This window comes from Eupeodes corollae, chromosome 2 (assembly GCF_945859685.1).
Source record: "Eupeodes corollae chromosome 2, idEupCoro1.1, whole genome shotgun sequence".
Classification (NCBI taxonomy): domain Eukaryota; kingdom Metazoa; phylum Arthropoda; class Insecta; order Diptera; family Syrphidae; genus Eupeodes; species Eupeodes corollae.
This window is the reverse complement of record NC_079148.1, coordinates 113,248,321-113,536,678: the sequence shown is the minus strand read 5'-3', so window position 1 is coordinate 113,536,678 and position 288,358 is coordinate 113,248,321. Positions and strand designations below refer to the sequence as shown.

At 33.3% G+C, this 288,358-nt stretch overlaps 1 protein-coding gene across 3 annotated transcripts; it reads left to right on the top strand.

Annotated features, from left to right (window-relative positions):
- The first annotated feature begins 79,075 nt into the window (after window positions 1-79,075).
- LOC129944410 (uncharacterized) lies at window positions 79,076-287,795 on the top strand. 3 transcript variants are annotated; one of them, XM_056053814.1, is made up of 19 exons: window positions 79,076-79,476; window positions 124,158-124,778; window positions 124,877-125,083; window positions 207,248-207,368; window positions 207,450-208,220; window positions 217,210-217,296; window positions 224,318-224,438; window positions 237,711-237,912; window positions 238,197-238,961; window positions 280,982-281,107; window positions 281,259-281,812; window positions 281,868-282,023; window positions 282,083-282,422; window positions 282,486-282,608; window positions 285,520-285,789; window positions 285,851-286,064; window positions 286,127-286,243; window positions 286,303-286,566; window positions 286,636-287,795. In XM_056053814.1, exons 1-19 carry the CDS (start codon window positions 79,342-79,344, stop codon window positions 286,836-286,838), a joined length of 5,397 nt encoding a protein of 1,798 aa, XP_055909789.1. In that variant the 5' UTR covers window positions 79,076-79,341; the 3' UTR covers window positions 286,839-287,795. The 3 variants fall into 3 exon arrangements, with proteins under 3 accessions (XP_055909789.1, XP_055909790.1, XP_055909791.1); XM_056053815.1 differs by lacking the exon at window positions 79,076-79,476 and adding an exon at window positions 99,407-99,987; XM_056053816.1 differs by lacking the exon at window positions 79,076-79,476 and adding an exon at window positions 117,453-117,895.
- The last annotated feature ends 563 nt before the right edge of the window (window positions 287,796-288,358 follow it).

The window sequence follows — 288,358 nt, the reverse complement described above, 5'->3', positions numbered from 1 at the left end:
AAATTTTTCGGGTGTTCCTCAAGGTAGTCACCTTGGACCACTTCTTTTTATCATTTTAAGTAACGATTTAAAATTAAATATTACTTTTTCTAAATGTCTTCTATTTGTTGACGATTTGAAAATATTCAGTTCCATAAATGCACTTAACGATGCAAAAAAAGTTCAAATTGATTTAAATAATTTATTTAAGTGGTGTAATATCAAAAGGCTATATTTTAACAATAAGAAATGTTGCGTTGTGACATTTTCTAGAAATCGCAGTCCATTATATTATAGTTATAAACTTGAAAACTACATTTTACAAAGACTTGGTAGCCATAAGGATCTAGGCGTAATCTACGAATCTCAAAATGAATATCTCAAATAACATACACCATTCGATCTCAAAAGCAAACTGTATGCTAGGGTTTGTTTTACGAAATTCAAAATATTTCGAAGACCCCTATACATTAAAAGCATTTTGTTGTAGTCTCGTCCGACCACATTTAGAATATTTTAATGTTATATGGAGCCCCTTTACTGCCTCTAGCATTCGTCGTATAGAAAAAGTTCAAAAAAAGGTTCACAAAGTTTGCTTACGAAAAATATATGGTTATTTAAATGTTCCATCTTATGAGCCGAGGTGTATTTTAATCTATCTAAAACTTCTTGCTCAGAGAAGAAAACAAACCCAATACTTTTTGCTTTTGACGTCTTGAATTTTAATATTGACTGTCCAGTTTTGTTATCTATGTTTTTTATTTATGTGCCTTCTAGAAACTTGCGCCCTCGTGACTGTGATTTTTTAAATGTTCCTTACCACAGAACTAGCTGTGCTAGGTGTAATCCTATCACAGAAGCGTGTATAAATTCAAATGAATATGATTTTGTAATTCATTTTAATATTAATAGAAATGTTTTGAAATATTAATTAGTTAATTTGTTATAATGCCTTAAGTTAATTATGTATTTTATTTTTATGTTATGTATCATAATTATTAGTCTAAATGGAGTGTGTAACTTTTAAGAGGTATAAATAAATAAATAAATCTTTAAATATAAATATAAATATAAATATAAATATAAATATAAATATAAATATAAATATAAATATAAATATAAATATAAATATAAATATAAATATAAATATAAATATAAATATAAATATAAATACACATTTTAAGATTAAGACTTTCTGCTTTAAAAATTGTACTTTTTAAATCTGCTTTCCGAAATTGGGCCTTAAAAAATCAAAAATTGACAAAAATTGAATTGACAGTTTTTTGAACAAAAAATAAAAACCTAAAAAAACAATACTAAAACTTGGTAAAAATTGCTTTCGACTCAAATATCTTTTTAAAATTTAAAAATATTTGTTGCAAACTGTTTTTATCTCACAAAAATATTCTTTTTCACATTCAGTTAATTGTTTAAAAAAATCCAACATAAAAATTATAATCTACAAAAAATAGTACTCAAAATTTGTAAAATATGATGTTCGGTTTTCGATAACTCGTGAATAATAAAAGACATTGACTTCAAATTAATTCTATTCATCGATTTTTTTTTAGTTTATAAAAGAAATAAAAAGTTTTAAGAAATACGACTAAAATTGGTAAAAATTTGTTTTCAACTAAAAATCGCTTTAACAATAATAGATTTTGAAATCAAACTATATCATCATATACAAAACATTGTTGGTAATAATAATTTTTTTTGAATAATTCAACTGTCAGCTTTTTTAGCAAAACCCAAACCTACGATCCTTTTAAGCGAAAATTCGGGATGGGAAGTTATTAGCTTGGGTCGCATCCCAGCCTGTTTTTTTCTTTATATTGTAAGAACACTTTCCTAGAAAACTATTTACCATCGATTTCAAAATAAGGAAATTCAGAATTATTGTAATTGACCATAACTTCAAAAACTGATCTTATCCAGAATTTTACAAAACAATTTTAAAAAGCTGAATTTTGAAAGACATAGCTTTTAGAGGCTTGAAACAATGCAATGAATTGTTTTGTGCTAATTAAAAGATCCAGTCGCAGATGAGCACAAAAACTCCTTCCCCCTCAAACGCAAGGAACAACATTTAAAAAAAAAACGTATAGTGGAGGAATTAAGTGAAAACAAATTAAGATTTTCGACCTAAAAACTTCTCTAACCCTTATCTCCAAAACGTGTAAAAAAGGATTTTTTAAATCAGAATTTTAAAGAGCTTGATTTTGGAAGACCTTAGCCGTTCGGATTCGGCCCAAAATTGTAGGTCCCTTTCATTCCTGACAACAGTAGTCGCACACAGGAATGGTTGAGACCAATTTTCAAAGATGAATTTTAAATACTTTAACAACATTTTGACATAAATAAATTTAGTCAGTGCATTGGCATTTGTCGATAGAGCTGCACGCGTTTTTAAGTGACAAGCAAAAATTAGCTTAAAACGATCAAGTAGTAAAATGGAGGATGATGATTTCATCCTCCCAAAAACTCAAGTTCCATACAAATCTGTAAAACGTTCCAAAATGGAAAAATCCATTAATAATGAAAATTATTATCAACCACTCCAAACATTATGCGATGACCGCATGGATAGTGGAATTAGTGAGCAAGGTGAAATTGTGAAACCTAAAGTATCTGTTCCACCAATCATTGTTTTAAAAACGAAAAGTGAAGACCTCAGAAATTTAATTGATAAACTTCATATTACTGATTACCTCTTAAAAATTATTTCTATGGGGCTAAAAGTTATGTGTTCAAGCATTGAATCTTATAATATTATTGTAAAAACATTAAAAGATGAGTCACGTGAGTTTTATTCCCATGAAAAAAAAGCAAGTAGACCATTTAAGGTGGTACTCTCGGGTTTAGACCTCTACGATCATACACTATTAAAGAATGAACTCGTTTCACTCGGAATTAAATGTCTTGAAGTTAAACCCATCACAATAAATTCATCTAATTCGCATTACGTGCATTACAAATACATTATTATAATTGAACGTGGTTCTATTAAAATGAACGAACTTCGATCGAACTATAAATCTGTTCTTAAAACTCTAGTGAGGTGGGATTATAAAAAACACCAGCCTAACAAAATTACACAATGCTACAATTGCCAGATGTATGGCCACGGTGCTATGCATTGTCATGTCAAAAGCTTTTGTTCTTCATGTTCCGGTCCTCACAAAACCTCTGAGTGCACTGAATCACCATCGGCAACTAAATGTGCTAATTGCAATGGTGCACACAAATCAACCGACCCATCTTGCATAAGTCGAAAGCACTATATCGAAATTCGGCAAAAAATATCCTCCCGAACGCGAAACAATAACAACAATTATTATCTCTCAAAATCGGTTTCAATAAATCAACCGAGAGCCAAGACCAATCATGTCAAATTCACCATGGAAGAATTTCCCCAACTCCCGCAAGTTTCTAACAAAAATCGAACTCACCATCAACAAGCGTCTACGTCAAGTACTGGTCCATGTCCATCTTACAAAAACAACACACGCTCAGAGAGTCCAAAAGCAAACAACTCGAATATATTTGATCAAAACAACAATAACTCTTTATTCTCTTTAGAAGAAATCTCAAGTCTTCTTAATGATGTTATGTCTAAACTAAGCTCATGTCGTACTAAAGCTGAGCAATTTAATGTTATTACCACTCTTGCAGTGAAGTATATTTATTCAATATGATGAACAAAAACCCAAAAATTATTACTTGGAATGCAACAAGCATTCAAAACAAACAAACAGAATTTTTCGATTTTATAATTAAAAACAAAATTGATATTGCTCTTTTGACAGAGACGTGGCTTACAAATAAAAATAAATTTTCTAATGGAAATTATGTATGCTATAGGCTAGATAGGCATCACGCAAAGGGAGGAGAGGTTGCTATTGTAATTAATAAGGCTATCAGACATTCGGTGATCCCAGCTGTTAGTCTCGAGGTAGCTGAATCTATTGGTGTTGAGATAGACTTAAAGAATACATCCAAATTAAGTATTTTCTCTTTTTATTTCCCAGGTGAAAATAGTAATAATGAGAAAAAGACTAAATTTAAAAGGGACCTATTAAAATTGATTAGGTCAAATTCAAATTATTTGATAGGTGGTGACTTTAATTCAAGACACCAACTTTGGGGATGTCTGAGAGCAAACTGTTGGGGCAATATTCTACACGATATTGTCGCCGTGAATAGGTCTGTCTCAGTATTGTATCCTCTTGAACCTACTTACTTTCCTAGTACCTCCTCGGGACAACCTTCGACTCTTGATATGTTTTTAACAAATAATGCAGTACACTTCTCTCAACCTTTAACTATCAATGCATTGAGTTCAAATCATTTGCCGGTTTGTACAGAACTACAATCTTATTGCTCTTTTAATAATCCTAGTGGCCATTTTAATTATTCCTCTGCAAATTGGGAAAGATATCGGTCCTACATTTGTGATAACTTATACGAAGGAAGTCTATCGTTAAACAATGTTCAGTCGTTTGAACAGATAGACACGGTGACGGATACATTCGAAAAAGTAATACTGCGAGCTGCTGATGTATCTATTCCTAGGATTCAATGTGCCAATTTTAACTCAAATTCCCCACCCCTGCCGGACAATATTTTACATTTGATTCGTTTGCGAAATTCTGAGAGAAGAAAGTGGATTCGGTATAGGTTGGACACATTTAAAACTAATCTTAAAATCCTAAATTTCCGAATTAAAGACGAGATCTTAATGTTCCGTAATCAAAACTGGAACAACTTGTTATCTGGTTTTGATAAAGGGTCCAAGCCGTTTTGGAAAGTCACAAAAATAATTAAAAAAAAAGGTTCAAATATTCCCCCCCTTCGAGTTCAAAATAAGGTTTTTGTAACTCCTGAACAGAAAGCAAACATTTTGGCTGAAACATTTAGCCAAAATCATAATATATCAGCTCACTTGAGCGACGTTCAAACCGAAGTTCTCGTAAGGGATAAACTTAGGGAAATGGAGAGTGCTTCTGTTAACCAAACTAGTACACTTATCAACAACAACCGCTTAGTAAAAAACTTAGTAAAAGAATTGAAAATAAAAAAATCACCTGGTCTTGATGGTATTAGTAACCGTTTATTAAAAGAGTTACCTAAAAAAGGTATAACATACATAACATTTATGTTTAACGCTTGTATTAAACTCTATTATTTCCCCGAAAAGTGGAAAATAGCAAAAGTGGTTCCTATTTGCAAGCCTGGCAAACCAAAAGAAAACCCGACTAGTTATAGGCCTATAAGCCTACTAAGCACACTAAGTAAAATGTTTGAAAAAGTTTTAAAGGATCGCCTTTTAATACATGTGGAGGAAGCTAATATATATCCTATAGAGCAATTCGGCTTCCGAGCTGGGCACTCTACTAATCATCAAATATTAAGAATAAAACAGTATGTTAAAAACAGCCTTAACTTAAAACATTCCACTGGTCTAGTACTACTAGATATTGAAAAAGCCTTCGACACAGTATGGCATGAAGGACTTATCTATAAACTTATAATATTTAATTTCCCTGATTACCTCATTAAAATTATAACGAACTTTGTCAAAAATAGAAAATTTTTTGTATCCACTGGAATTGCTAAGTCTACCATGTATGATATTTCCTTTGGAGTTCCACAAGGATCTGTACTTGGGCCCATCCTTTTTAACATTTTTATGTCAGACTTACCACATTTTGGAAACAATACTGAAGTAGCCATGTTTGCAGATGATACTGCACTTTTTGCGTCAAGTCTTCTCCCTCAAGAAGCTCTTTCTAGTTTACAGAATTCACTAGACACTCTTCTTAACTTCTTCACTAAGTGGAAAATAAAAGTTAATGCTGAAAAATGTCAAGCTATGTGGTTCACTAGACGCAGAAAACAAAGTTTCCTTCCTCAAACTATGCTTAAAATAAACTCTACTGATATTCAATGGTCTGAACATTGTAAATATTTAGGAGTCACACTCGATAAAAAACTGACTTTTGAAAAACACATATCAATCACAATCCACAAAGTCAATCTTTTAATTAAAATATTATATCCATTTATAAATAGAAAGTCTAGACTTAGCATACATAATAAAATATTAATTTTTAAAACCGTTTTCCAACCGGTCCTAACGTATGGTGCTCCAGTATGGTTTGACTGTGCTGAGACGCACATAAAAAAGCTTCAATTAAGCCAAAATAAAATCCTGAAACTTATGCTAAATTTGCCATGGTTTTATTCAACTACTCGTCTACACAAAAGAGCAAATGTCAACCCAATTAAATTTGTCCTATACAAACTACAAGAAAACTTTTTTGTAAGGTGTTCTTACTCAGATAATGAACTCATACTTAATCTTTAACTTATACTGCCTGGGTAAAATTTGGGTTTTTGTGCAATTTTAGTTTTTAAGTATTATGTAAGGGTTTTTTTCTTGTAGTGTTTTCCCTTAATAATTTATTATAACCATAGTATAATTAAAATATTGTCGTAAATTTATTGTATTGTAGATGTAAAGAACAAGCTTCTGTATCTCTTAAATAATTTAATTCATTATAAAATAGTCTAAGCCTTAAACTGCAAATAAATATGAACTGAACTAAATAAATTTAGTTATACATACAAAGAAATAGGTTCCTTTTTGGCCTATACATTTGTTGAAAAACTAGTAAAGCCCATTGAAACACTTACCCAATTTTTGTTTTTACTCAATTTCTCCAAAAAGAACCTGAAAAAATATGAAAATAAGGTCAAATTTAATTTAAGTGAAATCACGTCTGAATATTTGATTTTCATATACAAATTTAAAGCTATTTTTAAATTGAATTCTGCACCGGCAAACATCTTTTAGTTAAGATCTATACTTCTCTTCTTACACCAACACCCGAACTTATAATGTTCCAAAAGAGAGTCACACTACTAAAGACATAGTAAAGTTTACAGATAGACTTTCAGTGATGATAAGATCAGTTTTCAATTTCATTTTTCAGTAGCCAAAACAATGGATAGATAAATTCCCCCAAGAACTGGTACGGTGGCTTTCAGAGAGCATCAATTACCTCTTTGATACAGAGTTTTCTGTTGTATATGCAAAACGCTTAACATCTCCTCCGCATGTATAGTAAAATAAAGCGTGGAGGTGGAGGTGGAAACACTATCAACCAACGACGACAACCACGACGGACCGACGAAAACGATCGTTAAGCATAAGCCTTGCGGTTGCAAAGTATTTTCATACCACCAAAGTCAAAACAGTGCGAAAGTATCTTATCCTAAATGCTTGTTTACTTTCTTTGCTCTTGAATTAACCAACAGCGTTGAACGAACCACCACCGCCGATCAACCAAACGAAAACTAGTGAACAAAATAAATATTTGGAATTAACCTGGAATCCGTATTTGGTCAAAAATCGTCTACAACTACTATCACAAAAAAACTTGAGGATATTTTTATTTTTTTTACTGTTGATTTTTTTGTATCTTGATGACTTACCGTGATTTGTAGAAGAAATTGAATCTTTTTCTACCCATAAAAAGTTGTATTACGGGGGCTCACTACTTTTTTTCGGTCGAATTAAGTCCAGAATTACGCGAATGCAACAACAAAAAACCATTGTGGATAAGGCTTCAAAGTTTGTTAACACATTCAGGAGGCGGCTGGCTTGCTGGCTTGGTTAGATTATAGATGAAAGTGAAACAGTTGATTTGACTGTGAATCACCGCTGGCAAGGAGCAATACTCTGCATTACATCAAAAGGAGGCTACATACAATGCTCTGCAGTGAAGTGATAGCGAAAGGAAATCCATTCTGGTTGATAGTGAAAATTTAGAGATAACTATCCAATAAATTGAAGGAGGGCATTGTGCGTTTTTTACTTTGCCAACCTGTACTTGTTATTCGTTTGATTATTGAACTTAGAATACTTTTGCAAGGACTTGTAAGTCCTTATTTAAACAAGAGTTCTATAAAATAAGGGTGTTAGATTCTTAAACTTCAGAAAAAAATGAAAAAAATCACTGGGGCGTAGGAGTGATATTTTTATGCTGCGATTTCATCTAGCTTCAAATTTCAACAAAACTTTATACCAAGTGAAAAAGAAAAACTTTACTTACTAATTATTTTTATAGAAAGTGAATTTATAGACACATACATACATAAGCACTGTAAGTGTTGTCAATCTTTATTAGAAACGTTATTTAATAATATATTTGAACGTTCAAGTCCCTGCAATTATTGTTATGATGTTTATGAACTTAAATGATTTACGTAGCCATTGTTAGCCTTTGAGGCAGTGAGAGTGATGTGATCAATCCATCAAGTGCTGATTTATTACAAATACTAAACGTTCACGACGCCGATGAGCGACGAAGACTTACGGCAAATATATGCACGCAGCCATTTATTTCTTAGACTTTGCTGCACTTCACTCACTTTTGTACAAAAAAGTAATTTCCTTCACACAATTTGCCTTAACCTTCCCGCACCTTAAATAGAAATAAACAATAATAATGTTTTGTTGTTTTGTTTAGTTTTGTTAAGAAAAACGTGCCGGTAAAAGACTTTTGCATAATTCTTCTTCGATTGTGTCTATTGGTTATTATTTATAAGACATCATTTAGTACATGTCTTCATTTAAATTTTTCCCATCACCTTCAACTGGTTCCGTAAATGTGTTTCTGATTGAGGTTTATATTACCGCCGCGATGCCGTGTCGTCGTACCATCACTCTGCAATTCTACATCTCTGCTACAGCCTGCCCCTGTCCATAATTCGTGTGTTGTAGATTGCAGTGCGTCTTTTGACATCACAGAAGAAACCCTGGAAACAAAATACTTTCTGAGGATAAAGCGATTTGAATAATTGCGCGCCAAGAGATGCCACGCGAATTTCAGGTTGCTGTATATTTGAAACATCACACTGTGCTGCTGCTGTTGCAGTTGTGTTGGTGACGACGCCACCATGCTGCCGCTAGCGTATAAAATCCTCAACATAACGATGAAACTGACGGACAGACAGAATGGCGCAGCACAACAAACCAGAGTGCCTTATAGACGTACGAACGCAATCCAACAGCTACAGCTACATCAAGCCACAAAACTTTCTATTGCAATCCAGAAATGGGCATTGAACATTGACATTGAAAATCTTATTTAACTAATTAAATTCGAGATACGACCACGCAAAACGAATCAACACCACTTACAAGTTGTGATTACACCCGCGCTGGCTGCGGCCGATGAAGGAACGTCTCTGATGTCTGTGCCTCTGCATCTCTGTGGGCTTTTGTTGTTTGTAAGTTGCATGCAGATTTTTGTTATTATAGACAAATTCAACAAACGTGACAGGGAGGATTATAAAACGAGATAAATGTTGATTGTATGTGCTTTTAGCACTCGCAAGCTTAATATAATGATATCTAATGACAGACTGATTTAGATGAAATTTAATATCTATGCCTCTAATTGTTAAGCCGTTTGTTATTAATTCAAATTTTATACAAATTAACATTCATAATTATAATTCTTTTTTATTTAAATTTCGAAGTTTTCATCGAACATTATACATAACTTTGAAGTTAAGAAGCTGCGTTAGATCATAACTTCTGGCAATGGGTTTCTTTTTCGTTGCGTATGCAGGTATCTAAGAGTCAAAAATGTCTGCACAAGTTATGAAAAATGAGTGCGTTACGTTACACTTTAATTGAATTAAGCATTACCAAAAATTCATTGGAGCCAGACTTCGGCATCAAGTCTTGATCTATAGGTGCCTCAACGAGCGCCTATTGACCATCCACATCAAGGCTAAATTCAGCAACATAAGCCTAATATGCAAACACGCACCACAGAAGAGAAGGATGATAACACCAAAGACGCCTGTCAAGCTCTTAGACAAAGCATATGAGCAGTGGCCTACATAGCCATGATGTTAAAATTGTTCTGGATGATTTTAATGCCAAGCTAGGAAGGAAACAGATTCAGGCTTATTGACTTTTCTGCGGGACAAAACGTCATGGTAGCCAGAACGCGTTTTCCAAACCTCAACACCCACAAAGGAACTTTGAGTTCTGCATATCAATCTACCGTCAACCAGATTGAGCATTTTGCGATCGCCACTAGACACGCTTCCAGTATCATGGGTGTCTGAACTTTTCGAGGAGCTAACATCGACTCGGACCACTACCTCGTTGTAGCCAAGGAAGCATTTCGGGTTTTCGGACCCAAGGCAAACCAGGTAGATGCTGGAAGAAGATACAACGTCAAACCGCTACAATTGCAAGAGATCACCTAATCCTCCTCTGACCAAGTTACAAGTAACCTCTTTCGACTTTCTCTGCTTCCGACTCACTTTGCCAAGATAAATCAAAGAAGCAGCCTCTGACGTGCTGGTTCTCAAGCAGCCACCAACAAGGAACCTCTGGTTTGATGAGGAATGTCGGCAGGCAAATACAGCCAAACAACAGGCACGCATAGCGAGGCTGCGTGGGAGAACGAGAGTGCTCACGGGCTCTATGAGCAAAAGAGGCGAGAGAATCGCCGACTTCTCAGAAGGAAAAAGAGAGAGCATAAGAAGCTTGCGATCAAAGATATTGAGAGGTTCAAAAGCAGGAATGAAGCTTGAAAGTCTTATGAGTTGGTAAAACGAAATTATCAAGTACATAAACCTGGAACCAAAGGCTGCAAAGACGAAAATGGATAAATCATAGTGAAACCGAAGTCCATGCTGAGGATTTGGAAGGACCACTTCTGCAGACTGTTTCAGGCCATGACGAACGGAATTCCGCTGTCAGGCAGGATGATTCATTCAACATAGATGACGAAGGCCTACAATCCCGCCCTCTTAACTTAGAAGAAGTAAAGATTGAAATATCTAAGCTGAAGTCTAACAAAGCCGCTGGAGCAGATGGCTTGAATGCTGACCTCTTTAGAGCAGATGAAGATAATTTGGTTAGGAGCATGCACCAACTTATCTGTAAGATATATTCAGAAGAAAGCATGCCCGATGAATAGAACCTCAGTATTGTTTGCCCGATCCTGAAAAAAGGAGACCTTCCAAACTGCCCCAACTATAGAGGAATAAGTCTACTTAACATCGCCCATAAAATCTTCTCTGCCGTAATGTGTGAACGCCCATCGTCAACAAACTGATAGGTCCTTATCAGTTTGGTTTTAGACCAGGAAAGTCCAAAGTCGATCAAAAATTGAAATTATGGCAGATCCTGGAAAAACCCAACAACATCAAATCTACACCCACCATCTTTTCTTCGATTTCAAAGCCGCATATAACAACATCTACAGGGACGAGCTGTATAAAGCGAAGTCTGATTTTGGCATCTCTGCCAAACTCTTCAGTTTGCGCAGGATAACCATGGACAATTCACGCTGCTCCATAAAGGTTGGAAAGAACTTAACAGAACCTTTCGACGTCAAAAAGGGCTTTAAACAAGGTGATGCGATGTCATGCGATTTTTTTTAACATTGTGCTTGAAATAATAGTGCAGAGCTCCCACGTTAACACTTTAGGCACTATCTTTCAAAAGTCTGTCCAATAACTGGCATATGCTGATGACATTGACATAATCGGAAGAACTCAGCGTGATGTCAATGGCGACTTTTTGAATATTGAAGCAAAGGCGGCAAAAATAGGTTTAACGAAAGCGATTGAGTGGAAAAGACCTCTCACGAAGGACCAAAGTTTCGCTTTATAAGACCCTTATCACCCCCGTCCTGCTATACGGTGCAGAAGCAGATGAAAGCACCTTGGGTCGTTTCGAGAAACAAGTTCTTCGTGTGATCTACGGTCCCGTGTGCATCGAAGGGGAGTGGAGGAGAAGATAGAACGACGAGCTATACGGGCTGTACAGCGACGTAGACTTAGCTAGAAGGGTAAAAGTCCAACGACTGAGATGGCAGGGTCACGTAGAGCGCATGGAAACCAATGCTCCGACCCGGAAAGCCTGCGAATCCACATCCACGGGACAGCACAGTAGAAGAAGACCGCGGATCAGGTGGCGCGCACAAGTGGAAGGTGACCTCACCCAACTTGGAGCGCGAAACTGGAGACATCTAGCTAGGGACTGAGCTAGATAGAGAAGTTTGTTGGGTGAGGCCCTAGTTCACACAGGACTGTAGCGCCACCTTAAGTTAGTAAGTAAGTAACCGCTGTTTCTCTGGGCTAAGAAAGCAATTGAGTTGTAAAGTCCTTTCTTGAAAGACCAAATTGTCGCTTTATAAAACCCTTATCATTGCCGTCCAGTTATACGGGTTAAAAGCATGGACTATGACAAAGGCAGAAGAAAGCACCAGGGTCGTTTCGAGAGAAAAGTTTTTCGTGTGATCTACAGTCGAAGGGGAGTGGAGGAGAATATGGAACGACGAGCTGTACGGGTTGTTGAGCTACGTAGACTTAGCTAGAAGGATAAAAGTCCAACTACTGAGATGGCTGGGTCACGTAGAGCGCGTGGAAACCAATGTTCCGGAGCGGAAGGTCTTCGAATCCACACCCGCAGCACAACGCAGTAGAGGAAGACCGCGGATCAGGTGGCATGCACAAGTGGAAAGTGACCCCACTTAACTTGGAGCGTGAAACTGGAGATATCTAGTTAGAGACCGTGTTAAATGGACAAGTTTGTTGTGTGAGGCCCTAGTTCAGGAAGGACTGTGGCGCCATCTTAAGTAAGTAAATATTACAAAAAAAACGTTTACTCGTTACTTTTATAACAAACGAAATAGTAATAATGTAACGAAAACGAAATACATAGGAAAACAGAATATCGAGAAGCTTACGTCACACGTAAATAAGAAAAATCCAATAATTACAGTACTCTAGCTGCTAAATTTCCTTTTATGTCACTTAACTGACTTTTTAATAACTAGCGAGTAAATTCACTATTAAGAAAAGTTTGTACGTTGATAGTAGTATGTAGTACCAGTAACAAAATTCGTTAGAAACTCGTTATTGTGACCTTAAACGTAAGACAGTTGAACTCGTTCCTTACCTTCATTAGGGTTGGAATAACGAGTTGCTAACCTTTTATACAAATTTGGAAAGTAGCCATTTTACTTAATTATTGCCTGCTACGATAAAACCAATGATAAAATTCAACAAGCAGTATTGTGTAGCTCACTTGCTGAAACGGGCTAACTCGATCTCGGAGTCCACAAGATACTAACGAATTCATCTAATTCGCTATACCACTTTTGTGGATCTAAATTAAGCAAAAAATGTTTAAAAAATTGCTGCTCTATAATAAATGTGAAACTTTTACACAAGTCTTTGATTTCTTAACATAAATAGCTAGTAAACAAAGTGATATATGAGCTTTTTGATATATGTCATTTATTTGTTAAATCCTTAAAACCATTTAATTTAGTGGAAAAATTAATTATTTGTATTTCTTTCCGACTTATTAATAATAAAAACCTATTACAGTTTCGGTTTAAATTTTGTTGCATGGTAAACTTTTACTTCTAAACAGTTTAAGGAAAGTAAACTTCTTATAATTAATGAAGTATATTACCTAATAGCCTCTTCTAATGGTATAAACGTATGATTGCAACCAGACATTTATGACGTTAACCAAACAACGATGACTTTTGAAAGTTATCCTGATGTCTTGTTGCTATACATTTCTTGTACTCTTATAAGCAAAAAAATGGACTATTCGTTACATAAGCGTTCAGACTTCCAGACTTAAGTGTTTTTTTTTTTGACATCAGCCCGCAAACATTATGCACTTTTAGAAAAGAGTGTAAAAGTACACTTTATTAAATCACTTTATGATTCACAGGTGGTTAAGTGTTATATTCATACTTGTGCGCAAATGAAGGAAGTTGGCATAATTTTATTCCTCTATTTATAAACGGTTTCCTTTTTCCACTATTATGCGAGGTATAACAGCGATTTTCTCAAGGAAATCATATTCGGTGATGATGTGAATTTATGAACGGATGTATCACAATAACGAATAAGAAGATATGAAAACCTATTTAAAAAGAAAACATGTAGGATAAGAGCACCAACGTCATATTTTCATTGTGAAAAATCTCATCGATATGTGAGCACAATCAAAAAGAATCACCAATAATTATATTTTTCATACAATTTTTTAATCACCAATATTTCATAAGTTTTATTTTATTTTTTTCATCTTGATGCACCCCCTTAACACTACCGTTCGTAGATCGATACAAAAATCTAATCATTGGTACTTTCAGGTTTCATCCATATAGCATATTGTATCATGGTGCTAAACAGTGCTGTGTAGTGTTTCTGTTTATATTTAAAAAAATTACGGTAAACCTTAATAAAATCAAGCAAAGTTTTATGAATCATTCGAATTAAAGATTGTATTTATTTAAACATATTTAAGACTGAAAGTTGAAGTTTTGAATCACCAATTTTTCGGCATTAACTAGATTAGAATGAATTCAATACCCAATAATTTTACTACACTTCATTGATTGTTAACTTCCCAAATTAAAGTTATTGTAATTGGTCCGATTTGTTGGACATTTGTTGAAGTTACAAAAAAAAAGATTTTCAGAGAACGTAAAAAAATTGCCTCACCTCAAAAAAAAATCAACAGTTTTGAAAATTGGTGATGACCCAAAACAAAGTCCCCAAGAATCTGAAGTGAGCTCTAGCGGAAGTTAAAAGAAACATGGAGTTGGTTTCAGTTTTTCACGTTTATATCGAAAACTATTCTTTGTATCAAAAAATTTTGTTCTACAAAATTAAAGCTCATTAAATTTTGTAAAAAAAGAAGAAGAAAAAATGAAGAGAAACATACGTTTTCTTTGTTTTTTCGGGTTTATCTGAAAACTATTTGTAGTATCAAAAAATAATCTTCTAAAAAAATCAAAGCTTATTAAATTTCTAAAGAATTATGATATTCAATGGTTTTTACTTGTTTTAGTTTGTAAAATAACTCCCTCGGCATTTAAGGAAAACATGTGTTTTTTTTAAACGAAGCTTGAGGAATCTGGGTAGAAGGAAGGAATGGTTTTTTTTTAGTGGTGTTAGTTAAAAATCATGAATTCATGGTACGAGAGCAAAAAACTGAATGAAAGCAAAGAACTAATTAGAATGTTGAAAGCTGCAGCAGCCAAAATTAAACAGGATACCGAGTTTTAAATATTCGATTACACTACATACATTACTGGTGATGATTTTCCAAACTCGTTGTTGATTGTGTCGCTAAAACCCTAAAAACGTTTCTGGAAACTTTTATAATAAAGAAAACGGAAAATAGAAAAACGAAGTGCATTGCAATAGGTCATAGCATTATATCATCTGTGCCTTCCAGATCAATCATGTCTCCAATACTAAGCAGCCTTGTCTTATTTATATGCAGAAAGCTTGGTTCTAAGAAGTTGGTAAACCTTATATCAGTCTTAGAGTTTTTGGGAGTTTTAGGGAAGATATCAGCTATTTTGCACACGCGACCAAATTGCAGCGGTTCATTTACCCATTTTGTGTTTGATAATGCGGACTTTAATGTCAGAACGTTAGATGGACTAAATACATTTCATTCTTTGGGTGGATTGGAAAACAAACCGACACACGAATGCAAAACCTGAAAAAACTACCTTGTCAACTGGAGGACTTGAAGTACTTCCATTAAAAACATTTCAGAAAATAGATGCAGGATTTTTTTTTTGAGAATGTGAATGCGTGTTCCGAAGGAATGTTACAGCCAAAACCATACGATCCTCTTTGGTTGTTTAGTGCAAACAAAAATCATTCCTCTTCCGTTAATAAACTCTCCACAATCCGACTGCAATACACTTTACACTGCATTGCACTATGCAGGTAGTTTGTGTGATAGATTTGACCAAAAATAACTGGGTGACCAGCCTCTTTACATAAAAAATAAAGAAATCGTTGCCGCAGCTTTACCTGAGTCCCGTCTATCATAACACGTAGTCAGATTGGGTGGATTTCACCTTTCACCTTCACGATTACCATTTTCTTTAAAAACATTTTTAATTGCAATTATATTTTAATGTTTCTCTTAACTGCCGCTAGAGCTTGGTAAGTGTGCTAAGTTTCAAAAATGTTGGATTTTTTTTGAGGTGAAAACCTTTTTTAATTGGACTAGAGAGATTTCTGTGAGTGCGTGTGTACGTACGTTTGGAATTTTTTTTCGTCGTTCATAGCTCAAGAACCAAGAGAGATATCGACTTCAAATAAATTATGTTAATCAAACTATTTTATTAAATGCAAAATATTGTTGGAATTTTTTTTTTAAATAATTCAACTGACAACTTTTTTGACAAAAGACAAAACCTACAAACGTTTTAATAAAGTCTAATCGACGTTCGCGTTAGGAAGTTTTAATAAGTGGGTCGCATCCCTGCCTCTTTTTGTAATTATTCAAACATGTACAGTTTTTTGCAGGTAAAGAATTTTTCAATAAAACATTTAATTATGATATTAAAAAAAACATGTTTTTACAAGACATCAGGGAATGTTTATTGTGTTGTAAAAACAAGGGTTTATCATACTCATTAGCCAGACAAAATTGTATCAGCCATGAATACTGTTGCAGCACTTTATTCACTCTTTCGTTAAGGTCTTCAAATGACTGTGGAGCAATGTCATAGACCTTATCTTTTACTCAGTCCTAAAGAAAAAAGGTGCGAAATAAAAAGATTTTGATCAACTCTTGGAGAAAAAATACGTTTAGAAAACTTTTCTCACTATATTGTGATTTTTTCAATTGCGCGTGTGTATCACGTAAGACGTAAGTAGCACCGTCGAACCGCCGTCTTTTTAAAAATGGAATTCATCTCCACCAATACCTTCCAATTTCGGCCATGACTAATTATTAGTTTTAGCTCAGTTTCGTATTTCACTCACTGTAAGAATTGTTCTAACCTGATTTTCGAATAACTAACACCCGCAATGCCAGCCCAATAACCAACAAATGTTCACGATTTATGTGGTGAATTTCAATAATTTTTTGAAGTATATTTCTTTCAGCTTTATTAATAGCATAGTTTTATTCCTCAAGTGTAATAATTTATTTCATTCCTCAAAGGATAACAGAATCAAATGTGACAGCTGTTAATAAGTAAGCTTTCAAAAATGAAATATTTTATTGGAAAACCCTCTACTTACATACTTTTTTTTCTTCTACATTCCACGCATCCATTTGAAGCATTTCAATTTATTGGAAGTATGTCTTTGGGTTTAAAATGCTAGTTTTAAGGTAAAGCCAATGAATGTAACCTTCACAAAAGACTATATTCTTTTACAACCCTTTTGATAGCTTTATGGCTGAAACACAAACACGCTTCAGCTTCGGCTTTGCCTGTCGTTTATGAGTTGAGCCATAGGAATTCAATGAATGCTATCACAATGAAGCTTTGACCTCACGTTTCATTTGACAATACTAAGAAAATAATGTAATGTTACGTAATGTGACTCCAAACGGAAGCTCTTGTTCAAATTTGCTGAACATTTTTTTGTTTGACAGCTCAACAGAAAGGATTCCCATTGGCCTATAAGGCTGTCTAAGCTACTTCGTCGATATTTTTTTTTTTATTTCAAAACTCATATTTTTATATTTTGACAAAAAATAACAGCTGCTAATGACAGAAGTGCCATTTTAGAAATGTCATATTAGAAGTGTCAATCAAAGCAACCTCGAAGCAGGCCCAACGTAACGCAGACGTGTTTGTGTTTCAGGCATTTAGCTACTAAAATATAAATTGGAAATATTACGTTTCTCATTTATTTTAAACAGCACTGTATAAAAAGTAACCACACAAAGTCACTTATCTACTAATATTACGATTATAATCCGAACCACGCTAAACAACTATCCAGCAATCCATTCGAAACATTAGTCATTTCTAATCGATAGCGAAAAAAGATGATGCGCACCAAAAGGCAAATCCCCTTTCGGAAGATATTAAGAGATATCGACTGCCCCAGGTCACAGTTTGATGATAAATCACAAGAATCCAATTTTTTTTCAAGACATAGTCTTCTATATATTCGTACTGATCGTACCGTCCTCCTTCGACGCTACGCGACGGACGACAGCGGCCAACATTACATTTTAGTATATGGCAAATAGTATACCGGTTCACAGCTACCACCAAATCAGTGTTCAAATTAATTGCACTTAAGTCGCAATTACCTAAGCGAGCTACACTATTATATATTTGCTTCAGCGAATCCTATGCGAGCTTCAGAGCAACCTATTTGCAGGGATGAGAATGCTAAGCAAGAAAAGTGAAACATTTTGCCCAAAAAAACGAAGTAGATTTGTAAAATATGTAGCAGATAATGAAAAAAACACAAAATACACCACCTAGTCTTACTAAGACGTAAAATTGTATGTATTTGAAGGTTAAATGCTTCTTGAAATTCACAAAATTTAGTTTGTCGTTTAAAGCTGTGAGAAAAATAAAAACAAACATCTTGTAAGTATGTCTCAATTTGAAATTCAATTTTCTTTATTGCCGCTGATGCACATAAATGCAGCGAATGACAGGCACAATGAATCAATTCAACACATCTTAAATAAAATTTTGTGCGTTAGACAAAATTTTAAAACGAAGCAGAAATAAGTTGCTACGTAGCAGATACATACAAATAAATTAATGAAGTATATCTGCTACATATGAAGTAAATACTCATCTCTGCCTATTTGTAAGTAGTGTAGAGTTTTGCGCTCATGCCAGTGTATAGTGTCTTCGAAGAGCAACCGGCTTCGGATTCAAACATTTGATTTAACCAGACCGGGAACACATGTTGGTCATGGACCACGGCTAGTGTCTGGTCCGTTCTGTGTGAATTAAAAATTAAATCAATTTATAGGTGAATTTCACTAATTTAATAAAATTTCATTTTTGATGTTTGCAATATTTTGATAACACATTTTGAAGTGTTGAATGGTTTGTATCGAAAAAGTGTTGAGTGATTTCAACAACTAAACGAAGTTGTCAACATTATGAAATGACAACTAAGTTTTGTAAGAGTTTCAACTGTCAAACTCTTGTCCAACATGGAAATCGCACGATATGTAAAACACCTGTCATAGACGCAACGTTATATCTTATCGCATTTGACAGGTATACGTAACGTATGCAAAAAACTACCTGCCTATGTAAATTCACCTTTTCTGATACATCATGTTTATTATTGGTAAATATCTTTGGTCGCATGCTAAATTATTGGCTAATGCAATCAATTTTATTGGCGCAAAGCAGCAGTAGCAAGCAGATTTAGTTCCAGCATATATCCCTACATATACTTATCCGTAGTTAGACCGGCACCGGCACCGGCACCACCAAACACTGATCGTCAGCTAACAGCGGACAACGGACAGCGCATAATCGGATTTAATTTACATGCAATAAGGTCGGTACTAGTATTATAGATTTAATAATCTCTAGTGTGACGCTTCGCATTAAAAGTTAAGGCCTCAGATGTGAATAATGTGGAGACTTTGTGCTTCTGATAATATGCTCCGTTTTATATGAAGTATACGTTTGGTGTGTACTTAGATGACGATATGCGGTCTCGGTGGTATACGATTAGTTAATTGAATGAAAGTGTGAACTCCTGGGATATAAAATGTATGTTGAGACTTGAAATGCGAAAAGTATTCGTTTTATTTTTCGGCAGCTAAGGCTGTGGCGGCAGCGGGACAGCTTTTGAATGAGCTACAGGTAGGTATATGGAAAGAGGGTGGACTCTGGATGGTATTTTTCTTTTGTCGCAGACTAGTTTATGGTTTGGAACTTATGCACTTTGCCATAGAAAGCCAATTAGGGAGTAATTAATAATGAAGTTTGGCGTGGTTGACACTGTATAATGAAAAGTATGCTGTATGAATGTGTTTGTGAGGAGGTTGATTGTAGAGGTTGAAGCGAAATTTTTGAAAGTTAACCTAATTTTTCACTTTTGGACGAATGCAGTTTTTCACACACAGGTTTACTTTCGCAGAATTATATTTCTTGCTAATTTAGTTAGATAAACTTTCGGTTTTTACCAAATGAATTTGGAGCATTATGGACTTTTTGAAGTCACAATGAAATTGATGAGTTTTGCATTCTTCACTTTCAATACGACTTCAAACTCAAGTTCAGTTATTTGACCTTAACAAATATTTCAATTATTTTTTCTTGCTCTGTTCCTCTGATAAAAAGTCACTTCTAAGAATTTTTCTTCTTGTTTCCCTTAAAGTTATACACGTTCCGACGAAATCTATGACATGACCATTGTAGCAATGACGTTTACATTATTTGCATCATGGAAGTAGTTCCTTTCTTCGAGATAATGGTTCAGCCTACTGTAAACTGTTTTGAGCAAGGACCAAACTGCTTCAGCTGCATATTCTGCTCTACACTTCTCATCTACCGCTGCTATAACCTTCTACATAAGAGCTTTAAAAAAAAAAAAAGTAAATTGGGTGGCGCGACAGTCCATTGAGAACCAAGGCCTAGTGACTTACAACTCTCAACCATTCCTGTGTGCGAGTAATGTTGTCAGGAATGGAGGGGACCTACAGTTTATATGCCGACTCCGAACGGCTAATTTTGAGAAAGCACTTTTTCATGACAATAGTTACTCTTGGAGAAGTTGTCAATTCCTCGCAAGAGGCAGTACCCGTGAAAAGATTTTAGATGGCATAGGCAGGGATCAAACCCAAGACCTCTAGCATGACAGTCCAACGCACTAACCATCATGCCACGGGTACCACATAAGAGCTTTACCATGCTATATATCTTCCACATACAAATTAAAATGTAAGTTGCATCCTTCTGCGAGACTCAACCACTGATTGTATCAGTGATTTTGGTCTTCTACAGCTTTTACTACTAGTTTTCTAACAAGACGGTATTCGTTCATTCTAAAAACTTGCAGGAAATAATACGCTTGCATCTTAAGTATCTTTATAAATAGAGGTGATAGTCCGGTTTCCAGACCGGTAGGCAGCCGACATATTCTCTCCATAAAGCATATTTTCCATGCAATATTAATTGCAGTTTTTGTCTTTCGTATTTTCTCTCTAAAATGTTTTTCTTAAAGAGAGAGGTTCACCGAAGTGTGCGCGTAACTACATCAACGCATTGGCTCAAGAAGCAGAAGATGCTGCAATCAGGTGTGACAGCAGGACCGTTTACAGCTCAAACCAACACCTGGTGACGGTACTGTGATAAGTTCGGTGGATGAGCAAGTCAGAAGGTGGAAAGAACACTTATCCTCGGTTTTAAACCGAGTGTTTGCAAACAACGTGCAGCCGATACCTTCTGAAGCACCGGAAGAAACTAATCCCGGAATCCATACTGCACCACCCAGTAAAGATAAGAAAGTTGCCGCAATTAAAGCACTTAAGAACAACAAAGCGGTAGGACTTGATGGAATTCCCGCAGAGCGATTTGCTTCATCCACTCATAAAAGAATCCTGGACCACCGAAAGCTTCCCCCATGAGTGAAAGAAGGGAATTATCGTCAAGCTCTCAAAAAATTTAGATCTTACAAAGTGCGAAAACTGGAGAGGAATTTGCGGTCTACCAGCCGTTGCCAAAATAGGAGCAAAAGTTATACTGGAACGCACCAGAGAACACCTTGAGAAAAACTAATTGCTATTATTAAAACAGCATATGATGGATCCAAGTGTCATGTTCTGCACGATGGTAGGTTGTGAGATGATTTCGAAACCCGAAGCGGAGTTAGACAGGACTGTATTCTGTCACCAATATTGTTTTTGTTGGTGATAAGCAATGTACTGCGCTCAGGTAGCAGAGGGATCCATTGGATTTAACATCCTATTTCAAGCATTTGGATTACTTGGATGATGTTTGTTTACTCTCTCATAGGATCATGGATCTCCATCAAATGACAACAAGTGTGGGAAGAAAAGCAGAAGTTGTGGGGCTGAAAATCAATTACGGCAAAACAAATATGATCAGCCTCGGAACCCGACTATCCTCTCAAATAGATATTTTATCGAACCGGTAGAAAAAGTAGAGAGCTTTCAATACGTTGGAAGCATCGTTTCCATCGAAGGCGGAACCGAACAAGACGTCATCTGCCGCATCGGCAAAGTGAAAGCGGTTTTCGGTATGCTGTCAAAAACTTGGAGGATTAACTCTATCAGCTTAAGAACAAATCTACGACTGTTTCGCATAAGTGTCGAATCTGTGCCATAACAAGAGAGCTGCAAACCTTCATAAATAGATGTCTTCGTAACATCCTAAGAATTTCCTGGCCAAAGAAAACAAGATGGGACTCAATGTACACCCTTGTCTTACCCCCAAGTAGTTGTGAACCAATCAGAAAGCTCAGCTCCGTTATACACTCGTCGAGAATGCGTCCGAACTCCAGAGACAAGCCCAAACCATATATATTTAAGTGTTTTTATATCAACAACTTGCATATTACAAATTTGGAGATGCATTTTTGGACTCAATGAATTCAAAACTGGTGAAAGAAACGGAAGCTTAAGCGAATGAGTGACGTCTGTATTTTTATTGTTATTAATGTTGTGCATATTGCTAAAGCTCTTATTTGGTGGTGTTCTTGTTACTCATTTTTGATGGAAGTTTTTTTTTACTCAGACAGAAATCACAAGCTTAGCTCACCTTTTAATATTTATATGATTTCCAAGTCGTTATTTGAATTTTTTGGAACTGGTAATACTTTAAAAATACTTTTGAAAGAACACATTTTTCACAAAATTTATGGAGCTTAGTTACAGTTGCCAACCAGAGTTGCCAGGCCAATGGTAAATACGAAAAATTCTACACCAAAACTTAAAAGTACTTGAAAGATTACAAGAGATGAGTTTTTGAAACTACTATTAATTTCAATGAACTTTCTCAACAATTCTAAGGAGTTTGAGTAGCAAAACAAACAAATCACAATAAAATGGTAAAAATTATGGAGTCACTACAAAAATTTTAAATAATGGATAGAGTTAGAAAAATAAAGAATTAAAACTATGTTTGTCATGTATGAACAACTGAGAATACAATAGCCTGTAGTGTTTGTCAATTCTTATTTAAAATAAAGTATTTAAAAATCGAAATAGCACTGCATTGTATTTTGCGTTGCGACTAAGGTCTTACTTCGCTAATTCTTTCCTTGAAGTACATCAATATAAATTGAAATCATGTTCAGTATTAAAGTCAATTTCCATCTCAGAATGGTTGTTATAAGGCCGCTCCACCCTCGCCATGTTTTAATTTAATAACATTTTTTTTTATGAGGCCACATACAGACATATCCACTAATCCACCCTTTAAGATGAAATTCGTGAAGTTATCGAGGAAACCAAGTCACATAGGTGAGACCTGGTCATGTACGCTTTAATGAAAAAGTAATGGTCTTGCTCTAACCTTTTTAGAATAGAATAAACGTCTATCGATTGCTCTAAAAAATACTTATTTGAAGAACCCTGCACAAAAAGCTCAGGATTAAAAGTTCAAGATCATTTAACAACCAGGAATTTGCGAATGCCAGATCCAAAACGTACGTTGGAAAAAGGAGGACAGAGCCCCCTCATTCTAATAGATTTAGGAATTTTTAACCAAATTCAAAACCTAATGCTAATTCAGAACGCTATGAGGAAGGCAAACTCCAGATGGAACAACATCACCACATGTCAGGTCACAAAAAAATCTGGTCTACACTAGATTTAAAGCGATCAAGGTGCTTGCTATCTCTTAGCAGATCGGATATAAGCTTGATAAAAGGTGTCATAACCGGGCAATGTCTAATAGGACAGCATGCCAAGTGTATTCTCAAATAACTCTATATGGCCGAAGATGAGAAGGAAACAGTTCTTCACCTTTTCTGTACATGCCCTGCGCTGGCTCAAAAATGCAAGAATTACCTTAACGATTTAAATCATGTTGGCATAATCAGCGAATCAAACTGGTATCAATGAGCCAATTAGGAGGAAGCCTCAAGATTCATGCGGTATCACAATCCACCATTAAACTGGTCTAAGTGTGTCCTATTCCATTCAACCCAACCTAACCTAATCAAATTCAAAATAAATTGTTTCACACCAAGAACTGTCATTCTGACACTAAGAATCAGGTATCCCATAAGTATCAAATTATTTTCATTTTAGCCTGATATCTTTATTTATCAATCGAATCGCGTTAATTAAGACTTACCACCGTAATAAATTGCTTTAAAACCCAAACTAATTAATATTAAACCACAATATGTCGGCGATAATGATCAAGTCTGATACCAAAGCATAACAAAAAAGTTTATTAAAAACGTTACACAGCAACCAAAAACTAAAAAACAAAGTAACATTTAAAAACAAATTTACTCATTGTAAGTCATAACGATCTCGCGTGTCCATTGACATTGTATCCAATCTAGATCTCTTTGTCTTTTTTTTGTTGGCTTGCCTGTCACCCCATTTATGGTTGTGCTGTCTCACTTTCAATGGTGCGCGCCATCTATAATGAGCACGTCAAAATCCAACGAAACCAAAAGGGAAATGATGACAGAACAAATATACCGAATGTTCCCACACTATTCGAAATGGTCCCGTGGACTCAACTCCTGTTTGTTTTGTCCACTCTTAAAAGTATGGATGTAGGTATCATCGCCTCGCCACCGCCGCTGCTACCCGTCGAGCTTCTGATGGTTACTTATACTTCTACCCATAAACCTGTGAGGTTGCTGCAACAAAACGGTACGATGATGGTGAAAAAAGAGTGTGAAAGTTTGTTGACCAATTGTGCATATATTTTCACCAAACCATTTTCGCCATCTCATAAATACACCCCCTCAAACCCCTTTTCCATTTAAGAAACTCAAAACAAAAAACAGACAACAAAACCTTCAATGGCGTCCCCAAATAGGGATCTGGAGAGACCTCCACACCATCATCATGGACTTTAATATGGACTCCAAAACAGAAGTCAAATAAGAAACATTTTGAATCCAAAACGAAATTATAGTGAGAATAGAAGCGGGTTCGAAGTTGGAAGGCAGTGCAGTATATATGAACAGTGCAGTTGAGAAAAGCTCTAGAAGGCGCCAATACCGTACCACCTAACCGTTTGTCGTCGCGTTTGCTCCTAAGTACACCATACTGAAGGCGTGAGACAAATTTCAGATGCCATTGTCCGATAATGGCATCGTGCTGCTCTGGTCACAACCATTTTATTGTAAACGAATTGCTCGTGTGTTTCTCACTGCCGACAGACGCGCCACCACACAAACAATAGCAGCAACAACAACTGTAACATGGTACAACCAGCAGCGATAGGAATAACAAACAAATGAGCACAAGGGTTCACAGTTTCTTTGTTTGTCTTCTATGTTGCTGATGGTATGAGTACTGGAATATGCTTTACCCTTCCAAAAAAGGGCTAGAGCAAACGAAACACAATCGGAATCGGAAGATTGCAAAACTTTAAGCATACAAAAGCAAATGTTAGGTTTATTTCTGCCGAAGGATCAGTTTTGTGTCTTGTCAACGAGACTAAACTTTTTAGACGATTTATCATCTGACAGTTGACAGTTGTTGGGATTTGCTCCACTTTCTCTCTTTTGTCTAAAAGTGTTCTCTTTTTCTCTCTGCGATCTCGATCTGATTTCGATCTCATCATCGATCTTGTATGAGGCATGGCTCCAAGCTTATAGATAACCTTCAGAGGGGGGTTGTTATCTGTGCTTATGTTGTGAGTCATACATATGTACTGAACATATGCTAGCGCTCATGTGACTGTCATGTCCCATTGTCAACTGTGCTGAAAACGAAAACAAAACGCGATGTAGAGTGAGCAAAGCGTTTTGTAGGACACAAACTCCTTTGTGGAGTTTTCTCCTAATTTTGTGTGTCGCTTCGCTGCTGATGTTGATGCCATTTTCCATTCTTCTACTGACCCACTTAGACTTAGGAGGGACAACAACGACGACTGACTACGACGGCGGCGACGAGCGTTGCTGTCTAGTGCTTAGCTTGGTGGTGGCTAAAGCGTCATCGTCCTCGAGTCATAGTTTTGATTTTTATCTAAGATCGTGTTCACATCATCGCTGGGATAAAAGCCGCACAGCTCTGATGATGATGGTGATGTAAGATAAGCCAGGCAGCTTGGGCTGGGATCAATGTTGGCTTGCAGAGTGGCATGGCGGCGGTTGGGTCGGCTAAAAAATCGAATTCCTAGCGATGCTTCCTGCAGTTTGTTTTCTTTTTCATTTTATTTCGACTCACCTCAAATTTTATAAACTGAAGGTACAAGTATATAAAGGATCGGAATGGTTAGGGAGAAGCCTTTAAACAAAAAGTTATAAAAAAACCATAGACAATAACCAGATTTTGATTTATTCTTTTGGTGTTTTACGCCGTGATTGGCGGTGTCGACTGAGACTATTTTCACTTTTTCCTCGCAGAGCTTTTTCCTTTTGTTAAAACAAAATGTATCTTTTGTGAGTAATAGTGCACGCTGTTACCACTGGCAGTATTTTATATTTTTCTTCCAAGACTTCCAAGAGAGATAACGTAACAGAGACTATACGGCATGGTTTGGTGTGGTGTGTGTCTTATAGGAAAGAGATAGTTCCTCATTCCTTGAAATATATAAATTATGAATCACCCAGGTTACCCATTCATAAATTTTCAATATCTACTTTTTTTTCTCAAGGGATTTTCTTTTTTTACTGTGTGTTCCTACATTTTCAAACTTGAAGTAATTGCATGTTGTTGAGAGCACTTATTGAGGGCCGCATTTTTTACTTCCCTTAAAGAATTTTGCATTTAATGGATTTGTTATGGAAAATGATTGATTGGACTAAGATAGGTGAGGAGTTTATAAGGAATATACGTGAGACAAGTTATCAATTACTTAAGACATTAACAAACATAGTTTACCACTTTGTTTACATCGAACTTTTATTTTGAGATATTATTCTTTCAATACTGCGCAATGCTCTTTTTTTCGAAAGATTTTACATACATAAACTTTACTTTGCCTGATAGTCAATTTTTGAAATCAATTCTAATTTAAACCGTTTTAACTTTGATATTTACAAACTATTGACCTATTTCTTCGCCAATTCTAATTCTTATTTTGAAATTACACTTTCTTCTTTGTCAGGAATTTCTCTAAATTTGTTTGAAAAAGTTACAAAGAGATACAAAAGTCCAAGTATTTAGACCAAACTTATGCTCATGAATATGTCATGGAATGCGCCAGTTGTGGTCCAATATTGTTTACTTTTTTTTTAAGAGTTCAATTCACAATGGTTTAACGTTGTGAAGAATTCGAGAACTATTTTTCTTGTTAAACTTAATTTATTGACTACACAGCTTTTGAAGTTTCTTAAATGACAATTTGTTCTATTACAAAAGTAAAAAAAAAACTTTGCAAAATCTTAAGCTACGGCAATGGTAAAGGGTCTTCCAATAGAGACTTCCGAACTGTTGAAACTATATACATCTATCAAATAAGCTGTTATTTTTTAAGTATGTTAACCATTAATGTGAAGTTCAACAGCTCGCAGAAATGATTAACTAGTTTTATTAAAAAAATTGACGTTCTTCGCCAGTTTTAAGTACACCATAATATTCGTACTAGGTTGAATATTTGCATTGTGATAGATACATTTGAGCCTAGACAACATCCGTTTGTCGACAAAAAATAAAATCAGTTGAAAAAATAGCTGATTGCCTTTCTTGAAAGGAAATGAGATGCCACGTAGTCATCAATTTGATGGCTATAGGTTCCATTTCATTGGACAAGTCAATCATGCCTATCACAAGATGACTTCGGAGAAATCCCCAAATGAAAAATTCCGCTACGAATCACAAAAAAAAAGATCAGAAGAAAATCAGCGTCCATTTTCGAAATCATGTGTTTTATGTCGAAAAAAGTAATCAACACACCAGAAACTAAAATCCGTAAAGTTAAAAAAAATATCCCTTAAATTTCCCCAAAATCATTTTTTAACCTTTTTTATTTAAAAAAAAAATAAGTTTTGCACACTCCTTGCGACTAGAATAGGTTCTTATCAACTTGTAACGTTGATGATTGAAAATATTATATGCAACTACCAATTTTAATACTGAATAAAACTAAAATATTTTCGTCTTCAAATGAAAAATTCCCAAAAGAGTATGTTTATTAATGATCTGGCGGCACTGTCCTTTCTGTCAGATTCATTTAGTCAAATTCATAATTGTGTTTTGTTTGTTGAACTAAAATTTGAATTTTGAGTTTCTGAAGTTGTTTTTATAAATGGATACCATTGGAATAGTTATTACTGCAGTTGGTGAAGAGGCAGTGCAGCAACAGGAGATGAAAATACGAAGAAGGCGACCCAGGGACACATGCAATCCCTTTGATTGGGATGCAACTTTGTAAGTATTCAATTACAATTACTTTAATTTTTCCATTTTCTTGATATCTGTTGCAGATTTAGAAAGAACTTCAGGCTCAACAAAGACGCCTTCAAATACGGGTTGGAAGAACTTAGAGCGGAGCTGGAGCCAGGTGTGTCATTGATATCAATGACACCAATGTGTCAATTGAGTACGTTGTTAAGAGACAGTGCTTCATAAAGTTTATTGTCTTGGTGTTTATTTGTTGTTTTTGACCTTTAAAATTGTAAATAAATAAAATTATTAATAAAAAAGAGTATGGGATGCGACCCACACTGATAACTTCCCATTCCGTCTGTTGCGTTTCAATTTTTATTAAATTTGCGTATTTATATAAAAATTATCTACTAAATATCGAAAACAATATTTTCTGTGAAATAAAATAAGTTTGAAGCCAATATTTTAAATTTTTGAAAAGCTATTTGAGCCGAAAGTAAATTTTTACCAAGTTTTAGTATTGTTTTTTTCTGAATGTTAAAAACAATATTTTTTGAAAGATAAAAGTAGTTTAAAAACAATATCTACAATTTTTAAAAAGATGTTTGAGTCGAAAATCAATTTTTACCAACTTGTATTAATTTTTTGTTTAGGTTTTTATTTTTTTGTAAAAAAACTGTCAATTCGATTTTTTTCAGAATGTTGAAAACAATATTTTCTTATAAGTTTTAAGCCTAAATTTCAAGTTTTTGAAAAGATATTTGAATCGATATTGAATTTTTACCAACTTTGAGTAATGTTTTTTTTATATTTTTATTTTTTATAAAAAAAAACTGTCAGTTCGATTGATCTCAAAATTTTATCAGATGTCAAAAACATTATTCTTCGTTGTACAAAATTGAGTTGGAGATGAAATCATATTTTAGTCGTAAATTTTTTTCAATTTTTTCAAAAAATATACTTCGTTGATATTACGTTACAATATATTATATAAAATGTAATTCAAGTCTCAAGCGTTTTTGGTTCGTAAGATATTTAGGGTTAACCAAAATGTTAACCTTTTTTTCAAAACTGCTATGGTAAAAAAAACCACCCACTCAATTTTCTTGATAGCCCTTTCTGCTTTTTTCTGCCTTATTATCTGTATTACAAAATTTATTTGAAATCGATATCTCTTCTGGTTCTTGAGCTATGGACGACGAAAAAAACGTTGCGAACGTATGGACGTACGAATGTACGTACACACGAACGCACAGACATCTTTCTTAAAATCTTTTATTTCGACTCTAGGGACCCTGAAACGTCGAGCAATGTCAACATTTTCAATTTGACAATAATTTCCTATGGGAAGTTAAAAATAACAAAACTAAGTTGAAGGAATTCACATTTTTTCAAATAACTGCTTCAAAAACTGAGTTTGTTAGTCTACGAAAGGAAAAAACCTGTCGTAGAAAACGGCAACATATTTCAAGTTTTTTCGGGGCTGGTAATACCAAGTTCTACGAATTTCAAATTTTGTACCGGATTTTGTACTACGAACGGAACTTGTAATAGTTTTTTCGGGATTGGTAGTCTTTTTTCTATTAAGACGTACATAGCTCGTGATAGGAATAGATAAATAATTTAAATAAATAAATTAAAAATACTAATCTATTGTCGTTAGTGAGGCAATCTTTATAAAGTGCGACCCAATAGGGTAATGATAAATAACATACACTAAATGCCACATGAATAGGGACAGGCAACGGCCTAGTTAAAGCTTCGGTTCCAATTGATCACATAAATCAAGCATCAGTGAGCGTGGTTAGTAGACAGATGAAGAACGTTTCGAAACCTACCGCGTGCTGTTGTCATGTGTTCTTTCTGTCTGTTCTTTCTCTTCTGTCCTTTGTCTTATATTATTATTGTTATCATCCTACATAGTCTAGTCGCTCAAGGTGCTGTGTTCTCTACTCTGTACATTTATGTGCTGAGTAGTGTGTAATGTAATGTAATGAACCTTTTTTGTTTTTTATTTGAAGATATTTTCCAAACCCTTAGGTTTTTTGGAAAACCCCAAATTTTGTGTGAATGAATTATGTGCATATCGACGGTTAAACTTCATAACCTCGTAAGTCGTTTTTGCAAGTTTTTCAGAAATAAAAAAAAACCATTTAAAACCACTTTAAAAAATTAAAGAAATAAAAAAATTGTTGATTTGAGTTACTAAATAAACAATTCATTATATTTAATAACATTTTTGTCAAAATAATGTGTCGTTTTTAATTTATGGACACTTACGAGGTACTGCATTCAAATTTTCAATACTTACGAGGTATTGCTACCTATTCCTTTGTTTAATAAATCATCATTTTTTTAATTTAAAAACGAAACACGACTAGTTTAAACTCCTTCGAATATTTTATTTTATTTCATAGTGATAAATAAATTAAATCAAAAACCAACTAATAAATTAAACTCTAATGGCAAACATAAAAGGAACACATTTCAGAATACTGAAATACAAAAAAGTAAAATAAACGAATCCGTTTAATAATTACATAAAGTACAGTTAGTATGGAACATTAGTAATTTTAAGCAGGTATTAAGCAACAAATAAAAAGTTTAGTTAAAGAGAAGAATCCATTTAATAATAAGCTAAAGCACAGTTAGTAAGAAATATTCAATTAAAGTTAGGTATTAAACAAAAAATAAAAAGGTACAAAAGCAATCAAAAAGGATACATTTCAGAATGTTATAACAGATAAAGCCGAACTGACAATGTTAATTTTATATTAGTTTAAGTAAAATTATTTTAATAACACAAACAAAAAAATAAAAAAAAATAAGTAAATATCAGATAAATTCAAATTACACACATATTTCGAAAGATAATTTAAAACAAATTAAAGAAATAGCAATTTTCAATACTTTAAGTGTCTTGGTATTTCAATGAGTCATAAAAAGGCCAATAGTCTCTCGGTATTATAGCTTTAATTTCCTGCAGATGGTCAAATTTTTTTTTTGTAATTTTTAAAGGTGATGAATGCAGTTGTTCAAAGTTTGTTTCTAAAAAATTAACATTTTTGGGCCTTGCTGGTAAGTCTTTGTACTCATCATCGAAATCCAATTTGTACGAAATCGTACCTCTATGATATCGATAACTTTTGACATTTGTTACACAGGGATCATTCGTTTTTTTTCCTGGTCTAATCGAACTATATTTCATTAATTCTTTAGCTCCAAAGTTTTTGAAAAAATCAAAATTTGGAGCCTCAGTTTTATATAATGGTTTGTTGACTTTTGCCTCCTTTGTCAACCTAACGTAATCATTGGGGATGTAGATTTCTTTATTTTTTATCTTATTTTCAATTGTGCTGTGCACACTATCGCATTCCATTTGAGTATGCCCTTTTGTAAGATACTTCTGAATAATCTCGACATCATATTTTTGAGATATGAACAAAAGTGCATTGCTCATAATGCTGTTACGGTTCTGTGCCGTGCAACCATCAGAATAAATGATAATAGGAATCTTGCTCCCCAACTTCAAAAAATTTGTTTCTAAATAATGCAAAAGAAAAGATGCGAATGTTGATGCCTGGCCATCTGAAACGGTTTCATCAAACCAGTAACATGTAGCAATTTTTTCAGCTAAGTTATAGACTGTAAAGTTATGACAGCACAACTTGGTTCGGTAATATAATGCACTCGCATTTATAAACGGACATACTTTAACAGCCTGCACATCTATTGCTAAAACATGATACAAATTATTTTGTGCATCGGTTTTATCCTTAACTTTTTCGGCTCTGGAACGATCTTTTTCTTTTATATGCTTTAGAAATTCTTCTTCAAGGACCTCTCCACTTTTATGTTTGAAACAAATATCACACCAGTCTTTTTTTGGCCTATAAAGAGCGATATTCATTTCCTTTATCATACTTCTCATTGTTGTATGAGAAATGACTACGTTGCCAGTTTCTTGACATTTTTTGGCATAAGCCCTATGAACTTCCATTACCGTTTGGAAATTTTGCTCTAGGTACAATTTAGTGGTCTCCTTTCTGCAGTAGTGGGAAGGCAACTTGCTTAAATTCTGTAAAAACTCTTTCATGAAATTAAGTTCAGCAGTTTTAGGACATTGAGTTTTGTTTAAAGATTTATTTTTGTCTTTGATTCCCAACTGACTCTTTTTCAACCAATTTAAGATTGACCATTCTTTTATTCCAGTTGTAGCAATATACATTTTCTTGCAGACCCGAATGTTGTCTCCTTTTGAATTTTTTAAAAAATATTTCAAAGTAGTTTGCCTGCGGTTAATTCCATCCACATTATTTATCAAAACCGTTGCGCAGACAAAAGCTTTTCTTTCATCCCAGTTAATATTGTTCCAAATACGATCAAAAATTACCTTTCTTTCCTCATTGGACAACTTGTGGCATTCGTTTCTGGGACCCTTGTGTACAACCTTGCACTTGCATCGTTCTCCCATTACACGAGCTTCTTTTTTTGCAGTTTGAAATGTATTTTTTTGGAATTTTGGTTTTGAGAACCCCAAATAGGACTTTCCCTGCATCCTCAGCTCTTTATTTATTTTTCTTTTATTTGGTTTTGACTTCGTTAAAGGAACCGGGTCATTAATATCTTAAATAAGTAGGTATTATCTTAATTTAAGTATTTCGGATGGCAGTGACTATAAAACAATTCTCACCTTCTGTACCTTCCGTATTTGAAATAATATGTTCATCATCATTTACCTCGAGGATTGAAACTTCGCTTAACATATCAATGGATCCATGGTCTACATAAGAAAATGTTAAACTCTGATTTTGATTCTCATTTTCTTCATTTTCGTTAGGGGAAAGCATTAAATTTTGATTACGATCGTCATCAGAAAAGTGAGTTCTGATGTCAATCTGATTTCCATCACCACTGGACAAATTCTCATATTCCATCGCATCATCTTAAGTTATACAAAAAAAATTCTTTTAGCTGTATCTTATATAAATATAAAAAATTTAATGAATGGGTCCTTACCATTGAGCACATGATTAAACAATTCTTGCTCAATATCATTATCAATCCTTGAACTTGATTTCGAATCATGAGCCTTTTTCAAGGCTAAATTAAGCATTAACAGTGCTCGAGAAGTCATTTTTAATTAATGCAGAACCTCGTAAGTATATATTTTTTTTTAAATAAGCCAAAGCAGAACCTCGTATTTATTCGTTGAATTGAAATTTCTAATAAACAATAAATAACATAAAGATACTATATAATTTTGTGTCTTAAATATACATTTAACAATAAATATTACCAATTTAAACTTTTTTATGAAAAACACCACCTATTTATGCACTTAAACACAGATAAACTTTACCCCGACGTGAAAACAAATCTATTAACTTACGTAGTAGGAGACTAACGAGGTACTGCTTAATTTTGTATATGATTTATAATACGAGCTTTTGAATTGTGTCATTCCTGAAAAATATTTAGAACAACATTGTTGACCTGAAAATACCAAAAGATGGCTCTGAATCTCCTGATTTTTTTGCATCAATAATATTTTTTTCGAATTTTTCGACTTACGAGGTTATGAAGTTTAACCGTCGATATGTATTAGGGTTACAGTGCAAAATTTCTTTTAGATTAAGTTGATAAACACAATATGTTTTATGGCGGTTTTTCCAAAAAGGTCATGAAAAGTACTTGTTTTTTGTGTCACAAGATATAGATTTACCTGTAAGACCCTTTAAAGTAAGGAAAATAACAACAAATGTTACCGTTTTATTGAATTTTAATAATTTTTAGTAATGTGTGCTGTCTCCTGATTACTGAATTACTCCAAGTAATCTGTGTTGCATCAATTTATAGAGTCTTTCACATATGTTTGAAAGACCATCGTTGTCCACCAAATAATTCAGAAAATTGCGAAAAAGCTCTATCCAGAATCGGTTTTAAAGTGCTTGCCATCATTTTAGAGCTTTGAAAATCCAGATCCACTATCCCGTAATAGGTGATTGCTTTCCATTCCATTACACTGTTTCCTTTGCTGTGCCTTTTTTCAAGTTAGAATTCTTCTTTTCTTAAATCAAGGAAATAGCAGATATATCCATCAGGTCCATCCAAACTATTTTTTTTTCATCCGAAAAGACTACGGTATGCCAAGTTTTGGCTCTTGCGTGCAGCATTGCATGGCGTTTTTTCTTAAACTGTTGGTGTCGTTTTTGAACTGCCTTCTGTATCTTCGAGCAACAGTCAATCTACTAGCATTTACTCGAGCTTCTGCCTTGAATTTACTAATAGAAAGCCTTGAATTTGAAGCAGTTCTGACTATCGCCCACTTTTTCTGAAATTATGCGTTTCTCTTGGGTCTTTTTTTGTGGTTTTTTCCATACCTCTTGGGTTCTTTAGTTAGTTGTATGTAACATTTGAACTTTTTCCAATTGTGCAGCTGTAAGCCGGATGGTTTAGCTGAGATACCGGTAAGCTCTATTTCCTATTTCCTAGTTGGTTAAAACCTTACCTTTACCCATACTTCTTTATTCTTTCAAATTAAAACTCATAAAAACTCCCAAATTATCAGATTATTTTTTATTCTGATTTAAAACACAATAATAGGTAATAGGCAAATTTAGATCTTGTCTTTACTCATGTGACACAAAAAAATGTTCTTTGTATGACCTGCCAAAAAACTTGTTTTTATAAACTTAATCCAAAATGTTTGTTCGCAATATAAGCTTTATGCATACCTCATACATTCCACATTTGTGTTTTTTTTTTCAAAAAGCCAAGGGCTTTAAAAAATACTGGCAAATAAAAACGAACAAAATATTGTCCCTTTTCATGTGACACAAAGTGTAAATTGACAAATAACCGATTTAAGGAGATTGGTGTCTTATCATATCTCACGTCTAAGACTACAGTTGAACATATACTCGTATGTAGCTCATGTCCTTCTCCAAATTCGATTTTAATTTTCCAGAATCATACAAAATTTGTCATTGCGGTTGCTTTGACGGACGTTGCAATCAATTTTTACGTGCAACTTATAGAAAATAATTACTCGTATGTAACTCTCGAGATTTTAATGTAACGTGAAATTTTGATTATACAGACAAATATTTTTAAAACTTAAAATAAAAGGGTTTTCAATTGGCGCGGGTAGATTTGGCACTCTTGGCTAAAATCTCCAGAGATCGCCTAATCCTTTTCCGACCGAGTTACAAGTAACCTCTCTCGAAGTTCTCTGCCGCCAACACAAAGGAAATGGCAGCATTTCCAAGATGCAATTAGAGAAGTCGCCTCTGATGTGCTGGGTTTCAAGCAGCCACCAACAAAGAACCCATGGTTTGATGAGGAATGTCGGCAGGCAAATGCAGCCAAACAACAGGGACGCAAAGCGTTGCTGCATAAAAGGAAAAGAGCTGCTCATGAGCTCTATGAGCAGAATAGGCGAGAGGAACACCGACTTCTCAGAATCAAAAAGACAGGGCTGAGAAGCATGCGGTCGAAGATGTTGGGGGGTTTAAAAGCAGGAATGAAGTCTGAAAGTAAAACAAAATTCGCAAAGACGAAAGTGGAAACATCATAGTGGAACCGCAGTCAATGCTGAGGATATGGAAGGACCACTTCTGCAGATTGTATAACGGTGACGATGAACCGAATTCCGCTGTCAGGCAGGATGATGATCCATTCAACATAGACAACGAAAGTTAAGAATCTCGTCCTTCCGACTTAGACGAAGTAAAGATTGCCATATCTAAGCTGAAGTCTAATAAAGCCGCTGGAGCAGATGGTCGGAAGAAAGCATGCCCGATGAATGGAACCTCAGTATTGTTTGCCAGATACTGAAAAAAGGAGACCCTCTAAACTGAACCAACTATAGAGAAATCAGTCTACTTAACATCGCCTATTAAATCTTCTCTGCCGTAATGTGTGAACGTCTAAAGCCCATCGTCAACAACCTGATAAGTCCTTATCAGTGTGGTTTTAGAGCAGTAAAGTCCACAGTCGATCAAATATTCACATTACGGCAGATCCTGGAATAAAAACCCAAGAACACCAAATCGACATCTACCATCTTTTCACCGACTCCAAGACCGCATATGACAGCATCAACAGGGACGAGCTGTATAGAGCCATGTCTAGATTTTCAATCCCTGCGAAATTCGTCCGTTTGTGCAGGATGACCATGGAGAATCCACGCTGCTTTATAAAGTTAGAAACAACTTAACAGAAGATTTTGATGTCAAAAAAGTTAAAGACGCTGTCATGCGATTTTTTATTATCGTACACCGCACTTGAAAAAAGAGCTCACAGTTCAACACTAGAAGCACTATCTTTCAAAAGTCTGCCCAAGTACTAGCATATGCTGATGACATTGACATAATCGGAAGAAGATGTCAATGGGGGCTTTTGTGAGTATTGAGACGGAAAATGAAATGAGGGAAAAAGAAAGTAAATGCTGTTGTCAAGAAAAGAATTACAACACCGACATCTCGGTCAAAACGTCACCATCGACAGACGTCTACCTAGGCTCCGCTGTAAACGCAGAAAACAACACTAGCTCTGAGATCAAACGAAGAATAAGTCTTGCTAACCGCTGTTCCTTTGGGCTAAGAAAGCAATTGAGTAGTAAAACCCTCTCTCATGGGACCAAAGTGTCATTATATAAGACCCTTATCATCCCTCCCTGCTATACGGTGCAGAAGCATAGATGAAAGCACCTTGGGTCGTTCGCGAGAAAAGTTCTTCGTGTGATCTACGGTCCCGTATGCTTAGAAGGGGAGTAGAATAGAAGATGAAACGACGGGCTATACTGCGACTGGCTGCTACTAGTCAGAAGGTAAAAGTTCAACGACTGAGATGGCTGGGTCCTATAGAGCGCATGGAAACCAATGCAAGTAAAGCATACTAAAGTAAAAAGTGACTTCACCCAACTTGAAGCGTGAAACTGGAGACATCCAGCTTGTAACCGATCTAGATGGAGAAGTTTGTTGGGTGAGGCCCTAGTTCATACAGGATTGTAGCGTCACCTTAAGTAAGTAAGTAAGGCGGCCATTTTGTTTTGGTGAAATCTGTCAAATGTTTTGTTTATTATTCAGTTGATGATGCCAAAACATAATGGAAAGTTACACGATTAAACAGCACGTTCAAATGATAAAACTTTATTACCCAACGTGGTAGCCCTTCACGAAGACTCTTCAACCTGTGGTGGCCAATTTTGGGACAAACGGTTCAGTAAACAATCAGTTAACACTCAAGGAACGCAAGATCGGCCATGATCATCGCCGTGGTCCGTGGAAGTGTAAAGCAGAACCCGAGGCAGTCTATTCCTCTCTATGCACAAGAACTCGGCCTTTTGCAAACTTCAACTTGACGAATTTTGTGTCGGGACTTGTCCTACACCCGTACAGGATCCAACTGATCCACGAACTCAGAGTTCATGACCATAGACAACGCGTTTTTTTAGGTAAATGGGCTTCGAATTGTTTGGAAGAGGACCCCAATTTTGGCCGAAAAATCATCTTTAGTGACGAAGACAGGCCGTCGCTACGTGCCGCACTGAAAACGCAAGGATTGACATTTTGCATGAACCTCTCTCGTAGAGGTGATGTGAATTGGCTACCAATTTGACCCCACTAGACTTATTCCTGTGAGGTTTCTTAACATAACACGGCACATCGCCCATATTCAGCCGGATCTATGCGGAAGAGTATTTGAAAATTGGACCACTCGGATCCGTATCACCGTAAAAAGCCGAGGCATGCATTTGAATGATGTCATAATTCGCGCTTAATGGCATACATGGACCTTTCAAATAAATAAATAATTTTTTTTAATACTTCACACACACCTTGTTTTATTCCATTTCAGCTGCTGTATGGACATTTTTTGGACTATGTGTAGTTAACCCAGTCGTTTATTTTATTTTCATACACAATGTTAAACATTAGGCTTTGAAAGCAATACAAAATAAATATACTTTGTTTGACTTAAATTAAAAGAAAAAAAAAGTTTAATGAAATACCCTGTATGGTATCTTAATCTTAATCACTCTATATATAGGGTAGTGAAAAAACTTAAAGTAATTATTTAAGAGGGTATTTTGTCTTTGATCGTACAAATCTAAATACTAAAAGGTCAAAAAGCCTTTAACATTAAAGAAGATAAATAAGTTTCCTTCGAGAAGATGTGTCCACTTCTTTTTCAAAACGATTTTTGAGAAAAAAACCAAGAAACCAAAATTGAAGATAAATTATGAAAAAAATTAACAAAACTTATTCACAGAAGATCAGATACCTACAGCAACGAAAACCATTCATTTGATGATTTAATTATATGGGTGCTATATGGTGTGCCGTCCAAAAATGGTATTGTGAATTATGACTTCAAGTTTCGAGGGTGTATCTCTTTTGGATTGGTTGGTTCACTCAACGAAATGACCATTAGTTTCCTCAGAATTATGGTATTCAATTTTCAAAAATTAACCTTCTTAAATGATTTTTAATTTGTGGGATAATCTGTTCTAATACTTAGAATTTGGAACATAATTTGAAAAGGACTTTTGTTATTGTGTATTTTCAAAATCATATTCCTCTTGGAGTTCGTAAGCTCCAAACTATATTCAAAGATTTTTTTTGAGTGATTTATCTTTGAGGGTTGAATTTTGTATGATGATGAGAACCTTCCATGAAGTAGAAAGGTGTTCTAAGAACATTTGATTCAATCAAAGATTTTTTGAGAATTATCTAGAGTGAGTACGATTTATGGGTTTTTGTTTATTAACGAGAATTGTTTTCGGTGACTTCTGAAAAAAGGAAACAGATGTATGTTAATTAAAAATTTCATCCCACAGCATTTTTAAATAAAACCCTTCGAAATGTCTATTTGATTTTTATTTCATTGAAATTGAAGCAAGATTCTAACTCTAACCTAAAAGTCTCACTAGATGAAGGAAATCAGCAGCTGATTTTTGTACCAAGTTTAATCGTTATTTTTTGCCAAATTTTCGTTACCATAACATTCTGTTACGTCACGTTTAATTAGCACAACAACGGATATTATATATTTTTCTTTTTATATTAAAGTCTTCCATCTTCAAATTGACATTTTCCCACTTGTAACATTCAAGCCATAAATAACAATCTACTTGTTCGATCTCTACTCTCATAAACATGACATGCCGCTTGATCAATAAACTACAAGGCGAAAGCAAATTGCACTACCGCCATACCTATACACCAAACAAGCAAAATAATTTCTTGGTCATCCATTATTGTGGAATGCATTCCAAGAACGGTCAACGGTGTGGCTGGTGGCAGCAGCAGCGGCGGCGGTGGCGGTGGCGGCGTCTGTGACGACGATGATGACGATGGCAGTTAGCGGCAGCGGCATGGTGCGGTGCAATTCGCTCCTTCAATACGTCATTCCAGCACCCAAAGCTTGCTAAGGGAACCGCTCAACAACAACAAACAAAAAAATCTGCACTTTCTCGATGTAAATAATGGCATTCAACCTGCCATACCTTTAAATTCCAATTTTCCGGAAAAAGGACTTGATAATAACAAAAAGACCAAAATCAGAAAAAATCAAATCTAAGGACACACTCTGAAACGACTGTGGCGTGGCGTGGTGGTCGCATGGTAATCACCTTAGTACAGCGCGCGTAGACACCCACCGACCCAGAAAGAGTTTGACAGGCAATTTTAGGAACTCGTTATGACGGCGAAGGAAGCGAGGTCGCCGCCACCACTGCTGCCATCATGTATCCCGAGAGTCTGAGCATGTGCATTGCACCTGTAACAAGTTTGAACATATTTCGGCTTTATCCTGTACCGCCGCAAAACATGCGTCCATTATATTTGAACATATTTCCAAATGTGAAAATTGGGCATGGGTACTTACCGCCGCAGCCACCGCCGCTGCCGTTGGACTTGTATAGCAGGAAGACAGATCACTTTCTTTCTTTGCCAACTGCTTCAGACACCGTACCGCGCCACCGACAACACCGCCATCACCATCACCATTAAGCACTTTGACTCGCACGAGAACTCGATTCTGCGCGTCTGATCGATGGAATTCCAACGCATGATCGTTGGTCGTTCATCATCTTATATATCGGTCATCGAACAGGCAATCATCTAAAGAGATTTCCAGAGAATATAGCACTTTACAAGGTTTGGGGCATGAAGCTTGTCGATGTCTGACTGACATCGCCGGTTTGGTTCGTCGTCGTCGTGCTTATATCGTTCGCTGTATTTGGATACACACGGTTTTCAAAAAGACGACATCAGAGAGGACCAATTCTGCCACAAGCAGAATACTCTCGATTGTCGCGCAATGCTCGAACATACTTAGGTATACTTTAAGTTTCACTTTTTAGCCAAGATCGCTGTCGATCTTTTCATATACTACCTTTCCTCCTTGTCATGACTTATAGAATGTTTTGAGGAATTTCATGTTTCTTGTTTGTGTTTTCAAGTCGGTGAGGATTTAAAAAACTTGTAGTACTTTTACTTGCATAGTTTGGTTGTTTAACGAGAGCCGAGGACAAGTACATAATTGCAATTGTTTAACAGGTGCATTGTTCTTATGTATGTGATATTATTTTATTTTATGTTTTTTCTTTTTTTTGTTAATTAAACTTTCTTGTCAGGACGAACAAAAAAGGAACAGCTTGCACTTTCATCGAAGGTCATTGCACAACACATATCAGAGATTGAAGAATTCTGGTCAAAAACTGGTGTGTATGCAACTTTTTTAATGGGAAGAATTTGTTTGTATTTATTACCAAGTTTCTTAAAGTTGAATTATTAAAAATATAAGGAAATGATATAGTTGATTTTTGGAAAATAATTATAGGAAAATTATTTAAATTTTTTAAAGTGAAGTGCAGTTTGAGTTTCTACATAAAACCAAACATTTAAGAAATAAATCCATATTTTATTATTAGGATATTTTAAACGTTACATTAAAAGTCGGTCCAATTTTTCCGAATTTAAGATTGGAAATTATTCAATTTTCCAAGGTCCCTAAAATTTAAAGTCATCATTTTTTAAAGAAGTCTGAAGTGTGTGTCCGTAAACGTTTTAATGTGGACAAACATCTTCCAAGAAGAATTTGCGTTCAACCTGCTGTTGCCAAAATAGTAGCAAAAATCATACTGGAACGCATCAGAGAACAACCTGAGGCCACACACTATGCCGAACAAGCAGGATTCTGCGCTGGATCCTCCTGTATTGATCATATCAACACCCTACGGTTCATTATTGGGCAGTGCGTTGAATATCGAGCACCACTACAGCTGCTGTTCATCGATTTCGAGAAGGCCTTTGATATCCTCAACAGGGAGTACATCTGGAGATGCATTTCAGAAAAAATAATTTCTATTATAAAGGCTACATGGATCCAAGTGTCACGTTCTGCACTATATGGAAGGTTATCAGAGGATTTGAGACAGGGCTCTATTCTGTGGCCAATACTGTTTTTATGGGTGATAAGCAATGTACTGCCCGCAGCTTTGTCAGTTAGCTTAAGGATCCAATGGATTTTGACATTCCATTTAACGCACTTGGATTACGAGGGCGATGTTTGTATACTCTCTCATAGAATCATGGATCTCCAAATGAAGAAATAGAAGCAGAAGTCATAGGCTTGAAAATTAATTCCGGAGAAACAAAAATGATCAACCTTGGAAGACGACCATCCTCTCAAGCAAATATTTCTTCGCAAAAGTGGAAACTCAAGTAAATTTTTCCTCGCAAAAGTGTAGAGCTTTCAATACCTTAGAAGTATCACTTCCATCGAAGGCATGACCTAACAAGACCTCATCTGCCGCATCGGAAAAGCAAAAGTGGCGTTCGGTATGCTGTCGAAAATTTGGAAAAATAACTCTTTTAGCTTAAGAACAAAGCTACGATTTTTTCTCACAAATATGTGCGGAACTTGAAAGATTACTTCAGCTATTACAAGAAAGCTACAAACCTTCGTGAATAGATAGATGTCTTCACAACCTCCTAAAAATCTTCTGGTCAAACTGAATATCCAATAAGGTCCTTCATAGAAGGACGGTTCAGGAACCTTCAGACTCTATTATAGGTAGGTGTAAGTTGCAATGGATTTCACACAAGCTTCGAAAAGGTAACAACTGCATTGCAGGCCAAGCAATGCAGTGGAATCCGCTCGCACAATAGTAACGTATTCTGTTACTCTAATTTTGTTGCTCAATGTTGGCCCTTATATGTTTGAATCGTGTCTGGATTGATGACATAAATTATACTGTACCCCATACAAAATCGGAGCCACTAAGTAACAAATTTACGTTTCCAAAGCTGTTGATGACGCTATTTCGGAATTTGGTGTTCAAGAGATTGATTATGTTAAAGGCTATGTATGCATTATGGCAAACAATAGTGGATAAACCAGAGGTTGAAAACCAGTGGCAACATTTCCAAGATGTAATCAGAGAAGCCGCCTCTGATGTGCTGGGTTTCAAACAGCCACCAGCAAGGAACCCCTGGTTTGATGAGGAATGTCGGCAGGCAAATGCAGCCAAACAACAGGCACACAAAGCGGAGCTGCATAAAAGGACAAGAGCTGCTCGTGAGCTCTATGAGCAGAATGGGCGAGAGGAACGCAGACTTCTCAGAAGGAAAAAGAGAGGGCATGAGAAGCGTGCGGTCAAAGATGATGAAAAGCAGGAATGATGTTTGAAAGCTTTATGAACAAGTGGAACGAAATTCACCGGTACATAAACCCAGAACTGAAGGCTGCAAAGACGAAGGCGGAAACATCATAGTGGAACCACAGTCAATGCTGAGGCTATGGAAGGGCCACTTCTGCAGACTGTATAACGGCGACGACGAACTGAATTCCGCTTTCCGCTTTCCGACGAAAGCCAACAATCCCGTCCTCGCGACTTAGAAGAAGTAAAGACTGTCATATCTAAGCTAAAGTCTAATAAGGCCGCTTGAGCGAATGGATTGAGCATGCACCAACTTATCTGTAAGCTACGGTCGAAAGAAAGCATGCCCGATTAATTTAACCTCAGTATAGTTTGCCCGATCCTGAAAAAAGGAGACCCTCCAAACTGCACCAACTATAGAGGCATCAGTCTACTTAACATCGCCTATAAAATCTTCTGAACGTCTAACGCCCATCGTCAAAACCTGATAGGTCCTTAGCAGTGTGGTTTCAGACCAGGAAACTCCACAGTTGATAAAATATTGACATTATGGCAGATCCTGGAAAAACCCAACAACACCAAATCTACACCCACCATCTTTTCATCGATTTCAGGGCCGCATATAACAACATCTACAGGGACGAGCTGTATAGAGCGATGTCTGATTTTGGCATCTCTGCCAAACTCGTCCGTTTGCGAAGGATAACCATGGAGAATTCACGCTGCTCCATAAAGGTTGGAAAGAACTTAACAGAACCTTTCGACGTCAAAAAGGGCTTTAAACAAGGTGATGCGATGTCATGCGATTTTTTTAACATCGTGCTTGAAATAATAGTGCAGAGCTCCCACGTTAACACTTTAGGCACTATCTTTCAAAAGTCTCTCCAACTACTAGCATATGCTGATGACATTGACATAAGTAGAAGAACTCAGCGTGATGTCAATGGCGACTTTTTGAATATTGAAGCAATGGCGGCAAAAATAGGTTTAACGAAAGCAATTGAGTGGAAAAGTCCTCTCACAAAGGACCAAAGTGTCGCTATATAAGACCCATATCATCCCCGTCCTGCTATACGGTGCAGAAGCAGATGAAAGGACCTTGGGTCGTTTTGAGAAACAAGTTCTTCGTGTGATCTACGGTCCCGTATGCATCGAAGGGGAGTGGAGGAGAAGATAGAACGACGAGCTATACGGGCTGTACAGCGACGTAGACTTAGCCAGAAGGGTAAAAGTCCAACGACTGAGATGGCTGGGTCACGTAGAGCGCATGGAAACCAATGCTCCGACCCGGAAAGTCTTCGAATCCACACGCACGAGACAGCACAGTAGAAGAAGACCGCGGATCAGGTGGAGCGCACAAGTCTTAAGTGACCTCATTCAACTTGGAGCGTGAAATTGGAGACATCTAGCTATAGGGACCAAGCTAGTTTGAGATGTTTGTTGGGTGAGACCCTAGTTCACACAGGACTGTAGAGCCACGAGTTTTGGGGGGAACCATATCTCATATTCACTAGCATACCAGTCTCACGACTTAACGTATAGCAGGCATAATAGGTGAATCAAAGTGGTTTTGTAATTTGACGCTGGGATTTGAAAACAAATTTTCCAAAAATTCTTAAAAATGAAGACGCACCACCACTGTTAGAAACAGTGGAAAATAAACACCCGGTTGTCATTCTTTTGATGAAGTAAGCCTCCTTAAGTATCAATCCATATCTACACGTAAAGAACGACAGTACGTTCCTATTGCGTAGGAGATTTTATTTACAGATTTTCACTTCAGGTCCAGTCTAGTGAAACAAGAAAGCAACAACTAACAAAATATGTACGAGTACATAGAAACTACGAATTGCACAGCTACGCCGCTGTCCAGACTTAAATGGCAATTACCATTCTGGTCATGATAGCTGTGGGTGGTTCAGCTACGTTGCTTCGTCGTCGTCGGTTGATCGGTTCAGCCCAGAAAAATATAAAAGAAAAAGTAAAAGACAACTTCGACAGTTTTTCGTATATAACATCTGTGTCTCTATTTGACGTTTATTTTCGTTTGTCTCTTATAATGTCACATCATATCGAAATGATACCAAAGAGGACGACAACGCAGAGCTCAAAGCGCAGTGTTGTAAAGCACAAGTACTCGTATAGAAGAAAAATTTAAATTTTCAAACATTTATCGCCCATATTTGTGCGCGCGCCAAGCTGATGATTTGATGAATTGTAAATTTTTTGGAGGCGGTTTCTCCCCATGGGGATAGGAAACTAGGTCAGTTGTCAACAAAACCCATCATACACTCGCTTACCTATGAATGTTGTGTCATTTTTATACACCTATCTGTTGACAGCATCCAACTTTTGAGATCCTTTTTGCTCATTTGTTTGCACTTAATGCCATGATTATGTAGTTCAGTAGGTACTTTGTTTATAAGTATATAGCTTACATGCTTTGTAGAAGGCTTTTGCTGTTACAAATTTGCCTTACGGACATTTTACAATCGTGCAAAAACATCTTCAGCGTGTCATTTATAACTTATTTCTTTGATTTACTTTCAGCATATAGAGTTTGGCGGCTCTGCGTCAATTTAATGGTCATGGGCGAACAACGATGACGATGACGACGACGACAACAGTGGTGATATGGTTGGTAGCTTGACAGCCACAATGGCGATGACGATGACGATGGCGATGGCAGTGGCGGCTTTGGCAGTAGTTTTATGCGTGGGTTTTCTGGTGCACACAGTGAGTGCATCGTATCGCATATAGATGGACACCTTAGATGCTTTTGCTGCTGTCTCGATTCCAGAGACAACATTCATCATCTAAATCGGAGATGAAAGCCTGTTGTAAAAGAAAATAAAGTGAAACGATGCGGCCACCCAATGTGAGCTGGGGGACCTGTGATATGATGTTTGGATTGGAACTTTCGTCTATGTTTACGAATATAAAGAGTCACAACCACTGGGATTGGATATACTCGTAGAGGTGTGTTGGGGGGTTTTTGTGTGATTTACATAAATAATAGTTTGCCACAGCAGTAGGTTTGTAATGTTTTTTTTTTTTTTGATTTGTCTGTTTTGAGAATTATGGAAGTTATGTTTTTGAGATCCGGGAGATTCAAATAACAGATATTAGAAATCTAAACTGATTGTCAAATGCATGTGGATTTTTTTTCCCCAATTATAAATTGTTCAGTTTACAGCAGTTTTATATTTATGTAGTTTAATAGTGACAAATCAAGAGTCATTGACGTGAAACATGAGTGTGAAAGGAATATTCTGAAGGTGTTTACATTTTCATGTTGTGTATTTGTTGATGGTTCCAATTTATAACATTTTTTTTTTTTGAAAGTATGTGGCCCTAAGAGAACTAGATCTATCATCTTTTGGACATATATTTTTGGTAGAAAAAGTTTTCGAGAATGTAAACCACGTCCATCCGCGAGGAAAGATCACATATTGGCATGGTAACACATTTCAAAAGACAAATTAAACATTTTTAAAGCATTGAAACAAAAGAGCTGATGTGCAAACCTTTTTTTTTCTCAAGGAAAAAATTAAACGAAATTCAATAAAGAGCTTTGTGATTTTTTTTCAAATTAACTATTAAATAGCACATGTATACCTATCGATCAATCAAATGAAGATACATTCATAGATATGTAGTTTCTGATGATAGTGATAAATTTTGTCTTTTCGGGCTTTTCATTCAGTTCGATTATAATCCTCTTCTGATTGTTATGCGGTATAACATTGTTGCATTTTACATCTTTGTTTAAAAGGTTTCACCCTGAAATACATTGGTGTTTCAACTAGCGTTTGAGCAGTAGGTAAAGGTAGATACTTTGCAAAGCGAATTTAAAATCGTGACTTCTGGTAGGACAGAGAGTAGTGCTACATAGCAAGTGTGTATCATTCTGTTGAACTTTTGTGCCAGTAGGTTCGTTTATAAAGTTGCCAAATGAGGTTTTAAAAATATCGCTGGCTCGAAGTGGAGATTAAGTACTTACACTGATTGCATCAAAATTAAGAGTAGAACATTTTGGTGTGTGAATTGAGGTGCATCCATTAGAGTTGAAGAAGCAGATTGTTCTAAAATTTTTCACAGAACCGTGGGCTTAAAACTGTATTTGGTAAAGGTTGCCACGAGAAGTTCTTTGAAACCTATTTGGCAACATTTCTCACTCCATCTATACTCCTATGCTATGATATCTGCCAATATAACGCGAAAAGAGGTTTTGTTGTCGTTTTTCATTTTCTGTTATTTCTAGGACAAAAGCGGATACATTTCGCGTGCGCGCAATTTACAAAACCATTTCGATTTCATTGGTTGTTGGTTTTATTTATTTTTGGTAAGTTTTCTGTATATTTGTGATCATTTTGCAACACTAATGTTGTCTGCGCCCAGCAAACATACATATACCTAATGGTCTCGATAGTGCGGTGAGTCAGAGGTTCCACCGCAATGCTCTCTTTGTATGTTATATTGGGACCGTTTTATTTATTGTGATTTAATGCACGATCATGCTTCGGGCAGGCGCCACTAACCTATTTTTTGTTTTGTTTGTTGCGACTCATTCTTGTGTTCTCATAACAAATAGGCAAGCAGAATCAGTGTATGGGGGAATAAAGGCGCCTTGCCCCTTTGATGATGATCTTGGGTATGCTTGCGCATGTGTAGGTACTTAGGTCTACCTAATCGCATCAAGATTTATAATAATATATCAGAGCTTAATGGTTTCGAAGACAAACAAAACCAGCAAAAAAGAAGTGAAACTCGTGTCGTTGCAACAAAGGTCGTCTAATAAACGTCGTCGTTCAATCCAATTAGAGAAGCTATGTACGTTTTATCTGACCTCTGGTCCTCGTCACATATCAGCTGATTGAAATCTTTCACCCAAGCTTAGTATAGAAATAAAATCTAACCTCAACTACATATATAAAAAAAGCTGATAGCAAAACATTTTTAAATTACCCAACATTCCATAGTGTGTAATAAATATTCAATAAATCAACAATAAATCAACTGTGGCTGAGGTATGCAAAAAGAGTCCGATAAGTTTCCCATCGCCATCGTTGTCGTATCATTTGGAAAAAAGTCGGGTGTGCATCTGAACAGATAAAACAACCACCAGTAGCTTATAGTTTTTTATTGTTTTTTTTTTGTTTTATAGATAAAGTCGCGCGCGCACGGTACCAACACCAGTTTTGGTAAATTATTCGGTCGGTTAGGTGCACACAATCAGTTTTCTCAGACCATACAACCATGGATCATCATGATGGTCGCGTACTTCTCACGGATCTCCTCGCACCTACAAAGTCAGTCAGATAGAAGATACGAGTATACCGGGAGTGTGCGACAGAGCGACACCAACGAAGACACACTATGCCATCTTAACCGGCTATACATATATCCAAATCCAAGCCAGGCCAATAGTAAACTAGGTATAGATATGGTAAAGCAAGGCAAGGTAAGGTAGTACACCAAAGACCATCTCAACCAAAAGCAAACAAGTGTCGAGTTGTGAAAGAGTGCAACAAGCAGGCGACAGGTAGTGCTGTGCCTTCAATGATTTATCGTTTCTTGTGATTGTAGCAATTAACAAAAGTGAACGCCGACATTTTGTGTACGATGCGCACCACCACCGTTGTTGGGGTTAACAGTGATGAGATACAAAATGGATGATATATCAAAAGAAGAAGAAGATTATAGAAAACAAAAAAACAAACAGAAATTCTCAAAAAGGAAGATGGATTTTATGTTATACGAGTATTGGTTGACAAAAGGATTTATCCTCATATCTCTAATGATGAGAAAATAGAAGACATTAAGAGTAGCGTGTAATTGATTCGATCTATAAAGAGTTTAAACAGAGTTGTGCGAAGTTGTCATAGTCGACCGATGGCGGTGTTTCGAACTTGATATCGGTTTAACTTTCTTATGCTTTTTTGGATTTATAAGGAGTTCAGTAATTATTAGGAAAGTGTGGAAGTTGAAAAGATTGGAAATACTATGTTTTTATAAGACCGGACAGTTTGAACATTTTAATAAATAACAGTCACAATATCAGTGAGTAGAGAAACAGAGACTCGTCAACCTTTCCTTCCAATTTCGGTCTTCAAAAATGAGATGAATAAGAAAAAATATGGTTAGGCAGACAAATTTCTAAAAACATATTTTGCATCAATATTTTGTCGGTGGATTTTGAAACCATGTATATCTACTTACCTGTTTTTTAAGAAAGAGGTAAACCGAAAATAATAAATACGTTGAATTCGAAACGTTTCCTGCAATGTACTCAAATAAGTTGCCATTGCCAGAGAAAATGAGGGAAAAATTAAAACTAAAACAAATATATTTAAAGCTGGCTATTTTTTAATTCATTAAGTAATGAGTATACCCTCCTTTATTTGGCGTTACCTTAAAAATTCTATTTGCCATGAAATCATACCTTTTTTAAAAATAATTTAAAGGAATGTTTGTCCAAGCTTGTTTTATTGCTGTTTTTAGTGATTTTGTGCCTTGAAATTGTTGCCCAGACTTATAGACTTAACGGACGAGCCATCGTCAAACATTCTCAATAATATATAGGTCTGGTGAGTAGGAAGGCCAACCAAACTTTTACAAACTCAGTCGGTGTGGGTCCAAACATTTCAATGAATTTCGGAAAACCCATTTCAAGAATGCTTTTGTATGAATTTTTCGTCATTCGTGATGATGGAAATTTCAGCTCAATAGTTCCAAATTACCTGCACGACTATGATGACGCAGCAAAAATAATTTTTCTTTTCGTAGATCATGGTAATAATAATTAAATCCGTCCGTGAAAACTCTTTTTTCCATGACAAGTGGCGCCTGCGAAATTCAAGCCGCGGAGGTTTCTTCTTTGGTTTGATGTTTGGGGCACTCCTAATCACTCTGTTCACGCTTGCTGTTGTTCCAGATTATGTTATGTCTTTATTTTAGGAGCTGACTGACAAGAATAAGACGCCAGCAATCAATCTCCTTTCAGCAGGTGACGTATCTTTTGGGCGTCCTTTCCTATTCTTATCATAGTTTTCTTTATTTTTCAAATAATTACTCACAACATTTTGCGATCTTCCATTTTTTTGTTAATAAACGTTAAACGCGCACTTAAACTTTGTTCTGCCTACAGTTTGATTTTAATTTTTTTTGTCCGAATTAAGGCACTTTGTTCCTCCAATTTTTCTTAAAATTGTATTTTGAATAATTTAACTTCACTTTGTAAAAATTTCACGCACTGGTCTTTACAAATTCTGAACCATAAATAACTTAAAAGCAGAGGAACCTATTCTATTGACGGATGGGAAATGCTATATGTTAATTTGTCTCTTTCAGAATACAAAAGAAAAAAGCTCTTTGCAAAGCTCTATTCTGGAGAAAAAGTATTTTCTCTCGTAAAAGCTGTGAACCTATTCCATTGGCCGGCAGCGTAAATATCAGACAGTGATAACCAGTTCTAGGAAAATTATTTTCTAATTTTTTTTTTAATTATTTTCAAATCACTTTGAGTGTAATTTTTGAATTTTTTACTCAGTTTAACCATTTATTCATTATTTAGATTCCGTTTAGATCCTGAAAACTTTGTCTAGAAGAATAGTGAATCTTGTTAAGTTCTCAAAGATTTGCAATAGTTCCAATGTTTTTTATTCTAGTCTCGACTTTAGAGAATAAGCTAGTGGTAAGGTTTGCTTTCACTACTGAAACGATTGGTCATTGAAATTGTATTATTATTGACTTGTTTTGTGAAGCTCATAGGCAACTCTAAAACAAATTTACAAATATTTTTTCTGCAACTTATTTGAATAGAAGAACTGCGTTTGATTTACATAATTATGCATAATACATTAATTTTGACTCACCCGAAATAAGTGAGTAAAATTTCGGTTAAAAACAACCAATTTTTTCTTAGGCAAATATAAACATTGCAACGAAGCTAACATAGGACTATAGGAAGTAATTCGAAACTGGAAATTCATAATCCGTAAAAACGGTTTCAGACTTAAGTCTTCATATTTATTTAGCTAACCAACTATTAAGCAAGCTTTTTTGGCTAAAATTCCAGCTTAATATTGTTTTATGTGAACACATTTAAAATAAAAGATTTTGAGTGAAAGTCTAAGAACTTTTTTCAACTTTATTGAAATTCGATTTTTTTAAATTTCATTAAAACGAGGTTAGTTTCATTAGTCCAAAAACAAAAAACTCTTAACGAATTTTGCTGCTCAATGACTTTAACCCTGCAGTCGTCGCGCACCAAAATGTTACACCAGTCGTCGCGTGGATTACATATATAATCCATTTTAAAATTAGAATAAAACCTAAATGCTTTAATTTTTACAAATTTATTTTGGCTTTAAAATATAATTACATGTTAATATTAATATCTAACTGTTATTTTACTAAGTATTTAACTGTAAGTACTAAAAGAGACGAGAAATCCCCACCAGTAGTTTCTTAGGAATACTGCATTTTGTATGAGTGGATTACAATAGGAATCCGCGCGCCGACTGCAGGCTTAAAAACAAAGAACGAATTATTTACTACCTTAAAACTTATTTACTACCATATCATTGATTTTTTCATTAAAACTAGTAACAAAAAGTGATTTCGATATTTTTAATTTTCAGAAATGTTATTTAAATTCAAAAAACAGTTAATACGTTGACGATTATCATTCAATTCCAAATTTTAAAGAGAAAACCAAACAAAAACAATTTGGAACAAAAAAACTCAGCTGCTTTTCAAACCTAACTTCAGAATGAATTAAGTAAGAAACTTCGAATTTGTAATACTTTTAATTTATAAAGTAGAACACCTGCACCTGACTAAAACTATCAGCCTGACCGACTCTTTCAAAGAAATCGTGACAAAGTAGAAGTGGAAGTGGCAGTGGACAAATCATGCAAAGAAAATATAAAAGCTTCATCAAAATGGAAAGCAAAATTTATAAATAATCGCATGTTTTAAAGAAAAGTATTTTAAATAGTTAAAGCTATATTACACCGAAATATTTGAAACGTTAAGCCAATGTAGTAATATTTGTAAAAGATTTTACTATGAAACTTTGTATACCATTCGTTTTGAATAATACAATTTGTGGCGTGACAGTCTATTGAGACCTACGGCCTTGTGAATTACAACTCTTAACTATCCCTGCGTGCGAGCACTGTTGCCAAGGAGAGAGGGGACCTACAGTTTTAAGCCTAATCTGAACGACTAATTAGAGAAAACACTTTACATGACAAGAATTACTCTTGGAGAATTTGTCAATTCCTCGCAAGAGCTAGTACCCGTAAAAAAACTTAGGATGGCACAGGCAAGTATTGAAACATCTGGTATGACAATCCAAAGCACTAAACATCACGCCACGGATACTACGCGTTTTTTTTAATGGGATGCAAAAAAGGGGTTTTCTAAAAGGTAGGGTCAGTCACAGCTTCGTTTAAGCTAGCCTTCCTTGCCATTTTATTATAAATACCAAACAAGCTTTAAGAAACTTTTAATATTAAAGATATTTTTACGTACAAAGAATCAAAAACAAATAGAAATAACTTAAAAATTCGGCTTTATTTCAGGAATGACTTCCGTGTTTTATTAAATTGTATGTATTCATACAAAATAAAAATTAAAGCTTATACAAAAATTCACAAAAAAAGATATTTTCAAAAAATTAAAACACTGACTAAATTTGTCCCAAAAAAGTTTTTAAGTTATTTCCATTTGTTTTATTTGTACGCAGATTTTTTGATTCACTGTAAATATCAAAAATCCGGATAGTAACCAAATCTTTAAAACGCGACTGGACTTGTGAATATTTAAATAGTTTCACTTCAAGTAAGGAAAAAACTGTTCTAAATGGCAAATCTACGAATCCAGACTTATTTCACCAAAATCAGAAGTGATTTTGAATTTCAAGGCAATTTTAACTTACTTTGAGCTATGTCTTTGAAAGGGTTTCTCAAGTGGCGCGAGTAATTTTTGGCACCCCGTGACAGCCATTTCGTTGTGGTGACAACGGTCAAATCTTTTTTGTTTTATTCAGTTGTTTATGCAAAATCATCATGTCAAGTTACACGACTTTTTGGTGACTTTGGGTTTCCAAATTTGAGACCGGTTCAGTAAACAATCAGACAATACTACTTGTAAGTTCAAGGAACGCATGATCGGCCGAGAACATTGCCGCGGTCCATTAAAGTGTACAGCAGAACCCGATGCAGTCTTTCCCTCGCCATGCACAAGAACTCGGCCTTTCTCAGAATTCAACTTGGCGAATTTTGCGTCGGGACTTGGACCTACATTTGTACAAGATCCAACCAAGAGCTCAAAGTTCATGACCATAGACAACGCCGTTTGTTCGCTGACTGGGCTTCGAATCGTTTATAAAAGGGATCCAATTTCGACGGAAACATCACCTTTAGTGACGAGGCGCATTTTTGGAGGAACGGTAGTAACACTTGTTAACAACAAGCAAAATTTCAAAATATGGGACAAAACCAACCCACACGATATGTTAACCAGGTGATAATGCATCCTCAAAAAGTTACCGTTTTGTGTGTGTTTTGGGCCGATATGGCGTTATTGGTCACTATTTTTTTTTGAAAAGGACGTTAGTGAGGCGGTCACTGTCAACAACGAGCGCTACATAACGATGATAACTTATTTCTTAGGGCCCAAATTGAACGATATGGACCTAGACAATATGTGTTTCCAGCAGGACCACACAGCAGAAGCCACTATTGACATTTTACATGAACGATTTGATTGTAAGTTTATCCCTCGCTAGGATGATGTGAATTGGTAACCAAGTTCATGTGATTTGACCCCGGTAGACTTTTTCCTTTAGGGTTTCTTGAAATCGCAGGTCTATGCAAATAAACCACAATCAACCGATGGCCTTAAGTTGAACATAACACAGTCCATCACTCATACTCAGCCAGATCTATGCGGAAGAGTCCTTGAAAATTGGACCCTTCAGGTCCGGGCCACGGATCAAAAATATTTCTGTTAACACCTCACACGCTGCTTGTTTTATTCCATTTCAACATCTACCCGCCCTTTTTAACTTCCCATAGGAAGTTATTGTAATGGGTCCGATTTGTCAAATTGAAAATTTTGAAATTTCTCGACGTTTCAAGGTCCCTAGAGTCGAAATAAAAAATTTTTAGAAAGATGTCCGAACGTTCGCGACGCTTTTTTCGTCGTCCATAGCTCAAGAACCAGAAGAGATATCGACTTTAAATAAATTTTGTTATACAAATAATAAGGCAGAAAGATGCAGAAAGGGCTCTCAACAAAATTGCGTGGGTGGTTTTTTTACACTAGCAGTTTGAAAAAAAGGTGACAATTTTGGTTAACCTTAAATATCTTACGAACCAAAAACGCTACAATCTTGAATTAAATTGTATATAATATATTGTAACGTGATACCAAACAGGTATATTTTTTGAAAAAAATCAATACAACAGTTTTTTTATAAATCAATAAAACTGAAAAAAAAAAATTGTCACCTCCAAAATTTTACGACTGAAATATGATTTCATCTCTAAAACAATTTTGTGCAACGAAAAATAATGTTTTTGACATCTGATAATATTTTGAGAAAAATTGAATTGACAGTTTTTTTTACAAAAAATAAAAACCTAAACAAAAATTTATAAAAGTTGGTAAAAATTGATTTTCGACTCAAATATCTTTTCAAAACTTTGAGATAATAGGTTCTAACAATTTTTTCTTATAAGAAATATTGTTTTCAACATTGGGACAAGTTTTGAGAAAAATCGAATTGACAGTTTTTCTTACAAAAAATAAAAACCTGAAAAAAATTGTATAAAAGTTGGTAAAAATTGATTTTCGACTCAAATATCTCTTCGAAAATTTTAAAAATTGGCTTCAAACTAATTTTATCTTATAAGAAATATTGTTTTCAACATTTGATAAAATTTTTAAAAAATTCGAATTGACAGTTTTTTTTACAAAAAATAAAACTCTAAAAAAAAACAATACCTACTAAAACTTGGTAAAAATTTACTTTAGCTTTTCAAAAATTAAAAATTTTGGCTTCAAACTTATTTTATTTCATAGAAAATATTGTTTTCAATATTCAGTAATTTTTATATAAAAATCCAACAGTCCTTTTTTTTTTCATAAAAAATAAAATCTACAAAAAATAGTGCGCAAATTTGGTAAAAATATACATAGACAAACTTTTAAGCTAGACAAATCGACAGACGGGATGGGAAGTTATCAGTGTGGGTCGCATCCCAGCCTCTTTTTGAAAAACCTTTTATAAGCTTTTTCCAATTTATTGTTACATATGTACAGAAATAATTAAATATAATTATGATCAATTACATCTTTCCTAATATTACAAAATAATTTCCTGAAATGCAAATTTCCTAAATTTTTGTTTTAAGTAATAAAAATAAATATAGAAATCTATTCCCTAAATTTTAGCTTGAAAATCCTTTTTTTCAAGAATTTAAGTAATTATAATTACAATTAATTAATAAGTTCAAGTTTTCAATAACAATTACAAGTAATTAAAAAATAATAGTTTCAATTGGAATTGCAAGTAATTGCAATGAAAAAAGCAGATCAGTTACTTTTCAATTATAATTGAAATTTAAATGAAAGTTGAAATTAATTTTACCATTAATCATTGATTCCCAACTCTGTCATGTAGCCCAATAAACATACATATGTATGTATATAAAAATTCTTAAATCAAGAAGTGTAGGATTTGTTTAAGAAACATAATGCATTTTTTGAACCAAAAATATTAAAAATCCCTTACCATTTTCTAAAAACTTATTTTTGAAATCCTTCAGCCAACCTGCAAATGGCCTACTTTTTATATCATTAGTTGGTGCTGGGGTGATCTTCCACTACAACTATACATTTTGCCACTGAATTATTTTTATTTATTATTACAGTTTTTTTTAGAGCAATATTTTTGAATTGTTTTTAGTGTTTGTTTAATATTTTTGTCCACTTCACTTTCCTTTAAAAAAATTACACTTTTTTAACAATTATCTAATTTTTGTCAAACACTTCACTTAAATTTGTTGTAATTGATGTTTTTTCTTATCGCATATACAAGACCGATCGCGATCAACGTCCTTTGTCGAACTGCTTTCAGTTCCAATTTTACTACGTGAACTTGAAAATGATAAGAGAACAACTGCACTCTTTTTAATCTTTTTGTAATGTTCTTCAAATCTCATCCGGAGCTTAATCTCAAGGGCAAGCTCAGCAGAGCGCATAAGACTTAACGGAACAGTTTATAAGTATTGAGGTAGGTCGTTGCAAATTCTCATTAATTTTGTTTGTTGTTTTTTGTTTTCGAGAGAAATTGGAGAAAAAAAAAAGGGATAGTGATGATGAGAGAATTTGAAAATTACTCAAATTAGAAGAAGAAGAACCGAACCAAAATAAAAATATTAGTGGGTGGTGGTGAATAAGGGTGGTCAGTAAATTTAAAATGAATTTAAATTAATGGTGACTTACAAGTTTAATAAAAAAAAGAATGGGTCTGAGTTTTATACACATATGTATTAAGTTGTAAGTTCTTGTTAAAGTTTTTATTTTATGTATTGTAAGTATGTATTGTGCATAAAATATAAAAAGGATACAATGTAAATATTGTAAGTGAATCGGTAAGTGAATCCTAATTACGAATAAACAAAGTAGTTAAAATATACATTTTTAGTAAAGAACATGTTTAATTTTGATTATTGAATGTGGTTTTTCGAAAACGATTCAAAACGAACTTAAAAAATTGTTTTGCTTAAAAGGTTTGAAGGTTTTCGTATTTTGTTAAGAAAGTTGTCAGTTGAATTATTCTAAAAAACCTAGAATCTATTTTTGTTTACGAGATTTTTAGTAGAAAACTAATTTTTACCAAATTTAGTAGCATTTCTAAAAAGTTTCTATTTTTTATATAAACAAAAATACAAATTGGAATGAAATTAATTTGAAGTCAATGTCTTCTATTGTTCACGAGACATCGAGAGCCGAACATCAATTGTTTCCAAAATTGTTACGGAAATTGTACGAATACAAAATGATTTTATTACAAAACCAATTTTGTGCAACGAAAAATAACCTTTTCAACATTTGGACAAATTTTGAGAAAAATCGAATTGACAATTTTTTTTGCAAAAAATAAAAACTTAAAAGAAAATTTTACAAAAGTTGGAAAAAATTGATTTTCGACTCAAATATTATTCCAAAAATTTTAGATTATGGCTTCCAACCAACTTTGACTTATAAATTGTTTGAAATTTTCAGACATATTTTGAGAAAAATCAAATCGATAGATTTTTTACAAAAATAAAAACCTAAACAAAAACATTAATAAAAGTTAATAAAAATTGAATTTCGGCACAAACTTCTTTTCAAAATTTTCAGATATTGGCTTTAAACAACTTTTATCTTTTAAAAAATATTGTTATCAATATTCAGTACAATTTTGCGCAAATTGTAATTGACAGTTTTTTCACAAAAAATAAAAACAAAACAAAATTGTTAAAAACTTACTTTCGAATCAAAGAGCTTTTCAAAAATTAAAAATATTTTCTTCAAACTTATTTTTTTTTTCACAGGAAGTATTGTTTTCGATATTTAGTACTTTTTTTTGTATCAAAATCCAACTGTCCGTTTTTTCATAAAAAAATAAAATCTACAAAAAATAGTACATAAATTTAGTAAAAACTGAGGTTCGGTTTATTATATCTCAAATAAATTTCATTCATCCAATTTGTAAAAATTTAAGAAATGCTTCTTAAATTGGTAAAAATTTGTTTTCGACTAAAAATCTATTTAACAAAACTAGATTTTCAAACTTAACTATTTATTTATATGAACAATTTTGTTTGTAATTTTAAATTTTTTGAAAATAGCTTAACTGACAGTTTTTTTAACCCAACACGAAAACCTATAAACTTTTAAGCAAGGCAAATCGACAGACGGGATGGAAAGTTATCCCATCCCAACTTATTTTTTTAGATTTTAATTTTATATGAAAAAAAAACTTTTTATAAAAAAATTAATGAATGTCGAATACAGTATTTTCTGTGAGAATCAACGGGAAGCCAATATTTTTATTTTTTGAAAAAAAAAATTGAGGCGAAAATCAATTCTTAATAATTTTTAGTAATGTTTTTTTTTTAGGTTTTATTTTTTATAAAAACTGTCAAAACGATTAAAAGTGTTGCAGATGTCAAAAGTGTTTTTTTTGTTGCATACTATTATTTTGGAGATAAAATCATTTTTTGTTCGTATAATATTCGAGGTGGCTCAAAAACCGTTAGTTGATTTTTTTGTGAAAAATATACTTGTTTGGTATCGCATTACAATATACGAGTATAATATAAAATTAAATTCAAGGCGTTAGCGTTATTGGTTAATGAGGTAGTGAAGTAAAGAAAATGTTTACCTTATTTTTCAACTGCTATTGTAAAAATGCTCTCGTATGCTAAGAACAATAGAATACGAATTTCTATGGTACTTTGGCCCCCTCAGTCCCCCCATAAAATTCTAATAGTGAATTTGTCAGTGGATCTGAAAACTCGTTAGTCACTACGGTTTAAAAAAAACACCAACTTTATATTGAAAACAAAAGCAATGAAAGGAATTTCTAGAAAGTTAATGTAAAAAATTGGTTAAGTGTCAACCCGGACACTTTACGCAAATCTGTACTTTGACTTTGTCTCTTTTTTTACTATCAGGGCTCCAAAGAAAAGTTTTGGATACATAAATAATGTAAGTAATTGTTAAAAGGTTAGTTAAACTCCTCAAACGTATTTATTATTGCGGATTATTGTTTTTTTAATTTCTAAAAAATATTCGATTGGCGCTAGTATCCTGACATTTTTTTTTCCTTTGCTGGCATACATTTCTCTCCACGCCTCAGATGAAATTGCACTCGGGGTTCTAATCTCTCTAACTCTTCTTTTTTTGTCAAATAAATTTAACTTAGGATAGAAGAAGTGTGAAGAAATGGTTGCACTTGATGGGGATGGTACGTTTAATGTAGATGAAGAAAAACTGCCTTTGTTTGTTGCCAAATCTCTAAGATACTGTGCACTTGTCGATGGAGTCATGGCTATAGCGACTTCTTACTGATAGGAACTCGCTCATGAGCAAAAATACTCCATTACCAAGATCGGAATCTTAGACTGACATTTCGGTTTGCCTACAAGCTAACCACACTCTAAATGTGAGAAAGTGTGCGTGAAATGATACAAAAACCAAACACATTCTCACATTTAGTGTTCCGGCCCATCAAAACGCTTCATTATAATCTGCAGGCACATCTAAATGCTTTATTTAGAATGTTTTATGGCCTCGTTCAAAAACTAAACAATCCTAACCAACAGAATCTGAAGTTCTAACATGGCCTTAAATTAAAAGATTTGTATAGCTTTTTAATTTCAATTCAAATAAATTTAGTTAATGGATATAAAATAAGATTGACCAAATACATACTTAATGATTTATTAGTGCTGGTTTTTATTTACTTAAATTATTTGCGAATGCAATATGAGCTGCAACTGGTTAAGTATAATTGGAAATGATATAGAGCATTTTTTTGGTGACGTTAGAAGTTCAGGTGGAAACAATAGGCGTATGCCTCCGTATTTCTTTGTACAGACAATGCTACGAGAAGCATACTTGTGAAGTTCCATTGGCAACTTTAGCTAGTTTAGATTCCTCAATTAAATTAGTATTTTCACCATTTAAGCAGTTCGATAATTGCAAGACCAAATTTTAGTTTTGTTTGTTGCAGGAATATTTCTGAAAATTTCTTTTTGAGGGACTATGTTAGAGTTAGAATTTCGTTTGTAGTTGGATTTTGAAATACAAATTTGAGGTAACCATGTTTTAAAAATAAGTTGCTTTGTGTATAGCATTTTTAATATATACATAACTCATCAATTTTGTTATTATAAGCAGCACTTTTATTAAACATACCCTTTAAACAATATTAAGTTAACTTGAACTTTGGTAACTAAACATTTTTACGGAATGAATGAAAATTATATTTTGCGTTAAACTGTGGGAATTCACTAAAACAAACTTCTTTACGTCAACAATAAACATTAATGTCGATTATTTGATCTATTGAATGAGTTGTACATGAATTTAGAACGATTTTTTTACGTTTTCATTTTGTGATATATATACAAATTTTCATTTTATTTGTTCTGCATTTATGCAACAGGTTCGCTATAATCGTTTTGATTAGTTTTTTAAAACATTGGTGTTACTTTGATGCAAAGTTTTTTTTTATAGCAAACACATGTATGCATCCATCAATCAAGATTGTTTTGGATAAGGTATTTTTCGATAATAACTCTTTTTTTAAACTTAATATTTATTAATCAAAATGGAATTGAAGAATAGTTGCAAGCTTAAATCATTAAAAACAACCTATAAATATAGTTGGGTTAGTTACATTAATACAGATTGTGATTACTTGCAAACAAAATATTTGGGCCGTTCATTAACGAAAATTAGAAAATTAGAATTCAATACAAAAAAACTGCGCTTGCACCCTTAATTTGATGGTTCTCCGAACGCATCTTTGATATAATTTTTCGAGGTTAATTATGAAATTTAAAGAATTTCATAGTGATTACTCTAAATTAGTGAATTAATTACAATAAAATGATGTTGAACATGCTTTTTTCAAAACAAAAATGTACATTGATTCGCTATCAACAAAATGACTGCAAATTTAAAGCTTAAAACTGACTTTTTCATCGAAAAAAGTAAAAAGAACAACCTGAACAAAAAACATATTAACCTCACCATTTTGTTTTTCCTTTGCAAAGTGCCGCTAGCCCACGGCATCGTTTTTTTTTTGTTTGTTTTCACATCTATTCATGGACTAATTGTCAAAATTACAAATACAACAATGTAAACAAACGGGTTTGGGAGAGTGAAACGTACGAAAGATTCCGATCTTGGTAAATGGAGTATTTTTGCTCATGAGAGTGTTGTGAAACATCCGCTGTGACTGTTTCCTTTTCTTCATCATTCGTAAGATAATAAACCCCAACGCTTAAGTCATTTAAGTTTCCTTCAATCAGATGTGGATTAATAGATATATCAAAATCGCTTGGTGATGGTACTTTGTCAGCTTTCGAAGCTTCTGCAGCAATAATATCCAAAACAGACTTAACTTCAACGCCAATTAATTTAAACAGAGTATCAACTTCTCGTGTAGTACCCGTAGCATGATGGTTAGTGCGTTGGACTGTCATGCAAGGGGTCTTGGGTTCAATCCCTGCCTGTGCCACCTTAATTTAAAAAAAAAATTAATTTTCGCGGGTACTGCCTCTTGCGAGGAATTGACAAATCCTTCAAGAGTAATTCTTGTCATGAAAAAGTGCTTTCTCAAACTAGCCGTTCGGATTCGGCCTTAAATTGTAGGTCCCTTCCATTCCTGACAACAGTACTCGCACACAGGAATGGTTGAGAGTTGTAAGTCACTAGGCCCTGGTTCACAACGGACTGTTGCGCCACCCCATTTGATTTTTTTGATCAACTTCTCGTGAATTGTTTGTCCTATCCTCGCACTGAAATCGTTGTTACGGGCGATTTCAATGTACACTATTCTTCATGGCTTCAACATTTAGGCCAGACAACACCCGATGGAGTGTGTGCAGAAATCTTCGCTGAGTTGAACCACCTAACTCAGCTGGTCAATGAGCCCACCCGAATATTGGACGTTGAAGGTTGAGCAAAAAACACTCTTGACTTGTTTCCTACCTCTGACCCTGATAAGTACAATGTAAGTGTTCTATTTCTCGTGTCAAAACAATTCAGTTAAAGAAAGAGATCCTAAGAGAACCGTTTGGCAATACGAGAAAGCCAACTGGGACGGTCTCAATAATTTCTTCAGGATCTTTAACTGGTCACTATGCTTCTTCGATGACGCCAGCGCTGATATGATAACAAGTTTAATTCTCCTGGAAATGAGAACTTTTATACCAAACAGGGTTACAAGTATCAGACCCAAGGTAAACGCATGGTTTGATGTGCGCTGTAAAGAGGTTATAAGGGTCAAAGAGGTAAGTTTCCGTTGCTATAAAGCCAACCATACTGAGAAAAGCCGGAAAAAGTTCAAACAAGCCAGGAAGCCCTGCAACGCCCAAATTTTTAGATGACCAACAATTACGGCAAAAAATACTGTAATGTTCTATTGTTCTGAAGAAGTGTTCTTCAACGCTGGCAAAACCACTGCGTAAGCTTTTTCATCTCTCCTATACTCCTCAGGTCTCGTTCCGAGAGGATGGAAAACTCCATTTGTCCATCTTACTTACTTAAGGTGGCGCTACAGTCCTGTGTGAACTAGGGCCTCACCCAACAAACTTCTCCATCTAGCTCGGTCCCTAGCTAGATGTCTCCAGTTTCGCGCTCCAAGTTGGGTGAGGTCACCTTCCATTGTGCGCACCACCTGATCCGCGGCCTTCCTCTGCTGCGCTGTCCTGTGGATGCGGATTCGAAGACTTTCCGGGCCCGATACATTGGTTTCCATGCGCTCTACGTGACCCAGCCATCTTAGTCGTTGGACATTTACCCTTCTGGACAAGTCTACGTCGCTGTACAGCCCGTACAGCTCGTCGTTCCATCTTCTCCTCCACTCCCCTTCGATGCATACGGGACCGTAGATCACACGAAGAACATTTTTCTCGAGGCGACCCAAGGTGCTTTCATCCGCTTTTGTCATGGTCCATGCTTCTGCACCGTATAGCAGGACGGGGATGATAAGGGTCTTATATAGCAACACTTTGGTCCCTCGATACAGGATTTTACCACTCAATTGCTTTCTTAGTCCAAAGAAACAGCACTTAGCAAGAGTTATTCTGCGTTTACAGCGGAGCCTAGGTAGACGAAGTCCTTGACTACCTTAAAGTTACATCTGTCGATTGTGACGTTTTGACCAAGACGTCGGTGTTGTATGTCCTTTCTAGACGACAGCATGTACTTTGTTTTGCCCTCATTAACCGTTAAAACCATTTTTGCCTCCTCTGCCTCAATACTCACAAAAGCCCCATTGACATCACGCTGAGTTCTTCCGATTATGTCAATGTCATCAGCATATGCCAGCAATTGGATAGACTTTTGAAAGATAGTGCCTCTAGTGTTGACGTGTGAGCTCTGCACTATTCTTTCAAGCACGATGTTAAAAAAATCACATGACAGCGCATCACCTTGTCTAAAACCTTTTTTGACATTGAAAGGCTCTGTTAAGTTGTTTCCAACCTTTATGGAGCAGCGTGAACTCTCCATGGTCATATTATGGTCCATGGTCATCCTGCACAAACGGAGGAGTTTGGAAGGGATGCCAAAACTAGACACGGCTCTATACAGCTCGTCCCTGTAGATGCTGTCATATGCGGCCCTGAAATCGATGAAGCGATGGTGGGTGCCGATTTGGTGTTCTTTGGTTTTTTCCAGAATCTGCCGTAATGTGAATATTTGATCAACTGTGGACTTTCCTGGTCTATAACCACACTGATAAGGACCTATCAGGTTGTTGACGATGGACTTTAGACGTTCACATATTACGGCAGAGAAGATTTTATAGGCTATGTTAAGAAGACTGATTCCTCTATAGTTGGTGCAGTTGAGAGGGTCTCCTTTTTTCAGGATCGGGCAAACAATACTGAGGTTCCATTCATCGGGCATGCTTTCTTCCGACAAAATCTTACATATAAGTTGGTGCATGCTCCTAACCAACTTATCTCCAGCTGCTTTAAAGAGCTCGGCATTCAAGCCTTCTGCTCCAGCGGCTTTATTAGACTTCAACTTAGATATGGCAATCTTTACTTCGTCGGGAGGACGGGATTGTTGGCTTTCATCGTCTATGTTGAATGGATCATCCTGCCTGACAGCGGAATTCAGTTCGTCGTCGCCGTTATACAGTCTGCAGAGAGGGCTCTTCCAGCACATCAGGGGTGGCTTCTCTGATTGCATCTTGGCAATGTTGCCACTGGTTTTCGATACATTATGTTGGCGGCAGAGAACTTCGAGAGAGGTTACTTGTAACTCGGTCGGAAAAGGATTTGGCGATTGTAGCCGTTCGGTGTTGTACTTTCTCCCAGAACCTCCTTGTTTTGCCTTAGGTCTAGAAATCCCAAGTGCTACCTTGTCTACAACGAGGTAGTGGTCCGAGTCGATGTTAGCTCCTCGAAAAGTTCGGACATCCATGATGCTGGAAGCGTGTCTGGCGTCTATCGCAATATGGTCAATTTGGTTGACGGTAGATTAATCTGGAGAAGTCCAAGTTCCTTTGTGGATGTTGAGGTGTGGAAAACTCGTTATGGCTACCATGACGTTTCGCCTGCTAGCAAAATCTATGACCCTGAATCCGTTATCGGAAGTGTTGTCGTGCAGGCCGTTCTTCTGTTAATATCATAGCTAGGACACTGCTCATATGTTTTGTCTAGGAGCTCGAAGAACATATCTTTGTTGTTATATGTGCACATATCAGGCTAATGTTGCCGAATTTAGCCTTTAATGCGTATGGTCATGAGGCGCTCATTGATGCACCTATAGCTCAAGACTTTTTGCCTAAGTCTGGCTCCAATGACAAAGCCGCATCCAAATAAGCGCTGTTGGTTTTCGTGGTAGCAGTCACCATAGTAAATATCGCAGTTTTTCATCCTCTTTTTTCCCGGCCCATGCCATCGTATTTCCTGGATGCCGGTGATGTATCCTTTATAGCGGTCTAGGGCCTCCGCTAATTCTTCGGCCGCACGAGGGACCTAACATTCCAGATGCATATCCGAAGTTCGTTGTCCTTGATTCGTTTGCGTAGGTTGTCAACGGTAAATCCGTCCGTATCCGAGGCTTGTTGGTGCTTCGCAACTATGAAAGCTTTTACGTGGCCAGGAAGTCACCCTGACGGCACAACCCCCAACCTGGAGGGCCAGATCTTAAGTATAACTCCAAGGATGGGGAGCCGGATAAAACCACTCCTTATAGGCCTAAGCTCCGAATAAGTCGAAGAAGCCCTATAAGGTGTTCACTAAGTAGTTCAACCTTACTGGAACTGTAGACGCCACCGTTGATTCCATCTTGGGAATTCCTCCACTGCCGTCTGGATAAGGAGAGGTGCCTTAGTGGAAACACCTCTCCCCCCTCTCTCGTTTGCTGCCCCCAACAACTTTCCACTGGGGTTGGAACCCAATCTCCAGTTGAGGTACTAGGCACCCGATGTTCACCACGGGGAGGTGAGAGTAGGAGTTGATAGACAGAGGTGGGTTTTGAGAAAAACCTGTGGACGCTTGTGTCCTCTTGAATGCACATGTCTACCATTTGAACATCGAATTGATAGCCTAGTCCTCTATATATTATCAATACGTTTCAATATGTTGATGCTATACTCATACTCGGCCATAGCACACTAAGATTACAAGAACACTTCGCGAGATCATACACGTTATGAATTTAATCGTTAATTTGCATTTGCCATAACCTACATAAGGCAGGAAGCCTTTAAGAACATTATGTCTTAAAACTAAAATTCACCTTTGGGGAATTCCGCATCTATAAGGATGCGTCTTAAACACCTCATTCATTGCCCCAATAAAATACCTTACTCGTATGAAAAAGATATACGACCTTGTTAAATGTGCTAATTCCTTAAGCAAGAAATATATTCACCACTTCTTCGACTCAATTAAATTTGTTTCACTTAATCAGTGAGAGCGGCCCTTTATTGATCCGCAAAAAAAAAACTGTCATCAAAAAGTTGCCGGTTAAATGCTAAAATGAAATAAGCTGCCTGTTCTTTTGGTCCTCCGAGCCGAATGTTTTTCGTTTCTCCTCCTCCCTTATTATTATTTTATTTTATTTTTCATCGAACCTTAAAGTTGAAATACAAAAATTTGCATCGTTATAAAATCTCTACACGCTATCAATATCATCGCCAGTGGCTTCAATCTCATGCAGCGAGATGCGATGAATTACATTAACCCAAAATCATCGCTAGCAATGCATCAACTTGCGGAGGGTAAAAATTCACTGCACTTTTCGCTGCTGAGGCTTTGGCTTGGCATTGTACGAGGAAGTAGATTGGATGTTGGTTTTGGCTTTGGTTTTGGCGTTGCGGTTGGCCCACCCTGCCCTCCTCATCATCCATCGAGTTGTAGTGTAACGTTGTTCGGGTTGATGTTACTTCTTGCGGTTTCGGCACATAAGTCTGATGGACGGGGGGAAATACCCCTCGCATATCGTAATTCTTCGACTTCATCGAATCATCGATGATTCTTTTGCATATTTGTTGTGTGCCAACAGGTAAAAAGATACGAAACACGTCAATGACGACTAAGACGACGACAACACGACGACGAGAGAGTGAAATGTATCTCAAACAAATGCGCCGCAGCACCCAATTTAGTTGGTATTTTCTCCGCCGGTCCGGGACTCCGAATCCGACACTGAATCTGACTCCAAGGATTTGGTTTTAACTTCAACTTCGACGACAAGCTTTATTATAAAATGGTCTCGGATCTATTTTACACCGCACTTCCTCCAGACAGATATGGCATGGCGCACAGCTCATCGATCATAAAGTTTGACAGAAAAATTATGAACACTCGGCGGAACTAGCGATTGCAGCAATGCAGGGTGTCCGTTCGAGCGCCCGTCATCGTTGTAGTCTCCGTTTTTCGTCCTCATCGTCGTGTCGTGCCGCACCACCGACCGCTTGCGCGTTATAAGCGCGCTCGAGCATTATGTTTGGATCAACGCGATATGGAAATTACATTGCCGCGCGCTGCGCCGAAGCGAAGCGAAGAGCTGGGATTCGTTACCGATGGCGCATTTTATTGAGTGTGAACATTTGATTTCAATTTAATGTAGAGACGGCGTCAAAGGAATTGGCATCACTGTTGAAGCTGATGCTGAAACTAAGGCGGCCGGCATCATCCACCGCACCGCCATACTTTCAGCCTTCCCGTCTCAAATCGCCATGATCCCAAACTTATGTACTATCTGCCGATATAGAGGTCTGGTTTAAGTTACTGCGCCGAAGAAACTGATGGAGAGTTTGGATAGTTTGAGCGAGTTGTAAGCGAGTAGATGTGTAGGCAATTTGTAGCATGCCCCTATAGACGCGATGTTTTGTGTCTGCGAATATGCGCAGTCGTATAATTTGCACTTGTGTCAACTGTTTGTTGGCTTCAGCTTCAGCTTCAGTTTTAGCTTCAGAGAGTAACATAGCTTCACAATAAGGAATAGCCTGAATTGGCAATTTGTAGCTCCAATTAGGAAGTGTGGAAAACATTTGTTTTTATAAAACCACTGTGCAGTCTACACTGTACACTGTACAGTGACTATAATATAGATACGTGGATAGTCAAAGTGGGAAATTTTTAGCGAGTGGGCTTTTTGTAAGAGTGGATACACAAATATGCTGCTGACACTCGATGAGATATAAATTTCCATAAATTTTAACTCGAATTTGAATGAAATATTTTTGAATAATGTGCGCAAACGCATGTAACTCTATATTTCCTTTTTTTTCTAATGCATTTTGAATAAATTGGAGCGGACATGAATAAAAATGCTTGCTAAGGCTTATAGGCAGTAGCTATGCATAGTACTTTTATGTAGTATCGGGAAGAATAAATTAATTTTAACAAGATTGAAAAAGTTCGAAAGTTTCAAAATAAAAGGACCTTTGCTACACTTAATGTATACGAATATGTTCAACAATAAGGAAAACTAGATAAATTGACATTTGAGGAACAAGAATGGAAAAAACATAATTGAAAATTAATTGGAACAAACTTTTATTTATGTTTTGAATACAAAAGTTTTAGTTGTTGCTCTGATAAAAAGAAGTAAAACTAAAGCAATTTTTCAACAAAAACACTTAATTGTTTCACACAAATTGGTTTGGGAGTTCTCTCCTCAAGGGAGTCGGACGACGGGATGCAGCGATAGTTTTTAAGGGCAGTTGTTATTTGATTTGAAACTTCAATGGTTACAAGGGTTTAGCAAAACCGTTTATCAGAAAAGTAATTGTTGCTACCTATGCAATTGTAGCCTAAGCTTTTGACATAATTCGATTTAATTTGCCTCTAAAACTTGCAGATATAAATTAATATAAATAATTTAAAAGAATAATATCTTCAAGGTTTTCATAGTGTGAAGGCCAGGTACTTAACCCTCTACTGCACAAGAAGCCATATATGGCTTTTGAATTTTCAACGCCTACTACTGAGATTTCACAAGTGCCACTGGAAAAGAACCGTTTTGATCGCTTAGAACAGTTCTTTGTTAATGTGTTTTTGTGTATTTGTTTTTTTTTTTCTTTGCGAAATCGCGTAAAACCGCAGTCAATTTCAACAGTGCGCGCAGTGACAGTGTAGTTAAAAAACAAAGAAATAAAAAATCATTTATAATTGACCTGACAATAATTTGGAGCCTGTTATATTTTTTTAGTGAGATTTAATATTGGTAAGTAAGATTTCAGTGTTAAATGTTTATTTATGTCTGTCAAATTCAAATGGATTTGCGAGTGAGGATGAAATCCTGGAATCGGATTGTGAGCAGGATGTATAAAGGTATAAAGCACATGGAGGTCCCTGAAACAGATGAAAGTGAGTACGACTCTGCAGATGAAAAACCACTGTCCACTTTGAGCTCAAAACAGAAAAAACAAAAACAAAAGGTTACAGGGACTAACAAGGCTCGTGCATCCTACGAGGAAAGCGATTATCCCTTTTTAGGGACCAAAGATTTTCCAGAGGAAATGTCGTCCTTAGAGACCCCGGCTGACTTTTTTTCTTTTCTTTTCACTGGAGAATTGTTAGACATGATGGTCGAGGAATGCAATAGAAAAGCCTTACAAGACAACATAAATAAGCCAGTCAATATAACACGAAGTGAAATGGAACAATTTGTCGGTATTTCTCTATTCACGTCTCTCGTCAAATTACCTTCTACAAGACGATATTGGAACTCCCAACTAGGACAGCCGTTTGTTTATGAGACCATGCCATGTAGGCGGTGGGAGGAAATAAAAAGATATCTCCATTTCGCGGACAATGACAAATTTGTGGGGTTTGGTCAACCTGGGCACGACAAGCTGTTTAAAGTCAGGCCACTCTTGAATAACATAAGGGAAAGACTTCTCCTCATACCTAAAGAAGAACACCTTGCAGTGGACGAACAAACAATTCCCACTAAGAGTCGACATCAGCTTAAGCAGTATAACCCCAAAAAACCACATAAGTGGGGTTACAAAAACCTCGTTTTAAGCGGATTATCGGGGTTCAGCTACGACTTCGACATTTTCACAGGGGAGCAGAGCAACGTGGTTCCAGACGGTTTCCCAGATTTGGGTGTTAGTGGAAATGTTGTGTCCAGGTTGGTACCAACGGTGCCAAAGACATTTGAACCACAAAATATATTTTGATAACTGGTTCAATAGCCCGAAACTTCAAGTTTGTCTTACAAAAGCGGGTCTTCTTCCACTGGGGACGGTGAGGCTAAATAGAGTTCCCAACATTGACGTGCCCAAAGAAAAAGAAAGAAAGAAAAGAGGCCGAGGAAATATTGTTGAAAAGATGGCAACCATTGAAGGCGTTGACGTTTCTTTCGTGTCGTGGTTCGACAACAAAGTCGTAAACATGCTTTCCACATTTGTGGGGTCCAATCCCACAACCAAAAAAAGAAGATGGTCAAGGAAAGATACAAAATACATCGAGGTTGACTGCCCACAGATAGTAACCGAGTACAACAAATACATGGGTGGTGTTGACCTCTTAGATTCAATGCTCGGTCTTTGCCGAATCGACATACGGTCTAAAAAGTGGTATATTAAAATCTTTTTTCACTTTTGGGACTTATGTGTTGTCAATTCATGGATTTTGTGGAGGCAGAAAAGCGACACGTATATGACTCTCTTCGACTTTAAGCTGGCTGTAGCTGAACAAGAGCCTAAAAAGGGGACGCCCTGCTTCGATTTCAAACACGCCAAAACGCCAAAAAACTCAAATGGACTCTAATCCTTCGACTCCTGTTTCATCACCTCACCTCAATTGTTTCAATCCCTCAAAAAAAATAGGAAGGCGTTGTGCCTTCTCCATTAGAGATGATCGACAGTTATGGACTGTTATATGTAGAGACAGAGCCCCAACATTTAATAGCTGCCTGACTTTCTAAGAAAATACGGATAGCAGATGTTGATATCACGTTTTCTTTTTGGGAAGATAAGACTTCTTTTTTCGCTAAAAGTTCCACCTGGAACACGCTACAATGATTGGGAAGGCGAAATGAGAGACTTGATTTCAGTCGTTCAGAGTACACACCTCCAACAACTCCTTCTTTTGTTGTTGATCCCAGAAAGATCTGGAAGGACTACAAATTTGGAAGTTTCTCTCGAATTGCAGTTGGGGGATGGTGTAGTCTGTGTGCTTTGGAGTTCATTCAAAACACCTAATTACCGATGTGTATAGCTAATGCGTGATTCTGGCTTGTAATCTTCATTTATCACCAATAGCTTTTTTTTCAAGAAAAGAGAGCTACAGTAGCTTTTTTGGCTCTTTCCTGTACGTTGCGTTTCCAATTTAGTTTTTTTTTTATCTAAGACAAGACCCAAGAATTTGAATTGGATTCCTTTAATACAGAGAGGCTTAACAAATGGAATTTTGCATTTCCTCGAAAATAGCACTAATTCGGTTTTGTGTCCACACCGATCAGCCCAAAGTTATTTTAAGGTGTTAAGATGCTTTCCTGTAATCGCATCTGCATAGGCAATCACTCCGAAACCCTCCGCATCCAGACTAGTTAGGATTTATTTTACCACTAGAACACCACCTTGCGGTGTCCCTCTACTAACGAATGTTCTGGCAGAAGAGGTGCCTATTTTTGAGTTAATTACTTCCCCAAGTGAACTCTCTACGTTTAGAGATATAAGTACAGATGTGATTGCAGATGTGTCCACGTTCTTAAAAACGTCTTCGATATCAAGAATCTCAACAATATTGAAAATTGCCTCAAGGATTGGTGCAATTATATCAGAAGTCTTTTGTAATTCGGCTGATATTATCCCATCTGGACCTGCAGATTTAAATGGTTCGAAGCTGTTAAGAGCCCATTGTAGCCTGTCTCTTGTGATCAGACCGTGTGGATATGTTAAATTGAAACTTGAACGAATATGATTGTTGCAAGTTGCGGTTAGAGAATTACCAGAAAAGTGAGTATCTTCAATTTTTCTAGGCATTGCTGGATTAATTAAAAGAATTTTCCTCAGCCTGGAGGCTTTAGAAGGTTCTTCTATCGTGTCACAGAAGGATCGTCAGGAAAATCGCTTAGATTTCCTTAGTGCCTTCCAATAAATTCTTAAGGATTCTTTGTAAGAATCCCAGTGAAAAGCTAGTCCTGTGGCTTTGGCTCTTTTAAAGAGTTTCGTCCGTAGTCGTTATCAAACACAAAGGCCAGAAATAGGAAGCCATATGGAATTGGATAATTGTGCGAGTTGAATTTCTGGTTCAATTGAAGCTTTTTAAGCTAATAAAATTGCAGATTTGTGCAGATTGCCTTAATTGTTGTCCACTTGCATTTCATTCTCATAGACTTATATCGGCCACTGTTTGGGCTACAAAGAATTTGCTTTAGGTATAAGTTAAAATATTTCGCAATCTTGTTGCATAGCTTAAAGTGACTAAAGTTTTTTGTTTTATGGAGGTATTACACTGACTCGTTGCAAAATTTTGAGCGGATAACAGTTGGAAGTGTCAAAATGACATAACATGTGTTTTGAGGATACACTATTTTTTAGCAAGCAGTTCCTAAATTTGATGGTTACTGCGTCAACGGAAGGTTTAATGGTTTGAAAAATAAACATTACGGTTTTATGTAGGTCTCCAACATCAACATTTTCAAAATCTTCATCTCTCTTTTAATACCATTCTTGATTATGTTTGACCCAAACCCCATATAATTTCGCCTAATCATCCCCCTATCAAAATTCAATAATTTTATCTAAAACACATGTTTTATTTATAACATTCCGAAGATTAAAAAACATTTTTAAAAACACCTAAATTTCATATTTATTTATGAATTAAGACGACAATAAATTATTATTAGTTAGATTGTATTATTATTATAAAACATCTATCTATAAAAAGATCATTGGCCTCATATTAATATTCTGCCACACATTTCAAAAATCAATTAGCATGTTAAATATAACCAATATCTTTGACTTGACAGCATATCTATAAATAATTATTTCTCTCCAAAGTCGTTATACGTTCTAGCTACAACTATAAAATAATAATATCTTTGTATGACTGTTAGTCTATAGGTCTCATTTAATATGCCAGCATTTCTAACTGTTCTATAAGTCTAAATAAATTGACATAAACCATTCTTTGTTTAATTCCATTCAACCTTCGACTAAAAATTAAGTATGTTAAATAATACAACAAAAAAAAACCAATAAGCTTTTCGCTGTTCATCGAACTCTTTCTGTTTATTTATTTTTTGTTTTTGATTTAAATAAAGGAATTGAAAAGTAAGTTAAATTTATAGTGCAACATGTTTGCTTAAAAATGAAGTAAGAAAAGGATATGTCAACTTGTAGTTGAATTTCTTGAGTATGCCTATGAATGTTTAAAGAGTGCAAAAAGACATTAATTTTCACTTTTATTGACATTAAAGACGCACTTAATAGCTTTCGCACTTTTTCATTTTCTAATCTGTTAATTGGCCATAAGCCAAACACTTTAAAAAAATTGACATACGAGTTGGTGTCTACGATTTGTAGTTCCTCTTTAAGTGACGTGCAGACATTTACTTGGAATTCATTCAATTAAAAGTCAACCTAGAGTGCTCATCGTACCTCTTATAAGACAATAGTTCTTTTGTTATTTATTGTTAACGTTTTTAATCAAAATTCAGACATTTCGGATCACGTATTTTTAAGGTAGAGATAAACTTAAAATTCTTGGGAGCATTCAATTTTCACATACATTGGAAGCAAGTTGCGATGGCCCATCCCAGCAACTCAAAGCTGTCACCGATATGACCTAAATTATTTTTACCTCACACACAATTTGACAGCTGTCACGTCCTAGAGCTACTTTAGAGAGTATTTTTTTAAATTTTTCTTTTCCTACTTTTTGCACTAAAAGGTTTGTCTGTAGGTAACTTTACGCGCGTTCTTCATTTCATCTTATGTCATTTATATCATGATCGATCATCATCGGCTGCATGTAGCAGCATTCCACGCATTCATTCGCTGCACTTCATGCACAGCACATTTCAAACCCACCGGTCTCATTATGTAACTTAAATCCTGATGTTTTGAGTTGTGTTGTGATCCGTTGATCGACATCAGAGCTCTTAAGTGGATAATCTGGAATCCGCATTTTTTCTGTGTTGATATTCCGTCAGTTTGTTGTAGGTAATGTAGTGTACATTGTATCTAGTTTCACCACGATCAGGTTCTACTATCGATGCAGAACGCGACCTCCAGAGCTGCGCAAAGTCCCCTTCCTCCCGCACTCGATTCACGATTTGATCAAAATGCAAATTTTTCTTGTTTATCTACCACTAAACCATCGATTCACGGTTCAATACAACATTTCGAGGTGAGTTACTAAACTATATCTAACTACAAGTTTGCACCTATGCATAAGCTTGCATTTTAATCGAAATATTCATAATGCAATTCAACTTTGGATATGAATTAGAGTTTAAGTGTGTAAAATAAAAGAAACAAAATACAATAAAATAGTTTGAGTTTGAATTGAAGTGATTTTTCTTGGATTATACCAACAATGTGGTGACCAGCATTTTAAATCAATAAATAAAATAGCATAGAAAGACGTGTGAGACTTGAAAATAAATGTCATGAAATTCATTGAAGCACGAAATAAGGGAAAACTATAAGCTATATGAGTACATGAGCTGCTAAAGCTTTATTATGCTATGTGCTATGCATGGTGTAAAACGTAACGTGAGACAAACGCGTGAAAATTTAAAATTAACAAAACAATTCTATTTGATATGGGATTATGATGATGAAGGTAGCTCGGGCAGACCCAGTTCCTATAATGATTAATATTTCACACAGAACTTAGCACATTTTGATTAATTTACTTGTAAAAAGTGCTTCGTTGATTTACTTTAGCTCTAAATTGAATTGCATCTCAACCTAATACAGATTAAGAAACCAGTTAATGTTTTTTTAAAGGCACTGCTGTAGAATTTGAAAAATGTTTGTTAAGAGAATCTTTAATAAAAAAATGTTTTTACGCTTTTGGCCAAGAAGACTTGCATAGTAATTTTTTTTCATTATATCCTAAAATTCTTGAACCATGCTTCAATTAATTAATTCAGACCTTTGATTTCATAATACATAAAACCTATCTTATGTCACATACAATTTAAGTACAATATCGTGTGTGCTGGTATAGCTTGTGATTTTCATCATTCTCAACTATACCAAAATAAGTTACTTAAACGATTTCCAGATGTTGTTCCATTCCATGAAAATAAGGTTTCAAAGCTGAACTAACAGGTCCTGTAATTTTTAATAATATTGATTTAATGTATATTTTCGATTTTACATATCAACTACTAGAAAAAGTAAATAGGGTTTTTTTTCCAAATGACTCACTTCATTTGTAAAATACGTACGACGTCATCCTCAGTTTCAAAGCTCGTAAACAATGGCTCTACCTATGTAAGCTGGATTGATAGAGCTTTGATGCACAGTTTGCTGTTAATTCGACGCAACCGGAGAGTGTCATGAGTCCACCTGTTCTTGAGAAAATAAACGATTCTATAGAATGAATCATCTTTCGCACTTGAGCAGTCGCAAGAGTACTGGAACACCTTACATACAGAAATTCGCTGGCCCAGATAAAATCCTCTCTATTGTTATCAAGAGGTGTTTTTCAACTCTTGCAAAAAAAACTGCGTAAGCTTTTCTATATTTTCTGAACAGGTCTCTTTCCGAGCGAATGGAAAACAGCATTTGTCCAGCCTTTCCCTTAAAAAGGTGAATCTTCCTGTAGAATTTAATGATTCAAAAATTCAATGCTGTCTTTTTATGAGTGACACTTGCATCCAGGAAACTAATCAACTTTCAGTACTCAGCATTTGTATCTCAGATCACCTCAAATGGAATGATCACAAATTCGATATTGCCAAAAATACTTCAAGAAGCTTAGGATTTCTCCCACGCACGGTGCAAGAAATTTGTCACCCCTTCTGATCTGGCTGTAATTTCCAAAGCCTTCATTTGTCCAAAACATGAATATACATAATTCACATACCTGGTCAGGGCCCCTAAAACAAGTTTAAATCCTTTGGATAAATAGTTTTTCCCTTCAATTTTGATGTCCTGAACTTTAACGCTAATGTGCACCGGTGTTTCCTCACAAATACTTCCCTATTTTCCTAACGCTTCCATCGCTGTTGTACCCGTGACATGATGACTTTAGTGCGTTGGAATGTCATGCGAGAGGTCTTGGGTTCGATACCTGCCTGTGCCACCTAAAGTTTTATTCACGGGTACTGCCTCTTGGGAGGAATTGACAAATTTTCTGTTTTATTTATTTATTTTATTATTTCCCTAACGCTTGCACTGTAATATAAACTCAAAGGGTACTAATAACCCCTTGAGTGCTTGTAAATTCAAAAAAACCTTCTAAATTGAAAAAAACAAGATTCATTTGCAAAATTGTAACATAATTGTGGATAATTTACTTTCAAAAACACATTTCAAATTTCAAGTCAATTCGTTTAAAATTTGCCAATTAATGAGTTCGGTAAACTTAGAAAAAGGCATTATTGAAATAAACGCGTTTAAATCGTCGAAAATCATAAATCATTTTGCAATGCCTTTAATTAAAACTAAGTTCTGAAATATATTTTCCAAAAATTTAAGGTCAAAATAAAGTCATCAATTTTTCGAAAATTTAAGTGTGGATAAACCGTTCAGGAAATAAATTTCGGCATTAATTCATAAACTTATCTTTTTTCAATACGAATTTCTCATGATTTAATAAATATTTTAAAAATTCTAGTGCAATAATGTCAGTGTCTTATTTACTTAAAAAAAAATGTCATTAGTTGTTAGGCCTTACCTTTCCTACATAACCTCTGTTTGAAGCGTATATGCTGAAATAGTGTTTAAATAGGAAAACAACAATATGTATGAATTTTTAATTCGGATGACGAATTTGTCTTCTAAGTAATTATGTTTCACATAAAGTTTCTAAAATATATACAAAAATAAAAGAGAATAATAAAGTAAAAAAAATATTGTGTGATATTTGCATCGGAAAAACGCTTTAAATAAGCTGAGCAGTGTAATGCTATCGACTCCAATTGAATTGTTTTCTAGGTACAACTTTTAAATTCTTTTGAAAAAAGAAACCCACAGGTTTTTCTTTGGTTCAAAAAAAAAAGACGCTGGAATGAGACCTACACTGATAACTTCCCATCCCGTCTGTCGATTTGTCTTGCTCAACAGTTTGTAGGTTTGTAGGTTTTCGTGGTGGGTTAAAAAAAGTTGAATTACTCTTAAAAATTTAAAAACTACTAACAATATTTTGCATTATGATAAAATAGTTCAATTTCAAAATCTATTTTTTGTAACGCGATTTTTGGTCGAAAACCAGTATTTACCAATTTATGTACCATTTCTTAAAAGTTTTTATTTCTTACATAAAAAAAATACAAATTGGATAAATAAAATTAATTTGAAGTCAATATGTTCTATTATTTTCTAGATATCAAGAACCAAACATATATTTTTACCAATTTTGCGTACTATTTTTTGTAGATTTTATTTTTTAATGAAGAAAACCACTGTTGAATTTATATAAAAAATAAGTTTGAAGCCAATATTTTAAATTTTTGGAAAGATATTTGAGTCAAAAATCAATTTTAGCGACTTTAAGTAATGCTTTTATTAGGTTATTATTTTTTTTTTAAATTATTAATTCGATTTTTCTTAAAATTTTGCCAGATGTGAAAAACGGGGGAGAGTACTATAACTTTGTCGACAAAGTTTGATGACGGATTTGTTAAGAACAGTTAAGAACAAGCATTTTTTACTATGGGTGGCGGGAGGGGGTGTCTATCTCCCCCCGTTTAGGCGGTAGTGGCAATTTAAAAAATAAGTACATTAAATGGAAAAAAAATAATTAAAAAATAACGGTAATACTTACAATTAAGTTTTATACCTTTTTTTAAAGCCAACATTTTTGTCTATTAGCTTGTTTTTAAATCAAGTCAAAACTATGCACTGTTTTTGAAAAAAATAGTTTTAAATTCAAAATATTTGCAAGAAAAGTAAAAAAAGGGTTGAAGGGTAATTTTTCAATACTTCAAGATAAATTACCACTTTTTTTATTTCAGAATTTATTGCAATAAATACTCATTTTTTTAAACTGCCCCTACCGCCTAAACGGGGGGAGATAGACCCCTCCCCTAATTAGACTTTTTTCCAAAAATATATTTGTTTGGCATCGCATTACATTTTATAATATAAAATTTAATTCAAGTCTCTAGCGTTACTGGTTCGTGAGATATTTTGGGTAAACCAAAATTGTCACCTTTCTTAAATTGCTATGGTGAAAAACACACCCACGCAATTTTCCTGAGAGTCCTTTCTGCATCTCTCTGCATTATTATCTGTATAGCAAAATGTATTTAAAGATGATATCTCTACTGGTTCTGGAGCTATGGAAAAGGAAAAAAACGTTGCAAACGTACGGTCGTACAGACGACGCACGTACGAATGTACGTACACACGCACGCACAGCCATCTTATGAAAAAACTTTTATTTCGACTCTTAACACCTTAAAACCTCGAGAAATGTCAACATTTTAAATTCGACAAATCGGACCGATTACAATAACTTCCTATTAGATAAATAAATTCTTTTTTTAACAACTCATAAAATATTCCAAAAAATCAGATTTATGACAAAAAGTATAAAACTTCAAAAAGTAGTACAAAATATTGGTAAACATTTTAACCCCAAGTTTTTTGCTTAATTCAGATCAAATTTTAAATAACATTATTGTTTTAAAGGTTTCAAAAAGTCGCTACGCTAATTTAATTTCAAATTTGGTTTTGTTCCTACCCTTAGAATTCACGCTATGTACCTATTTAACTTTCAGTCTGAAATGTTCTTTTTGTCATGCCCTAAGTCTATTCTTATTAAAAACTAACTAATCCGATCTCACACAAAATCCACATATTCTCCGTTAAATTTATGGATACAAAAACAAAAACGCCAACAAAGACATAATTAGTAAAAGAACAAACAAGTTATTGTTATTGTTTGTGTCTTGTGTGTCACCTCAGCAGTGTCAGCGTCAGGCGTCGTCGTCGTCGTCGGCTTCAGCGTCACCCATGTGTACATGATAGTGAGTTCTACCTGTTCTTCCCAGTTCTTGACTTCTACTCCAACTAAGTTGATCATTGTTATTTTATAATCCCGTGCCCGTTCCGCCCGTACTCACCCACTTGTTGCGTTTCACATCCAATGTCTTCTTTTTATTTTATTTTACTTTTTCACCTTGCGACTTGCGAATGCGTCTTAGCAGCAGCTCAACCACGGTCGCCGTCGTCGCTCGTCGCTGTTATTTTGTTTTCTGTCCGCGCTATGTGGGTTCGTTCACAATCTAGGGCTTCACATTATATTGTGCATTCATTACCTTAGCCTACTCCACTAGTCGAGCTTTGATTAATAAAAAAAACGAAAAAAGAAGTGATTCCCTCCTGTCTTGAGTCTTGACTTACATGTGCTGTCGCTGTGCACATAGCCTGCCAATTTTTATAAGATTTTGGATTGTGACTTTATTTTCTTAAAAGTTTTGTTGGTTTCGTTGTTGTTGGTTTCTGGCTCTGGAGATTATCGCGTAACATACACTTGACAAAACCTATTCACGGTTTAGTATAGAAAAACCCCTCAAAGAAAATAGTGCGGTGATTTCTTTTTGGGCTTTAAAGTTTATCGTGAATGTAAACAACTTGTACAAAGGCGCGACGCGAAAAGAGTCTTAAATATTAAATTAAAAAAGAAAAGATTTATAAATATTTGTATTAACTAATTTTTATTTGTGAAAACAGTTAAGTGAAAGAATTATTAAAATTCAATGTGTAATGTAGTTTTAGTTAAAGTGTCGTTGACAGTCCTTGGAGTAGAGTCATTTGAGTAGAAAAAAGGATAATATTTCTCTCAAGTAGTTGTGTTTGTTTATTTGTGTGATTTTGTGTTTGACATGGAAAAAATCCAATCCAAGGGATTCAATAATTTTTTCAACTTGTATTTCTTTGTATCAAATGTTAGGTTTTCGTGGTGAGTTAAGAGTGCTGTGGCACCGTTTTATTGTGCTTATATCGTCTGTGTTAGAACAAATTGAAATGAGAATCCGCCATTCAGGGTCATTCCGCTGGATAAGGAATGTTATAGAAAGGGTAAGTTGTTGATAAATAAATAATAATTAAAGAGCTTAAAATTGAAATTGGTATCATTATCAACCTTTTGGATACTTTTGTTGTTCTAAAGTCTGAGTTTCCTTTTCATTTAAATTGGTACTGAGTTTTGTAGATAATTGGCTTAGCAGAAATAGGTACAAGGAGAAAACATATATCCAATTACTTAATCAAAGAACTCATTGGTGTAGGATAAGTACTGTCAAAACAATCTTAACAAGGCCGTAGCTAAAACAATAAATCTGGGGTAGTCAAAAGAAAACAGAAGAGATAAACTTTTTGCCATTGAACAGTTGCAAATTATTGAAAACATAAATGGCAAACATTTATAGAAGTATGAAATTGCTGCCATACTTGACAATATCAGTCAACCTTGTCTAAACATTACTGACAAATTAACTGAAAACTGTAACTTTGTAAAGGCAACGTGTACTGGAATTATGTAATTATCGTGCGTAACGAAGAACGCACTAAATATTTCCTCAAGTAACATTATATTGTACAGTCGAATCTCTCAAAGCCGTATATTTATGGTAGGTAGGTTCATATATTATAAACGGTGATTTTTTAAGAGCTTGAGAATTTTTTTTTTTTTTAAAAACGCATAAAATTTGCAAAATCTCATCGATTCTTTATTTGAAACATTAGATTGGTCCGTGACATTTACTTTTTGAAGATAATTTCATTTAAATGTTGACCGCGGCTGCGTCTTAGGTGGTCCATTCGGAAAGTCCGATTTTGGGTAACTTTTTCGAGCATTTCGGCCGGAATAGCCCGAATTTCTTCGGAAATGTTGTCTTCCAAAGCTGGAATAGTTGCTGGCTTATTTGTGTAGACTTTAGACTTGACGTAGCCCCATAAAAAATAGTCTAAAGGCGTCAAATCGCATGATCTTGGTGGCCAACTTACCGGTCCATTCCTTGAGATGAATTGTTCTCCGAAGTTTTCCCTCAAAATGGCCATAGCATCGCGAGCTGTGTGGCATGTAGCGCCATCTTGTTGAAACCACATGTCAACCAAGTTCAGTTCTTCCATTTTTGGCAACAAAAAGTTTGTTAGCATTGAACGATAGCGATCGCCATTCACCGTAACGTTGCGTCCAACAGCATCTTTAAAAAAAAATACGGTCCAATAATTCCACCAGCGTACAAACCACACCAAACAGTGCATTTTTCGGGATGCATGGGCAGTTCTTGAACGGCTTCTGGTTGCTCTTCACTCCAAATGCGGCAATTTTACTTATTTACGTAGCCATTCAACCAGAAATGAGCCTCATCGCTGAACAAAATTTGTCGATAAAAAAGCGGATCTTCTGCCAACTTTTCTAGGGCCCATTCACTGAAAATTCGACGTTTTGGCAGATCGTTCGGCTTCAGTTCTTGCACGAGCTGTATTTTATACGGTTTTACACCAAGATCTTTGCGTAAAATCTTCCATGTGGTCGAATAACACAAACCCAATTGCTGCGAACGGCGACGAATCCACATTTCACGGTCTTCAGCAACACTCTCAGAAACAGACGCAATATTCTCTTCTGTACGCACTGTACGCATTCGTGCGGTTGGTTTAATGTCCAATAAAGTAAACTGAGTGCGAAACTTGGTCACAATCGCATTAATTGTTTGCTCACTTGGTCGATTATGCAGACCATAAATCGGACGTAAAGCGCGAAACACATTTCGAACCGAACACTGATTTTGGTAATAAAATTCAATGATTTGCAAGCGTTGCTCGTTAGTAAGTCTATTCATGATGAAATGTCAAAGCATACTTTGACACCATGTCTGAAATCCAGCGTGATCTGTCAAATACTAATGCATGAAAATCCTAACCTCAAAAAAATCACCCTTTAGAAATTAGGGTCAGTTGAATTAATTTTTTTCGAAAAAAAGCTTTTGTTAAAACAATTTATTTTATAAAAAGAAAAGCTTATACCAATTTTTTTTAACAAAAGAGTCTAGTAATTGATTCATTTTTAAAGTATTTCATGCAGTTTTTAGAGAGATAAAAAGAAATTTTGAAACAAAATTATTGCATAATAATTGAAAAGTAGAGGAATCCTGACTTAACGCAAAGGAATTCAATATTTTTGTATTTCAAAATATGGTCCCGAAAAAATATTTGAATGAAAGAAAAATGGAGAGCTTTATTTATACGTCATGAATTTTAAAAGGTTTTTCAATAAGGGCGGGTAGATATTGCAATGGAATAAAACAAGCTGTGGCTGAAGTATTTACAAAATTATTATTTTTATTTGAAAGGCGCGTATATGTCACAAAGTGTGGAATATGACATCATTTAAATGCACGGATCCGAGTGGTCCAATTTTCAATGTCTCTTCCGCATAGATCCGGCATAAATTGAGCGATGGCCTGTGTTATTTTTACCTTTAGGGCATCGGTCGATTGTGGTTCATTTGAAAAGAACTGCGACTTCAAGAAACCTGACAGCAAAAAGTCTAGCGGGGTCAAATTGCATGACCAATTCAGAGACAACCTTACCCTCAACTCGTTCTTGCAAAATGTCAATCGTCCTCCTGGAACCACATATGGTTCAATTTGGGCCACACAAAATTAGTTATCAACGTTATGTAGCGCTTGCTGTTGACGGTGATCGCCTTAATAACATCGTTTTCAAAAAAGTAACTTTTAGAGGATTCATTATCACCTAATGAACCTAGCGTGGTTTGGTGTCGTCCCATATACTGCAATTTTGATTGTTAACACAGTCATTCATCCAAAAATGCGCCATATATGGTCATGAACTTTGAGCTCCTGGGCCAATTGGATCTTGTACGAGTGTAGGCCCAAGTCCCGACGCAAAATTTTCCAACTTCAAGTCTGCGAAAGGACAAGTTCTTGTGCCCGGCAAGGAATAGACTGCATCGGATTCTGCTATACACTTTCTGAACCGGTCGTCTAAAATTTGACCAACAAACGTTGAAAAGTCGACTGTGAGGGGCCAACCCGTCAAAAGTAGATGAATCATGAATTTCAGAATATCAGTTTATGAGAGGGTTTGAAATGTTCAAAAAAATGTGTCAAATTGAAAATAATATTCTACGAAATGGCTCTACTCCGAAAGAATGAAGAATGGAGAGCTTTATTTATAAAAAGTTATGATACTCATTTTTGTATAGTTGGTAGATATAAAGTAAATGGTAGAAAACAATTGAGTGTAGCATAAGCAGTTAAAAAAAGATAATTCGACTTATTTTAAGATAAGGAAGATTTGGAAAAATATTTGACATTAGAAAAATATGTTTTAAATTGGTACGGGAAGAGAAATGCAACCATTTCTTTTTTTTTTTTGACAGGAAGAAATCTTCTTGGCAGTATTCGACACCAAGTAGTGTGGGACTCTTAACCACTAAAACCACCTCTTCATCAGGACCAATCTTGAAGGGTCGACTCCCGATTTTTCTTTCTTAACTTTGTACAATCAATTTGGGGGAAGTTTAAACGTTTAATGCTTTCCCATGTTTTAAACAGACCATAAGGTTATGAGGCTTGGTTCTTCTTAATCTCCGAACATGGTTTCTTATATTCAAGACGGACTCCATTTCTGAATTTGTATGACTTTGCAGTCTCTGGGTGGTGCGATAGAGCGTATTTTTAACAACTTCTGTAACCATTCCTATTTGTAAGCCACGATGTAGATCGATATTTCTTATGTACCAAGATGCATTAACTATTCCACGAAAGACTTTGTTTTGGAATTTTTGGCTGATTTCGGTATTTGTTTTCTTTATAAAGACAGATGATTGGGTTCCCTTATGCCAAACAGGCTTTAGTACTTGATTATACAGCATTATTTTGTGTTGGATTGTTAATCAGAGTTGTTACCAAGTAACCAGTACATTTTTCTACATTTCAAGTTTAGTTCTTCTCTTTCCTTTTGATGTGCTCTTTCCACTTAAGCTTTGCATCCAAAGTCATTCCAAGGTATTTGCGTATTGGCGTAAGGTACAGCTTGATTATTAATGATTATTGGAATATTGTTTATCTTTTTATTTGTAAAGTTTATCTGTGAAGATTTTGTTTCATTGAGTTTGATACGCCATTTTTCGGTCCAAGCTCTCACTGTGTCGACGCCATTTTGTAGTTTTACTGCTGCCTTAGAGACACATTTGTCGGGTACCAGATTGGCGGTATCATCTGCAAAAGTAGCCATTATGGTGTGATTACCAACTGGAATATCCTTTGTGTATAGTAAATACAGGGTAGGACCTAGGACACTTAATTGTGGTACACCGGCTTCTATTTTCTTCAATTCCGAGTATTCTTGATCTACGATTTTAATATTTCAAAGTACTGCCTGGGAAGATCCCTTTGTAGTTTGTACTCAAGTCCCTCATGCCAAACCTTGTCAAAATCTTGAGCAACATCTAAGAAATTAGCTGAACATACTTGTTTTTCTTCTAATGCTTTTTCTATTACATCCGATATTCTTTGAACTTTGTCTATCGTGGAATGTTTTGTTTCTAAAGCCAAACTGATGGTTTGAGAAGAACCTTCTTTCTTCTATGATTTTGCTAAGTCTCTTCAGAAGCAGTTTTTCAAAAACTTTTGCCATAATTGGTATAAGCGATATTGGTCTGTAAGCCGTCTCTTCTGTAGGTGGTTTACCTTGCTTTGGTATGACAATTACTTCAGCAATTTTCCAATAGTGCGGGACATACTGGTGCTTAAAGCATGCATTTATTATAAATTGGAGTTTTATGAAGGCTTTAAATGGAATTTCTTTCATAACCTGAGTAGTAATAAGATCGTAACCTGGTGATTTTTTATTTGATAGTTGATGTAAACACATACTTTTTATTTCTTTAAGTCTTACAATTGGTATTTCACTTTCATCTATCTTATCAACGAACTATAAGTTATTTTCAGACACGTTTGATGAGTATGGCTTAAAAACATTCGCAAGATGTTCAGCGAAAAGGGTAGCTTTTTCTTTCGGGTTACCGATCCATTTCTCATCTTGAGATTTCAAGGGCGAGTTTTGTAACTGCGGTCTTTTCAGGCGCTTGGCTGCTTTCCATAGCGAAAAATCGGTAGAAGCATCAGTCGTTAAATTCCTTAAGAATGTACTGAGTGAATCATTTTTGAATTTGCATATACGTTTTTTAAGATTGTTGCTAATACGGTTAAACGATGTTCTGGATCTGGAAATCTAGTATTTTGCTATTTTCTTCGAGCTCTTCTTTTCTCTAGTATCAACTGTCTTATCTCTAAGGGATATTTTATTTAATTTTGTCTTCTATTAGAAAATGTTGGAGTACTTTCTTCAGCGGCCTGTTCCACATCAGCAATAAATTGTTCCACTTCATGGTTAATTTGTTCGAATGTATCCATGGGAGATCTTAAATTTATAAAACTTAAAAGCCTTTCTCTAAAATCATTCTAGTTTGTTTTCTTATTTACAAGCTTTGGATTACTTTTTTCTAGTACTTCCGAATCACTTGTTATAGAATCACTGGAAACCACCATTTTGAAACTTTTTTTTGTATAAAAAATGATCGAAGAGCAACTTGCTGGCAATATTATTACTTACAAATTATAAATTTAATTTTAAACTTCCCATAGGAAGTTATTGTAATCGGTCCGATTTGTCGAATTGAAAATTTTAATATTTGTCAACGTTTCAATCTCCCTAGAGTCATAATAAAAAAAATAGGGAGATGCCTGTACGTCCGTGTGTACGTACGTTCGTACGCCCATAGCTCAAAAACGAGTAGAGATATCGACTTCAAATAAATTTGGTTATACAGAAACAAAGATTTCGAAAGGACTCTCCCAAATAATGTTTTTTTTATAAATCAAAAAAACTGAACAAAAATAAATGTCACGTCGAAAATGTTACGAACAAAAAGTGATTTTATCTCCAAAATAATTGTATGAAACGAAGATCAACGCCTTTAACATTCGGTTAAATTTTGAAAACAAAATCGAATTAAAAGTTTTTTTTTTAATTAAAAACCTTAAGAAGATTATTAAAACTTGCTAAACATTTAATTTTGATCAAAGAATCTTTTCAAAACAAAAAAGAGTGGATTCCAACTTATTTTATCTCAAAGAAAATATTGTTTTAAACATTAAATAAACTTTTTATAAAAATCCAACTGAAACTTTTTTCATACAAAATTAAGATCTACAAAAAGTAGTACAAATGTATGCAAATGTGGTAAAAATTGATGGTAATCGTTTCGTGAATAAATGAAGGAATAAACTTCAAAATAACTTCATTCCTTGCTAAATTTACTTAGAAAAATCTTATCTGTATTTGTTTACGTAAGTAATTGAGACTTTCAAGAAATGCAACTTAAATTGGTAGAAATTACTTTTCGACTAAAAATCTCATTAAATCAAAGTGTTTCTTTTTTTGCAATATGTTGTTGGTGATTTTTAGTAAATTTCTTAAAAAAATTCGACTAAATTTTTTTTAACAAAACACGAAAACCTACAAAAACAACCAAAAACTGATAAGAAATGGTTTTCGAATCAAATATTAAGAGAAGAAAAAAAATATTGACTACAAATTATTTATCTCATACAAAATATTGATATGAATACCATTTTACAGATTTAATTTGTCTGTGATTCGCAAATACTCTTTTTATGGATAACATTACTTCGCATCTTTTCCAAATACAATTGCTCGGTAGCATAATTCCTTCACCCTAACAGTCTTGCACTAACCTTATTTTCCAATATGTATCGTCTAGTTAAACTGCCAAACGAAAAACCACCTTTGAAAGTGTCACGTTTGGGATGGATTGAGAATTTTTCAAAATTAAATAATATTTGTATGAAAATCGGTTTATTTTGACGTATTTAAAAAACTCTATTATCTGAAAACTGACTTTAAAAGCTTTAAGACCTGATGCAATTTACTATGTAATTCTTAACATCACATACTATTTCCAAGAGTTCAATATTCACGAATATCCAAAGTCCTTAAATTTTTCAACTTCACCACTATTATTATGAATTTTAACAATATCAATGCATCATTAAAAGGTGTGTTTTTTGTTATAGCTTAGTTTTCAATTGTCAAAACTCATATTTTGATTGCCTTTGAAATGACTAGGCCCTAAGAGAGGGCCTAGAAAACTTGTCCATCTTTAAGTGAAGAAAAACGAAATCAGCTCAATATGCAATAAAATCAAAAAAATTGGCAAGATTACGATAACTCAGGATTACGGATTTTTTTAGACCATTAAAAAACGAGTATTTTTTACTTTAGAAGGGTAGGTCTATCTATCTCTCCCCGTTTATAAATAAAAAAGAGGCTAGGATGCGACCCACACTTCCCATCCCGTCTGTCGCGTTTCAATTTTTACCAAATTTGCGTACTATTTTTGTAGATTTTATTTTTTATGAAAAAACGAACTTTTGGATTTTTATATAAAAATTACTGAATATCGGAAACAATATTTTCTGTGAAATAAAAAAAGTTTGAAGACAATATTTTTAATTTTTGAAAAGCTATTTGAGTCGTAAGTAAATTTTTACCAAGATTTAGTATTGTTTTTTTTTAGAGTTTTATATTTTGTAAAAAAACTGTCAATTCGAATTTTTTAAAAATTTTACCAAATGTTGAAAACAATATTTCTTATAAGATAAAATTAGTTTGAAGCCAATATTTAAAATTTTTGAAAAGATATTTGAGCCGAAAATCAATTTTTACCAATTTTTATACATTTTTTTGTAGGTTTTTATGTTTTGTAAAAAAAACTATCAATTCGACTTTTCTCAAAATGTTGAAAACAATATTTTTTTAAGAAAAATATTAATTACAAGCTATTATCTGAAAGTTTTTAAAAGATATTTGAGTCGAAAATCATTTTTTACCAACTTTTGTTAATTTTTGTTCAGTTTTTATTTTTTTATAAAAAAAACTGTCAGTTCGATTTTTTCAACATTTTTCGAAATGTTAAAAACAATATTTCTTATAAGATAAAATAAGATTGAAGCCCAAATTTCAAGTTTTTGAAAAGATATTTGAATCGATATTCAACTTTTACGATTTTTAAATAATGTTTTTTTTTAGATTTTTATTTTTTATAAAAAAAAAACTGTCAATTAGATTTTTCTCAAAATTTTATCAGATATCAAAAACATTATTCTTCGTTGCACAAAATTATTTTAGAGATGAAATCATATTTCAGTCGTAAAATTTTAGACGTGACAAATTTTTTTTTTCAGTTTTATTGATTTATAAAAAAAACCGTTAATTGGATTTTTTTCAAAAAATATATTTCTTCGATATCACGTTACAATATATTATATAAAATTTAATTCAAGTCTCTAGCGTTTTTGGTTCGTAAGATATTAAGGGTTAACCAAAATTTTCACCTTTTTTTCAAACTGCTATGGTAAAAAAACCACCCACGCAATTTTGTTGAGAGCCCTTTCTGCATCTTTCTGCCTTATTATCTGTATAATAAAATGTATTTAAAGTTGATATCTCTTCTGGTTCTTGAGCTATGGAGGACGAAAAAAACGTCGCGAACGTACGGACGTACGGACGTACAAACGTACGTACACACGCACGCACAGACATCTTTCTAAAAATCTTTTATTTCGACTCTAGTGACCCTGAAACGTCGAGAAATGCCAAAATTTCAATTTGACAAATCGGACCCATTACAATAACTTTCTATGGGAAGTTAATGAGAGCAATAAAATTAATAAGAGCAACATATTATAAAAAAAAATATTTATAAACTTCCGGTTTTGAAATATTGAAATTAAACATTTTTTCTAAAACTTTTTTTAACTCAAATTTTCAGTTTAAAATTACATTTTTCAAAAACTATGCATAGTTTTGATTCGATTTAAAAACTGGATAATGAACAGAATGTTGGCTTATTGTAAGTATTACAGTTATTTTGTAATTATTTTTTCTCATTTTAGGTAATCATTTTTTTAAATTGCCCCTACCGCTTAAACGGGGAAAGATATACCTATTGTAAAAAATACTTGTTTTAGCTGTTCTATACAAATCCGTCATTAAACTTGCCCTTCAAAAATGAATATCTTGCTAAAAGTATCATTCAAAAGACTGAGTCGTATTTATCCACAATGACTTATATACTATACTAAGTACATTTTGTGCTTAAGTTTTAACTTTTAAACCTTCAAACTTTTATTGATTCTCTATTGTTAACCTAGTATGAGAATATTGCTCTAAGTAATGCATGCAAAATTTGTTTCTTCAATTTAATTAAGGCCAAGTCAAAAATAAACAAACAAAATTATTTTAAGCACAAGGTCGAGCAGTAAATAACATGCAAGTAGAAATCCTTGATGGAAAGGGAAACCTATCAATTTCCTTTGAAAAAAAATGAAAACTCTCACAAACATATGGTCTGAAACGGAATCAGCAACTCAAGAAAATTCAATATCTTGATGTAATTCCTGTCTACAATCTTCCCTGTTCTCCAAACGTATATCTTTGAAGGCTTCCTCCTTCGTGTCGATGTCTAATTGTAACACCTCAAAATAATTTTCTATAAAACTACCGCCAATGAAAATGTGCACTGAACTATTTAATGCGAAATACAAAATAAAGCTAAAAAATGAAAAGCCTCACCATTTGAAGTGAAGAACTATGACGATGTAACTTTTTTGATGTTTTTTTTTTCTTTCTAATGCAATGCGAACTTTTCCTATACCTGATTGCGTGACAAAGAGCAATTTTCAATTTTCTATGTATTTATGTACTTTAGAGGTTTTAACAAAAATACTCTGCATCGTCCTTTTTCCGGTGCAAACATAGTTCCGAGGAATTAAGGTGTGGACTGTTTATGCAAAAGCTAAAAAAAACACAAACTTAAAACAATCAATGGAGGAAATCGGCTCTTTTTCGAAGGTGTGTCTTTTTATAGATTACAAAAGCCATGAGGGTAATGTTTAGTCTTCATATACTCGTATGGATGGATATGACCAAAGTTTAACTAATATTTAACATTTTTGAAGTGAGTGTTTAATTACTTTTTAATTTATATAGACTCAAAATGTTGCCTGTCTCTGTTTCACATATCAAGACTTATGGTAAAAATGTTAATTAAAAATAGGCCATTTTGTGGTTGAAAAGTTAAACACACAAATTAATTAAATTTGTACAGGTACACCCTTATTTTAAATTTTTAATAGAATAACGATTTTAATAATTTAGTATTGTTATCGCATACTAATATTAAAAGCTCGTTTTTCATATATTCTCAAGAACTCGTTTAATGCATTTATTAATAAGAAGTCATTAAAACAACTCAAATAATTAAAGGAAATTCTGCTGGCAGAAAATTGTTTCATAATTTATATTGCATGCAATTTAGTCATAGCTTTTACACTTCTAAGACTTTACTGTTTTAAAGCAATATAGCAAGCGTCAAACTGAGATCAGAGGCTCATCATAAGTGCATGCGTTAGTTGTTAGTAAAAAATAATGCCGTATTCTAAAACCGATATATCGGCCGATATCGGATCGGAACAATTCGGGCGACCGTATCGGGTATTCGACTGCATACACTGCTTCCGACCGCGTACGATACCGATTTGGAGTCTGAATTTGTGAAGCTTGGATGTAAAAATCATAATTTTTGCAATGGAAGATTTAGAAGAAATGTATATTTTAGAAAATTGATAGCGTCATTTAATGCGTCAACTTAGAAGACGTTGTCGCTGTGTATGGATTAATGAAATATGTATGCAAAGAAAACAACTTGGTGAAACTACCATCTTTAAATTACAACCCATACAATTTTTCGAGTATCTTAGAAAATCTTTTAGTACATTTCAATATATTTTAAACTAAGTGGAAGGTTTAATAACAAAGCAAAACACAAACTATCGGGAATGTATACCAATCATGGAAAGACTCGCAATAACATTGCAGTAAGATGAAGTTACTTACTAACTACTTACTTAAGGTGGCGCTATAGTCCGGGGCGGACCTGGGCCTCAACCAACATGCGTCTCCGGGCAGCTCGGTCCCTAGCTAGCTGTCTCCAGTCTAGCACGCCAAGTTGGTTGAGGTCCTCTCCCACCTGGGTGCACCACTGAGTCGCGGTATTCCTCTACAGCACCGTCTCTAGGGATTGGATTCGAAGACCTTATGGGCTGGAGCGTTGATGTCCATTCGCTCTACATGACCTAGCCATCTAAGCCGTTGGACTTTAATTCTGCTAACTAGATCAGTGTCACTGTACAGCCCGTACAGTTCGTCGTTATATCTTCTCCTCCATTCTCCATCTATGCTTACGGGACCAAAAATCACCCGATGAATTTTTCTCTCGAAGACGCTTTCGTCTTTCTTTGACAGGATGATGAGTGTCTTATAGATGGTGATTTTAGATGCTCGAGAGAGGACTGTACTTCTCAATTGCCTTCTAAGTCCAAAGAAGCAGCGATTTGCAAGAGTTATTCTTCGTTGGATTTCAACGCTGGTGTCGTTGTCTGTGTTAATAGCGGTGCCTAGGTAGACAAAGTCCTTAACTACCTCAAAGTTATAGCTGTCCATGGTGACAAAGCCAACCGACGAAATGCTTCATCAAAATGTTGAATTGTATTGGTCAAAGTGGGGATTTTCTACTGTATTGGTAGCTTGGATTCAGGTAGCATGTACTTCAACTACAAGAAATTTCTTCCATTGTCTTGCAAGCCGTTGCGAGTCCACATTATAAATTTTTATTTATCGAGTTAGGTGCTTATGGAGAGCGAGCGATTGGGGTACATTTGCTTCTTCAACTTTGTTTCGTCACTTCGAAAATGGGCATTTTAATGTTTCAAAATATTTAAAAAATACAAACACTATCACAATCACAATACAAATTTTGATCAAAGAACTAATTTCGCTTCTAGAGTACATAACAGAAGTACAACTGAAGCTTATAATATTTATGAAGTTCTTTTGTAATGAAAATAACATTCACTAAGACGAAAAAAACTTACTGATGAAACTTAACAAAAAATTTCGATCTGGGTCTTCTGAGGATTTATCATCGGATTTACTTTCATATAACTGAAGTTTTCTTTTTTCAATCTGCAGATATTACTGATCGACGATGTAATGGTTTTTTTCTTTAAGAAGTAAAACGTTGATTTTGAGATATAGGCACCGATTTTTTATAGGTTTTTTTATTTTGTTGTGACTTGTGTACTTAAGGTTTGAATTCTGCTGAGGTTCCCGGCTGCGACAACAGCAGGGACGCATGCTGTGATACCGCTGGCTGAGGTTTTAAAACACCTGTAACCGTTTGCGGATCCGTATCGTCTTCTTGGCTGGGACTCTCTATTTCAGACAAATTTCCACTTAATTGCTTTGGAGCAATTTGTTTTGCTAAAAATAAAAGTTAGGCGTAGTAAGCCTAATAATACTTTTTGTTTTCTACCGCAGCACCAGATCTTCTAGCTTTATTGCACTTGGTGTAATCTTTTCGGAATTGGTCCCTTAAATTACTCCATTCTGTCTTTATATCTGAAACAGTCAGTTCCATCTCTTATGAATCTTCGGTCCATAGTTTTTTAGCAATGTCTCTGTTGTTATAAGTTTTTGAAAATTTATCCCAGAGAGGTAACTGTGAATACAGAAAATTAATTGTTCGGTATCAATATTTTATTTTTTTTTCCGTGAACTTTATGGTATGAGTTGACCCGACAACTAACGGAAAATCCAAACATGTTTGGATTATGTCGGTTGATCGGATACTATCGGGCGTCATCGGAATGGTTGAGAGATGTAAGTCACTAGGCCGTAGTTCTCAACTGACCTAATTTATTTATTTATTCATGTCATCATCAAAAATAAGAACTTCACTTGAGCGCAGACATGACGATACGACATTAATAGATAGGATGAACAAAAAGGGCCAAGATGGCTTCCCTGGAGAACACCAGCTTCTAAATTTCTAAATTTTACTTCAAAGGATCTAAACTAAGAGCTAAGAACAATGGAGAAAAACCAAGAGCTTTAAGTTCAAATAAAATAATTCCGTGGCTAAGTTGGTTAAAAGTTTTAGAAAGGTTAGTGTATACAAAGTCAACTTCATAACGTTGTTGTAATGTTTTTGAATACATGTTTAAGAATGTGAGGAGATTTGTAACAGTTGAGCTTTTTTCGGGCCTTGCTCAAACTTCTTCATCTATAGCTCATTACCTAACTAGATGTCTCCAGTTGGGCACTCCAATTTGTTTGAGGTCACTTTTCACTTGTGCACTCCACCTGATCTGTGTTCTTCCTCTTTTGCACTGCCTTGAGGGCATGGATTCCAATACTTTCAAGGCCAGAGCATTGGCTTCCATGCACTCTACGTGACTCAGTCATCTCAGTCGTTGGACTTTTATCCATGTGGTTAATTTTACGTCGCTGGTCAGACCATAGAGCTCGTCGTTCCATCTTCTCCTCCACTCACTCTCTACGCATACGTGACAGCAGAAGATAACGTGAAAAACTTTTCTCTCAAAACGACCCAAGGTGTTTCCATACGCTTTTGTCATAGTCCATACTCCTGTACCGTACAGCGAGGGCTTCACTACTCCATTGCTTTCTTAGACCAAATTAACAGCAGCTAGTAAGAGTTACATTTCGTTTGACCTCAGAGCTGGTGTTGTTTTCTGCGTTTATAGCGAACCTAGGTAGATGAAGTCCTTGACTACCTCAAAGTAACGTCTGCCGATGGTGAAGTTTTGACCGTGACGTCGGTGTTGTAAGCCCTTTCTTAAATACAGCATGTACTTTGTTTTGCCTTATTTAGCTCTAAAACCATTTTTTCTTCCTTTGTCACAATACTCACAAAAGCCCTATTGACATCACGCTAAGTTCTTCAGATTATATCACTTTCATCAGTATATCCCAGTATAAGACAGACTTAAAAAAAAAAAAAGTGCCTTTACCGTTGACGTGTGAGCTCTGCACTATTCTTTCAAGGACCTATCAGGTTTTAGGTGATGGGCTTTAGACGTTCAAACATATTACGGCACAAAAGATTTTGTAAGCGATATTAAGTAGACAGATTTCTATATAGTTCGTGCAGTTAAGAGGCTTTCCTTTTTAAGGTGTAGGCTCTAAAAGTACTAATTAAGGAACAATATTGATACAAAATCAGTTTTCGTGTTTTCAATGTAGGAAAATAATGAAAGGCTAAAAATAGAGACTGTAAATTTTCGTGTGTGTTATTTTCGAGCAATTGACAAGCACTTTTAAACTAAACTTTTTATGTGCATCTTAAATTGTGTGTTTGAACTCCTTATTAAATTAATGGTATCCGTATCGCATGCTTGACAAAAACAAGCATTGACCACTGAAAAATCCTTGACAGGTAAAACCGAAAGTCATTTAGTCTTAGTGTTAGAAGTCACTACAAAAGGTATAGCCCAATTTCAGTGTTTTCTTTTTTTTTTGTTGTAAATATTGAAATATTTAATAAAATGGAATAAAATTGAGTACAATTGCATTATTACCAAAAGGAAGAATTTTAGGTCAAGTTGCCCGCACTTACCCGTTGGTAAGAGTTAGGAATAATCCATAGAATATATTTTTGTAGAGCGTTTAATTTTTAGAAAAAAAACGCTTAGACATTTTAAAATGACGTGTGTGAGTACTGTACTTAATATTAAGGCCCGACATTTTTATAAAACGAAAAATATGTTCAATACTAATTACTTAAACGTCAAATTGAACTATTCTGGGATCAGCGCATCTGGAAATGTCTTGTACATTAAATATAAAGTCGAATTTTATGATTGCAATTGGTGAGCATGAAGTCAACTTTTCATTGAAATCACATGTTTTAGGTTTTAACTGTGGCCAAAAGAATGTCGTCAACATATACATAATATTTGCCTATGAATGTTTTTGTAAACATTGATACAGCTGCGCGGTGAAGGATTAAACTGAATTCGACTTTTTGAGCAGTGACGAAACTATTTATACAGGAATGAGTTTGTTATATAAGACTTACAAGATGAAAGATGAAGCATGTATCTGTATGTAGCTTGAAGAATAAGGTAACAACCTCCTGTTGAAGTTTAAATATTTATTAAAAAGTAAACGGAGGAATAAATAATAACTCACTTTTTCCGAACTTCTAAGAAAGTGGTTAAAATTGTAGTTATGCTCAGTTTTAATTTTAATCTTTGCATATATCAAAATGCCTTAGTTTTTTATTGAACTGATTAGAATTGCACACTGTTGTTAAAAGTAAAGTTCAGCTGTGATGTGCAATACCTCTGTATAGAAATTGAAATAGTGAAACTTCAAAGCAGTCAGTGCTTTTATAACTCTCCAAATATACTAAGAGGTTATTTTCACGTGATTGGAATTAATAACAATTAATAGCTTCAAAACAATATCTACTTACAGCTGAATACATTCCGAACCCACATTCTAACTAACTTTAACTATAAAAGTTTGTATGACAACGACAAATCCCCCCTTTCCCAAACATATATCTATACTTCCATAACTATTAGAAATGATAGCATTCAGTTTAATAAACTTTTATAATTATACTTAAATGGGGTCGCATGAAGGAAAAGGATTAAATCCCCTTTTCAAAGGCAGCCTCACCGCTCTGGCTGCTACTTTACTGTTGCATGTCATTGTTTTTTTTTCGGTCTTTAATTTATTGCCTTTATTTTAACACCGCCACCGGAATTGTGCAGAATGAATGAATATTATGACCAAACCCAACTATATCATGAACCGCCCCCAAAAATTCACATGACGCGATGACGACGACGACACGGTCTCTATATATGGTATTATTTTTCGCGCGCATTTCACTTTCTTTTGATGTAAACTGAACTGAACAGTCGCCAAAGCCGCGCCGATGCCGCCATCCGCCATCATATTGTCCATGTCCACCGTCGTCGTCGTAGTGTTGTTGTCCATTTTAAGATAGCTGCATGTTTTGGCGTCTAAACTCCTGGCAAACATTTCAAGGGTGCTGCCAACAACCACTATTTGATTACAATTTTTTAACATCCGTTTTCATAAATAAAATTAATTCGTTTACCTACCTTGCTTTTCCTATAATACGCCACCGTATATTGCTGCGGCGGCGGCCGGCGCGGCGTGCAATACCAGAAATATCTACGTATGCTTTAGCCTTACGGAAAATTGTTCATTACAGTTAATTGCACACAACACATATTACAGGGTGATCTATAATGAAATTAATAACGAATCGTTAGTTTTACAATAATTTTAAAAAGAGTCCTCTGTGTTTCATATTTTGGAAATGGTTTTAACGTTCTTACGGTAATTTTTGTTTTTATAACTTTATTTTAACATTTAAAGCTTGGGTAAAGCTGGGTTTTCAAGTCATTAATGTAAACCGAACTGCTATTATTGAATTTTTATTGTGTATTCAATCTTAGTACCTTCAGCATATGTTTTTAATAGAACTGGGTTGCCATGTATTACACTTAATTTGTTGTAGAAAACTATTATTTCTTTGGATAGCCCACGGTTGATGTAGGCGGCAAGTCCATATGGGCTTATATTAAACATATCAACATGTTATAAATCTAGGCCAAAAAGTAGCGTTTTTAATAAGTTATGCAAACAAACAAGAAAGTAACGAACTTAAAATTAGTTTGAAGCAAAGTAAACCACCTTTTTTCAAAAAGAATGTGTAGGTTTTTAGCTTGGACTTTTTAAATCTTGTTTTCCTTACACGTAAAAAAAGAGCATTTTTATTAGTTTTTCAATAAAGCACGATTGCCATACATACTTTAAATAAGATTGACTTAAAAAACCAACATCTTTGGATAGAAGATACCTGACTGCTAGTCCATTTGCGTTTTAATCCTAAACCTGATAATATTTGAAAAATTTTGTTAACTTCCCCTAGGTCCGATTTGTCGAATTAAAAATTTTGAACTTCCTCGACGTTTCAATGTCCCGTCTCTAGAGTCGAAATAAAAGAATTTTTGAGATATGTCTGTGCGTACGTGTGTACGTCAGTACGTTCCTGAAATTTTTCGTCGTCCATAGCTCAAGAAACAGTAGAGATATCGACTTTATACAAGTTTTGTTATACAGAAAACAATGCAGAAAGATGCGAAAAGGCCTCTCAAGAAATTGTATGGGTGGTTTCTTTACCATAGCAGTTTTAAAACAAGGTGAAAATTGTGGTTAACAATACATACCTCTCGAGCCAATAACGCTAGAAACTTGCATTAAATTTTAAATTATATATTGTAACTTGATACCAAAATAGTTTATTTTTGGACATTTTTTTTTATAAATCAAAAAAACTGAAAAAATATTTGTCGCTTCAAATTGTTTACCAACGAAAAATGATTTTATCTTCAAAATAAGGAGTGGGGTCAAAGTCCCGAAAACCCAAAATCCCAAAAACCCACAATACCGAAAAAAAACAAAACTTGCGAACATTTTTCATTTTATATCATTTTTCGGGATCTCAATTTCGAAATGCTTTGCAAAAGGATAACATCATCAAACTTTTTTTTATATAAGATCGGGAATTGCAAAGGTTTGAAAGTTACCAATAACAACAAACTTAGAAAGAAAAGTCCGTTACAAGAATGTTTAAGTTATAAATTTTTTTTTCTTAATTGTGCGATTATACTTTTGAAATGCAGAAAAGAAAACTGGTTTTCATTTCTAAACATTAGAAGAGAAAGGAAATTAACATATTTTTTCTCTCAATTTTCTTATGCTAGTATAGTGATGCTCTTAAAGAAAATGTAAAATTCAGTTTTAGAAATTTAGGAAAATTTCTAGATTTTGGCCATTCGGGATTTTTGGTTTTCGGGATTTTGGGTTTTCGGCATTGTGGGTTTTCGGAATTTTGGGCTTTTGGGATTGCGGGTTTTCGGGTTTTCGGGATTTTGATTTTCGGGATTCGTCTCCCCCAAAATAATTTAAAATATTGAGAAAAATCGAATCGACAGCATTTTAACGAAAACCCTAATCAGAATTAACAAAAGTTGATAAAAATTGATTTTCGACTCAAATATCTTTTCAAAATTTTGAGATTATGGCGTCCAATTAATTTAAACTTAAAAGAAATTTTGTTGTCAACATTCTGAAAAATTTTAGGAAAATGGAATTGACGGTTTGTTTACAAAAAAAAACCTAAAAAGAAATTAACAAAAGTTGGTAAAAATTTTCCTTCGACTCAAATAGCTTTTCAAAAACTAAGAATATTGTCTTCAAACTTTTTATTTCACAGAAAATATTGTTTTCAATATTCAGTAATTTTTTTTTATAAAAAATGTAACAGTCCGTTTTTTAATAAGAAAATAAAATCGACAAGAAATAGAACGCAATATCTTACAAATTAATTTCATTCATCCAATTTGTAAAAATTTATGAAAGGCTAATTAAATTGGTAAATATTTTTTTTTCAAATAAAAATCTATTTAACAAAACTAGATTTTCAAATTAAACTATTTCTTTTTCATTAAAATTTTAAGTAAAATGTAATTGATATTTTTTTTTATACTAAAACTTGGTAAAGGTTTACTTTCGACTCTAATATCTTGTCAAAAATTGAAAATTTTGGCTTCAATCTTTTTTATCTCACAGAAAATATTGTTTTCGACATTCAGTAATAAAAAATTGTTTTAAAAAAAATGAATGTTCGGTTCTCGATATCTCTCAAATTAATTTCTTTCATCCATTTTGTATTTGTTTATAAATACGAAATAAAAACTTTTAAGAAATGCTACACAAATTGGCAGACAATGATTTTTCACTAAAAATCTCGTTAACAAAAATAAATTTTGAAATCAAAAATCGTTATATTTTAAGTATAGTATAAGAATAATTCAACTGACAACTTTTTTAAACAAACCCGAAAACTTTCAAACTTTTAAGTAAGATAAATTGACAGACGGGATGGGAAGTTATAAGTTTTGTGTCACATCCCAGCCTATTTTTTTATTAGGTATTTTAAATTAATTTTTAGTTAATCAGGTTTGACACATAACGGCTTCTAGGTTGCAGCACAAAACAGTCAGTTAAAATATGTAGATAATACTGATAAACCCAGTCTTGAGGAAAAATAAATACATGGAAATTCAATTACAATTACTTGTAATTGAAATCTCCGCACATAGGTATTTCCAATTACTTTAAAATGAAAAGGAATACTTTTGATTACTAATTACAAGCAATTATACGCTTCAATTATCGGCAATTTAATAACATGAAATAATCAGTAATGATTGCTGATTATTTTTAAACTCTGCTCGTTCATAGATTGAGGCATGCAACTGATGTTTTTAGGGTTAAGTATATTATTGGCTAAATGCCCATGTGTCATGTGTTCATCAGGGTTGCCATGTGCTTACACCTAGTTAGTGGCAAGGAATCTTCAATACAACTAATTTGAGTTCTGCCTTGTACAAGTAATACAATTCAAAATAGTTAAGGTTTTATTGAAAAAAGTCCCATCAAAACACTCGTTTTAATATTAACCCTGAAAACATTTAAAAAGAAATGTCAATCTTCAAGCCCTTATTTTGGAAGGACATTAAAATATACATACACCCTGTATACGGACATTTAAAACCTTAACACAACACAAGACAAACAACCACAAACTGCGACAAATAAACAAACAAACATTCGAACGTCAAAGAGCTTTAGGAAGTGTTGCAAGGTAGGGCCTGTACTTCTCTATATACGTAGTATATGGAGTTATCCCCACCTTTTTTTTAAAAGAAAACAAAACAAAAAAAGCCAACAAAATATCTACACAACACACAAGACACAAAACTGTTTATAGCTCATCGATCAAGGGGCGACTTTTTGTGTGACACGCTGCTACTGAGAAGGGGTGTGAGCTGACTCTCTAGCTCCATAAGGTGGTTTTACAGTTTTCACTAACTACCTTAGGGTTTAGTTCATCGTTAACTTGTGAATGGTTTTGAACTCAATTTAAATTTACGCGTAACTTTGCTAATACCTATATCTTTTTAGTGAATTAAGAAAAATCGAGAAAATAAAAACTCATCGTGATTAAAAGTCGGTGAGACGTAAAGTGACAGTCATAGGGAAAAAATAAAACATATACAATAGCTTAGTGCTATAAGCTAGATTAAGGCTTTGCGTTCTAAATAAATGATAGATAATTGGTTTGGTTTCTAGTGTTGTTAAGAATGAGTGGTTTTGAGGTGGAAAAGTGTAAACGTACTGTTCAGTTCAGTGTCAGAGTCTGTTGCAAGTTGCATTCGGTTGATGCACCAACCACCACCGGCAACGGAACCGCCATCGGTACCACCGGCCTCTTAAATTGAGTTCTCTAGTGTCTTGTTGCAATTTAATGTGCGTCTCATCTTCGTTATCTTATATGTACTCGGGTATATTTTGGATGCGGTAATCGAAACCACGCGGCATCCAAATCAAAACCATTTATATATTTTGCAAAAAGTCATCATCATGGCTTATGTAATATGGAAGATATTTTTGAAGCAGTACACACGGATACGCAAAGATTTACCACGAATAATTGTAAGTTTTAGTTAATTACCCCGGCATTTATTTTGATTTTGGTTGTGTATTGGTGGTGTGGCATTGTGCAACCTCTCTATCACAATTATCAGGTTTGAAGTTTCTTATTTTTGTTTTGTTTAATTACAAAATTTTGTGATTAATGAAGTATATTTTGCAAAAATTAATTAAATAAAGAAAATATTTATTTATTTCTTGAGGATAGTTAGTTAGGTAGGTTGGTAAGGTGAGGTGGATTGTTATAAGTTTAAAAGTTATGGATGACAGCTGATAAGGCTAATTGAATGTCAGAGTGAAGTTGGTAGGTGTACTGTAATGGCGGTGGGTAGAAATGTATACAAATTTATCATGAGCTTGTTTCTTGCCTTTGTGATTTGTTTACCTGAATGTCAGGTATCTACCTTTTTTGTCCGAGTATATCTTGGTAATGGAAGCAACAATGTTGTTATCAAAATTGACATTTAAGAAATTCGGTACTAATTGACGACTTCTGTTTTAAAATGTGTGTGGGGTATGTTCACAGTGAGAAGTAAGCTACTTTAAAAAAGAAATTAAATTTAGAATAAAATGTAGGATACAATTTTGACTGAAACTGCATTAGAAAGTACAGTTTTCCAAAATATATTGTTCTTTCGTTGTTAATAATTTTAAGCTTCGACGCAAGCTTTCATTTTCAGTGAGTGAATGCAATGCCTGCATTTCTTAAGCGACATCTGTTTGACGTTATATTAAGGTATTGGCAGTTCTATCAGTAAATGGGTCTATTTCGTGAAATCGATGAGTTTTGTTACTTACTCACTCTTTTTCTGTATAAATTTACGAATGGAGGTTGTTGAGATAAATATTTCTTAAATTTGAATTAATTTCTTGCAGAAAAAAAAGAGAAAAACAAATTATTGAGTTGTACACTTAAGTGTACGAAAATTTATTAAAAATTGAATCTAAAGCATTTTGGACACTTCATGAGGCTTTTTACTTGCGATATATAGGAACTATTTGACAAGTTTTGCATTCGTAAACGAAGTTGAAAAAAAATGGGTCCTACGATTCTGTCTATCTGACTGTCAGTCCTCACCTCTACAGCACACAATTGGGTCGAATGAGTTCAAACTTGGTCAAAAATCGATTTTTTTTTTCAATGTAATGTTTTTTTTTATTTAAAAAAATATTAAAATTCCAAAAATATTTAAATAAAGACACAGTAGTACATTTTATTTATAACAGAATTTGTAACGACATGCGATAAAAACAAAAATATAATAATTTTGAGGAAAATGGTAAGAAATGTTGGACTGTTTTTATATTTATTCATGGTTTCCATGACTAATTATTTATTGTATTTAAATCTTAACAATTGTTTTTGCTTTTGACAACCCTTAGGTCTTTTTTTTAGGCTGATTAGTAGTAAGGTAGGGCGAGTAGGTTGGGTTAAGACAAAAAAAAAATAGTATAGAAGGGGATTAATCTCTCCCAATTTAGGTCCGAGGGTAAATTTTCGTACACATTGACTTAAAACACATAGCAATACAGAGCCGCACTATTGCATTTTCAAAATACGGACACCTATTTTTTTTTAAATTATTTTTTTTTTAATAAAGTAGACTTACAGGCCTATTCTGCTATACGATTCGTTCGAATCTTTCGATTCACGTGAATGATTCGTTACATTTACTTCAAAATATTTCTTGAAATCGTGCATCCTTTAAATGCAAAAATTTAACAATATTAATTATTGGATTTCTAAAGGCAATCTAATTGTTTAAATTTTACTTCGCTATCAATTTAAAGGGTGTCCCAAATTTAACGCAAGATTTGAATTTGCCGACATTTGTGCAGTGAAGTGTTGGCAACCCTGAAAAAAAGCAATTTGACAGCTAACAGTATAGGGTTATTAAAAATGGAGCGTTACACTATAGAACAACGTGTCTTCATTATTAAAGAATATTTCAAAAATAGTGAAAGCTTGGCGGCTGCAGTTCGAAAATTTCATACAAAATATGGTCGGAATAGTGTTTTAACTTCGTCAACTGTGAAGATATTAATTGAAAAAATTCATAGAGACTGGATCCGTTGGAGACGCCAAACACACTGGTTGTCCAAAAACAAACCTTTCAAATGTGAATGTCGAAGCAGTGCGTGAGAGTGTTGCTGACAATCCAGGAACCTCAATTCGACGTCGTGGACAAGAATTGCAAATTTCAAGAACCTCTCTACAGCGTATACTCACCAAAGATCTGTGTCTTCATGCTTACAAAATTCAATTAACACAACAATTGAAGCCTAATGACCATGGACAGAGAAGAGAGTTCGTTGAATGGATTATTGAACATCAACAAATGGACCCTGATTTTTCGAGCAAAATCATCCTAAGCGATGAAGCACATTTTCATCTTGATGGCTTTGTCAATCGCCAAAATTGCCGCGTTTGGGGTTCGGAGAACCCACATGTGATTGTCGAAAAACAAATGCATCCACAACGCGTGACTGTATGGTGTGGATTTTGAGCTGGAAGCATAATTGGGCCATATTTTTTTGAAAATGATGCTGGTCAAGCAGTGACTGTTAGATAACATAGTTCTTTCTGCCAAAACTGGATGATATTGATGTGTCCAATATGTGGTTTCAACAAGACGGTGCCACATGTCATACAGCCCGTGAAACAATTCAATTACTGCATGAGACATTTCCAGGTCGTGTACTCTCTCGTTTCGGTGATCAAAATTGGCCTCCTAGATCGTGTGATTTAACACCATTAGACTTCTTTTTATGGGGTTATTTGAAACCACAAGTCTATGTCAACAAGCCCACAACCACCCGTGCATTAAAGGAGGAGATTCAACGCTGCATCAATGAAATTCAGACACATTTATGCATAATGGTCATGGAAAATTTCAACAAAAGAGTGCGCATGTGCATGCAAAGCCATTGGCCGTGGAGGCCATTTGTCCGATGTGTTATTCCATACATAACGCTATCCTATGTACTTTACGAGTCAATAAAAATATAACTATCAAAAGACTAAAAACGGCGTTTTCTATTTAATTCAAATCTTGCGTTAATTTTGGGACACCCTTTAGGTATTCGTGATTTGTTAAGAAAGTTGTGAGTTTGATTGTTCTAAGAAATTTAAAAACTACCAACAATATTTTGCATCTAATAAAATAGTTTGATTTCAAAATCTAGTTTTGTTAACGAGATACTTTTGAGTCGAAAACCAATTTTTACCAATTTTAGTCGAATTTCTTTAAAATTTACAAATTGGATAAATGAAATGAATTCAAAGTCAATATCTTTTATTATTCACGAGATACCGAATATTTATTTTAACAAATTTTGGTAACTATTTTTTGAAGATTTTTATGAAAACAATAAACTAACAGTTGGATTTTTATAAAAATTTTACTGGATATTGAAAATATTTTCTATAAGTAAAATAAATTTTAAGCTTAAATAAAAAAAAGAAGATACATGAGTCTAAAGTGAATTTTTACTAAGTTTTAGTATTGTAAAAACTGTCGATTTGGCTTTTTTTCAAAATATTACTGAATGTTTAAACAATATTTTGTATAACATACAGTTAATTTAAATTTTAAATTAATTTATATTTGAGTTGAAAATCAATTTTTATACATTTAATTTTTGTAAAAAAACTGTCCTTTCGATTTTGCTCAAAATTTTACCGAATGTTGAAAACAATATTTTTTATAAAAAAATTAATTTCATGCCAATCTTTCAAATTTTTGAAAAGATGTTTCGGTCAAAATCAATTTTTACTAACTTTTAATAATGTTTTTTTAGGTTTTTATTTTTTTTATAAAAAACTGTCAATTAGGTATTTTTCAAAATGTTACAAGATATCAAAAACGTTATTCTTCGTTGCATAAAATTATTTTATAGGTAAAATCATTTTTTCATCTTTTCAGCGAAGAAAAACAAAGTTTAAAGAATATGTCAGAAAAAAATATGTTTTTTTTTGAGAAAATTTTAATTTTTTAGTTTTTACCCAAAAAACTTTGTATGAATACGACATTTATTTCTGGTCTAAAAAATATAAAAAAACGTGAATCTGCTTAAAACCTTCATTGAAGTTTAAACTCAATCTACACGTAGAGTCGAAGACAGACAAATATATAGGGAAACGGATTCCCTTTTTTCGAATCCTCATAATGTCATTGATTAAAATATAGGGTTTGAGTTTTTCAAACGAGTTCAATTCTCTGCACATTTGTTCTGGAACAAAGCGGAAGGTAAAACGATTTCGAATTATCGTCTAACAAATTCTTGAAATATTTAAACTAGTTCAAAATCCAAGCCGGAAATCAAAGAATTGTTTATTTACTTAATCGTACTGTGGTCTTAGATATCCTCTAACTTATGGATCTTAGTTGTCTGTGGCACAAGGGAGTTTCAATGCTCAGAAAAATAGTAATTATAGTTGCCACTTGTTCTTTTTGGCAAATTTGATTCTTTTAAAAATATCAACAATTTTCTTTTAGATTCAATTCAGTGCAAATTTATCTCCCAATGGACAGTAATATTCAGTTTGTCCACTTTGATACGAGTAGAGGCGTTTAAAAATGTGTATGCACCAGAACTGACTCATGTGACCTGATTTGAATTATGCATCATTAAACCACTGAAATAGATTTATAAAACATTACTTACTTAAGTCCACACAAAAATATCATTTCTTAATTATTACTCTTAAACTTAAAAGTCCTTGATAATCCCTCTAAGCCTTCACTTACTGCATTTTATTCCACTTTAAGATAATGTGATCATGTCATTTCATATACAAAAACAAAAAATTCAATTACCAAAGGCGTTTGAACTAACCTTGATATGATTAGATATGTTAACGCCATTTACAGATTTTAAGACTTCTTAGAGGTGTAGGTATAAACATGCAGTTAAATTTAAAAAAAAAATATAATAACTATGTACCATGTCTATTGTCGTGCGATAAACATTAATAAAAAGAATTAAATATGTATCTAACATAGATTGCTCATTTTTTCATATAACATGTTTCACTAATGTAATTTATTAATCTTTACTAAAATCGTTTCTACACTGAAAGAAATATTAACACATAATAACTTATTTTAAGATTTTTTAAATAAATTGTATAACTGTTTTTAGTTCTTTAACTTACTGTTGGACCTTATATCGTGCTTTTTTATCGGTTATTAAAACAAGTACAATATTTTAAATATTTCGTGGTCATGTGACGTAACATATGTCTACTTTTACTTTCGAATTCCTGTAATCCAGTTTCGACTTTGAAGTTTCTGTAATGTTAGTTTTGCTTTAAAAAAAACACTCTCATAAATTTAATATTTACAAAATAAGTTGTAAAATTGTTGGCTAAGTTGTAAAATTGTTGGCTAAAAGAACTGTTAAAATTTCAAGAAAAAAGGTATTAAAAGTTTAAGCTACGTTAATAATATTTAACATATAATTTTGTTCAGTGTACATCAATCTTCATACACACCCCTTTTAACCAAGTTAAGATGCATAAATTATAATAAAATATTATGTACACTACATATGTACGTTTTCGTAGATGTACGTATGTTCGTATCAATTAAGTTTATTTTTTCTTGCTGAGGGTAATGTCTTTTAATAAAAATAATATAAGAAAAAATAGTAAAAAAACAGAAAAACGATTTATCTCAATCCGCTGTCAAACATTTAAATCATTTGCTGACTTAATACTGGGAGCGACTTGTGCTTGGCTAAAGAACTCCACGGTAAAGCTTTGTAATAAAGTCTCTAGCTGAGCCGCAGGTAGTTTACGTGTCAATTGGCACTTACTCATGTCAAAAATAATACACGGCTTTCAGGAGCAGAAAAAAAGAGGATATAATATGTTTGATGATCTGGCACTGGCGCTCATGATGGCCAAAAGTGCTTACTCGTATATAATAAATTGCGTGTCTTATATTCGAGTCCGTGTTCCGTGAGGTCTTAAAATTATTTTATTATGTTCTTTCTTTATACGAGTATTAAAAAAACACTGATGAAATCAAATTTTTTGAGCTGCTTACTCGAATAAGCAATTTACGTTACAAGGTTGCCCTCATTAATGTCCTCGCTGCAGTGCAGAATAACACAGCCGCTCATACTTCACTTTCACTTTATCCCCAGTGAAAAAGAAGGATATTTGTTTGTGCTCTCCGCCTGGAAATGAGTGGGAGCTGTTGCGCATTAAACCTACCAAATGCCCATATGACTGACCTCAGATGGAACATGTAATCGATGTTTAATGGTCATTAATTTGTATAAACGTTTTCCGCTCTTTAAAGACCATTTAAAGTGTGGGAAGCTTGTTTTTCTGTTTTATTATTTTTTCTTTTTTTTAAGAACTCAAAAAGAATTGTCCGTTCTTTAAAATGACAAAAGGTGTAGGAATTAATTGATAATTCTGCAGAATTAATTTTTATTCCCAAGGTTATGCAAGTTTATTGATTTAGAACCGCATAATGTCAGCAAGTAATATTTTATTCAAATTAAATTGTTTGAAGAAAACCGCCTGCAAGTGAAAAGGTAATATGATGCTGTTGATGTTAACAATGACTCATTTAAGCCGTTGAAAGAATCAAAGTGACTAATCTTTATTAAAGACATCAAAAAGGTAGAACTTTGATGAGATACTTACATGTTTTATTTGAGCGTTAAAGTACTTTATACCGGGATTTTCAATAAAAGCGCTACAATAGTTTTTTTTTTAAATACAACGAAAACGGTTTTGGATATCAATGAAATTCTTTATTTCTGTGAAAGTACGTTTGATGCCATGTATGGAATTTGATTTCTTTTGCATTACCACCACAGGCACACTTGCAGAAGTCCAGACACTGAACCCAATTCTCGACAGTTTTCAAGCATAAATCGGCCGATACTGCTGCAATTTTAAGTTTGATATTTTTAAGAAGTTCATCAATAGTAGCTGGTTTGTTGGCATAGACCATAAATTTGACGTAGTCCACTGGAAATAGTTTAACAGCGTCAAATCGCTCGACCGAGGTGGCCAAGCGAGTGCACCATTTCGTGAGATAACACGTTCTCCAAGCTTGGTTTCATCCAATCGGTGCCAGCAATATTCGGTTATCATTAAACGGTAGCTATCCCCATTCACAGTAACATCTCGGTCTTGATCATCACGGAAGAAGTATGGCCCAATGACGTCGCCGGGACATAAACCACACAAAACGACGATTTTTTTAGGATGCAATGATGACTCATGGAGTACGTGTAGATTGCTGCTTGACCAATACCACGTATTTTGTTTAATGACGAAGCAATTCCGCCAGAAATGAGCCTGACGAAGCTATTTCGCCAGAAGTGAGCCCCATCGCTTAAGATGATTTTTCTGTGAAAATCCTAATCATTTTCAAGTTGTTGCTCAGCCCAATTGACAAACAAACGTAACTTCTGGTGGTCAAGCGGCTTCAGTTCACTCGTAAGTTTAATCTTCTAAGGATTTAGGCCAAGATCTTTCGCCAAATTCGAACCAACAACGTCACAGAGATGCCCAACGATTGAGAACGACGTGTAAGGGACATATTTGAGCTTTTTGCAACTAGGCGGCAGCAATAGTGTTGACACTATTGCGGCACTTTTTTGTTTCACTGGCACGGAAACATTTTTTACTGTGCCTGTGGATTAAAATTTTTTCACTAGATGCTTAATTGCTAATATGCTAGGACGATTATGACGAGCATAAATTGGAAGTAGTAACGTTGAGGCCACTGACTCCGAATTTCGGCAGTAAATTTTAATAATTTCGACTCTGTGTAACGAGTAGCTCGTATATTTTTAAATCGTGAAATGAAAAACCTTACTGAAGAAAAATGTCAAAAGATCGGCTAGAAATATGGCGTCATTTTCTGTCCCTATCGCTCTTCTTTTGTAGCTTCCCTGTTGAAAAACCCTGTACTTCTAAAAAACGCTCTTCTAGAACATTGCCATAAACGTTCGGTCTGGCATAGATCCATTTTTGGCTTTATTAATTTTTTATATTGTTTGTTTCAATAATTCAATTTTATGAGTTTGAAAAGCCCTTCAATGTTATATCTGTTTTTTTCAAAATGTTCAATGATCATACTGAATTAGAATGATGGCATGGGTTATGCTGCCTTTGAGACTTTTGAATTCAGAAAACCCTACAAGAAAAAGTCTAACGAATTCAAATCGTAGAATTTCTGTAGCCAGTTCTCATTTTTTTGTTGTATATTGTGCGCGCACTCAAGGCGATATGAATAACCTTATAATGATTATACACATTGCAAACAATTCAGAAGGGAGGATAGCATTGGATGCACATTAGTTTTGAATGGTTGCACATTGTAATGAGTTAGAAATATTGAGTCTTGTAAAGCATTCTACATTCGTGTAGTGCGACTAATAAAAGAATCTCTGTACTTAACTGCATGCCCGAAATGTGGCTCAAGGATAAACTGATGGGCATTCCTAAAAGAACGGGTATTAGGGTTTAATTGTTTGTGAAGAGGAATGAAACTGGCTACTTCATTAGAACATTGTTTATGAAAATAGCAATAAAATAATGCCAGACATGAAACCTTACGGCGGGTGGTGTTCAAGAGATGCAAAAGACAGTAGACAGCATTGAGTTCTCGAAGTATTAAATTCTACGGTTTTTTATTCCCTATTTGGACAATGCTGTCAAGATCAAAATTTAATGAGCTTATCATATGTTGCCGTTGGTAGTCCACATCCGAAGCAGAAGGATGCAAATCTTAAACGAATATAAGAAGCTGAGGGTACTGTCATCAGCGAAACAATTAAGTGGGTGAAATGATCATGCCCTTAAATCGTTATTACAAAATTTTCTCTGTAGCAAGTAGCCAAAAGAAGTTATGCTTATCAGTGACCCATAATAGTGCTTGCTGTTGAAGGTACTGGCCCTGCCAATGTCATTTTTAAGAAAGAAATTTTAGATTTCATGTACATTGATATAGTCCTAAATTCCACAATTTTGTTTTTTGACTTATCGATTTATCGAGGAAGATTTTTTGATTAAAAAATGAGGCAGACTTCAAAACTGTTCCAGATCCAAGTTTTTGCGAACAGACTTCGTTTTCTATGATCTACCATTACTTTGGTTAAATTTTGTATAGGTAAAGTTTCACGGGCCACGTATCAAATTTTGGTATACCAAAGGCTATGTTCGGACGAAGGCGATGTCGATTTTCGTTAGTAAATTGGTAGACCTACTTTTTTCAACTCACTGTAAAAATTATTATGGTGACCTAAAATTTAAAAATACAAATAATTCTATGATTTTGACGTGATTTTTTCAAGTTGAACATATCTATGATGATTTTTGTAAAGTAACAACCTATTTGACAGATGAAACTTCAACTCTTAGACCGCTTTTAACCGCCAAATTTTAAAACTCCTAATTATGTCTGAAATTTCCATATGACGAACTATCTACCAAAATGTGTCCAATTTTTCTCACAAAATACTGTAGCTGATTAAAACATAAAAAATGCAAGAAATAAAAACTTTCCGACGACTTTTCAACTTTTGATCGATTCTAGTTGGAGTTAAAAATGACATTGTTCACATAATAACCTAATCAGAAAATTTTTACGCCATAAATTATAAACCAGGAAGTTGGTCTACTGTAGGTCCTATTGTATCTTTTGGGCGTGATATTGAATTCGTGTGTATTTAATAATCTGATAGCTATATTTCGCCTAGAATACTATGATGCCGTCTCTTTCCTTTTCAATAAGCCAATACATTCCTTTCTAAAATTATCATCTTCAATTAATTTCAATTTCAAATATATCTTCACTCCAGCTCCCGTTCAAGTAGTCCACTCCTCAGACAGAAATGATAGTTTTCGCAAATGAATGCCAACATGTTTTCAATTACTCAACACGACTGAAGAGAGCGATTCTTATCTTTACAATTAAGCTTGTGATTTGTTTACTCCAAAGTCGCTCAGCTCAATATACATATATTATGTTAAGCATAGCTACTTGTGTCTTGTGTATATAAACAAAGCACATATCCAGCTATAGGCTACCCACAAGATGACGAAAAAGTATATCAAAATAAACAAACAGTCTCCATTCCGCCAGCACAGCAGTCTCTAAAGGCTTCAATGGGACCAAACGCGAGACCGAAAGAGATGCGGTTGTTATATATGGTTGCTCCAATTCGCTTTCGCTATCATCAAGGAGCACAGGTTCATCGTGGTGTATAATATTATCTCGATCACAAAATGGCTTGTGTGATCTCACCCGTCTGTTTGCATTATCGCACATTGGTTTTCCTGTCACTCCAAGTGTCTGTTGGGCTTTATGTGCACACTGTCTAGCATAGCGCAGAGCCTCACTTGGACGGACCTCCTATACACTTTTCGTAATATTGAGCTTGTGGAGTCCTTCTTCATCCTCGTTGAATGAAAGAGAAACCACCACACTCAGGCACTCGCGACGCAAGCGACGGAACAGACGGATTGATGAAGGAAACCAAAATAGACGAAGAAAGAAAATACAGCTACGATATTTACGGAAGTCAATAGATAGTCCCGTAACCGATACCGCAAATTAACTGTTTCCTCACCAAATAACACAAACCGCCACCACCGCTGCTATACTGCCAGCTACATATACGTTTATATGGTAGAAGGGTAAACTCTCCTAGGAACACTTTTTGATGCATGACGTTGCCGCTGTCGGTCGTCGTGTCGTCGTCGGCGTTGTCGGTCGTCTAAGTAGACGGCTGATGCTGACAAATCCGACCCCTTGTCGTCTTTTAACCATAAGCTTAAACTTAAACACTTACTATTAACTAACTTTGTTAAGACTTAAGATATACCTTCTCTACACATTGGCTTAGAAAAGATATACAGATACACTGTCGATCGCTTTGATTTCCTCTTTTGTGAGCGTTTGTGCGGTCTCCCTTTATGTGTCGGTCATATATGAATGAGGATCGAAAAAGTATCTTTTTTCCATCAGTTTTAGCGGCAGTAGTTTCAAACACTCTCCACTATTGGTGTCGGTTAAATGTGCTGTTATTTGCTTTGTTTTGTAATTTGTTGTTGTTGTTGCTGTTTTGGAGAAAAAACAGAAAAAGTGCTAAGAAAAGGCAGGCTAGCTATAAAAGTTTTTGCTGCTGCTGCTAGTGGTGGTGTTTATTGCACATTGACAAATGGCGACGCTTCAATCGTTCACAATGATCTCATCTAACGATAAGATAGACGCAAGCTAAAGACTTTTTGGCTCTCACCACGTCCATCAGGAGTTAGGAGGCTCTTTTTAAGGACATGAGTGGATTTGAAGGATATAATTGGCCTTGAAGAAAACGCATTTGAGTTCATTTTAAGTTTATTCTACTATAGAAAAGAATAAAGCACAAAAGACAATCTAACGGTCTCTTTAAAGATGGCGGCCTTTTCAATTACTTATATAAATTTTATTCTAAACGGGACAAAAATGTTGAAAAATTGCTGCAAAGTCTTAAATGACAAAGAAGACAAACTAGTTAACTGTCACTTTGACATTTGGTTGAATTGTTCTAATCATATTATTGTCAACTCAAATGTCATTGAGTACGTTGAAACTCAGTTTTGTAACACATTTTCAAAAAATCCAATCAAATTTAATAAAAACCAAATTGGGATTTCAAAAAATCTCTAATTTTCTAAGTAAGGGCTGTCAAAACCCTACTTAAAGTAACATAATGTCACAATGTTAGCAAATGTTGAAGAAAAGCTTTAAATAAAAAAGAATCACTAGAACACTTCAATTAGATTCAATAACTTCAGAAGTTTGTGTAATTATGTTTGTTAAAACTTTTTATTTAAACCATAAATTGGACATTTGGCAGTTTTGTACTGAGTTTTAAGGTGTCGCTTAAAGAAGGACGGAAATCAAATCTGAATGTAAATTAATATTATGTTGCTAAATGCCGCTCTTTCGGTGAGTCTACAATTTATTGGCGGTGTTCACATCGAGCTCTTTTGAGGCGACTCCTTTTGACATTTCGCCATTTTGTTTCACTCCCCCTCATTTAAAAAATAAAAATGTCTGCCTTTAATTCCTGTCTCTTATTGACTGTCAAGTAAGACGAATGGACGTCAAAATGTGTCGCATAAAAATATGCCACAATTCTATGGTAACAAATTTTTTAAAATGGGCGTTTTCATTGATTGTTAACATGATTATTTTATTTCTTTTAAGCGTTTATTTTGCGTTTTTTGCTGAAATTATTTGTGTTTCTATCTTGACGTTGAAAAAATGCCTAAACTGTCACTGTCATTAAAATATTATTTCTGCATTTACATATTTTAAAGTTACACCTAGTTGAAGTGCGCCCGTGGGTTTCGGCGTGTCTTAGATGGGCTAAAGGAAGCTCAATGATATCAAATGGCGATTTACCATCAAAACAATGCCCATACTTGGGTAAAATGTATATTTTGCGTCTAATGCGGCAAAGTGTCGTGTTTTTATGCTCTAACCGCGACGAGACGCATCTTGTCGCTTTTCTCAGACATTCAGACGTATAAATGTGTTATGTGTGCAGTGCCCGATGGCGCTATAAGTGATGTCGGTACTCGGTGTATCGGTGGTGGTGGTGGCGCGGAATTTGTTATAAGAAGCGCGGGAGATGTTTTAATTGCTTATTATTTATGTATGCGATCTGTGAGTTAATAAATTTACCAATGTCTTAACGCAAAAGAGGAACACTGAACTCCAGCAGCAGCACCAGCAGCACCAGCAGCACCAGCAGCAGTTGCAGAAGCCGTAACATCAGTAGCATTCAACCATCGTTATATAGCTTCCTATCCTCTGTCATATGGAAGGTATCTACATATCTCGTGCATCCATCCAGAGCCATCACACCGTATCCTCCTATAATATTCATTCGTTTATTTTGAGAGAAGGGGTTTTTAATTTCCTGGAGACAGCCATTGAGAAAATGTGTGTATGCTTTACGGCAAGCACAGCATCTTGAGTGCATATGTTAAGCGATGCTCGTTAAAGAGCTCCCGCACCAAATGACGGATCTTATAACATCCCATCATCAGATAGGCTTATTTTCATTTAGTTTTTGTTCATCATCGGTTTTGTTTTTTGTTTTTTGTTTGACTCACTGTATTGTTTATTATTTGATGGTTTTATACTCGTAAATAATTATGCGAATAAATACGTTCATAAATAAATTTGACATTATACGTTGGATGAAGAAGTTAATCATTGTTTGGTTGTTCACAGGCGGCTAATTACCTGTAATTGATATTTCAGTAGTTTTTAGTTTGTTATTCTTTTTTTGTTATATGGAGAAAGGTACTCTGGTAGATAGTTGGAATGTTTTTTAGCGGAAATGTTTTGTGGGAGTAACGAAGGCCGCCACCGTGATGGGTTTTTCGGAATGCAGTTAGATACTCGAATAATGTGTGAATGGGAATGTGGAAATTATGCAATTGTCACACGTTTTTGTTTACACTCGCACTTGTAGAGTTATCTTCTTTGTTTAAGTTACTAAGTGAGCATTGAGGGTGGCGAAGTGAAACATTTGAAAAAGTTAGACGTTATTTTGATAACCGACAATTTAAAAAATGATGTTTAATTAACAAATTCACACGTTTTGTTAATGGGATTGAAAGTTCAATTTGCACAGTAATTATTATTTGATGGATCGGTATTTTGAAAAACTGATGGAATTTGTGTATTTGTTATCTTCCATATAATATTGACGATAATTCGACATAACTGTTATTGAATTTATCACCAAAAGGGTTTTTTCTTATTCTTCAACACTACATCAGTTTTCCAAGAAAGTATTGGCCGAATAAAAATTCGTTAAAAGAAGTAAAAGTGGTTTTTTTTTATTCCTACGAACAAAAACGTGCGCAAACGCCTAAGTCAATCATTGGAATTTATGAATTTAATAGAAATTTTAATGTTTTTTTTAAAGGCGACGTTTATTTTAATTTTAACCAAATAAAGTTTGGCTTGAAAAGCCCTTGGACGAATTTTTGAGTGAAACAAATATTCCCCGTGGCAGTTTTAAGTGGCGCATCTTAAATTTAGAAATTTCTATAATTCTTGGACAAAAAATTAGCTTGTGTATTGTAGCTTATAACTTTTTTGAAAAGACAAATTTCTATCGAAATAACACACCAATATTGCGTTGCATTTAATAACTGTTACTTAACGACAACAGCACTCGCACACATGAATGGTTGAAAGTTATCAGCCATTAAGCCCTAGTTCTCAAACGGACTGTAGCGCCACTCGACGAGTTATTGGAAAACTTCGAAGGTACTTCCAATAAAAAATAAAAGGATTCTTCTGTTCCTTCTAGCTTAAAGCAAATAAGTCTTCTGTATAATATCGGGAAGATTTTTGAAATAGTTATTTGTAAGGAGTTAATAGCGCGAAACCAATTTGGGTTCAGGAGAAATAACTTAGCAGTGCACGCAGTTACAAAACTCATTTCAGATGTAAACTGGAATCTGAACTCAAAGACGTGTACACCTGCTTGCTTGGTAGATGTCGAAAAAGCCTTCGACACGATTTGGATCAACGAGCTTTTATTTATACGATATGATTTTCCATCCCATCTTGTGAAAGTTATTTCATATATGGTGAAACATAAGAAATTTTTTGTAACCGATAGACAAAACAATACAAGAAAGGTTTTTAGTATCGCCAATGGCTTGAACAGGGCACTGTTTCGGCACTTAACTTGTTTAGCTTATATATGATTCTGACGTATTAAGGGGAATCGATGACTCGATAGCGTTTATTGAAGATAGCACTTTTTTGGATCAAGAATTGTAGATATGCAAACATAACTGTAAAGAAAATTTGATAAGCTGCAACAACACTAAGTGTGAAACCATACAATACCGCAGCCCTATAAGACGCAGAAATTCAGATTTGAGACGAAATTGGAAAAACCTAAAAATAATAAATTCGGAGGATCTCCTTATCGAATCAAAGACTGTTGTAAAGTATCTGGGTGTTCATTTGGACACATTTTTATATAATCATGATCCGATACTTGATAGCAAACAATCTTGTTTGCTATCAAGTATTTATGCGTCCAATTCTGACTTACGCGAATGCAGTATGGTGAAATATTAATCCACCGTATATGTAAAAGCTTCACATGTTCGAAACAAAATGTTTAAGAATTTGCATGCAAATGTACAGAAGCTCACATCCTGACTTTCGTTTTTAACAAAAAAACTATTTAATACTTCCGGTGTGTGCAAAATTAATAATGTCATCCTGAACCTTGTGCTGAATCATCGATCATCATGAACGATCTTGTTTCTTGGTTATTCTATTTTAACCCCGGATACTTCCAAAACATACTTAAGAGTGGATTTAGACCATCTGAGGTTTTCTTGTTTTTAGATGCACATTGCTATTTGTCTGACTCAATGAACGTACCCATAATATACCGTATTGAAATAAGAGCTATAGATTAAAGAATACTATATGAACCTTCTGAATAAGTAAATGGAAATGGCCTAAGATGCTGCGTAAGTATACCTCAAAGAGATGGACAAAATTTCGATCATTATAATCGCGAAATATATTAGTGGCTTGACTGGGTCTTTGCAGACGCATAGTCCTTTTTCCCATAAGGTCCTGATATATGGTTACTAATCAAATCGAGGGATTTGGTTTTTAAGTAAGTTTTAAGAAAAAAAAAACGAAAAAATAAAGATTTCAACATTTAAAAGAAAAACCAATAATGTAATAGTTTTTATATTTATTTTACTAAGATACAAATTGTTAGACTTAAAGGGAACACAATTAAACAAATAAAAATAATAAATACCTGTGATTTCAAAAACACACACAGGAAAAAATAGATCGTAATTGAATGGTTTTGACGAAAGCGACTATCTTTGATCTCATGAATAGTTTCTTTAGAACTTTAAAACGTATCATCTAAATTACTTATGGCTGACGATGATTTTTCGATGAAAATTTGGGTTTTTTTCCAAATCCTTCAGAGCACATATTCAGCTATCACAAGTCTTTGTTATCGTTTGCATTTCGTAATAGTGCAAGTCCAAGTCATAACCGAAAATTTATCAAGTTGTGGCGCTGTAGACGTCGAGTTTTGTGAGGGGCTTGAAATTAACTTCCTTGAATTATTTCTCACGATAGCGATATTTTGGGTAGATCTTGCTTCAAAGTCCAAGAGATGATGGATGATCCTTATCGGATTATTAGACTCTAAAGTTTGCACCTCACAGCTAATAGATTTTAAATGTTGCATTAACAATATTGCTACAATCAGCAGTCAAATGTTGAAAGTTCTTACTGCAAGATCTTTCAGTAGGTAATGTTAATGAAAATAAAGCCTCAGTGTGTAAACTTTAGTGAGTTTTCTTTCTTGGAGATTGCTTGATTTAGAAATGCGGTTAAATTTTCTACTCATGTAATCTAGAATCATTTTGGCAAAAAGACTGACAAACCTCTCGTTGTGAAGTCAAATATGAAATAAACTTCTGTCCATACACTTCTACAGACATTTTTTCAGTATCATGGGAGAAAACAATAGAATTAAAAGTAATAGGTGAAGACTGATGTTCTTTATAAAATTCTAAATCCTCTAATTTTGCCATTATCAATGTTAAAGAAAAAAAAATGTACAGATTCTATTTTAAATGTAAATTTTGCTAACGTCTATCGTCTTAATTGTAAAACTTAATGTCAAAACTTGATGTCTACTTCATTTCTCAATTTTCACCTTGTTCTTAGCAAAAGGGCTTGTTTTGGAGACAGAATTAATAACATAAAACATTTCCAGCAACAGCAGGTGATATCATTTCTTGAACTACTTTTTTTGTTTTACATTTTTATACCACAACATATCTACCTAACCTAATATATTTTATTCCCAACCTTAATTCCTCAGTAAATATTGCAAATAACCAACATGTCACGCCAACCCGAACCCATCTCCATATCAGGCCAGGTCAGTCAATGATGGTCCCTCGGTTGGTCGGTCCTACTTCAACACGCAATATTCCTGTGAATTGGTTGAATTCAGCACGGATTTCTGTCTAAGGACCCTATAACTTATTCACATCTGACCCAATTCGGAAAAAAAGAACCCACACACAACTTAAGCTCGATGAATGAAAGAAAAACTTCAATACGTACCAACAACAATTTTTGCAGACAAAACGTTTTCCGGCACGTGATCAAATATAGGATACTCGAAGAAACATTAACTTCTTAGAGGGTTCTTTGCTTTTAAAAAGCTCTCACATTATAAACATTATAATGTAGGTTCGTCCTGTCGTAATATCAACACCATCAGTCATCCTTAGGCGCATGCCTGAATCTCAGACAACAACACAATGTAGAACTTTGTTCAAATTCCAAGAACTATAAAATAAAGCTTTTTTAGTTCTATGCCTTTGTCAAAGCAAAAACAACTCGATGACTTATAACTAACCTTTCCCCAAGGAGAGCCATAACAACTAGGTGTATCCTTTTTCCTCAAGCTATATACTCGACTCGTATACTTCGTACAACCATACACATCGCGGCCGGATGTTTTGCGTTGCATTGTTTTCGATTCCTTCTGCAAAACTAACAAAAAAGAACATTAATCGAACCAATATCGCCTTCCTAGCAACGATATTGGGTGAAGTTTTGATTTTTCTTGTAATTGCCGTATGCATTTAATATAATTTGTTTGTTTTTTCGATTAAAAAACAAAACAGGAAAATGTGAAATGTGAATGTGGAAAATTTGAAAATCGCAGTGGGTTATTTTTAGTCTTTTTGTTTTTTTGGTTATAAAAAGGTGTCCGTTTTTTGTTTCACCACACCCGCGAGGAATACCTTAAATAATGCGAAATGTATTTTCGCAAGAAAAAGGTAAATTATTAACTTTGTGTTATTCCATATCTAATTGTGAAATAAAAAGTTAATTGGAAGAAACCCGGTCATTGGGCAATGGGCAATACAACGACCTATACTCTTGACCTAGGTTATCTTTAGAGAGTGTTGTGAGTCGGTATTCTGATTTTATTGTGACACTTCTTGTGAATTTATTTTGTGCAGGTACCTACATTTTTTGATGAACTATATTTTTGCCTAGGCCTACATAATACATGAGATATTGGATAAAGCCTTAATCCCTCAGGCTTAAGTGAAAAATCGATTCTCTTCCCTACCGCAATGTTTAGTATTATAAAAACACAATTCACCAAGGCAATAGTTTTTTAGCTTTCTTATTTTATATTTGAAAGATTCCGAGTGCACAAAACATGTATTATTTGAAATTTGATAATTTTTCAAAAGGAAGGGGAAGATGAAGCGTGAATTCTTTCACTAAAAATGATTGATGAGAGTACTCTAAGAAAACAACAATATGAGTTCATATCCTTGAACTTACGTAGTGTCAATAGTTCAGAGCAAAATAACGTAAGAAAATAACTTGTGATTTATAAGTTTTAACTCTTCACATGTGCTTAAAACACGCAAAAAGAAAAGGACTTGCAAACGTTCTTAAACCGAACGGGCTCTAGGCATTTGGTCTGATAGAAACTAACATTAGAACAGACTAAAAGTATTTGTGAAATAAAGTTTCTTATATTTTGAAAGCATTGCTCGATTTTCACAAAGAACATGCAATGAAAAATGTTGTTCGTTTTTAACAAAAGCGATATAACATTATAAAGGAGTTACCATTTTCCTTTCACCAATAGGTCAATCTCTTCAATTTTGAATATATGAAAAATGAAAATATGAAATTGAAAATATTTGCACAAAAATACTATTGACAAAGGACCAAAGTGGACAAAAAAATTATTTTACATATTTACAAAAAGTTTTAAAAATAAAAAAATAGACAAAAATTAATAAATTCTATGGAAAAACAAACTGATGTTCGTTATTTTTTAAGAAATACGAAAATCTTCTAAAAACTTTTTTGTACCAACAACTTTTTTGTAGCCGCCAATTATTAAAGACATCTCATGAACATCACGGAATTTCTATTTTTCATACAAAATAAGTTTATACAAAATTTATTTAAGTGAACAACTTAGTCATTGTCAAATTGATAGAGAAAAGTGCACTCAGAAATTACAAAATGTAGATTTTGTAAAACTTGAGCAAAATTTAACAATTAAACCTTTTGTTAGTCTCGTCAAAATAGAAGCCCCTTCTCGGTCTAGTATACCTGAGTCTAGACTTAGTCTCGGAATAGTAGTTACTCTCGAAAATAGTTTCGTAACACCTCTGTTAGTCTTGGTTGCAGTTAGATAATTGTGTTTCGAGTTTCAAATGTCATTCAGAAACTATTAAGAGATATTAGATGACCCCTTGAATACCATCTGGAAGACAGGAATATCAATAATCAAAAAAAGGTTATTCAAAATCTTAGAAATCAAATGTGCACAGTGAGCCTAGGTATTGGCCTTCAAAAAAGCCTTTGATTCACATCGGGGACTTGTATAAACATAAACTTAAAAAGTTAAATTTTCCGAATTGGTTCTTCAAAATGATCTTCAGTTTTTTAACAAACAGAAACAGCTCAATTTTTGTATTAATTCTGACCATACTAATTTTTTCAATGTATATACAGGTGCAAGGACGTCGAGAGGAATTCCGGGCCCGGGACGGAAAAATTCCGGGCCCTCCGTATTTACCATTTTTTTTCAAAGGTCATGCCTACTGATATGGTACGTTCTAATTTTAGGAACAAAAAGAGGCTGGGATGAGACCCACACTGATAAATTCCCATCCCGTCTGTCGATTGTTTACTTTTATACTTTTATTTCTAGGTTTTTATTTTTTGTCAAAAAAAACTGTCGATTCTTTTTTTTCAAACTTTGTCCTAGTGTTGAAAACAATATTTCTTATAAGTAAAAATTAATAAGAAGCTATTATCTCAAACTTTTGAAAAGATATTTGAGTCGAAAATAAATTTTTATCAACTTTTATTAATTTTTTTTTAGGTTTTTATTTTTTGTAAGAAAACTGTCAATTCGATTTTTCTCAACATTTTTCAGAATGTTGAACACAATATTTCTTATAAGATAAAATAAGTTTAAAGCCTAAATTTCAAGTTTTTGAAAAGATATTTGAATCGATATTCAATTTTTAACAATTTTGAGTAATGTTTTTTTTTTGGTTTTTATTTTTTATAAAAAAAACCGTCAATTTTATCAGATGTCAAAAACATTATTCTTCGTTGCACAAAATTGTTTTGGAGATGAAATTATATTTTAGTCGTAAAATTTTGGAGGTGACAATTTTTTTTGTTCAGTTTTTTTTGATTTATAAAAAAACCGTTCAATGGGATTTTTCCAAAAAATATACTTGTTTAGTATTAAGTTACAGTTTATTATATAAAATTTAGTTCAAGTCTTTAGCGTTTTTGGGTTGTAAGATATTTAGGGTTAACCAAAATGTTCACCTTTTTTTAAACTGCTATGGTAAAAAGACCACAAATGCAATTATTTGAAGCCGATATCTCTTCTGGTTCTTGAGCAATGGAAGACGAAAAATACGTCGCGAACGTACTGACCGGACGTACGGACGTACGTACACACGCACGCACAGACATCTTCCTAAAAATCTTTTATTTCGACTCTAGGGACCTTGAAACATCGAGAAATATTAAAATTTTCAATTTGACAAATCGAACCCATTACAATAACTTCCTATGGAAAGTTAAAAATAGAAGCAAAGAAACTTTATAAAAACAATAACAATATTAATATTAATATTAACAAAAACGTACGGCGATAATAATCAGGGGCCCAGATCGGCAAGCTTGTGATTGATAGATTGGTATAGATAACAAGCAAACAGGACCCAATTGCGAAAGCATGAATGATTTTGAATTTTCGGGCCCCTAAAAATAAGTTTGAATATAGGTATGATGATGAATATAGAGTATATTGGCCCCTAGAAAATTCCGGGAGGTTTATCTCCCTTTACCCCCCTCTCGACCGGGCTGCTCAGGTGTTCCCCAGGGGTCAATCTAAAATAAAATTTTCATCTTTAATTAAAATTTATCTCTAAGACATCCCTCTTTCAGATTCCTATTTCAATGAATCTTTTTCAATACATTATGCTGATAAGAATGTCATATTAGGAAGTGAAAGTCGACCAAATTTAGCTATTAATAAAATTAATGCATGGTTGCCACTTATCGAAAACTATTTTAAAAAAATGGAGATTAAAAAACATTATTAATAAGTGTGGATTGATTTGTTTCAGAAACACCAGCGGAAAAGAATACTATCGCGCTGTTTCTAGATCTCAAAATAAATAACGCAGTAAACTCACTACGTCTTGAAACGAAGTACCCAGCAATAAACTTTCAGAACCGATTCCACTTCAATAAACATGATAGGCCGGTACTAAAAACAGCAAAAATGGCAACTGTATTATAGAAGTACAAAGTTCCTTCTAAGATTCTAATGTACAAGACACTTATCAGGCCGATTCTGACATACAGTTTTTGTACTTGGTTCAACATATTGCCGACGCGATGGTTGCAAATGAATTGAAAGTGTTCGAAAGAAAATTATAAATATTTTGTTCTAGATTCTTCTGCAAGCCTATTAAAAAGTGGTATTCAAATAATTCAATTTATGAGGCTACTTCCAATACACCTTTTATGGAATACCAAATGAGACTTCTCTTTAAAAAAAATTTGACACTTATGCCAATGATAGTGTAGTTGAAAAATATTATTGGGCAGGATTTTATAATCTGTTTTAAAACAACATGCAAACGTTAACCAAATCCCTTTTTATATAAAAGCTTCCCCTTCCAATTACAGTAGGTGATATTATTAAAATTTAAAAAGAGTGTTGCTAACATAAACTATTGCAAATATCAGTAAAATTCACAATAATTTTATATACATTATGTACATATGAAAATGTTATGTAAGGAGAATTTGTGTCTTCAGTATTATTGTATTTTGTTTTAGATTAACTTTAGTTTGAGTTTTATTTATAGTTTTAGTGTTTAAGTTATATTAGTCAAAATTTAAAACTTGTATATACTAAAATTTATAGTTCTAGAGTTTGAAAATAAACAATACAAAACCCATGGTTAAGAGTTTTTCAACGTCAAGAATAAACAAACTGATTGACAAAATTACGTGGGGAGACATTTTATTTGAAAATTGGAAATGTCAAAAGAGTTATATATATAAATATTTTGAGTTCTTGCTGTATGTTAAAATGCTACAACTCAACAGAAAAACTGTTACAGTTTATGATTGACCTTATAAATATTGAAGATCGAAATTCAATTCAAAAGTTTGCCAATATCTATGTGTTTCCAAGTCTATACAGCAAACAGAATAATTTAAAGGATATCAAAAGTGTGACTCTCCACCTAACGCATTTTATTTTGTTCCCCTTAACAAGCCATTCTGCATAGGTTTAAGTGAAATTGTACTAGAATTGTAGTAGAATATACCTTAAAACTGTTTCTAACTACACAGAACTGCCAAAATCTTTATTAATAGCAGCTTTGTCCATCCTAGATGTTAAATTTAGACTTCAGTTCAAATAGACTCGGGTTTAAAATATGATTATGAATATGTCCCATTATGTTTTTGAACACTTAACATTTTTCTTAAGCCAGACATAACTCTAAGTCGTCCAACTAAAATTTTTGCAATTTTTGTTTTTTATTTATTATTATTTAATTGTTTCAATAAAACTTGAACTTGAACTCCTCTCCTCTCCTTTCCTCTGAAAATGTCAGCTTTTTCCATAAAAAAAAATATTTAAGAATTTGTTTTGATCAATTCCAATCGATAAGATTAATTGAAGCATGAGATTATTGTGAGCAGTGAGAGTTTTTTCAGAATTCCAAAATATATAATTTCGTTTCCAAAACAGCAACATAATAACACATTACAAGTTGAAAAATTGGCAAATGATAACACTAAGAGAATTTCAGGAACAAAAAGCTTAGTTTTTGGTTGCTCAGCGTGAAGTAAGCACAGTCAATTTTTTAATTTTGACATTTCAAACAAAAATAATTATGCTGATTTCACCTTAATTTACTCCAAACAGTTTTAATTTATAAAAAAAGACAGACTTTGTTTTAAAATATATAATTTTAGCCATATAACTTCCAAATCACGATCTTAGGTAGTACAAAGTTCAATTCAAAATACCACAAAATAAAAATTATAAGTATTGTTTATACATTAGTGTTGTTTCCTAAAAACTATTGGAATTTTGGTGCAAGGTAAACAATTCACGGGAACTAAGTATTCTGAAGGACTTAATTCCCACTCACTTGCAACCAAATCCGTTTTTAACAAAAAGGTCCTAGTTAGTACAAAGTTCAATTCAAAACACCACAAAATAAAAATTATAAGTATTGTTTCCCAAAAACTATTGGAATTTTGGTGCAAGGTAAATAATTCGCGGGAACTAAGTATTCTGAAGGACTTAATTCCCACTCACTGGCAACCAAATCCGTTTTTAACAAAAAAGTCTTAGTTTCCAAGTTAGGTGGGACTGAACTATGATGAGCACTTTACATAGTTTAAGTGGAATTATTTCTCTGACTCTAGTACAATTAATAACAAAGTTTGATGCTGAATTAAAGCTTCACAAAAACTGGGTTTCGGTCGTAAAATCGACAAATACATATAATAAATATTATTTTTATTTATAGGAAGAATAAGCTGCGAACTGTTTTTGTTTTATATTTACTACCCAAAATAATGTTTACAAACACGAAATTGATTTAGTAAATGGAAAATACTTTAAATTCAATTGAAATTTAAAAAAAAATTATATTTTACAAACATTTTCCATTTTTATTAGTTTTGAGCCAAATGTTCTCAATCATCAAATCCATCAAAATTAAAATTAAATTTAGTGAAATAAAATTCATAAAATTATACAGAAATTAGAAAAGTTTTGAACGTTAAATGTCAAACTAAAGTTAAAAAAAAAGTTTATTTTAGACTTCCCAAAATGTTCTCAATTCTACTCCATTTATCTTAAACTTAGTAATTTTGTCAATTAACTGAATTTTCAATACTGGTGAAATTCATATTTCTCTTGTTTTATTTTTACCATTTTCTTGAAATTTTCGTTTACTTTGTTCGTTTCTCTAATTACTCCACTTTGTCTTGCAGGTTAATCCAAGCAAAGCACCAGATGTTGTTGGTGGCAGTAGTGGTAGAAGTGGTGGTGGCAGTGAAAGAAGTAGTGTAAGTAGCAGTTTTGGTGCAGCAGGAAAAAGGTGTGAAATAGTAAACATCTACGACGAAGACGGGCAACCAAGTTGCTCCAGTTCCCTGCCAACATCGGCTGCCCTTTGTGTGGATATTGCCACATCAGAAAACAATCCACAACAACCAATCGACACAAATCGGGTCGTAGAAGTTCGTCGAAGCAAATCGCGTGTTCGAACTTATCTGAAAAAGTGCAAGGATCGATTGACAGGTCATCACCCGCAGGATGAGCTTTGCACTGAAGATTGTTTCGATAACAACAAGAACAGCACCAGCCCAATTCGAACAACTATTACCCTGATTCCGGATACGTGTTTTCTTGTAGATGAAACAAAAGTTGAATTACCATCACCCCCAATACCATCAAAAGTGACTGAAACCATTCGAGTGGTGGATGACTTAGAGGACTATCATCATCATCATCATCATCAGGACCAAGATACCGCAAATAATAATCATCGAGAGGATAATTGGGGCGATGATGTGTTGTTGAATTTGTCGGCAGTTGTGCTTGAGGAAGTGGTAAGCAATTTAGGATACAAAATCGTGAGAAAAATTATATAAGCAGATTATTTAATGGGGGTTTTTTGGTGTTTTTATTTTGTTGTTTCTTGTTCTAGGATTTGGAGTTTGATGAATTGGTCGACAGCTATCTGGGCGATGTCTATCCACTTTACTATGAGAAAACGCGTTCGACATTGATAAGGCAGGCGCGTGATGTACTCGTGTGTGAATATCGCGGTTGTATGAGGACGTTTGAGAAGAAGTTCTTAAGGAAATTCGCTAAAATTGCGGAGGATTTAAAGGAAAAACATGCCGATGGAAAGGTAAGTGGAGAATTATATGTAATTTAAGGAAATATTTGAAGTTTTCTGCAGTATTTTTTGTATACATATCTTGACATTAATCTGTTTGTGGTTATGCGTGAGAAAAATAAAGTGAGTGTAGATATTTTAATCTTTTCATTCACAAGGCTTCCTAATAATGTTACTTTCCGAACTTTAGTTTTTTTTATAAATACTTGCTAAGGACATTTTTTGTAGAGATATTGAACTTTTTCAAAAAGAATATTTTCACATAGGTACACAGAATTTCTTAAAATTGTAACAAAACATTACATTTACATATATTCCTGAGAATTATGTCTAGCCAGGTTGTTGAAACAGAAAAATGAAAAATATATACATAGATTTAACAAGGTAATTTGTGTAGGAACCAAATTGGATTTCTATTTTGTTTCAATTTTTGAATTGTGTGATAGAGAGAACTTGAGGAATCGAACGATATTTCAAAAAAAAAACCGAAATCTATGAGGGCCAAGAAATATAAACTGTCAAATTAATTTTATACAAGAATCTGCAGTTTTTATTTATCTGTACAAGTTTTTTAACTTCCCAAAGAAATGTATTGTAATCGGTTTGTCGAATTGATAATTTTGACATTTCTTGACGTTTCAATGTCTCTAGAGTCAAAATAAAAGATTTTTGGAGAGATGTCTGTGCATACGTGTTTGTGTACGTACGTTTGCGAAGTTTGTTCTTCGTCCAAAGCTCGAGATCTTGTAGAGATATCGACTGCAAATAAATTTTGTTATACAGATAATAATGCACAAAGATGCAAAAAAGACATTTTGGTTAACCCTAAATATCTCACGAACCAATAACGCTAGATACTTGAATTTAATTTTGTATTATATATTAATAACGCACTACCAATCAAATATATTTTTATTGGTTATTTGCAATATTTCTAAAAATATATTTTTAGAAGAAAAACTCCAACTGTATATCAAAAAAACTGACAAAAAAGTATTTGTCAATTCGAATAATTTACAAACAAAAAATTATTTTATCTCCAAAAATTGCGTGCAACGAAGAATAATGTTTTAAACATCTGTTAAAATTAAAAAAAAAATGAATTGACAGTTTTTTTATAAACATTGAAAACCTTAAAAAAAATCTCATGAAAATTGATTTTCGACTCAAATATCTTTTAAAAAAAATTGATATTATGGCTTCCAAATAATTTTATTTTATAAAAAATATTTTTTTCAACATTCGGAAAAAACCTTAAACAAAATTAACAAAATTTGTTTAAAATTGATTTTCGACTCAAAGTTCAAAAATTAAAAACATTTAAAATATATGTGAGATAAATAAAACTAATTTTATCTCACATAATATATTGTTTTCGACAATCAGTCAATTTTGTATCAAAAACCCAATGGTCTGTTTATTTATAAAAAATTAAAATCTACAAAAAATAGTACGCAAAATTGGTTAACATTGTTTTTCGACTAAAAATCTCGTTGAGAAAATAGATTTCGAAATCAAACTATTTTATCAAATGCAAATTATATTTAAATTTTAAATCTATGCCATCTAAAGTTTTTTTTTCACGCGAAGAGTAACTCTTGTCATGAAAAGGCTTTCTCAAATTAGCCCTTCGGGTTCGGCTTAAAAAAATATAGGTTCCCTCCATCCCTGACAACATTACTAGCACACAGAAATTGTTGGGAGTCGTAAGTCACTAGGCACTAGTTCTCAACGGACTGATGCGCCACCTAATTTATTTCATTTAATTTTTAAATCTTTTAGAATAATTCATCTGACAATTTTTTTTAATAAAACACGAAAACCTTTTAAGCAAGACAAATCGACATTCAGGGTGGGAAGTTATCATTGTGGGTCGGATTCCAGCCTCTTTTTTTTTTGTCTTGGAATGAAATTAGGTTTTCAATTTTTGTCTCCCTTTTTGATTTATAGAGCTTGAGGAATCGAATCATAAAAACATTATTTTTTATATTTCTGAGATTACAGAAATCTATGAGTTTTTAGAAATATAGACTTTCTTAATATTTGTGTACAAGAATCTGCAGTATTTTTTGTGTGTACAAATTTCTTAATTTTAGTATTAGATTTAAAGAAATGTTCGAAATGTTACGCAGGTGTTCAGGTGTCTGTCATGAGCAATGTTATTTTTGTGCATTTTTTGAGTTCCTAATATCCTGTTGGTGTGTTTCAAAATAGTTTATAATGCATTGTTTTGTAGTCTTTCCTTTTAACCCATTTAAAAAATTGATTCTTACAATACAATATTAATGAGATAAATTATTTTTTTTTTAAATATGGCTGTCGAATTAGGTCGAACCAAGAGATCAAAATATTAAACTGATTACATGAAAAGGATTGAAATTTTTTTGAAACTATATATTTAACTTTTTGAGTAAATAAAAAACAAAACAAAAACAACAACAACGACAAAATATTTAAAAAAGAACTCGTTGTCGTATGCTTGCTGGTGTATCATTTTAATAATATTATTCTCATAATTGTTTTTGGCCTTAATATTTTTAAAAGTACAATTAGGTATTGAGCCAAATATGTTTGTTTATGTTAAAAAAATTTAAGGCCCAAGCTCACCCTAGGCCAGAATATAAGCTTTTTGTTTATTTTTCAAGAAATGTTATTAAATAACTAGAAAGTAATGGTTGTGACGACTGCACTTTTTGGGAGGGTTCACGGAGTATTTTTTGTAATCATAACGAGTCAATGGAATTTTTTGTATAAATAATAACTTCTATTCTGTACAGATTTTTCTAATTCTTGATATGACTTTTTTCTGAAGCATTGAATCTTTTAATCAAAATGGATGCTTTTACTTTTAAACATAGATATTGTATCAGCATCAAATCAACCAATTTTAGCAACGAAAATCAGCTGTTTCTATCTCTTCGTTAAATTTAAATTGTGTTAGTTTTAATTTTGGATGTGAAAGAAGTATTCGTTTTCTCAGCGTACCCAGGGGTACAGTTGTAACCTTATATTCATCGCATAGTAAAGAAGGAAAAATTCTTAAGATCAAATTTAAAATTATTTAAAAACAACGCTTTCATGCATATTTCAATTATGCGTTTTTTATAATAAGCGCACACTCAAAGGGATATACTACCCTTATTATGTAGACACAGTGTGAACACTATAGGAAAGGGAGAGAAATGAGATGTCGGTGCACATTGGTTTTGATTTTCTGAATATTGCAATAGCTGGGAAAGACAGAGTGTGGCAAGGCATTCCACATTCGCATAGTACGGCTAAAGAACGAATCTCTGTATTTGACAGTACGACCGAAGTTGGGCTCGATTGCATATTGATGAGCATTCCTAGAAGCGCGATTATTACCGTTAAACTGTTTAAAGGGAGGAATGCAGCTGGATATTTCTCAAGAGCATAAACCATTAAAATAACGGTAGAAGAGGGTGGACAAGAAACATTTCGACGATGTTCAAGTAAATGATCTTATGATAGTAATATCACCAATCAATTTAAATGCTCTCCAAGAGGCTTAAGTAAGTTGCAGGAGCACCAGCCCAGATATGGGAGTTATACTTAAGCTTTGGACGTATATTTTTGGCAACATCGCGTATGTGATCGTTCCACAAAAGGTGGTTGGTGATACACGTAGCGAGAATATCGAGATGTTCAGTTTCCTCGATGCAAGTGCCATTTATGGATAATGGCAAGGGGGGTATAATTCGCTTTAACAATACAAGACAGCATTGCGTTGCACGCGGTTTATTCTTCCCCATTGTACAATGCTGTTTAGGTCGGAATTTAATGAGCTTATCATATTTTGTCGTTGCAGTTCCACATTTAAGGAAGAGGGGTTTGAATCTGAAAACAAAAATGAAAAGCTAAGAGTACTATCGTCAATGTATTGGATTAGAAGTTGCAGGCAGGAGATCATTAATAAAAATGAGAAAGAGTGTTGGAGATAAAACAGTGCCCTGGGGCACACCAGCATTTATTTTGTGGTTGTCAGACTTGAATCCATCCAACACAACTTGTATTGAACGATTCGAAAGGTAATTATTAAACCAATGACAGAGGGATTCATGCAAACCGAAAGCACGCATTTTCGATAATAGAGCCTGATGCCAAACCCTATAAAATGCTTTGGAAATATCAAGTGCAATAATCTTACTCTCTCCAAGACTATGTAAAGATTTGTTCCACTGTTCGGTGAGGTGAACGATGAGATTACCAGTGAAGCTACTGCTACATTGCATGAAAAAGCTTTCGATCTTCGAGATATTTCTTGAGGTGATAATTAATCAGCATTTCCATGACCTCGGAAAGAAGGGACGTAAGTGCAATCGGTCGTTAATTAGACGGTGAGGAAGATTCGCCTTTTTTTGGGAATAGGCTGGACAAATGCGGTTTTTCATTCGCTCGGAACGAGTCCTGAGGAGTAGAACAGATGAAAAAGCTTACGCAGTGGTTTTGTTGTTGATTAAATAGTTGACAAAATGCGTATACGCCACAGTGCACCATTTTAATATTATTATTCTTTGCCTCTTGTTTTGGACTGTGACTATGCTATTGTTCTAGTTCTAGAAATATGCAACAAAAGTCCTAGCTTTAAGTTGCATCCTTCTATTTGACTCTTAAATGATCTTCTTATTGCATTGCAAAAAAAATGTAAAATGTCATCCAATTTTCAATTACATTTATTTTATATATCACTGAAAATGTATTTGTTACGAAAAAAGAAATGGCTAAAATTCATTAACAAACATAAGATCCGCAAATATTCACCGGGTCACATCTCATAACTCTTCCTCAAAATACTTATTCCCTGCATCACAGAAAAGCTTGCTCTGAGCAAATTATAGCTTGTCAAAGATGATCTTACCAAATAAAACCTACCTACGTACTCGCAATAAAATCCATTAACTTATGTATACCTAACCTCTACACAACAAGAATCCGAAAACCATCGATTAAAAAATATTAATCAGTCTGCGAAATCTTTATAATTTTTGCATTTTCATACCGCTGAAGATGCATCAGTTCCAAGCTAGGTGCACAAAGCTGCCTTTCGTGAAACTTACTTGGGAAGCTGTCGTTATTCAGGGTCCATTGCATGTTTTTCATTCGTAATTCACGGTGTTTTGCACTGTGTTGTGTTGTGTTGTGACGTCCTTATGAAACACATAAATCCACATACTTTTGACTGAGACTCCTTAATTATCATTGTTCCAGCACAAATTTGTTTTCTTTTTTGTTTATTTTTTTTTTTCAAGTGAAATTGATTACATAAATGCAAAGTGTTTTCAAGGATCGCAGTCACAGTGGAGCTGCTGAAACTGTTCCATTTGACGTCCGTCGGCGGCAGCGGCGGCAGTGTACCATCAACTCAACTTTAAAACAAAAAAAAGAGACACACCATCGTAATTCAACATTATGTTGCATAATCGAATGTGTAATTCTGCGTTTGATTGCGCGGACCCGAGTTGAAAGAGATGGACTGTCGTCGTCGTCGAATACCCGGTACATACATATATTGGAGGCTTTTGTCGGCGGCAGCGGCTGCGGCGACTTCGATTGATACGAGACGAGACGAGACGTACTCATATGTACCTAACCTATACGCAAACTTCAAGCTAAAATGCACCATAGTTTGGGTATAAAACGCTGTATTGTCCCGCCCTAATATCCATCGAAATGTCAGTCAATGTCTCTTTTTGTTTGTTTTATTTTTAGCTTTTTTGTTAACAAAATACTTGCATCAAACTCCCACATGGGGATATGTTTTGATTTATAAAATTAACTGCATTAGACCGGGATTAGTATTTATGGTCTTCAAGTTGCAACTTATTCAAATAGGCAAATGTATATCGGAGCCTTGTTTTGATCATTTGGTAACAAGATTAAGTCCGGAAAGTAAAACAAAAATAATAATAATAATAAGAAGTTGTTCATAAGATTCAATGGAGGAGAATGGAGCCATAGAGTTATGGTTATAGTTATGTTATAAGAGTTGACATGTCGGTGCAACAATATTGACAGCTGATGGAAATGGAGAATTTGTTCATCAATCCGTAAGTTAATAATTATTTTTGTTATGATTAGAAGTGTTGGACCATATGAGGATTACATACCATGATTTCCGGTGGGTTTAAGAACTATATTCAAGTATAAAAGGTTGTTCAGAGTTATATAAGAGTTTGTTGGGATTGGGATTGAGTTATGAAAGAATTTGAATGATTTGAAAGAGGTTGACTGGAATCAATACAACATGAAAGTGATAGTGCTTCAACAAGAAAGAATGATACAAGTCTTTTACATAACATAGATTTCCGATTGCAAATTGAGATATCTTTTCACTCAGAAAGTATGTGGGTGATTTATTGGTGCTAACAACAAGTAGAAACAACATTCAGTAATTCTTTTTCGAGTAGTTATAAGGGATTAGGAAATCTTACCCTTTTAGCTTTGTATCAATATATTTTAGTCATCGATGTTTAGCTATAACACTGGTCAACAGGTTTTTGATTGGGTTTTAAAAGCCTTAATTCAACTCATACTTCAAACATTTTAAAACTCGAAACAAAAATGTTAAATAAGTATTTTTTTTAAATGGTGGTTCCAAATCTTTAATGTCTATTTTGAATACTCAATTTAAATATTTAACGTATTTCATAAAATGTTCATAAAATCTTTATAGGTTGTAAGAAGATAAATCTTTCCCATAAATCATAAAGAAACGCTGTACAACATATGAACACATGCTTAAGCGGTTTTTAAAAGAAAATGCAAAAGCAAGTCATTTTTTTTGTAACGAATCCCTCGTTTCAACAAGGCTACAACGTAAACTTTTTAAAAAATATTTAAAAATTTAAAAATAATGTTTCAAACGGGTAGTTTTACAATCTGGGCAGATAGTTAAAATCGAAATTTGAATTTAAAACAAAAATATTTCTTGATACCATGAATGGAACTAAACATTTATGAGAATTCTCAGATACTAAGTGAGGTATTAAAATATTTCTGTTTTCCAAAATCACTCTAGCAAATTATCGTTTTGTTAGTTATTTTGTTTGTACACAGGTAAGGTTAATATAAGGTAATCCACCGAAACAATGTCTTCCCTATCGGTTTTTGTTGCTTGTTAGAAGAAATTGTAATTTACAAACATTGTTAAATGTTTTAGAAAGTTTTTGATAATGGAGGGTCCGTCATCTTCCTTTTTTTCAACTTGTGTATCTTTCATGATTGGTAACACTTATCTTATGTCTGATTTGACAGATAATTAGTTTTAAACTTCTGTTGAATTAATATGGTTTTGTACACGCTTGAACAATGCTGGGAATAACGCTTGTAAAAGATGCCGATTTTTCCAAAAAAATCATCTCTTCAAATGAAGCTTGTTTTGATCTTAGCGGGTACGTAAACAACCAAAATTGTCCCATTTGGGGCACAGAAAACCCGCACGCATTGTAATTAAAGTGCAAACGTTACGATTGCACATTAGTCATTGAGTTTTAAATATTAAAATGGGGAAAACATAGATTTTGATAAACTATTAAACATTCTTGATGTGCGGCTGAAGTTGGGAATCTGGATAAGTGTTTACATTCAAAAACTTAGAAAATTGAAGAAAATATTGCTACAGTAATTTAAAAAAGTGAACAACTTGGTTGACTCAAAATATCTCATGATTTTTTAAGCTAATTAAAATATAAAACAGAACTAACAGTTTAAAAAATAAGTTATATTTTCTATGTGGGGTACCCGGGAGTAATGTAGAACTGTCATGCTAGAGGTCTTGGTTTCAATGACTGCTATGCCATCTTAACTTTTTTAAACGGTTTACTGCTTCTAGCGAGGAATTAACAAATCCTGCAACAGTAATAACTGAAAAGTGCTTTATTAAATTGGCAGTTCAGATTTGGCATAAAAACGTAGGTCTCCTTCAATTTTGACGGATTCGCACACAGGAATGGTTGAGAGTTATAAGTCACTGGGCCCTAGTTCTCAACGGACTAATTTATATTTATTGTATTACTTACTTACCAACTTAAGGTTGCGCTATACAGTCCTGTGTGAACTAGGGCCTCACCCAACAAACTGCTCCAGTTTTGCGTTCCAAGTTGGGTGAGGTCACTTTCCACTTGTGCGCGCCACCTGATCCGCGGTCTTCCTTTACTGCGCTGCCCTGTGGGTGTGGATTCGAAGACTTTCCCGGCCGGAGCATGCGTTCTACGTGACCCAGCCATCTTAGTCGTTGGACTTTTACCCTTCTGACTAGGTCTACGTCGCTGTACAGCTCGTTCTTCCATCTTATTTTTTACTCCCCTTCTACCAAGGTCCTTTCATCCACCTTTATAGTAGTATAGCAGGACGGGGATGATGAAAACCTTATATGCGACACTTTAAAAAAATAAATAAGGTGGTACAACAGTCCATGAAGAACCAGGGCCTAGTGACTTACAACTCTCAACCATTTCTGTTTGCGAGTAATGTTGTCAGAGATGGAAGGGACCTACAGTTTATGTGCCGAATCCGAACGGCTAATTTCGGGAAAGCACTTTTCATGACAAGAATTACTCTTGGAGGATTTGTCAATTCCTCGCAATAGGCAATACCCGTGAAAACTTTTTTTTTGTTTTTGAAAGGTTTTGATAGTCTAATGATTTATTTAAATTTTTTGTATAACACTAAAATTGTTGCTTTTTAAATGTTTAGGGTTAAGACATAGTGCAAGCATTACCAGAACACAAATGGGAAGAAGGAAGAGGCTGGTATGCGACCCTCACTGATAACTTCGATTTTTTTATAAGTAAAAATTAACTAGAAGCTATTATCTCAAATTTTTGAAAAGATGTTTGAGTAGAAAATCATTTTTTACCAACTTTTGTTAATTTTTTGTCGGTTTTTAATTTTTTGTAAGAAAACTGTCAAAAAGATTTTTTGCAAAATTTTACTGAATGTTGACAACAATATTTTTTTAAAGATAAAAGAAAATTAAAGCCAATATCTCAAAGTTTTGAAAAGATATTTGAGTCGAAAATCAATTTTCACCAACTTTTATTAATTGTTGTTTAGGTTTTTCTTTTTAAAAACTGACAGTTCGATTTTTCTCAACATTTTTCAGAACGTTTAAACTAATATTTCTTATAAGATAAAATAAGTTTAAACCCTAAATTTCAAGTTTTTGAAAAGATATTTGAATCGATTTTCAATTTTTACAAACTTTGGGTAATGTTTTTTTTAGATTTTTATTTTTAATAAAAAAAAAAACGGTCAATTCGGTTTTCCTTAAAATTTTATCAGATGTCAAAAACATTATTCTTCGTTGCACAAAATTGTTTTGGAGATGAAATCATATTTTAATCGTAAAATTTTGGAGGAGACAAATTTTTTTTTTCAGTTTTTTGATTTATAAAAAAAACCGTCAAATGGATTTTTTTGAAAAATGTACTTTTTTGATATCACGTTCAAATATATTATATAAAATTTAATTCAAGTCTGTAGCGTTTTTGGTTCGTAAAATATTTAGGGTTAACCAAAATGTTCACCTTTTTTTCAAACTGCTATGGTAAAAAAAAAACACCCACCCAATATTCTTGAGACCAATATTCGCGGACCCATTACAATAACTTCCTATGGGAAGTTAAAAATAGAGTTTGATCAATTATTCCAAATTCTTGATGTGCTACTGAAGTGTGCTGAATCTGCATAAGTCAGGAATATCTTAAGAAATCGCAGAGTTATAAACTTTACATTACATTACATACTACAGAGCACATAAATGTACAGAGTAGAGGGCACAGCACCTTGAGCGACTAGACTATGTAAGGTGATAGCAATACAAGACAGAAGAGAAAGAACAACAGATAGTAATAACAAATAACAACAACACGCTGTAGATTTCGAGACGGTGTCCTCCATCTGTCAACTAATCACGCTCACTTATGCTTGGTTTCGGTGATCAATGGCAACCGATGCTTTATCAAGGACTAGGCCGTTGCGAATAGACTTTTAATAAATTATGTTTTAGAGATAAAAAATGCCCAGAAATTATATTAACAAAAAAAAATATTGCTACAGAAATTTCAAAGAAGTGAACACTTTGGATCATCAAAAATTTCTCAAGGACTTGTGAACTAACAGTTTTAAAAAATGTATTATCTATAGAATGGCGTACCAGGCGTGATGTAGAACTGTCATACTAGAGGTCTTAAGGTCAATCACTGCATATGCCATATAAACTTGTTTTCACTGGCTTGATTCTCACACAGCAATGTTGAGAGTTATAAGTCACTAGGCTCTAGTTCTCAACGGACTATCACGCCACCTAATTTATATTTATTGTATTACCTGCAGAATAATTTTATGAATGAAGAGTAATGGTGTTGGAATTTAGTAAAAATTTTAGAAAAATTAAAACCTAACCCAATTTTACAAAAAATTCTTAAAAATTGAATGTTGGCTCATTTTTATTTTATCTTGAACAACATTGTTTTTATTGTGAAGTAACATTTTTATTTTTTTTTTTCAAAAATTTAAAACCTACAAAATGTTTAACTTGTTATATTTTTGGTGAAATTTATTAAAAAAAAAACATGGTAGTGTTTTTACAAAAATAATAAATTCCTTCCAAAATGGTCATGTACTAAATTGTTTTAACGACCGAATATCTTGACAAAATTAATACTGCTTCGTTTTTGATAGCACAAGTACTTATGGAAGTTCCCTAAATTAGGCTTACCTATTGCCTATTACCTAGAGAAGTTACCAGTTAGGGTCGCGTTCCAGCTCTTTTATTTTTTTTATTGTGTAGTTCAATTTGAAACCAATGGTAAAAAAACTTAAGCCTAAATGTCTACATACCTATTTATATGTATTTGTCCGGAGCTAGGCTCACAGGAATATAATTGTTTCAAATCGTATGTTTATAAACATTTCAGTGGTGAGAAATTAATTTTCCCATAGTTTGTTGCAAAACATACGTATTCCCCAACATCAATACCTTCTTCGAGAACCTAATGTCCCAATCAAATCCAACCATTTCAAGTTTTTATTCTATCAAACCTCTCCAACAAACAAAACACAACCAATTAAGAGAGTCAAATAGTCATAACAGTATATAGGGAGTAGCACAATCAACAAAGTTGCTGTTTTAAGAGAAAAAATATTTTGGATTCACGGTGATATTCAATTTATTGTTGCTGATTTTTAATAAATTATTGAATTGATCTTCATCTTGTATGAATAAAATCTTAAAAAAAGTTGAATTTTGAGTGTAAGCTGCCAAAAAATGGATTGAAAACAAGAATGTAAGAGTAATAACGGTTTTGTGCGTAAACATAAAGTTACATTCAAATTCAAATTTGAAGTCAATTCAACATCTCAACTTCAATCAACGAACCAAAACCAACATGTTCGATAGGGGAATTCTTACATTCTCCTCTTTTTCTCAAATTTCTACCAAATTCACCACAAATCCACCATTCGAACACAGTGTGTTCATCTTCCCCTCCATGTTGCTAACAAAAATTGTCATAGTTTCACCACGATTATACTTTTTGGCCACCACGGCCGCACATGGTTTCTGTTTCATTGAGCAGGCAGAGAAATTATTGTGGACTGACTGATGGTAGTTAACCAGAGGCATGACTTTGGCAGTGTTGTTGGTTTGGTGTAAATGGTGGATATGTCGATGACGTTTAATTTTACACCAGGAGAAGTGCACATCAACCAGCCAGCAGGCAAAGGCAAACTTTTTCAGTGGGTGCGTTGCTGTATGTATCTTCGTCGCTGTCGTCGCGTCGTTCTCGTTGTTGTCGTTGTCGTTGTCGACCAAATCAAGCAGAAACTCCAGTTCCAATTGGATGGACCATGGCTGGTGGACTTATTCGAATGTTAGCTACCATCGGTCGTGGACGCGTTTCATTTTTACTCCTTTTTTCTGCTGCTGCGTTTTTGTGTTTATATTTTTATTGAGTTAAATTGAGTCTTTTATACCTAGTGTAGGTACTTCCTTAGTATGTGCATCAGTCTCAATCAGAGGAATAAGTGAAACTTGATCATCTCTATTCTTGCCTTAAATTAAACGGTGCCTTAACTTTTTGTACAATATTTTCTTATAACAATTAAATTTTTTTAAATAAGTTTTTTATTATAAAATATCTTAAAAAAAAAAATATTAAAGTGAGACAAAATATTATTAATTCAGTTTTATTTAAAAAAAAAGATTAAAACTTAGTGAATATTTTTGGAAAAAGTGAAAATTTATTATTTTTACGAAATTGTGAATTTTGTTCATATTCATGTATGACAGTGTTTAATCAAGTATTTACTTAAAAATGAAAGTGCAAGGCTTTTCTTCTAAAATTCTTTAAGTGGAACCTTCTCTTCTCTTTGTTTTTAAGAAGGAAAACAGTTTAAGTATACTAAGTGAAGTTAAGCAACTTTTAACCCCTATAACTGTATAAACCTATAATCCCTTCATAAAGAGGATTTTTAACCCTTGCCCAGACTTTTGGATTAATTTTTGTTCCAGATTACAGGAGAATAATTTAAGGTGAGTTTATTACCTTTATTGATTATACCTACAAAGTTTTGGCAATTGGTCAAAAGGGATATGTACTTGTTATACCATGGCCATCATTTTCAAGGTTCTTGATCTTTTCTCATTGAAAAGTAATGAACTTCTTCAGGGCTAAATATTAAACTTGAGTAGGTAGGTACTCGAACTTGAATCTGGCCAAATTTCTGACCAGAGTTAATTGACAATTTCTTGACCACAAAATCATGAACTTTTTTTTTGCAGGTACATACCTATTGTTGTAATGACAATTTGGTAGCTACTTAAGTTTGCTTTTTTTTATTGATGCTATTGACCATGAAATGATTACTTGGTGATGGAAATATTTTTTGTACATAAGACTTTAAAGTTGAGGTTCGAAATAGGAGCGTTTATTGGTTGTTTGAAGAGTATTGTGGGAGTAAATGTAATTACTTTAATTAATTCAAAGCTTCTGAGGTTTTGATAGATTTTTTTTTGAATATTAGAGGAAGGTCTTTTTAAGAGTATAATGAGATTTATTATACAATAACACAATAAATAATAACACTGCGGCTATATTTAAAAAAAAATGTTTTCAATTTTTTTTGGACTAATTCTCGCTAAATATTAAGTATTGCATTTTTCGTCTAAGACCTAAGTTAATTCAAATCTTTCGATTAACTTTAATTTTTAACAAAGGTTTATCAGAACAGTGTTCTACAAAATAAGTCTCTTGGACAAAAAAGTGATATTAAAATTTGACAAAAATGTCACATTGCATAATGCAAAATTGTTTTGACAAATTATTGAGATTTTCGCTAAATGGCTCAAATTTTGGTTTCTATTTTAGTGATATGTCTTTTTTTTAGTTAAATGTTTTTTCCTAGTTACCTTTTTAAACATTTGCCCATAAATTAAAGTTAAAAAAGAGGCTGGGATGCGTCCCACACTGATAACTTACCATCCGGTCTGTCGATTTGTCTTGCTTAAAGGTTTGTCTATACGTACTCGTATCAATTTTTACCAAATTTGCGTACTATTTTTTGTAGATTTTATTTTGTATGAAAAAACGGACTGTTGGATTTTTATATAAAAATTACTGAATATCGAAAACAATATTTTCTGTGAAATAAAATAAGTTTGAGCCCAATATTTTTAATTTTTGAAAAGCTATTTGAGAGGAAAGTAAATTTTCACCAAGTTTTAGAATTGTTTTTTTTTAGAGTTTTATTTTTTGTTAAAAAACTGTCAATTCGAATTTTTAAAAAAATTTACCAAACGTTGAAAACAATATTTCTTATAAGAAAAAATTAGTTGCAAGCTATTATCTCAAAGTTTTTTTTAAAGATATTTGAGCCGAAAATAATTTTTTACGAACTTTTGTTAATTTTTTTTTTCGTTTTTTTATTTTTTGTAAAAAACCTGTCAATTCGATTTTTCTCAAAATTTTATCAGATGTCAAAAACATTATTCTTCGTTGCACAAAATTGTTTTAGAGATGAAATCATATTTTAGTCATAAAATTTTAGAGTTGACAAATTTTTTTTTTTTCAGTTTTATTGTTTTTTTAAAAAAACCGTTATATTGATTTTTTTTTCAAAAAATATACCTGTTTGGTATCATGTTACAGTATATTATATAAAATTTAATTCACGTCTCTAGCGTTTTTGGTTCGTAAGATATTTGAGGTTAAACAAAATTTTAACCTTTTTTCAAACTGTTATATTAAAAAAAACAAAAAAACGTAATTTTCTTGAGAGCCCTTTCTGCATCTTTCTGCCTTATTATCTGTATAGCAAAATGTTTTTGAAACCGATATCTCTTCTGGTTCTTGAGCTAAGGACGACTAAAAAAACGTCGCGAATGTACGGACGTACGATTGTATCTACGTACACACGCACGCATAGACATCTTTCTAAAAATCTTTTATTTCGACTCTAGGGACCTTGAAACGTCGAGAAATGTCAAAATTTTCAATTTGACAAATCAACCCATTACAATAACTTCCTATGGGAAGTTAAAAATGTGAAAAAATTTTTCGATGATGTTTTTTTTTACAAAAACTAAACTTTTTTCGAAATCGAAGTTTAGAAAATATTATGATAAATATATTTGCCAATTATAGAAACGAAAAATAAATTTGCACAAAATATATTTCCAGGTTTTTGAAAAATGTATTCAATTAAAGTTTATCAATTGTTAGAAATTAGATTTTTTTATTTTTCGACTCAAAGATTTGCTGTTAAAAATTCACTTACGTGTCAATACCGTGAAAGTAAAATTATAAGCATATTAAAAAGTCACTTCAATTGACAATACTTTGAATTACATACAGAATCATAAGTCTTGAAAAATTATTGTGATTTAGCTGTTCTTAATAAAGTTCAAAAGTTAAAACATTAAAATGGATAGGTTTTATATATAAAATCATAAGTTTTAAAAGATTATTGTGAATCAGCTGTTCTTAAAATTTAAATTTTAAAAAGTTAAATATTAAAGTGGATTGGTTTTGATAAAAAATATTGTTAAGTTAAAAAATCTCACATGAACCCAAGAATGTGCTAAAAGCTTTTAAAACTCCTTAATTTGCAAGGCTTTCCCAAATAACAAATTGCAAAATTTAATATTGGTAATTACCCAAAGCTTTATGTGTGTAAAAAAGTTCAAGACTGTCAAAAGTATATCACTAGGATTTTCAACGTACGTTCTTGTGAAATTTATAGTTTAAAAAGAAAACGACTAACAATATGAAACGATTTATTGTAAAATGTTAACAAAGTTTAAAAGATGATTGTTATTAATTTGAAGTATTTTGGTATCTTATTACACAACTAAAAATATTTAAGATTCTAGAATGGCTGCTTCAAGTTTTACTTATTTGATGAATCCATTTAACTTTCGCGTTTCTGACATTTCCAATTAATAAGTTCCCTAATTGAGGTTGTATTTCAATATTTTTCAAAGGATTGCAGTTTTTCTTTTTCCATTTAAGAATTTTCATAATTTTACTTCTCATAACTAAATATCATAATATAAAAACTGAATCAGTTTATCTTGATATTTGATTACTTTGAACCTTTTTACAAACTCCTTAAAATATTTACCCACTTTGATTCTAAATTTAATTTTCATAAGCTAATAAAATTATAAATAATAACAAAGAATTTGATCAATAACCTAGAAGTCTAAGACTTCAACATAAAATACTTGAACCCAATTCAATACCCTTTAGAAGACAATACAAATCAACATTAAAATCCCATAAACAACATAAATTCTTCCTCCATCATCGCCTTATCGTGTCGAATTCGAAACGAAATATCAATTTCCATTCCCAGAACTATTTTCTAATTTTAAAAAGTAATTATTATTGCAATTTCCGTCCTCTCCTACTACAGTCCTATAATTCCACTCTCATCAATGACCCATATTTCACGCGCTAGAATTTATATATTTCCACCTGATGGGGGCATTAAATTTGAAAAATAAAAAAATTATATCCACACAATCACAAAAGCCACAAGAATGGCTCCAACCTTATGGCCCTCCCGTATCGTATCGTCGTAGGTCGTTATCGTATAGTAAAAGTTTGACACCAGGCCAGGCTATAGGTATGGTAGGTATGGTGGCCCAGGAAAGTTATCTACATTCGTTATTTTTATCAGCGAGCATAATTAATGCCTTCGTAACGGATGTCTTTTGTCTATGATGGAATTCAAATCGATATATTTTTGTTTTCAAGTTTTGTTCCATAAGACTTTTTATCATTTAGCTAGGTTCGTTTCGGTTCTACTTCGACGATGGTGGCTTCTATCCGTACATATATCCCTCCCATGCTTCATCAATGACTTGACTGACTGTGGCGAAGAACAATTGAAATAGGTCACTCTACATATAAACAAAACATATAATATAAGGAGGGAAAATGAGGGAACACCCGTTTAGTTTTATTAGTTTTTATTTTATGTTAGGTCGAGTTTTTTTTCTGATAAACAGAACAAAAATAATGGATTTATATCTCATCATTAAACTATAGCTATTATAAAATGAAGATGATGAAATGAAAGTATAAGAAACAATCAAAAATTCTATATTTCTTTTTTTGAGAATTAACACAAAAATGTTTAAGGTCTTTTTATTTTTAATTAATTAGTCGTTTATTTATTTCAGTTGTAACTCTGTTTTTAAATTGTATTTTAAATTTTAGTTGGCTTATTGGAAATTCTATTAATTAATTCTTATACATCAGTGATTAAGAGAATTTTAATTGGATTAATTCAATTTGAAAACCTTTTCCACTGTTTAGTCAGTCAGTCAGTCAGTGAAAGTATAAATGGATTGGATATAGTTAAGGTCTTGATCTTAATTTTATGATCATAAAGTTTATGATATATGTAGAATGTTGAGAGCTTTACCTATGTGTCTCTAAATTTTTCAAAATTTCCATGACTACTTAGTAGATACCCTGAATTTTGTTAAAACAAAGCTATCAATTTTTGTAAAATTTTGTAAAAAATGCATGATCTTATTTTTTGTTATTTATTTAATTTTATAGAATCAAAAATTTAGAATTCCCCATAAGTTTTTTTCTTAAGTAGCAACTTTTATTGGGCTATAATTTTTGAACAACTTTAAGTTTTGTTTTTTAAAAACTGATAGCTTCGATTGTGGTAGACATTTTTTGGTGAATGGTAGATGGGCTATCTGCACATATTTTATCATTATTATTTTGAGAGTCAGCAGTTAAAACTGACATAAAAATGTAACGTCATCAAGTTCAGTTTATGATGTTTGAATTTTAAGACGTTAATATACGTTAAAAATTCAAAATAATAAGAATTTTACAATCTTTAGCTCGAAATTTAAATATCAACTTCGATTCCTAAAAAAATTTAAGGAATTTCTTTGTAAAGGTGTTAAAAATGTGTATTAAGAGTCTTATGGTAAAAGAAAATGATAAATATTTTGTTTTTTTTTTTTTATTGAAATCTTAAAATTTAATGATCAAGTTTTTGCTCTAAATTATTTGCATTTTTTAAGTGATTATTAAAAACGAATATTTTCTTAAAAGAGTATTTTTACTTTTTTGTCAAAAATTATATTATTTAAAAATTCACAAATAACTGCAGTTCAAATTTATGGTTAACTTTGAAATTAAAAACAAAATATGACACTTAATTTAAATTTGTTTCTTGCTTGCAGGCAACGTTTTGAAACTGTCAGCTCCTTTTCAAAATTATGTGTTTTGATTACACTGTTCTAGAGTTCACTTTTTTGAAATCTCTAGTTATTCTGAAAAAAAAAACTGATTAGTTTTAATTCTCGTCATTTTCAACTTCCATTAGGAAGTTATTGCTATCGGTTCATTTTATCGAATTGAAAAAATTTTAACTTTTCTCAACGTTTTCAGGTTCCTAGAATCTAATTTTTATCTTTTTGTCTAAAACTAAGGTTTGAAAAAATTCTTTTTGAAACTCATTTAGGTTTTATAAAAGTTTAGCTATTTTTTCGTTATCTTTGAAATTAAAAAAAATATGATTTCTTTCTTGTTTAAAGTCAACATTTTGATGCTGTCCTCCTTTTTCAAATTTATATACTTAGATAATACTGCGCTAGAGTTTACTTTTGAAACCTTTTTTATTCTTATTCTAAGAAAGGAAAACTTTAAAATTTCAATTTCCAATGTGAAGTAATTGCAATCGGTTCGTTTTGTCAAACTGAAAATTCAAACTTTTCTCTTCGTTTTAAAATTCCTAGAATCTAAAAATTTAAAAAAAGGGAAAAATTTGATTCACCCAAATTATCTCTCGAAGAAATAACGCTATCGATTTTAATTAAATTGTATGTTATATATTTTGACGTGGTACCAATTTTGTATGAACTCTAAAAGAATTGAAGTTATGATAATTTTTTTATATATCAACGTACATACGTACGAGTATATATTTGTCAACAAAAAAATTTTGCAGACAAATAAAATCCAAAAAAATACTGCTAAAAATTCGTTTTCGACAAAATATCTCGGGAACAATTAATATATAATTAAATTAAACTTATATCGTCATATTATGCAAAATATTGTTGTTCATTTTTGGAAAAAAATCTTATTTTGCTTTTTAGTTTCATCAAACAGAAATTGCATTAATCATCTTACTACTTAAAATTAAAATTAAAATTAAATTAATATTTAAGCAAAGAAAAAAATAAATAAATGAAATCAAAGTAATTTTCGGCTCTATTAAATTGGAAGTCAAAGTCTATTACATTAGAGACAGAATAGGCTTCCCTAACACAGCAAGCTATAATTTTATTAACTGCCTAATTAACCCTGTGGTAACTTACGTGGAATAGATCATAATCCCTAAGTTGACGAGAAGGTATATTTACATCAATTAAAGATAGAAGGTATGGGCAGTTGATATGATGCGATAGAATATCGCAAATAAATAAAACAGAGACGATTTTATCTTGAATAACGAGTGACTCTAAACCGATAAGTTTGTATCTCGTAGCATATGAAGGAATTTCAATATTCCATCCAAGTTTCCATAACCTAGTAAAATTCTTTTCTAAAATAGATCTTACGTATGCACAAAAAAGAGATTTAATACTATAAGAGTCTGAAAACTCTGATGATTTTGTTTTAATAAAACCAAGCATTGAGTTGGCGTTGGCCAGATTGAGATTTGTTGTTTGATAAAATTGAGTTTGTGGCCAAAATCTTTCTTTTCATTGATTCTTTCAAAAATACTACTGCCAATTTTATATTCAAAGAAAGTAGGATAGTAAGAACGGTAGAAAGCAATACATTGGCATTTTGAAACGTTTAAAGATAATTGACTTTTCTTGCACCATTCAATAAGCAAGTTAAGGTCATTCTGAAAACTTAAGATTGTCAGCAAATAAAAGTCTTAGGGAATTATGAAATATATCTGGCATATCAATAATAAAAATAAGAAAAAGTAAGGGCCTCAGGTGACTACCTTGAGGAACTCCTGATGACATATGTTCAGGAGTAGAGAGAACATTACCAATGGAAACAAATTGAATACCTCCTATAAGATAAGATTTCAACCATTACACAGTATTTGAATGAAAACCAATTTTCGAAGTTTGTTCAATAGAATAGTGTAGCTGACTCTATCAAAGGCCTTTGCAATTTTATTGAGAACGTAGTTTGTGAAAATAGAAAGGTTAGTAGTTGTCAACCTGCCCGATACAAAGCCATGCTGGGAAAGCGATATTACTTCCCCAAGCAAAAATAAAAACTTATCACACCCAAGTTTTAGAATGGTGGATAGTTTGCAGATTTGACGGTAGTAAGATATTTCCTGTTTTTGTCCTGCCCTATGAATAGGAATTATCGAATCCTTCGCAACCCCTGAGCATAAATAAAAAAGAAATATTAAACATTGCTTGCATACACTTTTGGAAAGAAAACTCCAACAACAAAATTATAGAACTCTTTAATTGAAGACTCAATCAATTAACACAAAGAAACTTCGAAGTTAATAAAAATAAAACTATTTCAAAATATTGTTTTAAACCATCTTAAAAGTTTACAAAATTTTACTCAAACCTAAAAACGTACATATACTTAATTTGAAGGTTTTTCCTCTATAAAATTAAAAACATATTAAAACATTATTAATAAACAATAATTAGTAATGTTAAGTTTTTACATTTAATTACAATTCAAAATTTCTGTATATAATATAATACCAATTATTGCACAAGATAGATTTCATCATGTTTTTCTGAAAAGAACCATATTTTTACCATTAACTTTTCGATTGAACAAATCTTTAAGTTATTCCTTTATTCCAAACAAAGAGCATTAGAAAAGTTCTAGAAATTCAATAATTTCTTGAAATTATTTAAAAAAAAATAAAATTTGTATGCAAACTATATAATTTCAAAAAAAAGTTCAGTAGTTCTAGTTTTGTATTTTATTTTAAGTTATTTGAAGTTAAATAAATTTGCAAAATCTATTTAAATCAATTAAAAATCAATTCCAGTAAAACCCCTAGAAACAATAGGTAACAAATAATTATCTCGTTGATACCATTTTTATTACTTTACGTCATTCTTACTTTAAAAACCGTTTTTTTATTTTTGTTTATTTATATTTAATTCGTTTAATTTTGCCACTCTAAACTGAATACATTAATTATTCATTATTCGTTATTAAAAGAGTAATGGGTACACTCGTGGCCCGGTACCTGACCCACAATCATATAGAATGAACACAAAATAGATAAATGTTTATATATATGTACATATAGCTACCTACATTTATGTACATGCAAATGATACAATAAAAGAAGAAAAAAAATATCTTAAACAATTTAAATCTCAGCTTCAACAGTCAGAGGCCATTCAACTTGTGATTCTTCTCGTGCCATATCATCCTCTCCTCATCCGCATGAATCCGATTCAAGGTAGTTGGTAGTTCCATCATGGTTAGAGCTTGAGGTATATGGTCGGGTCGTCCTCTCTTTATTCTATACGAATACACTAAGAATGAATGATCAGCTTTAGTAGAATTAAATGGCTGGTGCATGCCACTTTCTCATTATTCAAAGTGATAGCTTCTTAAAAATGGGTGGGTGGTCTGGTGGTCTGTGTCTCTGTTCGTTTCTGTTGGACTGTGTGATTTTGTGTAAGTTGCACAGTTGCACAAACTTATACAACAATACATTTTAAAAGATTTTTGTTTTCTTCTCAGTGTTGTCCTCAATTTGTGTTCTTTATCGCCAGGATAGAACTTTTTTTCGTATTCGTTTTTGGAAAAATAGATATATAAGGATTTAGTTGCAAGTAGGTTCGTACATTTTGTAACTACATACAGTTTTAAGATTGAGATGTAGAAATATGATAAGGAAGTAAAAGTATGTATGGTGAAGTTCTTTTTGTTCGAGAAAGCAAAGAAAAGTTCCCAGATTTTCTTTTATTTTTTGGCAATTCAATTTTATTCTGAAAGAAAGAGATTCATTTGAAATTTTTTATCCTTATCTCTATGTCACATATTTTCAATGTCGTACAAGAACTTCTATAAGTAAACGAACTAACAAAAAACAAACTAACTGAGTTGCAGTGATATTGTACTTCAGCGAAATAATCAATAACGTCAATAAGGTAAGATGATAATATGCATTAAAAAGTTGGGTTCAAAGATATTTGTGAATAAAGTCTATTAGTCAACAAAATTTAGACAATAATGATTACCGAAAGCATTCAAATTTGTTCAATACTTTGATTAGGTTTATTTTTGAGCAATCAGATCGATTAAGCAATACAATTATTATAAGAAAAACCACCTTTGATTAACATTCGTATGGTTTTGGATGTTTAAAAAAAACAAAGAAAGAAGAATAATGTAGAGTATTTTTTAATTGGTAATATGTTCATTGTCTTTAAGATAGAAACCCTATAAACTTAAAATTTATTAATTATTCTTAAATTTCAATTTATATAAATTTTGTTTATTGTATTCTGTCAAATTGTGTTGCAACGTTACCCATAATTAGCACAAACTTTAAGACTGCACAAGAGAACATAAAAGCTATGGACAATTATGCCAGCAAAAAGTTTCAAATCTCAAAATGTCGTTATGCCCACGAAAATTAAAATAAGATAAATGTCATATTTTATATTGAAAACGCAATACATAAGTTGCATTAGAGATTTAACCGGTGAGCACAATTCCTCACCACCACGATACTTTACCACCAAGTCGATCATACAGACATCAAGTCCATACACGTTACACAGGAGACTAAGGTCCATGAAAACAATGTCAATTTGTGAATCCTTAATTTCCATTGACATTCTAACCGCGGATAATATGTAACCCAACAACACCAAAGAACTAGTCACAGTTAGTCGTCGTAAATGTAACAAAACCAAATAAACAAGAGTGGGGGTAAAATTCTCTCACCAAAAAAAAAATTACAAAAAAGTAAGCGAACGGGAAAACAATAAATTGTTCACACAATATTACTGTCTTGTTGCTGTTATTTTTAAATTTGTTTTTAAATTTTATAACTGACACCAAAAGCAAGCAATTTACTTTAATTTCTATCAAATTTGACAATTTTCACAAATCAGCCCAAAGAAATTTCTTGGGCTAAAATTCGTAGGTGTTTCAGAAATTCTAAAAAATTAATTGAGATTACAGAAACGGGAATTTGCTATGGAAAGCTGTGCTTCCAATAATATTTTTGAAAGAATTTATTTAAATATGGTTACTGAGCAGCGTTTTTATAATAACATCGTCTGTTTTTTGTTCAAGAGTTCAAAGAAGGACTTACAGTTCCTATAATTCTGAAATCATAATGAAATATGATATTTTATTATAATTTATGTAAAAATTATAGAAGTATTAAGAATTTTCAAGGTTTAAAGACTTTTTGCCAAATGGCTAACTTCTTAAGTGGAAAATTAAAATGTTTGATTGGTAATAACAAATTAACTATGCCATACAAAGTCTACGTACTTTTAAAGAGAATGCATTTTTTATCATTCAAAATGTCATGTCAATTGGTTGAATAAGTCTGACGTACATATACGAGTACATAAGTTTTCGAAATCTATTGTCAACAATTTCTAAAAAAGGAGTAAATGCTAACAATTAGCTGAGACTGGGACAAAGTTTCATAGACTTAGCAAAAAGAATGTATTGTTCAAATTTCTTATTTGACTATTTTTTGAAATTAAAAAAAAACGTTTGCATTCAAACGAACTTGCTCCCGTATCAGTAGACTTTGTCTAGAATAGAACTTATTTTTTAAAATTTAAAAAAATACCAATAAAATTCTTAATTAAATTATCAAACAAATTTTGATTTATTTATATTTTTTTGAATACAATTTTTCAATTTTAGTTTTTATATACATTTCTTAGAACTTATTAATATTTTACATTTAACTTTCGTTAAAAAATTTGTCCTGTTTTTGAAATATCGATTTTGAAAAAAAATTTAAATTCTAAAAGTACTATTTGACAATTTTCATCATCAAAAAAAAGAATAAGAGCTTCTGCAAAGAAAAAATTATTGAAATCAGTTCAATAGTTCTTGAGACAATTTAAAAGAAAAAAACCAGTGGGTACCCTTCTGGAGCAATACAAACATATTTTTTTTAAAGAAAGAAGCCAAGTTAGGAAAAAAAAAAGTTTTTAGAGAAAATTTAGTAAAAATAGTTCTTGAAAAATTTTAATTTTTGATTTTGACCAGTAAATTTCTTTATTATTTTTAGTCTAAAAAAAATTTTAAAAATGCCCCACTCGAATCTGCTTTAAACTTTAATTTCCAAGTTTGAGTTTAATAGACCCAATGGCTTAACCTGTGGAAGCGAGAACAGACAGACAAACAGAATCGGCGGATCCACTCTTTTCGACTTCTCTTCCATTGTAATGTCATTTGTTTGAATGTCAAGTTAGAAACTTTTTACGAATGCAGTACTTGCAATATTGTTCCTTTATGTGGCAAATAAAAAGAAAGATTATTCTATCAATTTTCCTTCATATTTGTAAACTGGTAGTGAATATCCTTTAAGCATTATCATTAGGCTCAAGTTTTCAACTTAGAAGCTAAACATGAGCAAACTAAGGTGAGATCAAGAGTACAGATCATAATTTAATGTCTTGAAATTATTTCAAAATTTTAAATTTTTGTATAATTAAAGACCACACCCGAAACTTAAACATCCACCCAAATTAATTATGATCTATTTGAGTATTTTTAAAATTCTGGGTCTATGATATGTGAGATTAATCTAAGATATCTGAGACTAATTTCATAAGAACTTAAAAAAATCCCCAAGGGTGGGAGCTTTTTTTTCACATTTAATTTACAAAAAATAAACACTTTTTTATAAAGAACATTTTATGAAATGACAAATAGATCTTAGATCTTTGTTGTAATGATAAGCTTATAATCTGCAAGCTGTTACAAATCGAATTGAACATGTTTCCCATTATTTAAACAATACACTAAAACTCAATCTATCCAATTAATTCTTTATGATTACTATTTGGTTCTCAACCATTAATAACATATGTTTCATTTAAAAAAACAATTAATTCAAAAACAAATTCTACACCCCTTCAAAAAAAATAAAACTAAAAAAAGAAAAAACTTTTATTTGGATTATCTTTTTTTTTCACCCAAATTGTGTAACACTTCGTCCGGCTTTGAGTTGTTCCCCCATTTGTAGCGAGCGCACCATTCTCTTCGAATTAATCCTTTATTACCAACAACAACATCTCAAGCACTCCCACTTTCCCCCCATTACATTAGTAAATCAAAAAATAAAAAAAAAACTGACAAACATAGCTTATAACAAAAAATACGACAAATTTTTATTTCAATCCACCACCGAGTTAGTTGTTTAAAAAACAAACATACAACACAACAACAATGAACCAATATGTCATTCAACACAGCTCAGCTCAGCTCGCATAGAGCCAGAGCCCTCAAGCAGGAAGTACTTTACTCAAATCGCACGCCAAACGGGTGGAGGAAGTGACCCTCGAATAGCACAACAAGTCGTCATCGTCGTAGTCGTCATAATAAAAAGCGAAACACCCCCTTCATCATCATCAACGAAGAAACAATCGCTCTCTAACAAAACAATAATAATTCTTCTTCCCCCCAAGCAATATAAGCTACGAACCAACTACAGCAGACTCCGAATCCGAATTCAAATCCGCGACTTGGACCTGGGACAGTCTCTAAATCCACTTCAACAACGCGCGTCTCCGTCACATTATGTCAGAGAGAGTGTAAGCGGGAATTTCGTTCCCTGGATGCACTTCATATACAAATAAATATCAGCAAGTACAAAAAAAAACACCGTGTAGTAAAGTTTATGACTTCATAATAAATTCAACAAAATAAAAGTCCACTTCAGTCCAATCCAGAAGAGCCGAAACTGAAGTCAAAGCCGCTCCGATTGGGAGCAAGAGCAGGAATGAGTGCGAGAGCGGTTCACAACATATTCAACGAATTTAAATCAATTGAATTGTGTGCTGCAATGATTTTGTTTAATATAACGGTTAATGGTACTTAACAAAAAGAAAATATAAATAGTTGAGAGATTTTCTTTCTAATTTGTCGACATAAGTTGGAACTTATGGTTGTAATGCACAGCACATACACTTAAAGAAGTGGCATGGCGTCGCTCGTCGTGTTGAGTCGACGGAAATAAGTTTGTTTAATAATAAATTCGGATTGCTCTGGAGTTTATTTTTGAAATGCATAAGTTGACACAAAAACCTTTAGTACTCGAGGCTAAAATGTAACAAAATAACAATACAGTGATTTTTGCAGGGTGTAATAAATATTAAACAAAAACATTGTACAGTAATGTGAAGTTATTCTTCTGAATATATAGACTCACCTAAATGCTTTAACAACTTCTCCACATATTCCGGATACTCACATAATTACGGATCAAGATTGGATGAAATACTTTATGGATCATAATAATGAAGTTAAAATAATGTATTATCAAAATACTGTATCTTAAGATTCTGTATTTCAAAATTCTGTATATCAAAATTTTGTATTTCAAAATTCTCTACACAAGCATTTTGATATAAATAATTTTGACAACAAAATAATATTTTTAAAGAAAACAGCAAAATAATGTTCTAATATACTTCCCTTGAACAAGAACATATTTATGTGCCTATGATGATTCATAAGTCGTTAAATTAATACAAACTGAAACAAAAAAAGAAGATGGAATACGACCCTAACTTCCCATCAATTCTGTCGATTCGTCTTGCTTAAAAGTTTGCAGGGGTTAGTGTTTTGTAAAGAAAAGTTGTCAGTTGAACAATTTAAAATACCAACAGTATTTTGCATATAATGAAATTGTTTTATTTCAAAATCTTTTTTTGCTACCGAGATTTTTAGTCAAAAACTAATTTCATAAAAGTTATTATTTCTTATATAAACATACAAATTGGATGAATGAAATTAATTTGAAGTCAATATCTTCTATTGGTCACGAGATATCGAGAACCGAACATCAAGTTTTACCAATTTAAATTTGGTTACTATTTTTGTAGATTTTAATTTCTTATGAAAAAATAAACTGTAGGATTTTTAGAAAAAAATAATGAATGTTAAAAATAATATTGTCTGTGAGATAAAATTATTTTAAAGCCAATATTTTTAATTTTCAAAAAGATTTTTGAGTCGAAAGTAAAGTTTTAACAAGTTTTAGTATTGTTTTTTTTCCCCAAAATTTTACCGAATGTTGAAAACAATATTTCTTATGAAGCCATAATTTCAAATGTTTGAGAAGATATTTGAGTCGAAAATCAATTTTTTAGTATGTTTTTTTAAGTTTTATTTTTTGTGAAAAAAATTTCCATTCGATTATCTCAAAATTTTACTAGTTGTCAAAAACGTTTTTTTTCGTTGTATACAATTATTTTGGAGGTTAAATCATTTTTGGTTCGTAAAATATTCGAGGTGCCAAATATTTTTTTTTTTCAGTTTTTTGTTTTATAGAAAAAACCGATTTTTAATTTTATAATTAATAAAAAGAGGCTGCGATGCGACCTACACTGATAACTTCCCATCCCGTCTGTAGATTTGTCTTGCTTAAAAGTTTGTCTTTATGTACTCGTATCAATTTTTACTAAATTTGGGTACTATTTTTTGTAGATTTTATTTTTTATGAAAAAACGGATTGTTGGATTTTTATATAAAAATTACTGAATATCGAAAAAAATATTTTCTGTGAAATAAAATAAGTTTGAAGCCAATATTTTTAATTTTTGAAAAGCTATTTGAGTCGAAAGTAAATTTTTACCAAGTTTTGGTATTGTTTTTTTTTTAGAGTTTTATTTAAAAAATTGTCAATTCCATTTTTTTTAAATTTTACTGAATATTGACAACAATATTTTTTGAAAGATAAATGTAAATTAAAGCCAATTTCTCAAAGTTTTGAAAAAATATTTGAGTCGAAAATCAATGTTTACCAACTTTTATTAATTTGTTTGGGTTTTATTTTTTTGTAAAAAAACTGTCAATTCGATTTTTCTCAACATTATTCCTAATGTTGAAAACAGTATTTCTTCTATTTTTATTTCTATTTCTACGAATGTACGTACACACGCACGCACAGACATCTTTCTAAAAAAAATTTATTTCGACTCTAGGGACCTTGAAACGTCGAGAAATTTCAAAATTTTCAATTTGACAAATCCCATTACAATAACTTCCTATGGGAAGTTAAAAATTATATATTCATTTGAAGTTTCTAGCGTTATTATTTAGTGAGATATTTTGGGTGAACAAAAATGTACACCTTGTCTTTATATTGCTATCGTAAAAAAACCACTCACTCAAATTTGTTTGAGAGTCCTTTCTGCACATTTCTGCATTATTATCTGTTTAATAAAAATGTATTTAAAGTCGATATCTCTACTGTTTTTTAAGATATCGACCACAAAAAACCTTCTCGAACGTACGGGTGTACATTCAAACGTACACACGCACGCTCAAACATCTCTCTAAAAACCTTTTAATTCGATTCTAGGGACCTTAAACGTCGAGAAATGTCAAAATTTTCAATTCTACAAATCGGACCCGTTACAAAAACTTCCTATGGAAAGTTAAAAACTTTGAGCTTCTTCTTATTTTCTTCTTCCCCTGTATCCCTCTTACATTTTTCCATAAATAGTTACTATCATAATAAAAAATTCCATAAATAATTGCACAAAACTTATCTCTTAAAACTTCCCTATTATACAGCATAATGAAATACAGCATTTTGTGATTTTAAATCTACAGTCTTTTCAAATACAGAATATTAACTATAGAGTTTTATGACCATACAGTACATTACAGAGGTTTGACAGTACAGTATTTTAAAATACAGCATTTGACCGCTCCCTATAGGATATTGCCAAAATATTCTTAAGGTCTTAGATATTTGTATATTTAAATGACAACGCTGAGATCACATTACTATTGGAAATATTGGATGTCTGCTATGTTTTATTCGGATATACATATTTTGATTACCAATTTTTCATCAAAAACCAATTGTCAAGGTAGCAAACCATTAGTAGCCAACTAAAATAGGGTGTAGTAAACAATTCACTGTTGTGCAATATTTCTAGAATTCGTAGCTTTTAAATGTCGATTTGAAGTTTTAAATGACAATATTTGTCAGTTAAGCAAATTATGAATCTACAAAGTATAGTGAACTAGATACAATTTAGAAATAAACGGTGATTTTTTAAGAGCTTGAGAACTTAAAAAAAAAAAAATGCATACAATTTGCAAAATCTCATCGATTCTTTATTTGAAACGTTAGATTGGTCCATGACATTTACTTTTTGAAGATAACTTCATTTAAATGTTGACCGCGGCTGCGTCTTAGGTGGTCCATTCGGAAAGTCCAATATTGGGTAACTTTTTCGAGCATTTGTTGTCTTTAAAATTTACACTGACTATTCACAAATTATACCGATCTTCGGTATATAAATTATGTAAGTGGTATACAAATTATAGGTAGTATATGTGACCAAGAACATAACATACCCCGAAAACGTAAAAAAATCGCATTGAAATAAAATTCATACCGTTGTTAATTTTGAAGAAAATATCTAAGGAATTTGTTATTATTTCTGTGAATCTATTTTACTAACCTTAATTATGTAGTACATAGCAAGAAACTCATACAAAAGTATAAATAGGAGTGCCGAATTTAAAAACGAAGCAAAAGTATACTCTACCGAACGATTTTTGGTCCTATCTCGTCTAGAAATTGAGAGCTTCAAAAATATTAATAAATACAAAATTTCGAAATATATTTAGAAAGCTATAATTATTCGAAATCTAAAATGTTTTGGTTGTTTTTTTTTTTTAATTTTTAGAGACGCTATGTTAAAAACTAGTCGAAAATACCAAATATATTATTTAATTAAGTCGCTTTAATATTTTAACAATTAATCATTGTTGTGATTTAATATTTAAAATTCTTTTATTGTTTCTTGAAATATAGCCGTTCTTTCAAATACAGGTTGTCTCAAAGTAACCAACGCAGGCAAAACCTGGTTTAATAAGTCCTATTTTCAAGTCGAAAACTTTTGAATTAATGTTCTCGTTTTTACTTCGTTTTTGATTTTAAATACTGTAATGATTTTTTGAGTAATTTCTAAACGAATTTTTGTCATTCTTAGGTTCTAGCTTATCTAGATACAAAGAACGTATTTTAATTAAGCAATATATAATAATTGTGATAGTAAATTGTGGAAAGATGTTTAATCGCATAGATATGATGGTAAATGATACGACAATTAATTCACCAAAAAAAGTATAAATGAAGTGCTCTTACAAATAACTGATGACTAAAAACCTTACAAATATTTCCAGGTTAATGAATTATTTATAGGTGAATTTTTAAGACCGATATTTAACTGGCTCTATAACTTGTCAAAACTAAAGCCGATTTTTCTTGATTTTTGTCTTTTTTATTTAAGGAAGAACAGATATAATTGCCTTTCCATCATACATGTTTTTTTCCATGCGATTAACAAATAAGCGGTTTAATACAATTAAATATTATTTTTCTAAATTAAAATTAATGGTCTTCGTCTGCCGTGGTCATCATGGGACACCCTGTATACAAATACTGTATTTCCTGAATTTTTAAAAATGCACAATTTTTTAAGACCTAGAAGGAGAAAACACAGTTGTACAAAAGTATCCAATATTATGATTTGGATAAATACACCATTCCGAAAAATATATCCAGTATTTTGTTTAAATAAGTTTCATTTGCTGTAAAAAGTGTAAATACTGAAACAAAACTATATATAGTTAACATTTGAATTTGAATTTGATTTCACACCCCACTAATTTGTACGGTCATTTGAAAACATGGACGATGAAAATTTGACTCTGAGATACATTTCAGAGTTTTCATTAAAATGCATACATGAAATGGATACGCGGCTGATTTTGAAGGCCGAGAATTCAATTTATTCATATTAATTATACGTTTGGACACTTGACTTAAGGGTCTGGAGCCATTCTTTAAAAAGCATTTCAAGCAATATAACGTACTTTTAATGGATATACTCGTATATGAAAATATTTCGCAACGATCCAAATTTCCGAACGTCATCATGAACATGTATTAAATTGTGAAATTTTTTGACATTAGCAGTTTAGTGTATTGAATCTCAACAAGATTAAAATCTTACTCTCAAAAATCTATAAAATTAAGGGGAAAGAATACCGTCATGTTGATTGATTTTAAAATTGGATATTTGTATCCGCCATTAATAGAAAAATAAAAAAGTTGCGAATCAAATTACTTTATTTAACTGAATTGGAAAAAATGTTGAAGTATTGTCAAATACACCAAAATCTTCAAATACTCTTCAGTTTTATCAAATAACACCAAAATTCAAAAAATTATATTAAATTATTCACTATGAAACTTTTATTAGTTTAGACAAATTAATCTCTCAGTCCTATAATTCTGTAAGGACAATACTAGGCCATAAGCCTGAAATGCATAAACTGGTATGTTTTAACTTAATTTTTGAAGTGATCCCATACTTGTTAGATTATCTGGTCCAAAATAATGAGTTTAAAATAAAAATCCGTTATTTTAAGATTTTCAGTAGTACCCGTGGGGTGTATTTTTAGTGTTTAGGGCTATTACGCCAGAGGTCTGGGTTTCAATTCTTGCGTGTGCCAATTAAAAATTCCTCTTACGAGGAGTTGAGAAATCCTCCAAGAGTAATTCCTGTCATGAAAAGTGCTTTCTCATGTTAGCCGTTTGGATTCGGTTTAAAACCGCAGGTCGCCTTCATCTCTGACATCTTTACTCGCACACAGGAATGGGTGAGAGTTGTAAGTCTCTAGGCCCAAGTTCTCAATGGGCTGTTGCGCCACCTTATTTAATTTTTAATTTAATTTTAAGATTCTAATAATAATCTGATCTACAGGAAATAAATCCCTATTGATTTCCGTTAACAATGGGATATGATGTATTTAATTTCTTCACAAAATAAATCATGCTATCATGGTTAATAGCTACCTATTCAATAATTTCTAACAAAACAAAAATACAAACATCAAAGTTCTATACGTTAAACATAAACACTGTTTCCTCTATACGGTTCGATGTCCTCTGGATGTTTCCATGTTTCCACAGCTCCGGTCGATCGTCGCAACCGCTGCCGCCACCGCCGCCACCGCCATTGCCACTGAATCCAAACAAATGCAGGTGGACATTTGCTTCCAAAGCACATACCCAAAAGGAAGTCCCCCTAACCTCCCTTCTTCCATATATGAGTTCCTATGTAGGTACATTTATACCATGAGTATGTTGCATACAAATCCTCCAACAAACGGAACAGATCGGAACGATGACTACGACGTTGAAGACGACACCGACAACGACGACATCAACGACATCTATACAACAACGCATCAGAACAAGCCACCAGAGAGACAGGTAGTACCGGCTTTTGTAGTTGCTTATTCTTTCTGCAACTACTCGTCGTACTTCCATCCAGTGCACTCACCGTGTTTTACGTACAACGTATACGTATAGTATATGCTTCAAAACTATAGTTGCGCGCATGTAATAATTACAGATTCACATCACGTATGAGACGCGTACTAGTCAAGGCTAGCACAGAAGATATTCACCTTGAATTTGTATCTAGATCTTTGAGTTGTTGAATCGAGATGTGTTTTTCTTCTTCTCATCGGAATCCAATGTCTTTGATATTGTGCCATCCCAACACTCGGAACACACACAAAAAACTCTCAAGGCTCACCAGCTCACGGCTTGAGGTAGACTAGGCTGATGCACAGGTGCCTATAGCCTACTGTTAGCTATTAGGTAGGTATTTGTGGTTCGGTTAGGCTCTTAAATTGAAAGGGATTATGATGGTTAGAAATTTATAAAAAAAAAACAACCATCTTCTTCTTCTTATTCGAGAGAAGATGAAAAATCACGGAAGCAGACATAAATTCATTTCTAATGCGCATTTGATTCCTTGGCTGCTGATGCCCCTCCGCTTCCCCATGGCACAACCTTCACATTAATTCCACTCAAACCGCACTACACGGAGCATCGGCTTCGACTTTAACTTCGGCAGTGTGGCGCCTTCGATTCGTCATGTATTATTATAGGAATTTGTCGAGATGGCCAAGTTGATGGTCTATACGATCGGTTTGAATGGTTAGTGATCATGATGATTATGATGATGATAGTAATTGTGATGCTGAAGATGATGATACATTTAAATGCGAGAATAATGTGAAACCAATACGTTAGATGCACAACATTCAATTAATCATAGATATTAGACTCACTAATGGGAATGTGAAGAAGTTGAAGAAGCGGTTGCCATCAACGCACGGCGCGGTGGTGTCCAACCGCAGTGGCGCGCGGCGGCGGCGGCGCCTGCATCTAGATTAGATGCAATATGCTGCTCTGTTATGGTATTAATGAATATTGATCAGTGTTCGTGAAGTTCGTGCAAATTGTTTCGTTGAGAGTTAGAAAGGATGTAAGTATCTTCATACATTCGTAAGAAGTGCTTATAAAGTGTTTTATGTTATAAATAATAAATTAATGAAGAAAGGATACGGATATACAGACTAATCAGAAATAATAACAATTGGTTCCTGGAAACGTGCAACAAATGCAATGAAAAGTTTTGATCAAATTTCTGCAGTTTCACATTTAGATTCCAAGCGTTTCTGATTGTTAGAAAGCACATTCCTGTACATTCAATTTCTATGATAGAATTTTCACAGTGATAACTGATAACTTTTCAACATTTATCGGAATGTTAAAAACTAGGAGAATAACTCAAAAAACTTTTAGTAGTGAAATTGATTTTCCAGCGAATTGATTGTGCTAATATTTGTTTTAAAGATTACTAGAGTTATTATATGGTTTTTCAACAGGGACCCCAAAAAAGTAGAGCAACAGTGACATCAAACGACGCCATATTTCTTGCCGCTCTTTTGATATTTTTCTTCAGTAAGGTTTGCCATTTTAAGGTGGAAAGATAAACGAACCACCAACGAGTCGAAATCATTAACATTTACTACCGAAATTCGGAGCCAGTGGCCTCAACGTTAAGAGCGCTACGACGAATTTGAATCCACAGGCTCAGTACAAAATGTTCCCGTGCCAGTGAGATAAAGAATTTCCCGTAGTGTTGAGAATATTGCTGCCGTTGAGGCTTCAGTTGCAGAGAGCTCAAATGTGTTTCTCGCACGCCGTTATCAAAAGTTGGGCATTGACGTCGTTGTGTCGAATTTTGCGAGAAGATCTTGGGATTCATCCTTACAAGATTCAATTGATGCAAGAACTGAAGCCGCTTGACCACCAGAAACGTCGTATGTTCGTAAATCAGGCTGAGCAACACCTAGAAAATGATTCGGATTTTCATCGAAAAACTATCTTTAGCGATGAGGCTCATTTCTACACGTACTCAATGTTTTACATTGCATCCTGAAAAAATTATGGTTTGGTGTGGTTTATGGGCCGTCGGCGTTACTGGGCCGTATTTCTTCCATGATGATCAAGACCGGCACGTTACTGTGAATGGTGATCGCTACCGTGCAATGTGGGGCTACGTCAAGTCTTTGGTCTACGCCAAGTGAAATGGCAGCTATATCGGCCGACTTATGCTTGAAAACCGTCGAAAATTGTGTTCAGCGTCTGAACTGTTGCAAGTGTGCCCGTGGTGACCATGCAAAAAAATCGAGTTCCATACATAATGGCATCGAACGTACTCATACTTTCAAAAGGATATAGAATTTTATTAATATCCAAAACCGTTTCTGTTTTATTTAAAAAAAATCTTGTAGCGCTCTTATTGAAAAACACAATATTATTTGGTTACGTTTTTTGTTGTTGTGAAAACCCTAAAATTTAAAGGTTAGAATAATTAAATAGCAAAAAATTCCGCCACGGCTGACTCGGACGTAGTTTCTGCAGCACCAAATTAAGGTGATTTTTTTCAACATTTTTGGTTGTATAATAACGCAACAAATACTGTCTTGAAGTTTTCAATCGATTTGGGCTTATTGGCGTTGATAAGCGACTTCACATATCCGCATTAAAAGTAGTAGTAGTTGAAAGCCAATTGGTTCCGTAACATGAAACTATGCTGTTGCCAAAGGTTTCCTTCAATAAATCAAAGTCAGTACTCATTCATCTATATTGGTCACTATTAACCGTCATTTTCTGGCCAGCATCGTTTTTAAAGAAGTATGGGTCAATTATTACACAAACCCATTACTGTGGCTCAATATACACTGAAGGATTATCAACACTCAAAATACGGCAATTTTATTTTTTTTCGTATCTTTTCAACCAAAGTGAACTCCATCGCTGAACAAAATGTGCCTATGAAATTTTAGAACAAAACCATAATTTTCAAGATAAATTGCTCAACTTGGAAGCGTTGTTCCACCGTCAGTTTACAAATGTTGGAATGCCGAACCAAATTTTCAATCAATTACAACTTTTTAAACATGCAATATACTTGTTAACCCTTGAATGTAAAATAAATAAATTAGGTGGAGTGACAGTAGAGAACTAGGTATTAGTGACTTACAACTCTCAACCATTCCTGTGTAAGAGTCATGTTAGGGATGTATGGGACCTACAGTTTTTATAACGAACCTGAACGGCTTATTTTAGAAATCAGTTTTCATGATAAAAATTACACTTAAGGGATTTGTCAATTTCTTGCAAGAGGCAGTACCAGTAAAAAAAACTTTTTAGGTGGCACAGGCAGAGATTAACGTCAAGACCTCTGGCATGATAATAATACGCCATAACCACCACGTCCGTCAATCTGCATTCTATGATAAAACAGCTTTTTTGTAATGTTAACTAGGGCGTAAACATTTTTTTAAATATTACATTTAAACAATTTTTCAAATTACATAGGTATTATTTTTTTATCAAAACTAATGTTAGGAAAATTGTAGATTGTTGTTATTTTGGTCTTAGAGTTTAAACCCGTCTTTTATCCTGCAATGGTCCAAGAGGTATTAACAAAATTTGCACATTTTTTATTATGTGTTGATTTCTAAAATGTTAAAACTACCTGTCAAACGCTGAAGTTGTATATACATCTTATCGTGTATCTCACATTTTTTCTTTAAATTCAACGAAAATTGGTCAGAGTCATTTGAAGAACAGTCATGTGAAGTGTCTTATTCTTTTGTAATAACTTGGTGCCTTAAAGTCCGTAAGCACGGTAATAAAAATACCTCTGATAGATTTCAACATTTTGTTTCGTAAAAATTGAAGTGTATATAGTAACCTTATGGGTACCTATACAATAAACCTCCAGAGACTGCAGACCTACCTTAACGCTTTACTTCGACGAGTCATCATTCTCACGCAACTCATGACGATGACGATGGTTGATTCCAATAGACCACAACATTCGTCTATCATGAAAGGTCTCTCGTTGCGCTGCTAAACCAAACACCTGGGCGAGTCACACTTTGTTCCAACGACTATTTGTATCCAAAAACCAACCACACCCACGTTCTGTGATGCGTAGCTCACAAGCACTCCCCCATATAATAATACCCCACCAAATCAACAACAGAACAAAATACGAAAAAAAAGCGACAAGCTCACGCGCTTGTAAATACCAAGCTGGCACATTTATAAATATCCCGTGTAAACAAAGGTTTTTCTTCTGTCATTTTTCCCCATCACTCGCCCGCTCGAAGAGCTTGCAACAATATCGCAACTCTTATGACTTCATGCGAAAAAAGTGCGCACAAATTTGTTGCCATTTAAGAATACGGCAAACTGAAAATTAAACATTTTGTGTGTTTGATGTGACAGGAAATAGAATATAGCAAATGTCCGCGTACCGTTTGATTCATACGGTTATCCTTGAATGGCTGCGCAATATAGCAGTCGCTCTCTTAAAAGTCAAAAGCCTCCTCGCGTTACTTTGGCCATAAAGCGGACAAAACAAATCAACCGCAAATATGGTCTTTGTTCAGAGCAATGGAACGGCATAAATCTATCTTTTTTTTCTATCTGCTGTTCAGGGAACTGCTGCTGTTGCTGCTATTGCATTTAGGAAAAATAAACAAAGCGTCAGAACGGTCCGTCGCATTGCGTCTGATGTCCATGTCGGTTCTCGCGGTTGGGTTTGCGGGTCGGTCTCGGCGAGCGACGGGCACAGTGTGTCGTCTCTTTGCAAACGAAAAATTGTACCATAATAATTAAAAAAGTTCTAGTTTGGTCTTACCGCTCGTTGGTTGTGTTGCTACTGTGCTGCTGCTGCTGTTAAGATGGATTTGGGTGCGACGTTAAGTGGAGGGATTTATGCAGATCACAAGACGAAATGGTGCCTGATGCTATAGGATCTATTTTAAGGAACGGGATGTTATGAAAAACTCTGGATAGATACTTAATGTTTGATTTAGGGAGAAAAATAAATATTGTACGTCTTTATTCAAGGGAGATTTTAAATCAAATTACACGTACACGTTTCTTTACGATATTGTTGAGATTTGATTGGAATAAAATATTGCGATCGCTGGCATCAAACAACCATAAGTGAATGAACTGAGAAATCCATTACGTCCAAAGTGTCTATATGATTAGAATTTTTCGAGGAGAATAGTTTGATACCAGGATCGTGAAATGAATCTTATCTTAAGATAAGAAGTATGAAAATTCTCTAATATTAACAATTAAGTTTGAATTTTCTCAAGAAATGAGTTATGTAAGCAGAAGGGATTGAACTTTAACACGTAATGAAAAAAATGTTTGATAAGAACTGGAATTGCTTTTATCTGGGTGTAATTTCAGTTTCTGCATTATCAGTTTTTGTTGCAAAAGGCACAAACTATATCCATGGATATGGCCTCTTAATAGCGGAAATTGTGCACATATTTCAGAAGGCCTGAAACCAGTACTTTGCAATATTTTTCAAGAATAAGTGTTGAGTACATACGAATTTGAACAGCAATTTAGATATTTCAGGATTTAAGTTCTTTACGAAAAATTCCAAGAACATGCTTTTAAGTTCTTGTTGAGCACTTTCTCCTTATAGTGAAAATGACTTATCAAGAAAGTTCTTCTTAAGTATAGAAAAAAAAATATGTATTTACAATTTTATTGTGATATAAGAAGAAATGCATGAAGCAAATTTTGAAGTATTGTATTATTGGTTCAAAATTCTTAATTCTTAAAAACCTTTCCTTAAGATTTTGAAGTGATTTTTTTTTGTTTTTGACTATTGGATCGTTCTAAGAGATTTCGAAAAGCTGTTTTCATTCCAATATTTGTACTAAATTATTTGCATAATAGTCTTTAATATTATACATTGTGTTCAGTCATTGAAAACTTCATGAATTCCATCTTTAAAGTCTTCGATTCATTTCGGAGCATTGAAATGGACTTTATAATTGACGTGACCGCAGTTAAAAAAAGCCTGAAGTCTTCGAATCACAAGATCTCGTTGGATAATGGTAGTCACCTCTTCTGGAAATAACAAAGTTAGAAAATTTTTAGCTTCGAAATGAAATGAAAGCTATAGCTTTAAAAATCTACACATTCATTTATAAAAATAAACAAACGTTTTGGTGAAGTTTTTGGGCCAAATTCAAAGACTTCAGACCAAAACTTTTGTCTGATATTTTTTAAATTTCCAAAATTTTTGTTATTTTTACGCATCATCAAAGGTGATTAAAAAACTATGTTTATTACAATTTCATGGAGAGAGGAGAACAGAGAAGAGCACAATCTAGAAATTCAAAATGCAATTTGTCGAAAAAACTTTAGTACAACTCTTAGTGCTCACATCTTGTATCCCCGACACAGTTCTAAAAGTATTAAATACATTTCAAACAAACACTCAAATGTCAAACAAAATGACATCTGTCCAATCAGGTTTTGAGAGTAGACGACACCACGTTCACAATATCTTTCAAAACCATCATCAAAAATCTTTCCGGAATGCGGAACCTCACGTAGGTACATAAAACCCGCTGTATATCGGTACCTACACGCACAAAAAATAAATTCACAAACCTATACCTACCATTTACACATGTAATCCCATGTGAATTTATTGCATTGAAGACCTCATATCATCCTCAAACACAAACCGAATGGCAGTTTAATTTAATATAATCCCTGGATTCGCACCTAAATCAATCCAATTCAACAAGACACCATCACCGTCACATATTGCATTGGTTCGCAAGCCTGTGACGCCGCTGCTGCGCAATCCAAAGAGTCAAGACATCTTAAGGTCTATACGTTACATAGTACGTACCTAATGTATGTTTGAAGGTAGGTAGGTACCTAAACCTGTTACAAACTCCGTAAAATCGAATTTTATGACCGTGGCAACTAAACCTACTATAGTACGAGGGGCTTACCCTCTTTTATAAACGTGCGGCATAATAATAATAGCGTTTTGTCACATAAATTGAACTCAAGACGCAATACCTCTGGGCTTGCTTTGAAAAGCGAGACACACATCACATACCAACAAAACTATACAACACACAACATCAGAGCTCACGGTCCATGAAACAGCTGTCCTGATGCGAGTCCAGTACCGTGTGCTCTGAGCTCCTGCTTCAATAATGTGAAACCAGAAAATGTTGACCATTTGTGGAAGACACCAAAAAAAAAAACAACAAATTCCATCCCGTTATGTAGTCCCTTTTTTTTCTTCCTCCTATAAACCTTTTGTCCGTTTTGGAAGAAAGCAAAATATAAGAAACAACAACCTTAACTGGAACTCCGGGATTAGGATTGGGACTAGAACGATCAACGCAACCCGCAAAAGAACTATAAACCAACCGACCTACCGACGACGACGACTAACGATTACAACTACGGGCGGGCGGCTTGAAGCCTCTCTTGAGTTGTCACCAGAGTGGACATCGTCTTTTTTTTTATTGTCCACAACAGGGAAGTGCATTGTGTTGAAATTCCTAATTCATGACACAATAGATAAATAGCCAAGGAATATGTATAGAGGAAGGATTCCATAAATATTTTTCTAACTAAATAAAATACGAAAAAATACGGCTTGGTTATTTGGTTTCCTTGGCAATGCTTTTGTGTGAGTTTCTATTTTTCAACAGAAATAAAAAACTGACCAAAAACAAAGAAATTACGGTACTTTATTTTGATACAATGAAATTTTATGAGCTTCAGGGACAATTTTTTGTGCTGAAAAAATCCGACCTAAAATTGATTTGGTCGGCTTTGAGTCATCTGACCCTCCAACACCAATTTATTTATATCGCTGTATTTCAGTGGATACTTTTGACCCACTTCAGATTTTTAACAAGAACATTTTAGCTTGAAGCTTACACTTTGTCATTTAATTTATTTGTAAAAGTAAATTATTGTTGAATACAAGTTTACATCAATTACTTGAATTTTCAGAAATAAGATAAGGAAAATGTATGAGGGATGTGTTCCAAAATGTTTGTTTGTTACGCACACTTTTCAAATGAAAAACAAAACTTAATTCTTCGCATACTTTATGAAACTTTTAAATTCAATAAGCACTGTTTTAATAATGGTTGTCGCAACGTGACATTTTTTAGCGATTTTTATAATATAACGTCAAATTCCTTAGAATAAGACATTCACAGTGTCGATGTGACAGCTATCACTTATGACTGTAGCCTTTCACAAATTGGTAAAGTAAAAGTTAGTCAAGACATAATTGGTCATTTATTTATATCAGTTCATTGTTTTGAAGTTAATATTATTCTACGAAAAACATTCGAATGTGTTCTGAATTAACTTAAACACTGCGTTTCTCCACAAAAATGACATTGAGTAACGTAATTAAAAAAAAGATTATCAGAAGAATGACACAGAAAATGTCAATCCTTACGATTTAGTTTATATTCCCGTCATTTTGAATCATATTATAAATATTTTCCGTTACTGAACAATTGTTGCAAGAAAATTTTGTAAATTTAATCATGTAATCACTTTTAAAATCGCCCTTCTAATTCCTCATGGTTTTTGAACACAGTCATGTTAATACATTTGTAGAAAATCGGTCACCACTTTGAATGTGTGTATCGAATCGATCCTAAGTTGACTAAGATGTTTGTTTTTAGCAAACATTAGGCTAAACAGAATGACAGCTAGCTTTCCGGTCTTCATATAATTTGTTTAGTTTGAGATCATTTTGAGTTTTTGAGTTTTTGACTACAACAATTTTCATAAATTGATCTTACGGACCCATAGTCTTTGACACATGTTTACATGCATAATTTTTGTGTTTGATCTTCAGTCCCTTCCTCGTTGCAATTAAAAAAATATGATATCTTTGTACATCTCGGAAGTAATTCTAGAGATGAGACTTTATGTATACCAAAACCGGAAACCTATAATTCCCGATATTCCTAGAATTTGTTGTACTTACCAACTGTCTACAAACCAACTGCGTGCTTACCAACAATGTGTGCCCTTTTTCCCTTCAATCTTCAAGGTTATTATAGTTTAATGTTTGTACCTAAAAGTCTACATTTCCTTGGACTAATTATAGTCAAAATCAACTTACCAACCTTCCATCCAACGCAAAGTCTGCACATGTTTGTTGATTTTTCCTCTCTATTCTATCTTCACTATCAAATAATTATTCATCACAATCTAATGATTGATAGAAAATCATAGATGCATTTGTCAAAACCTTACAATAACACCTTTTTTCCATAATTGTATACAAAAGATCTTGTAATTTCCCACCAAGTTTATACCCACAAGCCTTTAAAACCTAATAATTGTTTCCCCTGAACTTAACCTTGATATCCCAATGATGAGATAACCCATCATCATGGTACGAGACGCTGCTTGCGTTGCGCTGGCGAATGATTGCATTTGGGATCAGTTAGATACCTACTCTGGTATACAAAACTGGCAGTCGTTAACCTCTCTCCTCTGTCATAATAATTATACCCACGACTTGAACATCAAATCAAAGTATATATAAAAACAGAAGTATAAGCATGACCACACATAGGCTCTATTCATACACGTTAAAGTTGGAAAAGATAGGGAATACCTCTTTTGGCTTTCTTGAAGACAACCTCATTGTACAGAGCGGCAACCGACGCACGACGACGACAGCGGTGGCGCAGGAGTTTGGTTTCCATAAGATCAAAAAGCTGAAGTTGCTCTGTATTCACAATTTATAAAGGTTCACTATTCTGTCTTCTTGGGTTATTGGAGTTTTGTCCAAACGAATTAAAGAAAAAGAATCTCTATAGAAATAAAACTTGTTTTTGGTATAGAAATTGTGAAACTTACCTATAAGCTATCTATAACTATCTATCCCCCTATCTTGATAATGTTCTTCTAGATCAAACTGTTCTGAAAAAAGTTATACAGAGACGAAATGAGTGTCGTCTTTGCAGGGTTTCAATTTGTTGTGAAAAAGAATGAAACACGAGTTTGCAATTGCATAAGAGTTTGCAGTGAAATCTAAAGGTGGATTTCTTGAGATTGTAATTTGTCAAGAATATGAAATATCCATTTTTTGGAAGCATTTAAGATATGCGGAACTTTTAAGACAAATTGCATTGAATCAAAAGAAACATTACATTTTTTCAAACTGCTTCAAATATATATAAGAAAGTAGCCAAGAAGCATTTCTTGAATGGCACATTTATTGTCAACTGTCAGATTGATCTCATATTAATCTGACAAAAAAGGTCTTATGACCTAAAAACACCTACACAAGCGAGCCAGTTCAAAAACTTTACAGATTTACAATCGAATTGTCAAAGATTGCACCTGACAATGTCTGCAAATAATTTTTCTGAACTTTGTCAGATTTAAAATTTACTTACTTACTTACTTACTTACTTAATGCACCAAGCAATTAAGCAATTAAATCGTAATGGTCATAAATTAGTGTTTGACATATGTTTATAATGACAATGCCTGACAGGTTCCAATAGTTCTGGCCCTTTACTTCAAATTTCTGTGATTTTTGGTACCGATTACCGCCAAGTTTAAATTACTTTCAAATTATCTTCTGATATTTTAAAACATTTTTAGTGTTCTTGTGGAGATATTTAATAATCGAAATCGATAACAGTCTTTCGTGAAATGTTTGCCACCAGTCATTTTTTTCTTTTATAAATTGCGATAATGAACCAACCAATTATTTTTTCTTAAGAGTCCTTTCTGCACACTTCAATGTCATTATTCGTTTTTGAAAAATCATAATATATCGATATATGTATAAAGTTTCTTTAGAGATATGTCTTACAAAAAAAGGTTTTCCGAATAAATACATATTTTTGAAAAAAATTTAATACGTAGTTGTTCTAAAGGTGTGTTACAATACAATACCAATAGTTATATAATATTTTCTATTCACTTTTGTTTCATTTATTTGGTCATAATATTAGTTCAATTAAGAAAATAGTTTTACTCGAAATGACCAATCTTAGCTGCAATGAAAGCTCTCAATCATTGTTGCCATCAAACTATAGTAGCACTCTCTGTTTCTGTTAACTCTATCCTAAGAGTTTCAAAATTCCTGTAAGAAATATTCAAAGCACGCTTTCGAATTCTGACCACAAAATATAAACTTAGGGATTAAAATATGAACTTCTCAAGAGCCAATCTTAAGCTTCTTTGAAACCTATTTTTTTGACCCTAAGGCAATTTTGTGTTGTCTTGGCTTTGTTTTCATCTATCTCCATTGAAAATTGCAATCACAAACAACTTACCAAACGCTCTCTCTCTCTCTGTCAACTGTTTTCACATTTGTTTCAAAAACTTGCGTTATGTGACACTTTGGTGTGAGACTTTCAATCAAATCATTACAGAAGGGTGGTGATGGTTAATCTTCATTCTTAAAATGATATTTTTAACTTGATATGATGATGTCGCATAAATTGTATCGTTTCCTTCGTTTTAAACTCTATCAACGTTAAAAATCTTTTCATTCGAAAACAAATTGCATCTCATTTCTCGTGTTCCACAGTTAAAGCCTCCCACGATAACTTTTTAGAGTAAAGGTGTTAACATACTATCTGAAGAACGTCAATAGTCCTTTATGTGTAGGTGGACCTAATCAGTATTGAAATTGTTTTGGTGCATATATCCAATTCTATGGAAATTATCTTTTTCTTCCAAATTGGTTTTAGTGGTACTCTTTCTCGAACTGCTACATAAGCGTGCAAATGTGGCAACTCGAGGGCAACTACTTTTTTTTGGGCTAGTCGTCTAATCTTGAAAATAGAGGAAACTGAAAAAGAAACCGATTCCCGAACAATATTGCGGTTCCCAGCTGTTTTTAAAATAACAATTTTTTGATCAAACTAATGTTTTGGTCAACAAGGTCTTGAAGTTTTGTAACAGAATTCATGGCACGTCTACGTATATCTCTTGAAACTACTAAAAATGTCAAAGTTTTCAATTTGAAAAATCGGAACGATCACAATAACTTTCAATGGGAAAATGCAAATCGATTTGACAGAATTTGGGTATATAAATGCTGAAATTTCTTTATGTAAGTTTTGACAGTAAATGTTCAAAAAAATACTCCCAAAATGTTATTTGAGAATTCCACTGAAAAGATTTCTGTCAGATACTGGCCAATTGTTTATGTGACATATCAACTTTTTCGTCAATCCGAGTCTTAAAATAAATCTATAGTATAACATAATTGCGGGTTTAGTATCTAATGGTTTGTAAATACGAAATTTCAAAGATTATGATGTTTCTAGACTTTCATCAACATTGAACTGCTGCAATATTGGCATTCAAATGTCTAAGTTCTTAAAACTTGTTGATAAGGTTCTATAAATTTCATTATTCCTTTTCGCCTGATGAGATTGAATTAACAATCACATATAGAAAAAGATATTAATTTGCGAAGTTCTCAATATTTGCCAAAGATAAAACAAAAAATACTTTGTTCTATTTTCCGGTAAAATACACTGTTCTTTGATTCCAAAACTGACAGCTCTCAACCAATAAGAACAAAAATACAAATATGATAAAATCCAATTTCATAAATTTTTGTTTCTATATTTGTCGGTTTCGACTTGTAACACCCAATCTATTTTTTGTAATATTGTTTAAGTCTGTTTAACTTAATCTTTTGATTTATTAATTATTACCATTTTTGAAAAGTTGCTTAATACAGGGGTTTTCAAGCTTATGTCTTTAAAAAGGCTTCTGATTTCCCAGAGTTGCTAAAAAATTATGCAAACTATATTACAATCATGTCATAAGTAAATTTTCAATAAGTTCATCTAAAGTCAAATTTTTTGAGAGTGAGATTAAATTTTCATTCCGTCATCAAAAACGCGTCTGAAATGTTATTTTAGTATTTAAGATCCTTTGAGACGTGACAGACGTATTAAATAAAATTAAATGTTTGTTTCACAACTTTAAAAAACTTTATCAATAATTGAACTAGAAACTTTATCTTTTGCAACGAATTTCTTACTAAACTTTTCATTTTCTTCATTCCAAGTCGAATTCAAGAATAATTTAATTTTAATTGAAAAGTGACACTTTGACGAAATTCTGTTTCCATTTTGTTTGGCGTTCGTCTATCGTCGTCGTTAGCTCTTTATCCGTGATTCTCTTTTGAATCCATAAATAATTGTTCTTGGATATAGCCGTAGTTCTGCTGTTGTTGTTTTTGGTGTTGTTCCACGTCCAAATGAAACTGAAGTGAATCTGAATGAAGTTCTGGGAAAAAGCATTGTACTCTGTTTTGAAGTCGTCGTCAAAACAGCTGATACCCCTGGTGTTTTCATTTCGTGATTTTTATGATGAAGCGACAACCAAAGACCGACGACGACGACCATGATGACGATGAGGTTGGAATATGGGATCAAAGAACTGGGCTGGGAACACTCTCTCGTCGCCAGTCAACCAGCGTTACACTTGTGATGATGATGATGATCATCATCATCATCCATGCCATGATGAGGATCACCACATGCGATGGTTCTCAAGAAGTTCTGGTATCGAAAAGAAGAAAGAGCGAAAAGGAGATGAGGTTCAAGTCGCAGCAGTTGATGTCAGGAAGATCGTGATGCGATCAATGTGATGATTTCTTCTTACATATTTCTCATGAACATATTTATACGAGTGAATAGGTATTCCGATCTTCGATCGATATAACCGCACCATTTCGAGGATTGTTTTAAGATGCGCTTTCGTAATGGACTCTCGATGCCGTATTTGTCGAATCGATCGATAAAGATGAAAAGGGGAGCAGCCCAGCCATAGTATAGGCATCAGATTGACTCAATTTGAAATGCAAAAATACATAACGCCAAGAGAATAAAATTGAGTGTATCGGAAAGATACAAATACTATGAGAAGGTAAGATGATTGAGGAGGAAGAAGGAATATGTATCTCGTAGTAGATCCCATTGCATTGTGTCGAACAATTCAATTTTTATTTCATTTTATTTTATATTCAACTTGAAATGCAGTTTGTGTTTTCTTGTGGACTATTCAAAAAGTCTTTTGATGGTGACTTATTGGTTTTTGTTTTGTTACAAAATCAACTAAAGGTAAAGGGCGATAAACTTTGGATGATTGTTTAATATTATTTGTTTGTTTGTCGATTTTATTCAACTTCAAGTTGAAGTGGTCTATTTGTGCTGACTGATCGATGGTATTGAATTTAATGGTTTCAAATAGTACACTTAATGATGGGTTATTTAAGGTGAAGTATTTTCTTTTATTCATGCTCAATTGATTTTTACATATTTATAGATAGTTTTATTAAAGCATAGACAAAGTCAGTGCTTGTTTTGAATGGATGTATTGATTTTTTTTTTCAATACTGTATCCATCACTTGAGGTTAAATTGTGTTTGAATGGAAAGGGGAATTAATTGCTTAAATTATTAACATATTTACAAATAAATATATTATTTTGTATTGTTTGCAATTTAGATTTAAAAATAAGGTATCTTTATAATGTATATATACATAATATTTTATTTACATATGTTTCATTGATCCCAACATCTTGGTATTGAATAAGTTCAAGATTTCCTGCTATCTGGGGCATTATATAAGTGTTTTTGAAGAGATTTGCTCAGGGCACTTTTAAAAGTATGATGTATTTATTTTAAGGGAACTAAATGAAAACCGTTAATGAAATATTTATGATCTTAGTGTTTGTGCGTAGTACTTGGGGCATGATGGTTAGTGCGTTAGACTGTCATGCCAGAGGTCCCTGGCTTTGTCATCTGAAGTTATTTTTCACTGTTACTGCCTTTTGCGAGAAATTGACAAATTCTACAAGTCCTTTCTCAAATTTAAGCCGTTCTGATTTGGCTTAAAACTGTAGGTCCCTTCCATTCCAGACAAAATTACTCACACACAGAAATAGTTGAGAGCTGTAAGTCACTAGACCCTCGATCTCGACGGACTGTTGCGCCACCCAATTTATTTTATTTTCAATGTTTGTGTGTATGTTTTGAAATAAATTCTAAGGGGATGAACTTCTAATGAATAGCTTTCAAGATTTTTGCATTTATTTAAGGTATTAACCTTTTATTTAATATCAAATTAATTGATATGCTAAACTCAAACTTATTGTTCATAACATTCTAAATTAATGCATAAGAGTCAATATTCCAAAACTTAATTTAAGTACGCAGATATTCAATTCAATGATATTTTAATGTTACACTATGATAATGTATTGATTATCATCAGGATTTAATTCAATTTTGTACGTGTACATACTTATGTATATCGCATTATCTATGTTAAGAGGTTAAATATAACTATTTCCAAATTATATCATAAATGGTTACCATGAAATAAGAGTGAAAAACGTACCTTTATATCTTTTGCATAATGTCTTAGTTCTACGTGAACCTTTTATCTAAAAAAATAAAATGTTTGAAAAAATCGATTTCCCTTTTTTGATATTTTTAATTTGCTTAAACGAAATAAAAAAAGAGCTTCTAGCATGTATTAAAAAAATTATAATTTTTAGATAAGTTATTAAAGATGAAACTAAATAAATTATGATTTATTGGGGTTTAAGCTTTTTAGTACATTTTCAAAAACAATTTGGAATCAGAGTTGGAAGCATTGGCAGTACTCATCTAAGTAAAAGAATTTACTGATACTAAAGATTTTCAAGTTTCAAGTAGCAGACATTAGATTTTCTTACACTAGGTAACTGACTGGAAGCGGCACTCCAAAGAAAGTAAAATGAAGAATGATTTATACAGAATCATTAGTGTGTCGGTTTCGAAAGCAAAGTTTAATGAAACACACCCTGCGATAAATTTTTGATCCATAATTTAATTTCATTGACAGTAAGTGGTAAAAAACATAAGCCATTGAATGCGGTTCTTGGCAATTTTTACAGTTTATGTTTCGAGGCAATTTTTCACAATTTCACACACTTCTAATAATTTTAGTCATGTTAAAAATAAAATGCGAGACTTGGTTGAAAGAACTTGCTCATGTATTAAAAAAGTCTGTTTAAAAATATTTCCTGTATTTAAGATTTAAAAATATACCTGTAAAAAAGAGGCTGGGATGCGACCCACATTGATAACTTCCCATCCCGTCTGTCGATTTATCTTGCTTAAAAGTTTGTAGATTTTCGTGTTGGGTTAAAAAAATTGTCCGTTAAATTATTCTTAAACATTTTAAAATTACCGATAATATTTTTCATATAAAGAAATAGTTTAAAAATCTAGTTTTGTTAATTAGATTTTTGGTTAAACAAATTTGTTTACCAATTTTAGTAGCATATCTTGAATTTTTAAAAAAATTGGATGCATGAAATTAATTGATATAAGATATTAATTTAAATAAAAACTGATCATCAATTTTTACAAATTTGCGTGCTATTTTTTTGTAGATTTTATTTTCTTACGAAACTGACTACTGAATATCAAAAACAATATTTTCTGTGAAATAAAAAAAGTTTGAAGACAATATTCTTAATTTTTGATTCGAAAGTAAATTTTTACCTTGTTTAAGTATTGTTTTTTTAAGTTTTTATTTTTTGTAAAAAAAACTGTACCATTAGTTTTTTCTCAAAATTTTACTGAATGTTGACAAAACATTTTTTTAAAAGAAAAAAGTATTTTTAAGTTAATATCTCAAAGTTTTTAAAAGATATTTGATTCGAAATAAAATTTTTACTAACTTTGAGTAATGTTTTTCTTAGGTTTTTATTTCTTATAAGAAAAATTGTCAATTTGATTGTTCCCGAAATTTTACCAGATGTTAAAAACGTTAAAAACACACAATTGTTTTGGAGATAAAATCTTTTCTTATAGGTACGTAAAATTTTCAAGGTGACAAATTTTTGTTCTGTTCATTGGATTTTTTCCAAAACTATGTCGATTTGGTATCACGTTACAATATATAATATAAAATATACTTCAAGTCTCAAGCGTCATTGGCTCGTGAGATATTTAGAGTTAACGAAAATGTTCACCTTTTTTTAAACTGCTTTGGTAAAAAACCACTCTCGCAATTTTCTTGAGAGCCCTTTTTGCATCTTTCTGCCGTGTTATCTGTATAACAAAATTTATTTGAAGTCGATATCTCTCCTGGTTCTTGAGCTATGGACAACTAAAAAAACGTCGCGAACGTACGGACTTACGGACATACTGACATACAGACATACAGACGTACTTATGTACGTACACACGCTCGCACAGACATCTTTCAAATAATCTTTAATTTCGACTCTAGGGACTTTGAAACGTCGAAATATTTCAAAATTTTCAATTTGACAAATCGGACCCATTACAATAACTTTCTATGGGAAGTTAAAAAAATAACTTACTCGTATTTTTAATTTTGCAGTTACTTACAGCTTATAATTACACGTTTTATATTTCAATTTCGTACAAAAATGGTGACCCATTTTCAAAATATAGAATTTCGAAAAAAATGTTGACATTTTTTTTTTAAATCAAAAATAAAAAAACTGAGAACTTTGGTTATCAAATAGTATTGGGTCGGAAAAAAATTTTAAATCAGTTGATTAGTTCTTGAGAAAACTTAAGATCAAAATAACGATTCCATTGAGGATACCCTTTTGAAGCAATACACAAATATTTGCTTAATATTGAAACAAGAAAAAAAATAAAAAATCAATCGGCTTGTTTTTGAGAAAATTCGAATTTTCGGTTTTTGACCAAACAATTTGTATGGGAACTACTGTTATTTTTAGTCTTAAAAAAATGGCAAAATGTCTAACATGAATCTCCTCAAAACCTTAAATTCTTAGTTGGAAGTCAACCTACTTAACGGTTTGGGTTTTAGTGGCATAACAGAAAGACAGGCTGACGGAATCAAGGGATCCACTTTTTTTACTTCTCTTCCATCTTAAGGTCATGCTCGAGCTCAATTTTTTTTTTAAATTCAAAACTTGCTATATACCCTAAAATCGCATGATCTTTGCCCAAGAACTTCTCATCCAATAAATATTATCGCCACAGTCTTCCAAAAACGATGTGTTGTAAGTTGCAACAGAAAAATTGAAAACTTATAATTGCTTGTATGGTTTTTTTGGTTTTGATTTGTTTGAATTACTTAGAGTTGTTTAATTCGATCCTCATCCATTATTTCTTTCTAAAAAATAGTTCCGAAAAATGTACTCAAACAATTTCTCCTGCACTTAAGTGATTGCAAAATTAACAAATTTAGATACAAAATAATATATTTTAAAAAATTTATTTGTAAACAAAATCAAATAACTTACAAAAATATCTTTAAATTTTATTTAACAGTTTTTCTTTTGTTTCTTTCTTTGCAGGTAAGCTTAAAAACGTAAAATAAAATAATAATAAAAATCGTAAGTACGCAATACTAGTTCTGAAGTGAAAGGCTATCAAAAAATAGCTAAGAAAAGGGCCTAAATCTTTTGAATTAAAACGACTAAACTTATTATTTGAAACACATTTCGCTGTTTAATTTGTGCAAAAAAATGAAAATAGCATTTGGCAATACATTTTCAAAAGTCGTTAAAGATATTTAAAATAATTTTGCAAAAAGTAATTCTTTATTAATATTCATTTAACAAATATTCTTTCACTTACTTTGAATTTTGCATTCCATTTTATGATATAACTATTTTGACAAACGTAATTCCAAAACAGGTGCGCTTATATTGCCTCATTCAATCAGGACAATTTGTTTTTATTGGTTTAGTCGTCATCGCAGCCGGCTTTAGGTCGTATAAATGTAAACAGTTTTACTGCTCCTAAGTTACAACATGAAATTGAAATAAGAAATATGATTGCTTAGTCAATAATCATCGCATAAAAATTATCAGAGATAACTCCTGCTTTGAATCAACTCACTTAATAGTGAGTCCGCGGCGCGGCGCTTTAATGCAAAAAGGTAAAGCTATGAAAATCTGCTTTTTATATTTTCCTACGTAAATAGCCACAAAAAAATTCAAATAAAGATTTGTTGATACTGAGAAGTTTTAAAAACTCGAATATATGTTTATTAAGGTTGAACTTTAAAGTAACGCAGTCATCATCCAAGATATTTTTCTCACCAATCCCGAAGTCTAACAAAATGTCTACGTTGCTTTATCTAATCTTTTTTATAACTTGACCACACTCAAGTGGTTTTAAGTACCCTTTAAAACACATAAGTGCGAACATAAGGAAACTGGACAACGGAATTTGATGTGTTAAGATTCTTTTTAACTGTTCTAGAACTAAGTCTTCAGGATCTCTTTTTATCGAGGTTATTTTCAACAGAAATTACAACATAAAACAGTTATACATCCTATCACAGAAAGGTGACTTACTTACTTTATAGAACTGGTTACTTGAACTTTCAATTAGTCCAAAGTCTCGAGGACTTTTTCACAAATTCAAATAACTTGTTCTTTAAAACTAGAAACTGAAAATCCTTTGGCAAAGGCATTCAAAATTTGAAATCCAAAAATGCATATCTATACCAAATAAACTTATAGAAAAGAAAACTTAATGTATTGCAAGGACAAATAACTCTTCTTATCTAAATGTGTTTCAAATATTATATACTTCTTGAAAAGTCTTAACTCTCAAACTCAACTATTACGCCCCATGCTTCCTTGTAATCTACTTCTATAAATCAGTCGCCACTTAACGACTAGGTTTAGGCTTAAACTACAAGCATTAGCTAATCTTAACGCCTTATGCTATTATCCCAATAAATATTCAACGCAATAGGTCATTGCAGTGGCAGTGATGGCGTGAACCTCTAAAATCTCTGCCATGACACTCATAACTTTCAATAAAACTGCAATACAAATACAAATAGACTTCAAATGGTTTAACAAAAAAAAGTTCAATAAAAATAAGTTGAAAAAATCAAACCAGATCTCACGAATTGCATTAAGTAAGTTAGGCACCTATACGAAATCTCAATTTGAGCCTCAATGGCAGTGCGCTGTGCTGGATGTCTTGGCTCTGATGCAAAACCAGACCAGGCCAAGTCGCTTCGCCTCGCCGCAACGCTACGCCACGATGCTGGTGCTGTAAGCTGCAACTCAAAACCAAAGCTTGCGCTGCTCCAATTCTGTCAACTCAATATAATTTGATTTGTTATCCCTTAATAAATGGTATCTCTATGTACAGGCACGGCTAAATGTATCTTTAAGAATAATTTATTCAATCGACGAGCGACGACCGACGACGACGCTTTCCAGCCCGAGCCTTTCTGCTGCATATAAAACCAGCCAGGCAGACAGATAGACAGAGAGGCAGGCATTGCACTGCGACTGCAATCCCAGGGTTGATGCATATTTCGTATGCAAAAGGGACAATGTGGTAATAAGGGTCGCTCCAAGTGTCAACTGGTTTGGAAAAGATTTAATTTATTCAAATTTATAATTTCTTGAAATACGCTGACACTTTGGCTGCCGTGTATTTATGAACGAGTATAAGTACCTATATGTACGGTACTTATGTACGTACATATTTATGTATAGCTAATGTCCGTCTGTGTCTTTACTATGACCGTCCGTCTTTTGAGACCATGGTCTTCGACAACGACGACGATCAACAGTGACCTGATGAAGAACAGTGGCCCATGTTGTCAAAAAAATAGGAACAAGAATATAAATTATGTTATGAAAAAGTCTTAGGATTTCTTGGTTTGTTAAAAAACTATGTCTTATATTATTTGAGAATTATTTTACTATTAAAATATATTAAAATTAATATTATCTCATATTGAGTGTTTAAGGATCCCACTGTGCAAAGTCTGTATGGGTTTTGTTTTGATTCAATTAAATGGCACACGTACTTGGACGTTGGATTTGGATAGGTGATTTGAAAAACGGTTCGTTTACCTGTGTAACTCAATAGTCAAAGAGTATACGTTACGTGCTTTCCCTTTCTTTGAGGTCTTTGTGTAAATTTTCATTATCCAAACATATTAATATATAGAAAGAAAAATAAATGACCAAATTTATGGACAGCTTGGTAATAATAAATGATTTAGATATAAGTGATCATCATAATTGAGGGAAAATTATATAAAGAGTTTTTTCGTTATTTTTCTTCGTAAATATTTCTAGGAAAATATTTTAAACATTAAAATTAAAAAAAGATATTGTTAATTGAAATAAATTATGTATAGTTATTTACAAAGATAGAAGGATAAGAAAAAATAATAATAAACTTCATAAATTAAGTTAAACTGATTTCGACATGATGTTATTTATTTGACATTTTTATCAGAAGAAAATGTACACATTTTTAAAAATATTAGACAAATAAACAATGGCTTTATATGAACAAAAAAAAACATGAACACCAGAATGAAATATTTTTCAATATTTTGCTAAAATTAGATAATTTTTAGAATTCAATATGAATCTGAATTTAAGAACACATTCTTAGTTTACAAAAAAAAAAAAAAAAAAAAAAAAAAAACAATTCAATCCTAGTGACTGTACCTCAAAAAACAGGACATTTTTCAAAATTTCATAAACCAAGGACAAAATTAAATTTAACATTTTACTTATCAACAACAAAACTTGTTCGAGCTAATACAAATTCTAGTCTGATTTGTAGATGATAAAAATAAAACTTGAATGGATTTTGACAAATGTGTTTATTATTTTAATAAATTTTTAAAATTCTAAAATATGGCGGATAATGATATTAAAAGAGGTTGAACATTTTTAAATTCTCATAGGAAGTAATTGTAATCAATCCGATTTGTCGAATTGAAAATTTTGACATTTCTCGACGTTTCAAGGTCCCTAGAGTCCAAATAAATTTTGTTTAGAGAAATTTATGTGCATGTGTACGTCCGTACGTCTTTCCAATGTGTTTTTCATCGTCCATACCTCAAGAACCAGATAATGCAAAAAGATGCAGAAAGGGCAATAGCAATTTGAAGAAAAGATAAACATTTTGGTTAACCCTAAATAACTCACGAACCAATAACGCCAAATAAATATATTTATGGGAAAAATTCCAATTAAAAAAACTCTACGAACAATAAATGATTTATCTCCAAAATAATTTTGTGCAACGAAAAATAACGTTTTCAATATCTGGAAAATTGAAATTGATGGACAGTTTTTTTTATACAAAATAAAAACCCAAAACAAAACTAAAAAAATTGGTAAACATTAACTTTCGACTCGAATATCTTTTTAAAAATTAAAATTGTTGGCTTCAAACTAATTGTTTCTCACAGAAAATATTATTTCTGATTCAGTAATTTTTTTTTATAAAAATCCAACAGTCCGTTTTTTCATAAAAAGGATAGTACACAAATTTGGTAAAAATTAATGTTCGGTTCTCGATATCTCGTTAACAATAGAAGGTATTGAATTCAAATTTATTTTCTTCATTTATTTTTGTTTATATAAGAAATGAAAACTTTTAAGAAATCCTTGTAAAATTGGTAAAAAATGTTTTTCGACTAAAAATCTCGTTAAAGGTAGTTTTGTTCTGTGTTAGCTTAAAGCTTTCCAGAAAATTCAAACAAAATGTTTGGTGTGTAGTTTCTTTCAATTTTTGAAAAAAGTTGGGAACCAACTTTTAAGGAATTTAAGTCTGCTATTTTGGAATGCCGCAATATGATATAGACTGAAAACTTTCCATTGGTTGTGGCCTAAAATGTTTAAATGGCTTTTTTTAAACAGGAAATTTTTTAAAAGTAAATACAGGGTGCTGTGAATTTATAACAAGGCCAATTTTCAAGAATTTCCAAATTGGTGTATTCCACTTTCAACGGTATGGTATGCAAAGAAACTCAATACTCAACTTCGCATCCTCGCCAAATCTCATTGTGTGTCCTAACATGCCTATCCTTAAAAATAAGTTGGTCTTATTTCTCAAAATAGTTTAGTCTTATTTCTCTTTGTCAGAGTATAATATGACCAACTGCCGTAAATTGGCCTTATTTCACTTTTGTAAATTGGAATGAAGCTAAGTTTTAAAATTTGGTCTTGTGTTTTTTTGCCCTTATTTCACGGCATCTAAATAGAGTAATAGTTTTGGAAGAACTTTTTATTTTTTCAAAAAAAAATTGAATTTATGCTACAAACCATTAAAAACATTATTTATATGTGACTGAAGAACTTTGAACTCAAATTGTTACTTTGTTCTCAGTCTATAAAATTAAATTTTAGTACTATTTTATTTAAGGTTTTTAATTAGCTGCCAAAAGCATATTTTCAAATGTAAACAAAATATTAATAACAACATTTTGTATAAGATAATTTTTTTGTTCTTAAGATAATTAAGTAGAAAATATTTTTACCAGTTTTAAGTTGTTTTAGTTTTTTCTTTCAATTATTCATTCAATTTTTCTAAATAATGACATAATATTAAAAACAACGTTTTTTTTTATTACGTAATAAGTTATTCATTTCAGATTTCAATATTTTTTGAAATTTGCTAATGTTACCAATAATATTTTCTATAAAATTCAATAGTTTTGGAGTCAAAAGTAGTATTGTAATTCTTGTAAAAATTACGGTTTAAGGGATTTTTCTAAAAAAATTACCAAAATTTAACGATATTTTGTTAAAAAGAAAATTCATTTGAGTATTTTTAATTGTTGCCAGGTAGGTAAAAATGGCGATCTCAAGGCAACCTAGCCTAAGATTCAATTAGCACTGTAGTGTGCCGTTTTGATACCAAAACCTATTGCCAGATATTCGAGTAGAAAATTAATTTTTGCCGATGTTTAATAGTATGTTTTTTTTACCCGATGTCAAAAACGCTATTCTTCGGTGCATATAAAATTATCTTGGAGGCAATATCAGTTTTTGTTCATACACTATTTAAAATGACAAATAAAATATTTTGGACACGACTAAAACTGATAACTCTACATAAGTGGTTTATAATGTTTTTAAAAATTCATTTTTATAAAACAGAAAAGCTGATTTCTGCGGAGAAAATCAAGCATATTAACAGATTAGTTAATATTTCTAGTAGAATATTATTTTGTTAAAAACAACTGTCAAAACTTTAAAATTAATAAATCCTTTCATTAAAATTTTCTATTATTTTATTTATTACCAAATTTTACAAGTGTATTTTGCATAGGGTGATTTTTTAAGAGATGTAGGAAATTTTTTTTTACACATAAAATTCGTGAAATCTTTATTTGAATTGATAGTACGGTCCATATAATTTAATATTTGAAGATTATTTCATGTAAATGTTGACCTTGACTGTGCCTCAAAAAGTCTATCAACTAAGTCCAATTTTGGCATACTCTTTCTAAAATTTTGGCTGGTATCTCACGAATAAATGCTTCAATATTGTCTTTCAATGCGTTAATTGAAGAGGGCTTGTTTTGTCTTCACATAGCCCCACAAAAAAAAATTAAATTTAATTTGCACGGTCTCGAACGTGAAATAAAATGTTCGCCAAACTCGCCTCTCAATTAGACAATTGTTTCGCGTTCTGTGTGGCATGTGGCACCGTCTTGTTGAAACCACATGTCATGCAAGTCCAGCATTTTGGGCAAAAAAAAAGTTGGATATCATCCCTCTATGTTACAATTCGCATCATCTTTGAACAAGTACGGTCCAATGACCGGCCCATAAACCGCACGAAACTGTGACTTCTTCTGGATGCATTGGTAGCTCTTGCAATGCTTCTGGCTGATATTTACTCGCGATGAACTTTCTTAACAGAGCATGCATTTTGATAATAAAATTCGTTCGTAAAGCGATTCATGCTTATAGACCAAACTGAAGATGATTGACATTGAATCAAAACAGGAAACGTGATTCAGCTGTTAAAACCAGTGTTGCCAAAAAGATGATAGCTAAAAAATTACACTTTATATTGGTTTTTAAACTATCAATTGAACTGTTCTTAAAATTTTACCAAGCACCGAAATTGTCATTTTTTGTGGTACAAAATTATTATAGACACAATGTTATGTTATATTTTGTAAAATATTTGAGCTGGCAGAAACTTTGTTTCAGTTTTTTATATTTCTCTATAAAAACTTTTTGTTTACAAACTTCCCATAGGTAGATATTGTAATGGGTCTGATTCGTCGAATTGAAAATTTTGACATTTTTCGAAGTTTCAAGGTTTCTAGAGTTGAAATAAAAGATTTTTAGAAAGATGTCTGTGCGTGCGTGTGTACGTACGTTCGTACGTCCGTATGTCTGTAAGCCCGTACGTTCGCGACGTTTCTTATGCCGTCCATAGCTAAAGATCCAGAAGAGATATCGACTTCAAACAAATTTTGTTGTACAGATAATAACGCAGAAAGATGCAGAAAGGGCTCTTAAGAAAATTGCGTGCTTGTTATTTTTACCATAGCAGTTTAAAAAAAGGTGAACATTTTAAGTATCTCACCAACCAATATCGCTAGAGATTTAAATTCAATTTAATATTATATACTGTAACGTGATTCCAAACAAGTATATTTATGGGAAAAAATTCAAATAACGATTTTTTTATAAATCGAAAAAACTGAAAAAAAAAATATTTATCACCTCGAAAATTTTACGAATAAAAAATGATAATATCTCTAAAACAATTGAGTACAACGATAGAGATCGTTTTTATCATCTGGTAAAATTTTGGGAAAAATCGAATAGATAGTTTTTTAACAAAAAATAAAAACTAAACACAAAAATTTAACGAAATTTGGTAAAAATTTACTTTCGACTTAAATATCTTTTCAAAACTTTGAGATATTGGCTTTAAAATATTTGTTATCTATTTTAAAAAGAATCGAATTCACAGAATTGAATTGACAAAACCTAAAAGTTCGTAAAAATGTATTTTAGACTCAAATATTTTTTCAAATTTTGAGATATATGCCCATGTTCTGCATTTCACTTATTGTGAATACACTTTGCGAAAGTGAATTTGGGTGTTCCACAATTCGTTATCGTGAATTGGATTTTCGAACATGCAAATGGATCTTCTGTATTTCGGTTTATTCCATATTTCAAACGCATTCAAATCACATTTTTTAATTTTTTGAATTGATCTTTGAAAGCTTCCTTCTGCTAGGAATCGGAGGGTTGTAGCAAGTTTTGAATTGAAGAAGTTATTATAAAAGGTTCTATTTTCCTTAGAACATATAAAAAAGCGTCTTTGCTAAATCTAAAATAACTTAATTTATCAAAATAATTCTACATAAGTTTCACACGCGTAAAATGTGTCAGCAAATCCAATATATTTTTTTTTTCTTATTTTTTCTCTTAAATTCGTAAAAAAGTATACCTAACTTGCGAATTTAAGAATGTACATTACATATGTATATACATATATCTCCCTCAAAATCATGTATATATTTCCATTCTTTTCTCGTAGAAAAATGTAAAATTTTCAATTTGACAAATCGGTCCGTTTACACTAATGAGAATTTCAAATCACTTCAAAAGTATTTACTATTGAATGCCAATACCATAGAACATCTTTAATTTAATTTTTTTACTTAAAACTTCAAATTAAGACCCATTTTCAAAAACCTACTCACATAATTTCCAATAAGTTTATAAAAACAAAACCACAAATTTTCATATTTCCTTATAAGAATTCACCTTAAGGCATATCCGTTAAGATAAAGACGATAAGAGTGTTGCCTATGCGTAACCACTTTGTCAAGAATAATGCATTGTATATTAATTAATTTTTTGTTGGGAATGCCACTTATATTATGTTATCTTCATGCTTATTAAACTACTTAATCAAATCGTTAACATCTGTTGTTTAAAAGCTCTCATAAATTTGTATCAAACTTTCTTTTCAAAAATAAAAAATATAAAAACCGGAAATAATGAATTATTTCAATTTTGATTATTTTTTGTGTATACAACACAATAATGTGATGCGGGTCATATTGATAACAATTCATAAAAGTTCAATAAATAAACAATATAGCTAAATGTATATAAACAAAACTATTATTTGGAGGTTGTTGTAATCTGTCGTAGGAGTTAATCGATATTTATAACTTCCCAAATATTTATGTTTTTCCAATAGAAATTTAAATGCTTTTCTTCTTCGTCTACATCTTATTGAAATTGCTCAATAAGCTAAAGAATGAAAACATAAGATTAAGAACTCTTTATTTTTACCGCCACCGCCGCTGCTGCCGCCATCTGCCAATGAAGGTGATGAAGATATTCAAATTCTCACACTCATCGCAATCAAATTAACAAAACAACAACATGAAGACGATATAGTCGAGTGTGTACAAGAGTAAAGGGTGTCTCACTCAACAATCAGTTTCTAATTGACTTGAATTTCTTTCGAGTGTTATAAAAAGTATATATTACATCAAAAACATATACAACACATCGGCCTATAGAAAAAGTCTTGATACAAATATCTAACCGGGTATATGCGTCCTTAACTCAATAACACCGACAACAACAAATTGTCCCAAGTATTTCGAAAAACAAGATGCACGCACCCATTTATCATATATCACTCGACTTAATGTCACCACAGATAAGCAATCTTGTTTTTTGTATCTTGTAAGTTTTTCTTTTTGGGTTTTTAGATCTTTTACAAGAAACTCATAAAAATTGTATCTCTTTTTTTCCTCTTCATCATCTTCCATTCATTCATTCAGTTCAATCGTTTATTCATTCATGAAAGCCAAATGTGGTCAAAACTGGAACTAGATGATTGGAGGTTGCTTTGGTGGTAGAGCTTCGGGTCAGTATATCGAAAGAGTGGTGGTTAGCAGCAGCTTAGAGGCTACCTACGCTCTTACAAAGACGTGGTTTTGTTTATTGGCTAAAGTTATAATTACAATGGTAAAAGGTATAAAATATTTACAAGAAAATAATAGAAGAAAACTATAAACTTATGATTTAGTGAGTGTCCGGTGAAGAATTATATTTCGAAACATTTTTACGATCTTCGGTATTCTGTTGGTTTCTACACTTAAAAATATAAATGTCGGCTTCTAACATCAGCGATGAAAGGAACCTCTGGGGCTTGGAACTCATGCACCAAAGTTCGAAGGTGTTCCGTTTCTATACCTGCGTACCTCTTGAACCTACCTGCTGAAAGAAACCTAGAAAAATAATAAACAGTTTTTCAAGCACAAGCACCAGCACAGCAAATAGCTTTAAAAGAACGTAGATAGATAGTTGTTGTTGTTTAAGTTTGGCTTATAATTGCTTTGACCGATTATGGATACAATGCGTGCTCGCATGTAGGAGGCACTCACGCAAAGTCATTCACGATATTTTTTTTTTTTTTGTTAAATGGAATTTGTTGGGTAATTATGTCATTGCGGGATTTTTGTGCAGAATTTCTGTATACAGTTCTAACTTATGGCATAACGGTGATAAATTAGTATCTATCTTTAAGTTAAGAGAAGTTAGGTATACTATACTCGTAGTTGTTATTATTATAGAAGGTATATAACGGCAAATTTTGCCATAGGCTATAAATCTTGTCAGCAAGAAATTACTGTTAAAAGTGTGTGGGTTGGTTTTGGGGTAAACAAAATAAACGCAAGATACAGTATCTACATATCTGATAAATTATGATTGTAGGCTTTTTGTGATGCTGATATTTTTTTGAATGGAAGTATAAAATTTATTTTTTGAGTCCTTGTTAACACCTTTAATGTATGGCATTTACACGTAATTATTATTGAAACGGAAGGCAGTTTAACTACTTTAAAATAAAATAGTGCGTAATTAAAAATTCATTGATAGATTTCGTAATATCATAGAAAAAAACCGGAATTTTTGTGGGAAGATTATTTTAAGAAATGAGAATTTAATGACTTTTTTCATTTTTCTATACAAATTAATTATACAAAATAAAAAGATTTACATTGTTCCCATAGCCCTCACCACAGAAAGAATCCTTAAGTTACTGAAATAATTTCTGACTTAGGTACTATTTATTCAACATTAAAAATTGTTATGATTCTTGAACTTTTTGTTTTGTCTACCAGGAATATTTTTCATCTTGGTATTGAATAAAAAGCGGTAATTTCTTAAGAATAGAAATTGAGAACAATATCAGTGAACTAAGGACAATCTTCATTTCATATACTTTTACATTATCAATTCGCATATTTGAAGCTGTATGTCTTAGATGACTTCCCAAAGGAAAAAAGTCTTAAAGTTTTTAAACGCAATAACTCAATAGCCGAACAGGATCAGGCATTCTAAAAATAACAAGTTAAATAAACTTTTTTTTGAAAAATTGAGATTGTTTTGTTGCTTTTGTGGTAAATAGCACTGTATTGCTGCAAATCAATGATATCTTCATCAATATCTTCTAATTGAGTCTATAAAAATCATTATTCATATCTTCGTAATCTAATCCATTCATGTTAAGAGTTCTACCAGCCTCATTTACGAATACAACCCATAGTTACACGCTTTATAACAATTATTATTATGTTTTTCGAGCTCCAAATTCTCGGGAAATAGCGTCCAAGGTGTAAATGTTCCGTTTTTATAGGATGATAATGATCCTTTCGATGCATTTTGGGGACCCATTAATGGAAAATTGATGTTATTTGCGATTCACCGCTTTTAGTTCATGCTAATTTTGACTTTTAAAAATTAAACCTCTTTTAGGAAACCTCTATAATACTATATCCATGCAGATACCGATCTTCCCGTACCTTTTCAGCAACACAATTTTTGTTTTTTTCTTCTTTCCGCACAAAAGCAATCACGAGTAGTAATATTTTGAAAGTTGTAGATTGATTTAAAATGCCTCGAAGAACACCGTAATTCTCAAACCTTAAAAAATCTTTCTCTTTAAGCATTGAACAAATCTCGTGTTGGATAAATAATTGCTATTTCTAACTTTAGTCTTAAAAATCTTCTTTATTTGCCTTCAATTCATAAATTACTTTTCTGCGAAATTTTCTCATCTTTTCTCATGGTTATAAAAGCAACATACCTTTCATGAAGACTTCTAACACTTTGTAATGAAGCCCTTATGTTTTATTTGCTTATAAGATGGGTTGGGTATTGGTTTTTGTTTATAGAATATAATAATATGAATGAATTGCAAAATACAATGCCGAAATAAAAACACAATAAGTAAACAGATATATCATTCAAAAAACAAAGAATGAAAAAGAACAAGCATCAGACATGACGGTGTGGGATATAGGGATAGGTTATTGTAACTTTATCCATCCCTAGACGGCTATAAGGATAATATCCTTACTCCATCCTTGTTTGCGCACAAATAAAATAATATTACAGAAAGTAAAAAAAAACCATAAACGTGCATAGGGGATATAAATTTCCACGATCCTTCAATGTACATCCTCTGCTATGCCAGCATAAATCAACCTCTGATGCGCGTTAAGTTGAATAAAATTACACACTCAAAAGACGACGACCTACCGCACAAGGAACAGACACATAGTGCACCCGCTTAGTGGTTGAATGCACTCCGAATGTTGTTAAATTCTGGAACAATAACAACAACAAAAATTAAAGAAAGAGGGATGATTAGTCAAGAAATTAGAGTTAGTGCCCTTAAATGTACAAAATAAGCAAGTCTTGGTAGGTAGGAAAGGTACATTGTATCTTTTTGAGGAATATTAAAAGTCTGAAGATACACATCATGAGCAGTTAGTATACCTACGAGCGACGTACTAAAAAGAAAGGTAGGGATCGTTTATGGGGTAATGTGCCGTCAAGACTAGTGTGTGTCTGTTTTGTTTGTTTGAAGCCTAAATGCATTTTATTGTTGAAATGAGTTTTGAGGCGTTTTTTATGTTTCATTCAGAAAACCATAAAATGTCAGAGTTAATTTTTGGGGAAGTTCATTCATGATTTATGTCAAATGACAATATGGCGTTTCAAATTGATGAAACAGATATAAGAAGTCGCGTGTCTATTAATTGAATTTAATTATTTATGTGAGAACTTATTAGCATCTTAAAATATAAGTTTGTTTTATGTCCCATGTAATTATGTCCCTTCGTTATAAAAATAATAACTTCATCTGTAATAAATGTGAAATACTTTTGAGCTTGGTTTAAAACACGATGAGACAAGGGAATATAACTTTGGTCTTAAAAAAATCAATATATTGTAATTTAACAATTCACTACAGTTTGAGTCCTGCCTTTGAAAATATGTATATTTTAGTTACAAGATATATTTAGGTACCTTCCTATTTATAAATAAATATCAATATGTAATAAAATTGAAAGCATTAATAAATTTAACGATAACTAAAATTTGTATCTAACTTTTTAACCTGCAATTTAACGCAGCGAGCCTTACCGAAGCTTTTGCTTCTAATTTTTACTATAAATAAATTGGTAGAAAACTCGGTCTGGTACGATTAGTTTGAGAAACACGTTTCATGAAATAAATTATTCTCTCAAGGGTCAGGAATTATGAAAAAACTAAGGTGGCACAAACAGGGATTGAACAAACACATCTGGAAAGATATTTCTACCAACTTACCATCACTCACATAAATATATCTTCTAACTGTAACTAATTCGTGTATAATTTTATGTATAACACTTTTTATTCGTCTTTTCGTAAATCTCACTTCCTAATCTTATAATACAAGTTTAATAAAAACTAAGTCTTCTAACTCTAAATATAGAAGCATTATCGAGCTATTTTCTGTAATTTTTTTTATTAAAAATACTAAAACTTACACTTTTTAAATTTCCCCCTAACTTAACAAGTTTTATCGAACTTTATACTGATTTAACTTTTGTCTCTGATTTTTTCTCAGGTTCTTCGGAGTATGCTTCAGAATATGACTTTAAAATTATTAAACATTTTATTTTACACTGTAACTATTAAAGTCTATAAAATTTCTTGTATTTATATCTTATTTAATAAATTTCATCCAACTTCTTAGTTTCGAAAAAATTATGTCAGACTTTTTTTTTTTCGATTTTATTCAAATTTTGTCAAATTTGTTGAAATAACAATATATTTGTTCATTATGCTGTTGAAATCGTTTTATGATACAAGAAAAACTTGGAGATTTTAAATAGTCACGGGAGAAAAAGGTGATTGTACCGAAAAATGTTTATTGGTACAGTTTTGTTTTTATTTTTGCTTCTCAGAAACATGTTGAATCGAATTAGTACTTTGTTGTACCTTGTCTTGCTTTTATTACTTCTGCACATATGTAAGTCATTGTATGAGATAGGTTTTTCCATGTGGATGCAAGTATCGTGCTCCAGGTCCGGGTAAGTTGTTTTTTTTTTAATTCATCAACTATCTCTGGGAGCTTCTTCGCAACCCTAAATTTCATTATAGACGAAATATTCTCAATTGTATTGAGATCTGGAGGCCAACTTAGTACCTCGACATTATTTTCTTCGAAGTACTTTTTAACCTTTGAAATAAAAAAAATAAAAATATTATTTTTAGGCACAAAAGTTTCAGCTATTTTGAAAGCTTAGTATAAGTAAGTCATTGTAAAAATAAAAACAAATTCATACTTACAATTTTGGGTGTGTGACAAGGAGCATTATGCTGTTGAAAAATAAAACTCTAAGTGTCCCCAAAAAGCTCTAGCATCGTGGGTTGCAATACGTTTTCCAGGACTCGATGGTAAACTTTTTCATTGACCTGGGATTTTAGAAAGCTCATTCTACTTTTTTCATCTCGAAAAAGCATCACTACACCAGCACAACTTCAGTTTTAAGGGCCATACGCAAAATGCAATCAGAGCTAAGGCTTTCTTTTGGTTCTCTTCGCGCAATTATCCTCCTAACTCCAACATGGTGCTTGAATTTTGATGTGTCCGAAAAGATAACATTATTCCACATGTTAGCAAAATTTAGGTACTCCTGAGCCCAGAGCAATAGTTTTTCTTTGACTCTTTTTGGAAAATCCGGCTTCAGTACTAGCTTGAATACTCTAAGTCTAGCTTTCACGAGACCTTTTTTTTACTGCGCTTGACAAAAAATTACTCTGCCTGTAGCTCGACACAGATCGTTTTCAAGGTCCACCGAAGTCCTGAACCGATGCCGACGGCTTTGCAAGACCAAAAAACGTTCTTCCACTGGGGCGTCTTTTTTGGCCTCCCTGAGCCTTTTTTTCTGCTAGTAGTCCCAGTCGCACGATATTATTTCAAATTTCATGCCACAGTTTGTTGACCAATATTCAGTCTCTTAGAAATTTCACGTATTGTCAAATTGAGATGTGACAGCCACAAACACTTCTGGATGAAAAAAGCATTCATTTCTATACAGATGGATCCAAGGGAAATAAGGGAGTTGGTAGTTGTGTGTACTCAGAAAAGCTTAATCTAAGCATCTCTTTCCGCCTCCCTAATCATTATTTTCTTTTTCAAGCGGAAATTTTAGTGATCAAAGAGGTTATCTCCTGGCTAAGAGAGTGATATCAATTTATGATATCCGCATCTTCTCTTACAGTCAGGCTGCTATTAAATCTCTTGACGGTGTCTCAACCAAATCTCAAACGGCCCTCGATTGTCATTCGTCTCTTATGGAGATGGCGTAGCAATTTAACATTCACATCTGTTGGGTGCCAGGCCACAGAGACATCACAGGAAATGGTAGAGCTGATGAACTCGTTAAAAATGGAACCGTCATACCTATTTCACCTGAAAGGGAGAAGATAGGTATACCGATAGCTACATGTAAACTTCTGCTAAAAGAAATTGCTTTTGCAATAGCTAACTCTAGGTGGCACAACTTACCAACAAGCTCAGCCACAAAACTCATAATGCCTTCACTGGACCTAAAGCGTTTTAAAGACTTGTTATCTCAAAGCAGACTTCATATTAGGTTCCTAATAGGGGTCCTTATTGGACACTGTCTTATAGGCAGACAAGCAATACGACTTGGTGTAGCCTCAAGTGACTTCTGCAGGAGCTCTATGGACTAGGAAGAAGAGGAAACAATCTCTCACCTTTTCTGCACTTGCCCTGCTCTTTCACTAAGACGCGAACTTCATCTCTGGTAGACTACTCTTTTGATAATCCCAGTGAACTAGCTAAATAGGATATATCTTCTTAGCTTTATAAAAAGCTCAAAATGGTTCGACTAGTAAACAGTAATTCTCTAGATTTATGTTGTAACACAATGGGCCTTTTCTTTTGGTCTAAGTGTGTGGATTCTGAATCCGTAGCTAATTTAACCCAACCTAACCTAGCACTGTAAAAGGCTTACAGAAATTATGGCTTCTTATTTTATCTTAACGAGTGAAACATCTTCTTTCATTTCTTACTCTCAAAGTCTTTTTCAACATTTTGCTTTTCACTTGCTGTACTCACTTGACAAGTCTTATCATAGCTCACTCTTTTTATAAGAGGTTTACTTAACTTATTTCGTTCTCATTCTCGCCATGCGAAATATTTTTCTTTTTGAAATTTCGCACTGAGACTGTGTTGTTTAACGGAGAATTGGCTTCACAGTAACTAAAAAAGTCTTGTTGATTTTGTCATTTTTCACTTCTTACTACGCAGGCCTTTTAAAGATTGTGGCTTTTCAATCCAACTATAGAATTTGTATTTAATATTTTGTTTTTTGCTTTTAATTACTAAACTTTTCGAATCTAAGAGTTGACGCGTAATGTCTTTCTATAGCCAAGTTTCGTCTACAAGATGATTTTTTAATGTAAGCACTTCTTAAGCTATAAATACGTTATCCCGAGAAAGTTAATAATATGTTGCATATGCACATTATTTGTGTCTTTTGTTTTTAAAACTTTTTTTGAATATTTAAATTTTTGTTTTAATACTTTTTAACTGTTTTTTATCAACAAACTTACTATTAAAAGAAAAACAAATGATTAGCAAAAGGCTTTAAAGTGTTATCAAAATAATAAGAGTCAATTCTGCTGCACTCTGCTGGCAAGTGGTAATAAAAGTTACTCGTAAATTTGTTTATCTTTATTAGTTTTTGGCTCAAGTTTAACTTCAAAAACAAACCAACAATCTGAATAATTTAAAATAATGGCAGGAGCTTACAGCCTAATCAATGAAACTGCATCAATAATCAAAGAGAATTAGTTTTCGTTGATACTTGAATAACAAGCTCTTAGTTAAGTCTTGGAAATATATGCAAAAGGTTAGTTGCATATATTTTTAAGTAGACAAGAGTCATCGATTAAAAATCGACATAAATTCAAACAAAGAGAAATAATAATAATGAGACAACCAAATCAGTTAATGTGAAATGGTATAACTATTTTATACATATTTGTATTTAATTTTACAAACAAAACTATAAATAACTTCAGATTGTTATAAAACAAAGATACATATCAACCAAATAAAATGTACTCACGTATGTTTGCAGAAGAAAAACACACGCCTCTGGTCTTGGTTAAGGTTTTTCATCTTGATAATGTTTATGCATAAAATGCAAATGATTCTGCATAATACAATCGAATGCAAATGCAAATGCATCTCCATCATAAATAAAATATATTATGAAGATAAGTCTACTCTAGATGCGATTAACAAACACTAATTTATTTAATAAGTTCCATAAATCTTATTTATTTTGACAACGTATTCATATGCAAAGTTGATTAAAATGCAAATATAATTCAAATGTAATAAAAATTATATGCACATATTTGCATAAAATAATAAAATAAAAAATTAACTAATTCAATGAAACTTTATATTAATAATAATTTTTGATATGTTTCGAAATTTGTATTTATTATTTGTGTTTTTCTTTTATAATTTTATTGGGATCGGTTGTCAATGAATTTATGTTAAGGGTCTCTTGTAAAAATGTAAGAAAGAAACGATTGTTGTATATCTTAACCTTGGTTAAGTTATAAAGAGAATCAAAATTTCAATCATTGTTTTGCAATAATTATATACAATTTACTTACACGCATCTTGTATACCGTCTCTTTTCCTTTTTTTGTAATATTGAATGCACTCGAAATGCAATAAAAATGACGGTCTTGCTTCACTTCTCTTAATGAACTCGTACATTAAGTGCACTTAAATTCATGGCTCAATTTAAGTGTAAGTACATATGTTACATACGATCATACATATTTTTTGATTACATGGTGGTATAATAATAATTGTTAAGATGCTTAACATTTACATTAATTGACATTTAATAGGAGAACTCTGCAATGTTTTGGAATGAAGTTTAAGTGAGTTAAATTAAGTGGAAGACCGAATGTGAAAGAGAACTTGAAGATGCTTTATTTCATTAATACGAACTTGGTGTATGCGGGGTGTCCCAAAATTAACATAAGTCTTGATTTTACAACCATTTGAGGAGTAAAATGTTGTAATTAATATGAACATTATTCACTATTTTAAATTTTTTGAATTTTACTTAAGTTCATGAAGTGGACACTGTTGCGTATACGTAATCTTATATTTTGTTTATTATTTTAATTAACGAGTTTTTATTAAATTCGCTCAAGGCGTTGTGTCGGTAATACCATTCTCCTGCTATGTTGTAGGTTCTAGGAGACACTTTTACAGGGACTCTCATTAAATGTGTAATATTTGAATAATACGATCTATGTGAAGGTTTTTTTTACTCAAGGGGATATGAATACCCTTATAATGATTAAACACAGTGCGAGCAATTGGGAAGGGAGGATAGGATTATAAGGGAGATACCGGTACACATTAGTTTCCAATGTTTGCACATTGTAATGAGTGGGAAATATTGAGTCTGGTAAAGCAATGAACATTCGTGCAGTGCGACTTTAAAAAGAATCTCTGTACCTACTTTAGAGTACGTCCGAAATTGGGCTCAAAGGTAAACTGATGAGTTTTCCTAGAAGAACGGGTATTAGGGTTGATTTGTTTGAAGGTAGAAATGAAACTGGATATTTTGTAAGAGCATAGTCTATGAAAGTAGTGATACAAAATTGACAGGCAAGAAACCTTTGGTCCTGTCAAATATGTACTTCACAACAAGTAGCTTGCAATGCACATTCCTAGGACTAAAAGCTGTTCAGTTTCCTCGATGAGAATAGGATGAGAATATAAAACCGAATGTAAGAAGCAATTTAGTGGATTAAAAGTTTCAGGCGAAAGATCATTTATAAAAATAGTTAAGAGCGCTGGAGACAAAACGGAGCCCTGCGGCACACCAGCATACATTTTGTGGATATCGTGTTTGGACCCGTCCAATACTACTTGAATTAAGTGGTCTGAATGGTAACTTCTGTCGTTAAAGCTTACGAGTAAACTGTGTTGTAAGCAAATTGGCCTTATCAATCGAGCTTACAAAAGGAATTTCATCGGAAACGAGCGTAGTAACTCAAGATCTCCCGTTGTGCACATTTTTTACAAATAACCAGATATTTTTACTACATTTGGGACACTGTAGTATTTCTGGTCATGCAAAAATTCAATGCGTCGAATATGTTCGTTACAAGTCTTTCTGACTTGTTTAATACTTATTCCAGTTTTTCTCAGTGGATTTTGCTTTATAAAGGCGGAAATTTATAAAGCCAATCTTTACAGCTCAAATCAAACCATGATTTTTCTCATTCCACAAAGGATATAATATTTAACCAAAATTTTCGCTGAAATCCACGTAACTATCGAAGAAGCAGAGTGACCAGTTAAAGTTCCTGAAAAAGTCGTTGAGACAGTCCCAGTTGGCTTTCTCATATTGCCATAGGTTCTCGTAGGGTGTTCCTAAATTAGTGCAACCCTTGAATTTATCCCAATTTTACATTAATAATGTATGAAATGTTGTATGAAAAGCGTAAACCACTTAATATATTTATTAATTCATACCAAGACGAAATTATTGAAACACTGTTGCGTATACTTACATTTTTTATTTTAATTTGTTAAATAATTTAAATTTCAATTTGTTGTTAAAATTTCTTAAATTTCTTGAAACAATGTGGTATTCATATCGTTTTTTGGTTCCAAGCTGAATTTTAACCCAAGTAAAACTTTAATAGGGTGTTTCATAAAATACCAACGATCAACACGTTAAAATTGCATTGTAAAATAAATAAGGTTATGATGCCCTTGGATAGGTCCACTCATTTTGATTTGGTAGATTGAATCAATATCATTCTTTTTAATGGATGTATACGTATAGGTTGAACAATATTTCCCTTCCAACTTAAAAAAATATGGAAGTTGCCATTGAAAAACAGCTTAAAATTTAATATTTTACATATATTGTCAGTTGGGCTAAACTGGACATTGGCAACTATGTTTTTTTTTTCAAAAATACAAATGTTCACTTAAAATTCCTTGCCTTGTTTTTTTTTATACTGGCTTCACCAATCTGTTCCTAGTAATTGGATAAATGTGTCAAGCAAATATATTCACTACCTATCTAAATGCATGTGCATGATTAAAGCCAATTTATTATTCAGTTTGGAGATTGACATTGAGACTCTAGAGTTCTGGAACTTCTTGAACAAACAGGGACCTTTGCGGTGCCTCACTAAGAAAAATAAAACCTAATAAAATCTGACGCAAAACATAGAATGTACTAATATACTGACACATTTAACGATAGATGAGTTTGACAGATGTCAAATTCCAGCACTTTTAACTTAAAACCAAGTTATTAATGACCCTATATAATTATTTCTTTAGTAATTTCCTCACATTTAAACGATTTGTGGCAAAATTTAAATTCTTATACTTTTAGCAGATAGCGTTGCCTGTTTTGCAAATGTTACAATTTGAAAAATTAGTATCGCCATCGGGTCACCCTATTCATCATTTAAAGCAAATATTTCTGGAAAAATGGACTAAGCTTGAGCACTGTCGATTGTCGTTAGATACCGTACAAGCATATCATTAAATACAAAAAATAACAATATCGGTCTCAAAACTTTTCCCTTAAATATTTTATAAACAAATATTTCGCAACATATGTTCCTCCATATTTGTAAAATACCAAACAGCCAAAACTTCCTCAAAAACTTTTTCCTATATCTGTTATCACATCCAAATACCAAAAAACTATTCCGATTCGGGTCGCACTCTCTCTTTCCCCAATGTTTTGTTTCTATTTTAGTTACAACTATTATTGGTATTTTATTTTTATTAAATGCATCTTTAATAGAAAACAAAAGTTGAAACAGTCAGCTCGGAATATAATAACTACGTACAACATACCCGTACTACTGATATTTTGTGTGAGATATGTTTGTTGAAACCAAAAGTATTTGCGCAGATATTTTCATTTAAGTATCTATCAGATATAAGTAGGTACGATTCAGCGCCAGACTTCATAATGTGATTGTATGGATTGGAAATGTTTTTTATAGGTTCGTGTGCATTTAGGCAGCTGTAGATGTACGCGCGTAACAATCAGCAAAGTCGTCATCACGGCTATAACCAGCGAATAATACTATTATTGGCATATGTGCCAAAGCTAACGTTTATTATTGTTAAACGTGTGTTTTAACAACCGTCGCGTCGTCCGTTGTTGTCTATGGTTCGTCCTTCCATCGTGGAAAGATATACAACGAAATATCTGATATGAAACCAATCCAAAAACTAAAAATAAAATTGAAGTTTTTCATTTAATTTGAAGCGCAAAAGTTGGCAAAATATACACGCTCTCGACGCCACCACACCAACGACATCGCTAACATCAACATCAGCCAGCCGATATAGAGCCGTCTCGTAGTTGTTGTCTCCGTCTATGTGTCCGTGTCCGTCGGTGATGCCGACTGCTTGTCTTTTCAAATTCGGATTCGTTAATTTAATTGGAAACAACTGAATTTCTGGGTGCAATAAAATGTTTTAAAATATCATGTGACATTAGGAAAATGTTTTACTTCGTTTCTCCGGTAGCAGCCATCAGTGCAGCGGCGGCGACCGTGGCGTTTTTTTCGTTTCACTTGATATAAGTACCTATGTTACCTTAGGTATATACGCCATCATGCCAAAGTGTTCTCAACTTTGGCATTATTTTTGCTTTTCATCTCTGTCGAAAAGAAGTTGTTGTTATTTCTATTTTTTTTATATTTTTAACTTGGCGCCCAACGGCAGCCCACACACTCACAAGTCACACAACTTGAAAATAAAAAAAAAGAAATCAACATGAGTAAAAATGAAACATTTTTTAATTGGATTTTATTGGTACTTAGCCATTGTCAGTTACTCTGGATCTGCATGTTATATCTACGTTTATACACGCAGATTTGATTGAACATCGAAATTGCATGCCCCGACAAAGCAGACAATGGCGACATTTTGATTAGGTGTGCCACATTTTGTGTGTGGCACAAATCAACTAAGTATATCTGGTTCGACTACGACGACGACGACAATGTCGGTGGCGGTGGGTAGGTCAATGGCGGTGATGGAGACCCAATCGAGCAGAACGCCCTCATATTCAATTCATGGCCATGAGATAGTTTCTTTCAATAAAATTCCAGAATCGATCATAAAAGCAACCCAGGCCCAGGCAATCACACTGTTGGCTAGCGTTTGACGATGGTGAGCGATCAAGCGGCAACAGGCAACAACCAACAGCACAACAACTCAACAACCAACGAACAACGAAAATGACGTACGGTGACGTTCAATAGATGCAGTTTTCAATTTAATATAAAATAAAGCTAAAAATAAAATTGCACAAAGTATCCGCAAGTTCTACAAATTTACTTTATTTCTTTTTATTTTGATCATCGCGATCGTTTACTTTTTGGGTCAATGGCAATCTAAATCATATTTATTTTATTTTTCTTCATTTTAACTTTAAAATACATAAATTCCTTGATGACTGTCAAGCTTCGCGATCTTCTTTTTGAAATGTATTCTTGGGTGGCCAACGATCAGTGATCACTCGGTGCAAGTGTCATTTTAAATCGTTCTCCGATACGACCACTTACAGTTGAACAAATCTGACGTTATGTTGAGTATATTCGAATAATGGAACTTGACGCAGAGAAGATGAAAGAAGTCAGAATGATTAATTGTCATCGAAAATTTTAACAATCGAGAATATTTATTTTTAAGATTTTAGTTTTTGAAAATAAAATGGTTCCCGGAATGGATCACCTTTCAATCATGTATACAAAATAACAAAACAAAGGTTTTAAATTTCACATCGACGGATGATAGTGATAGATACATATATTTTATTTGGATCTAATGGATCAATTTCAATTCAAAGAATTTCTGTCAACAAATTATTGTTATCTTATTTTGGTTTATTATTTTATAAGCAAAATACAAACATTTTTGGTTCATCAGATATCCGTGGCGTGATGGTTAATTCGTTGGATTGTCATGCTGAAGGTCTTGGGTTGAATCCCTGCCTGTGTCACATAAAATTCATTTACTGGTACTGCCTCTTGCGGGAAATTGACTATTAATCCAAGAGTACTTTCTGCAAGTAGTTGTCCTGTTCGACGTTAAATTGTAGGTTCCCTGCAATCCAAGAGTGATTTCTTAAAGTAGCCGCCCTGTTAGACGTTAAATTGTAGTTCACCTCCAACCCTGTCAACGTTGCTCTTACTATTTCAGAAAATCATTCGTGTGATATTTACAAAAAGTTTGACATTGGTTATAAAGTTTTAGTCACGTTGAAATTTTTCGTAGCTAGCTATTTTTCAGTTTTCTGAAATTTCCATAAAAGTGTATGGTTTGAAAGAGGAATAAAAGTCAACTTTTTGATTCTTATGATTGTTTTGAAAAATATCCGATGTGGGATATTGGAAATATTTCGTGACCCTTCTATTATTATGCCAATAAATTTTTAAATCTAATTTTTTGTCTTTTGTTCAAAGCTCATATTAATTTTTTCAGATTGAAAAAAAATATTGAAAATATAAATCATAAAATACCAAGAAACTTGCATGCGAACCAAACTGATAGATTGTTATTTGTGCCTGCACTTTTAATAAACTAAATTTTAATTTTTAAATTTTTAAAATAATGTATCTCTTATTTAATATTATCTTCTGAAAAAATATTTAAAACGTAACCACTATTTTGTAGCTTCCCCTAGGAAGTTATTGTAATCGGTCCGATATGTCTAATCGAAAATGTTGAACACATTTTAAGGTTACTAGAGTCAAAATAAAAGATTTTTAGAAAGTTTTCTCTGAGTGAAAAATATTTGTCACCTCGAAAATTTTACGAACAAAAAATTATTCTAAGAATAACTTTTCCAGAATCTGGTTAAATTTGAAAAAAAAATCGAATTGACTATTTTTTGTACAAAAAATTAATAAAAGATGGTAAAACAATATATTTTCAAAACCTTCAGATATTGACTTTGAACTATTTATTCTTTTAAAAAAAAATTGTTGTCAACTTTCAGTAAAATTTTGAGAAAAATCGAATTGACATTTTCTTACAAACAAAAAAAATACTAAATAAAAGCAATACTAAGACATAGCAAAAATTTACTTTTAACTCAAATATCTTTTCAAAGGTAAAACTTTCGGATTTTATCTATTTTAATCTCATATAAAATATTGTTTTCAACATTCTGTTCATTTGGTTTATAACAAATTTAAATCTAAACAAAGTTGGTAAAAATTGATGCTCAATTCTCGATATCTCGTGAACAATAGAAGATATTGAGCTCAAATTTATTTCATTCATCCAATTAGTATTTGTTTATACAAGAAATAAAAACTTTTAAGAAATGGTACTAAAATTGATAAAAACTGGTTTTCCACTAAAAATCTCGTTAACAAAACTAGATTTTGAAATCAAACTATTTCATTATATTCAAAATATTGTTTATAGTTTTAATTTTATTAAGAATAATTCAATTGACAACTTTTTTAACATAACACGAAAACCTACAAACTTTTAAGCAAGACAAATCGACAGACTGGTAGAGAATTTATCAGTGTGGTTCACATCCCTGAATTGAATTTTTCTAAAAATTGACCAAATGCAAACAACAATATTTTGTATGCTCAGGAAATGTCTTTTAAGTGTGTTTACTTTGTGATAATAAGATTTTTCTAAAGATTTCAAAAATAATTATTCGGAGCATAGAATTATTTCGTAGGTAATATCATTTGAGTTTATAAATTATCCGAACTGGAGAAAAAGATAATTTGACCATTTCCTTTAACTCTTATCGTATTTTATAAATGTTTTTTCGGAATACAATTTAATTAATTTTGCGTACAAGTAACAACTTTTTCAAATATCTCAGAAATGAGGTAAATTCTAAGCGACCTTGAAAGAATTCTAAAACCCTTGCTACAGTATGAGCGCCCGCAAATGATATTTTTAAATTGAAGCTCCAATTATGGTTTAAAAATGGTTTCTGTAGAAATATTCGAAACATTGAATCAGTTTCATAATATTTAAGCTAGGATTAGTTTTATTATTAATGTAAGAAATAGCTTTCAATTTCATTTTTCTAAAAATATTACTTGAAGTCAGTTATTTGAAGTCAAAAGCTTAATTGCTTCGTGGGATATTTTGAGTCAACAGAATTTTTACTTTTTTTTAAAATTGCCATAGTCAAATAAACCAGTAGAAAGTTGCTTCTGCATATTTTAATATTAATATCTGTTTAACTAAATTTATTTGAATTAGATACCCCTGCTGGTTCTTCTCTCTTACAACCATCAGATAGGAATCTAAAAACCGTGAAAACTCAGGAATATAAGCATTTTCAATTATCAAGGCGATTCTATGACAAGCTAATAAAATGTTGACAATTCTGAAATACCAAAAACTAATCGAATTTCCAATTACGATTTAATTGCCTTTTACAGAGAAAATTGGAAAAATAGTCTAACTTCAAATACAATACAATGCAAAACAAGTTGATGGGTCAATTCAAAAATATGTATAACTACTATATCTATCAAAATATATTGAATTTGTTTGCATTGCTTGAGTTTGAGGACCTTCACAGGCGGGTGATCAATCACATTTCAAAATTTGGAAAACTTTTTTTTTTAAATTGTTTGCTTATCAATAAAGTCTTGTTCGAAAAATATGCAGTTTTAAGTATCATTTAGTTTTAAAAAAAGGTCTTAACAATATTGAAAAATGTTAAAACATTCGAGTAAGCAATACTTATGTCTCTTATCTATTAATCATTTTCAGTATACTGAAACATTTTAAAAAACCTATTGATGAAAAGTATGTATTTGACAGTAATCAAGTGTCTTTTTCAATGGATAGCTTTTTTAAATCTTTTTGGGAAAACCCACTAATATTGAATTTTACAGAAACTTTACATTTATGATAAATCTGCAGACTTTTATTAAACTCTTTCAAAATTTAAATGGATGTACTATAAGATCTATGCATTCCATACAAACATTGAAAATAAATCAATTTTAACTTTAAGATTTGTTTGTAATTTTGATTGGTTATTGGTTTATCTGAATTGAAGACGAAGTATTATTATAAAAATAAAATAAAAGAGGCTGGGAGGCGACCCACACTGATAACTTCCCATCCTGTCTGTCGATTTGTCTTGCTTAAAAGTTTGTCTTTATGTATTAGTATCAATTTTTACCAAATTTGCGAACTATTTTTTGTAGATTTTATTTTTATGAAAACACGGACTATTAGATTTTTATATAAAAATTACTGAATATTGAAAACAATATTTTCTGTGAAATAAAATAAGTTTGAGCCCAATATTTTTAATTTTTGAATAGATATTTGAGTCGAAAATCAATTTTTACCAAGTTTTGGTATTGTTTTTTTTAGAGTTTTATTTTTTGTAAGAAAACTGCTAATTCGATTTTCTTAAAAATTTGTTATAATGTTGAAAACAATATTTCTTATAAGATAAAATAAGTTTAAAGCCTAAGTTTCAAGTTTTTGAATAGATATTTGAATCGATATTCAATTTTTACGAATTTTGAGTAATGTTTTTTTTAGGTTTTTATTTTTTATAAAAAAAACTGTCGATTTTTCTCAAAGTTTTATCAGATATCAAAAACATTATTCTTCGTTGCACAAAATTGTTTTAGAGATGAAATCATATTTCAGTCGTAAAATTTTGGAAGTGACAAATTTTTTTTCAGTTTTATTGATTTATAAAAAAAACGTTATGTTGATTTTTTTCAAAAAATATACCTGTTTGGTATCACGTTACAATATAATATATAAAATTTAATTCAAGTCTCTAGCGTTTTTGGTTCGTTAGATATTTAGGGTTCACCAAAATTTTCACCTTTTTTTCAAACTGCTATGGTAAAAAAACCACCCACGCAATTTTCTCGAGAGCCCTTTCTGCATCTTTCTGCCTTATTATCTGTATAACGAAATTTATTTGAAGTCGATATCTCTTCTGGTTCTTGAGCTATGGGCAACGAAAAAAACGGACGTACAAACGTATGTACACACGCACGCACAGACATCTTTCTAAAAATCTTTTATTTCGACTCTAGGGACCTTGAAACGTCGAGAAATGTCAAAATTTTCAATTTGACAAATCAGACCCATTACAATAACTTTCTATGGGAAGTTAATAAAATTTAAAACGTCTGTCTAAATCTCAAAGCTTGTGTTAATTGTTTAAACCGATGTTCGCAATAATTGTATGTGATATAAACTGTAGAACTTTTCTATTGATTCAAAGTTTCTTTCAAATCCAAGAAGTTGTACTTTCAAATCGGGGTTTTCGGCGTGACTAGACATAAAAGCCTTAATACGTTTTGAGTAGTTAAATGCGCATAAATATTAAATCGGTTTTTTTCCACTTTTTCCTATATCATAAAATGATAAATTTTCAATTTAATACCCACAATATATTTTCATTATTATCGATCGAAGAGGTAATAAAAACCCTTTAAGACCATTTAAAACTATCAACGAGTTTTATACACACTCTTTCATCTAAAGTAAGCCCACGATTGCACTTAAATTTGTAAGCATAGACTTGTTGAAAGAGCTTATAAAATTGCCCATAAAAACTGTTGCTATATCAATTAATAATAAAAATAATAAAAAGAATTACGATTATAAGAGTATGGGAAAAACTTGATTTGAATGTGACCGCCCGCCAGAGAGAAGAAGATAAAATCCTCTATCTATCCCAACCCACTCGTTGTTAAAAACGAAACGAAACTAGAACTAGATCTTCTGCGATGCTCAATCTGGAAGCTTGGTTGGTATAATTAATTTGTTTATATCAATCTTTCTTCTTTTTCCATAAAACAAATTAAGTGAACAATTTGAAAATTAATTAAATCTCATTTGCACACGAAGACGTTCGACGACGATGACGGCGACGCGACGTCGACGTCGACGACGAAATGGACGCAAGTTGCAGACGAAGCAGGCCATGCAGGCGGCCGCTGCGGCAGCAGTGGTTCACTTCACCAGGGAACTGGCAATGAAATCCAAATCAGTTTTCTCTGTCATGTCGTGAGTTGAGTATGATTCTTCCCTGCGGTGTTGCCTGCCATGGCCGTTTTCATTGCATGTATTCCCATACAATGTACTACAGTACACCTTTAAAAAGCGCGGCGCTTTCGTGCTAACTATGCCGCCAATTTAAGTCTGAATTTTTGAATTTGATTTTGAACTTGGTCATGCACCATCTTCTCATAAATCAAACCACCAATAGCGGTTTTTTTTCTATTGCAATAGCGCGATATCTGTTTAAGCTCATGTAACTGGATGTTTTTGTATTATGGCAGTTACATGGGAATCTATCTAACTTGGCAATCAGACGAAGTACAACTTGATGGTTTAATATGAACACAAAAACGAAAAAAAATATAATTCAGCGTGCAATCTAACTTTTTCCCTTGAGGGTGGAAAATCATTTATTCATTGTTCTCACACAATAAAAAAAGATCCAGTTATGTGGGCTTAGATGAAATTTTGTATATAGGCATCATCAACGCAAAGAGGTTTACATTAATTTACTCGTACAAATGAAGACTTTAAAACATGCAAAGGTACCTCTAGAAAAAGATATTTTATTTACATACTCAACAATTCACTTTTTTAAGTACAAAAACAGAAGTTATTTATTTGTTTTAAAAAGTTTTTAGTTCTTCGTGTTTAAAATTAATTTAGTCTCCTTTTCATCCCTATACGAGTGGTAGAACTAGAATTCAATTTGATAAATCGAGTTTCTCGACAATGTTAGTCCATTTTAACTATTTGCGTCTTTTGGTAGATATATGGCGAAATAATTTTAAATTGTATCCATTATAGTCTCTTATCGTGATGGTTAGTTAATGCGTAGGACTGCCATGCTAGATGTCTCCAGTGCAATTCATGCCTGTGCCATCTTATTCCCTCTTGCGAGGAAATGACTCAAGTTTGCCGTTCGGATTGTGCATAAGACTGTTGATCCCGCAATAACTGAAATGACCTGATCATAGGATTGGTTGAGAGTTGCAAATCATTAGGCCTTAGTTCTCTACGGACTGTTGCGCCTCCTAATTTATTTTTTATATTTTTTTTTTCAAACCCGGAAAGGGTAGGACTTTCGTCATGATCAAATTTAAATAATTATTGGTTTCTGCACGCAAAAATATTGTTAAGATTTGAGAAACTAGAGGTTTTGAAGCAAAACATTTCGTACCCTGCTATTAAGGCAGTTGTCCTTATTGATACTTTGATTTTTTGGCAAGTGACAATTCAAAACTACGTAATCACATTATTTGGAAAGGTACACGCTTCAAAAGCGCAATGAAATCGTTAGAATTCACTGAAAAATTGTTGGACACAGTTCGCAAAACTGAAGCATTTCTGTGTTGTCGCGAAGCATTTTGAAAACCAATAATGAAACTGGTAGCTACATAAGATGTGAAACATCAAAACTGACGTGTTGCTTAAACACAACTAAGACTGTTGATTTAAGTCTAGATTTGTCAATTTCTAGTCGATTGTTGCAGTTAGGCATTTCAAAAACATTGAACACTGCAAGAACGAAGGTCTTAAAGTTTACACAAGAACTCATACCGGTCCATCACTAACGACGTCTTATCGTATTGATTCCTTGAAATGCATGAAAATATTACAGATTTTCATCGAATATTGATCTTTATTAAAAAGGGCTATTTTCAATTCGAAGATAAAAGCCTCACCATTTTTAAGGTTTCACTGATTATTGTGGTTTTTTGTCTGATAGTGATGGTTTGTTTGGATCTTAGTTATTTCAATTAATGAATAACGCTACTTAGCTATTTTTAATGATTAATATGGTTGGTATTGGAAGTTACTAATGCGGAGGAAGCTTTCAAAGAAATGACTCTGCGTTTTTGAGAAAATAAGAACAACGACCGCGATATTACCAACACTATCGGCTTTTGACATTTTGTGATTTAACGCATAAAACTTGTTTGGTTTGAAGCCACATGAAAAATATGTACATATGTATGTTTTTTGCTTAAAGATAATTTAATTTTGTTACTAAAGATATCTAAAATTCTATTGGAATAGATTTGTTAAATTTTAGTAATTTTCGTTTACAAAACGCAAAAATTTTATAAACCTAGAATCAATTTATCGAACTATTTGTTTTAGTTCTCTTAGAAACAAATTACAAATTGACTTTGACTTTTTTTTCAACACTTCAACGATTGATTTATAATTATTTAACTTTTTCTAATAACAATTGAAAGAATATGTTGTGTAGTGTTCAATTGAATCTTCCTGAAAATATTACAAGATGTCAAAAACGTAATTTTTCGGAGAACAAAATTATCTTTAATGGAAGAAAATGTTGAAGATTTCATATTTTGTTTGAAAATAAGAATCAGAATATTTTTTTTTTTTTTCAAATTCATACCAAATCTTTAAAAAAGTATCTTATGTTTTTGGAAGCGAAAAGCATTATTTCTTTTTTAAAAATTACTACCAACCAAAACATTTGAAAGTCCTTTTGCATAAATTGCTAATGCTTATCTGTAAAATAAGTCGATAAAGGGAAGTTTAAAATGTTGAAATGTAAGAAAACTTTTTTAAGTCATAATAAGGAATTAAATAATACTATAAGCTTAAATTTCACAAAAGTTTCGTCACAATAAAACAAAACTAAGAAATAACCTTAAGTAGAACCTCTTAACTTTTAGTTGTTGATTTCAAAATTTCGGATAGTTGCTGTCTTTAAGTTAAAATAACATTGAATACCAAATTTTTTTCGAAAGCAAATAAAATGAATCAAATATTTTTTTTTAATAGATAAAGTTCTTTTTGCCATAGAATAACATATAAATAATTTTTCTTTACCACATCCTTATCATATGAAATCTTACTTTCCAAAGTTCCAATGACCAACTCATCCTTGTTAAGCTTAAAATCAATTTTGGTCTTAAAATTATTTCGCATAACGAGGGTGTTCTTATCAAAACATAATCAAAATGTTGTTGTTTCTCTAATTTTTTACTATGTTATGAAAATATTTTTAGAAGTAGCATGACCTCAAAAACCAAATTAATCACTTCAAAAACTCTCATGTTATCGTTTTATAACAATCATTTGACATGGATCCATATATCACCGACTAACGGATCGTTTTTTTTTATATTCAAAATGTCACTTCCTTACCAGAGCGAGAATGAGTATGTTAACAACTTGAGAAATACAAGATTTTTAAAAGTCCAAAAAAGTCAATAAACCATCTTGACATAGCTACTATCACATAAGAACAAGTAATACCTTGTTTTTCCTAAACAAAATAATCTTATATGAATTATGTAAAGTTTTCAAATCATTGTTAATTACTCAAAACAAAATACGTTTCAAAGCCCATTCAAAAAAATCATCTTTATCTCACAAAAACCATCTACACTAAGCCACAAGTTTCTCTAATTCATAAAAAAAGGGCTTCGACATCTCACTCAGTAGGTGGCTATGATAAAAATAACTTAAAATTATAAAAACAAACCAAAATCTATGCTAACCTTATTCTCGTTAATTAGTACTCGGTCAAGAACTCAAGATAACAATCTTAAAGAGCTACGATGATTCAAACTAATTAATCGACGAAGTATATTTTATGTTTAGTTACAATCTGAAAATCTCTGTCGGATTGGACCACCAGAAAGGGTTTAAGGTGAAAGCAATCCAAGACCATGTTATGGTCGCAGGTTTGTCAATGATGTGAACTTGTTGTTAATTGCTCACAAGCTTAAGTTGTATATAGAAGAAAGTATTAAGAAATACCTGCATTTCCAATTTTATTTAAATACGCAAAATGAATGAACATAATTTGATACCTTTTTTCTTCTCTTTTTGATTCTCAGTCGATTGTCTGGCCCGAAGGATGGCCATTAGCAACTTGTTCCGGAGAGCTGATTCTTCAGCTGGGGGCCATAGATGAAGCCTTGTTACGTCCATGTGACGTTTATATTTGTGTTAAGCCAGGTGAGTTATATTCTTCCCCCTCAATTCACAACAAAACCTTTGAATACATAAATTAAAACTTTTTGGTTTTTATCATCAAAGGTAAAAATTCGAGTGTAGAATTGTGTGCTGTTTGGCGAACACCTGCAGCTATTGGATCGACTGTGCAAAGCCGAATTATCGACTATCGCAACAGTTACATAAGTCCATTATCCTTAGAGATGTTGTCCGACGAATTGCCACAGCTGTTGCAGAATCTGTTGGTAGGTGTGGAACGTGCCATCGGACGAATATCCTTGACCGACTTATCATTTCCGACCGGTTTTCCGGCGCACGATATAAGTGCATTTGATACGAATTTATATGGAATCGATGAAACAACAACAACAAACACAACATCAGCAACACCAAAAACAGGTGCAACCTCAACACCATCTCCATCACCGACACCATCAACAATAACAACGTCGTCTTCTTTGTCGACATCGACGTCGATGAACGATAAGAATTTAACGAGTTCACCAAAGTGCGCTCTCAAGCGGAGTGAATTAATAACAAAGAACAAAATGTTAAACAACAAATATTTATTGAGACGGCTGTCTGGGAAGCAGGATAATAATTGCAATATGCTGCTTACGACGACGACGTCAACAACAACGCCGTCAAGTTGTCGCAGTCTTGGAAGTAATGAAAGTGCCTCGAGTGACGATAACCACAACAACAATAATTCCTTGAATCATCCTGCTCCTTCGACGGCAACAACACCGACCAGCACCTCATCAATGCCACTCTTTTGTTTGGGAAACTCCTTTCCACATATTGACAGTGATGAGGAGGTGAATCCTGACGAGAAACAACAAGCCAAGGAAATAGGTGAGTTTTATTAGGTTTTATATGCAACCCACGTAGGTACATATTTGCTTTTGTTTTTAATATTGTACCTGGGTGTTTATTGAGATGGTTGTGTTCTTTTAGGAATGAAGGTGGGTTTTGTTTGTTCTTGCTTAACTCTACCCAGGTCTGGGTGCAGGGGTATTTTTGGAGGTCCTTACCAAACCATAATCAATAGTTTCTTGTTGTTACAATACGGAACCCTATAACTTGTTGTCTATAACTACTAAGCACGGGCCTGAACTACGTGTCATGTCTATTTTTTTATTTAATTAGTAGTTAATGAAGAATTTTATTTGAATCTCGAAGACAAAATAAATAGATAATATTGGTATGTTGTGGTATCTGAAAAAAAAAGTTGCATGTTGAAGTTTTTTTTCTTACACTCAACAAAGGTTCTAATATGTTAAGGTAGATCTTCAGGGTCCTATATTTCCTAAATCTTAAAGAAGCATGGTTTTTGTGAAATCATAAACTTTCCATAGTTTAACTTTTGACGTACACTTTCATCCAGAAATGAGTCTCACCATTATAGAAGAAGTTAATTCCAATTTCCAAATGGTACAGATCCGTGTTGTTTATGTATATTATCTAATTTGAGCTTTCGACTGTCTCTGATAATTCTTTAAATTCTTCCCTGCGTTTTTTTTTTTGCGTGTCTCTTTTAGGCCATTAAGGCATTTGTATGCCTAACGAAAAAGCTGCAATTTGACTACAACTTTTTTGTCGGCGTTATCTACTTATTGGAAAACGGAGGTCTTTCCTTTTTTGATTGTCCTGTTAAGTAAATCAATATAATGGCTTTTGGCATTCCAGCTCACTATTTGGGATTGATTTCGGTTTTTTCGTCGGATGTTCTTCCTCAGTAAAAAAGAAAGTGTACCGTAAATCACACCCTATTGCAACAATGACTCTCCAGTTCGTGATAAGGCTTTCTTCTGCAACGAAATTTATATCAGGAATCGTACCAATGTTTCCTGCTTTTCTAAATGTAGGGTGTTTCCTGCGTCTACGGTACCTCTTTCTGCCATTTCTAATATTTGCATTCCTATTGGGAGTCTATAGTTGGCATTTTACAATCTTGGCATCTAGCATATAAGTCTCCTCCATCGATTACTTCTCCTTATAATTTTTTCCGGAACTATCCATTGCAACCATGAGAAGTTAACTATGTACTTATTAGATCTAGACTTGCTGGTTTTTTTTTTTTTGCTACAAATGATGCCGCCTGATAAAAGATCTTATATAAGTTTAAGGACCTTTATTCTTTTTCCAAATTTTGCATTAGCTTATCCTATTTCCAACACTGGATTTTTAAGGATTTCGTTTGCAACAACAATATTTAATTTTTAATAGCTTTCTCCACACTTTTATCTATGGTGAGTTCATCGAGGTCTCTTATTTCAGGAATATTTTGTATATCAAAAGATTTTTGGTTCCCGGTTCCAGTTACAATTCCATCAGTAACATGTCTTCGAATTTTCTTATTCTGATGGTTTTGGCTTTGGTTTCAGTTTTTTAAGGGCTATATCTAAAAGTGTATCACTAAAACTTCCATCTTCATTTGGTTCTTCATTATTTGGGATCCCTCACCTTGGAAAATAACTTTTGGACTGCTCAGGTAAAGCAAATGTTCGTATTTCCTGAATATCCAGTTTATTTTGTCTATCGATTTTTATATTAGCTCAATACCGATGACCCAGCTTATATATTTTCTGTTTCCCCATGCAAATTTCATCGTGCTCAGGGCATCTCATATTTTTTGTATCTTTTGTCAGATAGTGACAATCACAACCAATTTGACAGATTTAGTTTAATCAATATTGAACTGCCAAAGCCAATGTTGAAGTGAAAATGCACCCTTCTATTATTTTCCTACCTACATATTTATTCTTCTTGATCTATGGATTTTAACAAAGTACCCAAAAGTGATGATAATTGAAAAACTTTATTTCTAAAGCGTTCACACCATAAGTAGATCCCTGCATAAGTGTACGTCGCGCGTCGCCTTCAATTTTCTGTCACTCCATTCAATTAAATTCAGAAAACAAACAATTCAATGACAACTTCTTATTCGTTTCCGCTTCCAATTTTTGAATATGAAATGAAAGTGAAATTCTAAATCCATTCATTAGAAGGAAGACCAAAAACTAAAAACAAAACCCAAACCCAAACAACAAAAATCGAAAGTTGCATAACCCAGCAAAGAAGCCCACAACATTCTTTTTCATCCTCTACAAACTTTCGGCCTACACAAACAAATCCAGATATAGCTCTCTGTGATGTGGTCTGGGTCTGGGACACCAAGCGCCGCTACACTAGCTGGATGGCTTGGCAGAGTTGACTGGGCGTATCTATCATCATCATCATCATCTTGTTCATTGCTGACATTAATCTCTCGCGCTTCTCACAGCCGATATTATGATAAATTCTTTCCCGTCTAAGGGCGCCTTCAGCAGCATTCATTTATCTCATTCGCCTTGACATTAAACTCTGCACTCTGCTATATGTGCAAAGGCAAAGGCGAAGCTATGTTTTGAGAGTTGACTATATAGGTAAAGCTGCCCATAAAAGCCAAACGCCGCCGCGTCGCGTTAGCATCTGTTGTAGTATGGTTATGTTGTTGTGGCTGGAGTGCAGCGGGAATGTGTGGGAAGAGAATTCACTTGTCGATGGCTTCAATAGGAAATTAATTTCTTTAGATTTGACGCCATTGATTTGGCGTATCGTGGGTCGCTACCGCTTGGCTTTATGCGGCAGGAACACTGATGCCGACAACGATGCCGACTACGACGCGACGACGATGCGACGCGCGTCGTCAGGTCGATTAGAAAGAAAATGTCTTTCCTTTTTTTCGTTTCGGTCAATATAAGTTTAGACTCGTGGCCTTATGTCAGAAATGCAAAAGAAAAAATTGAAAGAGTCCCCGAAGGAAAAACGTTTGTTTTTTTGTCGTTACTTTTAGAAGGAAGCCAAAAGCCGAAACCGAAGCTAATGCTAAAGGTATGGGTATTATGAAGCTTTGAAGCGAAAACAAAAATGTCCAGTGTTTGGTCAAAACGGTCTACAAACTATGTACACAGGTAGTATTGTAGTGTCCATAAACAACAGAGTGCGGCTCTGCTTAATGCCTTTGTTTGGAGCCAAAACCATAACTCATGCGCACTGTTCGCCATCACCAGTGTCGCCGCCGCCGCACCATCGCAGCGTTTTTTTTTTGTATTTTCATTTTCATTTTCGATATGCAAAATGCTGAATGCTCCTTTCACTAATTAATCATTTCGCTTAGGTAATGGCTGCTTTTTGAGGGACATGTTTATTGTTATTTTAATATTACCTAATGTCGTTTGATGGTGGCGCTGTGCTTTCCTGTACTGTACTGTGCTATGGTGACTCTCTGTTTTTATACTGGTGCAGTGCAATCGGCCATAGTTAGTATAGTACCAATACCTTGTATATAATAGCAGCGCAATGTTGGGGTGTTCTATTGTTGTCCGGGACAAATTGGAAGGTTGTTTTGCAAATATATATAAATTTTGGTTTGTTTTCTTATGTAATTTCTCTCAAGTGAAATTAATCAGCTTTCTTATACTAAGCTTATACTGGGGAACATTATGTTCATATAATTTATATTTTTAGATTGTTTGTATTTTTCATGGTATTATTAAGATTAGTATATTGCAACCTGTACCTACTTACTGTTGTAATAATTAATTTAAGTCATTTTAATGACATCTACCAACAACTTGTCTTTGGGTTTCATGAAGCTAAATCAGTTTCCTATTTTGTAATTCCTTAAATTTTATGAACATATTGCTGATTTTAAAATCATTTTATCTTACAACAAAGTTTAACTAAAAAACCTTGTTATTAAACGTTTTTTGAATGAATCATGAACATTTTAAATAGCTTTATCTTAATCATGTTATAATTTCATTGAAAATTCGAAACTCTCTTTAACTGTAGACAATATGTGTTTTTTTTAAAAAATAGAACATTAAGTTGGCAACGCTATTTTAGCATTTCAACTTGAACAGAGTGACGCCTGAGCAACGCTTTCAAATTTTGTACATTAATGTTAAAAATAATGGTTCTGTTGGAAATTATGTTGTTTAGCGGAAAAGCTTATTTTTGTTAAACAAAACTTCATTATTATCCTCAAGTGTATAGGCACCGTTATAGGTTCGTGGAATAATTGGTTTGTACTTCCAGAAAACTTTATCGGTCAGAACTTTGAGTCAATTTTGAACGCTTAGAGCTTTGATTACTGACTTTTTCCCAATCCTTTCTTGGACTTGGATTCTAGCAAACCATGATAGACACTGAAACAAAACTACAACAAGTCACCTCTAGATCCAAGCCTTACATTTGTATGATATAAGAGTAGAACAAAAAGTGTAGAAATCGGAAAAATTTCCTCAGAACTTAAAATAAAATGCTGTCACTATTGTCACGTTTGTATTTAAATGGTGAATATGGAACTTTACAAAATACAAAATACTAATTTTAGTTAGATTAAATGCACGAAGAGCTTTATTATTAATGTGCTAGTAGTTATAACGGTATTAAAAATCGGCTTCATCGATTTCTACAAAAGCTGAAACATGCACCTTTTTTAATTTAAGAATGTCATATTTTTAATTTTTGGGAAACAATAACATACGTTTATTTCCTCTATAAGAGTCTCATAGGTTGGTAAAAACGCCATCATGCAATAAAGGTCTTGAACTGTTTGAAATGTCAACAAAAGTGAAAAATTGTCGGAATAAGGAAATCAATTAATCCTTGCATTGTCTATATGGACAATAGGAGGTTTTGAATACTATAAAACCTTGTAACCGATAATCAGATTGCTTTATGTAATTGAAAAAACTTTTCTACGGTCTCTGACTGTAAAATAAGATAGGTGGTAGACCAAAGACATACAACTTTTCATTCAGCTGTATCTTTTTTACTTATTTTTGTTTACTTTACAAACATTGTCTGTCTCTTTTCTTCCAACAAAAGTTCACAATTCTTTGACATTTAATACGCAAGTAGTTATCTACCCGTCACAATGAAAACTATTTTTAGATTTCTGAAATTGACCCAGATCACAAATTGTTGATAAAATAATATTTTTTTTTAAATTCATTTTTATTTATTCAATCTTAAAACTATCTTAAAAAACTAATAGAACTAGCCTAATTAACCATAGCTTACAACTAACTTACTGGTCCCATAGGGAAACTCTTAGTTAAACAATAATACTTAATTCAAATGTAGATTAGTGAAACTGCCAAGCTATCCTGTATCAGACCAGACCGCATATATCCAAAAAGAGGAGTTCTTTGGTGGAATGAAGCCGCTCAAGCGTGCACTTTTAAAATACTCTTTGTTTGGATAGAACGCCCCGAAAATTAAATTGTTGGTCGAAGACAAAGCTCTTGCAATGTGAGCTCCAACTAGTTTTATCACGAAATTGTCAATTCTGTCGATTCGAGCTCTGTTGTATAGGATCTCGTTAGATTAGTAATGCACATAAGAAGATGTTCGATATAAGCCGGTACAGCGTCGTAAACACTCCCGCTCAAGCCGACTGCTGTAAAACAGACGTTTCCGCAGAACGAAGGCTCCTCTGGCCCTGGTTGATAAAATACGTGTTAATATACATGCGGATTATTTTCGATAATTAAACGCATCTAAAAGTACCCGTGGTATGATGGGTAATGCGTTGGACTATCATGCGAGAGGTCTTGTTCGATGGTTCGATCTCTGCCTGTGCCACCTAAAGCATTCTTCAAGGGTACTGCCTCTTGCGAGGAATTGACAAATACTCCAAGAGTTATTTTTGTCATGGAAAGTGCTTTCTCAAATCAGCCGTTCGGACTCGGCTTAAAACTGTAGGTCCCCTCCATTCCTGACAAAAGTACTTGCACACTGCAATGGTTGAGAATCGTAAGTCACTAAGGCCTAGTTTTCAACGGACTATTGCGCCACCTAATTAGTTTATTTAGTTATAAAGGCATCTAATATTACTGTGTAATATATCTCACTCATTTGTCAGCCTTTTTAAGGGTTTACGTATTCGCTTATGTAGATCAATTTTATGACAGGTCAACATATAGAGAAATAAAACTTACGATAAAATTGCACTGAAGGCTGACTTAAGTCGTTTAAAATTGTATCTAAGCACTTCTGAACATGGGGATATTGAAAGTTTCTGAATGAATAATACTGTGTTTTGTAAATTCTGTGTTTCATTGACATTGGACATATTGGACATATTCATATTTATTAATTCATAATTCACATTAAGATATCAAGATATTTAAAACATAGAATAGAATTTTTTAAACATTTTGAACTTCCAGTGCAATATCGAGATGACCTTTATAAGTATAAAAAGTATTTTAAAATGTTTTGCTTTAGAATGAAAAATTGTGTAAAAAGGTGACAAAAAACTTTTCCTGACTTTGCTGTTCCATAGCAAGTTACAATTCCCTAAGGCCCAACCTTCACAAAATGTATCATACTCACTAATTGCACCAATCAAATTTTTAAAAATTAGAACTATAAATAAAAAAATTCTACTTTTTTAAACTTAATATTCGGAAATCACAATCGTTCAATGAACCAATAATAACCAATCTGAATAATAAATGAATGCATTCAGTTTAGTTTTTTCAACTCTTTGACATATAAGGAAATTTGTTCAGTATTTCAAAATATTTGTACCTTTTAAATGAGGTACTGAATGTAGAATTACCTAAAAACTTAAATTTTTGGAAAACTAACATTTTAAATTTAAATCTTATTCATGAAAAAACAACTTCACATCCAAATAAAATGCACATTCTTCATACAGCCATAAGTCGTTTAGTCTATCGCATATGCCCTGAGAAAAAATAAGTTTTCTTTAATCAAACTAAATCACATAAATAACCTGTCGCCCAATTCAAAGCTCCTTGTATGGAATTTTTCAAAAAACAAGTTGGTGAAGAAAAAAAACTATAGACTCCTGTCGAAAATATTTTCCATCAAACCCATATAGGCACTCGTCTAAGTGCTTCTATAGTTAGGTATTTTCATATGAGATATATACAACTTCCAGCTCTCAAATGCCACCACAAGAATGCCAATCAAGCATGTGGTGCAACCCAAACTCCGCTCTGAATAATCTATTGTGAGGTTATCCTCCTATTTTATATTTAACATATTTTTGAAGCTGAAAAGAATGCAGTCATATTATACCAGCTTCCAATATAGGTTGGTATACTGAAATGTAGCCAAGTTGATCAAGAAACCGCACATACTCGTACAACACCCGCCTAATTGCACAACTCAAATCAACTTGATCGCACAAAACAACCACCTCTTCCCTATTAACACATTTGAAAGAAACTACATTTTTGGTATTTGACACCCCGCTGTCAGCAGAATAGACGAAATGAAAAAATCAGCAAGTTTGAGTTTTATATGCCACCTCCTCCGCTTCCTTTTTAAGAAATATAGGTTCATAAGCTATGCACAAACCTCAGCATAAAAAAAAACAAAGCCAAAGCATCAGAAGACTGTGAAAAGAATCAAAATCAATTTGCCTCCTTAAGAGACTTGAGACTTGAAAGACCAGACCACTTGCCTGCTCTGGCAAAAAACACAACCACCACCGCCCTCTATCGGATATTTGTGCTATATGTTGACTGCTTGACAGAAATACCATTACCGCCTCCACTCGAACACAATACGAATTAATCTCAACCGAGCCAATGTCAATTGGCAGCTGAAATTAATGCACCGATTAACTGCAATTCGCGGCCTGGAACCTGCTGACTTGTGCTGGATGCCTGGGTGCTGCTTTAAGCCACAAGCAATCCCACTAATTTGCCGCAGATTCAGGTCTTGAGTGTTGAATATTTGCAATACTCATAAGACTTGGTTCTGTGCCATGGCGCAGGGCAGCACAGCACAGGTAGTGTTGAGGACCGGGAACGCTAAACCATAGAACCGGCTCCGCTGAGTACGAATTTTGTTCGTATATCGAATGAACGAATTCAGTGTGCAACTTAATATCCATTAATCGCTCGGCGAGATAGCGTTAAATGGAGTATCTCGCGCAGGGAACGCAAGCGCAAACGCACCGCACTGCACCTGAGGTCTAAACGAATACATTTTGTAGCTCAAGAACCGGAGATTCCTCCTACGCTCTGGAAAGAAACACCTGCCATCCAAATTGAGAGCAGCGATCCTGTGTACGAACGAGTGTGTTTCGATTTTTGTGGGTGAATTCTACTCTGATAGAGATTTGTGGGGTTTCTGGTCCTGTGTGGTGATCAAAGACCTGTCATTTTGACACCTACTCGCGGCGAATTGAATTTTTTTTTCAACATGTAAGTTGTTCCCAAATCTTTGCCCAGAATCAGGTGAGCGAGAATGCATTTATCTTCGTCAGAGGAAGAAGGTGTGTCGGACGCAGCTCATTGTGGGATAATTTCACATGAATTCCAAAACCCTACCTTACCGGTAAGCCCGCCAGGTGTGTCCAAGTCCGAGTCTCCGAGTTGACCGCACTGATGCTGTTTCTGTTGCTGGTGCTGGCAATCCCGAAGACAGGTATAGAGCTACAGCGAACAAATCATCTGACATCCGCTGTATTCTGTATATTAAGTTGGCAGCAATGCAACGGTCAGCGCGACGCAAATGTAAACGCGACCAACGAATGGACTTGTTCGTTTCGTTGCTCCGTCGTTGTAGTCCGTCGCATCGTATCGTTGTTTCTGGCCGATTGAAGTTGGCGTGTGGGTCGGTAGAGTTGGTTTAATTAAATTGTTTTGATTTTAATTTGTGACTACGTGCTGGAGATTTACCGCATTTAAGCCGTTTAAACACTGTAATTTGAGATTCATTTTGAATGGTTTTTCTTTTATTTCTTCGTCTTCGTTTACGTTTGTCTTCTTTTTCATAATATCTTCTTTTTTTCTTTAATTTACAGATAATCAATTGCCTGATGAGATTATTGCTCCACGCTCGATTGCTGAATTACCAGAGAAATTATTGTCATCTGGGATACATCTGCCAGGTAAGTGGTGTCTGGAGGCGGGCGGTTTTCTCATACGAGTATATCTAATCTATGCATATTGCATTTTAGAAAACGGGTGTGATTTAGGGTTAATTGAATGATATTTTCAATATTTATATGAACTTTTAGAAGACTCGTGCCTTAAGTGGTAGAGATTAGATAGAATCATATTAGTAGAAGTGGGTGGATACAATATATTAGCGAGTAATTTGTTATGAAGAGTTAATGGGGAGCAAGTTTGTAAATAGTGACTTGAACCAGATTTTTACGAAGATCGAACGGATATCATGTTTCGATGTTTTAAGATTTGTAGGTCTAATGGTTTGGTTGTTATTTGTAAGTGAAGAGCCCAAATGGCATTGATGCACCCGTGAGATTTAACCCAGAGATTTAAGTTTAATCCTAGTCTTAAGGTTTCATAATTTTTAAATTTAACATTGCAGGTCTGTTTATTCGAAAGAATCATTTTTAAAAACTGTGTCAACAATTTTAGATAAGTAAAGTAATTAGGAGTTATAAAAATGTAGGCCCGTTAAAATGGATGTACTAAAATTAATATTCAAAATTCTTTCCATGCAAATAAAGTTCCAAAAAAACTGATGTTGCAAGATTTTGATGCTTGTGAGTTGGCGGAACTAAAAAATAATGTATGCAGCTCTTTCACGCCGACTTGAATTACCCCAAAGATCGTCTATTAATCTTCTTCTTGGTGCTGTATTGGCCTATAAAATCTCCATCTTCAATTTACACCTCAGTATATTTGCATGTTCTCGGTTCTTTCAAAGGATATCAACCTATTTAACAGGTAAACAAAGTCAGAAGAAGAAGCGAAGCATTCTTTCCAGATCAATATCATTTCCTGCAGGCCACGTTTGTATAACCATTTTATAACGATAGACTTCGGTTATATCCATGTCTTAAATGTATAATTTTGTGAATTATTTCAATGCAGTTTCAAATTACTTTTTTTTACTTTTTCTTATTTTAAATCTTTGTGTACCACAAGGTAGACACTTTGGACCTCTTCTTTTTCTTTAAAAATCTGGGCATGTGGAAAGGATAGTTTTATAAGTCCTGAACAGTATTTAAACTGCTGATATACATTTCTGAAAAAACGTTTGAATTTAAGCCAAAAACTAACTGTCTCAAATAAGGTACTCGTTTACAAGAGGTCCTGAATCTATGCTGCGAAGTGTGCTAAATCAAACTTATTGTTTGAAAAAGTGTTAATTTTGTACTAATTACATGAAAAGGATAGCAGATGAATCCGTCCTTTATCGGAATTCAGAAAGTCTTATCAACATACTACACTTCTACATTTACATACATATTTCAGTTTGTAAGAAGAAGTAAACCTTAAATGCCAACAAGGAGTTACCCCCTTTACAATCTTTATGTAAATTATGAATTTACAGATACATGCTACATTGCAATGATAAACCTAAAGCCGTATAATTAAAAAATACTTAAAACCGAAATCAATCACTGATACATAAATCCGTTGAATTGCGTAATTGAGTAAACCTTCCCAGCTTTAAAATGCAAAATGTCTACAGTTCCTCAGACATGTTCCAAAGACTGTACTTCATTATTTTATTATCTTCCAATTTAATTACAACAACCGCACTTTCATTTTATTTTCATATCACTAAATTATACTACACGCTTAGGGCCATTTGTAAATCTTTAACACAGATGCCCTCAGTGAGCACATAATTTTAACCTCGACAAAATTAGTCCTGAGTGCAATGTTCCTACAAATACTTTCGATAAGGACCCCAACAACATATTAAGCCCATTAATGCTGTCAAGCTCTTTAGTGTAAGTAGGTACCAACTTATTACGTCAGTAATTGAAAAAGAAAAAAAAATATTTTGTCTTTCGATGAGAAATTAACAACGTTTAACTTTGGTTTGGTAATGATTCAGTCATGAGGCTTAAAGAAAATAAGAAACTACCTACATCATCGTTTAACCGTAAGGAATGCAAATTATTTGCCCTGTCTGATAAAACGCAGCATTCATGCGTGATATGAAAAACAACCACATTGCACCGCCGCCTGTCACACGCAACCAAGTTAAGAAATAATTTAATTTCAATAACTCATTGCTGTAGCGTAGCAGTAGCTGTGTGAAGGAAAGGCGGCCCTTTGGTAGCCGGCAGAGCAGGTCATTTGATTACATATTATTATGACCCTTTCACTTTCACGCATTTGTCACACGGTGTTAAAATTTTAAAAAATAGTATACGAGGCATATCAAAAAGCAATAAGAACTGACATTTTTATTGTAATTGAAATGTTACGTAAAGGTGAATTTCAGCATCACATCCAAAATTCTCATATATAATTTTAGTCGAAAAAGACTTTCTGGATAAATTGTATTCAAAATTTCTATGACTCTTGTGTCTAAATCACAAGAAAATGTAAGACGGGCCGAGTTACACATTTTGGCACTACACTATTCCCTTAAATTACTTGTGTTGCATTTTTATTCACGTTGGGCTCGTCAGTCGATATTTCGAAAACTTACTTACTTAAGGTGATTCTACAATCCGCTCGGACCTGGTCCTCAAACAACATACGTCTCCAGCCAGCTCGGTTCCTAGCTGGCTCCAGCTTCGAGTTTAAGTTTATTTTTACCCGCGTACGCCACCTGAGTCACGATCTTTCTCTACAGCGCCGTAAATGATAACCGGGATGATTAGTGTCTTAAAGATGTTGATTTTTTATGCTCTAGAGAGCAATTTACTACTATTTATTTATTACTGCCACCTAAGTCCAAAGAGGCAACAATTTGCAAATGTTATTCTTCGTTTGATTTCAGCGCTTTCGTTGTCTGAATTTATTGCAGTGCTTAGGTAGACAAAATCCTTAACTACCTCAAAGTTTTAGCTATCCATTGTGACGTTTTTTTCAAGAAGTCAATGTCTTTTTTTTATGGCAGCATATATACTTAGTCTTGCCCTCATTAACAACTCAACACATTTTCCCCGCTTCCGTCACAATGCTAAAAACCGCTCCAATGACATCACGCTTTGATCTTCCAATTATGTTAATATCATCAGCGTATCCGAGTTATTTGATGGACCTTTGGAAGATTGTGACTCTAGTGTTGACGGTTGAGTTTTGCACAATTCTTTCAAAATTATGTTGAAGAAGTCACATGACATTGCATCGACTTGTCTAAAACTTTTTTTGACATCAAATGCAAATCAGCACAAACGGATAAGTTTGATTGACATTGCTCTTTAGAGCTCTTTCCTATATATTGTATCATACGCGGCTTTAAAATCGATAAAGAGATGGTGGTTATCGATTTGAAGTTCATGGCTTTTCTCCAATCTGTCATAGTGTGAAATTTTGGTCAATGGTGGACTTTTCTGGTCTGAATCCAAACTGTTGTTGACAAACGCCTTTAGGCGTTTATGCAATGTATAGGAGACTTTAGTTAGCTCAATTTAAAAGGTTTACTTTCTTGTGTAGGGCAAACTATGCTGAGATTACACTCGTCGGGCATGCTCTCTTCGGAACATATTTTGCAGATGAGTTGGTGCATGCTCCCTACCAAGTCATCGCCTGCTGCTTTAAATAGTTTGGCAGCGATGCAAACAGTTCCAGCAGCTTTATTCTACTTCAGTTAGGATATAGCTATCTTCACTTCCTCGAGTTCGGATAGGCGGAATTGTTGATCTGCGTTGCCTAGCGAAGTTCGATTCACCATCGACGTTATATAATGTGGAGAAGTGGACTTTACCTGTTCTCAACATAGACTGCGGTTCTTCTACGATATTCCGTTGATCGTCCTTACAAGTTTCCCGATCGCGCGCTTCTCATGCTCCCTTTTCTTCATTTAAGAAGCCTGTGTTCCTCTCTTCTCTTCTAATCGTAGAGCTCTCAAGCACCACCGGTCCTTCTGTGCAGCATGTTGCAAAACCAATTGTTTCGCTGTTGTGACCGTTTGAAATCCTAGTACTCCAAATGCAGCATCTCTTATGGCTGCAAGGCAATTTTGCCACTGATTTTAAATTTTTAATGCTGGCAGCATAGGATTTCTTTAGGGGTTGTTAGAGACTCGATCGGAACAGGACATGACAGTCTCTTGCAATTGTGGCTTGTAGATTTCTAAGAGTCTTACAAAATATTTAAACAGCATTTTGTGCAGGAGATAAAAAAGTTTGAAGTCAATGTCTTTGTTCTCTAGAAATGTAACTTAAAAAGCATTTTTCATTATTTTCAAATTGTGTTTGTAGTTTTTCTTTGTTTTTGATAACAAAATTATTGTTTGTTTCTTTTTCTTAAAACTTAACAAAGAATTTAACAACTTAATTTTCGATTTTTTTAAATAATTTTGTTTTCAATATTTTCATGTATTTTTTACCAATTTTTAGCACTTTTTAATTTTGTATTTCTTATAAACAAAATTTCAATATTTTGCATAGAAGGACATCATTTTGAAGTCAAAAAACTTCTTTTTTTTGGAGGTATACGAGTCAAAACGAAGTTGGTTATAATTTTGCATAGATTGTTTAAAGATTATTAAATACATTAAATTATTACCCAGTTTTAAAGTCAAAAATCAAATTTTAGATTTTTATTTGTCTAAATAAATGTTACCAGAAGTCAAAATCATGCAATGCATACAATTATTTTGGAGGTTATGTCATTTTTTGTTCTCAAAACATTTTCAATTCGATGAATGGCACAGTTTACAATTACTTCTTTTGGGAAGTTAATGGAGCTTTTCGCCAAAAATATTTAATTTCTTTCATTAGGTGGCGCGACAGTCCATTGAGAACTAAGGCCTAGTGACTTACAACTCTCAACCATCCATTTGTTCTAGTACTGTTGTCAGGGATGGAGGGGTTCTGCAGTTTCAAGACGAACCCGAACTGCTAATTTAAGAAAGCACTTTTCATGACAAGAATTAGTTTTGGAAGATTTGTCAATTCCTCGCAAGAGGCAGTACCCGTGAAAACCTTTTTTTTTTTTAAATATGTTTAATTATATTTTGGATATGTTTGAGGATTTCAAGACAGAGTAAATAGTTTTGTCAATGTTGAACAAAACCTCAAGTTCCATTTTTCAGAAATATTTTATTCGTTCTGCCTAAAATGTACCAATTCTGGTGAAATTCACCATTTTTATTAGGTCTCATTTTACAACAACTACTGACTGATATACACCTACACGGCAACACACCTTACTAATTTACTATGGTTATTTTAATTAACCGAAAGGTATTTATAAATAGATCCTGAGAAAAATGGATTTATAGGTCAGTAAGAAGTTTCATCATTAATTACAACAAATTGGTTCTGCCAATTTTTGCACTTTCTCCTCAAATAATTGATTTTTATCCTGTTACAAGCTTACTGCATACAAAGTTTGTAGCTCTGTATAATACATATAGGCTGTAAATGTCTATCACCCTCTAATGGCCTCCTGATTGCAAAGTCTTAATCTGTTAATTGAGTTGAGTAATTTTTTTTTTTCATGCACACGTTATTTGATGATGACTGGCTTGGCACATCATCACGATACATCAAAAGAATATTATAAGAAGCCTCGCTTCGCTATAAAATATTCAAACCAAATGGGTTTTATATAGTCGAAGACATTACAGTGTTTTAATTGAGCTGCTGCATATGTAGTTAATCGGGGAGTATAGAGTGTTATGTGGATGTTCGCAGTGTCATAGAAGACCGAAGAACCTTAGAGAGTATGAAAATGAATATAACATGGCATGGACGTCATGCAAATCAAATGGGTTCCTTGAAGTTATAGCTTAGTGCGGGCTGACCAGGCTAATATCTCAAGCCTTTTTCTGTGCTTGGCTACTCATGCATGATGTTGCAATGCTTCTTGTGTCAGATCAGATGCTGACAGCGACGACGACGACCACAACGACGTCTATGATGTTAGAACAAAATTGATTTTTTTTTGTTTTTGAACATGAAGACATGACTTTTGAGGTAGGTTCGAGATAAAAAAATTGACAATGTCGTTAGACGTGTTGCTCCATCATCAGAGGTGCAGTAATTGGATGTGAGTTTTTTTGTTGTCTTTCAAATTTTATTGAAATGTCAAAATTGATGGTTCCTTTGTTTTTTTTTTTTTTTTAATCAATAAAATGGTTTAAGATAAATCACTTTGGTGTGAGGCAACTTAACGAAATGTTAACATTTCTGACATACATTTTATTTGTTTTTGTTTTATGTTGATTCTTCTGTCGTATTTCTTGATATTTCATCGGATGGATAGGATATTTTAAATATCGTGACTGAAACACCCTGTATTCATCTTCATACACCAATTGCGTTGCAATAAAATGAATTACTTGCCTGGTGTCCCGTTTAGTCATAGAAAAATAACAAACAAAAAATAAAGGAATGAATAAAAATAAAAGATCTTTCAAAACTATTACCTGCCCATTACTCATTGCCCACTACAGCCAGCAACCCCACCGTTCCTGCTCCGTTTATAGGAGTTCCATTCATAGAGGATTGCGAACTCTATAAACGATGATGTGGGAAACCCGCCGCCGTCGGTCGTACGTATATGTTTTTGTACGGCTCAGGTCTCTCTTAGTTAGGTAATCTTTTGTTCCCTGGACAAATATTTTTATCCGAGTAATAGGTAAGGTATAGCATAGAGATAAAGACTTTTAAAGTAGGTTTTGAAGGCATGGAACAATAGCATATATAGTTAGCATGAGATTTCAATATTGTTGTAGTTTTTTTTTGTTTGAAAAAAATGTTTAACAATTTAAAGAATTTACCCGGTCTATGGGAGAGCACTTATAATTCATACACACGTTTGTCTATAGGTATACATTCATAACATGAGCCTTTTGCATACAAAGAAACTTGTACCTCAACTTCACTTATTCGATACTTATCTTCATTTTCTATCTTTTATCTTGAATTTCAGTGTGAATGATCTGTTGTTGTTTTTTTTTGGGGTAGTTGATCTTTTTATATTGTTTTCTGTTTTTCATATTTTTTTTTTAATATCTTTTAGGAACACGCGATCTAAGTGGCCGACCTATTGTTAGCGTGGATGCTGAGTGTTTGATGAACTCTAGTTTAAACTGCTATGAGGTTGCAACCGTTTTGCTTTTCTACAGCACCATCCCAGAAAGGTAAGTTAAAACTTTACACAACAACGCTATGAAAAAAAGTCTAAATTAAGCAACAGATGGATAATGGTTTGACTGTATTTTGCTAAATTGTAAAATTTATTGCGCATTGTGTAAAAATCAACAATGTGACGCGTGAGTCATTCAGTTCACATCGTTCATATGATTCACTATTTCTATAAATGTTTCTTTTTTTGGACTTTCCATTAAAAGGTTTTATTTTGCTTATTTGAAAGAACCAGCATGTTTTGAAACAAATCAATGGTTGTTTATTGTATGGTAAATATGAAAGTATTTTCATTTACAATAGAAGACGAAATAAGTCAACTTACCACCAATGTTACGTTATACCATTTGCTAAAACTTTATTTTAATCGTGACTTCAAAAGTTAAAAGTCCAAAGGTGTTAAAATAAGATCTTTTGTGGAAAATTGTGATCATATCTTCAAGAAATGACACGGTCAGAAATTTTTTTTTGTGAAATTGCAATTATTTCGTTACTTATATGACACCTTGTTGAAAATAAACCTATTCTAAAAGATAAGTGATTTAACCCCACTATGCACCGTTCGCAACAGAATAACAAACACAACTAAAAGAGAAAATTGGCTATACCACTTCAGATAACTTTTCGATGAAAATTTGGATAACAAAACTTAACTTAAACTTTAAAAGCCTCAAGATCTAAATTTTTACGAAAATTCAGATACACTTTTGTCTGTGGAATGTCTTATTTAAAAGATCGTTAAAAAATCACAAATTTGAGTTTTCTTCGACATAAAGGGATACAACAGAAATATCCTACAATGTCCCAATGGTAATTAACATTTCTGGTCATTTGTAAAAGATCTGCGTTACACTACGTCTCCGTCGGTTCCGACGTCCGTTCCCAATTATACACCCTATGAAAGCTCGATTGATAAGGCGAATTGGTTTGCAGCACAGTTTGCTGTTAATTCAACGCTACCAATGAGTGACATGACTCCGCCTGTACTTGATAGCGTACACGATTCAATGGACTTCTTTCGCACTCGGTTAATTACTAGAGTACTTAAAAAATTTGACATTCACAAATCCGCTGGCCCGGATAGTATCCGCGCTATTGTTCTGAAGAGGTGTCCTTCAAGGCTGGTAAAACCACTGCGTAAGCTCTTCCATCTATCCTTTTCTACAGATCTCTTTCCGAGTGGATGGAAAACAGCATTTGTCCAGCCTGTTCCTAAAAAAGCGAATCCTCCTCACCATTTACTATCGTCCAATTGCACTTACGTCCCTTCTTTCCAAGGTCATGGAAACGCTGATCAATTTTCAGCTTAAGAAATATCTTGAAGAAAGGAAGCTTCTCAATGACTTTCGTGGCAATAGGCCCACTTATGATCTCATGGTTTACATCCCCGAACAGTGGAACAAATCTTTATATCGTTTTCAAGAAAGAAAGATTACTGCACTTGATATTTCAAAGGCATTTGATATAGTTTGGCATCAAGCTCTCGTATCTAAAATGCGTGCATTTGGTATCAATGAATCCTTTCTTCGTTGGGTTAAAAATTACCTTTCGGACCGTTCAATTCAAGTAGTATTGGACGGGTTCAAAGCTGATATCCACAAAATAAATGCTGGTGCACCTCAGAGCTCCGTTTTGTCTCCGATGCTCTTCCTTATTTTTATAAATGATCTTTTGCCTGAAACTTCTAACCCACCAAATTATTTCGCTGATTTCATATTCGTTTTTAGATTATCATCTTCAGATGTGGACTACTTCTGATTTTGACAGCATTGTACAGTGTAGTATTTAATGCTTCGAAAACTCAATGCTGTCTACTGGCGCAAAAGCCTAACCCTCCCCCGATGCCACTATCCATAAGTCGGCATCGAGGAGACTGAACAGCTATCAGTCCTTGGTATGTGCACTACAAACCACTTGTAGAGTGATCAAAATGATCACATATTTGACATCGCCAAAATGCTGCTAAGTGTTTAGGTTTTCTAATACGATGCAGAAAGTTTTTACCCCTACTGATCTGGCTATAGTTATAAAGCCTATATTTATATTCGTCGTGCTTCTTTAACCTTCTTATTTCACTTTCATGTCTATCATTATTTTATCGCTGCTTCTATAAGTAATTAAATAGCCAAGTGCTTTCCTCCCCTCAAATAATTCAACCGTAATACTCTTTCGTTTAGAAATGCTCTTGAGTTTATCCATGAGCCAGGTTTCGTATTACTAATTTGTGCCAACAGTTTTAATTTTTGGACTAATTTCAACATTTTCAGCCTAGAACGTGCTTTGCAGCGGAAGACCAAATAGTACTTAAATTTGACGGATTGTGACTTCAATGTTTGTAGTGAATTTTAACAATTTTGATCCGCTTTTAAAGTATTATACGATTATTGCATTGAAAGTGACAGCTGCAAAAGCAGTGACCTATTAAATCTAAAACCTCTTAGTGGAAAACCTTTTGTAAAGCCTCAATTGTCCCTTTTTATGTTTCAAAACCAGTTCAGTATTATTTTTCTGTATATCTGGATATCTTCAAAATCTTGGCCTTACGTCTTAAATAACTCAAAATGTCTTCAATTGATGAAGGGCACAAATTTTAGACTTACAAAATTACGGCTGTTTGAGTTGCCGGTGCAATCAATTTCTACCGAAACCTAAGCACAAACATCGAACTGAAAGTCGTTGGGGGCGCGAGCTGTTTAAGTTACAAATCAATTAAATTTTAAAGTTTCAGTGACTGACTAATATCAATCAAATGACAAAAATTGTGTAGGCATTACCATCATCATGTATAACATAAACACCATTACCATAACAGTCACTTCATTTTTCTGCTTACAATGTCAAACTACATCATGTCAGGTACAAGTTACAATCTTTTTAAACTCATAAATCATAATCTTATATCAATAACCTTAAAGTTTTTAGTTAGTTTTATTTTTTCTTTCTATTTTGACAAATAAGTGCCAAAAGCAGATATGTTATGATAAATATTATGACTTCACTTCTTAAAATACAACATACATTCTAATTGTGTCATACAAAAACTTACATCATTTATCAAGAATGACATGACAATCACATGCACTAGGTTTGTATATACAACACTTCAGTCTAAAGATCATTTCATGAACCTATACGATCTCCCATACCGCCTCTTTACGTTCGTCTCGAAACTAATTTTATTATCGTGTTTTACAAACAATTACGTTGCAAGGCTTCTGTCATATCTATAAAAACTTGTTGTATATACAACTATAAGTTCATTAACCTAGTTTCGATTTTCATATTTAGCGACTTCTTACGAGTACTATGTGCGTGTTGACTGTCGATTGTCGACGCGAGACATAACCTCCTCAATAATATGCGTCAATATATTTAGATGGAATAAAAAGCTACTCGGGGCTTGGTGTGTATTGATGCATCAATGCGATCATCGATTGTATGCGATTGAACCCTCAATCCAATCGACCATCGATTTGACTCGAATGTATGTCAGGCTTCTTTCAATTGAAATATAAACATTCCTCCATCATCGTCGAACTCGTAGTCATCTTCTTCGTCGTCGTCATCGTCTCTTTGGTGTTCGGTCGCATCTTCAGATCAACCCACTCATCTGAATCCAGCATAATGTAGGCAGGTTTATTAAGTATAAGCCTTCTCTGTTGATCGACAGTCTTTTCAGCAGTTTTTCGTTTTTTTGTTGTTGGTGTGTTTTTTTGTTGCCATATCATTTCCAGAGTGCATGTTATGATCCACCATAAAATTTAACATAAAATCGCCTGCAAGGCAATCTTAGAGTGCAATTCTCAAGCATTCTCTGGTGTTGTACTTGACAATCATATTAAATCATCGCTATACAACATCAACTTTCAACACACCAACTCCGTTTGGTTACCCCTTTGGCAGCAGAGTTATATACAATATCTTATGGAGGTTCCTACGTATATATGTATAATAGATGATGTGATAATCCCCAAGAATATACTCTAGTAGCGTATATTGTGTATGGCGCAGGTGTTAAGTGTGCAACAAGACAGCGAACAACAAAGTCATGATAGTTCGTTCTTATGGTTGCAACCGCGCCATCTATTGCCATTAAATTAACGAAAAATGTCCAATAGTTGAAATGGTCGATCGGTATGTTGGATATGGCATTAGCGTGTCGCTTCGAGGGGAAAGATTATTATGATTCGCAGCAATAATATGTTTAATGTGAGACATGAGATCAGAGATGTTATAGCCTGTTTATATAAAGGTTTACTTGTCCCTAGCGTAAGTATAAAGTAACGGAAGGAATAGCTTCTCAAAACAAAAATACTTTTCTAGAGACTTCCAAATAAAAAAAAAAATAGTTTTTGTAAGAAGTAATTAACTACTTTTAGAAGAAACAATATCCTTCCAAAGATGCAAAAGAAGATAAGGCTTCAAAGTAAACGGTTTCCTAGAAATAACAATGACATTAGAAAGAAACAACAGCTTCCTTAAGAATTAATTCTTTTCTAAACAAGTAAAAGCTTCCAAAAAGGGATTTCCCAAATATGTAATCTCGTCTAAAGATATTTCAAATGCATTTGATAGAGTTTGGCATCAAGCTTGCTTGCTTGCTTGCTTTTGGCATTGATGAATCTCTTCTTCGTTGGATTAGAAATTACCTTTCTAACAGTTCAATACAATTTGTATTGGATGGTTTCAAGTCTAATATTCATAAAATCAATGCTGTTGTTAACCAATACTCAGTTTTGTCTCTGACTCTCTTACTAATATTCGTATACGATCTTTTGTCTGTCTTTTTTAATCCATTAAACCGTTTCGCTGACGACAGTACTCCCATCTTTTCATATTCCTTTCTAGATTCACATCCTTGTCCTTGCTCATTAAATTCTGATCTCGACAACGTTGTCCAATTATAAACCGTGTAGAATTTAATGCTTCAAATACTTAATGCTGTCACCTTTCATTAAAGCGTAACCTTCCTCCGATGTCGCTATACATGAATGTCAAACTAATCAACTTTCAATACTCAGAGATCAACTCTTATGGGATGATCACATATTCGATATTGCCAAGAATGCTGCTAGGTGCTTAGAATTTCTCCGAAGGGGCAAGAAATTTCTCACCCCTTCTGATCTGGATGTAATTGATAAAGCCTTCTTTCGTCCAAATCTTGATTGTAACTCGCATATTTCGGCAAGTTTCCATAAAACTAGCTTAAGTAATTGGACAATTTCAAAAAAAAGCTTTGAAAATGATATGCGAAAGAATTATAGCTAAATCAATTACGTCACTTGAACATCGCCGCAAAATGCATACCTTTCGTTTTTCTAGTGATATTTTAATAAACAGTGTTCTGTCCAATTAGCCAGTTGCATTTCCCTCCTCAGACAATTCACCTATAATTTTCGTACTTATAGGAATGCACATCAGTTTAACTTTGAGCTCAATTTCGGACGTACTGTCAAGTATAGAGATTCCTTTTTCAACCGAACATTGAGAATGTGAAATGCTTTACTGATATTCAAATCCGTACCAATGTGCACCGGTATCTCCTCTTTAATACATTCCTATATTCCTAAAGCTCGGACTGCGTTTAAACTCTAAACATGTTAAGGGTATTAATAACCCCTCTACAAATTAGAAAGTTTTCCCAAAAAATTAAAAAAAAAAAGAAAAAACAAATATTTATGATTGCACAAAAAAACTACAAACGAAAAAACATACAACAAAAAGATGTTATATTTTTAATGAAGCGATCATTTTTAAAGACACAAAAGCTATAAAAGGTACACAAAAACGCAGTTTCTTTAGAGCAACCAGATGTCTCCGAATAATACTCAATGACCATTCAAAGAAGTAACAGCTTCCATGAATCTATAACACAACAAATAACTCTCCTAGAAAGTACATACTTACTCAGAAAACATTTACTTTCAAAGAAAGAGAAGACTTCTAAAGAAGCAATAGCAAAAATTGCAACCCCAAGGAAAAGTACCTTTCCAGGGAAGTAATAAAAAGCAATAGCTTTCGAGAGAAGTAACAACTTTCCAAAAAATTAATTCGCCTACCAGATGCACAATCGAAAGAATACCTCCGGGTAGATAAATTCTTAAAAGAAAAAGTTTCTTCATTAAGAAACGATACTTTTAATTGCTTACTAAGGAAAAGATTTATCGTGGAATTTATAATAGACATTTATATCTTTATTTCAAAATTCCTAAACACAAAACTCTATTAACTTTTTAAAATTTAGTTGTGTGAGCTAATAACATTATTCGGTCATTGCAATTGCTGAACATAAGTCCAGGTCAAGCTTCGATCCTCAGTGAATGACGGTAGAGAAGGTTTTCAATTAATATGAACGAAATTAAAGACTAACGATTAAAGGCACCTGAAGCTCGATTGGCACCCATAAAACATATATAATTCCAGTCTTATGGATTTCTTGTTTTATTGAATTCTAGAGATGAGCGTAGTCATTAGCTTACATGTTAATTCTTAAAAAAAGAAGCTATTTCTTAAGTCACACAAATATTTTCCAAGAATATTTCCATTGCTGTTAGTAATAAATCAGTATTGGACTTTTAATCAAAATTGAGCTAAATCGTTTATGAATTCTGTACAACTCATATTCATAAAAATTCTGCAATTTAAAAAAATAGGATATTCTTCAAAAAAATTCTTCTTTTGGATCAAATCCACACCTCAAAGAGTGACTTAATTCTATAAGAAATACAATATGAAATTTTTAAATAATGGTGTAAACTCTTTCACACGGATGGAGATACAATTTTTGAGATGTCAAATAAAACGACGACAAACGATAACAACCCTGCTTATGACTCATTTGCACTATCAAATGTATTCGAGTTTGTTGACCAATTATCCCAAGAATTCAACAAGTCACTCCTTTGGATGAAAGCAGGATGAAAGCATTACACATACTGATCGATCAATTTTCATACTTAAGTTCGAAAAAGGAACGCTTGAGTGCGTTCCATCGACATCCTCATCGTAGCCTTCGGTCGGTAAAGCCGTTCGTCGTCTCCGTTCGTCCATCGACACGTCTTCGTTTTGTTTGTGAATCACTCTGCTGGGAAAACTCATCGGTCTTTTGCTAATCATGGGAATCAACCTATTATGGATAGGGGGCATTATGCAAATGAGGTCATTTGCCATCCTCTTGTGTACACACCGCTCACAACAAACCCATCAAGCCTAGCAAACGCGTGATTTGCTGATGGTGATGAAGGCTATCACACGGTGAACGAAGGTAGGCAAGGAAGAGGTTCAGCTTAATATTACGACAAAAAAAACGGTATTAGTATTCCGGTAATGTTCTGCAAGCAGCAACTGCAACTGAACTGAATTACAAGTGTTAGACATTATAACCAGAACCACTCCTGTGTGTGCCGGGAATCAGGAATGGATATCTTATGGGTATATAACCTGGGAAGCTTCTTCTACAGGCTGCTACAATCATAGATCTTAAACAGCAGTGCTTTGGTTATATTCTTCTATGCATTTGATCTGCACAATACTGATTATAGCTTCTTGGTAAATGAAAAAAGAAGCCACAGAGAGTAAGAGATATAGGATACGATTTGTCTTGCTTTGTATGATGTTGGGCTGTCGTGTCAGAGTTAGAAGTCGTACATGAGATGAATATTGGAAGAGGTATTGTTTTCTTGTTGATCCGCTAGTTCCTGGAAAAATGTTTGGTTTGTTTAAAGTGTTTTGTTTCGGAAGTTGGGAAAATGTATTACTCATGACATATGCTAATAAATGAAGGCAAATAATTGTATTTCTTCGTTTTTTTGTTTAAGGCATTTCTGTGCAAAACTGCACACATGGACGTTTCCGGGTATAACTGGTACAAAGACCCCTTATTGTTCTAATCTAAGGAGCATAGAATTTCACAAGCTGCCAAAATTGCAAATTTGAGAACTTATAAGAACCTCTTCTCAATTGACATGTAGTCAACGTTGCATCCTTCATTTTTCGCATTTGACGGATGCACAAACAATACCATTCTTTTTCATCAATGTCACTTTGGCATTTAAAGTATTGCCAGTTTTAAATTGTTTGTAGTTTCTTTTTTTTACTACCAATTACCATACAACATACAAGAAGCTGAAAAATATACAAATTCCTGCTATCTAACATGCGACATTTCATTATCGAAAGTAAAACAAACTTAATCCGTGTAAAAACTTAGAAAAACATTTAACCAATTACTTGAAACTCTGATTTACCTGCCATTTTTGTCTCATTAGGCAATTTAACATCCACGATCACTAATTTACTTCTCAAGTCGCCAACAACTGTGTCAAACCAGGCCCGAGATTCCTTATCTTTTTCGCGACATGTTATAGCAGTACTAGTTGGTTGACTCTTTTTCTTTCTTTAATCCGCCCTCCCTCTATCACTTTAAGCAGATATATTCAGATAAACAAGGAGCAACAAAAAGAGAGAGAGATAGAGATAGACTTAGTTTATTTTGTATTCCTCAAACGATGGCGTGTTGCATCTACATGGGACAATTTTTGTACGAATTGGAAATTAGGTAATTGCGCGCGCAATCTAAACTTTGCCATTTTTCTCGCGATTGTCGTCGCAATGGTGTGTCAAACGGATTCGGCTTTAAAGCCTCCTGATGACTTGAAACAAAAACAGAGAAGAAAAAAAAAACCGGACAACTATCTGTGGCTGATGGAATTGCGCAGGCGCAGGCGCATATAATCTAGGTAGCATAATTAAAAGTAGCATAGCACAGTTAGCATAGCATTCGACTACGACTGCGACTACGATGACGACGCGACGTGACAGCAAAACGACAACAAAACGAATGGACGCAACGTCTACGGCACCATTTCAATTTCCTTAACTTATCTGATATTAGGATTTTTGTTGTTTACCATTTCGAGGAGCTATAATGACCATAAAGTCAGCTCCATAGCTCTAGCTCCAGCTCCAGCTTTAGAGCTTGATTTTTATAGACTTTGCAACAAATTTTATGTCCCACATTCGCATTCGGTGTGTGTGCTCAAATATTTGAACTCTGGGCAGGGTTTGTCTCAGTCAACATTCCTACGATTCGGTTTTGGAGCTAATGGATTCGCGCATGCGCATCTTTTGTATCGCTTCATTCGCAACGTGCGGTTCACATGGGAACGAAATTTATGTCAATCGATTGAACTGGTGAAACATAAAACGAAAAATGCCCTCAAAAACTGAAAATAGTGATGGTGAATTTTAAAAGTAGAAGTCGACTTCAGTCAGGCCCGGTCGCCTATCCGCATTTTCAAAGACAGACAAAGAGGTTTCACTTAAGAAGTTGCTGATGAGCATCTCGACCTTTGAGGTTACAACTTGACACACTAAAGTAGAAGAGTGATGCACGCGATTTTTTTCCCGTACGCAAGTAGTAAGATGCACATCTGAAGAAGACATTATATACGCTGATGAGGCGTTTTCATTTCGAGGTTAAGATATTATAAAGTATGTAGTATATTCCCATAAAGATATGTTCACTTAAGAGAAAAAGACTTATAAGTAAGTAGTTATGAATTTACCTTTACCTTTTCTTCAATTGGAAGGACGTTGAAGGTCAAAAGTGATACAACGCCAGAAAGAAGAGTGAAATTAAGTGAATTAAAGAAAAATAAACTCAGTGGGTGACTGACGAGGATGAAGGCCATCAGACAAAATTGAGGCCAAATTATTAAACTTGTGCAGATGTAAACTGACAGAAAAGTATATTAAGTTGACTCTGATGTGAACTCTTAAGGAGGAACCTTCATAATTTTGAATGTAATCATGAAACAACAATCTTTGAAAATGTCATTTTTGAAGACATGATCAAGTTTGGAATGTCTCGGGTAGCTTTGACGGTTGAACAAGAAAATAAGTAAAGATGAGAAGAAGATAAAATGTGAGCGAGACTTTATGAAAAAATATGGGAAATGAGTACCCGAGATATTTATAATTCCAAAAATGTACCACAAAGAGTATTTTTATTCATCTTCTTGACAAATTAAGCCTGAGTTAAACAACTTAAAATATATGACATACTGCCACTTATATGTGCAAGGTACAGGGGCGTATACTAAATTTTCTTGATTGAAGTTCTTACTAGAATCTGATGAGAACATAGAAAATGTTACGTCATGGAATTTTATTTTTTCTTTTCGTTAAAACTTGAACAGCATGATTTAATACTCAAAATTGTATGACTGTACCTATTTCTTAAGAAAGGACCGTAATAATAGAATAATAATTTTCAATGTAGATTAGGGTCAATTTCCAACAGTTGAAGATCTCATTTAGTAAACACCTTCAGCTCACGACACAAAATTTGACAAATTATGTTGATGAAAGCAGGAGTTTTTGTGATCAACAAGAAATCGAATTTTTCGGATTCTGCGTACTTTATTGAACAGCGGTAAGATGTTCGTAAGATCGATCGAAGTACGGGTATTGCTTGGCCATTTACTAAACCAATGCACAAAAATTAAACAATCAAGCACTTTTGGCACCTATTCTGATGAAACAATTTCATCATTGGTATGTGAAATAAAGACCGATTAAATAACTGCCAGTTTGACAGTTTAGCCAAAACTCAACAATATGGCCGTAATTAACACTAAAAGCTCAAAAGTTTCTGTTTTAAGACACGCTTTATTAAAACACAGGCCATTGCCTATAAATAAGTTAAAAATTAGTCTCTCATTTCGTATTTTTTATTCTGAAGGTTCATGTTTTTTGAAGCCTTTAGATATTCCGGTAAATTTCTTTCCTCGTCCACAATGAAACGCTCTATGTAAGCTCAATTGATAAAGCCAGTTTGCTTGCAGCACAGTTTGCTGTTAATTCGACGCTACCGGAAAGTGTCATGAGTCCTCCTGTTCTTGAGAGCGTAAATGATTCTATGGGACGAACCTTCTTTCGCACTCGTGCAGTCGCAAGAGTACTGAAAGACCTTGACATTCACAAATCCGCTGGCCCGTATAATAACCCCCCTATTGTTCTGAAGAGTTGTTCCTTAACGCTGGCAAAATCACTGCGTAAGCTTTTCCACAGGTCTCTTTTTCTACAGGTCTCTTTCCGAGTGGATGGAAAACTGCATTTGTCCAGCTTGTCCCTGTTTAAGTCTAAAATTTAAATGCCAGTGTTCCCCAGGGTTCCGCCTTGTCTCCGACTCTCTTCCTTATATTCATAAATCATCTTATGTCTGCCACTACTAATCCATTAAACTGTTTCGCCGACGATAGTACCTTCAGCTTCTCATACTCGCTTCTAGATTCACATCCTTGTCCTTCAGATGTGGAACTTAAAGGGCAGCGTATGATAAGCTCACTACGTTCAGATCTGGACAATGGGAAAGGAAAACCGTGTAGAATTTAATGCTTCGAAAACTCAATGCTGTCTCCTGTCGTTAAAGCGTAACACTGCCCCGAGTCCTCTATTTTTGCATCCAAGAAACTAATCAACTGTCAGTACTTGGTATGTATATCATGTATATAAAAATGCTGCCAGGAGCTTAGAATTTCTGCGACGGTGCAAGAAATTTGTCACCCTTCTGATCTGTCTGTAATTTACCAAGCATTCATCCGTCCAAAACTTGAATAAAATTCGCATATCTGGGAAGGTGCCCCTAAAACAAGTTTAAATCTCTTGGATAAAATACAAAAAAAGGCTCAAAAATGATAGGCGATAGAACTATAATCGAAAGATTTACATCGCTAGATCACCGCCGCTATGTTTCATGCCTTTCGTTGTTTTATCGATATTTTTACAAACAATGTTCTGTCGAATTAGCCAGTTGCATTCCACCTCTTAAACGATTCAGCCGTAATACTCGCACTTCCTTGAGCTCAATTTCAGGCGTACTGTCAAGTGTAGAGATTTTTTCTTAAATCGCACATCGGTAATGTGGAATGCTTTAGCTAACTCTGTTTTTCCCTCCCATTTTTATGTTAAGAACTTTAAGACCAATGTGCACAGGTATCTCCTTTTAAATCCTTCCCTATTCCTACTGCTCGCACTGTGTTTAAATATAATATAAAGGGAATTGTAACCCCTTGAGTGCCCGTAAATCATAAAACAAAAAAGTGACTCATAGATCTCAAACATTCCTGTGTACTTATTACAACAGAAATACCGATCTGCAATTTTGTTAGGAAATACGAATTTTTGAATGCAATGAATGATAAAATTAATTTTAAATTTTAAGTAACAGAAGACCTAAAAGTTAAGGGCTGGTATTCGACATTTGTCAAACTAAGTTTTTAAAGTCTGAAATTTACGAAAATGGATCGCTGAATCCCAAAACTCATACATATTTTCCAAACCTACTACAGAAACTTCAAGTTAGCTGATTAATTAAAACTTCGAAGATACGTTGAATGGGTGCTTGAACGGTGATTTTTCGAACACAATTTTTTTCAGCGACAAAACACATTTCCCACTTGGTGGGTGTGTTAATAAACAGAATTGTCGTACTTGAAGTTTTGAGAATCCTCAAGTAAATGAAGAGAGGCCATTACATTCACAAAAAGTCACCGTTTGGTGCGCTCTTTGGTCCGCGGTTGTGATTGGACCTTACTTTATCGAAAACGACGATGGAACGAGTGTCACCGTCAATTCGGAGCGTTATGGTCATATGATAACCGACTTTTTTATATCTGCTCTTGAAGAATACGAACATTGGTTTCAACAAGACGGTGCCATATGTCACACAACTCGAGCGAATATGGGCTTATTGCAAGACACATTTCCTGGTCGAGTAATTTCTTGCAGTGGCGATATCAACTCTCCACCAAGATCATGCGATTTGACACCGCTTACCCATTTTCGTGAGGCTATGCGCAAGACCGTGTTTATGCAAATAAATCTTTACCTTTTGAGCATTTAAAACCCAACATTCGAAGAGTTATGGCTAAGAACTTTGTGTAAAAAAGGGGTCGAAAATTACCACAAAATGGATAACCTTGTGCAAATACTAAAGAAAATAATCTTCTCTTTTTAGAGACACAAAAGCTTTCAGCTTATCAAGTGAGTCTCATAGCACTTGTATACCTCTCACTTAACACCAATTCGTGCTTTCATTTCCAAACCTCATTTAACTAAGTCTTTAATCATATATTTTGTTCAGCTTATATTTTAATGAAACTAAAAATTTGAAATTCAAATACAAAAAACATAAAATATTTTTTTACCTTTCTCCTTTGACCTGTTCTTTAAAAAAAAATATAAATGTATATGTATTTTTATAGTACAACAACAACAGCATCAGAAACGCCACCAGCATTTACCATTCTAATCAGCATCGAGAAATCCAGCCACCTGAATGCAATCGAATTAATTTGCAACAGTCTGAAGCTCCTAACAAGGCATTTCCAGTTCAGTGAAATTCTTGCCGTATGCATAGATCGAAGCCTGTTATTGAGTAAGCTGACAAATAGGGACCATGACAAGGTGAGTTTTTTTTCTGCTGTCTTCTTTTTTGTTTCCTTAACTGTTTATCGATGATAGTTTGTTCCGTCTTTCCTAATTTGTAGTCATTTGTTATTGTTTTTTTTTATATTTAAGAAAAAGAAGAAATTGAATTATTTTCTATCATAAAATCAAAAAAAAAAAGAAGAAAACTTAAATAAACCGCTTAAGCTTAAGAATTTCCTTCTTTTTTCTTGTATCTTTTTCTTTCATGATCGTCTTCTTGGCGCACGCGGGCACACAACCATTTTAACAAATACCAATAGCACTCAGTGAAACTCATTAGCGTGGATGAAGTCACGAACAGCATTGCAGCTGAACAAGTCCCTAAAAAGTGCGCTGGATTACATCATCATGACCAGAAGAAGTGGCGTGAAATATTCACACTAATCGATACGCTCCAGAATCAGTGCTTGGCGGCTGGCCAACGTCTTGTTACCACCATGGGTGAAATACGGTCATCCGATCAGCAAGGCTTGCCGACACGTCGGCAGCTCTATGCTCAACATCGTGCTCTAAGTCGGGCTCTAATGGACTCTGAGTTGCACAATTTGAGGAAACGTGCTCCCGTGACGTTGGCCCGATTACAGGACTTAGCCAAAAAGCTGAATTATAGCCATAGCATTAGCATCAGTAATAATGAGAATAGCAACAACATCAACAACAATAACAACAACAACAATAGTAGTAATAGTAGCAGTAGTTATAATAGTAGTAGAAATAGTTATACCAAATCTTCGGTGACGTCATCGCCGAGCAAACAACCCAATCCAACAATCACCACTGGAGGTACCTTAACCGCATCCGTATCCACATCAACAGCATCAATAGCAACAAATTCAGCAACAAATAGCAACAACAACAACCACAGCAGTAATAACATCGATGTCGCAATTAGACTGAACAAAGTGACGATGTTATTCAATGAAGTTGACCGAGCTGCCAAACGTCTGGAACAACTAACCGAGCAGCGGAGAGAACGTTTACGTGAGCTGACAAGACAGCGTGCACTTGAAGATGAAATTAATGAGGTGAGTGTTCTTTCTGTTGCAACTTTATGTTTTGCCATAATTTACCACACAGACTTTAATGGACTTAGAAAAGGCAGAGATCCAACGAGCGGGCAGGACTCTATAATACATAACATCACTATAAACATGCATAGACACTCTGACTCTGACTTTGACTCTGACTCTGACTCTGACATTGACTATGCTGTTTGTCTTGTTGGAAAGCAGATGTTTCCATTAAAAAATACACAGATTTACATTCATGCAATTTGCATGTCCCTTTTTAGGAACGACGACGCGACGAACGCGACGAACGCGACGCTACGAACGCACATCAGTGACAAGTTGTTAAAAAAGATGATGGTTTTTGTTTTTGTTAGGTTATCGGCACTGCCTAGTCAGGGCGTGGAAAAGTGCTCCATAGGTAAGCTTTGGTATAGTTCGATGAACCAAACTTAACATTTTAACATAATATTTGTGTGGGAAAAAACTAAGATTTAATGGATGCACTTTGGTCGTGGTCGCATATATTTTTGTGTCCAGGAAATGAAGATGTTAACTTAAAGGTTTATAGTTAAAAAATGTAATACATTACAAACAATACGGCAGAACATCTTCTCAAGCTTCAAAACATGGACAAAGGTGTATCGTTAGGTGGAAACATTTAGGTCTTTTTTCAAAACGAGTTTACATGGAACATTCTGGGCTTACACCACTGATTTGTAGATTTCTTTTACATTATAACAATTTAGTTTTATAGTCAGAATCAAGATCAGCACATATCGGTTCGGAATAAAACCGAATTATGCAGTATTATTCGTGCTCCCGGTTCGAATTCATAGGTTCAAAAAACAGGCTGGAATGCAACCCAAACTGATGACTTTCCATTGTTGCCCGTTTTCCAATTGGAAATTTCTTAAACTTGTAAAAGCTTTTCGGTTAAAGTAAAAATTTTAAACTCAAAATCTTTCTTTCTTTGTAAAGTAGGATTTTACACGAATAACAAAAACAATATTCGCAGTATGAATACTACCGATAAAAGTTAAAGTAGAATCTTACTACGGATGGATTTTTGACATTTATACTAGTCTAGAATTTATCTTATGTGATTTTGTTCTTAAATGTTGGTACGATTGATTTTGCATTTCTATCTCGATGGCTGTGTTCGTTGAGTAGTTGTGCATTTGGAATCATGTGTTTCTATTGGGGAAAAAAATCAATCTGTTACTGTTGATATTATTTAGTTTTGTTAATAAAAATGAACTAATTGGGCTTATTTTGCAAGTGAAAACAATACAAAATATAATTAAGTTTTGCTTTGTTTCCACTAAAGGTTTATCTCAGTTTAGATTAAATAAATCTTTTTGGTGTTTTGTAAAAGAAGATTTAAAAATGATTAAGTTTGACAGCACTTTCTAAAATGCAAATGGTGTTTTGATGTTTCTTATGAAGTAAACTTTAAGCTCGCTCTCTTGAAGTGTTTATTTTATGTCAAAGCTGCAATTGTTAAATGAAATTTTTTCTATAGAATCTCAATTTCCAGATGTTTACTTACCATTTCTTCTTGAAAATTGTCCATTTTATAAGTTTTAATAAGTTTTTTTTGCTGAAGTTAAATTTAACTTTGTTTTTATTATTATTCTGGCAGATCTGCTTTCAGTTGTACCAATTTTTAAATACAAAAATCTGTCTACTGCTGATGGGTTTTCTTGGGAATTTTCTACTATAACTACTATTTATAGAATGCCAAAAAAGCGGGTAATGTTTGTAAAAATATTGTCAATTGGATTTAAAGTTAAAAAAAAATATAAAAATTGTCAATTAGATTTTTCTAAAAAGAGATATTTAACCCAATGTTTACAAGTTAAGTAACATTTTTTGTAGGTTTGTCTTGTTATAAGAAAATTGGATTCTTCAAAACAAAATCACTTAATGTTTGCAACATGATTTTGTTTCGAAAAGAATGACTTTGAAATGAATAAAATAATTTATTATCGTGTTATTTGCGTTACTAAATTATATTTTTCTAAAAATTGTACCAAATGTTAACAACAATGATTTTTATAAAATAAGTTTAGGCCAATATAATTAATTGTTAACAAAATATCAAAAAAGTCGATTGACATGGCTTAAATCTTTGCTGTCAGTCGCATTTTGGAAAAAAATGTTATAATCCACAATTAACAACAAATTTTCATACATACAAATACACTAAAAAGCATTGGTTTCTCGAATATATAAGCTTTGCGTGCCTTAGAAAAATGATTTTTCGTCAAAAATTGTCGTCTTATTTAACCTGCTGTCAGGCCCAAACTGAGAAGCGATATCGAAATGGTTGGTGCCCTATTTATTGAGTTCATCCAACCCTATTTGTTGAATTATTCGCTATCCATATCGTGAAATGGTTGTGTTTTAAAATCGATGTCGAGTAAGTATTCGTGAATTGTATTTCACACTCTCAAGTACAGCTGCCACCTTCTTGTCTTTACCATTCACTTCTAATACCACTAACTTATTTTCCAGGTAACCGCAAACAAATGCAGTTATCGCATTAAACTGTCATGCTAGAGGTCTTGGGTTCGATCCCTGTCTAGCCTTTGCCATCTCAAGTCTTTTTCACAGATACTGCCTCTTGCGAGAAATTGACAAATTCTAGGTAATTCTTGTCATGAAAAGTGTTTTCTGAAATTGGCCGTTCGGATTCGGCTTAAATCTGTAGGTCGACTCCATTCCTGGCAACATTACTCGCACACAAGATTAGTTGAGAGTAGTAAGTCACAAGGTTCTAGTTTTCAAAGGACTATTGCGTCACCTAATTTAAACCGCAAAAACATAATTTATACCAAATTTAAGCAAATCAATTTATAATTTTCCATAATTTTTTGACTTATAAACCATACAATGTATATACAAAGCTTAACTTCTAAATATTTTTATTGATACAATGATGTGTATATCTGGGATCTTATATTTTAGTCTTGTCTAGACAAAATCCTTCTTAGTATAAGAACACCAAAACAATATTTCATCTGACAGAAAAATCTTTATGTCAATTCTCCCAAAAATAAACAACTTGTATATATTTGAAGCCTTTTCACTTGCCATTTAAAGTCACATGTCCTTAAGTTTATTAATTTGTCTCAAGTCTAAAAAACATAAATAGATCTATACATAGGTGCATTCATTTGGTGTTTTAACAAGTCTGTCTTGTGGCACATGCCAAAATGTTTTCAAGAAATTGCATAAGTATACAATTAGTTGGATTTTTATTAAAAACCAATCAACTTTAACTATTGCATATTTTATATCTAACCTAACTCTCGATCTGCACTCGAAACCAATCTAAAAAGCCGTTAAGAAAAATATCCAAAACTGACGCTCGTTTAACACACGCCTTTTGAATGACTTTTCAAAAATCTATACCAATCCATATTCAATTACATTACCAATTTATAATCTTAATATGTCATTATTGTGCTTAAGTCATGACAGTTTTTTTTAAACATCAGAGAAGTTACGTGAGACAAGGAGGAGGGGCTGGCTAGTTGGTGTCTAGAAGAAGGTATTTATAAAGAGAGCCCCAGACATAAAATTTACTTCGAATATAGTGTGTGACATGCTTGAAACACAATTTTGCTTAAAGCATTTCCTTCTCACCGTCTCTATCCATAACGCGAGGTACAAACTAAGTATGGTATAATATACGCCATGAAGTCCATGGAGCTCAAATGTTGAATTTTTGATAGTTTATTTTTGTAGCCTGGCTGTTGTAACCAGTATACTCAAATTGGCTAAGTAGATATGGTTGAATCGAAGCAGTGCGGCGCGGCTGTGCAGTGCAATGATGCGACGTTAGCTGAATGCGTCTAAATTTAATACATATGCATTACATACATACATTATGAATAAGTAAAATTGTCACCATAAATCTATATCAATATTATGGTGCATTTTCTAGTGTTACAATTGAAAAATTGTGGTTAGTGTTGCCAACCTCTTATTTTTAAAATAATTTAGTACAAATTACAGTACACAAACATCTGAATATGAATTTGATGATTTCGTTTTCAGTAAATCTTAAGGTTTTTACAAATAACAAATATTTACTCTTAACTTACGGATCATAAGTAAGATATTGCAAAATTCGGGCAAATTATGGAAATTAAAGCTGCAATGAAGTTCTGAGCTGAAGAGGATGAATTTCGTTAGTGTTTATATAAAGTCTATAACCCTAAACTATACGAGCGGGTAGTCGTCTCAAACTATTAATGAGTTTACCCATAATCGCTTTTTTCTACAGTTCGAAGTTATAAGCTGCCATTTTTTGAACAGCGAGTACCTAAAGCAACGAATATTAAGGGCACTGAGTACTTTAACGAATCTAAGCCTTTTAACAACGAGTTATTTGTACAGCAACCATCTAAATCTTAAGTATAAATTACTGAGAGCAACGAGTTCCTAGAATAACGAGCAGGCCACTTAGTAATTTGACAGCTTTAAGAGAAATAAACAAGTTGAATATCTAATTTACCCATGATAGCCTTATTTTACCTTACAATTGTACTGAGTGACAAAGCTCCAGGAACCTCGTCAATTTAAATACTTTTTGCTTTAGATACTCGCTATTCTAGACACTCGCTGCACATTTATGTTGATAAAATAACGAATACATACTTACATATAAAAAACACGATTTGAAATATTTTAATTTTATAACATGTAAGGTTGGAACAGGCGTCGAGTAACCTTTTTTTAGAGGTGTTTACAGGTTATGCCAAAAAAAGGATTTATTTTGATGTTAAAAAACAGAGTACTTTTTAAGACAAATCAATAATCGTTTATTTCCAATTAGGAATATGTCACTTATAGCGCAAGCTAAAAAATATTTACCATTTTAATAATTTTAATGCGTTCTTGATGTGTTTATCAATTTAAACTAAAAATTAAAATATGACAGCTGCACAAACAGCGAACTATTTAAAAAGGAAAACATGTATAACGATTAGTTATACTACAGAAATACTAAATTGTTCGACTTCTATAAGACATAAATTTAAGAGTTAAACTTCGAGAACTTTATTGAAATGAGTCTGAATACTGAAATGAAATATTACAGCATCACCAAAAAAAATATCTTGGCATCACTTCTTCATCTAATGACTAGAAAATAAGTTAAACGCAAAAAAATACAAGTTGCGCATACGCACTATAGACCAAAACTACACTTTCCCTTCTTCTACCAACATAGATACCTACTGAATGTTGGTGCGTGTCTTTTAGTTGTTGTCATCATGCGTCGACAAGGCGCAGCGCCGCTGCGCCGTCACCGCGGCCATATCCATATTAGATATAAAGCTTGTCGGCCTACTGCGGCAAGACATTACATCCTTCCTTTTTATTTGAAACAGAAGAGGTTCCATCATTGTAACATGTTTGTTAAATGTTGTATATGCCACGCATTTACTTTATACATAGATATACTCGTACGTGCTGCAATCAGGATGACAGGGCCTGATAATTCAATACATCATTATTAAGTGCAGCTTAGACGCATGATACTTGTTGCGAATCTTGTGTCTTATATGCGTGCTCCATACAAACATATCAAACACATAAGGGGCTAAGTTTAGAGTGCGCACAAGAGCTTGATGGGCAAAAGGAGTTGATTGTTTCTTAAACAGAAAAATAAAAAAAATCCTTAAGGTATTTAATTTTCTTTTTTATTGCAGAGAGATAAAATTAAGTATATGTATGTACTACCGGCCGGTGGAAGGAATACAAGAGTGGGGTAGCTATTGGAATTATTATTAAACAAGAGAGAGACATGTTTTCAATGAAATTAAAACTAGTATAATAGTTAGAGAGGTATCATTTATACTCGGGTACTTAAAATTAAACCTGAATCATGAACTTGATTATTATTACCGAGCCTGGAGACAGGCTTGTTGTACCAGGCTTATAGGAGCTATAGTGCGTGCGTTCTTGAAGATTTAATTGAGCCTAACAAGGTCCAATAAAATATAATTTTTGTTTGTTTGACTGTATAGATTGTCATGGTTATGTTAAGAGCAGCTAAAGTACCAATTATAAGAAAAAAGTAAAATCAAAACTATCAGAAAATAGTTTTTTTTTTTGTTGTTTAATGAAAACAGTGATTAACAACTTAAGAATGATCACAAGTTCATTCGTTCTGCTTCTGAGTGCTGCCTTTCAGGACTTCAAAAAACTTGAAGCCAAAATCATGATTGCAAGTACATGATCCTTCATTATAATTTTTTATAATAAGTCTTAAAACAAACAAAGTGTTTAAAAAAAAATCATAAATTACGCAACGAAATATTTTTGAAATCCATTCAACATTCCAAATTTTTCAATTCAACAATTTAGTTACAAATCACCTCTACGTGAGATGAACTTGCCCTTAAATTCACCTTAAGCTCTTTAGCCACTAGCGCCATTTTATTGAAAATACTTTTCGTAATTATTCATTTTATATAGCTAATTCGGGCCAAAAACGTTAAAAGTTATCGATCTTTAGAGCTTGTCATGAACGGTTTTAAACTGTCCAAATCGTAGTTTGTACATACGATATTGCCAATCAAAATTTAGTCTTTTTCGGGATGTATTTCATTTTTAACTTCCCATAGGAAGTTATTGTAATGGGTCCGATTTGTCAAATTGAAAATTTTGACATTTCTCGCCGTTTCAAGGTCCCTACAGTCGAAATAAAAGATTTTTAGAAAGATGTCTGTGAGTGCGTGTGTACGTACGTTTGTACGTCCGTACGTCCGTACGTTTGCGACGTTTTTTTCGTTCTCCATAGCCAGAAGAGATATCGACTTCAAATAAATTTTGTTATACAGATAATAAGGCAGAAAGATGTAGAAAGGGCTTTCAAGAAAATTGAGTGGGTGGTTTTTTTACCATAGCAGTTTGAAAAAAGGTGACAATTTTGGTTAATCCTAAATATCTTACGAACCAAAAACGCTAGAGACTTAAATAATATTTTATATAATATATTTTAACGTGATATCGAAGAAATATATTTTTTGAAAAAAATCCATTTAACGGTTTTTTTTATAAATCAAAAAACCTGAAAAAAAAATTGTCAACTCCAAAATTTTACGATTAAAATATGATTTCATCTATAAAACAATTTTGTGCAAAGAAGAATAATGTTTTTGACATCTCATAAAATTTTGAAAAAATCTAATTGACAGTTTTTGTACAAAAAATGTAAAACCTAAAAAACATTAAGCAAAAGTTGGTAGAAATTGATTTTCGACTCAAATATCTTTTCAAAAATTTTAAATATTGGCTTCAAACTTATTTTATTTCACACGTTTTCGATATTTAGTAATTTTTATATAAAAATCCAACAGTCCGTTTTTTCATAAAAAATTAAATCTGCATTAAATAGTATGATTTCAATTTTTATCAAATTTGCGTACTATTTTTGTATGAAAAAAAGGACTGTTGCGTTTTTGCTAAAAAAAACTACTGAAAATTGCAACAATATTTTCTGTGAAATTTATTATTTTTTTTTTTGTTTAGGTTTTTATTTTTTGTAAAAAAACTGTCCATTCGATTTTTCTCAAAATTCTTCTGAATGATGAAAACAATAATTCTTTAAGTAAAAATTAATTCGAGGCCATAATCTCAAATTTTTGAAAAGATATTTGAGTCGAAATTCAGTTTTTATTAATTTTGAGTAATGATTTGTTTAGGTTTTTTTTTTATAAAAAAAACGTCAATTGGATTTTTCTCAAAATTTTACCAGATGTTAAAAACTTTATTTTTCGTAGCGCAAAATTGTTTTGAAAATAAAATCATTTTGTAATCCTAAAATTTTCGAGGTGACGATTTTTTTCGGTTTTTTTGATTTATAAAAAAGCGATAATTGGATTATTTTAAAAAAAATATACTTGGTTGGTAACAACAAATAAAAAAATATAAAATTCAATTCAAGTCCCTAGTGCCATTGGTTCGCAAGATACCAATTATGATAAATCAAATTTAAGGTTAACCAAAATTTTCATTTTTTTTAAACTGCTATGGTAAAAAATCGCCCTTGCAATTTTCCTGAGAGTCTTTTCTTCATCCTTCTGCCTTTTTTTCTGTATACAAAATTTATTTGAAGTCGATATCTCTTCTGGTTCTTGAACTATGGACAACGAAAAAACTTCCGAACGCACGGACGCACTTACTTCTTTCTAAAAATCTTTTATTTCAACTCTAGGGACCTTTAAACGGCAAAAAATGTCAAAATTTACAATAACTTCCTATGGGAAGTTAATAATTGTGTGCAAAGAAGAATAAAGTTTTTTACACCTGGTAACAACCTAAGAAAACCAAATTCAAATATCTTTTCCAAAATTTAAGATGTTGGCTTCCAAATAATTTAATCTAATAAGAAATATGATTTCTAACATTCAGTCAAATTTTGAGAAAAATTAAATTGACATTTTTTTTTATAAAAAGTAAAAACCTACAAGACATTACTAAAAGTTGGTAAGAAATAATTTTCGACTTAAATATCTTTTCAAAACTTTGAGATTATGGCTAAACTCGAATAACAATTGATTTTCGACTCAAATATGTTTTCAAAAATTAAAAATATCATTTTATCTCACACAAAATATTTTGTTCAACATCCAGTAATTTTTATATAAAAATCCAACAGTCCGTTTTTTTTCATAAAAAAAGCACTACGGTTCTCAAAATCTCGGGAACAATAGAAGATATTTACTTCAAATTTGTTTATAAGAAATAACAACTTTTAAGAAATGCTACTAAAATTGGTAAAAATTGGTTCTCAACTAGAAATCTCGCTAACTAAAATATATTTTGGAATCAAACTATTTCATTATATCCAAAATATTGTTGGTAATTCCTTAATTTTTAAGGATAATTGAACTGACAACTTTTTTTTTACAAAACACGAAAACCTACAAACTTTAAAGCCAGACAAATCCACAGATGGGATGGGAATTTAGCAGTGTGGGTCGCATCCCAGCCTCTTTTTTCGTATGGATTAGCACTGTCCGTCCAGTATTGTAAAATTAATTTTTTGACATTCCCAGTAATGTATTTCATCGTCGAAGATAAGTTTCTATTGGAAAAATGGGTGAGTTTTCAGAGCACATCCAGCGAACACACATATTTTTCTTCCATAGCCGTTCACTTTTAGCATCTCTGAATTTTAAACGGGTGTAGTCCTTGGAAAATTCTAGTAAAATTCTGAACGATTGTTTCGAAAATAGCAAACAGTTCACATAGTCTTCTGCTAGTCAAAAATCAAATCAAATGGGGTGGCGCAACAGTCCGTTTTGAACCAGGGCCTAGTGACTTACAACTCTCAACCATTCCTGTGTGCGAGTACTGTTGTCAGGAATGGAAGGGACCTACAATTTAAGGCCGAATCCGAACGGCTAGTTTGAAAAAAGCACTTTTTCATGACAAGAATTACTCTTGAAGGATTTGTCAATTGCTCGCAAGAGGCAGTACCCGCGAAAATTAATTTTTTAAATTAAGCTGACACAGGCTTGAGCCCAAGACCCCTTGCATGACAGTCCAACGCACTAACCATCATGCCACGGGTACTACAGTCTTCTGCTAGTAGTGTGCGCAAAAATAATCCACAAAACTGCTACTAGTCCTTTCAGTATTTTCATGGTGTTAGGACACATGTTAATAAATTAATTCTTATAGTGATAACTTTAACATTATGGCCTCTAGCCAAAGGTAATCCGTGCAGTTTAAACACCCCTAAACATCTTCAAAACCTACACTTATCTTCAAAATCTTACTGGTATACGAATAAGTTCGGAGCATATCCAAATTTCGTTCATCGAGTAACGTTAGATTTTATTATTTATTTGAATCTTCAACTGGACCAAAAAACAAATTGCTATGCGTTAAAATTTGAAAATTTCACTTGCCCTTAATAATCTAAATAACCAATCATAACTCACACTAATTAAACGTTTCATCAATAATTGTTGAGTATCTTCCACAAATAACCCAAAAATAATCGCAAAAATCCCAAAAATGTCCTCATTAGTTCTTGCTATAAAGAATTTGATTAGAGAAATCACCAATTACCTGCTATAAAATTATCTGCAAATCGTTGTTTTGTGACATAAGAAAAACGCCAAAAACCACATCATCTGATTTCAAAGTATCTAAACCTATAATCTTTCAAAAATTCAAACAATATTCCCTTAAACAAATTATTTGAATGCAAATAAACCAACAAAAAAAACTGATGCTTATAAAGAAGCTCATGATTAATGTTCCCTGCGGAGTTGAAAAGAAAACCGCAATGTCTTGAGAATCTTCAATAACGTGTGATTAGCTCATTTTGAAGTAAAGTTGAGTATATAGACATTCGAACCGCCCAACAAACGACCAAAATCGCATGCGGATTGCGGAGGGCATATACCATCCAATTCTCTATACCAATCACGATTACCGCGGTGATTTGTCATACCCCACAGGTTTCCAAAAAATATGTCTTCCTCACAGAGAGTTTAAGTTTAATACAATGATCATCATAACCACCATAAGGAGGCAGGAAGAAATGTTACTTTGTTTTGTATATTTTTGCTCTTCAACTGCCGCAAAAATTACCTTTCATAATTTAAATGAATAATTTGGGTCACGATCGTTCATTGAGATGCTTTGAAATGCATGATGCGTCGTCGACATGTTGTTTTTTTTTTTTTGAAGTTTTGTAAATTTTGTTACTCGCGGGAAAAAGTGAACGCATTCAGGCTTTTACCAAAAAATCATGTAATTTTTTATTTTGTTTCTTTTTTGCTTATAGCTAAAAGTTTAATTTTCTTTTCGTCAATTTGCCATAACTCTTACAAATTGCCCGCTTGCCGCTTAATTACTTGACAGTTCGGCACCGAACGAGAGTGAGATACAAGGGGTGTACTGTATACCTTTATAGACCGAATGTAAAGATACATTTTGTATAAAACAAGTTCCGTTTGGCATAGCCACGGGACATAAATCGACCTAACTTACCTCCGGACTTCGTCGTCTTCTTTTTCCCTGGCATCGCAGTATCGTCACTGTCTCTGGCCATATCGTTGTCGTCGTCTTTGTGGTGTGAGATCCGAATGTCATCTCTTCAAAACTTGCATAAATGAAATCGTTCCACATTCCAATAATTTTCTGGTCTTGTTTCTTCGACTTCTTCTTTCTCTCTCCCTCTTCTTCTGTCTAATTAATCACCACAGAGTGGAATATGCCTGCATCTTTCAACAAACATTCCAAATCGTTTTGACTCACAATTTGATTAATTGTTTTGACTGAATGTGACAGGTGAAATGGAGGGAGTCAAAATGCTTGCCACTGGGATGCCACAGGGGACTGATCTGTGAACATACGTTTTTATTTTGATGTCTTGTTGGTTCGTAAATAGCGTGTCGATCGTTTAGTAAACGTTTTCTTCGATGAATAGCTTAGCCAAGTAATAATATGTCTTTATGGAATTATATAATCGAATTAGCGACTTATTTAATTTATTAATATTTCTTACCGTTAGGATTTAAAGCTTGCCGCAGTATAATTTGATTTGAAGTATTGAATGCGGTCTAGCAAATTGCAAAAAAAAATTGAATTAGAAATTAAGATAAAAAAACAAACAGCTACACTACAATTAAATTTCTACAGTAGCCATGATGATGATGATAGTATATAGCGGCAGGCCGCTTCGCGTTGTCGGCCGCTCAGGTCGGTTATCGACAGCTCATTCATAGCCCGGAGCAAACAAGTTGTCTAATTAAATTACACTTACACTTAAGCTGATGTTAGCTTTGTCGGGGGCTTAGTCATGGTGATACCTGATATGTTGAGTTTTTGAGCTATTATATGGAATATTTGCAGCTGAGTACAAATACTTAACACTGCAATTTGTGCTGGAAAAAAAAGTTATCTATGATGGAGAAATTTTATTAATAAGTTTTTTTTCTAAAATTATTTATTTTATTTTAATAATCATTTGGGGTGTGTAATTTTTTGAATATTTTGATAATGGGAGTAATTAAATTCAAATAACACCCATTTTTCAATCTATATACTTCGAAGTCATCGCGTGACTAGCATCGTAAAGCATCCGTACTCCGCGTAACACAGTGATGATTAAAATGAGAAGAAAAAAGTCTTGAGGCTATCATAAAGTACGTATTAAAGAGAAATCAAAAAAGTTTGACAAAGGGTGCTCTTTTCTGCATATACATCCGCTTTTCAAACAGCAGGAAACTCTTTTCGACAGGTTTTATCATTTAACAGGCTTTTTCATACAATTTATGATATTTCCAGTTTTATTTTTAAACGGAACGTCTTAAACTCTATAACAATGAATTTCAAATATCAATATAATAATTAAGTCCCAAAATTTTGAATTAACCCATTGACAACTGAAATTACTAGGAACTGACTAATCCGAGCGATGTCAAATGGAGATAATTAAAACTAAGGGTTGTTTCGTTTTTGATTCAAGTGTCAAGGTCAAAAAAATTGTATTCCATAATGTCCGTAAAATTGGAACTTTCCACCTTTAAGGTATTGGAAACCTAAATTCTTGATATCTTAAAATGGAATGTTTCACAAAAAATTACGTTTTTTATCTATTGAGTTTCGTTTTAATTGCTAGATTGTAGAAATGCGCGAACAATTGTTTTGTCACTTCACAGTTCTTACGTTTTTATTTATTTTCACTAATCCTCAATTTTTAGCTATAAATATTGTTTTTTTTTTATTAATTTCAAACCACAAAAATATGTTATGAGTTTCCGAAAATGACGGAAACATTAATTTTTTCACATCAAAATTCCGGTTATATTCGCGGTCACAGCTTATAAATAAGTTCTACCATTAATGGTTAAGAAATTGTGAAATAGCTAACAATACTCAATTAGCGGCGTCTAAAGCTACACTAAACTTGAAATGAACTGAACAGTCCCAAATGCCATCAATTTCACTTCTATAAGTTTACCTAGAACTCTTATAACCTTTCCTCAATAATCTTTTTTTTGATAAAGACTTATCTGTACATCCTTATGAAAAATTACCTACATGACTTCAATATCAGAATAAAAAATAACCAGAATTCTTAATAATGCAAAGCCTTGTGAATTTTAATCAACTTAATAAACATGTCCCGCCCTTAATGCCAAGAAGAACTAATTCTTCAAACCGCTGTTAGTAGGTAATTATTTGCAATGCGGCTCAATAGACTTTGGCCTTTGATGTGTTTAATTATTTGGCAAGAAGTGATAAGTGTTAAAGGGCATGATAATTGGACTTTAAATGATGAAAATGTTGAATTAGCACAAATTGTCCTCTATTTGGCACGTAAACACTTCAGTAAACTTTCTACAACAGTTGTGATTGCTGAACACAGTTTAACTCCCGAAACAGGAGTAACTAATATTTTTGTGATGAATCATCTTTTGGTGGAATTGAAGGAGTCTCTCTCGATACAGCTTTATTTTGGTGAACAATTCGATCAGCCCAGGGAACATTATATTTTCATAACTGATTCTGCTGAAGCTTTTCGGTAAGCTGGAAAGTACCCATCGATAAATGTTTGAGTCAAAAACGTTGAATTGATTTTTTTTTTTATAGAATTCTTCTTCGCCGATTTTCGAAAAACAGGAATAATCGGCATTTTTATTTCCTCATCGTTCTAACCCATTTTACACCGGACTTCCGTCATGTCATGCAAGCAATATTTCAACTCTGCCTCGAAATGAATGTTTACGATGTCAATATAATTCTTCAACATCCACGTAATGGTGTTAGGATGTATATAACAAAAATGTTCATTGCAAATAATTGTCGAATTCCGAAACCACATCTTTACTTTAAATTCAAGAATACGAGTAATTTGGGGGACTTGCTTAAAGTTTTTCCACAAAAGCTTTCAAATTTCAATCGATGTCCATTGAGAATATCTGGAAGGGCTCTAGATCCGTTTGTGATATTTTCTGGAAATGAAAGCGATCCGAAACCAGTGGGAAATTGGGATAACCTCGATGGGATTGAGGGATACTTATTAAAATATTTTGCGATGATTCTGAATTTTACAATTGAGATTTTTCGGTTTCCGAATGAGCGAAGTTTTGCCTTTCTCAATGGAACTTCATTTGGATGTTTTGACGATGTGAGTAATAGTTTGATATAGTCGATGGGGCAAGTCAAAATCATGCATACTTTCCTTACAGCTTTTAAAAAACAAGGTTGATATTGTCGTCGGTGGCTTCAGTGCTTCGGATCCTAGTCACGTTCTGTTCTCCACATCCAAGCTGATCCACAGTTCACCCTTCATCTACATTGTTAATCCAAAGGAGAAATTAAGTCCGCTTGGTCGTTTGGCAAAACCTCTGAGTCTGCAGGCCTGGGGATTACTTGGCCTTCTTCATCTATTTGGTATATTTTTTTTGGTGCACATGCGATATGTAAGGCCTTCAATTCGAAATTTCTTCTTCGGCCAAGAGAACAAATCTCCTTGGTTAAATTATGTTGCCGTCACTCTTGGTTATCCATCAGCGCATATGCCTCGTCGTACATTTGCCCGATACCTGCTGATGATGTGGTTGCTCTTAACATTTGTCATTCGTAACGCCTATCAAGGTGCCCTTTACGATGCAATTCGTCTAGACACCTTCGTCCAAATACCCAAAGGATACGAGGATCTCATCAAATTTAATTACCAATTCTTGGTCACTCCAGACATTAGCATGATCGATATATTTCCAGAAAATCGTACAATCATATCCGACAGTATTGCGAACTTCGAAAGATATCGATTACTCGAACGTTCCGAACAGAATATAGCTACAGTAGCTGTGCAAGATAACTTTCGCAGTTATATGGCCAAAGCCTATTTCGAAGGAAGTTCTTTGAATTTTCTAAATGAAATAATTTTCATGTATCAAGTTGTTATGTATTTTCAAAAGAATTCAATACTTTTGGATGCATTCAATCGTAAGTTATCGGATTTGACAATTTCGGGGTTGGCAAAACATTTGAGTACGTATCATACTGCACATCCGGCTTTGTTTAGTAAGATCTATGAAAGCCCACCGAAGAAACCGTTTTCGAATGAAAGGATTGTCGCGTTATATGAAATATATTTTTGTATGACTTTTGGGGCATTGGTTGTTTTTGGGCTAGAATTGCTTTCGGTTCGGTATGAAAAGCTGAAAAGAATATTGGAAATGTTAAATTAAGAAAAATTGTATAATTTAAAAAAAATGTCTTAGATAAAAAAAAAATGATGTAATATTAAACTTAGTTATTTCGTAAAAAATATTTTTTCTTCATTTTCAACTTTTTTTAAAACGATTTTTACTTTTAACATTTTAGTTCTTTTTTAGCAGTTTCTCAAAGGTGTAGAAAAACGTTCAAATAATTAAGCCCTTTCCGATATTTGGTTTACAAAATATTACTCCTTTTAATGCAAACAGAAATAAAAATTGGGTTTTGCTCTGGGAGGGTTATAAAATATTAGGTAAAACCGTTTTTAGATTTTGGTGAATGTTTTGGAGATACTACATTTTCAAAATTAAACGAAACGTTCTAACAAAAAATACATTTGCATGATTTAATTTAGAAATTACAAAGAATACATCATGTGACAGCTGTCAAAAAGACAAACTCCAACATATTAACGCTTGTTGGCATTTTCCACTTGGACGTATACGTACTTTTTTATTTTATTAAAAGTTTAATACATTATATTTATTTTGTATGCATAAAACATTATGGCTTGTGTATCGTATTAAATAAAACAAAGTTAGAAATTCAAAGCAAGTCAACATCACTTTTTGCAACTGTACAATATAATTTTTAGAATTTGACTTTGTTACTTTTTTTCGATAATAATTTAAATGTTTGGCTAAAAGGAAATCAAAATATTTTCTTTGATAAGTTAAAAAGTTTAAATTTCAAGAAAGAAGATGCCGTGAAAGCATCCTTCTTATTTCAAAAGTGTTAAATAAACAGTCTTACAAGACATTTATCACGTATTTAACATTTAACACCATACTGACACTGACATAAATATTATTGTTGTTATTTTGTTTGTTATTGGGTTTCTTGGAGCATGAATATCATCAACACAAAACATAAAAAAACATGTGTTCATTTCATACCTTGACATAGATACTCCGTAAATTTACATATGTACTTAATATTGTCAACAACGTCAATAAGAATCGGATATTTTACAAAAGGATTGAATTAAGGTCTTTACTTATTCCATTTATAACCCCCTAGGGATATGACTAAGAGGTTTTCGCATCTCGCAGTTTTTCACGTTGTCACGATGCAAGTCAAAGAGTTGTTCTCGAATAAGAATTGTAAAGGTAGTCGCATGTTGTTTAAAAAAGTGAAAATTTGTCATTTTTCCGCTCTCCAAATTCAAAAAACACAAGAAAGAAAACGTAAAAGTAACCTCAATAGTTCCTTTCGAATTGTCACAATTACAATGTTCGATATATACTCGTATCTATGTATTAACATATGTAGGTTAGGTACCTTCTACATGCCTACATCCAAATAAGCCTTCATATAAAAAATAGCTTGAGGCAAACCTGACAAGATATTTGTTCGGGTAAATTAAAGACTTGGCATTAAAATTAAAGGAATTAGCATACATACTCTTGATGATATCCCGCAAGCTCTTAAATCAATACCTTAAGAAAATCTTCTTTTTCCTCGAATGCACCAACATAATGTTTATAAGCAACTATGTAAATTACAGACTTGTTAGGTACTTTAGTGCATTCATCATCATCATCATACCGTGATTTTAAGACTTTCACTGTAGTTAAAAAAATATTACTAACCTTTAATAAATCAGAAATATTAAAGACATATTTTATGAAGAAGTGATGTGCAGTAAAAAAATTTGATGTTTCTATTTCTCACTGTTAGACAAATGTTAATATAAATGAAGTAACCAAGTGTCTAATACTCTCTGAAACTATGTAAATAAGCTTATATCAGTTTATATTTTACTATTACTTTTTGAAAGTCAATAAAAAGAGCAATTTTTTTAAATTTCTTAAAAATAAAATACCATTAAACATGACAAAATCTTTATATTTAAAACTCACATTAAATCTAACTTTAATGCAAAAAATTACTTTAGGGAAAAAATATGTAAGGTTTTGAAAAAAAAGTTTCACTTACCGACACCAGGAATTGAAGTTGTTAATTGTTTTATTGAACTAAGTTCCATACTCAACTACTTTTATAAATAATTAAATTAACTGAAATTGTTATAGCTCTTGTCTTACTTTAATTTCTTTTCAATTACAAGTACTTTTAATAGTCCAACCAATGATATTTAAATTACATAACTCTTGTGGTAAGAAATTGTGATGCGTAATTATTCTAAATTAAATCAATGCATCTGTAAAGTATTATATTATCCGTTCACGTGAATGATTTCTGAAACATTTTGGGATAATCACCAAAGCTCATAACATTAAAATTTAAAATTAGTTAAAAAATTAATACATAAACTGCAAACAAAAGATTAAACATTTTTCAAATGTTCACTGTCCGAGATTGGACCTTAAAGAGTTTTTTAGTTGAAGAAAAAAGGTCCATCGCGTTGAATTTCTGTCGTAAAAATAACGTCAAAATCAGGTTGGGATGCGACCCACACTAATAACGACCCATGCAACCCTTCCCATCTGTTGATTTGTCTTGCTTAAAATGTTAACAAAATGTTAATGAAAATATTTTCGGTGAGATAAATCATTTGAAGTCTGTGTCTGTTCTCTTGAACACTTGAATCGAAAACCCTTTCTTATCATATTTTTGTTGGTTTTGTAGGTTTTAGTGTTTTTTTTTTTAAATTGTTACTTGAATTTTTCCAAAATTTTACTTAAAATTTATAAAAATACTTTTTTTATTTTAAGATCTATTTTTTGTAACGCGATTTTTAGTCGAAATCCAATTATTACCAATTTTGGTAGCATTTCTTTTTTATACTCTAGGGACCTTGAAAGGAAGAGAATCTGTCAAATGAGACCGATTGCAATAACTTAGTACGGGAAGATAATTTCGAATGGACAGAGCTCTCTTAAGCTTACTCGTGTCATTCATGTGATAGTCAACGTCTTAAGCATTATTATTATTATTATTAATAGAGACAAAGAATGTTCCAACCTGAGCAACCATTTAAAAGATCCTTTGTTTCTTCAAGTGTATGGAAACTCTTTGAGAAGTAAGGCCTGCGGATGTCTTGTAAGATTATGCGCACAGCTAGAAAATGATACACTATTTTGGTTTAATTTCGGTTGCACAAACTACATATCGGGCGGAGGTCAACTCTAGGAGGTCTATAAAGTATACAAAGCATTTCAGTCCTTGCTTTAAAGATAACACTCATTTGATTAAGATTTAGTTTTTCGTTAAAATAGTTTTGAATAAAAGGTGTGTAGGGAATCATCTATCTTAGCTATACAGCTGTAGAATAAGTCCCGACAATTGATATGGGCTGTATGAGTTCGAAGTCTACGCTGTGTCTAAAAGCTAGATCATTCCATTCCTTGCAAGCTGATATTTGACCTCTAAGTGCATATTTTAATATCTGTTGCTGAAGATTTGAGTCAGGAATTTTCATAACTTTTATTATATAATCAGCTTTTGGTTTTAGATTCTTTAAAATACTTGTGACATACCGGATTCAGTATGGATTGCATATTTAGGTGTTGAGTTATCCAGTTTCTTCAAACTATTCTAAGTTTTGATAGCCAAACACTTGGTTTGCATAGCACAGGCATGTTTTAATGGTTGCACTCTAAATTAAGCAGTTGCATCCACACACTTGTTGCAGAAGAAATTACTCCACATAAGATGTATTACCGTTTGGCTGCAGAGCTTTTTTCACATGTGTGCGAAAATCAAGGTTACGAGTTATCAACCTAAAACCTAAGTATTTGAACTGATTTACTATTTCTATTGGTTTACGTTCCAAAAACTATTTCCCTTGGGAAGTTGTTCTTTGATGAGTATTTTCAAAAACCATGATTTTCGGCTTTTCAATATTCATACTTTAATCCCATGAATCACAAAAACGCTTAAGCTTGTTTACTTGTAACTGCAAAGCTATGGGATTATCAGCCAATAGTACAATGTCATCCGCGTATAAGAGCATTTTTATTTATATATCACCAACCTTTATACCACCAGGGAAATCTTTGGACACGTCATCAATATATAGTGCAAACATTAATGGACTCAATCCACAACCTAGTGCAACACCAGCATTTGTATTGAAGAAATTTGACATTCTACTCCCATTCCATACAGCAGCAAAAATATCGGTTATAGGCGTAGGGTAGACATTTTAAATTAAAGAACTCCTGTTAACCTTATCAAATGCCGCTTTTAAATCGACAAAAAAAACACAGCTTTTTTTTGTTCTCTAAAAACATTTTAACTATAGTAGTGAGTGCAAATGGGCTTGGGCTTGGAAAATACTAAGTAGTTGCTCTTAAAAATGATTTCGGAATAGATTCTTCCTCAAGAAGCCTGTTAAAGAATTAAAGCTTTACAGTTCTGAATGTTGACACAAAAATTTTGTTTGGTTGGTGACGTCAGAGAGTCACCCTTCAGGTTGACCGTGTCATTCCAGCTTAAGAAATTCAAAATAACTATTAAGTTTCGAGTTAGACTCTATTAAGGACTAATGTCATATTTAAGTGCAAGTATAATAATCTCAAAAATTACAGGTACATGATTTGTACCAAAAACGTTTTTCTAATCTAAGACTGGTCAAGTTTAGAGATTCGGGATTTTCCAATGTTTTTTTCAAAAATAAAAGTCGGGATAAAATCTTCTTGAATTGTGAATTTCCACGAATAAGAATTATGTGAATACAATATTTGAAGCTCCTTTTTGAGTTTTTGACTTACTAATTTTTATAACTCGATCATAAATTTTAAAATAAGAACGCATTTATGAACTCTTACACAATATTTATATTTTCACATTAAGCATTTATTTAAATAGGTAACAGATTAATAACTTAAAAAAACAACCCACATGCAGACAATGCAGCTCACTGACAACATCCAAAAACGATTATTCAACAATAATAACAATCTAAATTAGGCCTCGTCCACACCTTGTTGATGGTGAACCATTATACCGGAGTGGTTTATAACTTCCTTTGAGTATTAATAATAATTCAATCACTTTGAATTGTTTTTTTTACGAATTGACTCTTGGTCAACACTCGAGTTTTTAACACAAATAGAGCGTCCATAGCTCGAGAAGGAGTCTTTTGCGAAAGCTTAATTAAACCTCAATACTTAACTTATTCAAAGTCATCAATATAACAAGTAACTTGTATGAAAACGCGATTCGCTAAAAGCTTTTACCCTCCTCGAGTTAATCATAAAAAAATCCTCCGAAAGTTATCACTTGAATCCTCTAAAGTCTGAGTCTGAGCTCTTCGAGTGGATGATGCTAATGCACTGCTCACGCCAACCACGAACCACGAAAAACGAGAAGAATTCATATCGTGTGAAATAGTCATTTTCACATCATTCCATTTCTCGTCTGCTCTGACGTGATCTGTGAGGATTGAAGTGCATTCGAATTTTATCAACTTATTCGAGTATATGCGTTTGACAGCCGCCTGACATCTTTATCACTCTTCTTCGTACTAATTATTGCAGCTAGAGTAACCGCAATCTTCGGCAATTGGTCGCTGCTTGATGATGGCGGCAACGCGCGTTGGTCAATAAAAAACGATTTTTCATTTAAATGTCAATTTGCAATATCTTATTTGAAATGGTTTCTTAAAGTGCCGCACTATCGAGACGTAGATTGTGAGACACCGCGCCTCTAGCCGCGACGAAGTCTTATACGTGCTACATTATTCTGCGGGTGGAAATTGAATACATATACTGCTCCGTGTTGCCTCGTTGCCTTTCGTCTTTCTAGCCCCTCAGTTATTCCACGAAAAAAACTGCCGGACAACCAGGACCAACCTACCTATGACGATGAACGCCCGACAACAACGTCGACGACGCGGACGACGATGGCGACGCATGGTAAACTCTACATGACGATATGTGTTGTGGTAATTGAGTTGGTAGGTGGCGGGCATGTTACCTATTTTCGACCATTCAGGGTGGTCATTTGGTTGGATAAATCGAACAAGAAGTCAACGCAAATAGGTGGTTGTTGTGTTGTTGGAAGTTCTTGGCGCTATCAGTGAAGGATTGTTTTTGGTAGTTCCTATATAGACTCGATGCTGGGCTGGGGCTATTGGACTACGAGCTACGTTCGTTGGTAGACTAATGACATGTCGTTGGGGATGGCGGCAGTTGTAAAATGTAAGACAACTTAAGTGCGCGGTACCAAAGCCACAGGGAGAATAATTGTCCAATGATTAGAAGTTGTTTGTTGTGCTTTTTTTGTCTTCCAACAATATGTTTATTTGGACAGAAATGGATAAGACTTAACATAGGTCCATAGTCGTACAACATGCATGAGATAAAAATAAATCTAGAATAGGTATATTTTAAAGAAGTCTTCTTTTTGGAGACAAGATTCTACTTATAGATAAAATTGGTATATGAGTATTTTTTAAGATTTGCTTTGGAGAGTTATCGTCCTTTGTCTATTTTTAACTGTTTGTCTGATTGATGCCAGTCTTAAAGAAATATACAGCTCTAACAACTTGGATTATTGGTTAAATTTATTGATTTTGTACTTATTCATATGAGCCAAATTAAAACAAACAGTGCTTAAAAATGTCTAATCCAGTTAAACCCCACTGAACCTTTCAATTTCTTTCAACTTGACAGCATAAATAATGATGTGTCAATTCAGTTTATTACCACGAATCAAACCAAGCGGACATTTAGCTCAACTGAGAACTAAGGCAACATTTTTAAGACCAAATTTTGAAGGAAATCAAATATATAGCGTCCAACCAACTATCAACCTAAATACTATTTGTTAAACTTTATTGGCTGATGACTTTGACGTTGATAAATATGCAGATCAGATGAATGGTTCGGTTATCAGGATCTGCTTAAGCTATTTCGGATACTTTGAAGCTAAAGACACTATAAAACAACTTGTGACGAACTGTGGCAATATTTTATGACTATAATTAATAAGCATATTTTTAAGATAACAAGATCAAAAACAAACGTTTTTGTAATTCAAAACATATATATTTCGTTTTCTTATTTTTAAATTATGTTTTGGAATCCAGATAAACGAGTACGTCTAATAATGGGAATACCATTAAAGAAATTGTTTTATAAAGTTTCATTTTGACAGTTCAAATATTTGCTTTCCCAAACATATGCTAATATTTATATCAATATTTCTATCAATATAAAATTAATTACTCAAAAAAAAAAACAGTCTTAAAGCTCAATCAACACAAACATGATCATAAGCAACAAATGCCATCCCTACTAAACCATCAATTTGTAGATACATATATTTACCGTACATGTCAATTACAAAAACTATCCGGTTGTCAAAACTAAAAGTACTTAAAGCTCAAAAAAATTCACCTGTCATTTTTGACATTTTCATTTCAAAACATTACTTTTACGCGATGCACCGTCAGGCTAATAGTTGTGGCAGCGCACACCACATCTGCATCTTTATCTCCATCTCCGTCCTCGACGGTGGTGGCTGGCGGTCAGCCTTGGCACAAGCCATCGAGGTAAAAATCTTCCCGATTGACCGGAACAAATTCTGCAAAAAACTAGCAAGAAAATCTTGACGCACCTGATATTATACCTGAACCATAAATTAAACTTCAGAAATGTCAACATTAATCGGAAGCCAGCACTGCTTCTTATCTCAATGATTCATCCACCCGACAGAATTTTCCACTTTTTAACTGTCACAAAGAAAGCAGAGAAAATCACATACACACGAAAATGCGCGTAAAGAATCTTTTCTGGTTTCCTTGTTCCTGATTCGATGAGCAACAGCAGAAGTCACACTATGCAGCTAATTCTCAAGAACTGCAATATAGATATTGATATAAAGATTGAATTTTAAATGAATTAAATAAAAGTTAACGTACGCACGCATAGTAGATACATGTACAAGCCAAGCCGAGCCAGGCATCAGGCTAGGCACATCAGACACGCATGCGCGTTGTTTGTTCCGTGATTATTATACCAGAAATATGCTAACCGGTGGTGGTAGAACAACTGCAATTAAACACGAGTCCTACAAGTCATCCGACTTTTAGCTATGGATGAGGCTGGATGGGTGGGTTTATGTGGAGAGTTTATGTATGGAAGGTACATATAAGTATTCTTCATCTGGCATCATCTGGCGCATCCAGTCTCTGATGGCTTTAGGACTTTTCTTCTTTCTTTTTTTTTGTTGGTTATTTAGTATTCATTTTGTAATTGAAGCACAGAAATTGAGTCAAGAAAAGTTGAGAAGGCCAAGAATATCTCTAGTGGCTGTGCATATCTATCTGTGTTTTGTAAAGATGGCATGATGAGGAAAAGAAAAAGTGCATCTAATAAAGAATTTGATACTCACTTATACGATTTTGACAGAATATTATATACATTTTGTGTTATCTTAAGAGAACTACATTCCTCATACATACATTAGATATAGATACTTATTCATACTTTATGTCTAGGATGGAAACAGGAGTCGTCTTGAGATGTGTATTTTAGATTTAGACTTATACTTTCTATTTACAACTTGTCTGATTATTATTATACTTTCTATTTTGAAATTTATCCCCGGATTATGCTTGTTTTATGGCAATAATAACATTTTATTTGAACATATGATTTTAATCACTAGAAATAGGTCTGATTTTAAAGAAAGTTAAATTCTTATTAATATCTTTAGGTCACAATGTAGTGATGCTTGCTCATGGCAAAAAAAAGTAAAATGGGCTAAATAGCACCTTTAAAAAAAGGCCTTCATGGTTTTAATTTTTTAATCGTTTATTCTATGAAAAAACATCCTTTCACAGTACATTTATAAATTGCTAATTTCTTCAAGTACCTTGTTCTCGATATTAACAATAATAATAATTTTAGTTTGAATCTTTTTGTTTTTTTTTTTCTCCTGTCTTAACAAAATTTCTCCATAAACTTTATCTTTTTCGGGTGTGAATATTAATATTTTTTTTGATCCCCTTTTACACCCTTTTGCAGTAAGTTTCCGTGGAGCTGCTTTTGGAAATGGTCGAATTTCTTTAGGAGTTTAAAGACACGCTCTAGATGTTGAAGGCTGAGGTGCTGGTGATGGCTGTGGTAATGCCTCCACTGAATAATCTATGTCTTTTGAAATATGTATCAATAGCTGGATAGGTTAAGGCAAAACTATGTCCGTTTCCTGAGGAATTGAATCGCAATGAACTTGACCTGACGAAAAGTTTTAAACCTGTAGAGTAACAGCTTCATTTTATAAGACTTCTCTGCCTTAATCTTCAGCCGTTACACATACAATGGAAGGTAATCATCGTCCGTAAAAATGTTGCAGTTAAAAGGGAAAAGTCCTGTAACTCGAAGGCTACTTTGTATATTTTGCACTGTAAAAGCTCGTACAAAGGCATTTCCAAAAAACTCTGAAATATCATAAATAGTTAAAGGCTTACCAGCATTTTGAAGCATCCAGTTGTCACAAGCGGTATTGTAGTATGCTTTAAGTGGTTCAAACATGGTTATGTTAAGTGGTTGCGTCTTGTGAGATGTATGTGTCATGATTGTCCAGTATTAACAAACACTGAGATTCCATGAAACACTTGCTAAATTTTTTAAGTGTTTCAAAAAATTTACAAAGTTAATAGCAGTCATTGAACCTGAAGGGAAAGTGGCTCACTCTGTGCCTGTGGGTGCACATACGAGCAGGATCGTACGATGCTGCCAATTTTTACGTGAAAAGATCATAAAGAGGGGAATATAATTTCCCATTGTATTTATAGCACAGCATCCAGTTACTAGTTCATCGCGCTCACCAGAAGTCACTTTATTCTGCTCCAAAGTTATGTGTTGTCATTAAACATTTGCAAATTTTCAAAAAAACTGAGAAATGTCGTGCTTATAAAAGCTGGTCGATCTGCTCAAGCTAATGATTTCAGGAACCCGCAATGACAATTGGGAAATTTTTCTCATAAGCCCATTAAACTTATCGTGACTTGTAGTTTCATTTTGGCGTTTAATGTATTTCTGCGGGTGCTTATTATTTTGCACAGCAAATTCGTAAGCTAATTTTCGAAGAGATTTAGTTTACTTGCGTTTTCCAGATAATGTTTCTCCAACTTCGGAGAAGACTCAAGACTGTGCATAATCAGGCTCATAACTTATTTCACTCTCTTTAGATTTCTGGCGTTTGGGGTAGTATCTTTTTAATGTCATTACTGGTATTCCAAATAGTTTTGTGGTTCATGATATTTTTCACAGCGTCCCTTAGTTTGTTAGGGTATATCGGGCCTCGTTTTTTCCCACCCCCCTTTGGCTTGTGAACTCTTTCCAATCTCTATTATATTAAAAAAAAACAAGATCAAATAAAATGTCTTGTACCCTATGAGACTTGATCCCCGGAACAAGTGTCTCATACTTCATTGGGATCAAATCTCAAATCAAAGAAGTAGGGTAATGAATATAATGCATATTAGTCAAGTCTTCCAGGAGATCATGTGTTTAAAGGTTCCCCTAGCATTTTCCTCAAAAAAAAATATAAAAAGGTACACTGGGGTGTATACCTACTTTTATTATTTATACCTACACAATTTTTAACGTTTTTCTCCATTTTGTGCTTCATTTTTGAAATTGAGGGAGCAAAATTACGTAAAAGTTAGACGTTTTATTAAAGTAAGACTACGGTTTCATATTTATGAATATTAGTATAGTACTAACAAATTGAACATAAATTAACAAAATTGTATTTCAATAGAAGTTGGGAAAAACTTGTACTGCATTTCACGCTCCCACTACTAATCCAACCATTCCCATGCCTATAAATATTTGTAATAGCCTCGGAGAATACAATTTTCTTGGACAAATATCCTTCCAGATAAAACAAATGCATGCTTAAATTGTATACCAAGACTTTCATAAAGTTTAAGTGAAAGTAACATAAAACCTAAGAATACATTTTCGTAACCATACATAAATACATATATCTTCATCAAAAAAGGATTAACAATAAAAAAAAAAAAACAAAGTCTCAAGACTCTTCCCTAAAGGCATATAATACCGTGTACACAATTATACATAAAAACAGCCATGTCCACCATAAATGAGTCAAAACTAAAAGTCAAATCGAAGTCTAACTAAAGCCGACACTAAACTAGACAAATTGGTCATAAAATCATTAACACAAAACCTAAGCAATAACGTTCCATTACCTCACTCTATACAAGTATATGACTGTACTGCCATATAGTCCAGACTCCAGAGTCTCAAATTCATATACAATTCGCACAATTATCTACTTTTCTGTAATTCCCATATACATAAGTATGTATATGTGTGTATAAGGCCTTTAAGACTATGGAACAACATAATTAACAACATTATACCGCGAGACTGTCGCGACCTAGCAGCCAGCCAGCCGACTAGCCGACCATCTTCTTCACTTAAGCGCAACTCCATAACAACTCGTTTTCACCGTTTACGTGTGAAAAGATACTTTTTGAGAGTATAGTATAGATAGTTTTGCCTTTCTTCAAACAATTCCAAAAAAGAAGAAGATGTCCCTCTCGCGCAACAAATAAGACAATTACAACTAACAACTTTACAACCAACAAAACCGCACAATAAACGACTCCTACTTCAAATGACGTTTATATCATAATCATTCGTATTATCCTAGAGGCCAATTCAAAAATTAAAAAACAAAATTTCTTCTCATTAAATAAGCTGTAAGTAAGAAAGAAAAAATTAATTTACAACAACGTGTCATGTTGTAAACCTATGGCGGGTAATTATTTTGTTAAAATCCAACTGACACAGACGACACCTAATGCAGATGGCGCACAGGAATAAGCAGCATTTGATACTTTTTTTTCACGACTTTCTGATGTTTGTTTAACTACGGTCCATGGTGGTATAGTGTGGTGCGATGGTGGTAGCAAGCCAGCGCCAGCTCAAAGCGGGCTTGGCTCACGGGCTCGATGACCATGGGACCTAGTTGAGAGGAGTTGGTCTTCAGGTGACACGCAACAAGACTCTTGATGATAGGTTTATTAATAATATTAAGCCATTAGCTGCAAGTTGGTACAATGACAATATTTTTTTTGTTAGCTATTAAATGTCAACTTGGGATAGGCTTGTTCATAAATTCATTATTAAATAAAGTTGGGGAGTTCACTGATTGATCAGTGATTAAACATTCATTAGTTTTTAAATTGGGATCATTTGTTTTTTTTTGTTCTCCAACAATAAACTTATGTTGCCTTTAAACTATGAACTCTTCTACATATTAACATATTGCAATAAAATCCTTGTCAATGCTAAAAATAAGGTCATAATGCAATCTTCTTACAAAGCTGAATGTTGAGTGCTGTTCAGAGAAAAAAAACAAATCGTTTGTTATCAAACAAAAAAAAGAGGACCTAATGTAGAGCCTTGTGGAACACCTATTCTCAAAATTTTCAACACAGTACTGTTCTTTCCTTTTAATTTCACTTACTTTTTATTATTGAATGCATACTTTTCTATGTTCTTACAATTTATTAACTTTTGAGTATAACAAAAAGACAAGGTTAACTACGCATTCCTCATAAAGCTGTTAAAGCTTACCCTTGTTATATTGAATATCATCAATAGATAGAAGTGAAACAGAAAACTTTCCAAAGATCAATACAAAGTCTTCTATACATGAATTTAATAATATTGGTCCTAAACGGCTACTTTGAGCTCCTGGTGAATTGATTTAAAACTAATCAAATTATTTTAAATAAGGTCGACCTTACAACATTTCAATAATCTCAAATAAATCAAGAAAGTTTAGTACCAAAAGTTCCATGAAAATAGTATTTTATGACCACGAATTGGTCTCATTTATTGAGGGTTTAATTGAATTTGATTAAATATAATGTTGTACTAAAAAATATTTAACTGCTGTAACCTTATTCTGTTTTTTTTTTTTTTTAACACAAAACGTTTCTTAAATTAAATTTACCAAAACAACAATATAGTGTTTAAGTTGAATATGTGACAGTGACAATGAGAAGAAAAACTTTGTTGTTTTTTCTCTTTTTTGAACTTCATTAAAGAAACCATTTTCTTTATTAACAAAACAATTAACATCAAAACTATCGCAATAAGTTGTTAATAGAAACATTTAATAATAATAAAGCCTACTTTTATTTCTAACGGAATTCTTTACAAGAATGTTTGTTGGTTTGTTTATATAAAGAATTAAGAATGCATGTTGGGTTAATCTTGTCATCTATATTCTTATTAAAAATTCTGGAAAACGTTGACTCGTACGTACATATATGTTTGCTTGACCGAATTTCTTGTGTTTTCTTATGAGAATATTTTCTTTGATTTGTCATTTATCAATGATTTTAAGACTTTATATTTTTGTTAAATGATTTTGGTGTATTTTACAAAATGTTTAAGAAATATCAATGTTTATTAAGTTGGACAAAAATTCTCTAATATTTTTTTCGTATTTGGGAGTTATTATAATTAGTCAGATTTATGGAATTTAAAGTTTTGATATTGCTAGACATTAAAAGCTTCGATTGTCAACTGCGTATAATGATATCGATTTCAAATTGTGTCTTTCAGATAACTTAGGGTTTTCCAGTAAGCGGTTTCATTTTGAATTTGCCTTTCCTTGGGAACCTGTCACTTTCAAAACTGTCATTTTTGTATGTTTTAGAAGTAAAAACTAAGTCGTTACTTAAAATTATGAACAAAACATGCTTAAAGTCATTACCAAAATTGTTAAAAATTATTAAGTCACATTTATCAGTTTTTCAGCAAAAGTTTACTGACTGTTTTATTTCTTGAAGCGGTATGATTACAATTGAATACAGAGATCTTTTGATTACCCTAAATATTGAAATATAGACTAAATTAAAACTTGTTAAAAAGGTAAAAACATTGCTTGACCAAAAATATGCATCTCACGAAATAATGATATTGACTTAAATTAAATTTGAGGCATTGAGAGCAGAAATGGCGTAACCCCAAATTGCAATAATTTAGAAAATGACGTTTAAAGAAATTTAAGAAAAACATTTGTTTATTATTGGTAATCTATTTAAAATAATGGCTAATAAACTTCAGCTATGACATATCTGGAGGCATATCATCTATTTTAAATCTAAATCTTTTCTGTAAAAGTGTGATTTACTGGATTATATGGGGCTTACCCAATTTCTGCTTTCTGGATACAGAAATAATTTAAAAAAAAGCAATTTGGCTATACCAATAATTAAAAGTACAAGTTAGTATTTTTTTTATGATGACTTTCAAAGTACAAAATAGTTACAAGCTTTGAGTTAAGACTGCTATGAAACTATCACTCTTCATCCTTATCTACGTATTCAACCAGGCCAACATCTCTGTCTGTAGAATCAGTTGTCAAGCCCAAGTATAAAAGATCTGTTCCCTTTTGGAAACAGTAATTCCAGAACTGTGATTAATGAAGATGTTCTTTTTTTAAATATCGCAGTTTCAAAAAGCACGTCTCGTTATTACTGTACTTGTACAATAAGCAGCTTTCAATTTCTTATGGACCTCTTGATCCAACCCAAATATACGTTTAAGCTTTGTTCTTTGCCATGTCATGGATACCTAGACTATACGAGGGTCGTTTGAAAAGTCCGTGCGAAAATAAAAACTGCTTAATTTTTTTGGATAAACCTTTTTTATTTTTCATCGTAGTCTTCTTTCAGGCTTATACACTTCGTGCAACACTGCTCTAGTTTGTTGAAAGTAGCCATTGGTTTCTGCAACTACCTCCTCGTTTGAATGGATTTTTTTTTCCTGGCAGCCATTTCTTCATATTGGGGAACAAATAATAGTCCGGCGGAGCCAAGTCTGGAGAAAAGGGGAATGTGGAACGATTTGGACTACTAATTCCAATAGTTTTGCGGTCGCAACTGCTGAAGTATGAGCTGGTGCGTTGTCGTGATGGAAAAGAACTTTTTTGTGGGCCATGCGTGGACGTTTCTCTTTAGCTCGGTTTTTAAACGGTCCAATAGCAATGAATAATATTTCTCTGTAATCGTTTAACCCTTTTCCAGATAGTCGATGAAGATTATTCGTTGCGAATCCCATGATAACGTTCAGCGTCTGTTGTGTTCATATGGCCACTCCGAAAATTTTATAATCACTTGTAAACTGTTCTACTAGAAGGTGCGCAGTCACCATAATGTTTATCAAGCTTCTGTTTAGTCTCTTGAGGATTTTTGACTTTCATGAAATAATGTTTAATCAACACACGAAATTCTTTTTCGTTAATTTTTTTGACTTCCTCAATTCAAACGAATGTCAAACACAAACCAATAGACCGACCTGGCTAAAACTTGGTGTGTATTCTTTCAAGACATGCTACCAACTGTAAATAACCTCGATATGCACCAGTAGTGCCATCTGTCTGACTTTCACGGACTTTTCAAACGACCCTTGTATGTCCAAAGTTGCCTCTATATAGTAGCACACATTCGTTGAAATGACTGGAGTTGGCAAGGTTTTCATAAGATCAAATGCAATTACGAAAGTGCCATTACATTATATACCGGACTGGTGTGAAAATCTTTGTACAAATTATACATTTTTGAAATGTTAAGATCAGGGGATAAGAATTTTCTTTCGGACTTGTGACGAGTGTAATGTGATTCATATGAAGGATCTCTATGGTTGATTTAACTTACTGTACAATTTTGGTGCAGAAATGGCGTATGTGATTGGAATTGATTAAATTTAAAAAAAAAAGCATAATGCAGAATTTGAGTAAGCGGGTTACGCCATTTCTATCCTACGACAAATTGCGTGCAGAAACAATGTTTCAATAATTTTGTGTAGATTTATGAACAAATATGAGCTACCCCACTTCTGCATCAAAAGAAAATTTAATTTTAGTCATATTAGTGTAATAAACTCAAAATTTTAAAAAAGGAGGTTCCGTCACTACTGCTCTCAATATCTCAATATTCTAATCATCATAAAATTATAACGTAATACACAATCAATATGAATTTAAACCGAAATTAACTGTGCTAAATTAAAAAAAAAAACGACTAGCTACAACTGAAAAATATTCCTTTTGAACTTTAATATCTTGAAAACAAACAAAGATATTGACTTCAGACTTAATTTCGTATAAACAATATTATTTTTAAAATGTACGTTCTTAAGAAAATGAACTTATCGTTTATTTAACACAAAAATAAAAATATACTCTATAACCATACAAATTGCTACAGCTTTTAAAACTTTGTTTTGAAAATTGTCGTTTATTGAATTTTTTTTCAAAAATAATTTTATTTGAAATTCATGCTAACGATTTAATAAAAATTGAAAGATTTTTATAAAAACATAAGGAAGTGTTTCAACGTAAATAGTATTGTAACGTTGAAATATCTTAAAAAAATGATGTGAAAATATCAGAATATAGCTTCCAAAAGCAACTATAGGAAGTTATACGATGCTTCCCAGTATTTTTTTCTATCGAAAATGACTCCAGAAATATAAATACTAAAGAAAATAAAGTAATGAACAATACTTCTTTTTCCTTTTTGGATTTCTCATAACGCAATTCATCAATTTTCAAAATGTTGATTACTAGAATTTTTCAAAAGTCAAAATTCTGTCGACAATAATAGTTCCTGAATTTCAAATTTTGAAAAATGTGTTTCAAGCGATTACATAATCGAAAATTTTTCATTAAATATCTTTTTACCTACAAGACAAATAATGCATCAAGGATCTTTCAAATTTAAAACTGTATCAATGAATTTCCCAAGGTATTTTACCCATGATATTATCTTTTTAACAGGTGATGATTATATTTCATACAATTATAAATAATATCCATAATAGTCTGCCATAAGTTCTCTAATTCAAAAAATGTATTCAATAAAATATAATTTCCTCTAAAAACCTATTTGATTGTTTGTTTTTCCTGAAACACCCATATTTCCACTTGAATTGCAAAAATGATGTCTAAAATTAACTTCGTGAACCCGCGCACTCAAAATGTGTTCAAAACAAACAAACATCAGCAACACAATCCACTAACAACTAAAAGTATAACAACCCCCCAAGTATTCTGGACAACAGAAAAAATATGATTAAAACATTCAAAAAATGTTTCTCTCTTTTGCCAAAACAAATACAATACTCATTCGACTTCGTATACTCGTATATGCCAATTGCATTTTAGCCCGATGTTTGTGCGCACATTTATGACCCTCCTCAACCATGAAGTGCTTCAGGGATCAATGCAATTTATCATTTTTGGATACGAAACCTAATTTGATCGCTGGGATCGATGCGGACAACAAATCTGTCCGAATCGATTGTGGCGTAATAACAATAACAGCGCAGTTTGTAGATCCCTGAGAAAGAAACAGTAACAAATTAAATTGTGGAAGCAGTCGTATGGTCTCGTATGGTTTGAATCTTCTTTGATCTTTACATTTCAATCTTTTGATATTTTTTAATACTATAGTGCTGAGTTGAAAATTTAACACTTGTTCTAAAATTTTTGAACTATTTCAAAAACATTAGACTTTAGACTTTTAAACAAAAACTGACAATATTATTTTAAGTGTGCAATTCTTTTTAATGCACAAATAAATTACCCTAAGAATGCAGTAAAATATGCATAAATACATCTCACTGCAAATGTATCGCACTCGAGCTCCATCTTTGTACGTATACTGGGATAAATCTTTACGACGCGACGGACCGTCCGATGGAGAAATGAACAACAAATGAAATCAATCGTGAAGTTCGCCCGCACGTTCGTCTTTCAAAAGATTTCCAAGTTCCTATTACAGTCAGTGTTTCATCCTCTAGGCCATTGCCGCCGCCGAGCCGCCGCCATGCCGGCCGTCGCCGAACCGAACTCCCTGCCACCGCTGTTATAATAATAGATAAAATGCTAAAAGGACTTTCTTGTCTTCACACAACAATAAATCGAAATTTTTATAGGATACCATTTGGACATTTGGTATGGGTAGGAGAGGTATCTACAGATTGGTGCCTTTCTGACCATTTTGTGTTTTGAGAGCTGAGATGTGTCTTATATTGGCCATCATCCATATAACGCATAACGCGATATCTTCAAATGATGTTTGAGCGAAGAGTAGAAAATTTAGTTCCGTGCATAAATCATTGGCATCAGTGAGTTGGTTATAGTTCAGAGAGTTTTCGACTTTAACACCCCTTTCGAACTGCGCGGATACTCGCATTCAAAATATGCTCTTTGTAATCTTATGGTAGCTGAAGCACTATGATGTCTGATACATGATGCCATCAGCAAGAGCGGGCTTGAATTTTTAGAGAAAATTATGAGCATCACAGTGAGTTATTATTTGCTGAGTTCATTTGAATTTGATATTTTTTGTATTTATTATGTTTGTGTGATCGTGGTTATGTTTTGCTTGTTTAGTGCGAACATAAAGTTTTGCTTTCTTGGCTTTTGGCATATTTTGTGGCTTAAGCGGGAGTAGACAGAGCGTTATTTTATGGCAAATTTGACAACAACGAAAACACAAATTAATGCTTTGTTTTGTTTCGGTTGTTGTTTTATTGTTATTGGAATGTTTTTACCTATGCGGGTAGTGATTTTAGTTAAACAATATCGTGTTGAGAAAAAAATCAATAAAAATATACATAAATAAAACATGTATCTAAACAAAAAAAAATATTGAAAGTATCGTTAGATACAAGTCCAAGTCTTTATATGCCTTTTTATTGACTAATAATGATGATTTTTCAATTTCCAACACTCAGAATAGATCTTTATGGAGGATTTGAAAAAGGTTGGTAATATCTGAGTCATTTTTGAAGGGTTCATCAGAAGGTCACGAAATGTATTGATTATATGGAAAAAATAATAATAGACAGAGCATATCCCTCTAGAAGTGATGTTTCTTATTTTTATTATTATTTTTAATTACCGTTTTTTACTAGAAGTCTTAAATACGAAAAATATTGTTCCTTTTAAATTGCTGTCCATGAACAGAAAGTAAAAAAAGGAAACGCAACTTATTCGTTTTCCAATCAAAAACCACAATATAAGGTTTCTAATCAATTTGAAGTAAATCGGGATTTTTTTTAACATCTCGCTGAATAAGGAAGGACCAGAGCTACTCGCGAGCTCTACGAGCAGTAGAGGAGAGAGGAACACCAGCTTCTTAGATGGAAAAAAAGTTAGCGCGATCGAAGAGATAGAATGAGGTTCGTCAATTTTACCAAAAGGTAAAAGAAAACCTCCCACGGGTACCAGCCACGAACCGAAGCCTGTAAAGACGATCAGGGGAACATCGTAGTAGAAACGCATTCTATGTTGAGAGTATGGACAGACTACTTCTCCAAATTAAATAACGGCGATGACGAACCGAATGCTGCTGTGAGGGAGATATAACCACTCAACCTCGGCGACGCAGATCAACAATTCCGCCTACCCGACCTCAACGAAGTGAAGATAGCTATATCTTAACTGCCGAACTATTCAAAGCAGCTGGCGATGAGTTGGTAGGGAGCATGCACCAACTCATCTGCAAAATATGGTCGGAAGAAAGCATGCCCGATAAGTGGAATCTCAGCATAGTATGCCCGATACATAAGAAAGGAGATCGTCTAAATTGCGCCAACTACAGAGGCATCAGTCTCCTTAACATTGCGTATAAGATCCTCTCTGCCGTATTATGTGGACGTCTGAAGCCATTCGTCAACAACCTGATTGGTCCTTATCAGTGTGGCTTCAGACCAGGAAAGTCCACTATCGACCAAATATTCACACTACGGCAGATCTTGGAAACAACTCAGGAACTTCAAATCGATACCCACCATCTCTTTATCGATTTTAAAGCCGCGTATGACAGCATCTATATAGAGAAGACTCTGCAGAGCAATGTCTAGTTTTGGCATCCCTGTCAAACTTATCCGTTTGTGCAGAATGACGATGGAGAATGCACGCTGCTCTATGAAGGTCGGAAAGATCTCAGCGATGCGCTGTCATGCGACTTCTTCAATATCGTTCTGGAAAAAATTGACATAATTGGAAGATCAAAGCGTGATGTCAGTATAGCGATTTTAAGCACTGAAGCGAAGAAGTGGTCAATGAGGGCAAGACCAAGTATATACTGTCATCAAAAAAGGACATTGAACAACGAAGACTTGGACAAAACGTCACCATAAACAACTATATCTTATAGGTAGTAAAGGACTTTGTCTACCTAGGCACCGCTAAAAACACAGACAACGACACCAGCGCTGAAATCAAACGAAGAATAACTCTTGCAAATCGCTGCTTCTTTGGACTTAGAAGGCTTTTGAGAAGTTAAGTCAAAAGTATTTATTTAGGAAAAGTCTGAATGTTTTTTTTATACTAATTTTTGTGTTTTGAATGTAAACTAGTATTCAACAAATAATAAGGCACTTATTCTTTAACATCTTAAGCTACTTATTTAAATTTCGATAATCACAGTTAATCAGGAGATTTGTTCAAAATTTCAGTTCTTCTTAATTATTATAAACTTTCTCATCTAGGCCAGAAATATTCTGAATGAAAAATTCTTATTAATCAAAAGTAAAAATAAAATTACAAACTCTCGCTTTCAAGAATGTGTAAACAACTTAACTAAATCAGCAACTTAACACATACATATGTAATTGTAATCTTTTTTCTATCAGTGAATGTCTAAGTCTCAGTTCCGCCACCAATCCGCAACCCGATGATTTTATCGCTTATATTATATTGTGGTCAACAATCGTCATAATTATTTTGTTCGATCTCCGATCCCAACAAGACGGAAATAATCATGCAATTCAATCCAAAAACTAAACAAAAATTGTAAAAATAAAACTAAATAAATAAAATAAAAAACAAAGTGTTCATTTCAGATGGAGATACAAAAAGATTTGTTGTTATCTTAGATCAAAGTTAATCACAGGGACGGAGTGATTTTAAATGAGGGTCTTACAAGCTTTTAAAATATTTTTAGCAATTTATTTAAGAAGTCCAAACAAATGTTTCTAATGTCAATAATTTGTCGTTTCTTATAATAATTTGACTCTGCAATATTGCGTTGATGAAACTTTGTCAAAAATGTTTCATGTTTCTTGAAATAAATATTCTCTTTAAAAATAATGTTATGCCCAAAACCAGCGATAGGGTTTCAACACAGGAAATACAGGTTTTTCGGAAATTGAACAGTTGAGATAGATTTATAATTATTTTCTCGAAACAGAAATTTCTAAGCAAAAATAATGTACAGTATTTCATTTGTTCTTATTTTGTATGAAAATTTAAATTTTATTTGGTTAAGTATTTTAATATAAATAAATAAATAAGGTTAGGCAACAGTCCGTTGAAACCTAGGGCCTAATGACCTACAACTCTCAACCATTCCTGTGTTGTCAGGGATGTAGAGGACCTACAGTTTTAAGCCGAATTCAGACGGCCAATTTAAGAAAGCACTTTTCATGAATTACTTTTGTAGGATTTGTCAATTACCCGCAAGATTCAGTACCCGTGGAAAAAACATAAGATGTCACAGGCAGTGATCGAACCCAAGACCTCTGGTATGACAGTCCAACGCACTAACCATCATGCCATGGGTACCACAGTATTTTTATATAGTAGAACATATATCCCTTGTTAATTTTTTGATTTTTCGAAAAACGCGGCATCTCTCCGAAAATACCCTATTATAATGTACATGTGGGTAATCTTACTTGTTGAACAAGGTTAGTTTCAGAACATTTTGAAGAACAAATTAGCGGATTTTCCTTGATTTTAGCAAATCCTGCACTGTTTGCGAGCTGCGACAATTTGCCACCAGAAGCACCAATAGCCTCTAGCGCTATTACAGTTCCAATTAGAGGTGCGATCGGTTAAGAGAACATCGTGGTTTTCGTAGTCGGTCGTCTCGTCGTTCGGTCGCCGGTCGTTGTTCAATTTGCAGATTGGCCAAACAAATTAAAAATGATCTACAATCTGTGTTTGCATAAATTAAGCAATTAAGTCCAAAATGTCCAACTATAATAATTCAGAGCATCAGGGTGGTAGTGATGGTAGAGGCGCAGCTGGCGGCAGCATCGGAGGTAGTTTAACTGATGATCGTAAAGGTGGCAATGATAGAGATTCAGATACAAGAAAAAGTAGTGACAGTGAGTATGTGCGTTGTGATCCAAATTTTATGTATAAATACGTATTGCAATTTTTTCATGTATCTTTAACAAATTATAACTTCTGATCAAAATCAAAACAATAACGAGAACCGAATTAAAATTGTACACAATTTATTTCGTTTCGCTATCAAACAATGTTATTAAATGGAAATCTCTATTTACCGCTTTTTTTTGAAAGAGCATCATCACGGATTTAATATCTCTCTTTTTAGTCGAGTGGAAGGTGTAATTTCTATAAAGTCTTCATTTGTGGGTTTTTATTTCTTAATTTAATTGCGATTGGATCGAATTGGATTGACGGCGAGGAGCGACCATAGCACGAACGTTATAAAAATTAATTATTCGTTAAGCTAAATTGAATTGAATGTGATATGATGATGATGAGAACCAGTGCAATGACCTTCATGTTTAAATTAGAACACGAAAGTGAAAACGGTTTTTTATTTGTGCGAGTTGCTCCTACTTTACGATGGGCAATATTCAACTAGTAAACATACAGACATATTAAGTTTTATTGAGTTTTCTCAAGAATCTTCATCGCCATCATTATGCTTTATACCTTAAGACATCGCTGAGTGAAGATTACTTTCTTCTTTTTTCTTTTGTAAGATGAAGTTGTGCATCTTATCTTATGGGACTTCATACATATATGGGATGAGGTATGGCATAGATTTGCATCAACTTAAGAGGCTTGGTCTGGAGTTTGTTGGGTTTGTTGAATAAAGTCATCTCATCACAAATTATTGTCTTTTCACACAACATGATTAGAATCACACAACAACGACAGCTTTGTCATCATTTATAACAAATAGAGCTTTAACATCTTTGGGGCAGTTAAAGATATTTGTCTTTTTCTTGTAGTTTTTTCAATAACAAAGAAATCAATGTGGGTGTAATTTATTTAACAGAAGGTATTGTTCTGTTTTTTTTTTTTGAAAATTGATTTTATACTGCGTATAGAAAGTAGAAGTGATTTTTTATTTAGATAATTGAAATTTAACACCGTTTGTAGCAGAGTAGCTAATAAAAAAACAAACACAAGGTTTATAGTTCAGAAGAAAAATGAAAGTTTGTTTAACTTGGTATATTAATTGACCAAGATAAGTTGACATGACAAGCTGATAAGCGAGACTTACAAATTAGCAGGACCTTATCTCGGTACTATAAAAAAACTATTTATTAAGAAACTGAAAAAACTGTCTTCAATTAGCTCTTTCAAAGTTGTTGAAGATTTTAATTCTGTTTATGTAGTATACAGAACAGAAACAGTAAAATTTGTTCCCTAAATCAATTTTTAAATAAGTCTAGCAATTGGTTGAAAGTTGTATGAATGTCAATGGTGTATTATATTATCAATTTACACAAAGAAAAAGTTTTATCATAATATAAGATACAAGAGATTTTTGCAAAAGGTGAAAAATACTAAATAGTAAAACGTCATATTCCTCATAATTTTGTTTAAACTTTTTTTATGTGCCATAAGTTTTTTTATTGGACAAGTTAATATGTTTACCAAGGATACAAGGAAATTATTTTTTTGTAATGTTTTGAATTATACAAAACCGTTAATTTAATTTTTGTTAAAAATTTTATTTATTAAGTATCACGTTACAATATATGTAATACAAAATTTAATCCAAGTCGCAGGCTTTATTGGTTCGTGAGATATTTTGGTTTAATAAAAATTTTCACTTCTTTTTTAAATTGCTATGGTAAAAATACCACCCACTTAATTTTCTTGAGGGTCCTTTCTGCAGCATTATCTGTATAACAAAATGTATTTGAAGTCGATACCTCTACTGGTTCTTGAGATATGGAGCTTCCCAAACGTGCGTACACACGCACGCAAAGACATTTCTCTAAACATATTTTATTTTGACTCTAGGGACTTTGAGATGTCGAGAAATGTCAAAGCTTTTAATTTGACAAATTGGACCGATTACAATAACACATTTCTATGGAAATTAAATACATTTTAAGTTCATAAATTATGTAATTAAAAAAATTATGCATGTACAAAATGGAAAAAGATTTTACTATAAATGGTTGAAATAAAGGGTTTTTTAATTGGCGTGGGTAGATTTTGGGGCCGCGTGGCAGCCATTTTGTTTTGGTGACGTCTGTCCGATCTTTTGTTTATAATTCAGTTGATTATGCAAAATCTTCATGGCAAGTTACATGATTAAACAGAGCGTACAAATGATTAATCTTTATTATCAAAACGAGTGTTCGTTAACGCAAACGTTGCGTACATTGCGCCCATTTTACTGTAGACGTGGTGGCCCTTCACACTCGACTCTTTGCTGACGTTTGGTGGCGAAATTTGAGACAACCGGGTCAGTAAACTATCAGCCAACACCCGTACGTTCAAGGAACGCAAGATCGGCCGAGAACATCGCCGCGTCTAATCCTCACCGTGAACAAGAACTCGGCCTTTCGCAGACTTCAACTTGGCCAATTTTTCGTCGGGACGTGGGCCTACACCTGAACAAGATCCAACTGACCCAGGAGCCCAAAGTTCGTGACCATTCGACAATGCCGGTTTGTTGGTTTGGAAGAGGACCCCAATTTTGGCCGAAAAATCTTTAGCGATCTTTAGTGACGAGGCGCATTTTTTGATGAATGACTGTTGACAAGCACAATTGCTGTATATGGGATGACGCCTACCCACGCCAGGTGCATCAAGTGACAATGCATCTTTAAAAAGTTACCGGCGGCCACCTTCAACAGCGAGCGCTGCATAACGTTGTACGTACGACATGTGGTTCCAGGAGGACGGCACAACGTGCCACACAGCAAACGCCACGATTGACATTTTGCATGAACGATTTGAGTGTAAGGTTATTTCTCGCGGGGTAGATGTGATTTGGCCACCAAGGTCATTCGTTTGACCCCGCTAGACTTTTTCCTGTAGGGTTTCTTATAGTCGCAGGTCTATGTAAATAAACCACAATCGACAGATTCCCTAAAGGTCAACATAACACAGGCTATTACTGAAATTCACCCGGATCCTTGCGGATCTTTCATTGAAAATTTGACCACTTGGATCCGTGCGACCGTAAGAAGCCGAGGCGAGCATTTGAAAGATGTCATATTCCCACCCTTATTGAAAAACCCATTACTTAAAAAAAATTTTAAAAATTGTCCTATTTTTGTTCTTGTCTTATAATAAATTATGTAATTAAAATCCGAAAACCCAAAGATTGCACCACATGTTTGCACTTACTAGTTTCATAAAGGGTCATCAAAAAAAAGACTCATGAACTTTTACAGTCAATAGACCAATTTCAAAATTGGGGACACCAAAACTTGGCGACGTATTATTTAAAAAAATTCAAAATATGATTGGGTCTTTTAAACGAAACTAAATAGCCTTAAATTCTTCATGTGTTTACGTAGAATCCTAACAAAATATTTAACATTAATATTGAAACTATAATGCCTTAAAAGTGTCCAAACTTTATTAAGTCAATGAGCTCAAATTAAAATTTTAAAAATTACCCTACGCACACTTATCGTTATTTGACACATTTTTCCCGTGTAAGAAAAACTCGCAATTGTTTTACATCTTACAGCTTAAATGTCACGTAGCCAGTTTTAAGTATTTGTGATAATAATTTAGTAATCTTCGTTTTTCTATCGTCGTCACATCATTAGGAAAATATTTATTGACTATTTTATGTCCAGTGTTAATGACTTTCTCATCCAAACATGTATCTAAACATTCAAAATGTGTATAGTAAATACCAACTGATCCATATTCATCCCCTCTTCCATTCAAACCATTCAAAGATCAAACTTACTTTGAAGCTAAGAAAATACAAAAGTTGATGAAAGAAACTCCATGAAAATATTCGATGCCCATATTTCACATCCAATCAATTGATTAAAGCAAAACAAAAAATGAATATGGTTATAGAACAAAATACAGACGATGAATTGTTAAAAAATATCTTTCGCATCATCATCATCATCCATAAACAAAAACAATTTTCTCAATTAATTAAATTTTAAACTATTTCCGATTGGAATTTTATTACATCGCACGAAAACAGTCATTATCCGATTACAACGGATACGGTAGCCTTTTGTCGCACATAACTTTCAAAGTCTTTTTTATTTTTGTTGCAACTTCAAATTGCACGTTTAACGTACCTACATATATTTTCTGCCACACGGCCAAGACCAAAAGACTGTAACTTCTGTACTGCAAAGTCTCATATAGTTAAAGGTGTACATCATTGCGGGACTCCTTTATGAGAGAAGCTGTACAAAACTATACCAAGTTGTCGGTCGTCGCTCGCCGTTGAGTCGTACAATAAAACTTACCTAAGAGAGTCTATGAGCTAGTTAACGCTATCCAAAGCAAAATAAAGCCTCAACGCGCTATCTTTCTGATTGACCATAAATGGCTCCTCCAAATTCAGAGCACAATAAAACTATAAAGCTAGGTAGAGAAGAGAAGTGCCTCCAATGCCGGTAGCCAGCAACAATGTGCTGCCATCTTTGTACATATGGATCTAAAACGTAGCCAGACAAGACATAGACATAAAGTTATTAGCCGTTAATTAAATGAACCCGTTTTTACTTCTGTTTTGACTTTTGATCTCACCATTTTTGTTTGTCTTTTCTTTTATACAATTTCAGGTGAAATCCTGGATACAAACAGATGGACAGGAGAATCTGATTAAATTCACTGGTCTACAGCTGGACTGTGAAGTAGCCATCAAGGAGCATGAAAAGGAATTCGAAAAATATTACTTCATTTCGATGGTGAGTGAGTTTACGTTTACACTATTAAATAATATTTAATTTATGTATGAGAAGGGAGTGACGCGCCCCCCAGATTGAGGGTGTCTATTTTTGAAGCCGAGTTCTTTTCTCTTTTTCACTTAAACAAAAACACACCTTTTATCCTTTACAGAAACATTTGGCCAAAGGCAGTGACCTTTATGATGCCGCCGTTGATATGGAACCCCTCAAAGACTCTGCCACACAATTGAAAACATCTTTGGACAGTTTTAGTGTCAAATTGGAACAAACCCGTGAACGTATCGAAGATGCCTCACGTCTGCATCATTTGCTCAACTTGCACAGCAAGGAAGAAGATATGCAACACGAAATGCAACGTCTCTCGGCAAAATTGGGCGAACCATCATTGGTGGAGAAGTGTCATGCGGTGACACTTAAGTCCTACTCCAATCGGGTGAAACCAAAGAATTCAAATACAATGATGATGGTGACGAGCACTCCGGACAAAATGATGACCAATTCGTCATCGAACAATGATAGTTTGTGCCATTGCTGGAGGGAGGAATCTTCAAGGGATGAACAGCACGGTGATGAGGACGAAGAGGAACACTCGAAGATTGCCGATTCGGGACTGGGTGGATGCGATCGATGTGAGGGCAATCCCAAGTTGGCTCGGGTGTGCTCCTGTCAGAGTCTCAATGAGGCTGGACAGATGTGTGACAAGAGGTTTGTTCATGGGGTATTTTGGAAAATCTCTATGATTTTCATTTTGCATTTTCAGTGATGAACTCGACGATGATTGCTATGGAAGAAACTCGAAGCAGTTCTTGGACATTCACTCACCAATGGAAGCCAATTCTCATCTTCAGTGTCATGCTTCAAACATGGATCTGCCCAGAATTGAAGAACTTAGCGGTCTCGATCCAAAAGTTCAAAAGTAAGTTTCAAAAATTATTATAATTTTTAAGGTTGTCTTTAAAAACTCCAACTCTATAGGAGACTTCTGTTGATTATGCGAGAGATGATCGGAACTGAACGAGACTATGTTCGATCCCTCTACTATGTTATCGAAAACTATGTTGGTGAATTGTTGCGAGATAATTTACCACAACCATTACGCGGTCAGAGAAATGTAATTTTCGGAAATATCGAGAAGATTTTCGAATTTCATCAACCACATTTTTTGGCCGAATTAGAACGATATGAATGCAATCCATTGAAAGTTGGTGCGGCTTTCTTGGAAAATGAATCAAAATTTTATTTGTACGCTTTGTATAATAAGAATAAACCAAAAAGTGATACGCTTATGAGCGAATATGGAACGACATTTTTTAAGGTAAGTTTAAAATTATTTCCGCTTTTAAAACAAGGAAAGAAATGAACAATGTTTTTTTCACAGTCGAAACAAATGGAGCTTAATGATAAAATGGATTTGGCTTCGTATCTTCTGAAACCTGTACAAAGAATGGGTAAATATGCACTTTTGTTGCAGCAGTTGGTGAAAGCATGCAGCTCGGTTGAGGTAAGTTCGTGCTTCCTAATTATCGTACTTAAATTAAAAATGAAGGAATAGTTACTCTTCAACGTTTTCTAGTTGATACAAAACTCATCTGAATTCGAAAATATAAAAAAGTATTGTTATTCAATTATATCAGACCTCCAGCCCATATTATCATCAGCACAAAAAAACAGTTGATGAGAAGTGGCAAATAAAAGCTTCCTACTGCTCAATATATCTAATTTTGTCTTAGGTCAGCATTAACAGTAGATCCATTGGTGGTTCCAACAAAATATTGCCTTAATATGTTCTTTACGTTTATTGCATCAAATTTTATCAAAATTTCGACTTCTAATTGTTTCAAGAACCACTGGCTTGCCTTATTTTGCGGACTCTCCTTTTGCTCTTCTTTTTTAATTCGTAAAACTTAAAATAGTTATCAAAATCTTCACTTATAATTGTTTCAAAAACAACCGGATACGAGCTGAGAACCAAAGGCTTTTCGAAGTCTCCTTTTGCTCTTTTTTTTAATTGTTAAAAGTTAAATTTTCTGCTGAAATAATTTAATGCAGCATCGAAGAGATTATCGACGATTTATGGGTCCAACATTTTAGTCTAGGTCTCGTTTCGAATACTTAAAAAATATTCTTAGCCTAATGCTAAAAATAAAACTCAAACCATACACAAAACTTTTCTCTTCTCAAGAGCAGTAATCATCTAAAAAACATTAAATTAACTACATAATGGCACATCTTCTTTCAATTACGTCAAAAACAACACTTCCAATTCTCGAAACGTTATAGATATCAGAAATAAATATATGCATATTAGAAATTTGGAACAAAATATTAAAATCAATAATTTTTTGATTCTTTGTATTGGTTTTTATCAGTTTTTTCTGTCAAGAATTTTAAAAATATAAATTTGTATATTTAATCATAATCAATACAAATTTTGTATCAGAATCTATAAGATTTTTCAAAAAATATACAATATAATATACAATAGTCTTCAATTTAATACATATGTAATTTCTCTAAGCAATTTTGTAAGATTATTTAGTTCAGAAATTCAACAACAAGCTTCACTGTAAAGAAGAACAAGTGACAAATGCCACAGAATGTCCTGTTAAAATTATGACAAAAATTGAGTTTATCAGATATTTGTCAATTCAATTTATTAGGTTCATACAATACACTCGTGTTTTGTTGGAAAATCTTCCAATGTTTTAGTAGAATTTTACACAAATAACAAAAACAGTATCCGCAGTAAGAATACTACCGATAAAAGTTAAGTTAAAAGTTAAATCTTACTATGGATGGGTTTTTGAAATTTAAACGAGTCTCGAATGGATCTTATGTGATTTCGTTCTCAAATGTTGGTACGATTGGTTTTGCATTTCTATCTCGATGGCTGTTTTCATTGAGTAGTTGTGCATTTGGAATGTGTTTTCCATTGGGGAAAAAATCAATCTGTTACTGATATTATTTAGTTTTATTAATGAAAATGGACTAACTGGGCTTGTTTTGCAAGAAAAAACAATAGAAAAGGTAATTAAGTTTTGCTATGTTTCCACCAAAGGTTTATCTCAGTTTAAATAAAATAAATCTTTTTGGTGTTTCCTCCGAACAAGAAGATTTAAAAATGATTAAGTTTGACAGCACTTTCTAAAATGCAAATGGTGTTTCGATGTTTCTTATAAAGTGCAAGTAACATAGTTTGATTCGTGTTTAAAATAAAAAAAAACTTAATAGTTCAGCACCAACATCAACTCGATCCAGGTATACAAAGAATTTCGCCGAGTTTAAAGCTCGCTTCAACGCCACAAGTTAGTATAGTCGTGTATGAACAAACCCCCTTCTTGAAGTTTTTATTTAATCTCAAATTGTTTGGTTAAAACTTTGAAATCAACTATCACATTAAAAAAGACGTATTTTCTTGATTTTAATAGGCAACTATCAAATATCAGCTAACACGATTCCACCCTGGAAATTTTTTGATGAATTATTCTAGCAAATATTCAACTGTATCAACTTTCAAATATAGAAACCGGACTACTGCGGATGGTTTTATAGGCAATTTCTCACTGAACTATATATGGAATACCAAAAAAACACGGCTATTATATGAAGATGGGAATATAAATTTTGTATAGTAAAAATATAATGGCTGAATCACAAACACGCTTCAGCTTCGTCTGCGTTACGATAGACCTGCTTCGAGGTAGCTTTTAATGAAATTTCTATTATTTCATCGCTCCAAAGAGCAAATATTTTGTTTGTTAAAATTTGTTTGTGATTCAGCCATAAAGATGACAATTAATAAGAAAAGGCTTACACTTCGTCAATATTTAAATAACATAACTTGAGGAAATTATGTCAGAAGTAATTACTTCAAATCTTTTTGTTGAAGAATATAAGCCTTATATAAAATCTGACTGAAGAAGGTCTATAAAACGTGTTTAGCAAGATCTCAGATTATCTGCCAATTTTTCCTCTAAATATGATTGGACAGATAAGAATTGTATCAAAAAACCCAGAGACTTAATTTTTGAAATGCCTTTTTTTCACGGAGTTTTTTCTATTTGCTTTACTTCAAGCAGATAACGTTTCACACCTTGAATTCAAATAATGATTAGAAAGTTTACCGGAACTTTTCCCATCGAACAAAATTAGAAAAGCTTATATTTTCGCACTTTCCTTTATTCTTTTGACTTTGTCCTCTAGATTAATGAAACTTGTCTCAAAAAATTGTATTCACAAACTTTTTTTTAATTTTGTATATGTTTCTAAATACGGCTAGGATAACCACATTTTCCAAAAAAAAATTTCTATCGTTGAAAAAAATCTGGCGTAATATCGAACACAAAATTTCGAGTCGTGTGTGACAATTTTGCAACATTTAAAAGTTGTTTAACCTGAAACTTTTATTTTAGGGTTCTGCACTTCATGAAATCGCCGCTGACGTCGAAGAACTTCACCGTGCCGAAGAAATGGTAAAATTCCAATTAAGACATGGAAACGATTTACTTGCCATGGATTCACTTCGTGATTGTGATGTAAATGTCAAAGAACAAGGTCGATTATTGCGCCAAAATGAATTTCTTGTTTGGCAAGGACGAGGTGGCAAAAAGTCACTGCGACAAGTTTTTCTATTCGAAGATTTGGTTCTATTTAGCAAAGCTCGTCGATTCCCAGATCATAAGGTAATAAGTTCGAAACTTCCAAATTATACTGATTCTTTATAAAAAATGTGTTTTGTTTTAGAATTTGGATATTTACATATACAAAAATAGTATAAAAACGTCAGATATTGGTTTGACAGCACACACAGGTGATTCGTCGACAAAATTCGAAATATGGTTTAGAAAACGTAAACCCGAAGATACATGGACATTGCAGAGTATGTCGGAGGATATCAAAAATGCTTGGACAGAAGAGGTTTCGAAGTTGCTATGGAAACAGGCGAAACGAAATCGAGGTAAGTTTCTATTTTTCTAAAATGAACCAAAAAGAGTGTAAAAGGAATTTTTGGTCTTTTAGAAATTCGCCTTGCCGAAATGTCTTCAATGGGCATCGGAAGTAAACCTTGTTTAGACATACGTCCGAGCAATAATCAGATCAGTGATCGATCGATTACAATCAATCAATTGGGAAAAGGTAAGTCTCGAATTTTGGGAAGCTTGTACAAGGAGATCTTTATGGTAATGCATTTCTAGCTCCAAAACTACGAAACTCGTTTGCAGGAAGCATGTCGGAGAACAGCAAGGCTCCACGTCGACCAAACTCATTGATATCCGAGAGTTCAATGTCATCCGGAACAAGTGGTTCATCGATAAGTAATGGCTCTGGCGGGAGCAATAGTGGCAAGAATCCAGTTAGTGGATTAGAGCTCATCAATGAAACACAGACACTTGTTTTAAGTGGAAAAGTTCGAGGTAATCACAAGCGTTCAACCACACTTATAAGTCAGCTGTCAATGGGTAACTTAAATCTTTGGTCATGAAAAAATATATTAAAACTGTTTGTTTTTTTTTTGCTTAATTTTATAGAAAGTGGAATAATGTCCGACATCTCGATGACGCCGGATAATGAATCACACGAACCAGCATGGCCTCTAATGCGAAAACCCAGCAACACTTCATCATCATCATCCTCATCGGCTCACACAGATTTCCCACGTCGAAATCAAGAGCTTAGCAGCCCTGAGCAGGATCATCCCTACTTAGACAGTTCGGTTACCGTCCATTTGTAAATTTTTCTACTCCCCAGAAATACCAACCTTGCAACACACCTTCCCCACAGTCCCCTCCGACTCAAAGTATCTATCCAATTGCTGCCGTTATTTGATTTTTTTACCATATAAAATCTATCTTATTCAGATTCAATTAGCTTTGTGTAAGTGTTGTAATTAAAAAACAAAAAGATATTTTAATTTAATTCTTAGTACGTAATTCTCTTATAAATATACAAAAAAAGAAAAAATATATTAAATTTTTGTTTTGTTTAATATTATTTTCCTTATTTTTTTTTTATTATTTCTTATTCTATTTTTTGTTTTGTTTAATTTAATTTTATTTAATTTCTTCTTTTTTATTTTGTTTATAATTGAAAAGCCATTGTAGCATGTAGCAAAAAAAATAAATAATATTTACGATATTAGATTTAAGTTATTTTTGTAGAATAGTTTGTATATTTTTTTAATAAAACAATTTTTTGCTTTCCTTAACATTTACACAAATATATAAAAAAAATAATAAAAATAAATATTATTTTTCTACAACAACCTCAAGATTAAAACAAACAAAATAAAAAGAAAATAGTTTCTATGCGATCACAATTTATATTAATCTGTTATACAACAAAAAGAACAAAAAACTTATACAAGAAAATCAAAATCACTCACAAAAACTATGCGAGTAAATAAAACAATATTTTTCTATATACAAAAATTCAACAAAAACACGCTTCACCTTGATTTCTTTGTATTTTATATTATTTAAAATTAAAACTTACTGTGTATTATTTAAGTATTACGAGAAAGAAAAAAAGAAAAATAATTATTTAAGACAACAAGAAAAATGTAGAATGGTAAATTAAGAAACATTATTAAAAAAATCAAATTGTAATATTTGGTAAAAAAAACAACAATGTTATATAAATATATATTTACAAATAAATACTAATAAATTCTATACATTCTAAAAACTTATTTATATTTCTTTGTTAATTTTAATTTTATATTATTTAAAAATTCAACTCTGTTTTGTATTAAAAACTTTCAAGTTTTGATTTAGAATATATTCATGTCATTTCTGAATCTTATTTCAAATATTCTTGCCCCAAATTAATCGCTACAAATTCGTCAAACTCAAGAAAAGTTAAAAACTAATTGCCTTTCAGTCTAAAACGATGCATCTGAACACGTCTTAATGTAATATTGACAGATGACAGTTCGTGAAAAAAAAACAAAGCGAACAGACCTAAATCTGATAAACGGAGTTATCAATTTGAAATATCACAAATAAAATGTAATTTTTTTTTAAATTTTGACTTTAGTAAAATGTTAAGGGATAGTTTGATCGTAATATCATTTAAAGTTAAATAAACTTAAATGATTGAGAATTAATTTTAGAACTTGTTGAAAAATTAATGAAAATGGGTGCAGGAAGTATTATGGTTCTTGCCATTACAATCAATAAAAATAATTAAAAAAAAAAAAGAGCGGATTTTTCTCCCCAATTAAAATAAAATTCAAGGTTAATTTTTCACCAA

What these genes read in the sequence shown, in the direction of transcription:
- LOC129944410 (XM_056053814.1), top strand. Translation starts at nt 79,342, where the DNA reads ATGTTAGGTTTTCGTGGTGAGTTAAGAGTGCTGTGGCACCGTTTTATT. An exon ending in CAGTTGTGCTTGAGGAAGTG is followed by an intron (nt 124,779 to 124,876) that starts GTAAGCAATTTA and finishes TTCTTGTTCTAG; the next exon opens with GATTTGGAGTTTGATGAATT. An exon ending in CAAATAGGGACCATGACAAG is followed by an intron (nt 237,913 to 238,196) that starts GTGAGTTTTTTT and finishes AAATACCAATAG; the next exon opens with CACTCAGTGAAACTCATTAG.